Genomic DNA, 288,358 nt, shown 5'->3' on the forward strand with positions numbered 1-288,358 from the left:
ACAATACCGTTGCATCCTACTTCTAAGAGGTGTGAGGTTCGCACCCTGATATCTTGCATAGCTAGCCGCGTCCGTTCTCTCTCTCTCCCCGGCGGCCTCGCCTGGCCGAGAGCTGGCCCCATAGTTTGCACTTCAAATGCTTTTACAGCTCTTGGCGCCAAGCTCCTCTCCCCCCCCCCCCCACTTCTCCTGTTCTTACAGCTAAATTATAGTTACAGTTTACAGGGTTAGTAAGTAACACAACAATTTAGGCATTCTGGTTAATATCAATTTGAACACAAGCTGACACCAGCTGCCCAGGGAGGTAGTAAATGCTCCGTGATGGGGGTCTTCAAGTAGTGGTTTGACAAGCATCTGTCAGGGATCTTTGGACAGACTACTTTGAGCAGGGGTTGAGCTAGATGGCCAGCTCTAGGCCTCAATGGAAAATGGAAGAGGGAATACCTGAATCCACATAAGGCAGGAACTGATAAGTTGGTCAATATGCCGACAGCTACAGAGTGCGATTCACAGTATGATTTCCCATCATGAATGGCAGGTCTTGGATGAGACACTCCTTTGTGTGTGAGAAGAAAGAAAGTAGGCTAAGATGCTACCTTCCATCCACCATTTTTGGATTTTTTTTTTCTGTTTTGCTTTTTTTTTAAAAAAAAAAAAACTTTTTTGTTGTCTAATGAATCAGGGCCCACTTACAGGGCTTTTTTTGTAGCAGGAACTTCTTTGCATATTAGGCCACACCCCTCTTATGTAGCCAATCCTCCAAGAGCTTACAGGGCTCTTATTACAGGGCCTACTGTAAGCTCTTGGAGGATTGGCTACATCAGGGGTGTGTGCCCTAATATATAAAGGAGTTCCTGCTACAAAAAGAAAAGCCCTGGAGACCGTTGATACATTGCTGCATCCATTTAAAATAATTTAAAATGATATGATTAAATGCTGTCCTTACAACAAGCCCTGCTGGTATTTCTGCTGCCCCATTGATGAGGTGAATGACTGCACCATCCATCACTGGTTACCTTAAAATATGAGCCAGGTCAGATACCTGCTCACTTTTGGGCACACAAAGAGGTCAGGAAGGCATCAGCTACCCAGTAGAGGACAGGTGGCTGGCGGCTTTCAAGATGTGTTGGGGGGGGGGGGAGCGCTTAGACTAGATAACCTTTTCATCCTTCCCAGCACCCCTTGTTCTCTGATTAAGCATTCTGGGGATTCTTCTGGTGCAATTCATTTTTAGAAGTGTTGCAGTTAGCACAGCCCATCCCTGTTCACAAATATTGACTCAGCAACTGGTGAGGGCTAGGAATAACACTTCTACAGTGGCTTTCATCGGATGAGTCTTTCAGTTTGTTTAGCATCAACATTAAAAAAAAAAAATCAGTTCCACTCCCCTCTCATTACGTCAGTCCTTTTGGACATGTCCTTATAACACTTCTCACACCAAAGTTCTGCCTTAAACAACCCTAGAAGGGTCAAAGAAATCTGGTGGAGTTTAGACTGCCCTTATGTATTTCATATATGCTTCTTCAGGGGTAGTGTTGTATAATTGTATAGCCAAAGTAGTTCTGAGAGCAACAGCATTTCAGCTCTGAAACTGAACTTTGACCAAGATGTTCTGGTCATGGCCCTGCCCCTTTCAAGTAGCTCAGACGTTTTTCTTAATTCCCTGATTTCTCCCAAAATGTCACCTTATGTGAGCTTCCCTGCTGGGTCTTTCATCCATCATCAGCCCAAGACTCCAAGCAGGACATCCATTACAGGTGAGAAACAGCTGAAACCCACAATGCATTTCAACTAGCAAACAGCATTCGTCTTTCTTGTGCCTCTCATGAAGGGATGCATAGCAAATATAAAATATCAACACAGGGATAGGGTTAGGCAGGCACCTGGCCCTCTGAGTGTGCTTATTTTCTTCTTGAAGCCTTCAAAAAGATAATCTCACCTGACCACCACAACATTTGGGATGAGTAAATGTTTGTTGTCCATAATTTTGTTTGCTGGGAATTGTCCTGGGTGTTGTGCAGTTTTTAATATGAAGCTAATGATATTTTCCCACCTGCATGACCGTCATGCATATGAATAATTTATGTATGGTGTATAACACTGATTTACTGATGTGCAAATAATGCTGGAAATGTGTACATTTTACAGAGAAAGTTCAGCACAAAAAACCAACAGAATACAGCAGGAAAATAAGGAATGGCACATATGATTTGTACAAGAGAGAAATAAAATCAAAGCAGAACATCTCCGATCAGAGCAGCATGTGCAGACCAGGCGTTGGCAGCATGAAGATGTGAATGTGTTCAGAGCAGCAGGGTAACAGTAGGAAGATATACCTAAAGGAGTGGACAATCTTATAAATAGTACACAATGGATGTTCCCTGACCATTTGTGCTGGTGCCCCAAACACATCATCTCAAAGGAAAATTAAGTGTTCTATAAGCCAAATGGCACATTCCAGACATTGGTCAGAGAGCCAGTCTGGTGTAGTGGTTAAGTGTGCTGACTCTTATCTGGGAGAACCGGGTTTGATTCCCCACTTCTCCACATGCACCTGTTGGTACAACCTTGGGCCAGTCATAACTCTCTCAAAGCTGTTCCACTGAAGAGCAGCTCTCTAAGAGCTCTTTCAGCCCCACCTACCTCACAGGTGTCTGTTGCGGCGAAGGGAAAGGAGATTGTAAGCCATTCTGAATACTCCTTTGGGTGGTAAAGAGCGGGGTATAAATCCAATCTCTTCTTTTTCCCTTAAAGCAAGTTTGGGAAGCAGGGCATGGTGATGGGCTCCATTTCTTGAGCAAAGAAATTAATGAAGAAAAGGGAAAATAAAGTATAAGGACAAAGTTGTTTCCTCCTTCCCCATTCTTCTTGCTATATCATGGTCTGGAAATGTGCTGGACTACAGAAGCCTCTTAAAGAGATCAATAGAAACCAGTGTCTGTCTTTGAATTTCTTTCCCAGCCAGCTATGGGAATGGCTTTTAAAGGCAGCCTTTTAGGACTAAGGACACTTGAATATGTGCATCTCCAGCTAAAAGAATCAAGTAATGAAAGATCTGTATCCAAGATCCATTGGAAAGCCAACAGTGCAGCCTTGCCTTGCGCAGAAGGCGGAGGGCGCGCGATGGCCACTTGTGGCTCCAGCAGGCCGGTGTCGCGCTTCTGGGAGTGGGGCCAGACTATCGTGTGCGTGGGGCGCAATTACGCGGAGCACACCCAGGATATGCAGGCGGCGCTGCCCGCCGAGCCCGTCTACTTCCTGAAGGCGGTCTCGGCCTACGTGCGGGAGGGCTCGCCCATCGTGCGGCCCGCCTACTGCCGGGAGCTGCACCACGAGGTGGAGTATTTCATAATTCAGGCTAACAGCTACATGCACTACTGGGGGTCGACCTTCCATGATGAATACAGCCGAGTGGCATACCTGGGGTCGAAACTGGAAGGTGAGGCGCAGATGTGGTACGTGACCCTCTTCGAGACCAAGGGGTTGGAGGTAGCCACGGTGGCCGGGTTCCTGCAAGCCCTCCTGTCACAGTTCGAGGACCCCCTCCGAGAAACCCTCGCTATTGCAGCCATAGATGGTCTCCGCCAAGGAAACAAATCCATCAGGGAGTACTCCTTGGAGTTCCGGAACCACAGCCATAAGATAAAAGGATGGAGCGAGGCCATGAAGTGACCAGGCCGCCTGGGGAGAAAAGGACCTGGCCGCCAGAGAAAGGATGCTGGCACAAAAGGCCGAAAAAGACAAACAGCTGGCAGGGAGACTCCCTGGACGAGGACGAAGACTCGCGGGCTTCCTCCCCGAAACCCGACGCAGTGGAGGGGCTCAGACAAGAGATGGAGATCCTGGGGTGCAAGCTCCGGCGGGAGCTGAACATCCAAATGACGATGACCCTGATCGAGGTGCAGAAGCAAGTCGACCGGGCGATCGCGGGCATTAAGGGGGCAATGACCGGGGCAACCGCACCAATCCTCACCCAGCCAGCAGCGCCACCTGTCCCGACAGGGTCGCCCAACCCCCCGGCCCCAGAGTAGATGAGACCAACCTTGAGAGACTAATGGTTTGGGCTTTTTCGTGCTGGGTAAGACATCCAGAGGTGGAATTCTAGCAGGAGCTCCTTTGCATATTAGGCCACTGTTAAGTATTGGAACTGGAGTTTGGCCTTAGGGCCGGCAGAGACTTGGCTGAGTTTGAGACCCTAAAACAATAGGCACCTGGATTCAGGAAGGTGGCCCATCAGGGATTGTTAGGCCAGCTATTAACCTATAGTTGTGTGGAATGGGATTATGGTAATGGGTTTTGGGGTGGGGAGGTTTGCATGCATATAAGCAGGGCCGTTGGTCCTGCCAGACAGTTGTTCCTATCTCACTATGCTGAATCACTGAATAAAGAGTTGAACTCACTATCTCTTGGGCTTCCTCATGCTTTGAACCCAGTACATTTTAGCCACGCACTCCTGAAGCAGCCAATCCTCTAAGAGCTTATAAGGCTCTTTTTTGTAAGCTCTTGGAGGATTGGCTACATCAAGGGTGTGTGGCCTAATAAACAAAGGAGCTCCTGCTAGAATTCCACCCCTGAAGACATGTAGATCCCCCATAACAGCTCCTCCCCTGAAACTGGTTCTTCCTGGCCCAGTACAGTACCTTGTAGTGCAGTATTCTCAGGAACATGGTTTCAGAATCAGAACCTTCTAAGTCGTATCCCAGGGAAATCTTTCTTTTAGAGTCTCTCCCCTTTCCTTGCCTCCCCCCAACCCAGTTCAGGTTCTGTATTCTCACAGATCTTTTGGTTCTCTTTCCTTCACCTGATCTTTCACCGCAAACTACCTGTACTCAACTGTGGGAGAGTGGAAGTGCCAGTCAACAACACCTCTTCTGCTTTAACGGAGTACATACCATCCCATGCGCCGATGTAGTTTTTCCAGCTTGACCTCACATGGACCAGGAACTCTGTGTACTTGAGAAGGAAGTCAAGAATCCCCCCCTTGAAAACCCTCCTAAAAATAACAACCACCCACTTTCAAACCGAGAAAGGAGTATATTCTTTCCTTCTTCAGTTTTGCATGTTTTTTCCTTTGTACCTGTTTGGTTTGGGGTAAACTGAAAGGAGCTTGTGGTTCTGTGGCAAAAGGCATGTGATAATTCTCACACTGTTTATGTTTTCCAGCGTTGTCACTTCAGAGAAGGGGCCACAAAGACAGTATAGCTTATAGTTCTGTTGCAATTGCGGAACAAATGGCTAGAGAGTTCCTACAAAAACTACGTACATTGAACTAATGCTCTGTTAATGCCACATTGGTCCTTTCGCACTCTATCCGCCGCTTATTTTTATGTTGTATGCTCATCAGGTTTGTAACCTGTTTTTAGAAACTGATTTTAATGATTATTGTATGTTATTATTGTTGTACATCGCCTAGAGCCAGGCTTCAGTCAGGATAGGCAATTAGTCAAGTTAAATTAACAACAACTTCTGTCCATTTGAAGGCTCCCATCAGTCAGTATAGTTGACTCAGACTGGCAGCTGCTCTCTAGAGTTTCAGACAGAGGTCTTTCACACAACCTACTATTTGAGCCTTTTAACTGGAGATTGAAGCCGGGACCTTCTGTCTGCAAAGCTCAGGCTTATCCCCTACACTGGTCTTGTTTGCGGAACAGCACTGATAATCAGCTATCTGCTATAAATGCAATTTTTAAAACTGCTGCCTTTTTGGAGCCAGCAAACATGCATAGAAGGGTGGAGAGAATTTCCCTGTTTCCATTCTTGGATTGTTCCTTCGGCTCCCTTTGCCCTCAGTTCACCTCATGAATTGCAGTTGAGCTAGGAAAATTTCAAAAATTAATTCCAGAATTAGAGCATGCTAATTTTGCTGCATTTCTTTTTCATCTGGTTCTTTTACATGTCCCCGTAACAATGACGTGCACGTTGCTTTGTGTTTGAGCCCACAAGCGCATCACAATTCTTCTGCAGTGTTTTACACATGTATCCTCTAGTGCCAGAGTTAAACACTAGAGAAAAAAGAATCCTGATACAATTATACATGCCATTTCTACAAAGAATGCATCCATGTTCCTTTTTGTGCAGTGTTTTTAATCTGTGTGCCCTGGGGCTATGTCATCAACCTTTGAAGAAAAAAATGACATCAATTAAACACTACAGCAGACTACTCAAAGAGGTGCCAATTCTGAAATTAAATTTTAGAAATGTTTTAAACTAAATTGGGAGGCAGGAAGAGCAGACAGGGGAACAGAGACAGCCCCCAAAACACGGTCAGTGCAGAAGGGGAGGCATCTGCTCAGTCCTCTTTTGGAATGCAAATTGCTTCGCCCTGATTCAGCTAAAGTTAGTCACAAGTCGCATGGAAAATAATAATAAGGTTTATGTTAAACCCAGCTAACTTTTCCATTGATTTCCTTGGGGCTTAGTCATACCTCCTTTCAGCTAGGTCTAGGTCACCATGCCCAATATACTGAAGTGACCACTTTCCATGGGCACACCCTTGGCAGGATCCTTCCCACCCAATGGCCAACCTACATTTATATGCCCCTCTGTTTTATTTATGTGCTTTCCCTCTGCCCCCTGCCAGCAGTCTAGGAAAACAATGGCCCAATTGTGAGGTGCTGGTAGGAAACCTCAAGGACTTGGGGGGGGGGGGGGCACATCTCTTTCCGTGCATTCCCCTCTCCTCACTATTTCCTCTTTTCCTCCTCCTGGCAACCCCCATATCCGCTTCCTTTTCCCTGCATCCAGGGGGTGCTGAATTTGGTGCTGCCTGGGAGGGGGTGTTGAATTGGGCACCCCCCTGGGAGGGTTGAGGCTGCCCCCTCCCTCCTGGGTGATTTAAATCACACGGGAGAGCCCCAGGCGTAGCCACTGCCCTCTCTGCACCAGTGAAAGGTCCTACCAATCAGCTGGTCCGTGGGAATTTTCACTAGCAGCTGGCAGAAGCAGTCAGGCTGGTCTTCCCTTCCATTTAAAGAGTCTGCTGACCAGCTGGTCTCCTGAGACTTTCAATTGCACCTGGGAACTGTGAGGCTTTCTGCCACCTCTCCCACACAATTTGGATCACCAGAGGGGGAAAGGGCTTGAGAGCTGCCCCCACCAGCAATCCAAATCAAGCAGGAGGGCTGGCAGAAGCAGCCAGTGGGGGAGTGGGGTGGGGGGAGGAATCAAGCACCTTTGCTGTGGCTTGAAGGCCACCCCTGCAGGAGCAGCCACATGCCTCCCTGTGCAGTTTAAAGACCGCCCACCAACCAGCAGTCTCTTTAAATGGAGGGGGATGCTGGTCTGGCTGCTTCTGCCAGCGCTCCCCATGCCAGTGAAAGTTCCTGCCAATCAGCTGATTGTTGGGACCTTTCATTGGTGCAGGGAGGGCAGCGGTTGCTCCTGTGCAATTTAAATCACCCAGAAGGGAGGGGGCAACCCCACCCTGCCAGCCTAGGGTAGCAGAAAGCCTGGCTCCGGCCCTGCCTGTATCATTCTCTTCTCAGCTGTTCACCAGCTAACTTTTATCTGCCTCCCATTTTCAGCTCTATTTATTATTTATTTGCTTCGTTTGTTTCCCTGCTTTGTTCACAGTAGGAACCAAATCAGCTTGCATTATTCTCCTTTCCTCCTTTGTATCCTCTCAACAATCCTGTGAAAGGTGAAAGAATGTGACTGGCTCAAAAATCACCCGGTGACCCTCCACAGCAAGATGAGGATTCAAACCTGGGTCTCTCAGACTCTGTGAAGCTCCAACCACTCCACCACACTGTGGCAGGTGAATGGTACCAAGCCTAGTTGAGTCATACAAGTCAGATAGTATCAAGTCATTGAGTAGTTGCTGCCAGGCCCCAATGAGTCCTCCCCTCAGAAACCAAAGCAGCTCTGGAAATGCCCTGCCTCCTCCCCCTGCCTGTTACTCACAGAAAGAAAGCATGGGATGCTGTGGTTCCCTAGCAACATCCATTGATATTACCATTTTTTAAAGCTATAGGCACTCCAAAACTCCTCAATTAATTCCCCCCCCCCTTCCCAGATTTCACATTTTCTGGAGACCTGGGCATTTTTCACGTTTATTAAAAAAAAAAAAATCTATCTTATCTATTTACTGTGCCAGTCACTGGATTTAAGTATCCTCAGATTTGACAAGCTTAGCTACTCTAATATACAAGAGGGCCCCCTGCAAGATTCACAGGGAGGGAGGATTCTAATTCCCCCCCCCCTGCGCCATTGTCAAGCCTGAGCAGCTCAACCCCCCTTCTCTGAGTCCAGCCACTGCCTCTGTGGTGCCCGGGAGCCTCCCCAAGCCCAGAGCATCCTCCAACATCTGCCACTTCAGCAGTCAGGTCCACACCCAGCACTAGGGTTGCCAAGTCCAATTCAAGAAATATCTGGGGACTTTGGGGGTGGAGCCAGGAGACTTTGGTGGTGGAGCCAGGAGCAAGGGTGTGACAAGCATAAATGAACTCCAAGGGAGTTCTGGCCATCACATTTAAAGGAACAGCACACCTTTTAAAATGCCTTCCTTCCATAGGAAATAATGAAGGATAGGGGCACCTTCTTTTGGGGCTCATAGAATTGGACCCCCCCCAGTCCAAGCATTTTGAAACTTGGAGGGTAGTTTGGGGAGAGGCACTAGATGCTATAATGGAAGTTTGGTGCCTCTACCTCAAAAAACAGCCCCCCCAGAGCCCACAATACCGCCAGATCAATTCCCCATTATATCCTATGAGAATCGATCTCCACATAGGGAATAATGAAGTGCCCAGCAGACATTCCTCAACCCCTTTCTGGAGACTCTGAAGCGAGGGAGTGGCATCTCTACTCACGAGTTGCTGTCAACTTCTTTAAAGTGACACAGACACACCATCCCAAGAGGAAGCCTTTCAATCGGAGTCTGAAGCCTCCGGAGGTGGAAAGTCACATGGTGGCTGTGAGGGCGGGGCTTCCCCACACCGGCCAGCTGACTGGGGGCGGGAAGGAGCCTGGGAAAGAGGGAGAATCCCCGCTGGGACCTGGGGATTGGCAAGCCTACTCAGCACCCTATATCACTGAAGCCAAGATCAGAGCCTCTCCTTGCATCCTCCACCACCACTGATGGCCCTGGAGATGCTCCGAGCATCTGTTGCAGTTGCAGTTCCTGGCATCTACCACCACTGCCAGCTTTACAGGTAAGTGCATAGTGTACACCTGTGCCTATGCAGACAATGCTGTTTTGTTTTAGGAGGGATTTAAACTCCTGCTGTGTATTTTATTTGTGATTTCAGATTCTTCTGCAAACCTGGCATGTCCCCCAAGTTTGCAGGAAAATCTGTTTAGTGTAGGGGTAGCCTCAATCTGCAGATTTAAATATCCACAGGTAGGGGGACACGTCACTATTAGATATATATATATAGATGATGATGATGTTATAGTTTATATTTCAGGTTTTTAAGTTTTGTATTATTTCCAAACCATTCAGGTTTCTTATAGCTAGCTGATATTTTCATATTCTAATCCAGTTCTTCTTTGAGTCTGATTTTATTTCTTTTTTGTGTTTTGCATAGGTTCAGGGCATATCCCCCTTTTAAAACATATGATTCTCTCTAATGGCTGCCTGCAGTGTAACAGTTATTTGGGCCCCCAGGGGAGTAGAATACCCTGGAATTTTGTTCCTCTTATCTGCATTGCAGGAAACTACCTCCCCCTTCCCCTGCCCCACCTGAAGGAACACTCCTGTCTGGGTTCAGGCAGGCACCTGAGGCAGACCCACAACAGTTCATCTTAACTGGCCACCCAGGGGCTGCAGAAGTGACAAGAAGGATACTCTAGTCTAGCCAAAAGCCCAAGGGCCTCTTGGAGATCGCATCCTTTCCCACCTAGGAAGAACACCAACATGAGAAGATCAGCTTGACCCTAGCTGGATAGAAATGCTGATGTCATTGGCAGATTGTCAAAATAATCTCCCTCTTCAGCTTTCCCCCCTCCTTACCTTGTCTTCTTAGGCCGAAGTCCAGAAGAAACTCATGTTTCTTGAATCACATGAGCTGCTTTAGGGGGACTGTTGTCTGAAAAACAGGAGGAGAAGAATAGAATGCTTACCGTCCACAAACAGATCTGGTTGCAGTTATTATAGAATAGTTGTGTTTAAAACTAATTTGGAAATGTTTATTCTCAAGAAAGCAGCTTGTAGGAAAAATGGAAGAGAAGAAGTACATAGTGATGTTGCATTATCATAAGAACATAAGAAGAGTCCTGCTGGATCAGACCAGTGGTACATCTGCTCCAATAGCCTGTCTCCCATAGAGGCCAATCTTGGAGGGCAAAACAAATAAGATACAGAGGCCAAGACCTTCCCCTGATGTTGCCTACTAGCACTGATATTCAGAGGCTGAATATGGAGGTTCCCTTTATTCACCACGGCTCGTAGACTTTGATGAATCCATCCCCTGCAAATCTATTTAATCCTCTTTTAAAACTATGTGCGCTAGAGCTGTCACTACATCCAATAGAAGAGAAATTTAATTATTCACCAAGTGAAGTATTTCCTTTGGTCTGTCAATGCATTTACATTGTAAAGCAAGGCCAAGTGCACCTCCTCACTCTCCCTTCACAGATTTTAGTCCTGGAGACTCAGGAGAGAGGGCTGAAACCTGAAGCTCTGTAGTGAACATGTGTGCATGCTACCAAAATTAGAAGTAGCTATCCCCAACATTTCCCAAAGACAAAGTGATAAACAAAATGTCTTGCTCAGAAGATTAGGCCAGAAAATAGGGACAGTCACTGGGAAATACAACTGTGACTCCTCCTACTCCTTTTAATAGCACAGTTCCTCCAAAGGGCTTGCTAAGTTTCAACCAGCTGACCTTTCACATTCATCACAGAAGATGCACTTTTACTGCTCATTTCCCCTGAACAGTTGGAATGCTCTTGCACATTCCATGGCAGCACATCAACTCAGCTAGTAGCTCTGAAAAAGAAGGGTGGAGCAGAGTCAGCTCACCATGGCTGGCAAAAGAGGCTCAAAAAATAGTTCACCTCCTCTCCAGGACCTTGATGCCTGCTGATAACTTCCGTGATGTGGAAGCAGGTCTATTCTACTTTTCTTTCACTCTTGGGTAGCCTGCTGCCACCACCTGCTCTTTTTCAAAGAATTGCCCATTGGGAAGGTCTGGACTCCCAGCTTCCCTACCACATTCTGAGGCCTTCCTTCCTTCTGTATCACCCACTGCCAAGCACTTGGTCACCACAAGGACATTTAATGCCTTCCTTCTTCTGGGTACCCCTCTTAAAATAGTGTATCCAAGACAGCAGAGGTCTGTGGGGTACAGAAAACTCGTGTCTGCCAGCATCCAAAGTTATAATTTGTTAAAATGTTTAGAAGTATACTTTTAGCACAGCACTAGATTAAGCAAGGGATACAAAAGGGAAGAAGAAGAAGAAGAAGAAGAAGAAGAAGAAGAAGAAGAAGAAGAAGAAGAAGAAGAAGAAGAAGAAGAAGAAGAAGAAGAAGAAGAAGAAGAAGAAGAAGAAGAAGAAGAAGAAGAAGAAGAAGAAGAAGAAGAAGAAGAAGAAGAAGATGATGATGATATTGGATTTATATCCCGCCCTCCACTCCGAAGAGTCTCAGAGCGGCTCACAATCTCCTTTACCTTCCTCCCCCACAACAGACACCCTGTGAGGTGGGTGGGGCTGGAGAGGGCTCTCACAGCAGCTGCCCTTTCAAGGACAACCTCTACCAGAGCTATGGCTGACCCAAGGCCATGCTAGCAGGTGCAAGTGGAGGAGTGGGGAATCAAACCCGGTTCTCCCAGATAAGAGTCTGCAAACTTAACTACTACACCAAACTGGCTCTCCAGGGAAAATGCAAATCCTCTGTCCCTTTTTCTATACATGCCCTATTACAGGGGTAGCCAAACTGCGGCTCAGGAGCCATATGTGGGTCCCAGAGGTCAAGGAGGAACTTAATGTCAGCCCCTAAGTGCTGACCCATAGGTAGGCAATTATTTTTGTCATGTGTGAAGGAGGGGGAAATAGGCAGGCTTGCAAGCTCTTCTCCACCACAGTGGTTGCCCAGAGAACTAGAGCGGGGAAAGAGAGTGCAAAATCCAAGGAGCCCCTGGAATAGGGTTGCCAAGTCCAATCCCAGAAATATCTGGGGACTTTGGGGGTGGAGCCAGGAGACACTGGGGTGGAGCTAGGGGAGGGGGGGAAACGGCGCCGGGAAGCGTGGCGAGCTGCCCCATCTCGGAGCGGGCGACGCCGCTGCACAGCTGCCGCCTCTTCTCCACTCGCCGTGGCTGCTCCTCCGAGATGGGCTCAGGCTGAGCCCATCTCGGAGGAGCAGCTGCAGTGGGGCGGGGGGGGCGGCAGCGGCGCGGCGGCCTAACCCGCTCCGCTTCTGGGGTGGAATCGGAGGGGGGGTGGAGGCGGGCCGGGGGCGTGATGAGCCACGAGTCTGGGTCCTAGAAGGACCCGGATTCGCGGCTCGCCATGCTCCTGGCCTGCCTCCGCCCACCCCTTCTCTGGTTTTGCCTCGCTGGTTTTGCCTGCGCTGCTGCCGCCTCTTGGCTGCTCCTCCGAGATGGGCTCAGCCTGGGCCCATCTCGGAAGAGCAGCTGCGGATCGGGCGGCTCGCCATGCTCCCCAGCGCCATTTCCCCCCCTCCCCCCGCTTCCGTTTTTTTGGGGAGTGGGGGAAGAGGGTGGAAATCCTGGGGTCCCCCGCCAGGGCGGGAGGGTTGGAAAGCCTACCCTGGAAGGAGGAATGGAATTAGGGCTGCACAGGGTTCCCCCTTCATTTCACAGTTCTTGTGGAGAAATGCCATTTTAGTCTCTGGTTATCTGGAAGTTGGCAGGAAGAGGCCATCAAACTGGAGGCAGGCTTCGGCCTAGTCTTTTCCTCCTTCCCTCCAGTCTGGAAGCAGCAATTCTGAGGAGGTCTCCTAGAGAGACAGGAAGGCTTTCAGGCTGGTCTCCCTGAAGGCTGCAGGATTGAAAACCAGTTTCTGGGCAGGAACTGGGTTTTATATTAGTGATTTTTGGCGGGAAGCCTTCAGTTTGAGTTAGACTTTGAGTTCAGTCAGTCAGGTTGGTGAGTCTGTCTGTTCTGGATGGAATGGCCAGGGCAAGTATGGTATAATAGGGGAAAGGAGCGTTTTTCCCTAGTTTGATTTATTTCTTCTGTTCACTATTTTAAAATGCTTGTATATAATTGTAAATTTTAAATAAATGTTTTGTCTTTTTAAAAGGTAGTCCCTCTGTCCCACATAGTTTCCCCAACCGCTTTAGACCACACTACTGCAGGAGGGGAGTCCAGGGAAGGCATACAGTTGGCAAGGGTGCCAATCCTCCAGGGGTCTCCCAAAGAAGGACTTTGGTCTCTGGGTTAACCAGGTGCTGGGTTGGCAGAGGACCTTGAGGCCAGGCCTCAGAACTGGCAGGAAGGGGGATTGGGAGTCCTATTCCTCTCAGTCAGGAACCCCTAAATTGAGCAGGTGGTGGCAGTGCCTTAGTGGCAGGAAGAAGATAAGCTCCCTTCAGGAGTTGGCAACTCAAAAGGGAGTTGACGGGACCGGGTCTGAAGGCAGAATTGGGCTGGTTCCGTCACAGTTCTTATAGGAGCTGTATTTACTATTTATTGGTGTCAAGGCAAAGAGAGATGCATACTGATGTAAATGGTGGTCAGTGATTTCTGTGGTATATGTGTGTTTCCTTCTCCCACTGGTGCCAAAAAATAATTCCCTAACCTTTCCCTATTCTGGTCTTAGGGAGATTGTTATTCCCAGATTTCGGTTGTTGTTTTTTTAAAAAAGGATCCTTCTAGCATGGTCATCTTGTAAAGTGCATACATATGTATTTTATCTTTCTGTGCAAATAAAGTATGTGTTTTAATGAAGACATGTGCAATATTTGCTCATGTCTTGTGGCTCTCAAATATCTGATGTTTATTCTGTGTGGCTCTTAAATTAAGCAAGTTTGGCCACCCCTGCCTTATCAGATGTTAAACTAGGACAGGCCCTTTTTTGCTTAGGGATGTTCCAGACCCCTATAGCAGGGGTGGCCAACAGTAGCTCTCCAGATGTTTTTTTCCTACAACTCCCATCAGCCCCAGCCAGCATGGCCAATGACTGGGGCTGATGGGAGTTGTAGGCAAAAAACATCTGGTGAGCTACCATTGGCCACCCCTGTCCTATAGAGTTACATGTACCTGGAAGCTTGCTCTAGCTCTTGAGGTGAGCACATGGCCAACGGCTACCTTCCCTAAGAAGAGGTCTGTGTGCTGGATGGAGTACTCAAAGAAAAAAGAATTTCCTTCTAGCTCCCTGGAGTTTAATCTTATCTGTCCCCACCCCCAACCCAGTCAGGCCAGGTCAAGGAAATGTTGCCTGCAGTGTCTTCCTGGAGATCAGTTCTGGAGGCTTGCTAGCCTAAAGTCCTCCAAACCTCTGTTCCCTCTAGGAGGAAGACATATTTGGACCCATCTATTATCTCTCCTGCCAGATCTATTAGCATTTGAATGAAGATGAGCTGAGGTACATCTGGAAGCAATTGCACAGACACCACCACCACCACCCAATGCTTGTTCTCTGCCCAGAAGGTAGGGGGGGGGGCTTTTAAAATACACAGTGGAGGCTTTTGCTCAGTGCCAGCCTCCCAGGAGAAAATGCATTTCTTCACACAGATGACAGAAACTTTTCATAGATACAGATAGTCAGCCCAGCAAATATTCTTCACCTGAGGTTATCCCCTTGTCCATCTCCAAGGTCAACTGAGGGCTGTTTGCACAATGCTCAACTGGGCAGAAAATTCTAGAATATTAATAAACAAGGGAAATGTCCTGTGTTCATATTCACAAAAGATGCTGTATCATCCTACCTTCAGCTAGCCCTCTTTTTTTCCCCACTGAGCCAATATCTAGATTAGGGCAAGTTCTTTTCCTGTCAAGCTTTCAGAGATGTGTGCACTTTCTGGAGAAGTGAAGGTACACCATGCAAGCACAGAATGCTGTGAGCAAGTCTGGCAGAGTCAGACCAAAACCTAGAAGCCCTGGGTTCAAGTCCCAACTCCCCACTAAGCCATAGATAGATAGATAGATAGATAATTTTATTTATATCCCGCCCTCCCCGCCGGAGCAGGCTCAGGGCGGCTAACAACATCATTCAATTTCCCTTATACAAAAGACAAGGTTACATTAACATTAAACATTAAAAAATTCTGATAAGTTTAAAATCACTTAATTAAATTGATAAAAGTGCTAATGCTAGTTGTGCTTTTATAATGGCGGTAATCATTAGCAATTTCTTTCTTCGTCAGCGAAAGCCAGTCGGAAGAGGAAGGTCTTGCAGGCCCTGCGGAATTGTTCAAGGTCCCGCAGGGCCCGCATTTCCTCTGGAAGTTGGTTCCATAGGTTCGGGGCTACAGAGGAGAAGGCCCGGTTACGGGTGCATTGCAGCTTCACCTCTTTCGGTCCGGGGGTGGTCAACAAGTTTTTTCCAGCTGACCTCAGTGCTCTCTGGGGTTCGTATGGGGAGAGACGGTCCCTAAGGTAGACAGGTCCTCGACCATATAGGGCTTTAAAGGTAATGACCAGCACTTTGTAACGAATCCGGTATGGAAATTTACTGGGTGACCATACAGATTGGAGTGAGCTCCATGATGAAAGCTCAGATAAAAATTAAATAGTGTAGAAAGTCAGGTATTGTTTGTAGCAGAGCTGCTGAATTAAAGGATGGAAAGTATGGCTCATTCCTTTTCTTATAAGAAGTAACAATTAAAAACTCATCGTTGAAAAACACCAGAAACATTTCCCAGGTAGAAGAATGGGAATGTTCCAAAGAAACAGATCTAGGCTTGGGGTGATCATTTGGTTGGGCAGACCTGTTGAGCAACTGGAAACGTACAGAGAAGATATAAGACAGGAGGGGTGGTGTTGGAAGGAAACCGCTTCTAAATAAACCCCACTCTGTAAGAAAGTCCCATCTTCCTGGAAGCCTCCACTTCTATTTTTGCCAAGTGATGAATAAGCTTCAATATTGGGATGGTGGTGGAGGGAGGTGGGAAGGGGGAAATGACTGGAGCTGTTTACACCTAACCATGTAAGAGGTGCCCAGTATACACAAGCAGAAGGAGCCTCATTCACAGTCAGCCACGGCAGGTTAAATAGCAGCATTGTCCAGGGGGCTACAGACTTTCGCCAAGGCAGTGTGACCATCCAGAAGATCCAAACTGCCAGGTCGGCTAGAAAGGAGAAGGCTTCAGCGCTTCCCAAAGGCATGGAAGAAGATGTCGCTTGTGCAAAGAGAAAGAGGAACTGTTCAGGCGATCCAGTTTCCAATTTATTTAAGCATTTCTACCCTATTTCTCTTATATGTCAAGGACTCAAAAGCTGCTTAACAAAATAAATACAAACATACTGTTGGAGCAAACAAAAAGACAATTTAATACACCAAGAGTCTCCCAGATGCAAACCTTCCTGGGCTGCTCCTGGATCCGCTTGCCCAGCTCACTCAAGACCAGGCCCCTGTCCAGGCCCAGGCAGAAACGCCTGGGGAGAGAAGGAGCTCCTGGTTTCCCTCCCAGGGTGGTGAGGAGGCTTCCCCCTCTTTTCTGGGGCTCCTAAGCGGGATGCATGAAGCCACAGAAAGGGGGTGGGGGGTGGGGAGGAACCCTTTCTACTGACAGAATCAAGGTTGCGATTGTGACTCTTCAGAAGTATCACACCCTCTGGCCCTTAGTCTCTAATTGAAGCCAGCAATTAACTCAATGCAGGATCATTGGCCGTCATTTCAGTTCCTGTCTCTTAGATGGACTAGAAAACCTATCCTTGAATATCCATTCAGGCCATAAATCCCATGGGTGGTCTTTTTCAGCCTAATCAGCTTTTCAAAATTCTTTTTGAGGGGTGGGGGGAGAATGTAATTTGTGTCATGTATACCAGGGGTGGTCAACGGTAGCTCTCCAGATGTTTTTTTGCCTACAATTCCCATCAGCCCCAGCCAGCATGGCCAACGGCTGGGGCTGATGGAAGTTGTAGGCAAAAAAACATCTGGAGAGCTACCGTTGACCACCCCTGATGTATACCCATTGCTATGCAACACCTTGAAGATGAAGAAGATATTGGATTTATATCCCGCCCTCCACTCCGAAGAGTCTCAGAGCGGCTCACAATCTCTTTTCCCTTCCTCCCCCACAACAGACACCCTGTGAGGTGGGTGGGGCTGAGAGGACACTCACAGCAGCTGCCCTTTCAAGGACAACCTCTGCCAGAGCTATGGCTGACCCAAGGCCATGCTAGCAGGTGCAAGTGGAGGAGTGGGGAATCAAACGCGGTTCTCCCAGATAAGAGTCCGCACACTTAACCACTACACCAAACTGGCTCTCCTGGAGGAAGGATTGAGATACCTGGAGGAAGGACTGAAGGGTGGGGGGGGGGGGTCCAATCCCAGACTTGACCCTGTTGTATGGTAATCTGACCATATATTTTCTCCCTTTTGCTTTCCATTTTCCTAAGCAGTTACTATGTTAATCTAGAAGTGCTCAGCCACATCAAATAGGTTCAAGCATGGGGAGCTGCCCTAATTCCTTGCAGAGGGATCCAGCTTACTATCACCTGAGTGCATAGTTGAAGTTGCCTTCTACTGAGTCAGAGGCTGAGTCCATGCAGGTCTTGTCTACTCTGACTGATGAAGGTTCTTGGACGTTTTGCACATCATCTGCTACCTGAGCTTTTCAGATGGAGATGTCAGGGATTAAATCTGGGACCTTCTGCATGCAAAGCGGATGCTCTACCCTGAGCCACAGTCTTACCACAAATCACAAAACCCACACTTAGAATCACATAACTGCACCACATCTGGAATTCTCCGAACTTCTTCTGTTCTGCCTTGCACATTCTGGGTGATCCCCTCTCTGAGATGCTCCGAATATTTATCCGTCAGCTCTTAGCCAGCCTGCAGCATTATTGACTGCATTGCAGACACCCTCTCTCTGTCTCTCTCTCTCTCTCACCCTTCTGGCTCACAAACCTTACATTTTATTTTTTCTTTCTTTTTCTTTTGCACAAGCCCAGTGTTCTCTTTAACCTCGTTCTCTATTCCTTCCTTTCAACCACTTGTGGTGTATGGTCTGGTTGTATCCAAAGGGTTGTGTTTTAAAAATCTTTCGTTCCTTTTTTTCCTGATTCAGGAGCACTGGCTATTCCCCCCCCCCCCCCCGGGCGTTTTTTTCTCTCCAAGAGGTTTGGCTTCCCCCTTTTCTCTCTCTCAACCTTCCTATTCCTGCCTCCCACCCTCCCCCTTTCCCCCATGCTCATGTCTTATTTTTCCTGGATTCCTGCCTACCTTGACTCAAAGTTTTTCAGAGGAGGATCCAATGCCCTTAGTAATTTGCCACCTATGGCAAGAGGTATCTAAGGAGGGACAGGAGGAGTTTGAATGTCTCTTTTTTTTATAGCGAGTAGCAGTGAAACGTGGACCGTTACTAGTTGAAACACACTCCCTCTCCCCCTCTCTCTCTCTTTTGTTCCAAAATCAGCCCTGCTGCTGCTGCTGTTCTGCTGCCACTGCTGGAAACGAACCTGATATACCAACTCCAGGAATTCTGAGTTCTTCTTGGGGAAAATAAAGCAAAATTACATTCACAAAACAAAAGCAGGAACTCCCATTTGGAGGCTGTCAAGAAGACCCACAGTGATTGCAAAAAGTTGCAACTTCTTCTTAAACACACACACACATACAAGAATCTTACTGCTCTGCCAGGTGTATGGAACTTAAATTCTTGAAGCACTGAATTGTTAAAGGTAAGATGGAACACTCTTTTCCTCTGCTTTGTAATTAGTTTTGTAAATATTTCCTTTCTCAGGTTAGGAATGGTTGGAGTCCTCAGCCAGTACTGGTAATCTTTGACAGTGGAACGATGTTGCCTGTTATTATCTGCTTATAAGGGTTTTGTTTTGTGGGGGAGGTGGTATCTGGTTGATTCCTGGTAGAAGCTGCCTGCTGGACTAGATAGACCAGTCCGGTCCAGCAGCGCTTTTTTTTCTGGAAGAGGTTCTTGGTTACATCTGCATGGATGCAGCTCTTGCACTAGAAAAGTTTTGCTTGGAGAACAGGTAGAGATGTGGGATTCCCATTGTTGCTAAGCACTTGAGCAGAGTGGTCCTTGCTGCTAATGGCATTCCATTGAAATTTCTGGGAAATAGATTTGTAGCCAGAAGTAGTTGCCTTTGATACACACCCCCAAACACCATTATCTGAAAGAACAGCTGACTCACAAGCCATCAATGAGGGAGGGGTCAAGGGTTAAGCTGCCACCCACCCCATCCCCCTCTAAATCATGCCAGCTTAACTCAGAGGGTACTTGAGTGGCCAATTAGGAAGGCTTTCTTGGACAGGAAAAGCTGCTATGATTGTGTTCCCCACTTTGGTGGAAGCCTCCCCAATGCTTAGAGCAAGTAGGTGAATCTGAGCATCTGCAAGTCAAATCCAGGTACTCCTCTTGACTGGGAAATGACAGGGTTTTATAAATCTCAAAACTTTGATTGTTACCAGGTATCCTTTGGGGCAAATTCAGGATTGCTAACTTTTCTTCCATAACTTTGGTTCTCTTTGCCAAGAGCGACTCATGAAGGTACTAATACCAAAGAGCAAAATTATAGATTTGCTAACAATGTCTTTGCAAACTGCTTGTCAAATGTTAAATCACAGGGCTCATGTTTGATGTATGAGATTCCAAAAACCATTGTGTTGCAAATTCAGAAAATGCTGTGCAAACTTAACTTTTATGTGACTTTTTGCCATAAGGTTCCCTTCACTGGCCCCACCTGAAATTGTGATTCTTTAGTTGAAATGGTAATATAATGGGGAGAGGAGGGGTGAGGCAGGTCCTTAACTTCTGCTGGATGGAAAGAGGAAAGAATGAATGCATTTAAAGAAGAGGGAAGAATCTCATGTTTCAAATGTGAGCCCTGTGATTTAAACAGAAATCAATCACTTTGGGCAGCTTTGAGAACTTGGTCTTCCTGATCCTGAATTTGACAGCGTGCTCACTAGTCTATGGTGACTTTGCTTTCTGTTGATGTACAGAATCTCTTAAGTACCTGCCTTCCTCTGAATTAATACATAGACAACATAACTTTCCTGACAATGAAAAGCTGGTTTTACTACTGTCAGACATTAATCTTTTGGTCTCACGTAGGGTACCACCCTTTGCACTTGCAGCTAGAAAAGTTAGATCCAAGATGGCTTCTAGTAATGCATTACACTGAGCTCTGTAGTTCAGCATAGTTAATATTATTTAACTATTTTAAACATATGCTTGAAATTTTGGAAGCGCCATACAGTTTTAACCTGAAGACTTGGTTTTTAAGCTTGGTATTTTGAATGTAAATTCTATAGTGTTTTTTGTAATGTGCTTTTATATTGTAACGGCCAATGGCCATGTACAATAAACTATTCACTCTACAAAGACGACGTATTTTTCCAGTGTAATTTTCTAAGCAGCCATTTCATCTAGGAAATAAAGTGTTATGCATTCAAGAAGACCTCTTATTAAACTCCATTACTTCACAAAATTTGCACTGCAGCCTGGTGCCAAAACCCTACTCTTTCTACTATATACCACTGGAAAGTTTCCCTCTAAAATAGAAAACAGCAAGTGAATATTAATTTTCTCCAAATAATTTTACTATCTGAAGAAATGGTCTGTTTTGTATACTTTTTATCCTGCCTCTTCTCCAAAGATCTCAGGGCAGCATATATGTTTCTCCCCTCCTTCATGGTACACTCACAATGTTCCCGTGAGAGAGATGAGTCACTTGGCAAATTTCATGGCAGAATGGTGATTTGAGTCCTGATCTACCAGATTCCAACTGAACATCCCAACCTGTAGTCTACCCAGGCCTTGACCTGAATGGCCCAGGCTAGCACAGCTTTGTCTGGTCTCAGAAGCTAAGCAGAACTAGCCCTGTTCAGTACATGGATGGGAGACCACCAAGGGGTTGCTTTGCAGAGGCAGGCAATGGCAAACTACCTCTGATTGTCTCTTGCCTTGAAAACCCTCTGGAGTTGCCACAAGTTGGCTATGAGATCATCATAATTTTTGATTGGTTTATGCATGGCCAACTGCTAGGATTTATGGACCATTGGGAATAGGATATCCATGCCTGTACTGAAGCTCCCCCCCTTCCAGTTATAGTCATTGTTGCCCACCCACCCCCCAATCAAGTTCCTTTCTTCCCTTTCCAAAATTGCACTTGTGCTGTTGTGAGAAGAGACTGTCATCATTTCTCTCCTTATGGCTCCATCAGCGTTGGGAGTCCTAAAATGAGCAAGCAATAATCACAGAGGTCTCTCAGCAGACAGGGAGGGATGCCTCCTGGAGACCACTGTGCATGGTTCTTTTGGAGTAGGGGTTTTTGATCTTCCCCTGTCTTGACAGCTACCATCCAATTATTTTGCCCCAGCTATAAGACTGCCAGGCAACCAGTGGGAAATGGGGAGGGGCGGGGGAGGTTGCCACTGGCAAAGTTAAGACATCCCTTCTAGGGAAAGCCCAGAAGTAGCACAAAGCCCTCTAGAGTTTCCATTGATTCTAGAGAGGACTGGCATCACTTCCAAGTTTTCCTCAGAAGCAGGTCTCAGATTCAGCAGGAGGTCACAGGAGTGCAGGTCCTGAACCTTTCTGACAGCCCCCCTCCTCCTCCTCACCTACCTTGTCCATTGACTAGTAGGTGGAGCTGCACAACAATCCCTGGATTAGGAGAGCGGGCAGCCAGCCAACCCCAGGAGCTTTGCCACACCCCCAGCAGTCCTCATTAACCCCTGGAGAAGCCCATGGAACCCTTTCTCCATTTTTATGTGATTTTGGGCGGTGGGTGGCTTGCTGGCCTTTTGACGGGGGGGGGGGGTGGAGGCCCAGAAAGGCTCTCCTTTATTACATTGGGTTGTTTTTGACCGGGGGGGGGGCAGCATATGCGAATGAATTATGCTAATGAGCTCCACTACCTATTTTTCTACAAAACGACCCCTGCTTGGAAGTAATGTCACCATGTCAGGCTGACAGCGATTTTTTTTTGGGGGGGGGGAATGGAAGCTTGGAATCTCTACATGCCACAGAGAGGAAGCCTGAGGGAGATGTGTCCAAGGCCACCTAGTTACAACTATGAAGCCTAGTCTCCCAGGCTCAGAGCCAGCTCCCATGTACTGGGCCTTCATGGCTTTCAGTCACTATATCTTGAACCTGCAGAAAGCATGATGGGTGATCAAAAGTCCTCCTATGACACCTGCTGAGGAGGACTTGTGCCATATACAGCTACAGTATTACAGGTGTTATACTGTTTCTAGGGTTGCCAAGTCCAATTCAAGAAATATCTGGGGACTTTGGGGGTGGAGCCAGGAGACTTTGGGGGTGGAGCCAGGAGACATTTGGGAGGAGCCAGGAACAAGGGTGTGACAAGCATAATTGAACTCCAAAGGGAGTTCTGGCCATCACATGGGACAGCACACCTTTTTAAATGTCTTCCTTCCATAGGAAATAATGAAGGATAGGGGCACCTTTTTGGGGGGCTCATAGAATTGGACCCCCTGGTCCAATCGTTTTGAAACCTGGGGGGTACTTTGGGGAGAGGCACTAGATACAATACTGAAAATTCGGTGCCTCTACCTCAAAAAACAGCTCCCCCAGAGCCCCCGAAACCTCCAGAACAATTCCCCATTATACCCTATGAGAATCGATCTCTACATAGGGAATAATGAAGTGCTCAGCAGGTGTTTCCCTCCCCCCCGCCCCCGTTTCTGGCGACTCTGAAGCGACGGATTGGCCTCTCTACTCACGAGTTGCTGCCAACTTCTTCAAAGTAACACAGACACACCATCCCAAGAGAAAGCCTTTCAATCGGAGACTGAAGCCTCCAAAGGCACATGGTCCTCTGGGGGCGGGGCTTCCCCCTGTTGGCCAGCTGACTGGGGGTGGGAAGCAGCCTCGGAAAGCAGAAGAACCCCTGCTGGGACCTGGGGATTGGCAAGCCTAACTGTTTCAGTCCCTGAAAAGAAATCCATCTGATGTCAGTGATTATCCCTATTTATTTTAGTTATTTCTGCTGCTAATTCAATTATCATAAGGAGAATGTCATTCATAATCTAGATAGATCCCAGTAGGCAGCCATGTTGGTCTGAAGCAATAGAACAAAGCAGTAGACAAGTTCACTTTTAAGACCAACTAAGTATTATTCAGAATGTAAGCTTTCGTATGCTCTTAAGCAGACTTCATCAGACAAATGGGAATGGAAGCAGCAATTCGTAATAGAAGTGGGCAGTGCGGAATCATGGGAATGTTTTTAGTAGATTAAAAGAATCACAAATAGGGATCTGTGTTTGTTAGTGTTAGGACAAAATGGCTGAAAAAACACTAGAGGGTGATAAAAAGCAGACTGCTGTTGTAGGGGTGCCATAAATCTAGGTAACATTCTGCCTTTGTAAGTTTAAATAGAGGGCATGGTTACTCAAGAGATTACAACATCCATATAGTTTGCCATAGGATGGGTTGGTATATGCAATAAGACATGCAGCCAATATCACCCATTTGAGTATGTCAATACAAAAAAACAAAAACTCCAAATATTCTGATACACTGTTCTAAAAGAGAAATAACATAAGTTAGCCCTTAGAAAAACAGGGTGCATTAAAGTATAGTGGAAGGTGGGTTAGTATATGTAATGAGACAAACAGCCCACACCCCTTATTTGAGCATGTCAAAACAAAAAAAACGTTATTCTGATACACTGTTCTAAAAGAGAAATACGTTGGAACACTGGATGCACAGCTATACTCAGTGAGAGTTGGTTTAGTATATGTAATGAGATAAAAAAACCAATATCCCTGTTCAGTCCCGGGGAGGTTTGTTCCAAGTATCATGATAATTTATAATTCAGCAATTTCTCTCTCCATTCTTTTCTTGAAGTTCCTTTGCAGTAAAACGGCTACTTTGAGGTCACCCGTTGAATGCTCAGGAAGGCTAAAGTGTTCTCCAACAGGTTTTTCAGTTCTGTAATTCTTGATGTCAGATTTGTGTCCATTTATTCTTTGGCATAGGGTTTGTCCTTTTTGCCCTGTGTAGAGCATACGAAAGCTTACATTTTGAATAAAACTTAGTTGGTCTTAAAGGTGCACTTGTCTACTGCTTTGTTGTTCATAATCTAATTACTGAAAGATATGTAAAATGATTAAAGTTGCTAACTTTGGGTTGAAAAATTCCTGGAGATTTGCAGGTGGAATGTGGGAAGGGCAAGTTTTGGGGAGGAGATGCCATAGAATCCACCTTGCAGAGCAGCCTTTTACTCCAGAGGAACTGATGTCTGTTTTCTGGAGACTGGAAGTTGGCAACCCTAAATTAAACTCCAGAATCTGCCTTTGTCTGATCCCTCACTTCCCCAGCTATTTCTGCCACCTGCCCAGTTTCTCCAGGCTCTATCCAAATTTTACCTTAGCTCCACCTTCCTGGAATGTACTCACAGGCTCCACCTAGTAGTCTTGTTTTGTTTAAACTCAGACATTGATGAGTATAGTGGGAAATGAGACCATGACAGAACTTCATACTTAAATCTGAACCCCTGCTTACCAGGAATATCCTAAGTTATATGAAAACTGGATGGTTTCTTCAGCATCTTAATCAAAGTAGCTGAAGAGCTGAAGCTCAGAGGCTGAGCATATAATTGATATGAACATATACTTGGTATGAAAAAGCCCAGTTCATTCCCAGTAAAAGGTTCTCAGCAGGTGTTTATTTTATTTATTTTATTTTATCATATTTATATCCTGCCCTCCCCTGATGGACTCAGGGATTGAGAAAGACTTGTCTGTGCACCAGACCAAGAAGACATACTTTTAGCCAGACATACTCAGCTCAGACAGAACGGAGATGGCCAATGCTCTGACATGCTGTAAGGCAGCTTCATATCCCAATGTGTTGTCAGAGAAAGTGTAAGCAAGAGATGGGTGAAAGAAACCAACAGGAAGACTGAGGATTGTGTCTACTTTTCCCAAGTTTGGTCCTCAAAATAGACACAGGCTAGTCCAATGCACTGCATAGACTAAGAGAGTCTGTCTGTTCATTGCAATAGCCAGCTGAGATAGCCACCATTTAGTGGTGGGTCAGCTTCACATGACAACAGATGTAATGTGTAGAAAAGTCCACCATTTAGGTTACCCCTTCCCCTCCCACAACCAGTCTCCACTGTATCTCCTTGTAGTAGGGTTGCCAGATCCCCCAGTAAGAGCAAGGGTTCCCTGCCACTAGGCCCTTCCCCCAGCTGCCAATCAGTTGGCTGGCAGAGGGGACTTACCAGGATAAAGGAGCAGGCCTAGATCTCCTGGATGGCATTGCTCAGGGAGTGACATCATCATGCCGGTGATAGCCAGGCGATGCTCTGGTATTTGGGCAAAGCCTCTGTAGTAGAAGGTGGTTTTACGAAATACCAGAGCGTCACCTGGATGTCACTAGCTTGATGATGTCATTTCCTGTGCAACACCACTGATGAGGCCATTCTCCTCGTGTCCCCCCATCTCCCACTGGTTGCCAGGAGGGACCTGGAAGCACTGTACTGTGGTGACTCTCAAGTGGGAACCAAACATTCCATGTATTTTTGTACTGAGAAAAGCCATTTTAGGAGAAAATCTGCTTACAGAAGTCGGTTTCTGACTTCATGTAAAAAAAAACGCTGAGAAGGTTTGGTGAGCTTTCTGGGATTGGTGAAGTCACTGAGAATTCTCACCCTCACAAAACTACATTCCCAGCATTCCTTGGGAGATGGGAATGACTGTGAAACCAGTTTGTGTTTGTGGCAGTTATATACATGCTGTTAAAGCGGGGGGGGGGGGGGGGAATCCAGCCAAGCAACCAATCAAGAAACCTTGGGCCATTTTGTTGTACATGAGAGCTGCACAGAATTCAGAAAGCTTTTTGTTTTTATACCCTAGCCAAGGTTTCAATAATTTCCATAAAAGTATGAATGTTACGTAAGGTTCCCCCCCCCCCCAGCCACCAGCAAGGGTTTTCTTTTTGCAGGGGGTGGGGGGGTGGAGGGTGTAGGTCAGGCAGATCCAGGTTGGGAAATGTCAGGAGATTTAGGGATGGAGCCTGGGAGGACAGGGACCACAGTGGGGCACAGTGCCACCCTCCAAACCACCCATTATCTCCAGGGGAGTGGATGTCTGTAGTTTGGAAATTAGCTGTAATTACTGGGGATCCCCAGGTCCCACCTGGAGGCTGGCATCCCTAATTTACATGAGTCATCCTCACAGCAAAGCCTCTCAGGGAGGCACAGACATCTGCTCCGTTTCCATAAGATTCTGGGATTCTCAATGTGATTGCCAGAACTCCCTTTGGAGTTCAAGCATGCTTGTCACACTCTGGCTCCTGGCTCCACCCCCAGAGTCCCCCAATATTTCTTAAGTTGGATCTTGCAACCCTAGTTGGAATCCAGGCACTTATGACAAGAATGCCTCTGGTGAGATGCAGAGCGCCCTTTCCCTCTCTGCTATGCTTCTGGGAATTTGGCATTTAGGGCAAGGGCTTACAGTTCAGAGGGAGTGAGTCATCTTGGGCTTCCACCTTTGCCCCTCGTGTTTTACAAATATTTAGAAAAATACAAGTCTCAACCCCAAAGAGCTTGAAGTCTAAGAAGATTTCTACTAGCCCAGGCCAAATCTCAAAGAATCCCAAAATCTTGCAGTGAAAAAGTCACTGATTTCCACCCTTATTGTTTGCCCATTTCACAAGGACCATACAGTCTGGGTTTCCTTGGAGCTATAGAAACAAATAACATTTTGGCTCAGTTCTGCCCTAATTTCTTAAGAAGAGACCCATTTGTATTCAGACCAAGGCAAGCTTCTCCATCTCATTTCAAAAATCAATAGGAGCTTTCATAGGTTAAAACTTCCTTGTACTTGTACACTACCTACCTGGGCTTTTTGCCTTTCCTTTCCTTTTTTCCTCTTGAAGAAGGGTGCCTTGCCACCCTCCCCCAAGCTTGTCACCTCCTCCCTGGATCTCCCCATCCCTTGACTCCCATGAGCAAAGGAAAAAAGTCACTGTGTGCCATTCACAGCCAACTTCTGAATGGCAGCAACAAAATCCATGTTCACAGCAAGGTCTGGACCACATAGAATGCCAGCTATCAGGCACTGCAGAGCAGGTCAGAACATTCAGGCCCTTTAAAGAGAGGGTGGGGGAGAGAGAGTTTGAAGGGAGAGTGAGAAAGGAAGAAAGAGAGAGAGCTGTTATATATTAAGTTAGCTTGAGCACCATGCAACAACGGAAACCTTACAGTTTTCTTTTTAAGAGCTCAGTGCCTCCTTGTGCGGGAGCAGAACAGTTTGGTCTGTGTGTGCAACCAGAGGTGCTCCAGTCCCCATCCATCTGTGTGCACAAGCGGAGAGAGGGCTAGTGGCCGCCTCTCCTTTCCCCTCTCAATAGCCTTACAGTGTAAATCTATAGTAGCTTTTTTGTTGGACTCAGGAATAGACGGGGCATTTTATTTTGTAATGTGGCCCGTCCAGCTTTCTTTTTGAAAAATGGGAGTGTGTGTGTGTGTTACTCTTAAGATAAACAATCCCATCCCATTTAGGTTCAAGCTGCTATTTTTAAAGGTTAAATAAGGCTAGGAAAGAAAAGGAAAAGAGGTGGGTAAGTTGGGGTGACTTCTCAAGCTTCCCCCAAAGCTACAAAGCCCCATGGCTCTCCAGGTGGTACAGAACTGCCAGCCAAACAGGAGAGAACCCCAACCTAATTTTGTTTATCTGAACATCACTGCTGAACAGGCTGCTTTTATGCTGAGTGCTGCCCCTTTGCTTTGCACTCAAAATGGCTGGACTGGACTCCACCTCCTGACTCCACACACACAACCAGAATTTTGAATTTCAAAAACTGGCAGCCTAAATGCCAGAGCTATTGATCAAGTTCCATCCAAGCTGCAGTAAACAGCACATGACAGTTCCTCTGACAGTTTGCAAACTCTGGATCAAAACTTTGCTATTTGTCTTTACTAGTACAAAGAGCACCCTGACCTCGAGGGCCCAGGTGAGCCCAGTCTCGTGAGGGAAACTTAAGAGCTTAGGCGGGTCAGCCCTGGTTAGTACTGAGATGAGATACTGCCATGGTCGTCTAGGGTTGCTATGCAGAGGCAGGCAATGGCAAGTCACCTTTGTTCCCCTCTTGCCTTGAAAACTCCATGAGGGCAGGGCCAACATCCATTTGGCACAGTGCCCGGACCCTACAATCAGGGCTTTTTTTTTTTTTTAGCAGGAATGCACAGGAACGCTGTTCCGGCTAGCTTGGTGTCAGGGGTGTGTGGCCTAATATGCAAATGAGCTCTTGCTGAGCTTTTTCTACCAAAAAAGCCTTGTGCGAAACAATGGTGATACCAGGGGGTGTGGCCTAATATGCAAATGAATTCCTGCTGGGCTACAAAAAAAGTCCTGCCTCCAATATTTTTAAAGGCCCACAAAATGAAATGTTTAGGGCCAGCTAAAACCTATTACATTTTGCCTAAAAGAAAAATAAAATGTTGAAGTATTTAGTTACATCAAAAATAATTTTTAATATTGATATAATGGTGGGGAGGTCCGCAAAGGCAAAAGTGCCCAGGGCCTTGCATGAGGGGTTGCCACAAATCAGCTGTGATTGGATGGCACTTTCTTTCTCTCACTAGTATAAACAGCCATTGGCATTATAGCGGAGAGCATAGGGTTACCAGTCACAGAACCCTTATTGGCATAACAACAGTATCGAATCAAGGAAGCAGGGGGGAAAGTTGGTTAATTAAACATTCTAAACAGGTTTCTCCTCCTGTAAGCACAGTAAAGGAAGTTTGCCACCACTTTCATGGTTTCAGCCTTATTTGAGGCTAGTAAACTCACTATCTTGCTTTCATCAGATTTGCCCTCCAGGGATGTAATATAGGATCCAGATAAAATGCACATAAATCAAAGTAGTGTCTACAGGATAAAAGTACATGGTCCATTCCTTCAATTTTCTTCAGCCCACAGGAACATAGCTACTCTGCAAGAGAACCACTAAAAGGAATCCCCCATTGCATGGGAGAGCAGCACCCAGAAGCAAGACCTCTAAGGTCTTGAATCTCCATGTCAATTGATATCTGTTTAATCATGACAAAAGCAGGCTTCTTAAAAAAAAAAAAGAGGGTCAGATCATCAATGCTAAGCCCCATTGATGTGATTTTCCCTTCAGTGTGGGTCAGCCAATCAGATAAATAAGATTCATGCAGCATATGTGCAGTGAGACTATTAGGCCCACTTCTGAAATGGAGGCACAGCCAAAATTTGAAATCCACGCCTTTGTGGCTAAATGTCTCTGGTTTGTCTCAAGGCATATTGCCGCATAAGGTACTCAAGCTGGAAGCTCTAAGAAATTTAGATTGGACTCGTTTGACTGTTTTGTTAATGGCGGAAATCCAAATTGGGGCACCATATAATAGTTTAGCGCCTATTTTACAGCCGAACACATTAAGAACAGCATGTATGAACTGGTTTTCTTTAGTATAGAAAAAGTGGGAGATTGCAAGTTCACTGCTATTCACAGATCTTACCATTTCCTTAATATGAGTGGCCCAATTAGCATTATAGTGAAAATGAATACTGAGATATGTGAAACTCTTCACCTGTTCAATAGGGTTTCCTCATATAGTCCATTTGGAGGGCTTACAACTCCAACCAAACACAATAATTTTGGACTTACCAAAATTTAGGGAAACTAAATAATAATAATAATAATAATAATAATAATAATAAATTTTATTTGTACCCCGCCCTCCCCCGCCGAAGCAGGCTCAGGGCGGCTAACAATACGGTGACCAATGGTGCACCAACAATAAAACAGTTACACTAGAAACATTAAATTAACATTAAACTAACCTTAAAAGCCTGAATTAAAACAATTAACTAAAACATTTTATGACGCTATCCTTGACACTCTTCTAGTTGATGCTGATGGCGGATTTTCAGTTATTCATAAGCTAATTTAAAAAGGGTGGTCTTGCAGGCCCTGCGGAACTGATCAAGGTTCCGCAGGGCCCGCACCTCCTCTGGGAGTTGGTTCCAGAGATGTGGGGCTGCGGCCGAAAAGGCCCGAGAGCGAGTATTCTGTAGTTTAATTTGTCTAAAAAGCACATTAGCATATTTTTCATCCCAACTTTTGAAAGTGAAAGTTACCAGCCCCTCCAGTTCAGGCCCCTCCAGGTGGGGCCTGAAGATCTCCCACTTTTATAACTGATCTCTGAGCTGGCAGAGATCAGCTCCCCTGGAGAAAACAATGGTAAATATCAACAGGTTCCAATGTGAGTGAATAATAAAGTCAAAAAACACCAGAATAACATTAACACTTTTACACAATATAGTGTATATGCAAGCTACATTTATCGAAATTCATGCATAGCAATAGTCATCATAAGTAACTTATAAATCACTCCTGATAAAAAAATTCACAAATGCTCATAATACAAACACAGCTGGAAAAAGAGTTTTTTTCACTCCCCCACACTGTCTGCTGTATAAAGATAATAAGGCACAGTTCCTCAGAGGCAATTAAGAACATAAGAACATGAGAGAAGCCATGTTGGATCAGGCCAATGGCCCATCCAGTCCAACGCTCTGTGTCACACAGTGGCCAATATATATACACACTGTGGCTAATAGCCACTGATGGACCTCTGCTCCATATTTTTATCCAATCCCCCCTTGAAGCTGGCTATGCTTGTAGTCGCCACCACCTCCTTCCTGCTGTTCCCTTTATGTTCAGCAACTTGGGTGGAGTCCTCAGATCTCCAGCACAGCTTGTCTCCAAGAGAGCTGGTTTCAGACCTTCATGGTTTCAGACCTTCGTCAGCCTTTTTCTCTCAGTGTTTTATTCTGGAGCCTCAGTACAACATTTAACAACTTGGATCAACACATGTTAATTGCTCTTTGTTTCCGGCTCTCCAGTATGAGCTCTCATGGTAATGATGACTATTGCTATGCATGAATTTTGATAAATGTAGCTTGCATATACACTATATTGTGTAAAAGTGTTATTGTTATTCCAGTGTTTTTTGATTTTATTACCCCGGAGAAAACGGCTGCTTCTTCCAAAACTATTCAGTGGGTTTTAGCAAATCTCCAGACCACTGAAAATATGGGTGGGCAATTAATTTGTGTATCTGGTGGTCTTGAAACTACAATGGTATAGATTAAGAATGGATTCCAATCCTTGCTGTATCAACTAAATATCCTAGTTTTCACCAAGTAGGATTCATTGGTATCATTTTTATGTTTCCTGAGTTTCCCCCAAATATGGTGTGAATTTTTCAGCATAACTTGTACATCACTAACTCAGCATGATATATTTATCATATATTACCTATTTAAATGGCTCACATGGCATGTTTAAATACCATAAATTGCATGCAAAAGAACACAGCACAAAATAATTAAAAATAATTCAGCAAACTCCAAAACCACCAGAGAAGTCAAACCATTGATCAAACAAATATAGAGAAGAAACATTCTCTAACATCTAGGACAGTTAAAATTTCAGGGGAGGTTTTCTCAGGACTGGTACTTTCAAATAGGTGTTTTCTAAGTAATGAAGGACTGACCCAATGCACTTTGGGGAGGGACGGTGGCTCAGTGGTAGAGCATCTGCTTGGTAAGCAGAAGGTCCCAGATTCAATCCCCGGCTTCTCCAACTAAAAAGGGTCCAGGCAAGTAGGTGTGAAAAACCTCAACTTGAGACCCTGGAGAGCCACTGCCAGTCTGATTAGACAATACTGACTTTGATGGACCGAGGGTCTGATTCAGTAGAAGGCAGCTTCATATGTTCATATATATGTACAGATTACTAGGTCAAGACTAGTGTACCTTTGTTGCAAATAAACATGTGGACCCCATCAAGAAATCAATCCTAGGATATGCTGATCAAGAGCCACAGACTCAGTTTTCTCTGGGAAGTTCTGGATGTTCATTCCTGCTCATAGGCAGTCAAAGTAGAAATAGGAGTATCTAGATCAAATATCTGGAAGATTCATCGACTTTATTTCAGAATGGTCACCAGGATTTGGAGGGAATAGGAATCAAAATCCTTCCAGGATTACTGTAGAACAGCCGTCATTTTGGCAACACATTTTCTTTCGCAGACTTTCAGATATTATCTCTCTGAATAAGTCCCCATGGAAAAGTGTTACGTTTCATTTGAGAGCCAACTGGATCTTAAACGAAAGAGCAAGAAACAATATTAACTCTCTAGATCATAGGTTTTCCATTCTAATGACTTTCCTTCCACTGGAATGCATCCAAAAACATGTCTGTGAAAGAAAGAAAAAATGGAGCATGTGAGAAACCTGATGTAGAAAATTCTGGTAGTTTTATTGAAACTCAGTTTTATTGAAACTCTTCCAAATCCTGAACAGAATCCTTCATGTTTACTTCAGATTAGGGCTTTTTTTGTAGCAGGAACTCCTTTGCATATTAGGCCACACCCCTGATGTAGCCAATCCTCCTGGAGCTTACAGTAGGCACTGTATTAAGAGCCCTGTACGCTCTTGGAGGGTTAGCTACATCAGGGGTGTGTGGCCTAATATGCAAAGGAGTTCCTGCTACAAAGCCCTGCTTCAAATAGTTTTTTGGCCAAACTCAAATTTAAACCCACCTGAGACATTCCATTAGCCTTTTCAAAACTCTTTTGGCTCTCTTGAAATTCCTCAGATATTTTGTGATTAATGAGGAGCTCCTGAATTCCCTTCAATTTTTGCCTTAGGCCATAAAAATGCAACCTTGCAACAGAGCAACCTTCGAGGGTGACTTACAATGTCCTGGGCTGGCAAGCAGTGCGGCCCAATAGGGCTGTGAGTGCCATAAGTCTCCCTCACAAGATTTGACACCTTTCAAGATGCCTAAGCTGGAGTGAAAGTTGTATTAAATGGTGGTGGTGGGAAAAGTGTCTGAGAGATGTGAAGAGGTGTGGAATTTCTGTGACAAAGCGGGCTTAGAAAGAGCTCCTTGGAGCAGGGCATTTTGTATCCAGTCAAGCCAGTGCCCAGGGCAGGAAAGACAAACAGAGTTATTTTGTGAAACGGAAAACCTGCCTGCATCTCAGGGACAAGATGTTTGTGTGGCAGGAAACCCATGAGCAAGCTAGCCTGGCTTATAACTTGAGGTGTGCTCATTGAAACCTGTTCCGTTAAATCTGGGATGTGGTCTCATATAAAATGTGAATGTGATTCATTTTGCTCTTTACTTAGGAACATGTTTCAATGCTGACTGGAAAATAAAGCACACTTCAAAAAAACTGAAAATAAAGCACACTTCAAAAAAAAAATATTGGCCTGCTGCCAATCTTGTATAGTGATGTGGTTTACATGACTGCCTTGGCCCTGTTTTCTGTGAAAATTGTTTCATTGTGGTCTTCAAACAGCAAATCATTCGGCAAGTCTTCACTGCAAACCAGTTCGGTGTAGAGAGCCAGTTTGGTGTGGTGGTGAAGAGTGCAGACTGTAATCTGGGAGAACGGGGTTTGATCCCCCACTCAGCCTCCACATGCAGTCACACATTCTCTCAGAGCTGTTCTCTCAAGAGCAGTTCTCAAAAGAGCTCTCTCAGTCCCACCTACCTCACAGGGTGTCTGTTGTGGGGAGAGAAAGGGAAGGAGATTGTAAACTACTCTGAGACTCCAAGTGAAGGGTGGGGCAGAAATCCAGTCTCTTCTTCTTCTCTTATATCTGATTTTATTTATTTAGTGGATTTTTATTGTGCCCTTCCTCCAAGCATAGAATGGGATGTGTGGCTTTTCCCTTCCACAATTTTTGATTATGACAACCCTGTGAGGTAGGTGAGGCTGAGGGACAGCGACTGGCCCAGTGATCTTTATTCCAGTCTGGAGAGTTTGAGCCATCCTAGTTTGACACTGACCGCTACACCATAGTAGCTTGTGATGTTTAAGCACCTTGGCTTTCCTCAGAGGATCATAGCAACTATAATGGTGAGAATGCCGGGATTTTCTCAGTTACCTCACATGATGAAGTTACTGCACTGCCCATTCTTCCTGTGACAGTGCAGGGGTTGGGGGCGGGAAGCACTGAAACTCTTCTGCATTTCAGGCTAAGAACCTGAGAGGCCAAATGAATGCTGGTGTAGAGGAGAGGAATCAGTTGGAGGCTGCGGTCAGATGGGCAGTTTGGCCTGATATAGTTGCTTTCCCCCAATGGATTAAATGGGCTCATTCAAACACCCACATCTGGCAGCCATTCCCGTTATACTCACTCCATCATAAGACAAGTTGGATGTGGAGTAAATAGCCAGTAGAGAAAATCAGATACTTGTGGATCCCCACGCGTTCACCCTGCATTTCTAGATGTCTGAACTCCCACAGTGTGCGCTCAAACTGGATCAGAAGTGTAAACCTTTAATTCCAGTTTTGCTGTTCTTTTTTTATATAATTGTAATGCATATGTGCATGGGCACATATGTGCACCCAAGAAATGTTTTCCGAAGAAGAAGACCAGACCGCATGCTCAATGGTTGACGCACAGCACTAATCTGAACAATCAACCACAAAAGAAGTGCGCAGTGAGGCTGGATCAGGGTGGGAGTCTGATAAAAAATCTCCATTACAAAATGAAATAGAGTAATTAGTGATGTACCCAAACCATGCCAACTTTCCAGTCTGACTGCAGCCACAGTGAGGGCTCCTCCCATGTGACCTCACACTTTTCCCGATAATGGAGTGGGAAGGAACAGCGCTTCAAGTTTGCCCATAGGTCAAATTCTGCTTAAGACTGTACTGTTGATGATGTATTTTAATGATCTTAATAAGTTGTTGTTTTATATTGTTTATTGTTACCTATCCTAGGTCCTGACAAGGGGAAGCAGCCAGTAGCCGGTAAACACGCTAGCAGTGTGGCATCACTTCCGGCAAATAGCCAGAAGTGACATCATATTACCAGCGTCATATTTATTTATTTATTTACATTATATTTATATCCCGCCTATTCCATGCAGACTCAAGGTGGCAAACAACATAAAAATAAACAGTAAGCAATATTAAAACAATAAAACAATCAGATAAATTGCAATGGTGTTACTTCAGGCATATAATATTTCCTTCCTCAACACGTACAGATCCTAGGCAGTTAGTACTAACGTGCGATAGATCCAGATGTGGTGGCAGCCCTCTCCCGTTAGATGTCATATGCCATCTGAAACAGTTCAGTCTCGCAGGCCCTGCAGAACTGCAGTAAGTCCCGCAGGGCCCTGATGGCTTCTGGTAGGGTATTCCAGAGTATTGGGGCTGTAACCGAGAAGGCTCTTGCTCTGGTGGAATTAAGCCTAGCCTCTTTTAGCCCAGGGACAGCCAAAAGATTTTGAGAGCTTGATCGAAGTACGCTCTGGGGAACATGTGGGGCAAGTCGGTCCTGCAGATAGGTAGGTCCTAGGCCATATAGGGCTTTGAAGGTTAATGCCAGGACCTTGAAATGGATTCGGTATGCAACAGGCAGCCAGTGCAGCTCTCAGCACAGGCTGAATGTGCTCCTGCCTCCTGTCCTCCACCCTGAACTGTGAAGATTGCTGCCTGGGAGTAGTGTCACAGCGGTGTCACTATTGCTGTGACACTGTAGGATTTGGGGGAAAACTCTATGTTAAAACCACAGTTTTACCCAAATCCAAGGGCCTCCTAAAAATGTCATGTCAGTTCTAAGAAACGAATCACATTGCCAGCGTGGCATAATTTTTTAGAAAAAATTTCCTCCCACCAGCCCTTAACGGGCAAGTGTCCAATGAATGGGGAGAGCCCTGACTATGTCCAGAGAAAGGCAGGATATACATTCATGTATTTACATAAGTACGTATTTACATTCATACAATAAGGAACATTTATGAACAAAATTGCTCTGTTTAGAAATATAAAGTCCCAAATCAAGAATTGTATTAATGTGTGAATCGGTAGAGAAGTTTGTTGCAAATCATGACAGTCTTGCATTCTCTGAACTCTGCTGAAGTTCAAAATCCGAAACAATCTTTCAGAAGCTAGTTCTGGTAAGAGAGAGAAAAAAAACTTGGTATGGTAATGTATAGTTTAGTTTTTAATGGCATGATGTGCGGGGGATGCATGGCTAATTTAATCTGGAGGCGTAATGACACTTCCTGTGTATGATAATGATGCACAACCCAAGTGATCAATGTTGTTATAACGTTTAGCTCAATGTCCTAATTTAATGATAATCCTTAATATAGTGTGGTTTATCAGGCCAGAGGCAAACACTCTTTCCCCACCCTCAAGAAGCTGTTTGAGAAGGGAATCATTGCTCTAGGTGAAGATGTTTAGTCCCACTGTAATTTGTGGTTAGAAGGCACTGCAGGTGTTGTTTCTGTGTGCTGCCAACTATATGGAGAATAAAAACAGTGGCCCATAATTCAGCAGGACGGAAAAGTTATTGGGGTGAAAGTTGGCAGCCAAAACATACAAAGTCTTTCCTCCACCCTGAACTGTGAAGATTGCTGTAAACTTGGAAATAAGGCCTGTATAGAGAATCATACAGTAGGAAGGGGCCATACTAGGCTTCCCAAATGTGGGGGACCCCCGATTTGGAGCCTCCTCCCCCCACTCGCCAAAAATCCGGAAAGCGGGGGGGGGATGGCGGCCCTTCCCACCCAGCCCTGATCCCAGCAGCTTCTCCTGGCCCCTTCCCTTCCCACCGATCCCTGATGCTTCTCCTCGTCCCTTCCCTTCCCACCCCGGATCGCAGCAGCTTCTCCTTGCCCTTCCCTTCCCACCCAGCCCCGATCGCAGCAGCCAGAGTTCTTCCATTTTCCCAGGCTGCTTCCTGCCCCTAGACAGCTGGCTGGCAGGAGGGGGGAAGCCCCGCTCCGCCCCCAAAAGACCATGTGCCTTTGCACCTCCGGAGGCTTGATTGAAAGGCTTCAACTTGGGATTGTGTGTCTGTGTTGCTGTGAAGAAGCTGGCAGCAACTCGTGAGTAGAGAGGCCAATCCCCTGCATCAGATTTGCCAGAAACGGGGGGGAGGAGAGGGAAACATCTTCATTATTCCCTATGTGGAGATCGATTCTCATAGGGTATAATGGGGAATTGATCTGGAGGTTTCAGGGGCTCTGGGGAAGCTGTTTTTTGAGGTAGAGGCACCAAATTTTCAAAATAGTATTTAGTGCCTCTCCCCAAAGTACCCCCCAAGTTTCAAAACGATTGGACCAGGGGGTCCAATTCTATGAGCCCCAAAATAAGGTGCCCCTATCCTTCATTATTTCCTATGGAAGGAAGACATTTAAAAAGGTGTGCTGTCCCTTTAAATGTGATGGCCAGAACTCTCTTGGAGTTCAATTATGCTTGTCACACCCTTGTTCTTGGCTCCGCCCCCAATGTCTCCTGGCTCCACCCCCAAAGTCCCCAGATATTACTTGAATTGGACTTGGCAACCCTAGGCCATACAGGCCACCTAGTCCAACCCCCTGTTCAATGCAAGGTAAGCCTAAAGCACCCCTGACAAATATTCATCCAGCCACAGCTTGAAGATTACCATTAAGGGGGAGCTCACACAACCTCCTTGGGCAGTTGATCCCACTGCTCAACAATTCTTACTGTAAATCCCCCCACCATGTCCAGCTGGTATCTTTCAGCTTATAATTTAAACCCATTATTGCAAATCCTATCCTTTGTTGCCAACAGGAACAGCTTCCTGTCCTCATCTAAGTGACAGCCTTTCAAATCCTTTAAGACAGCACTCATGCCCCTCCTCAACCTCCTCTTCTCCAGAATGAACATTCCCAAGTCCTTCAGTCTTTCCTCATACGGCTTGGTCTACAGGCCCCTGATCATCTTTGTCATTCTTCTGCACCCACTCCATTCTATCCACATCCTTCTTGAAGTAAAGCTCCAGATGTAGCCTGACCAATGCAGTATACAGCATTCTTCTACGCTCAGGGTAGCCTGCAGTCACCACCTGACCTTTGTGTGGAATTGCCCACTGGGAGGATCAGGACTCCCAGCTTCCCTTCCCAGGTCTGAGGCCTTGCCTCTGTGTCTCTTGGTGCCCAGCACCTGGTCACCATGGAGACACTTTCATGCCTTGTGCACCCCTGGAGGAATAGCCACTTGCCGAGGGTCTGCCTTCCCCTGGCACTCTTTTTAAAATAGCATGTCTCAGATGGTGGAGGTCTGTCTGGTACAGATAATTCCTGTCAGCAGCTAAAGTTATAATGTATTTATTAAAAAGAAGGAGGTTACAAGTGTACTTTTAGCACAGCACCAAATTGAGCAGGGGTTGCAAAAGAAATGGGCAAAAATGCAAATCCTCTGTCCTCTCTCCATACATGTTAGAAAATAGCTATATCTCTACTTGAGTGATCATTACCTTGAAGCTTGCTCCAGCTCTTTAGGCAAGCACATGGCCAAAATGGCTGCCTCTTTTCCAGGCGTCAGCTCAAGAACTTTGCCTCCTCTGATAGATCCAGCATGAAAAAGAGCTTCTTCCTGCTGCAAGGAGTTTTTATCATATCCGCCCACTGCCCAGGTCATGCCAGGTCAAAGAGACGTTTCCTGGAGACTTTCTAGCATTCTGTTCCTCCAAAACTCTGTCCCCTGCCTTGGAGAAGGGGGAGGGCTTGACCCACCTATTGTCTCCAGCTAGACCTATTAGCATTTCTTAAGAGGTAACTGAGATGAGCTTGGAAAGCCACTGACTGAATTCCTCCTTCCCAGCCTTTTCTCTGGGAACTGCAGGGTGGGGGTGGGCTGTTGAAATACAAAGTGGAGGCTTTGCTCCCAGGGAAAAATGCATTTCTTCACAGTTACCATGATCTTTGCGCCCCCATGTTGTTGGCATTAGCCTTTGGTGACCAGGCCACCTATTTTGCCGCACTACAGAAGGTCTAGCAAATCCTCATCTGGCAATTGTTTGAGAGAGTGTTGGCCAGACAAAGGAGAGGGAGAATTGACAAGAGCAGACCACTTTCCATGACTGAGTCTTAGGAGGAGTACAATGGCCAAGTAGCTCAGCTGTGGGAAGGTATAGTCCTGGCACAACAGAAATCCCAAAGAGAGAGAAAATCGACCCAGTGCACCAGAAAAGTTGCTGGAACCCTGTCAGCCACCTGGGAATCAGATGGTTGTCTATGATTCCATAGCTAATTATGAAAAGCTTATACAAGAACTAAAGCCACTTCTTTATCCTCATAATACTAAATCCATGAAATTACATGATGTTTCCAAACCCTGGTTTAATCCATGCTATATGGCAGCAAAAAAGCTTATTGACAATATCTGATTTCTGAAAGAAAAGGTAAATGAGAAGCTCAGCTCTAATTGCTGATTTTTTAAAAAAAAAAAAGAATATAAATTGCTGACACTGAAGAAACTTTACTTGTTGTGATGAATCTCCCTGGCCAACCTCTGCTCTGTGAGCCTTTCTGATGGCTCTCTGATGACTGACCTACAGTGTCTAGCAACCTTAAGATACACTTATTTAGAGGTACATCCTTCCCTCCATTTCTCGAACATTTCCTTTTTCTTCCTTAGCTATTCATGGAGTTCTCTGTCCATCCACATTGATTTCTTGGATTCCCTGCCATGTTTCCATCTTCTTGGATGCAGGGATCTGAACTTACCTTGGTCCCATTTGTGGCACAGTGGGGAGGGGTCAGAGGGAGGGCAGACTTTTGCTGGGTCAAGGGGGTGAGGCCAGGTCAAGTGCGGGAAGCAGGAGCCGGCCCCTGCCTGATGCTGAAAGTTGCTGGAACCCTGTCAGCCACCTGGGAATCAGATGGTTATGCTGGGTTGTCTCTGGGGTGGGTCAGAGGGCAGGGATGGCCAGCAGCTACTTGGGATGTAGCACTGCCTCCCCCTGCCCTTTGTCACCATCGGATTGCTTGGCCCAGCCCTTTAATAAGGTGTTTTTTGCAGGGGTTGCATATGGTTTGTCTTCTTGATTTTCTTGTCATAACTTGATGGTATCAGCATGGGGCTGGATCCATTCTCTGGAAAATCAGCGTGCATGATTTCCAGAGTGTGGGGAGCCCCTTAAGGGATCTTGGTGTGAGAGGCAACTGATGTGCCCAGCACGGGGGCACGTCCGGGGGATTACTCTCACATTCAGGTGGCAGGGGAGACCATCCCTGGGCTTCTGCTCTAGTGGAATCCCAAACCTGCCATCCCAAGGTGACCAGCGGAGCATTGACTGGAAGACGGGTCAGTCAATGAGTGGGATCCTTACCCCATGCTGTGCCAAGGCTTACTACAGCTGTAACCAATACAATTGTGGGCAATTTTATTCCACTTTTTCTAAAAATGATGTGCTTGTGTGTTATTTAAAATTAAAACTGTAATTTAAACTAGAAGGTGTTAGTTGAGAGGAATTTTGCCTGGGGTGCCTGCCTTGGCCCCTCTCCTTGGCGCTGGAGCCACAATAGTCATGGCTTGAGCTTGGAAGAGGTCTTGTTTTAGGAGAGCCAACCCTTCACTTGCTCTGTTCCCTTCAAACATTCTTGTTCCTGGAGTAACTCTCATCATGCCTGATTTTCGTTAAAGGCTATTCTACTAATGTGTGGCTATAACTTTCCTTGGACCCCCACAGCACAAGGAATTCTAGGAGGACATGGTCACTTCCCCCTAAGATTTCCCCCACACACACTTTCACCCCATCGACCAACTCTTGCCTGTTGGTTAATATTAAGTTGAGTATGGTGGAGCCCCTCGTACCTTCCTCCACCATGTGGAAAAGAAAATTGCCAGCCAGGCAGGTCAGGAAGTTCTGTGACTCTGGATGCTTAGCAGAGCTTGTCTCCCAGCACACATCAGAGAAGTTGAAGTCACTCATAAATACAAGATCATGTTGCTTAGAAACCCTATCAAGCTGCTCAAGGAGTTTAAAAAAGCTCCAGACACCCCACTGTCAAAACATCCAGCAGAATAAGTGCCATTATTTTATCTCTAGCTTTGAGATTGTCCGCCTACCTTGACTATTTTGCTAGACATTCTATTCCTAGCTTTCCTTTGGCCTGTGTTTCTGGAATGATAATATCATACAACAGAATCCACTGAAGAACATGAAGCCAATGCCTGTTTGGTTCTTGAACAGAAGCCAGATCTATGACTCTGTTCCTGAACAAACAGACATTTATGAATTAACCTTGATTATATCATTTATGGACTATATGCTTTGCTATATGACACACAACTGCATATTTATTTATTTATTAATAATGTGATTTCTACTCCTCCCATCCCACCAAAGTGAGCTCAGGGGAGGTTACAGCATAAAATCATACAGTACAATAAATATCTCTTTAAAATGTTAAAATTACATCAATTAAATAATATCAACATGGCAATGTACATTAATTCCTTGGGTCTATGTTAAATAGATAAATTTGCTCAATTTAGTCAGATGTTAAATAGATAAATCAGCTCAATATAGATGGGCAGTTGAAAGCAGCTTGAGCAGGTTTGGGCAGGAGGGGCCGATCCTATTGGATCTTTGCTGCCTCAACTAAATATGTAATGCACTCCACTGAAAACCAAGCACTGAGCCAGAGGTGATAGGATCTAGATAACAACTAGGATATTTGACCTGTGATGGGTCATTTGCAGTTGAAATTCACTGCTCAGTGCTAAAGTCCTTGAGGGATGAACATGCCTGTGTGAACCTTCCCTTTGCTTGCATTAGGTAAGACAAGGGGGACTAGAAATGCTTGTTTGCATGACCTAAGCAATGGAGAACTGATGTTACTTCTTCTGCAACCACTTTATTCTTTTTCCACTCGCTTTCTTATTGATTGCAATGAAGTACAAGCAAGTTTAAATCAAGCATTTCATTTTAAGTAGTTTTGCACATCATGGTGTGCAACTTTTACTCAAGGCTTTTTTTGTAGTAAGAACTCCTTTGCATATTAGGTCTCACACCCCTAATGTAGCCAATCCTCCAAGAGTTTACAGTAGGCCCTGTACTAAGAGCCCTGTAAGCTCTTGGAGGATTGGCTACATCAGGGGTGTGTGACCTAATATGCAAAGGAGTTCCTACTACAAAAAAACCCCTGCTTTTGCATACTACAAGATCAGTGGATTTCTCATTATGTACTCATCCTGCATGCTAGGAGTTGATGGCTTTTCCTAATTTTTACCCCTGCAAGCATCAAGCAATATTTTGTAGCCTGAGGAAATCCAGTATTTTAGTTATTTACCTGACTGATTTCTATCCCATTTCTATAGACACCTGCTCAACTGTGCCAATTATTATAGCTTGCATGAGTGTCTCAGGCACCTGTTGGATATTATGCCTGGTGGGCAGAAGGACAGAAACAGCTTCTCACTTGTTATTCTGTGAGATTGTTTTCAAATAATTCTTTACAAATTGTGCACTTTCCTGCTGTATAGTTACAGTGTGTGTGTGTGAGTGTGTGTGTCTTCAGGCTTTCTTGTGCAGTCCCTATAAAATTGAAAAGGTCTGCACAAGAAAGGCAGAAAATGGGAAGCTTGTTTGGGGTTGGGCACCTCTTCAAAAGGGGAAGCCCCTGTCCATTACCCAGTGATTCAGGAGAGCCTGGGCACTCATCCACCTGAGGATGTCCACCTGAGGATGTCCCCTCCTCTTAGGAACTCACTCAGGAGGCTGGTAGAGGAGGAAGCCGGCAGTGGCAATGGGGCAGCCAGCAGTGGAGAATGGCACCCCCCATGGCCAGCTGGGCTTTTCTGCTGCCACTGGAAGATACCCAGTCCATCACTGTAGTGGCCTCCTTCCCTACTGATGCCACCTCCCCATCTTGCCTAGGCTCCTGAGGTGGGCCTGGTCACTATACTGCTGCCATGTCCTTTGACCATGGCCCTGCTACCATTATGCAACTCACCAATGCATCTCCTCCACTGGGCAGCCTGGCTGGCCACCTCTTCTCCACCCCAGCCTCTTCCTCCACCAGCCTCCTGGGTGATTTCCCAGTGGGAGGTCTAGGACCATCCTCAGGCGATAGGAGGATGGGTGAGCACTTGGCTCTTCTAGATCATTGAGGAATAGATAGGGGCTTCCTCAGTTGAAGATGCACCCAACTCGGACAGGTTGCTCCCCATTTCCCAGGTTTCTTGTGCAGTCCCTTTAAACTTTATAGGGACTGCACAAAAAAGTCCCAAACAGCTGAGCAGTGGGAAATGCTCCTAGCCACTCAGCTGGTCTTGCTGCTTTCTGCTAGAGCAGAAATCAGGGGTTTAAAGGGACTCAGTCCCTTTAAACCCTACTTTCTTCTCTGGCCATGAACCAGCATGAACCCCACAAACTGCCTTAAACATTTATAGAAGTCTATAAGCTGGGACTTAACCTTTGGTTCCTGAATCACAAAAAGGGCAAAATTCCTCACAAATTTTGCTTCATGGTTCAGATTATGCCCATCCCTAGCAATATTCAAAAGTTAATATTTAAGGCAGGGGTGTCAAACATGTGGCCCAGGGACCAAATCAGTTCCTGGAGAGGTTCTATCAAGCCCCTGAGCAACTGGCTATTGCCTGTTTCCTTCCCTCTCTCTCTTGCTTCCTCCTGCATGACAGCTTGCTTTGCCAGGCTTGCTCAATCGCACAGAAGCTACAGAGCAAAGCTTCTATTTTCTCCATTGGCTGAGGCTCCTCCCTTGGGGAAGAAGAGGGGAAGGAGCTTGGTTTGCCATGCTCTGTCAGTTGCACAACAGAGCTACTAAGTCAAGCCTGTCTTCTATCTATTGGCTGAGGAAGGATCCTCCCCCTCCTGGTCCCCTGGGGAAGGCAGGAAAGAGCCACAGCTTTCTTTGCCCAGTTCCCTGGATCCCATGGGAGAGATACAAAGAAAGCACCTTTAAGACCAACAAGTGCTAATGTTTTAATCATGTTTTATTTTAAGTTTTTTTTAAAAAAAAAACTTCGTGTTTGTCTGTGTCCTTTATAGCTTACATCTCTGCTACCTGGCAATACATTTTATAACACACATGGCCCGGCCTGACAAGGCCTCATTTATTTCAGATTCAGCCCTCATAACAAATGAGTTTGACACCCCTGATTTAAGGGCTTGGCTCTTTCTCATACAGTTGAATAGCATGCGACTCCTGGGTTTGCGGTTGATGTTTTAGTTCATAAATATTAAATAGGGAATTTTTTTTGTCATGGGCAGCACCAGCTTGTTACAGTTCTATATTCAATGAGTATCTTGATGCATTATTTATGCTTTAGATGGATTGTAGATTCTTCACAAGGGCAAGTGGGCTCTCCAAATCATCCATCCTTATTGCCTAATAGTATTTCATGCAGCAAATATACACCTGTGCTTTCCTGTTTTAATGAAAGAGCAAAAATATGGTTATGATTGATTAGAATCATAAGCAAATGCAGTTATCATTGGGTAAATCAAATGTTCTTCAAAGTACTAAAGGAAGAAACACGCTGGATGGCAGATTTCTTAATTAGGCCATTAAGCCCATGAAGTGTTTATGCTACCTGAGAAATCTATTTGTTCTCTTTATGTTGGGTTACATGGCAAGCGAGCATCCTTTTTTATCTAATTTGATGACTAAATTTATTTAACATCAGGATATTTATTGAGCAGAAAAACTAAGAGAGTAATTCCCGAGAGTAATTAAGAGAGTAATTCCCTCCCCCGCTTCTTCCCTTCCCTTAAGAAAACTAAGAGAGTAATTCCCTCCCCCGCTTCTTCCCTTCTCTTCTTGCACAATTAAATCACAACAGAGGACTTTCCTTGAAGCCTTTGAGCCATCTGATAGATGTCCTCTTAGTAAGTGGCCCAGAACAAACTAGGTTGGTTGTAAACTATCTCTGCTTTCTCTTTGTCTTTTTGCCATTCTTTTGTTGTGGTTCAGCAGTTTGGCTCCATTCAAATAAACCACAGTAGATAATGGGGGAGGGGAGATTTATTTTCCAGTGGAGTTCTGCCCAAAAAAGAAAGGGACAGACTGAAGCAAAGACAAGCAGAATCATATGTCACACTTAACAAAATTTTAACAAGGCGTCTTCAAAACCTACACAATGGGGATAAAATGGAGACTGGGGGGGAGGGTTCCCCAGCGCCAGGGGCCAGCAAATAGGGTTTGTTAAGCACCCAACAGGCTACAGTACATGGCCAGAGGGATGCATTTGGCTTAGTAGTCAAAGCTTAGCAGGACAAGCAAGAACAGGGACATGCTTCTGTAACATCCATTCTTAGATGTTGCATTGTCAATTCCCAAAGGAAATAAATAATCAGCATGGCAACATGGGAAATATAATCCCAGGATACATTAATGGTGGAAGGTGGCCTCAAGTCACACTCTATGGCAACCTGTAGGGCAGGGGTGGACAACGGTAGCTCTCCAGATGTTTTTTGCCTACAACTCCCATCAGCCCCAGCCATTGGCCAAGCTGGCTGGGGTTGATGGGAGTTGTAAGCAAAAAAACATCTGGAGAGCTACCATTGGCCACCCCTGCTGTAGGGTTTTCAAGGCAAGAAATGAACAGAGGTGGTTTGCCATCCCTTGCTTCTGCATAGCGGCCCTGGATTCCTTGATGGTCTCCCATCCATTTACTAACCAAGGTCCACCCTTCTTAGTTTCAAAGATCTGATGAGATCAGGCTAGCCTGAGGCATCTAGGTCAGAACTAGGATATCTTAACTTCCTAAAAAACTAAGGTGGGAAATTGGGAAAGGCTTCTTGGGGGGAGGGTCTCCCTTGCAAATACAAGGTGTGCAAATCCTTGGTGTGGGTGAGAGACTCCCAAGAAATAACAGGCACCAAAAGTAAGTCCATAGACTTCCAAATCATTCATACAAGGACACAACAATGAATCAGCCAAAGGAACTCCACCTGTGGACATAAAATTGTTTTTTCTGGGGAAGTGGTATACTTATTTCATTCATATTATTTCTCCCCCTCCCCATCTACCACCTCCATCTACCCCTTTCTGTTCTCCATTTTTCCTCTCTAGCATTGACACCAAGACGTTTTCACTGCTTTCATTCCAGGCAGGCCTCAGATTCAGCAGGAGCTCACAGGACAGAGCACAGCTCCTGAACCTTTCTGACAGCTCCCCCTCTTCCTCCCCACCTACCTTGTCCATTGAATAGTAGATGCAGCTGCATAACAATCCCTGGATTAGGAGAGCGGGCAGCCAGCCAACCACCAGGAGCTTTGCCACACCCCCAGCAGCCCTTATTAACCCTTGGAGAAGCCTGCACCACCCTTTCTCTATGTTTTATGTGAGTTTGGGCAGTGGGTGGCTTGCTGGCTTTTTGAGGGGGGGGGTGGTCCTGGAAAGCCCCAGGCGAACGAGGCCTGCTTGGGCAGGCTGGATCTCTAGCCAGCCCAAGCAGGCCTCGCTCACTCGGGGCTCTCCTTTCTTGCTTTGGGTTGCTTTTGGCTGGGGGGGGGCAGCATATGCTAATGAGCTATGCTAATGAGCTCCACCACCTATTTTTCTACAACATGATCCCTGACTCCAGGCATTGCATTGTACAAACACAGTGCTTGGTTGTTATTGTTGTTGTTGTTGTTTGTAATTAGAGGTTTTAAAAAGTAAAGGTTTAATGTTTTCACCAGGTCCCCAAGGCTTCCTGCTGCACAAATCCTGGGCTTACAGAGTTTGCTGAAGGAGAAATGTCATCTCCTTTCAATAGGGATCTGACTGTGTCTATCATATTCTTATCTCAGGGCAGGGTGCATGGCCTCCTTTTCCATTTTTTCTGCATAAGACCTCTGCGAGGCAGGTTAGGCTGAGAGACAATGACTGGTTCAAAGCCTGCAAAAGATCTGTCTTCTGAGACGCAGCCTGAGCGATTCAGGAGGTGGTTACTGGAAGCTCATAGGCAGTGCCCGGAAGGTCAGGGAGTGAAGTCCAGTGGGACTGGGTGAAGCTTGGTGTTATGTAGCTGGTCATGCAAAGGAATATGGTGGAGCCTGGTGGAAATGGAAGTAAATTAATTGCAGCTGCTCCGAACCCAATCAGAAATTAGCTATCTATAAATCCATCCTTAGGTTGCAACTTTTATGATGAGAAAAAGCAAAAATTCAGTGAGATTCAAGAACTTTCCCTTTCAGGAAGTTGTATATTGCCCCTGAGGGTATATTTGTTTTAAATGGGGAAAATAGCACTTTATCAAGTGCTATGTGGAATCTCCTTATTTAAAATCCACTTGCAGCTGAATGCAGAACAGGACAATTGAGCAATGCAAAAACATGTGGAACTGTGGGGATTTCAAGGCAAGCCATGTCATGATCCTGGGATTCCTTGGGGATCTCCCATCCAAATACTAGCCAGGACTGGCCCTGTTTAGCTTCTGAGATCCAATAAAGTCAGGCTAACCTGGGCTATCCAGGTCTGGGGAGCTTAAAAATAATATTTTTTAAAAAATGTAGTGAATGCAGTATGTTTTCTGAATGCAATATTAACAGAGAGCCAGTTTGGTGTAGTGGTTAAGTGCATGGCTCTTATCTGGGAGAACTGGGTTTGATTCCCCACTCTGCTGCACGCAGCCACTGGTGTGACCTTGAGTCCGTCACAAGTTCAGTGCTGTTCTCTCCAGAGCAGTTCTCTCAGTGGTCTCTCAGCCTCACCTACCTCACAGGATGTCTGTTGTGGTGAGGGAAAGGGAAAGCCACTCTGAGACTCCCAAGTGAAGGATGGTGTATAAATCCAATCTCCTCCTCCTCCTCCTCCTCTTCTTCTTCTTCTTCCTGGCTGCTCTTGTCAATCCCCTTTTCTCACTTATTCCAAGGCACAGTCACTTGGTTAACACATGCAGCCATTGATAAGCCAGGTGAGGTAGGGAGCAGTAGGAGCCTGACCACTTGAGACTGGAAACAAGGAGTCGCTTTTCTCAGTCTCACACACATAAAACCTCCCTGCAAATAGAAAACCAGCACTGGAGGGAGAGGGCTGGGCTGGGAGCTTTCTTTCTGATGTATTCATTGTTGTTGTTTGTAACATCCGTTCTTAGATGTTGCATTGTCAATTCTCAAAGGAAATAAATAATCAACATGGCAACATGGGAAATATAATCCCAGGATACATTAATGGTGGAAGGTGGCCTCAGGTCACAATCTATGGCAACCTGTAGGGCAGGGGTGGACAACGGTAGCTCTCCAGATGCTTTTTGCCTACAACTCCCATCAACTCCCATCGGGTGATGGGAGTTGTAAGCAAAAAAAAAACATCTGGAGAGCTACCGTTGGCCACCCCTGCTGTAGGGTTTTCAAGGCAAGAAATGAACAGAGGCGGTTTGGCATCCCTTGCTTCTGCATAGCGGCCCTGGATTCCTTGATGGATTCCCATCCATTTACTAACCAAGGTCCACCCTTCTTAGTTTCCTTGTTTAATAAACAAGGTCAGCATTCAAAAGTGGCATCTCCTCCAGTAATGTGAAGTGGCACAATATCCTTTTCCACCTGGAGATAAGGCCTGGTGAGACACTAGAGCAAAAGAATTCCCACAAGCCAGCATTTGGTCGCATTTATAACTTGATTTGAAGCGTGCTGCAGGGTGGTCTCTATGCTCTGAGCTTCAATATTTCTGTGGTCAAATTGTCTCAGGCTGGGGATATGTCAGACTTCAGCTTTCCTGCTAGTGGGGAAGGACCCTATGATGGAAGGCTAAAGTGTGATGGTGGCTCTGATCCAAACCAGCTGCTCTTTGCCTTAAAAAAAACCTCTGGGGATCCTAATCACAGATTTCCCAAAGCACACCTGGTTTGGACCTCTAAGTGGATATGTGCTTAAGAAGGAAGAGTGTGATTAACACTCTCTAAAATCACCTTTGGGCTTTCCTCCAGCTTTCTACCCTAGCCGCTTTCTTCATTTGTAGAAGGATTTGTTTTCTAAACTGATTTGCTTTGGTCCTTCTTTGGCATTTTGTCTGTACTCGGTGGGAATGGCTGGTCTTAAAAGTGCTATTGGAGTCCAGCTTTGTTCTGGGTGGGAATATGCAGCTGATGGTCTGGGTCTGGATTCTTTTCTCCCCTTTCCCCTTTCTGTCTTGCCTGTGCAGGATTTATTTTCTTTTTCTTTTGGCAGTAGGCTTCTGACAAACACTTTTCCACTCAGGGTTGATTCTGATTTTATGAGCATTGAATCCGCCTGCATAAAACTCCTGTTCCAAAGTACTCTTGTAAAGTGACGAGCAACTCCATAGTGAAACCACTTTCAGTGCCAATTCAAGAAAATGATACCGATTTCGCACACAGCTTAGCACGCGGTCACGTTCCTCTTCTCTGCGCAGCGTCCATCGGATTTCCCACTATCTGCACCGGAGTTACAGGAAGTGTCACGGCTTTCGCGTAGCAAACATAAACAGCTAAAACCCAGTTTACGTTTGCTACTCAAAAGCCGCGGCACTTCCTGTAACTCTGTCGCAGATAGTGGGAAATCCGACGGACGCTGCACAGAGAACACGAACGTGACCACGGTGTAAGCTGTGTGCGGAATCGATCTGAGTGTAGACAACTTAAGATAATGCAAAGCAAGACAGAAGTGACAGCGGTATGCAATGTAGATGAACATTTCAAATGCACACTGAGAGAGGATCTGTCAAGTGTAGAAACAGCGGAGACACCATTCAGGGGAAGAGCATATTCTCTGAATGAGGGTCCACAGGTTCAATCCCAGGCTTCATTAAAAGAATAAGTGAGTGGATTGACTGAATCAAATAATAAATCAGGAATTGCTGACACCCTCTAATTCTAGATATTAGCTGAATCAGGATTTCCTTTGGTTTGTATGTGTTTTGTTTTCCTCAAAGAACTGTCCACCTCCCTCTCACTTTGGACGCATATAATTTGGTCTCACCATCTACTTACTTTCTCAATCCCATTTATCAATCTCTGTCATGTTTTCTCTAACATACAAAAGTCCAAAATGCCCTTCCTTGTGGAAACCTTGGGATCAACTTTTTCTGTGCTTTATTCAGCAGTAAGCTGTCCTTTTCTGAAAGGGAGAAACACCAGCCTGATCCACAACAACAAAAGTTTAGCAGGTGAAACAAGAAACCTTTTCAGAGTTTGGGGATGGGGGAGAGTTCAGTTGCAAATGAGACACCAGCAGTCAGCTCTGCTTGGTCTTGGCCCTTATTTGAGGTCACTGGCCTTCAGTAGTGTGGGATGTTGTGTTGTGTCTTGAGATCTGCATATGTCCCCCCCCCCCCCAACAAGCATTTTAGAGGAACAGAACAGATGCTTCTCCTGTCCAAATTGCACTGGCTTTTACTGTCTTAAGAAGTGCAAGCCTTCTTTCTTGAGGAAGCCTGGTAATCTATACTCGTTCTTGAACTTAATGCAATCTAGGATCTACTGACTTCCTCTGCTTCCAGGTAATCCAGCTATAAGAGGAGGCAATTGAATTCAGTCACCCCTATTTTACTAATTCTCTGAAGCTAAGAAGCCTGAACTTTGTTGGATGTGTTGGCACTTTTGGAACTTTCAGTAGGCTACCTTAGAAAGTGTGGGGCTAATTACACAGTGGCTGCCCCTGAAGCTGCTGGGTCCAATCACAAAATGGTACCTTCAAAAAACATTTAAGAGGTTCTCCTGTGATGGAGACAGCTGATTCCAGAAGGGTTGCTTTCCAGAGATACAGAAGTGGTGCCTCTTGGACTGTTCTAAAGCACCCTCTACTTGCATTAAGAGGCTAAAAGCCCTACATTTGGCTCTGCATTGGGGAAGAGGCATGTGAGAACTAGGAACATATTAGGGGGCACCACGTTACCTTTTCTAATGCTGTCATGTCACAGCTGACTTATATTGGCCCTGTAGGGTTTTCAAGGCAAGAGGCATTCAGAAGCTGTTTGCCATTGCCTGCCTCTGCACAGCAACCCTGGGCTCTCTTGAAGGTCTCCCATCCTCCTACTAACAAGAGCTGACTCTGCTTAGCTTCCATCATTAGATCAGATTGAGCTAGCCTGGGATTTCAAGGGCAGGTCATGTTAACTCTGTGCTATGCTAAGTCGCTGCCTTATGGGCCATCACAACATTGTAGAAAAAGGTTTTCTCTAAATATCCCCTAGTGAGACTGTGAAGTGTTTTCTTTTTAACACCATGGGTTGTTGGGGGGGCAGAAATTGCCTGATTTCTTAGCCACTGCACACAAAATTCAGCATCATTTTGCAGAAGGAAATATGTTCTGTTGTTTGGGAGCTGATGTTTATTGGATGCTGGAATATTTGAAATGTAATTGCTTTATACATCTGTCACCTGCTATGGTTTTCATTAAAATTTCAAAGAATTCTAGACCAAGATGCTCCCAGGTCAGAATCCTACAAAAATGTACTCCAAAGTAGCTACATTGGAATAAATTCTAGTGGAAGAAGGGTTTTCCAGAGTGGACAAACAATGCCTCCACTTGCATTCTTTCTTCTGAAGAAAATGTCAGGCTAGCAGAGTGACTAGTTCCTGTGCAAATCTTGCCCCTGCCCAACTCAGCAGGCAGCGTCAAACAATACAAACAGGCTTCGGTGTAAGTAATACAGAAACAGACTGTGCACCAGAATACAGTGATATGTAAATTTTCTATCTTGAAACACTAAAAATATGTATTTATCAAGTCCTTTTACAATGTATCACACATATGGGAAAAGGAAAGGAAAGGTCCCCTGTGCAAGCACCAGTCATTTCAGACTCTGGGGTGATGTTGCTTTCACAACGTTTTCACGGCAGACTTTTTACGGGGTGGTTTGCCATTGCCTTCCCCAGTCATCTACACTTTCCCCCCAGCAAGCTGGGTACTCATTTTACCAACCTCGGAAGGATGGAAGGCTGAGTCAACCTCAAGCCAGCTACCTGAAAACCCAGCTTCCACCAGGGATTGAAAGTCCTTTTACAATGTATCACACATATGACTGTACAACAATTACAATAGCCACATTCCAAGGTCCATACAGGCAACAACATCTACTTAAGACCTTGTGCAGAACTTTCAAGAGATTGCGTTGATCCATGCATAAGAAGGTGTTATCTGTGGCTCCATTACAAACGATTCGTATGAGAGACTGAGCAGAAGAAGAGCACCGAAACCGCCTTAAGTCCCGGAAGAGGCAAGTTCTCTCTTTCTCTTCGTGTAGACTTTTGTTGGCATTCCTCAAAGTGCAGGGCTCTGGATCAACATTGATTAAGATGCTGCTTTGGACATTTGTATTGAAATTTACAAAGGAGTAGAGCATGAGGCCTTAAGTAGATGTTGCCTGTATGAACCTTGGAATGTGGCTATTGCTATAGTTATACAGTCAAATGCAGGAGTGGAATTCTAGCAAGAGCTCCTTTTCATATTAGGCCACACACCCCTGATGTAGCCAATCCTTTAAGAGCTTACAAAAAAGAGCCGTGTAAACTCTTGGAGGATTGGCTACATCAGGCGTGTGTGGCCTAATATGCAAAGGAGTTCCTGCTAGAATTCCACCCCTGGTCATATGTGTGATACATTGTAAAATGACTTGATAAATATATATATATCTGCTTCAAGATAGAAAATTTACATATTACTGTATTTCAGTACACAGTCTGTTTCAGGCTGGTCTATTTACATGTTTTTATTACACCCTTCCACCACCACTCCAGGAGTTCACAACAACCTGCATAGTTATTTCCCCTCTCTCACCTGACCCCCACACAACAGCCCTGTGAGGTAAGTTTGACTGAGTGTGAATGGCTGGCCCACAGTGAACGATGGGCTTTCGCAGTCAAGTGGGGATGTGAACCCCAGGTCCTAATCTCCAACAACTACACCACACGAATGGGGATAATAATACTGACCTACTGCCCAGGCCAGTTTGAACAGGGATCCTGGCGGGGGGGGGGGTTAGCCATCTTCTGGTCATGGGGCAGGGGTCACTGGGGGTGTATTTGTGTAAGGGAGGCATTGTGCAGAGAGTTGGACTAGATCACTCTGGAGGTCCCTTCCAACTCTATGATGCTACGATTCCAGTATGTGAAATGTTAGATTGTGCACCCAGTTCATGTGCATGTATTATGTTTCCTTTCCATGCAGACATTCACCCTCTAAAGACCCTAGGAAGAAAGCTACACCCTTCAGAATGATAGCTCTAGCATCTTGCATTAACTTTGGGTGTGATCAGATGAGCAGTTTGGCCCACTATAGCCACCCCTCCCCTCCAGATTAAATGGGTGTGATCACACATCTGGCCCCTTTGCCCCACTCATCCTTATCTCACGTTAAATTATTCCCATGCAGGTTAAATAACCACCAGCAAATTTGAGTGGCTTCCCCAGCACTGTGCTTCCATGGAAGGTTTCCAGCCATCTGATTGTCCCACTGCACCATGGAAATGCATGAGAAGTAGGATCACACCACTCTATTTCCTGTGCATCCATAGAACCAGCCAGGAATGCTTGTGCACTTGTTTGCTTGCCTGTTTTTGCATATGCAGAGCGGGAATTTGGGAAGAAATACCCAGCCCGGCTATGGGTCCATGGTTGCAGTGTGTTAGCAATGTGGACAACCAACCATGGGACTGCAGCACTATATGCCAGCTTAGTGGCCATCATCTGATCAACACAAAGCAGAGCAAAATCAAGCTGCTTTTTAAAAGGTGAGATCCTGCTGCAGCAATCTGCCCATCTGATTGCACCCAGCATTTTAACAAGGCATCTTCCAAAGGCAAGAAAGGAATACAATAATGGCAGATAATAGAAGCCCAGGACTCTCCCAGTAAACAGAACAAAGTTTAAGTCTAGTGGCACCTTTTTAAGACCAACAAAGTTTTTATTTGGGTATAAACTTGCATGTGCATGCACATCTCTTCACTTCTTCTGAAAAAGAAGTTCGTGTCCACCCAAAAGCTTATACCTGGAATAAAACTTTGTTGGTCTTAGAGGTCCCACTGGACACAGACTTTGTTCTACTGTTTCAGACCAACACAGCTGCTCTTCTGAATCTTCTCCAATGAAAAATTTGAGCACATGACCTTATTTAAGTAATCCTTACAACAATCTTGTACCATACCATACCAAACCTTTAATGACATTACAGTTGCAAATAAAAATACACAGAATATAAAAATTTAAACATTGGAGATAAAATCAAAATGAAACCAAGCTTACAAATGCATTCATACATGGTCAGATTTAAATTTAAGGATGTCAGCCAAAAATTTTGCCACAGCCTCGCTAACCTCCCCCTCAGTATCGTTCAATAAATAATAACAGGGTGGCAGAATAGACAAATCTGGGGAGAAAGAAAGCTTGCAAAATAAATCTTTACGGAGATTATGATAAAAGGAACAATCTAGCATTATATGCTGAACTGAGTCGGGAATATTCGCTGCACAGGAACAGAGTCTGTTGCCTAAAGGGACTCGATGATATCTCCCTTGTAAAACTTTGGAGGGAAACACATTTAGTCTAGCCAACATAAATGCCCTGCGATGACATTGGAATGGTTATGTCTGATAGATAATGGGGCATTTTGCTGCAGAAAGCATAAAGACCTAAGGAAGCTGGGGAGCAAATATAAGGGTCTGTTGGACGTAGTTTCAATTCCTCCAACTCCAACAGTCTCAATTTAATACATCTGAAGATATATGACTCATCAGAAGTTAAAAAATCATCAACCTCTATCCCCAACAGGTTAAGTTTGGACATAAAAACTGCTGACCAGGATGAAATATATGGGTCTCTTTTCATACAATCAAGAAGGCTGTTAGGATCTGTTCTAAAGTGAATTTTGAGCCAGAATTTAAACACTGCAATCCAGGCTTTTGTCTCCACCAAAGACTGACCCACTTCAGAGCAGAGAGCAAAGTAGGACACAAATTTTGGCACACCAAGAATTTGTCTAAAGAATGAGGCTTGAATGCCCTCCACTTTCCTGGTAAATGCTGAGATCCATATAGGGATACCATAGAGAATTTGGGCTAGTGTTTTAGCTTTGAACACCTTAATTGCTGCCGGAACTAATTGGTTGCCCCTTGCAAAGAAAAACTGTTTAATTTGAGCAACCGAACATTTAGCCAAGTTGACAGTGTTGTTACGATGTGAAACCCAGTTTAATTTGTGATTAAAAGTGATCCCCAAGTATTTAAAAAATTTTGTTTGCTCAATTGTTGAGTTGCCAATAAACTATCTCTGTGGGCGCCAGCAATTATTTTAGATTTGGCATAATTAATAGAGAGTGAATTACAATTACAGTAGTCATAGAAGGCATTCAAATACCTTTGCAAGCCCACACTTGGGCAAGAGAGGATGGTAGCATCATCAGCATAAAGTAATAAGGGGACTGCCCGGCCTGCTAGTTTAGGCAGATGACCATTAATAGGGTTCAAAAATTGTACCAGGTCAGTTAAAAATAAGTTTAAAAGATGCGGGGCCAGCATGTAACCTTGTTTAACCCCCTTTAACACTGGGATTTTGCTAGTCAAGTCACCACTAGAAGAAAAATTCACTTGGCAAAAAGCATTAGAATGAAGTTTCCTCATCAGACAAGGGTCCATTCCCAGGTAATCTAGCTTAATCCATAGTTGGGCTCTATCTATTGAATCAAATGCGCCCTTCAAGTTGATGAAGGCAGCATATAATTTTTTGTCCCAGTATGCATATATCTTTCAGCAAGGAAGGCCAGAGTGCAGCAATGGTCCATAGCAGATTTGCTTTTGGAGAAGCCAATTTGTTCAGGACCTATGATGTTGCCTAGGCGCATCCAGTCAGTTAATCAGAGTTCTAAATGTTTGACATACAATTTTCCCACTATAGATAATAAACTAATGGGGTGGAAATTTTCCGGTAACTCCAACCCCCCCTTTTTGTAAATTGGGATAATTATAGAATCAAGCCAAGAGTCTGGGATGAAGCCATGCAGATCAATGAAAGAGAACAATTTTGCAAGGGGTAAGAGCCACCAATCGGCAAACTTTGTGAATACCTCAGCGGAAAGAGCCACCAATTGGCAAACTTTGTGAATACCTCAGTGGAAAGGCCATCAGGGCCTGGTGCTTTACCCGCTTTTAAATCCTTCAATAAATCACTGATTTACTCTAGAGTTACTGGAGGCCAGACCAGCATATCAGTAACTGTGGGGTTTGCTAAGATATGAGGAGATACACATGGAGCAGCAAAAATGTTAGAGAAGTAATCAATCCATGTTTGTGCAGGAATATTAGGATCAGTAACAGAATTGTTTTTTAGTTTACCTGAAATGATTCTCCAGAAAGCCTTATTATCATTAGATTTTATTGAGTGGTAAAGTTGGTCCCATTTATTCTGAAAGAAAACTTTCTTTTTTGATGTAATAAGCTCCAGGTAGGCTGTCTTACAAGCAATATAGGCCTTAATTTTTGTTGGGTCTTTGGAGTGACAGACCTCTTTAAATAGTGCTCTCAGTTCTTGTTTCCAAGCTAAACAATCTGTATCGAACCAGCTAGAGAAACTGGACCTAGACAAGATCACAGGTTTAGCTTTAGCACTACAGTAATCAATTAATAATGAGAATCCTGAAAGGATTGTATCATCTGAATTGGAATTTATGATTGAATCCCTTAATCTGCACAGTGCTTCAGAGCCAAAGAGGGAAGAAAACTCCCCTTCTAGGGCGGGGACCACTTGATTTTTTTTAGAACATTCTCAGAGGCCTTCACATATTGGGAAGATGATACCATATTAACCTCCAGTTCCAATCTTAAAGATAGAATTAGGAGCAAGTGGTCACTTCCCGTGCGCAAATCAATGTAAAAGTTATCAATAGATGACAGAAGGTTGGGTGAACCCAAACAAAAATCTATCACACTGCAACCCCATGTGAGGAAAAAAGTAAAATCAGTTGCAGCCGGAAATTTGGAGAGACCATTAAATATAATAGCATTGTGTGCTATGTAGAATTCAATTTATCTAAGACCCGCCTTATTGGTTAAAGTATCTTTAGAACAACGGGGCAAACATAATTGTAGTGGAAGGGATTCAGCTGCTTCAAAGCCAAAAGGAGAGATCCATTTATGATTATTACTGCCTATCTGAGCATTAAAATCACCAAAAATCATGAGCTGAGCAGTATGGAATTTCCTAGACAGAGACATCACATAATCAGAAAATTTCTCCCAGACAGCATCAAACTCCAGCTCTCCAATAGAAGGGGCTAAATAAACATTAATCATGATTACAGTCAGTGCTGGAGAGGACAGCAATAAAGCCTGGGCAAATGGCGGGCAAGGATCCAAGAGGATCACCTTAATTGGATTGGATTTGGAGGTTAATTGGATTGGATCTGGAGGTTAATATGGTGTTAAATGGTAAGTTGGATTTCACCAAAGCAGCCAGGCCTGCTTTACTGAGACCTTTAGAATGAGTTCTATAAGCAGGGAGATTAAAAACTTTAAAATCCATCAGTCTAAAACTGACTTCCACCCATGTTTCCTGAAGGAAGACACAATCAACAGATTTCAAAAAGCCCAAAAAATCTGAGTCATTCACTTTACTCTTCCACACAGCTATATTCCAAGAAACAATGTGGATATTCCTTGTGGCTTCCCTAGCTGGTAGTCAATCAGTAATGGATATCCTTTCTAGCAGACAGGTTAAAACGGATAAAAGGAAGTACTTCTTCACCCAAAGGGTGATTAACATGTGGAATTCACTGCCACAGGAGGTAGTGGCAGCCACAAGCATGGCCACCTTCAAGAGGGGTTTAGATAAAAATATGGAGCACAGGTCCATCAGTGGCTATTAGCCACAGTGTGTGTGTGTATATATAAATTTTTTTGCCACTGTGTGACACAGAGTGTTGGACTGGATGGGCCGTTGGCCTGATCCAACATGGCTTCTCTTATGTTCTTATGTTCACCCTGGCGTCATCAGTGAAAATACAACCATTATGTTGGGGTGCCCTTGAGCCAGTAAGAGAGGCTTCCATTGTCAGAACAATCTTGTATGATAGGCCAGTATTATGACCTCAGTAGCGATGGGCAAAGGAGACCAGAGTTTACCTATCAAGAACAAGGAGAGGTTTGAACCAGCAAATCCAGCTGTCCTTCTTGCAAAAGGTGTTACTTTGGGGCAGAATTTTCACAATGAAGTGTCTATGTTGAGAGGAGAAATTCTCCTTTTTGTCTAGCCTGAATCTGTTGTTCATCAGCTTCATTGGATGCCCCCAAATTCAATTACAGAAGACAGGCCCCAGGCGTAATTCTATAGAGTCTCAATTTATTTTCCTGTGATCTGCTGACCACCACCACAGAAACTTTTCTTTGGCACCAGACCTCGATCTGTTTTTTTTTTTTAAATTAGTTTGGGCCAGAAAGTGTGGGATGATAATGCAGGAAGAGGATTCACCTTTGCTCACCTGTTCTCCCCACATCCATCCCTGCTTTGTATGTGAAGAAACAAACATGACAGACTCCAGCATATATTAAAATCCTTACAAGAAGCCTGGAAACACAACACTGTGGGGTTTGGTGTGACCCAGGAAACCTTTTGGTGGAAATGTATCCTTATTTTAAAAATGATTTTGTTGTCTCAGGGACTCTGGAATTTTCTTAAAGGGAGGAAAGGAGCTGCATCCAACTAGCCAGCTGCACAAAGGGCTTAGTCTTGGGATGGTTTGGAAACTGGTCAGCATGGAATAAATTTCATATTTCTGTTACAGCTGAGAAAACACTGTTTATTACTTAACGTTGAGTTCAACGTTCTCCTTATTTAAAGGAGAGGTAGAAATGCAGTATCCCCCTACCTTTAGAAACACTCTTTCCTCCTGTTTCCAGGCTGAATTCTGAACAAAAAAGCTCTCAGTTCTACAAACAGGAGGTCCATACGGGATCTGTTTACTGAAGCAAATGTGGATTACCGAGCCCAGCTTGACAGGAGCTCCTTGGGTGTCCCCCCCTCCACCCTGAAACATTCTGTTTCAAGGCTAGGAATGCCAGCCTCCAGGTGGGGGGTAAAGGTCCCCCAGAATTACAACTGATCTCCAGACTGCATCAATCACTTGTTCACTTGTTTGTTTTAAACACTTATTTCATATCTATGAAAAAAATGTCTACTTTGAGAGGTGGACGGCATGGCGTTATGCCATACTGAGGTTTCTGCTGGGAGGGGGCGCTCTGGGGGCCGCACCCCCAACTTCCTGCTCAAGGCCTCCAACCTGATCAACTCCAAGCAGGGGCGAATTCCCGTTGTCAGAACTTGTAACTTTCTTACATGATGTTAGCCATACTGACTCCATATTGTAACCCAATACTAACACATAATGCTTTGCCTCTGTAACTAACACAAAATGCTCTGCATTTCAAACACCCTGTGATCACTGGAGGGTGACAGATAACCCCCGGTCAACATCTGCAGGTGGCCCTTTGAAGCCAGGTGGAGCAGGCCCTCTCAGCGGGACTGCATCCTCCCTTCTGATAACAACTCCTGAGAACGAGACACTTGTCTGTAAACCGTGTGAAAGATTGCTTTATTGTTGCTGCCTTAACCGCATAAAATGTAACTAGATGCCAGGCTCAGGCATCAGTGTTATCTTGAAGCTCCAGCACTGTAGTTCTCGAATAAATGCCTATACTTTGCAACAAGTTTTGGGTCTTGTTTGACGTTCTGCCAGTTCTGACACCCGTAGTGGCGGGGGCCAGGGGTGGAATTCTAGCAGGAGCTCCTTCGCATGTTAGGCCACACACCCCTGATGTCGCCAATCCTCCAAGAGCTTACAAGGCTCTTTTTTGTAAACTCTTGGAGGATTGGCTACATCAGGGGTGTGTGGCCTAATATGCAAAGGAGCTCCTGCTAGAATTCCAACCCTGGGCGGGGGCCCTGAGCTGCAAGTCTGAGCTTCCCTGTAGGCCACTGGCCCACAGGTCACACCATCAGGTCTCCTCCCCACACACACACACACACACACACACACCAGGTGCCACAGTTGCCCACCACTTGGGGAGGGGAGGGCATCGTCTCCATAAAGGAACCAATTGCATCTGGCTTGGGTACCCCCCCTCTGGGTGCCTCTCTCCCTCCTGGCCATGCGGTAGAACTGTGGAAGGGCTGGGTGACTGGTAGGGTTGCCAATCCCCGGGTGGGGGCAGGGGAGCCCCCAGTTTGGAGGCCCTCCCCCCGCTTCAGGGTCGTCAGAAAGCGGGGGGAGGGGAGGGAAATGTCTGCTGGGAACTCTATTATTCCCTATGGAGATTTATTCCCATAGAAAATCATGGAGAATTGATCTGCGGGTATCTGGGGCTCTGGGGGGGCTGTTTTGGGGGGTAGAGGCAACAAATTTTCAGTATAGCATCTAGTGCCTCTCCCTAAAATACCCCCCAAGTTTCAAAAAGATTGGAGCAGGGGGTCCAATTCTATGAGCCCCAAAAGAAGGTGCCCCTATCCTTCATTATTTCCTATGGAAGGAAGGCATTGAAGAGGTGTCCCTTTAAATGTGACGGCCAGAACTCCCTTTGGAGTTCAATTATGCTTGTCACAGCCTTGATCTTGGCTCCACCCCAAAGTCTCCTGGCTCCACCCCCAACGTCCCCAGATATTTCTTGAATTGGACTTGGCAACCCTAGTGACTGACCCCTGGGAGATGGCCACTTGCCCTCCTCCATCATGCTCCTGGGGGACATGGGATCCTTGCACTGTGCCCTGAGCCCTAAAAAGGGCAAGGACCTCAGAAGACCAGGGCTGGATCCAATCCAGGGCATGTTTCCCCTTGGGAGCCACAGAAGACTCTTTCCACCAGGAAGGAACCTGCAGCAACCAGCTCAGGCAGGGTGGAGTCTACTGGCAAATAACTGTGTCCTGCCTGTCTCTGCCCTCCCCTTCTCCCCCCCTTCCGTTGTATTTGCCAGATAATGTTTCTGTCTTGGGTGGGGGGGAGCCTTGTTTGCTTAGGGAACATGTTAAAGGTGGAGGAGCCAGACAGAGATTCTCACCTTCCCCCTGCCTGGTCTGCTTTCTTATTTGTATTCTTCTTCTTACATCAACTTTAATTAAATTAAGTGTCCTCACCTGAATTTCAAAAGCCTTCTGCAATTTCAGATCCTGGCTATGGTCCTAGTCCCTACCCCCATATCCCACTCTCCCAGGCTCTACCCTCAAATCTCCAGATATTTCTGAACCCAGAGTTGGCAACCCTAAAAAGGCAGCCATTACAGAAAGCCAGCATGTTTAGGAAGAACCATGTTCAAATCCCCACTCAGACATCAAGCTCACTGGATGTCTTTGAGACAGTAGGTGGTTTCCCCCCACCCGCCTCAGAGCATTATCAGAATAAAAGGGGGGAGGCAAGAACTATGCACATAGTCCTGAGCTTCTTGAGAAAAGGATATGATTGTGAGTAGAGACCATGCATCATTTATGGACAGGACTGATTGCTGTGAGGGATTGTGATGACTTGAGAAGAAAAGATTAAACATTCACAGAAGACTTCTGAGCATGAGAAAGAGTGGACAATAATAATAATAATATTTAATTTGTATCCCGCCCTCCCCGCCAAAGCAGGCTCAGGGCGGCTCACAACACAGGCACTTCAACAATTAAAACAATACATATTATAAGTACATACATATTATAACTCAACCATTTATAAAATTAATCATCATTGTAATTAAAAACATTCTAGGATTAGATTAATGTTAAAAACCTGGTGTTATACATCGTACAGTTTTTCCTTGGCAATGGTATTCATTCAACAGTATGCTGTAAGATCATTAAAGGCCAGTTGAAAAAGAGCAGTCTTGCAGGCCCTGCGAAACTGAGCAAGGCTCCGCAAGGCCCACACCTCTTCTGGCAGTTGGTTCCACCAGTGGGGGGCAGAGCCACCGGGGAGGCTCTCTGTGTAGGCTCCTCAGAAGCATCTGGTCAATCATTAAAAGCATGGACCATGCTGAGTCCCTCTGCTTGGCATGAGCAAAGAGATGGGGTAGCTCAGACCCAAAGTCCACCTGACACTCAACCCACCCCTCCAGGGGGGAGGTGTTCACAGTCAGGAGGGGTGGGAGAGTATAAATGTGGGTCCTTGGCCAAGGTATTCAATAGTAGCATTGCTAGGCCCCCTGTCCAGGTGGGGCTTTCCCCACTTTTGCAGGCCCCTTTCAGCCGCTGGCCCTACTCACAAATGCCCCACCCCAAATGCAAACACCCCCAAATTCAGTGTAATGACATTACCCAGAAGTGACATTATCACATCTCTGATGTTGGGGAGGGGTGTGACACTCTAGTTTTTGAGCCTCAAACTGTAGAGTTTTCCCCAAAAATTAGAGCATCACTCCCCGACGTCAACAACATTGATGACATCACTTCCGGGAGACATCATTGCAGAATGGACCCTGGAGCCCCCAACCAGCAGCCAAGTATGACCTGGCAACCCCACCCAGTAGCTAAGCCCCTCTGCTCAGTGTGACCAGAGAGATGGGATGGCTCAGAGTCCTGAGTCCACTAACACCCAAACCCCAAAGGGGAAAGATGTTCACAATCAAGAGGGATGGGAGGGTATCAAATGTGGGTTCTCAGCCAAGGCAACCAGTAGCTAAGCCCCGCTGGTTGGTGTGAGCAGAGATTGGATGGCTCAGGGCCCTGAGTCCACTTAAAACCCAAACCCCACCAGGGAAGAGGTGTTCACAATCAGGAATAAATGAATGTGCTCTGCTTTTTACAAGATCCCTGCTTCACCGTTGAACTGCCAACACCCAACAGAGGAGAGGGTGCAGAACTAAGCTGAAGGTACACACAGCATTCTATGGGCAATTTCCCACACAGCTTACCGAGGAGCGAAGTCCCTCCTCACTGCGCAGCGTCTGCTCGAATTTCCCACCAACTGCTCCGCGGATTCAGGAAGTGCCGCACCTTTTGCGTCTCAAATGGAAATCGCTAAAACCCTAGTTTACGTTAGCAACGCAAAAGATCTGGCACTTCATGAATCTGCGGAGCAGTTGGTGGGAAATCCGAGCAGACGCTGCGCGGTGAGGAGGGACTTCGTGCCTCGGTAAGCTGTGTGGGAAATTGCCCTATAACTCATTCAGTAGCAAAATTTTGTAACGTAATTTGTAAGCGGAAATTTTTGGAAGATTCTTGATTTCATCAACTGGCTGTACATCTATGAGTTGCTCTGATGTCTTCTTTTTTACTTTGTATTGGTCTTTGATGGTAATAAATATTGACTGGCTGGCTGGCATTCTGATCCCAGGAAGCAGAATGGCAGCCAGCTGTGTCTGTTAAGCTTTGGAGAGCCCCTATTAGTGTTTCCAAGTCTGGAGAATTCCACCCACCCTGCTGCTTTGAAGTTTGGTAAAAATTTTGATTGAGTGAAGATTGAGTCTAGAAATATATCCATTCATGAACTGCCACAACCCCCCACAAACAACATGAAAGTATGTGGAAAGCTTTTGCTGGTTGACCTGTTGTGAATTTCTGTTCATGAACCACAAACTGACCAAAATTCATCATAAACTTTTGTTCATGATCTGGTTTGTGCCCATCCCTAAGCAGGGTGAACCAGATGTACCTTTGGTCTGACCCAGAGGGTGCTCTCTCTCTGTCACACACACACACACACAAACAAACAAACATGCTTTTCTTCTGACCTCCTGACCTTTCCTCTGCTTTCCAGCTACCTAGATAAAGAACCGGCTGTAGTTCTTATTCAGTACAGACTCCCCTGTAACATGAAAGAAGAGACTGTGAACATCACAAGCTGCCTTCTGCAAGGGCTGCCAAGTTCCCGGGCCGGGTGGGGGTTCCCTCACTCGGGAGATTTTCAGTCCGCAGGCCCACATTGGGCCAGCAGGCGGGATCCTCCCCTGACGTTGCTGGCATGATGGTCGCTCGCAAGCTGCGGGGGACTTGGCAACCCTACCTTTTGCTGAGTCAGACTGTCAGTCCCCTCAGCCTATTTCAACTGGCAGCAGCTCTATAGATCTCAGCTGGGGGTCTTAACGCAGCTCTGTAACCTGAGGCTGCTGTCTGACTCAGTTCAGTCAGTTGTTTTCGGTCCTCACCAGTAAGTGGCTCCACGAAGCACTTAATATAGTGCTGCATTTTCAGTAACCACTGACAGTGCTCATCCTTGTGAGTAATAGGGCTTTTTTTTGAGCAGGAATGCAGTTCCAGCTGGGTTGGTGACAGGGGTGTGGCCTAATAGGCAAATGAGTTCCTGTTGGACATTTTCTACAAAAAAGCCCTGTGTGAAACAATGCTGACACTGGGGTGTGGCCTAATATGCAAATGAGTTTCTGCTGCATTTTTGCTACAAAAAAGCCCTGACTTAAACTATTCCTTCATTTTTTGTTCTTTTATCCTAAACATTAGGAAAAACTCTCCGACTGAGCAGTTCCTTAGTGGAACAGGCTTCCTCAGGAGATGGTGAGTTCTCCTTCCTTGGAGGTTTTTAAACAGAGGCTAGATGGCCATCTGACAGCAAATCAGATCCTGTGAATTTAGGGGGAAGTATTTGTGAATTTCCTTCATTGTGCAGGGGGTTGGACTAGATGACCCTGGAGGTCCCTTCCAACTCTATGACTCCTAACAGAACATTACAGCATGACATTCTCACACAGCACAATGGAATTCTACTCCCCACACACACACATACCTTGAACACATATGAATCGGGCCATCATGGTCAGTCTTGTCTACTGAGACTGGCAGTGGCTAACCAGAGTTACTGCTGGGGGTCTTTCACATCACCTGTTGCCTGGTGCCTTCAACTGGAGATGCCGGGGATTGAACCTGGGGCCTTCTGCATGCCAAACTGGGGCTCTTCCACTGAGCCACACCTCATCCTTTCTCTTCTCCCATTACCTTGCTGTTTTGTTGCTCTGCTTGGCAAGCAGTTGTTCAAATAATTCATCACAAATCATGTAAACCAGGCTCAAACAAACACTTTAAGAAGCCTATCGTTCAGTTTTCACCTCAGTAATTTTTAGTGATGTTAAAATCTTGCCAATCTGTTCGGATTAGCAGTGTTTTCACACTTGCTCTGTTTTGCAAATAGGCAGTGCAGCTGGGTGCCAAATAGATTCTGCTCACATTTGACCTACACTGTTGAACCTTGGCAGGTCTGACAGCTGAACACAGTCATCATGATGACAGCCTTGGATGTTATTATTTGTTAATTTGGCAAAGGTTCTGTTTCTTTTTACAGCCATTTCTGGTTCTCTGCTTAATTAGTTCGTGCTTGCTCCACAATGACTGCAGAATTCCTGCACTGTGATCCTTACCATTATTTCCTCTTGGGGGGGGGGAGCACTTTAATAACTGTTTTTCTCCTTTTCCAAAATTACTACTCTTCCCCCACCCTTTGCACTATAGCCATATTGTAATTATACAACTACAACCATAATAAATAAAAGAAACCAATTTCCCTGCAAAGAGAACTCTCAATAATCCTTTGCCAATCTAAGACTGGATAGGCTAGGGGTACATTTATACTTTACATTTACACTTATATTTATGTCTTGCTTTTCTCCTTGACTTGGGATGGCTTTTTGCATCATTCCCATTCAATCCTCACAAAAACAGTCTTGTGGAGGTAAGGTTAAACTGAGAGGTTGTGATGGGCCCAAGGCCACCTGGCAGGTTTCCATAGTGGAGAGAAGGATTCAAACCAGTCAATCTAGGCCCTAATCCAATGCTTTAACCACTACACCACACCAGCCCTTTAAAGAGAATCACCACACATCAGGTGTGAAAACACAGGGGAAGACAACAAGGAAAACACTGGGATGCAGTGGGCTGGCAATGGCATCTTCTGCATTTAAAAAGTGAATGAAATAATTATGTCACTTCCAGACTAAACAGTTACTTTGGAAGCAACACAAGATCCTTGTGAAGTAGGAACTCAGGCTGTATTTAAGCGGGTTGGATTTTGTAGCGCACAAGTACTCTTTGGCTTTGTAACCATCCGAGTGAAAACATCTGCCTTTAACGAGTTCATATGGCAAGAACAGGCTGTGAACAAGACAAGGAGAATGCAGCCTATCCCCCCTCTTTTACTAGCCACTGGCAAAACAAAGCTCCTTCTATTACTTTTGCCAGCATCTTTAAAGCATTGTTGGTAAAGAGAACTTTTGCTTTTGGCTACCCTGAAGGGCTTTGCCAATAAATCTGTGTTTCTCAAACATCTGAGACCTGGTTGAGGGTGTTTTCCATGATTAAAAGAGGAAGCACATCTAAATGTTGTATAATTTCTCTATTGGGACAATGGGCGATCATTCAGTTTGCAATTTCAGTTTTCATCAGATAATCTTCATACATTCTTACATCCTCCCTTTGGCTGATATTGTTGCCTTTACGTTAACAGGGAAAAGGGTGATTACCAGGGGTCATTTCATAGAAAAAGTGGTTCTAGAGTTCATTAGCACAATTCATTTGCATATGCTTCAAACCTCTAATATCACCAGAAAGTGTACTAAATTATATCAGCTCAGCATCTACCTTAAAATGCTTCTTGAGTTATAATTGTCATAATAATTATTATTACTTACTTATTATTGTCATAATGAAACCATAATAAAACTCATACTTTTAAAATTACTTCTCTTATGTGGCCACAGTGGCATGACGAAGATTTCCATCTGTTGCTTTATAAGTTTTGGTTATTTTCCCATTTTTTGTGGGAGAAAATATTAGAAAGTTTGTCAAATCTTAGAGTTCAGTAAAATTCTCACAGAGGGTTTGGAACCCAGAAGCAAGTGTTTTTTGGGGGGGGGCAGGGGGGGGAGAGAAAGAAAGAGCACAATAAAATTTAGAGGTTCTGGAGCTCTGCTCCTGTGAGCTCCTGCTCAAAATGAGGCCTGGTGATTATTTATGCATGGGGTTTATATAAGCTATAAAGTTGCTTCAAAAGGTCAGGAAGTGGCCAAGCCAGCTTCCCTGGATAGGGAGATCCAAAGAGAGGGTACGCCAACAGAGGAGAATTGAGATTAACAGCTGGATAGGAGTCCTGCCTAAAAAAAAGTTGGCAATGCTACCCTCCCCAATGGTTCTTGTTGCTGGGAAAGTTCTGTTTCTGGGCTGCAATTCCCTGAAGATTCACTAACAAGCCTGTGTCTTTGTGTGTCATTGCAGGTAAACTATGACCACTTTGCTACTAGTATTTGTGAGTTTGCGAGTCATCATTGCAGCCAGCTCTGTGGAAGTTTTAGGTATGTAATTTTCAGGGCCTTCCTAAAATGCACACCCAGCTTTATGTATAAAAGCGTCAGTGCAATGACAATCTGGTCACTTTGTATGAATTGGTATCACCTGCCTTTTCTTCAGGCTTGCTTAATTTCAAGAGCCTACAGATTTGATGTAAGAGTAAGACTCATTTTCTGCTGTGCTCAAGGTAGTTAAAGAGAACACTGCCGAGTGGTATGACCAGAGCCTCTTCACCCTCTCTATCTCATGAAGCTGAGTTCACACGTAACTGCAGCATGAATTAGTAGGGTGTTGGGGTGGTGGTAAAATGGATTACACCACTTCAGATGGGGGAGGGTCATGGAGGATCATATCATATTGGGGAGGGACGGTGGCTCAGTGGTAGAGCATCTGCTTGGTAAGCAGAAGGTCCCAGGTTCAATCCCCAGCATCTCCACTAAAAAAGGGTCCAGGCAAATAAGTGAAAAACCTCAGCTTGAGACCCTGGAGAGCTGCTGCCAGTCTCAGTAGACAATACTGACTTTGATGGACCCAGGGTCTGATTCAGTATAAGGCAGCTTCATATGTTCATGTTAATTGTATAATGTTCTGCTATGCTAAACACACCTTGCAAACAGAATATCAGCACAGCAAACACAAAGATGGGACAGAATCTTTGCCCTTGCTCTGCTACTTTTCTACTTGCAAGGAGTTCTACGCTACAGAACTTTCATTGATCAAATCTGCCCCCTGCAAATTGGCGAGGTTCATTTTACCACCTCAACAGGTACAGAATGAGCCAGGTGATGTTTCTTTTGATACAAACCTTTGAACTAATTAGAATGATTTGGCTGGTGCAATGGAAAGGCCAGTTCTTAGGGCTGGTGGGCAAGCAGGGATGGGTTCAGCAACTCTGAGGACCAGGACCAAATCAGTAGCTTTTTTCCCACCAGCTGGTCTGAAACCCTGCTAGCTACAGTAGCCCCACTGTCCTATCCACTGAAATGGTGTGCTGAACTACAACAGAGAATATGCCAGCTGCTCTCTATCCAGGCAATAACCCCAGTGGCACAGAGAATAAAACTAGAGTCTCTGATATGAAGATCTGGGCATCTTGTAACATTTCTTATGCGTGCAGAATGCTGGATTTTGTATAGATACCCAGAGGATGTTTCCACAAGTGATGTTAAGAACAGCATTTTGTTTCCACTTCTGAATGTTATTGGTGCAATAAGAGAAAGCAGAAAAGAGCCATTTAAAAAAATGCATGTTTATACTGATGAATCCCAGAAGAATACCATGTAGGTGCACAATTATTCAGCAATGGTCATCCATTTGATACCGGCTGATTAAACTCAAGTTATCAGTTAGCAGGGATAGAGTCTTCTTGGTAGCTGACACTCAGGTTATAGAATAGCCTCCATAGAGACATCCACTTGACACCCTCTTTATTTAAAACTACGTAATATATATTTAAAAATAGTGAATTATAACTTGGTGCTAATTGGGAAAAGGCAAAGCCAAAATAATTTATCTTGCAAAGACATGATTCAGAGGGTGACTTTGTCTCTGTGTCAGGTGTGATGGAATCTTTTAATCATATCATATACAATGACTCAGCAGAAATTACCAACCCTTTTGTGAGGCTGAACAGGAGGATTATACACGGCTTTTTTGTAGCATATTAGGCCACAGATCCTTGATGTAGCCACTCCTCCAAAAGCTTACAGGGCCTACTGTAAGCTCTTGGAGGATTGGCTTCATCAGGGGTGTGTGGCCTAATATGCAGAAGAGCTCCTGCTAGAAAAACAGCCCTGAGGAGGAAGAACCATTAATCACACTGAGATGCAGCAGACAGCCTCCTCTGTGGGTGGATACTCTTGGGTTTATAGAAATTTTAAATTGTTTAATTAATTTGTTTATCCTGGCATGTTTTCTCATGGCACATAAGTGCACCTTAGCACATCACCTGGAATTGTGACTCTTCACAAACAATAGCTTGGAGAAATGTGGACTGCGGGGTGACATGATAGAGGTTTACAAGATAATGCATGGTATGGAGAAAGTAGAGAAAGAAGTACTTTTCTCCCTTTCTCACAATACAAGAACTCGTGGGCATTCGATGAAATTGCTGAGCAGACAGGTTAAAACGGATAAAAGAAAGTACTTCTTCACCCAAAGGGTGATTAACATGTGGAATTCACTGCCACATGAGGTGGTGGCGGCCACAAGCATAGCCACCTTCAAGAGGGGTTTAGATAAAAATATGGAGCAGAGGTCCATCAGTGGCTATTAGCCACAGTGTGTGCGTATATAAAAAATTTTTTGCCACTGTGTGACACAGAGTGTTGGACTGGATGGGCCATTAACCTGATCCAACATGGCTTCTCTTATGTTCTTATGTTCTTAATAACTGTCCTCTGGTTCTGAATTCTGCTTGTCGCCTTTTCCTCATTTTGCAATCTGCAGATCATGAGGCCACACTGAGTGTGAGCATACCTTTACATTCCCCCTTGTGTGTCCCCCTGGGGCACACTCTGACCATCCCCTGTTACTACATTGACACACTGGAGCACGTGACCACATCACCTTCTACCGCCCCCCTGTCCCCAAGAATCAAATGGAGCAGACTCTCTGAAGGAAAGTCAGTGGTCTTGTTGGTGGCCATAGATGGGCATGTCAGAATCAACACTGCATACCAGGAGGTGGTTTCTCTACCCAACTACCCTGCCATACCTACTGATGCCACCCTGGAAATCAAGGCGCTTCGATCCAATGATACTGGGATCTATCGGTGTGAGGTGATTCATGGCATCGAGGACAGCCATGATACAGTAGAGGTGAAGGTGAAAGGTAAGGCCATGTTTCCCTCCTTTGGTAGAGCCGATCATTTGAACTGATGACCATATACTTTACATCCAGCAAGCACAGAAGAGTGGGAGATCATTAAGGAAGAGTGTTGCCCTAGGGTTGGATCATGTGAAGGTTTTCTATAAACAGGAGGAGAGTATTTTTGCTGATTCCCCCCCCCCCCCCCGTTCTGCTGAGGACCTCCAGTTCTTTCCTCGAGCTGCTCCTGGTGCAAACACACCCTATTCCCCTGTCCAACATCCCTTCCATCGGCAGAAATGTTCCATGTCTTTGGTATAATTAGTTCATTTAGAACAAGAAACCTGGAGGACAATGTTATGTTGTGCTCTTATTTTCCTAAGCACTTCTGACTTCTCAAAAGATCATTCCCTAGAAAAGAATGAGGATGATCAAGGGTCTGGAGGAAGAACCCTATGAGGAAAAGCTGAGGGCCTTGGGAATGTTCAGTCTGGAGAAGAGGAGATCGAGGGGGGACATGATTGCTCTCTTTACATTTCTGAAAGGCTGTCATTGAGAGGAGGGCAAGGAGCTGTTCCACATGGCAGTTGGGGACAGGACCCAAAGCAATGGGCTCAAATGACAAGCAGAAAGGTACCAGCTGGATATTAGGAAAAAATTGTTTACAGTTAGAGTAGTTCAGAGGTGGAACCAGCTGCCTAGGAAGGTGCTGAGCTCCCCTTCATTGGCAGTTTTCGAAACACAGCAGGATGATTATTTGTTGGAGATGCTTTATGCTGATCCTGTACGGAGTAGGGGGTTTGACTAGATGGTGTCAAGCATAGATATTTCTCATAATTAGTCTTTTGTTGTTAATCAAAAGTTGCTTTATTGTAGAAACTCAGAAGCTTTTCCAAGGCCAGAATCCTTGGAAGTAATGACATACACAGGTTTACATAGTTACTTTATAGGATAGTTTCAAAGGGTATCATGCAGATGCAGTTTGAGTCACGGGTTCAAAGGTTACTACATAGTATCTCTTTTATTACTAAGGAATGTAGGCTATTAAAAACATCTCCCTTTCTCACACTTCTCTGAGACCGGATAAGACCTGTCTGTGTGAATCTGGGGGGAGGCACATCACACTGTTACCGGCCAGGCTATAACATAAACATCCTTGGGCCAGATGGATTTATTACTTGCCCATAGGTCGTAAAGAAGGGGGGAGCAGGAGCGATTGGTGATCTGCTCTTTGTCTAAGGAACCATCATGGCACACAGAAATATGCATGCTTGACAGATGGTCTGTATGGCCCCTTCCAACTCTATGACTCTATTATCTTAATCGCTCTGGTTGTTTCTTGTTAGACTGCAATATTGTGGGTATACAGAAGCAAGCACATAAAGTAGTACCAGATCCTCAGCAACATCAGCAGTCAAGATCCCAAAAAATCCAAAATGAAGATAATTTCCACACTCGAGAAATGTAGCACAAGTTCTAGCTTTCTGTTGCTTCCCCCCGCCCAAATAAGATAATGTTTGATCACTGTAGTATGGTCATAAAATGATGTATGTTTTGGCACATGTTAGAAGGTGAGTGAGTTCTTGTTGTTAACTTCTAAACTGCTTGCCACAGCTGATATTTTTATTTTTAAATGGTCCTATTATACTAATGAGAATGGTATCACTTCTATTTCTACCATTAGTTAAAAATAAGATGACCTGGTGGGAAAAAAATCTCAGAGAAATCCTTGGGGAGGGAGGAGCATTTTTTTAAAAGTTCATTTTTATTATTTATAGAACATTTTCCAGGGTATAAACTTTTGTGAGTCAATTTTCTGTCCAAATAATATACTGTGTTTTGTTAACTAAAAAAGGTTTGGGTTTTTTTTTTAATTTTCAGCCTTTTTCCCCCTTTTGCCACTCTCAGGTGGCAAAGACTTTCACCATGCTAAGCTAACACAGAATGCAGCAGCTTGCAATTCTCTCTCTCTCTCTCTCTCTCTCTCTCTCTCTCTCTCTCTCTCTCATATCAAGTATATCCACAGACAATGTGTGATTGCAATAAAAAGGCCAACACCATGCTGGGAATTATTAGGAAGGGAATTGAAAACAAATCAGCCAGTATCATAAAGCCCCTGTATAAATCGATGGTGCGGTCTCATTTGGAATACTGTGTACAATTCTGGTCACCGCACCTCAAAAAGGATATTATAGCACTGGAAAAAGTCCAGAAAAGGGCAACTAGAATGATTAAAGGTTTGGAACACTTTCCCTATGAAGAAAGGTTAAAACATTTAGGGCTCTTTAGCTTGGAGAAACATCAACGGAAGGGTGACATGATAGTGGTTTACAAGATTATGCATGGGATAGAGAAGGTAGAGAAAAGTACTTTTCTCCCTTTCTCACAATACAAGAACTCGTGGACATTCAATGAAATTGCTGAGCAGTCGGGTTAGAACTGATAAAAGGAAGTACTTCTTCACCCAAAAGGTGATTAACATGTGGGATTCACTGCCACAGGAGGTGGTGGTGGCTGCAAGCATAGACAGCTTCAAGAGGGGACTGGATAAGCATATGGAGCAGAGGTCCATCAGTGGCTATTAGCCACAGCTTTTTGTTGGAACTCTCTGTCTGGGGCAGTGATGCTTCGTATTCTTGGTGCTTGGGGCGGGGGCACAGTGGGAGGGTTTTTGGTGTCCTGGCCCCACTGATGGAGCTCCTGATGGCACTTGGTTTTTTGGCCACTGTGTGACACAGAGCGTTGGACTGGATGGGCCATTGGCCTGATCCAACATGGCTTCTCTTATGTTCTTAGCTGTGCTAAAGCATTTATGGTGCAGTCCTACACCAAACTACACCCTTCTAAGCTTATTAACTCTGTTGGACTTAAAAGGCTGTAACTCTGTAACTGTTATACTTTGAAATTCCATAATTATGCCTTATAGTACAATTTTATTTGCTGAGTTATAAATTTTTACTGTTAAATCAGCAAAATAAGTCTAAAGTTGATAAGAATTTAATTTTCCATCAAACTTCCATTCCCTCCTCCCCTTCCCCCTGCCCCCAAAAAAGATTCCATTGAATTTCTGGAAATATTACATTTTTGTTAGCCAACATTCCTGGTGTCATGTATTACCTCTAATCAGCTCAAACTGGAAAAAGAAATTCAGAGGTATATTTTGACTGGTGATAAGAGGGGAGGAGATACCAAGAAAATGATCTGATATGTTGATCCTCCTTTGTATTTCTGTGGGCTGCAGATCCTGGAGAAGCCAGACTTTGATTGCAGAGAATGGCCCAAATTTCCTGTAGCGTTCTGTTGCTCTCCCCCACCCCCAGCTTGCTTTTATTTAACACCTGCCATTTTAGTTTATAACAGCCACTGACAGATGTTTATGTTGGTGGATGTGTTTTCCAGGCATCGTGTTCCATTACAGAGCCATCTCTACCCGATACACTTTGGACTTTGAGAAGGCCAAACAGGCGTGCATCCAGAACAGCGCTGTCATTGCAACCCCTGAGCAGTTGCAGGCTGCCTATGAGGATGGCTTTGACCAGTGTGATGCTGGCTGGCTGGCAGATCAGACTGTCAGGTAAACAGCTGGAAGGTGGTGATGTGTGAAACTGATGGAAGATGGTAATATGTGAAACTGACCATGGAGGAAAGTCAGACTGTACAATAAGCAAAGAAATAGGAAAAGATCAGAGGCCAAAAGCTTGGAACATATTAACATCTGCAACATTTATTAACATGGATATTTTGTGTGCCAGCACAGCGTATTCAAGACAATTACTCTACACATGTATTATGCCATGAGCATATTGTTTTTGTAGCTATCTTAAATGCACACTAGATACCCAGTCCCTGAGTAGTAGAGTTGCACCTGTTATTAGCAGGTGCCTTAATTGTGCATCATACTCTCCATTCATAATCATTGATCTTTATAGGCAATGCAATGATTTGTTCATTATTATTAGCAATTGGCTTAATTGCATACCAGTTCATGAATCCAGCTGTCTCATTGGGAGTTTTCATGCAGATCTAGCACCTATATTGTCAATACTATTGTTTGTTTGGAAAATTCAGGAGCATTAATTGGAGTTCTGAAGCACTCTCCCCCCCCCCCCCAAAAAAATCCAGATTTGCGGGCCCCTGATCTGGATCAGGACACTGGCATGGGGGAAGGGGATTTAACTTTCCCTGTACCTTTTTCTGCTGCTATTTGCCCTGTTGGAGGTAAAGATTCAAGCTACAGTTGGGTTGCCAGGCCCCATCACTGGTATATCATAGGACATCATCTTGCCAGTGACTTCTGGGTGACGCTCTGGTATTTGGGCAAAAACTCTATGGTAAAACTGGCTTCTACCATAAAAGTTGTTTCCCAAATGCTGGAACATAACCCAGAAGTTGATGGCATGATTATGTCACTTCCTGTGAGATGCTGGCAACATGGCCTAGGGCTTCCTAGGCCAGCTGATCGGGTGGGGGGGCAGAGCCTGGTGGCAGAGGACCGCCACCTCCACTGGCCACCCTCGGCAACAGAGTGCCTGTATGCTTGGAATATTCCAAATTCCAATACATATTCAGAGGTGCCAGTCCAAGTTCCTCATAGGTCCACATGTTCTGCCTTGTTCTTCAGGATGTTGCCTGCAACCTGCAAGCATGCAGGCGAAATAATTGCTTCCAGCTAACATATTCATTCCTTGCTTGACCTGTCCTACCTTTGCACTCTTAGGTATCCAATGCACCATCCCCGAGAAGGTTGTTATGGAGACAAGGATGAATTTCCTGGTGTAAGAACATACGGCATTCGTGAAACAGATGAGATGTATGATGTGTATTGTTACGCAGAGGAAATGGAAGGTAACAGCGAGTCTCTCTAACCCCACATTCTAAAGAAGGCAACATCACAATCCAAAGGATCCCATAGACAAAGGACATAGTTGACATAGGAGTTGGACCTCGGTCTCCAAAACATTTTCCCCCTTCCTCAGAGTTTCATTTCAAAGACTGATGTCCACCCTCTTAGCATATTAATCTCGACGAAGCTTCCAACAATTTTTAAAATGGACCAGACTTCACATGACACAGGAGTTTTGTGACTGAAACACCAGATATGCAATGGCCTTTAAAAGCCACCATTTTGAAGGTGATGTGGATTAGGTCTCTCATCCTGCAAGTTAACTCCCTGACTGGAAATGGCTGTGCTGCTTCAAGCCTGACAAAAAAAAAAAAAAAAGACAGGTGCTGGATTTGTGCATGTCTTTTTCTTTTCTTACTGAGGCTTAAAGCAGACAGTTCAGGGTTCCTATTGACTGAGGAAATACACAGGGAGGGGGAAAGAATTAACCCCCTCTTTCCATTCTCTGTGACCCTGGCTAGCGCTCTTCCCAACCTGAATTTTACACTAGGAGTGTCAGTTATTAGAATCCCAGTTCCACTATGGTTAGTGGACCATACGCGAACATGAGTCAACAGTGTGATGTAGTGGCTAAAAAGGCAAATGCAATATTGGGCTGTATCAACAGGAGTATAATCACTTTACTCTGTTCTGGTAAGACCTCACCTAGAGCACTGTGATCAGTTTTGGGCACCACATTTTAAGAAGGATATAGACAAGCTGGAATGGGTCCAGAGGAGGGCAATGAAGATGGTGAGGGGTCTGGAGACCAAGTCATATGAAGAACATGTCCGGAGGAGGGCAATGAAGATGGTGAAGGGTCTGGAGACCAAGTCATATGAAGAAAGGTTGAAGGAGCTGGGCATGTTTAGCCTGGAGAGGAAGTGGCTGAGAGGTGATATGATCACCATCTTCAAGTACTTGAAGGGCTGTCGTATAAAAGATGGTGCAGAATTGTTTTCTGTTACCTCAGAAGGTAGGACCAGAACCAATGGGTTGAAATTAAATCAAAAGAGTTTCCAGCTCAACATCAGAAAGAACTTCCTGACCGTTAGTGTAGTTCCTCAATGGAACAGGCTTCCTCAGGAGGTGGTAGGCTCTTCTTCCTTGGAGATTTTTAAACAGAGGCTAGATGGCCATCTGACAGCAATGAAGATCCTATGAATTTAGTGTGTGTGGTGGGGGTATTTGTGAGTTTCCTGCATTGTGCAGGGGGTTGGACTAGATGATCCTGAAGGTCCCTTCCAACTCTATGATTCTGATTCTATGATTCTATGTCTGTAGTCTGGCCCTAAGAAATGGGATTGGAAGGGAAAAGCTGATAAAGGAACAAGAAATGCAACTTGTCATCTAACCATCGGCATCATTGCTGTGTGACTGCAGGTAAAGTCTTCTATGCCACCTCCCCAGAGAAGTTCACCTTCCCAGAAGCAGCAGAGAAATGTCACCGTCTTGGTGCCCGTTTGGCAACTACAGGAGAACTCTATCTGGCCTGGAAAGATGGCATGGATGTCTGCAGTGCTGGCTGGCTGGCAGACCGCAGTGTCCGGTACCCCATTTCTAAGGCACGTCCCAACTGTGGTGGCAACCTGGTGGGAGTACGAACTGTGTACCTCTATGATAATCAGACAGGATATCCTCACCCCCATTCTCGCTATGATGCCATCTGCTACTCTGGTGAGTTCACTGAAAGGAGCACAAGGTCAGCAGCATTTCAGGATATTGTGGCAGCTGCAATATCAGAAAACTCAGTTTTCCTGGGCTAGTTCCAATTATTTTAATAGCAGGGGAGGCAGGGTGTTGTAGCCCGATATTGACACATCTTAGAAGCCAAGCAGGGTTGGTACTTGGAAGGGATACCACCAAAGAAGCCTCTGCAGAGGAAGCCAATGGCAAACCACCTCTGTTTCTCCCTAGCCTTAAAAGCCCCGTGGTGCAGAGTGGTAAAGCTGCAGTACTGCAGTCTGAGCTCTCTGCTCACAACCTGAGTTTCATCCTGGTGGAAGCTGGATTCAGGTAGCTGGCTCAAGGTTGACTCAGCCTTCCATCCTTCCAAGTGGTAAAATGAGGACCCAGCTTGCTGGGGGGAAAGTGTAGATGACTGGGGAAGGCAATGGCAAACCACCCCATTAAAAGTCTGCTGTGAAAACGTCGTGATGTGACATCACCCCAGAGTCGGAAACGACTGGTGCTTGCTGCTTGCACCTTTACCTTTTAGGGTGGTCATAAATTGGCTGCGATTTGACTTCACTTTAATCACACACACACACACTGAAGAGATTGAAGGTTACAGCTAGGATATCTTAAACTCTACTGCAAAGCGAAGTTTATTAAAAACAGTCATAAGACCAGCATACAAAATAATATAAGATAATACAGTATAAGAACATGGCAATAGACAGTTACAGCCATAATTCCTAAAATTCCGGACTGAACTAATCCTTCACTAATAACTCAACTTACAGTATGATCTATGCTTTTTAATTACCAGATAACAATACCTAGCAACCTTGCGTGAGATGGATTCATAACTGTCAGCCAATAAAAACTTCATCACTTGTTCCTCGGCATATTTACAATAATTTGCCAATGGTTTCAAATGTGAGAGCAGGGGTATCAGCAGCTGCTGCCTCTCTTCATCATACAGAGGAAAATGAAGAAATAAATGGGCAGCTGACTCCACCTGATCCGACGCACAAAAAGAAATCCTCTGATGCATGGGAGTCCGGGTATATCTACCAAAAAGGACTGCTGATGGGAGCGCATCGAAATGGGCTCTAGTAAATGCCCATCTATAAATAGGATTTTTTATAAATCCAAAATAAGATGTGGATCTTAGGCTTGGTCCCAGTTTCAGTTTCTCGTAATAACAAGGTAGGGCTGCATAATCATTTTGCGCTTCGATATCCTTAAATCTTTGAGAAATCAAACTCCTTGCATACTTCTGCCCTCCCTCTAATAAATTTTCAGGATCTAACCAATTGATTTCAGTTTATCAACTACTCTATGAGACCACTGGGGATGAGGAGTTGATGTCAGAAAATCAGGGATGAGCCCCAACGGGTTCAGATGAGTTTTAACCAAATAGTTACAGAGGTGTAACTATTGGGTTAAACTCTGCTGTGTATATTCCCACATTGAAACCCCAAAGCACAACACAGTGTTTCTGATCCAAAAGAGTGGATGGCAAATGCATGGAACCTTTTCAAATCGCTACAATCCTGCTGTTCACCTGCTTGGCAGGGTTGGGGAAGATGGTGTGGAGGAACTAAGCTCTTCCCAAAGAGCTACTTGTTAGAATTCTTGAAATATTAAAAGGTCTCCATGAGTGCAGCCCCACATATCATAGTGCAGGGGTGGCCAACAGTAGCTCTCCAGATGTTTTTTCACCTACAGCTCCCATCAGCCCCAGCCATTGGCCATGCTGGCTGGGGCTGATGGGAGTTGTAGGTAAAAAACATCTGGAGGGCTACCGTTGGCCCACCCATCATAGTGGAATGAAATGCACACACAAAGCCTGTTCACACATGCAGTTTCCCATCCAGTCAGGGATAGGTATGTGGAAGCCAGAATACATGTACCCGATCCTCCTGTGGATTGAAGCAAATGTAAATGTTGCTGAATATTGTGCCTTACAATTTTGATTTACTTTGAGCATTCTAAAGTGCAATATAAAATTGTATTGGTTTTTTTTGTTGCTGCTGCTGTTCTGATGCTGTTGTTGTTATTGCAGAAAAAAAACCCTAGGGCTGTGATCCTGTGCACACATATCTGGGATCCTTCTGAGTAAATATGCCTGGTGTCACACTATTTATCTAAAGACTTGCAGATTTTTTAAAAAATTAAGCCAGTAATGTCAAATAATTTGCCATGAGGTTTGCTGAGTGACGACGACGATATTGAATTTATATCCCACCCTTCACTCCGAATCTCAGAGCAGCTCACAATCTCCTTTATCTTCCTCCCCCACAACAGACACCCTGTGAGGTGGGTGGGGCTGGAGAGGGCTCCCACAGCAGCTGCCCTTTTAAGGACAACCTCTGCCAGAGCTATGGCTGACCTGAGGCCATTCCAGCAAGTGCAAGTGGAGGAGTGGGGAATCAAACCCAGTTCTCCCAGATAAGAGTCCACACACTTAACCACTACATCAAACTGGCTCTCTGACCTTGGGTCAGTCATTCTCTCAGACTCATCTACTTTGCAGGGCTGTCGTGAAGGTAAAATAGGGAAGGAAGAACAATACATGATGCCCTGAACTCCTTGATGGAAAAGACAGGGTTAAAATGCACTAAGTAATTCTCTTGCCGAGTTCATTCTATCTTCTAAAACACATTGCAGCGGTGACTGTAACTGGATGCATTCAAACCCTTGTGAGTGGAATTCCAATGATGAAAATGTGCTGGGAGTTATTCTCCTTCCGTATAAAGAAATTTCACTTATTAGGAAAAAGGTTATTTCCCCATCCCTGCTGGTCTGTGCCCGTTCTAAATTCAGAAGGCACAGGATAGGGCTGCCTTGCTGAAAGAAAGCATTCTGGACAGAGCTTGGCTGGGACCCCCATACCTGTCTCCAAATTATTGTCATATTCAGGGCTTTTTTTTGTAGCAGGGACTCCTTTGCATATTAGGCCACGCCCCTGATGTAGCCAATCCTCCAAGAGCTTACAGGGCTCTTAGCACAGGGCCTGCTGTAAGCTCCAGGAGGATTGGCTGCATCAGGGGTGTGTGACCTAATAGTCAAAGGAATCCATGCTACAAAAAAAGCCCTGATGATGCTATAGCAAGCATTCACAAGTAGATTGTCCTGACTGTGAACAAGTACTATAGAAAAACAAGACCCCCAAGGCGCAGAGTGGTAAAGCTGCAGTACAGCAGTCAGGGCCCCCTGCTCACAACCTGAGTTCGATCCCAGTGGAAGCTGGGTTCAGGTAGCCTGGCTTAAGGTTGACTCAGCCTTCCATCCTTCCGAGGTCAGTCAAATGAGGACCCAGCTTGCTGGGGGAAAAGTGTAGATGACTGGGGAAGGCAATGGCAAACCACCCCGTGAAAAAGTCTGCCGTGAAAACGTTGCGATGCAACGTCACCCCAGAGTCGAAAACGACTGGTGCTTGCACAGAGGACTACCTTTACCTTTTTCACTATAGCAAAAGAACTGCTTGACATCCAATGATGCAGGGAGGATGCAACCTAGGTACATCACCTTGAGTTTGGTAGGAAAGAGGCAGGATGTGCATGTAATCTTTGCTTCCATAGAGGCAGTCCTCTACTGCATGGCCCTGGGAGCTTTTTGGATCATTGAAGGATGTCAGATTTGCATGAGCAAAAGCTCTTAGCACCAATAATGCGCTCTGCAGCCAAGGGGGACTCTTCCTCAAGCTTTTCTCCTGGAATTATAGAAGGATGCCTGGCTGAGGCTTCTTTTCCCCTCTGGACTCATTTATAGCAGACTCTGGACTCACTGATAGTAGCAAGAAGGAAGAGGGTTTCTCTGCCGGAGCTGGGTCAAGGCATCATGGAGAAGCTGATGTCACTTTCATAACATTTTCTCCTTACCCTAGGTGATGACTTTGAAACAATCATCCATGAGAACCTCACTGATGAGACAATGGGTGAATTGGGCAGCGGTTTCACCATCCAGACAGTCACCCAGACAGATGTGGAGCTGTACTTCCCACGCAATGTCACAGAGGAGGAAGCCCGGGGCAGCATTGCAACGTTGGAACCAATAGACTTTACAGCCACTGCTTCAGAGCTAGATGAAGGCTTCACAGCAACTCCGGATCTCTTTGCTACTGACTTCATTGATGAGGCAGAGAACAGGACTGAGGTGGGAATTTGGGAGAGTCTAGAAAATGCCACCGTCTCAGTGCTGGACACTCTTTTCACCACTGATACTCCAGACGTGAGCTCAGTGGAAGAGACCTTGTGGGCTACTGCAACACCACCAGTGGAGTCTGCTTTTCCATTTACAGTAGAGGATCAGATTGTGCCAGGGACAGTTGCTCCTGACATTGGACACATCCCCGGGCAGCCCATGCCATCCACAGGTAACTACCTGGCCAAACTTCAATACGCATTTCCAATTATAACATTCAGTTCTTACAACAACCCAGTGATGACTACAGTTTGCCCTGTCTTTAATGGACTGTGGAAACTAGGGCTAAGCCAAAACAATGTACTTTGTTTCATGGCTGTTTTACTGAGAATCAACAAGCTCCTCACACTTTTTGGTGCTTGTTGTGAATATATTCATGTTATTTCAACAGCGTCTTCTCAGCACCATTTTCATGCTCCTTGTTTGTTGTCACAACCCTCAGCTTCGTTTACTTACACAGCCCTTCAGTCCGTTTTTTTTGCTGGAGTGCAACATGTCATTTTTGTTGACCATGTAATGGCACTACATATGCTTGTAAACAAAACCACATCAGGTGCTACAGCCCCCTGGATTAAGTGGCAGCATGGGCAATGCTAATAGAGGCTCTGTGAATGGCTGATGAGATAAGCAATTTGGGGTATAATTTGTTTGGCAGTGTCAGAAACACTTTAAATTAGAGAGCATTCAGCACAGTGCTAGTGAAAACTCCCTCAAATATTGGTGGATTCATGCTCAAAAACTCTTCCAATTCATTTGACAGGCACCGTCTTTCATTACCGACCATCCACTGATAGATATTCCCTAACCTTTGTCAAAGCCCAACAAGCTTGCCTGGATAATAACGCTGTTATAGCCACTCCCGAACAACTGCAGGCTGCCTATGAGGATGGTTATGATCAGTGTGATGCCGGCTGGCTGAGGGACCAGACTGTCAGGTACAGTAACACAGTGACTCAGCTGGGGTGGGGTAAAAGGTAAAGGTAGTCTCCTCTGCAAGCACCAGTCGTTTCCAACTCTGGGGTGACGTTGCTTTTACAGCAGACTTTTTAATGGGGCAGTTTGCCATTGCCTTCCCCAGTCATCTACACTTTCCCCCCAGCAAGCTTGGTACTCATTTGACCAACCTCAGAAGGATGGAAGGCTGAGTCAACCTTGAGCCGGCTACCTGAACCCAGCTTCTGCCGGGATCAAACTCAGGTCATGAGCAGAGCTTAGGACTGCAGTACTACAGCTTTATCACTCTGCGCCATGGGGGGGGGGGGAGGCATATCTAAATAAGAGCATTTCAGCAACCTCCATCAGACTGTATCAACACAAGAGAAGACCTTTTATGCCATTGTAAGCATGTTGTAGTTGAGTCTGTGAGAAGAATACAATCACAGCATATCTGTGAATAGTATGTACAGAATTTGTGTATACATAACATATGCATGTTGGGCTCTCTTTATGTGACAAGGAACTCTATGTTTTCAAGGTTCCCTGCCACAAAGAGAGAGTCCTTCAAGTAAAGGATCTCAGGCAGAAGATGTATAAAAGATCTCTCTCTACGTGAAACCATGGAGAACAACTGAGAGTCTGAGCTAGATGATTTGGTAGAAGGAAGCTTTATATGCATTTGTTGCATTTACATTTCACTGTTCTTCCATCATGGAACTCAAGATAACTGACCAGGAGTTCCAAGGAGGTCTCCTGTCCAAACACTGAGCAGACTGCCTAGTTTGATCGTTTGCTTACAGCCAACAGGCCACAGTTTCTTGGCACTCAGTATACAATTTTGTGTATCTTTTCCTTGATCAAGAAGATAAAAGAATTTGATTGTCAGAACTGATGTTGGAATTGACACCTGGTTTGCATATAAATGGCATGAAAGAAATGGAGAAAGCAAAAGAAACAGAGGAGACAAAATGTTCACAGCAAATATATATAAAAAGAAACAAAAGTGGAATATTTGTGTATCCCCACCTATTTATTTATTATTGACTTCATTTATTCCCTATCTTTCTCCCCCATGGATGGCTTACAACGTTCTCCCGCCCTCCATTTCATCTTCACAACCCTGTGAGTTAGTTTAAGCTGTGTGACTGGCCTCAGCAAGCTTCCAGGGCAAAGTAGGGGTGCAAATATGGATCTAACCATGACACCATACTAACATTCTTTAGTTAAATCAAAGGCTTTGAGGTAGAAGAGGTAGCATTCCTGAAATCTTGAGGGAAGGGTTTTAAGGAGGGATTTGAAGAAAGCCTAAGGTCACGCCTGGTGTCCTGGGAAGTTCTAGCAAAATCCATCTCCCCCAATGACCTTCAACTGTGATCTTGATGTCCCAGGCTAGCCCAGTCTCATCAGATCTCAGATGCTAAACAGGATCACTCCTGGTCAGTGTTTGGATGGGAGGCCACCAAGGTATTCCAGGGCAGGCAGCGGCAAACCATCTCTTGCCATGAAAACTCTACAGGGTCTCCATAAGTGGGTTGTAATTTGACACTTTTCACCCCTGCCACTGCTAGTTGATTGAGACCCACAAGTGAGTTGAATCATCATGGCCTAAGGTAGATTGCACTGTTGGACTTGCCACCATTGACTTGTTGCTGTTTAGAGTTTATGCAAAAAAGGGGACATAGACCAGGCGCAAAGTTGAGTACAGTTGCTTTGCTTTTAATAGTTATGCAGAATAGGAAATGGTAGCTGCTGTGGCTTATTACACTGGAACGTGAAGGGTGAGGGTGGTCTGTAAGTCGAATAAATAAATAAGGGTGACCCTTGCTGTCCTTGTTGTCAGATACCCCATTGTCTTTCCACGGAGCAAATGTGAAGGAGACAAGGATGATGTCCCAGGAGTGCGGACATATGGCATGCGCCCGGCATCAGAGATGTTTGATGTGTACTGCTATGTTGACAAACTAAATGGTAAGTTTTTCTATGGTTCTTGTGAGAAACTCTTTACATTAACGTTTACATGTCAAATCTGTCCCTGACAAATAAGCAGTGTCTGAGCCAAGAACCCAGTTTGGTGTAGTGGTTAAGCGCGTGGACTCTTACCTGGGAGAACTGGGTTTGATTCCCCACTCCTCCACTTGCAGCTGCTGGAATGGCCTCAGGTTAGCTATAGCTCTCATAGAGCTGTCCTTGAAAGGGAAGCTTCTGGGAGAGCTCTCTCAGTTTCACCTACCTTGCAGGGTGTGTGTTGTGGGGGAGGGGGCGTTAAGGGAGATTCTGACCACTCTGAGATTCAGAGTGAAGAGCAGGATTTAAATCCAATTTCTTCTCCTCCTCCTCCTTAGGTGAGGTCTTTTTCGCCACCCAACCAGAACGATTCACCTTCCTGGAAGCTCAGGAACACTGTGAGAGCCAGAATGCTACCCTGGCTTCCACCGGACAACTCTATGCTGCCTGGAAACTGGGCCTAGACAACTGCCGTGCTGGCTGGCTGGCTGATGGCAGCCTCCGCTATCCCATCCTGCACCCACGTCCTGCTTGTGGGGGGGACAAACCCGGTGTGAGAACCACTTATTTGCACCCCAATCAGACAGGATTCCCAGACCCACAATCAAGGCACCATGCCTTTTGCTTCAGAGGTAACAGCCTATTCTTTATCCTGCTTTTAACACGTTACAGGGCCAGAATTAGGGTTGCCAATCCCCAGGTGGGGGCAGGGGATCCCCAGGTTTAGAGGCCCTCACCCAGCTTCAGGGTCATCAGAAAGCATGGAAGGAAGGGAAATGTCTGCTGGGCACTCCACTATTCTCTATAGAGACTGATTCCCTTAGGGTATAATGAATTGATCCACAGGTATCTAGGACCCAGGGGGGGCTGTTTTTGAGGTAGGGGCACCAAATTTTCAGCATAGCATTCAGTGCCTCTCCTCAAAACACCCTCCAAGTTCCAAAAAGATTGAACTGGGGGTGCAATTCTATGAGCCTCAAAAGAAGGTGCCCTTATCCTTCATTATTTCCAGTGGAGGGAAGGCATTTAAAAAATGTGCAGTCCCTTTAAATGTGATGGCCAGAACTCCCTTTGGAGTTCAATTACGCTTGTCACAACCTTGCTCCTGGCTCCACCCTCAAAGTCTCCTGGCTCCACCTCCAAAGTCCCCAGTTATTTATTGAATTGGACTTGGCAACCCCAGCCAGAATAATAGCAGAAAGCCAGTGAACTATATAAGTAAAAACCAAGGAATAGAGCAGGGAAGATTAGGATTCACATCTCCTTTCCGCCCTGAGTGGTTCTTGGTCCAGTCATTCCCTTTCAGCTTCATCTTCCTCACAGTAATTGAGGTATTCCTGGGGACTACAGGCAAGGAGGAATGTTGGACAACCCTTTGTAGAATACAGGCCAGCCCAGAGGTGCAATTATCTCTTGTGCCTTCCTATTGCGTGGAGACAAAGTTGAGTTCATATGGAGCTAGCTCAGCATTTCATTCTTACTGATAGTTTTATAGGGTTTACTCTTTGTACAATTTCTCCTTCCCAATTTGATCTTCATATTATTATTTTATTTACATTGTTTGTAGTTTGCATATCTCACTGAGACTCAGAATCAGTGCAAAGTAAGACATCTGATAAGTGAATAGAACTAAGATTACAGAAATCAGTTGAGCTGTGACTCATGCAAGCTTAAATAGAAATAAATGTTAGTCTTTTAGGTGCCACTGGACTTTTGTTTTATTTGCTACGGTAGACAATCATGGCTTCCTTTTTGCAATCATTCCTTCTAAGGACGTGGCTCATTTCATTTTTTTATCAAATAATAGATTATGATCGAAATAAAAACTCACTCCACTGTTCCTTCTTCAGATTTGGGGGGGGAGATGAATATTGTAGCTCAGTGGTAGTGCATCTACAGAAGGTCTCGGGTTCAATCCCTGGCATCTCCAGCTAAAAGGATCAGGCAGGAAGTGATGTCAGAGGCCTGAACCTGAGACCCTGGAGAGGCACTGCTAGACAGAGTAGAAAATGAAAGGAGAGGTCCCCTGTGCAAGCACCAATCATTTCCGACTCTGGGGTGATGTCGCATCACAATGTGTTCATGGCAGATTTTTTACGGGGTGGTTTGCCATTGCCTTCTCCAGTCATCTACACTTTCCCCCCAGTAAGCTGGGTACTCATTTTACCGACCTCGGGAGGATGGAAGGCTGAGTCAATCTGGAGCCAGTTACCTGAAAACCTAGCTTCTGCCAGGGATCAAACTCAGGTCGTGAGCAGAGCTTAAGACTGCAGTACTGCAGCTTTAACAGTCTGCACCACAGGGCTCTTTAGACAGAATAGACAAGACTGATATCAATAACCAATAGTCTGATTCAGTATAAGGCAGCTTCATCTGTCCAAACTCTAATGAGCTGAGCAGGTTCACACATGTCCATTTATCACTGACAAAGAACATCCTGTGATTTGCATGGGTAGATGAACAATAACTCATTCAAAACAACAGAGAGTTTCCTCTCTTCAAAACCCCAAACACAATAGCTGAGGCAGAGTAAACAAGGGGTGGTGGAGGACAGAGACATCCTTGCACTGTGTTAAAAAAAAAAAAAAGCTTTCTATGGGAAGAACATCAGGCTTGGAGATGAAAAAGACTATTCACAACAGCAAACTTTCTTTCAGCTCTACCTTCTCTGTATGAGGACTTTGAGGAGGATCTAATTGCAACCCAAGTGGTCCCTGGGGTTGAGGAGGTCCCTTCTGGGGAAGAGACAACTGTGGAAATGGAGTTTGCCACTGATTCTGAAAATCAGACTGAGTGGGGAACGGAGGTATTTCCAACCAACATCTCATTGATATATGGTGAGTTGGGATTTCATTCCATAGTCCCTCTATCTGGCTCAGTTGGTTTACAAACCACGTATGGCTGATTTCCACTGAAACAGCAGCACAACACAAGCCCTTCCAACTCTATGATTCTATGAAGATCCTGTGAATTTAGGGGGAGGTGTTTGTGAGTTTCCTGCATTGTTCAGGGGGTTGGAATAGATGACCTTGGAGGTCCCTTCCAACTCTATGATTCTAAGGAGGCATTGAGCCCAGCATACATAGGCCATATTCCACAATAGTGGAATTACCCCAATTTTTGATAGGGCTAACACATATTCGACCCATTCCGATGTGGCATCTAATTTATGCATGTCAAGCAGGCACATCAAAGCAAGTAGTGTTTTAATCTCAACCCTCCCCCCATTCAAGTTGTTACTTAAACAGACATAGCACTTTACTTTTAAGGCCTGAATAGACTTTTTTAAAAAGCTCACTGCTTTGAAAATCATTGACATTTTTTTAATCATGGAAGAGGCCCTGAAGAGGCACTGCCAGAGTGCCAGTCAAGAGCAGATGCTACGGAATTAGGTGGACCAATGATTTAATATTTGTTTCTCCATGAAAATTGTCACAAAGTGTTGTTCACCAGGGTCTTTCTAATCTGCCTCTTTCTCTGTTGTGTTTTTTTTTCTTTAGCGAGTCCATCAGCTGTTTCTCCTGTTGACATTGATGAAATAAGTGCAGAAGTTCCCATCACGGAGACAACTGCTGGCTGGACATCAGGAGCTCCAGATACTAGTGGGATGTTTGAACCTAGTGGGGAAAGTGGATTTCCCTCTGGAACCCCAGATTTCAGTGGATTTCCTTCTGGAGAAAGTGGGCTACCATCAGGAGACTCAAGTGGCCTGCCTTCTGGTATTATTGAAGTCAGCATTCTACCTTCCGGAGATCAAGAATTATCAGGGATTGGTTCTGGAATCCCAGACCACAGGGAAATAATCCCTGGACTTCAAGAAGGCAAAGGGATTCCAGAAATCAGTGGGCTGGGTTCCGGTGTGGACTTTTTCAGTGGCTTACCATCTGGAGAGTTTGATTACAGTGGTCATACATCTGGATTTCCAACTGTGTCTCTTGTGAATGCCACATTGGTGGAAGTTGTAACCACAGAGACAGAAAAGGAAGTGGAAGGAAAAGGAACAATTGTGATCAGCAGAGATGGAGACTTATCAGGTTTGCCTTCCACCGAGTGGGATATTAGTGGGATAACCAGTGGGTTACCTTCGGGAGATGACATCAGTGGAATACCTGATATCAGTGGATTTTCATCAGGACTCGATATCAGCGGAGAACTGTCTGGGATACCTGATATAAGTGGATTACCATCGGGATTTGATACTGATGGACAACCATCTGGTCTACCAGATATCAGTGGACTATCCTCAGGAACTTACCTTGGCGGAATCCCATTGGGGATACCTGATACAAGTGGCTTTGTGGACTTAAGTGGTCAGGGTTCAGATGTTGATGGAAGTGGTGAGCCTTCTGGGGTTACCTTCATTGGTACTGATTTATTTGAAATTACAACCCCTTCTACTAAAGAAGAAGAAGGGAAAGGGTTTGTGGAAGTAAGTGGCTTGCCTTCAGGAGATGAGGATTTATCTGGCACACTGTCAGGAATTTTGGACATAAGTGGTCAGACATCTGGCCAAATAGACTTCAGTGGTTGGACTTCAGGTACTCATGAAATTGGTGGACTTCCAAGTGGACTAACAGACATTAGTGGAGAAAGTTCTGGTGTTGGTCAGACCAGTGGCCTGCCATCTGGAATTTATGACTATAGTGGACTTCCATCTGGATTTCCTACCATCTCTCTTGTGGATACAACTTTGGTGGAAGTCGCAACTCAGCCTTCTGTTGCACAGGAAGCAGGAGGAACATCTGGAACATTAGAATTTAGTGGGTTCCCTTCTGGGGAAATATCAGGTGAACTGTATGATGTGACAACCGTTAGTGGACTGCCATCAGGGGCTGTTGACATCAGTGAGGCATCATCGGGAATTCCATATTTTAGTGGAGAAATTGCTGGCATCACTGACCTAAGTGGAGAGCCCTCAGCTGTAGCTGGAACTAGTGGTGAAACTTCTGGAATTCCAGAAGTCACTTTAATAAGTTCTGATTTAGTGGAGGCTGTGACAGAACCAACAGTTTCACAGGAACTGGCTGGCGGGAGAGAAGCATTGCATCCCCATTTTTCTGGATCAAGTGGGGATGCCTTCACATCTAGTGGAGAGGCTTCTGCATATTCTGAAAGTACCATTAAAACCCCTGAATATCATGATGTTATTGATGAAACATCTACATTTCATGAAGGTAGTGTAGAAACTTCTACTATTCATGAAATCAGTGGAGGAGCATCAGTGTTGCCTGAACACCACCCAGAAACATCAACCTTTTTGGAGACAGATAGTGAAGCATCTGCATTACCCCAAAGTCACCCAGAAACATCTGGGGTGCCTTTTATCAGTGGCTTGTCCTCTGGACAATATGAAGTAAGAAGTCAGATTCATGGGGATAGCTCAGGGCCACCCCCTCATCCTGCCTCAGATGGCCCAGAGGAAACCTTTTTGCCAGACATTCTACTCAGCACTAGTGACCCGGATTCTGAACCAACTGAATATTCCAAGCGTCCAGAAGAGACCCAAGTTGAAACAGAGGCTTATACACATATACTGTCTGAAACAGAAGAAGCTGCTGCTCCAGAGGTTCCCCTTACTCCTCCCACAGCTACAGATGTCCTGCCTGAAGTATCACCAGAGGTGGTAGGGCCTACAGCAGAAGGTACAGTTAAAAATATAGATTAGAGGAGCCTCTAATAGCCTTTGATGAAACCCTTGAATGTTCAAAGTCATAGAGTCTCTGCCCTTTCCTCTCCTCTGGAATGCTGCTCTCTTCAGTAGCACAACAGGTAACATCCTTGTTCACTTAAATGCCTGATAAATATTTTGGGATTTCCATTTGAGGCCAAAGCATGATCACTACTCAGTGCATAACAGCACTGAAAATGGCAGGCATGTGTTTAGCTTCTGCTTTTGTAGGACTGAACTGTGTCCTGGTGTCACAATATTTGACTTTTCCTTGCCTGTGTTCCATGTCCCATTCTGCCTTTTGTTGGAAATGAGTTCTGCTGGCTGTGCAGGAGAAACAGAGAGTTAAGCACACAGCTATGGACTGATTCCTCGCCAGCCTTTGTCCCGGTCTTGTGCTCCTTTTCCCCATGGCTCTTCTGCCTGATTTTGCACACGCTTCTGTGGGGCCACGACTTGCTTCACCTCTTTCCCAAACTCCTTCCTTGGCTCTGAGAAGCAGGATAATGAAACGGTTGAGGGAACTTGGGAAAGAGGGTGGGGCAAGTCGCAGCCCAATGGCAGCGTGTACAAAATTGGGCAGAAGAGCTGTGGGGGAAAGGAGCATGAGACAGGGGTCAAGGCTAGTGAGGAATCGGTCTTTGTTTCAGTGAAAGTCATGCAGTGACATGGTTTGGCTTCTACTTGCACTCATGAATGCAAATCCCGATTGTCCCAAGTCCATCCTTGTTAAGTGAACATTCTTTTGCAGAAAGTGCCTCTACATTAATCCATTTAAATTTCTGCTTCCATTGGCATAGTAGTATTAACTGCAGGTTATACAGTGAATCTGAATTCAACTATGAGTTTTCTATTCATTAATAAATTATTAGACCTTAATGCTACCCTCCTTCAACAACCTGAGGATGGCCTACCAGACTCACAATAACCCTGCAAGGTAGATTAAGCAAAAAACCCCCACCAATGACAGCCCCAAGGGGACCCAATAGATTTCCATAATAGAGTGGAGATTCAAACCTGGGTCTCTCAGATCCTAGTCCAGCTTTCTAACTACAACATCCCACTGGCTGTCTTTTTCTAACCAATCTTGAGACATATTTTGCACTGATTTCAATAAAGAAAAATGTGTCCAGTTCATGCTTTTCAGCAGGGCTTTTTTTGCAGCAGGAACTCCTTTGCATATTAGGCCACACACCCCTGATGTAGACAATCCTCCAAGAGCTTACAGTAGGCCCTGTAATAAGAACTTACAGTAGGCCCTGTAATAAACTCTTGGAGGATTGGCTACATAAGAGGGGTGTTGCCTAATATGCAAAGGAGTTATTGCCAAAAAAAAAAAGCCCAGCTTTTCAGCCATTACACTTTACAAAGGAAATGAGATGAGTTGTCCAGGTGTTCTGGAGAAGACAGGCAGTAAGAAAATATATGTTGAGCACATTTGAAAACAATAATGTGTGTTTCCAGCATGTACGTATGACAATGGAATATCCCTTAGGCTGTGCTTGCTTCAGCAGCACATATACTAAATTGGAACTATACAGGGAATCATATCCCTTAAGCTATACTAAGTCTATCCCTCTGCTCCAAGGCCTAAAGAATTCTGACTAAGGGAGGACATCCTGATTCTGTCATCTCAGTCCTCTTTGCATTAGAGAACTCAGGAGTAACTGCAGGTCTTCCCACTGGAACTCTGGAAACCCAAATTAAAAATCAACCAGTCTTGACAGGAAAAATGAAGAGTTATTTATTTATTTATTTATTTATTTATCTAGGATTTATATCCCGCCCTTCCCACTAGGTGGCTCAGTTATGTCATGTGAGGTTTAGTCCCAGTATTCTGGCCTTGATGAATCACTCTATTTTTTTGTCCTTGGGAAGGACCTGTCCAGTGCAGATCCTAATGTGGCAATTGAATTTAATTAAAACTCAATCTCTCCCAAGCAAATACTATGTGAAGTGGGTCCTGCTAAGTTTTGTTCCTAAAGAAATCCCCTTTACAAAAACAAAGAAGTTCTAAACAATTATAGGATTAAGGTGTCTAGAATCTTCACTGATAAAACAATTAAACCTCTAGGAAGAAAGGTGAAAACTCAAGAGAAAGCTTCTGTTCCACAAATGACCCATGAGACCTAAACATTAGCCAATTCCGCACTAGACCTTTAATCCTGGTTCAGCCCTCTCCCCAAACTGACATTCTACACTTGAATCATGGAATCACAGAAACCAATTCTATGAGTTTATGATCCTATGATTCTAGTGTAGAAAATCAGTTTGGGGACAGGGCTGAACCAGGATTAAAGTGATCACCTTCCAGCTTCCCCATCCCTGGACTCAGAGATGCCTGGAATACAACATTTTGAAGATCATAGAATCATAGCTGGAAGGGGCCATACAGACCATCTAGTTCAGGGGTGTCAAACTCAGGAGGGCTGGATCTGATACAAATGGGACTTGGAGGGGCCGGGTCATGAGTGCCAGGTAGTGGAGATATAAACTTTATAATGGACACAGACAAACTCAATTAAAGATATTTTTTAAAACTTAAAATACAAACATGCTTAAAACTCTTCCAATGGTTTAAGTTGGAAAGGTGGGGAACTAGTGGAATTTGGCAATGCAATTTTTAAAATAAAACATCAAGAAAAAGCACAAGGCTCTGAATCTACGGAAACAACGAAATGGCATTGTAAACTCCCCACCAGTCTACTCAGATTAGCAGAGCCTTTCCAGTATAATATCCCCCTTTGGCTGTGGGTTCCCACATTATAGTACGCACTAGGTTAGGTCCATTCAGGAGAGAGAAGCTGGCTGAAAGCATCAACCATTGTTTGCAAGGTCACAACTCCAGGAAGCATGAGTTTCAGCTAGCTATAGGAAAGCTGAAAATGTAACCATCTCCACTCCATTTGAAACCATTGCAGAGTACAGACAAAGCTGCAAGGAAAATGTGGAATGGATCTTAAAATCCATCCCACGTTTTTCTTGCAGCAGCCAGCAAGGAAAGGCAAGAAGAATCTGGGACTCAGCCTGCAAGCTTCAAAGGGTGCTTCAAAGAGCGTTTGAAGCTCCCAGGCTGAAACTGAGTCTCAGCCTGGAAGCTTCAAAGAGCCTGGGAGCTGTAAGAGCCTGGGAGCTTCAAAGGGTAAGGACAGGAGGAGGGAGAAAAGAGCCCCGTGGGCCTGATCAAAGCCTTGGGTGGGGCAGATCTGGCCCGGGGGCTGGGTGTTTGACACCCCCTGATCTAGTCCAACCCCCTGTTCCATGCAGGCTCAGCCTAAAGCATCTCCCACAAATAATCATCCAGCCGCGTTTTGAAGACTGCCAATGAAGGGGAGCTCACCGTCTTCCTAGGCAGCTGGTTCCACCTCTGAACTACTCTGACCGTAAAAAAAAAAAATCCTAATATCCATCCAGTACTTTTCTGCTTGTAATTTGAGCCTGTTGCTTCGGGTCCTATTCTCGAGTGCCAAATAAAACAGCTCCTTGCCCTCCTCTAAAAGACAGCCTTTCAAATATTTATGATTTGATCAGTTTCTTTAGAAAGTTACACACTGAAGAACAACAATGAATTACAGACAGACTGGAAGCTCCAGGTGAGAGTTGCTGGCAGCAAGAGATGATAACGACTGCAATATATAATAGTAGAGAGGGAGGGTCCACTTCTCTCCCTGATATGGAGATAGTTCAGATACATGCGCTAAGGTGTTTTCCCCAGACTCCTGTACTTTTGACTTCTGCAATCCTGACCACAAATCCCTTTCTTCATTTTAGGGAGCAAAATCCCCTTCTTTATTATGAGAGAAGAATGACAATAGGTTCTATTTATGCTCCGAATATTTAACATAATCTGCCTTTTGCAGAACCTTGAATCTCATAGATTTAGCAAAAGGAGATTTGATATTGGGGGATGATTTCAATGCTGTATATAATATCAAGGATGATATGTCTTGTAAAAACAAATGTTGAAGAGTATGCAGAAATCACCATAAACTGTTTCTAACTAGAAGATGTTTAGAGATGTCAGCACCCTACAGTGACCATATTTTTCCGCAATATTTAAAAGCAACTCTAGAATGTGTCTTTTCCAGTAGCAAGACAAATAGGAAAATTCATTACATCTACTAATATAAAACCTAGTGGTTCATGCTATGATTTAATTAAGATTAAATTTGGAAATAATGCATCAAATATTCAGAGATAAAATAAACATACAGTTGGATAAAGAGATGGTAATAACATTGCAAGAAGAACTGGAAATGTTCTATGAAATTAAGGCTAGCATCTCCATTCAGATTCTTCTGTAGCAAAATGCATTTGTGTTCATAGTTTGTCAGCCACCAAAGAATGGCTCCGTTAAATTTACCTTTTATTCTAAGACAAAATAGGGGGAACTTTTTTATGTTCTTCATTTATTCATTGCCTTTTATCCAATGGGAACCCACAGTGGCTTCAACTGTTCTGCTGTCCTCCATTTTATCCTCCCAACAGGGTTGCCAGATCTGACTCAGGAAATATCTGGGGACTTTTGGGGTGGAGCCAGAAGCAAGGATGTGACAAGCATGATTGAACTCTGATGAAAATTGTGTCCATCACATTTAAAGTGACCACACACCTTTTAAATGTCTTCCCTCCATTTGGAAATATTGAAGGATAGGGGCACCTTCTTTGGAGGCTCATAGAATTGGACCTCCTGGTCCAATCTTTTTGAAACTTGGGGGGAGGGGTGTTTTGAGGAGAGGCATCAGATATTGTGCTGAAATTTTGGTGCCTCTAGCTCAAATAACAGCTTCCCCAGAGGCCCAGATACCCATGGATCAATTCTCTATTATACCCCAAGGGAATTCGTCTCCATAGGTTACAATGGAGTGCCCAGCAGATATTTCCCTCCCCTCCCACCACTTTCTGATAACCCTGAAGTGGGAGGAGGGCCTCCTAACTGGGGGATCCCCAGCCCCCACCTGGGGATTGGCAACCCTACCTCCCAACAACCTGGGAGTGAGAGTGTGTGACTTCCTCAGCTTCCATGACAGAATGGGGATTCAACCCTGGTTGTCTCTAATCATAGTCCAGCACTCTAACTACTACACCACACTCATTTAGCAGAATCCATACTCTTAGTTTTCTTCTTTTAGCTAAGAGGTTGTTACAGTCTAGCAAGTGATAACAGAGGAAAGACCAAGGACATCCTGGGAGATACTCCTGCCAGGACACACGAGGCTTCACCATGTCTGTTTTTCAGCTTTGGATTTCACACACTCTCTGCCCCTCCCCCACACCTCACTGTTTTGGTACCAACCCAAAGAGATTCTTCAAGCTTCATTATGTCACAGGAGAGCGATGGTTTTATGCAGGGCTTCTTTGTTGTAAAAAAAAACTCCAGCAGGGACTCATTTGCATGTTAGGCTACACCCCCTGAAATCACTGGAAGTGACATAACCTGTTTAGTAGGTTATTTTCCTGACAAAGAACAGTACAGTGCCATCAGCTGCATTTCATGGATGTGTCCAATGAGAGACTTTGTTTTGTACCCCCCGCCCCCCCCCCCACAAAAAAAAACATGGCTGGAGTGAGAGAGCCATGTGTGGCAGAGCATGCAGCAGCAGGCCCAGCTTCTACCAGAAGGGGGTGCTTGTGGGCCGGCTCTGCTTCTCTCACTCTCTTCAGAAGTCTGTCAGAGGCTGTAGTCAGCAGAGAGGATGGAACGTGTGCAGCGTATGGCTGCCTACTGCCTTCCCTCTGCCAGAGATCTTTTTTTGAGCTGGAGCCCTGGCCAAGCCAGCCAGAACTGCATTCCTGTGCGTTCTTGCTATTTAAAAAAAAGCCCTGGTTTTAGGCTTTTTTTGTCGAAAAGGCCCAACAGGAACTCATTTGCTTATTAGGCCACACACCCCTGACATCACCAAAGCTGAGGAGAGCCAGTTGGAGTCTGTTAGTGTCAGTCAGAAAGATTTGGGTAAAAAGAGGGAGCTGAAGAGAGAGCAAAGCGAAGGAAACCCTGTAAAGAAAATTGGCTGCCTTAATGAGCAGAGCAGCCAAAGAAAAAGTGTGTGGTGGCCATAAATGTAGCAGAAATGCAGTTACTGTAGCTAAACTACGTTTCTAGACACACTAATCATAGCTAATTTTGATTTGTTTATTTTATTAAAATATTTATACCTTGCCTTCCCTCTTGGCTCAAGTAAAGAATTAGTTTTATATTTTTTCCCTTATTTTCCATTTCATTTAGAGGAAATTTGTTCTGCTATTTAAATTGTAATAAACCCTTTAAAAAAAAATCAGTCCCTACATCCAGTAGTCATTCACATTAGTTGCCACCAGAGCTTTTTCCCCTGGTATGTGTGGTGGTATTCTGCGCAGGCATCTGGGGGGGGGGGCTCTTTCTCTTGTCCTGAGGGGGGAATTGGTATAAACCAGTGCAACTTTATATATGTACCAGCACCTCTTTTTCTCCCCACCCACCCCCCAAAAAAACATGGATGACACACTATATTCATGTCTCTTCAGGTATACTTGGAGGGGAAAAAATGTCCTGTGGCAATCGGGTTGCCAGCCTCCAGGTGGGGCCTGGAGATCTCCTGCTTTTACAACTGATCTCCAGCTGGCGGAGATCAGCTCCCCTGGAGAAGATGGCTGCTTGGAAGGGTGGACTCTGTGGCATTGGACCATGCTGAGGCCCCTCCCCTCTCCAAACCCCACCCTCTCCTGGCTCCACCCCCAAAGTCTCCAGGTATTTTCCAACCCAGATCTGGCAACCCTAAGTGGTGACAGCACCCTGAATAGATCATGTGTCACAGCATACCAAAAACTCAAAGCCAGTCCTGGTGGCAGAATTACAGGGAAATGCAAAGGGGGGGGGGGTTGCTGGAGGAATTCAGTGGAACAGAGTTCTGGAACCTCTTCATGGAAACAAAAGTCTCAAAAATATTTAAAAATTCATGAGGGGCACCTGTGTATTTCTCCTTTATTTCTCGCTCAAGAGAGAGTTCTGGCACCTCTTTTTCCAAAAAAAGAATAAAAAGAAAAAGCCCTGGGAAAATGTATTCAGTCATTTGCAGGCTTTAAGCGGGGGCGAGACAAACACTAGTTAGGCTGATCCTTCATTGAGCAGGGGGTTGGACTAGATAGCCTCCATGGCCATTCCAACCAAGGCCGGATTTAGGGAGGAGCAGAAGGGGTATTTTGCTCCGGCGCCAGGAAAGGGGGGCAGCATCAGCGCTGCAAGGCACGTGACGATTGGGGAAGGGGAAACTTTGCAGCGTGCATCTGCCTGCGGCGTTGGCCATTGGTGCCGTGCATTGCAGAGCAGCCGGCCTGGGCATATCACCCTGCTTGGGCAGGCCGCCCGCCCACCCCTGCGGCTCCCCCTCCATCTAAGGCAGACGAAAACGCCGAGATGCAGGCAGGCGCGCTGCTGGCCCCACCCCCTAGGCATCCTTTTGCCCGCCAAAGCGAGCAAGGAACCTTGCAACACATGCCTGCCGCCTGTCTGCCTCGCCCACGCCTGCTACCCACCAGCGCTTTCCCAGCTGACTGTGGCTGGTGTCGCTCGCCAGCTCGGGCTCTCCGCCCCCGGCCCTTCGGCTGCCGCTCTCAAGGTTCTGCAGGGAGCAGAGAGCGATGGCGGGGCGCCGGCGGCAGCAGGAGCCCCGAAACTTCCTGGAGCCGCTTCCCAGGGAGGCGAGGTGTTGAATGCCGCCTCTCCAAGCAAGACCACATGAAAATGCAACGCAGGACGCCGCCTTGTTTGCCCTCGCTCTTGTCTGTCGGGCGGGTGGAGGCGCAGAGAGGGAGGGGTCCCGTGGCTGTCGTTGCGTGGGGCTTGGTGGGCGTGGCAGACAGATGAGGGGGCAGCAGTCCCAGGAGATGGAGCGGCAGCCCCCGTCCTTTTGCCTTTCCTCCCCTCTGCAGTGGGTGTTATTGTAAAGCCCCGCGTTCAAGGACTCCTCCAGGCCAGTCAGAGCCACGCTCAGCAGCCAGGCGTGAGATCCTTTTCCATGCAAAACATGGTTGGTTTGGGGTTTTTTACTTTTTTGGGAGGCGGGGGAAGGCCCTGCCAGTAAAAAAAATCATTCAACCCAGAAAGCCAAAAATCGTGGGGTTTTGCATTGAATCGCCCTGAAAGGTCGCTCTGTGTTTGTGTGTATGTATTCCCGGGGTGGGGGTGGGGGTGGGGGTGGTGAGGAGTTCAGATTCTATCCCTTGCCTTTCGGTGCAAGTTTTCTGCAGCAAGGTTGGGCTTGAAATCAGACCATCCTTTCTCCTCCCCCCTCCCCCGCTTTGGTTTACAGGCAACAACCCCCCCCCCCGGGGGTGTTTCTCCCCAACTCAGCTTCTTGCCTGGACCCCCCCCCCCCCCAAGATTCCAACCTAGAGGCGCTTGGGGTGGCTGTGAAAGGGGGCTGCTGCCCCCAGACAGGAAAGGGGCTGCTGCCACGCCAGCTTTTGCCAGCTGCCCCTCAGGGAGGGGAGAAAACTGCAGTTGGGAAGCTGCAAGGAGAAAGTAGGGAAACAGGTTGCAGCCCACTCTGCGGCGAGTTGGGAAGCCAAAGTGCTTTAACTTCCTCTTGCTCGGCAGGGGAAAGGGTCTCTGATTTTTCCTTTCTTCTTTTTTTTGGGGGGGGGGGGACAGGACGGGAGGAAGAAGCCTCCAACCCCCCCCCCCCCAATTCCCACACACATTCCTTTTCACAAGAGAATAAAAAAAATGCTTGGGGGGATATCTAAGCCTCTGTGCCTGAGAGACTGCAGAATGCCCTTCAAGTAGCCTCTCTCTCACTCACAAACACGCACAGCCCTCTGACCAGCCATGGCAGTTTCTCTGTAGCAATCAGATTAGTCCTGCCAAGGGAGGGTCAGAAAGCGGTGGAGGGGGTCTACAAGGAACAAAGAAATTGCCTGCACAGGTTAGCTCTGATTCATAGTAAAAACATCCGTTTGCTGATTTTAAACTCAGACTGTTCTTAGTAATGAACTGCTACCATCTGTGTGGATTTTGCTTGTAGTCATGGCTTTATCATGGATTTCCAGAAGCTGAACTGCCAATATGCACATATAGTGCACAGTAGATTGCCCTTCTTTCCTCACACTCTACATTCTGCTCTATCAGTACTCCTAGTAGGTGAGGGAAAGTTGTTAAGCAGATCATAGAATCATAGAGCTGGAAGGTCCCCCCAGGGTCATCTAGTCCAACCCCCTGCATAATGCAGAAACTTCACAAGTACTTCCTCCTAAGCTCACAGGACCAGCATTGCTGTCAGATGGCCATCTAGCCTCTGTGTAAAAACCTTCAAGGAAGGAGAGCCCACCACCTCCCAAGGAAGCCTGTTCCACTGAGGAACTGCTCTGTCAGGAAGTTCTTCCAAATGTTGAGCTGGAAACTCTTCTGATTTAATTTGAACCCATTGGTTCTGGTCCTACCTCTGGGGCAACAGAAAACAATTCTGCACCATCCTCTATATGGCAAGCCTTCAGCCACCTCTTCTTCAGGATAAACCTCTCCAGCTCCTTCAACCTTTCCTCATAGGACTTGGTCTCCAGACCCCTCACCACCTTAATTGCTCTCCTCTGTTTGCTTATTATATATCTACATTAAAAACATTGACCATACATATATATAAAGAAAAAATATATAAGGGGGTGCCATTTTTTACTTCCCCCCCCCAAAAAAATATGTACCAGATCCAGCCCTGATTCCAACTCCATGATTCTATCATTCTATGATCCATTACTATTAAGTTTAGGTGGTTTGATAAGTTATGCATTTGTCAGGATAATTAAATTCCTATCTGCCTTCATTTCATGGCTGCAGGCACACCCAAGACATGTGAAGAAAGGCCGTGTGGGGCTGGTACCTGCCAGGAACAAGATGGGCACATCACTTGCTTGTGCCCATCTGGGTATATGGGCGATCACTGTGATATAGGTAAGCCCCAACTTTATTTTTTAATCTCAGAGTTGAAGGGACCATCAAGGTCATCTAGTCCAACCACCTACCCCTGCAGAAACTATAATATCTCTGACAAGTAGGCATTCAATTAATTTGTAAAAACCTGCTACTACAATGAATCAACCACCTCACAAGGGAGACTGTTCCATCATTGAACACCCCTCACCGTTAGGAAATTCTTCCTCAGATTGAGACGAAATCTCATTTGCTGTAGTTTATAGCTGTTAGTCTTGGCCTTTCATCCAACACCACTGAAAATATATCCCCATCACGTGGTTTCCCTTTAAATACTAGAAGGTGGTGATCCTATCACCTCCCAGTGTGTCTTCTCTGGGGGGTTTCACACAGGAGATTTGCCCCAACCTAGCAGATTTTTTTCTGAATGGGATACAATTGTGTCAATTTCACAGTGTGAAACCAGCCAGAGATTCCCAGCTCTTTCAGCTTCTTCTTACAGGACATGGTCACCAAACCTGTCGAAAACTTCACTGCCCTGTGCTGGACTCCTTCCAGCTTACTAACATATTTCCGAAACTGTGGTTGCGGACAAAACTGAATGCAGTACTTCAAGTGAGGTCTAACCAAAGCACTGTACAGCAGCATCATGTGACTTCACCCTGACTTAGACAGTCCAGGCAACCCCAGTCTCATCAGATCTTGGAAGCTAAGCAGGGTCGACTCTAGCAAGTACCAGGATGCAAGACCTCCTTGGAATGCCAGCAGCTGGGAGGGCAGGGGCAGACTTTATTCAGCCACCTCTCAACATTCTCCAGGCCTCCAGTAGAGGTCAGTCACCAGAGGTTCCCATGACTTCCAGGTGCATGTGCTCGCAAACACAAATACAAAAATACCCCCCAACAATAAATACCTCATGTGCATCAGAACATTAGAATCATAGAGTTGGAAGGGACCTCTAGGGCCATCTAGTCCAACCGCCTGCACAATGCAGGAAACTCACAAACACCTCCCCCCTAAATTCACAGGATATTCATTGCTGTCAGAGGGCCATCTAGCCTCTGCTTAAAAACCTCCAAGGAAGGAGCGCCCACCACCTCCCGAGGAAGCCTGTTCCACTGAGGAATTGCTCTGTCAGGAAGTTCTTCCTAATGTTGAGCCGGAAACACTTTTGATTTAATTTCAACCCATTGGTTCTGATCCTACCTTCTGGGGCTACAGAAAATAATTCCACACCATCCTCTAGATGACAGCCCTTCAAGTAGTTGAAGATGGTGATCATATCACCTCTCAGCCTCCTTCTCTCCAGGCTAAACATCCCCAGCTCCTTCAGCCTTTCCTCATAGGACTTGGTCTCCAGACCCCTCACCATCTTCATCGCCCTCCTCTGGACCCATTCCAGCTTGTCTATATCCTTCTTAAAGTGTGATGCCCAAAACTGAACACAGTACTCCAGGTGAGGTCTTACGAGAGCAGAGTAAAGTGATACCAGCACTGCACGTAATCTGGACACTATACTTCTGTTGATACAGCCCAAAATTGCATTTGCCTTTTTAGCCACCACATCACATTGTTGACTCATGTTCAGTGTATGGTCCACTAAGACTCCTAGATCCCTTTCACACATACTACCGCTAAGACAAGTTTCCCCCATTCTATAACCATGCATTGGATTTTTCCTACCTAACTGCAGAACTTTACATTTATCCCTGTTAAAATTCATTTTATTGGTTTTAGCCCAGTTTTCCATCCTGTCAAGGTCATCCTGTATCCTGTTTCTGTCGTCTTTTGTGTTTGCAAACCTTCCCAATTTAGTATCATCTGCAAATTTAATAAGCATTCCCTCTATTCCTTCATCCAAATCATTGATAAAGATGTTGAACAAAACAGGTCCCAACACGGATCCTTGAGGCACTCCACTTGTCACTCCTCTCCAAGAGGATGAGGAACCATTCACAAGCACTCTTTGGGTGCGATCTGTCAAACAGTTACAGATCCACCTAACGGTAACAGGATCCAAACCACATTTTACCAACCTGTCAACAAGGATAGTATGTGGAACCTTATCAAAAGCCTTACTGAAATCAAGATAAACGATGTCTACAGCATTCTCCTGATCCAGCAAGGTAGTCATGTTCTCAAAAAAGGAGATCAGGTTAGCCTGACATTACTTGTTCTTGAGAAAACCATGCTGTGACCTCAACACAGTACTTCTAATGCAGCTTAAAATTTCATTAGACTTTTTAACTACTGCATTACACTGCTGGCTCATATTAACCTTATGATCCACTAGAATTCCCAGTTTTCTGCTATTAATATGGAGATGGCTCAGACCCAGGATATGCTCCAATTTTATTTTACCCAGTAGCCTTCCTCATTTTTTTCCAGATTGTGGTTTCAAACAATTAATACACAAATCATATTATTTTGCATTAATTTTGCTCTCTTTCTGTAAATGACCCCCAATCCTTGCCTCAAACTGTTTATTTATTTATTTTATTTATTTACGTTTTATTTGCATCCCACCATTCAGTACAGACTCAAGGCGGCTAACAGCATAAAACAGACAGTAAACAAAAACAATGTTGAAAGAATAAAACAATCAGATAAATGACAGTGGTGCTACTTCAGGCAGATCATGTAATATTTTTTTTCTCACGCATACAGATCCTAGGCAGTTAGTAATAAAAGTGCTATGAATCCAGATGTGGTGGCAGCCCTCTCCCATTAGATGTTATATGCCATCCGAAACAGTTCAGTCTTGCAGGCCCTGTGGAACTGCAATAAATCTCACAGGGCCCTGATGGCTTCTGGAAGGGTGTTCCAAAGTATTGGGGCCACAACCGAGAAGGCTCTTGCTCTGGTGGAATTGAGTGCAGCCTCCTCTAGATTGTGAGAGCTTGATTGCAGTGCTCTCTGGGGAACATGTGGGGCAAGGCGGTCCTGCAGATAGGTAGGTCCTAGTCCATATAGGGCTTTGAAGGTTAATACCAGGACCTTGAAACGGATTCCGTATGCAACAGGCAGCCAGTGCAGCGCTCTCAGTACAGGCTGAATGTTCTCCTGACGAGGAAGCCCCATTAGTAGCCTGGCTGCAGAATTCTGCACCAGCTGCAGCTTCCGAATCTGAGTGAAGGGCAGCCCCATGTAGAGAGCATTACAGTAATCAATTCTTGAGGTGACCGAGGCGTGGATCTCAAAGTAGGGGACCAACTGCCATGTTCTCCAAAGGTGAAAAAAAGCTGCTCTGGCAGTGGCTGTTACTTGGGCCTCCATAGTTAAGGAGGACTCCAGGAGCACTCCCAAGCTCTTAACCCTTGATGCTGGTGTCAGTGGCGCCCCATTGAAGACTGGTAGAGGAATCACCCTTCCTGGGCTGCTGCGACTTAAATAGAGAACCTCCATCTTCGTTGGATTCAGCTTTAGCTGACTCAGCCTGAGTCATGATACCACAACTTGCAGCGCCAGGTCCAAATTCTCCAGGGTGCAGGTGGACCAGCCACCCATCAATAGATAGAGCTGGGTGTCATCCACATACTGATGACAACCCAGCCCATACCTCCTGACCATCTGGGCAAGGGGGCACATATAGATATTAAACAACATTGGGGAAAGAACTGCCCCCTGGGGCACCCCACAAATAAGTGAGTGTCTCTGAGACAGCATTTCCCCAATCCTTGGAGGAAAGAGAAGAGCCACTGTAAGGCAGACCCCAGTATCCCCACGTCAGCAAGACGGCTAGACAGCAGCTGGCGGTCAACTGTATTGAATACAGCCAACAGGTCTAATAGGAGCAGTACTCTTGAGCCGCCCTGATCCAGATGTCTCAGGAGGTCATCCATGAGGGCAACCAGCACCGTCTCCGTCCCATGGCCTGGGTGGAAGCTGGACTGGAACGGATCCAGTATGGAAGCATCCTCCAGGAAACCGTGTAACTGTCGCCACCGCCCTCTCTATAATCGTACCCAAAAAGGGCAGGTTTGACACCACCCGATAGTTGGCCAAATTGGTCGGGTCTAAAGATGGTTTCTTCAAGAGAGGGCGGATCACAGCCTCTTTAAGAGGTGTGGGGAAGACCCCCTCTATGAGGGATCTGTTGACAATAGATCAAAGTGGATCACATAACTCCATCCGGCTAGCTTTTATCCGCCAAAACGGGCACGGATCCAAAATGCAAGTTGTAGGGTGCACAGAAATGAGAATCCTGTCAACTTCCTCCAGGCTGAGTGGGTCAAAGTGATCCATAAATGGACCTGAAGAGGTGCTCGGAGCCTCAAGTTCACTTACCGTTTCAGCTGTGTCAGAGAGGTCATGACGGAGTGATGAGACCTTATCTGCAAAAAAACTCGCAAAAGCCTCGCAGCCAATTTCCAGTTCCCTAACATTTGATCTGCCTTGCGGTAGGGCAGTTGAGGACTGAATTGTACTAAATAATTGGGCTGGGCGTGAGGTTGCAGACGCAGGCTGGGCCACAAAGTAAGCCTTCTTTGTGGTCTTGACTGCCACCTCATAGGTCTGCACAAATGACCTATAAGATGTTCTCATCGCTTTGTCCTGAATACGCTGCCACTGTCTCTCTAGTCGTCTAAGCTGCCGCTTCATCGACCGCAGTTCCGGAGTGTACCACGGTGCAAGTCGTGAGCATGGGCGAAGAGGATGCCTAGGTGCGATCTCATCAATGGCTGCAGAGAGCCGGCTATTCCAGGACTCTGCAAGCTCATCTAATGAGCCGCCAGGGGGACAGGGAAGCCGCATTGAGTCCATCAGACTTCGAGGGCAAGCCAAAACACGCTTGTTGCCTAAATAGGGGTGTAGTGACATGTCCATATGGGCCTTCAGGGCATAGTGGTCCGACCATGGCACTGGCTCAGCAGTAGTCCGGTCCACTACCACTCCTGCTGCAAAGATCAAATCCAGCGTCTGCCCGGCCTGGTGCGTGGGTAATGTCACATATTGAGAGTCCTAGAGCCGCCATGGATGACACCAGGTCCATCACCTGAGCAGAGGCTGCGTCATCAGCATAGGTATTGAAGTCACCCAAGACAATAAGTCGAGGGTGCTCCAGTGCCCAGCCTGCTACGGCCTCCATCAGAGATGGCAGGGCACTGGCTGGTGTGTTAGGCATTCCACAACATCCCACAGCAGACCTGCACACTCAATGCCAGTGATCTCTGGGGCCAGGAGCACCCAGAAGGAGTAAGCCTCCCGTATGAAGAGCACCACCTCCCCCCCCCCTGCCTGCTAGTCAATGCTTAGTGGTGGACTGAGAACCCGGGGAAAGCTACTTGGGAGAGAGTTACTGTCTCCCCATCTTGCACCCAGGTCTCAGTCACGCCGGCCAGGTCCATTTTCTACTCAAGCAGATAGTAGGTCTTATTATTTATGGACCTGGTGTTGCACAGCACCAAGGACGGAGGTGAGTACTTCCACTTGGCCCCCATACCTGCCATCATTGGGATGGGACACAGGTTGGAAGGAGGGCGAGCCCTCCTGCGTCTCAGCCACCTTCCTTTCCCATTATGCCTGTTCCTACTGCTATACTTGCCCCTCTCCAGAAGCACTGCTATCCCTTGAGCTAATTCCTCCATAGAACTGTGCTACATGCTGTATTTCAGGCATGTCCAAATTCGAACAGGTTGTGATCTGTTTTTTCCGGACAAAAGTGCTGGTGATCTACCACAATGAAAATTAAGTTTCAAATTAGTTTTGAATTAGATTTTAACCCACCAAAGTTGAGTTCCACCGCCCCCCCCCCCCAATTTACAATGCACCTTCTGTCATTTACTAATAAGCAAAATAAGCAAAAACAAAACAGAGAGACGACGATCCAGAAAGAACTGCGAACAGTTTTTCTTAATTTTTTATTGTTATCACTTTCTTTAACTGTCTTAATAACTGTCTTTAACTTTTATTTAGTAATTTGTGTTAAACGTAGGTCAAGTATTGATCCAGGCTGATCTTGCGCAGTCTTTAAAACTTCACTCTTGCTAATTAGTGAGACGTCTGAGCCTGCATTTCATCCACCAGCTTTTTGAAGTTGGGTGAATATTGTATGAGGGCCAGTCTCGGGGAATCCTGGAGATGTTCATCTGTCATGTTGGTACGCTGTGTACTCTTTGTCATTTTCAGATGGGAAAATGCAGATTCCCACAAATAAGTTGAACCGAAACAGGAGTGTACAGCTTCACTGCATCGTCTCAAGTTGGGAAATTTGTCTCTAGGCACTAGCTTCCAAAACTATTCTTGCTCAGCACGAGTCTTGAGAAAAATGTCATTTTTAAGGGTTACTATTTTGTTTTCAAGAGATGCTTTGTTCAATGAGTAATTTTTACTGATAGCACTGCACTTTCCTTAATGTCCCTATCTGCTTTGAATGGGTATGACAAGTACTCCACAACTTTTTCAATTATTTGGAAGTCACAGAATCTTTTTTCGAATTCCTGGTTAACAGAGCAGATTTCTGTCACATACTTCTCATTCTGAAAAACAAAATTTGGATATTGTCCCAAATGGTCCTGCATATTAGGAAAATTATCAAAAGTGTTGTTTGCAAGGTCAGTCATCATTAGCTCAAATTTGCTCTTGTAGGATGAAACTGTACTCATCATCTCGCCAGTGCATTTGTTTTTACCTTGTAGTTCAATGTTCATATCACTTAGTTTGCCTGTAAAGTCAGCGAGAAATGCCAGATCGCATAACCACTCATCTTCCAACTCTGCTTTGTCATCTCCCCTCTCCTTCAAAAACTTTATTTCATTCAGCAAATCACGAAATCTTTGCAGAAATTTGTGCCTACTTAGCCACCTTACATCTGTGTGCAAAATGATTTCCGCTGCCCCTTCATCAAGAGTAAGATTGAAAAGCTGTCTTTGAAGTGATCTTCCACGAACTGAATTTACAATTTTGAAAGTGATGCCCATGACAGTCATTGTATTGAGTCTGTTGCTTGCCAAAACTTGCTGATGAATGATGCAGTGGTAAGAAAGGAAATCTGGAAAGTCGCCATGCTGTCTACAGAGGCCTATGAAACCGTTAACCTCACCTGTCTTTGCTCTTGCTCCATCAGAAGTGATGGAAACAAGTTTATGCAGGGAAGATTACACTTTGTCTCAAAAGAATGGAAAGAGCTGAATATTTCCTGACCAGTAGTTCTCCCTTTTAAAGAAATTATTCCAAGTAGTTCTTCTTTAACACTGAAGTCTTCAGAAACCATCTGGATAAAGACTAGCAACTGGGCTATGTCTGTAGATTCATCCAGTTGGAGTGAGAAAGCAACACAAACTGAAACATCTTCCAACAATTGTTCAGTTGTGTCTCCACACATCTTTTCTATTTGCCGCACAACGGTGTTTCTTGACAATTGTAGATCTTGAACAGCAGCTATGATCTCTTTCTTATTCTTAAATCCTTCAAAAAGATTGTCTGCTGCTTCAAGAAAACAATATTTTACAAATTCTCCTTCATTGAAAGGTTTGCATTTCTTTGCGATCAGGTTGCTGACCTTGAAGGATGCCATGGCTGTATCCACCAAATGTGACCTTGGCTTTGCCATCAACTGTTGCTGTGCAGCCAAATTAGATTTGAGTTCTTTGAGCTTCAGTTTACGAATTTCACTTTTGTGTGGAAAATCAGCGTCAAACATTGCTATGCAGAGCCTTATAATGATGCTGCAGATTACCCTTTTGGGGCAAGGATAGAGCGGTGTTACAAAGTAGATAACAACACTTGTCTTTCACTAGGATGAAGAAGCAGTCCATTTCCCATTCATCATGAAAGTGGTAGGTTTTGCTCTTCTTTGGAACACTCATCTTCGTTATACTGGAGTGGCTGGGGTGCTAAGTTAACACCGACTGAATCTGGTCTAAAACTGTCACTGTCCCAAAGTATGAAAGATCAACAGGAACTGAAGACCTCTGGATGATGCCAAAATCACACATGCAGTTCTAAAAGTAAAAATAAGAATTGATCATACTGGCACCAATAATCAAATACCACCACACCAAACAATCATCAAAAAAACCCAAACACCTGTCCAGCAAACCATGAGACCAAGTGGGGCTGGTGATCTACCTCTGACCCCTCTGCGATCTACTGGTAGATTGTGATCTACCTGTTGGACATACCTGCTGTATTTTAATGCTGGCATTATGATTTCAAACTCCTGGCCCTCTGCTTTTTGTTGTTCAATCGCACAGTCAAGTCCGACTCTTTGCGACCCCATGGACAAAGTCACACCAGGCCCTCCGGTCTTCCACCATCCTCCGAAGTCTGCTCAAATTTATGTTAGTCAGTAATGCTGTCCAGCCATCTCATCTTTTGCCGTCCCCTTCTTCTTTTACCTTCTGTCTTTCTCAGCATCAGGATCTTCTCCAGTGAGTGTTCCCTTCTCATTAGGTGGCCAAAGTATTTGAGCTTCAGCTTCAGCTTCAGCATCTGACCTTCCAGGGAACAGTCTGGGTTGATTTCCCTTAGGACTGACTGATTGGATCTATTTGCTAGCTGGGCTTTAAGTTATTGATGCAATTTTGATTTTTTTTCATAATTTCTTTTTAAGCAGAAGTTGCATCATCTTTCTTGAACTCATCTCTAAAGAATTGCCTTAAACTTCAAGACTGCTTTTGCTGTCTTTTTGCGTTATGTTTGACTGTGGAGGGGCGGCCAAGGAGAGCCACAGGTGAGCGAGGCCTGCTTGGGCTGGCTGGATATCTAGCCAGCCCAAGCAGGCCTCGCTTGCCCCGGGGCTCTCCTTTCTTGTGTCAGGTTGCTTTTGGCTGGTGGGGGGGGCAGCATGTGCTAATGAGATCCACCACCTATTTTTCTACAAAACGATCCCTGACCACCACCATTCATATGCCGTATCCACGGGCCTTTTTCCACCATATCCACGGGCCTTTTTCAGCCTGTTGGCACCTTGGAATTCTGACAAAGTGGATGCATCCACAAAATTGCTGACACAGCTTACCTTCAGTCATCCCATGAAGATCCTCGTGCTGCAGTGGCAGCAGCTGCCAAAGCAGTGTTTCTAAAAGCCTGCACAACCTATCAGTGACCAGCAGCCCCATGTTGTCAGCAAAGGGTTCATTGAAGTTTCAAAATGATCAGACTTGTCTTTGTTCAAAACTAAGTTTCATTTATTGATTACAACAATGTTACTCTCTACATGGATTCATTGAAACTGATAACAGATAGCTTGTATCATTGGCATTTATGAAGGCTTTAAACTATTTCTCATAATAAAACTACAGTTTAAACTATTTCTCATAATAAAACTACAGTTGTCCCGGCAAGCAACACTTTCACACGCCTTCTTATCTGGCCCTGGTGATGGATGCTCTCTCCCCCCCCCCCCCCCCTCTGGTGATGTTCTTGCTTTGCTCGGGAGGCGCCAGGGCGGCAGGCTGGGCGCTCTGCACTTCAAAGACCTGTACCGGCCTTTGGTGTTTTAGCACCTTCCATTCCCACCCCTCCGTTTCCTCTTGCCAGGCACAATGTTAGTGGCATAGTATTTTATTCAGCAATTGGGTTAGTAAGCATAAGATAAACATGATCAGAAAATATTAATAACGTCAATGAAACATGGCCTGACACATGTGAGCAGCCAATGGTGTGACTGAAGGATTAATATGTATGCCCCACCTAACTCCTGATGATAACCAAGCTGTGGGGTCTGCACCAACAGGAGTCCCTGAGTTGATTTCAAGGGGAGACCCATTAGAGTGCATTGCAGTAGTCTAATCATGATGCTACTGTTGTGTGGCTCCAGGTGGCCAGATTGGCCATGTCAAGATAGAGAACCATCTTCCACTGTATGAGATTGAAGAAAATGTTTGGGGGAGCTGCATTAACCTGCTTCTCCAGCAACAGTGCTTGATCCAGTATGACTCCTAGGATCTTAATCAAGTCAGCAAGGGTAATCTGAACTCCACTGAAAGTGGGAAGCACAGTGTCCTTGAAGATCTCCACCTTCCCATGTAGCATCACTTCCATCCTGTCTGGATTCAGTTTCAGTTTGTTCAATTTCAGCCATTTTAGTAGGTGATGTGAGGTTTCTACCCAAGAACCTGGAGAGCTTCCACTCAGAGTGGACAAGACTGACCTGGATTGACCAATGATCTGATTCCATATAAGGGAGCTTTATAGGTGAATACACCTGAGTTGCTTGGCAGTGGGGCCAGGAGCCAGAGAATGGGACTTCTGCAATCATGAGATAGCATGAAAAGGGTAGAAGACTCCTGGACAGAGGCAGTAGAGCCTGTGCAGGCACCCAAACGGAATGGTTGGTATGTTTTATTTCAACAGTATAACACTTGGTGCCTATTGTGTGGCTAGGTTTCATGTCATGTGACATTGTGATACAGCTTGGTATTGATTTCATTATGGTTTCTGCAATGGTCAGAAGAGGAGGAGAAGCAAAATTTTGGAAACTAGAGACACAGGCAATACATACCAAATCTGGGGTATGCTCAGGCAATCCAAAACTCTTCCCCCTCTTTTTTAAAATTTAATTACTGATTTGAACTGAGGAGAGAGGGCACACAGAAGAGTTCCATGACCTCCTTTTTAAACTGGAACAGTTTGAGTCCAGTGGCACCTTTAACACCAACAAAGTTTTAGTCAAGGTATGAACAAGTGAAACAGGATTTCCTCAACCATTACATATAGAAAAAGAAACCCAAACAAATGCTTACCATATAAACTAAGCTTATTATTCCTGTTTGATCCTTGAATCTGTTAAACATCTTCATTATACGGTATGATAATTTACTGCTCACCCCCTACCTATATGTATGGATTGGTAATTTCTTCCAGTCTCTGTTTTGACTGTAATTGGTCCCTCCTGGCAACTAACCCCCCACCCCACCTCCTCTTTTTCCATATGTAATGACTGAGGGAATTCTGTTTCACTGTATCTGAAGAAGCATCCATGCACATGAAAGCTCATATCTTGAATAAAACTGTGTTGGTCTTAAAGGTGTCCCTGGACTCCAACTTTGTTCTGCTGCTTCAGACCAACATGGCTGACCACCTGGGTCTTCCTTAGTATTGGTTTATGTTCTTGGAGAAGCTACTCTGGAGGATGTTTCAGATGATATACCAGCCTTACACAAAGTGGAAAGGTAAAGAGAGGTGTGTGTATCTTACCTTTAGGGATGTTAGGAACATTAGGAAGAACTTCCTGATCGTTAGAGTTGTTCCTCAGTGGAACAGGCTTCCTCAGGAGGTGGTCGGCTCTCCTTCCTTAGGGGTTTTTAAACAGAGGCTAGATGGCCACCTGACAGCAATGAAGATCCTGTGAATTTAGGGGGAGGCGTTTGTGGATTTCCTGCATTGTGCAGGGGGTTGGACTAGATGACCCTGGAGATCCCTTCCAATTCTACGTTTTTGAATTCCACAAGGCCGGAGTCTGCTTCAAAAGCTGTTCTTTTTTTTGGGGGGGGGGGGGGTTCTTGGTTCTTTAGGAACCAACAAAAAAAATGGAAATCAGTAGAACTGATGTTCTAAATGACACCTGGTTTTTGCATAGAACTCCCATGTCTTTCAGTGAGTCCACTGACCCCCAAATGCATGATTTTGGAGGCATGAGAGGCCCCAGCTGGGCGGGGGGGTCATCAAAAAGTTTGCTTCCACAAGCAATGTTCCAGTTGCATTAGATGAAGAGCAAGTTGGACCCTCTGCCTGAGATCCTGGAGAGCTTTTGCTACTCAGTGTGGACAATACTGACCTTTGTGGACCATGATAAAAAATAAGGCAGCTTCATGTGTTTGCTTCTGATGTCTAGGATAGAGAGAAGTTAGGGTATGGAACAGCCGTTCTAACTAGAAGGAGTTTCCTCCTCCCATGACTGCATTCTGGTCCTCTATGGACTCTCCTTTACTTTCTAAAAGATATTCCCTTTAGCTGCAGCAGAGCTGGAGGGACCCAGGTTGGATCTGGGGAACCTGGACTCCGTTCATTATAAACTGGATGTGTATGTTGGTCCTTAAAGGCATCACTGTATTTAGGATATTTCTTCCCAATTAGACATTTGATGATGTCACTAATTTATGAAGGATCTTTAAAGAAATGATTGAATTCCCAGGTCCTCTCTATGAAGCATTTACATTTATTATTGAAAACTTTCCCCCTTTGGGGGATTATATCTTTTTAGAAATGGAAATGTCCTGAGATCATCTCCTAGTAAGTTCAAAACAAAATCTATGTAAGAAAATCCTTTAAAAAATTATACAGCTGGTTCATAGCTTCCCCTCACTGGCAGGTCTTTAAGCAGTGGCTGGACAAACACTTGTTGGGAATGCTCTAGGTTCATCCTGCATTGAGCAGGGGGTTGGACTAGATGGCCTGTATGGCACCTTCCAACTCAGTGATTCTATGTAATGTATGCAGGAGAAGGGCTGTGAAGAATTCTACTGCAGTTAGACCTTTCCAAGAAAGATGTAAGTGGAGTTCTTAAAAGGGCAGTCCAACTAGTTGACAATCTCTTAGACATTTTCTAGAATGAAGTCTGAAACTCACTTGCTTTAATGGAACATTACTCTCTGTGGTTACATGACCCAGATTTTTGGAATAATATTTCACAGGAAACCTTAGGACCAAATGACACAACGCCAGATTCCAGATGTGTAATTTTTCCTAAAAAGCAGCTGTTGGGCTGAAGAGTAATCTAGATAGAGGGTCACAGCACTGACTTGTAAGAAATGGCTCTCTGTTGAAAATAACCCCAGAGGGGAGGAAAACACAAGCACAATACATCATCACAGCACTGGAGAAAGAGCATTAACGCCCACCGCCACCATTTCCCTACCTGAAAATGATTGCTGCTCTGGCTGCTTTAAAATTTCATAGAGGAAAAGACAACTGCAATATGGATACCTTTCTTTTTCCCAATCAGAGTCTGTGAGGGAACCTTTCTAACTGCAGAAAAGGCAAGAGGAGGACGTCCACATACAGCTCCTGTCGACAATCCTGCTTTAGCTCCTGCACATGTTCTGCTCCTGGTTTCACTGGCAAATGTTACACTGAATAGAAGTTTAGCTTATAGGCATGAAAAACTCCTCCTTCCTTGTTCATGTGGCTAGCTGCTACTGGGAATCTGCTTAGATACTCTGATTTTTTATTATCCCCCAACTCCCTGTATGATCCTCAGTGCTAAGATCAAAAGCCTTATTGAGAACGCTTTCTTGGCAAAACCTTTTCTGGTGCAACCATCTTGAATTCCAGTTATCTGACTAGAAGCCATTAGCTCCCTGGCCAGCAACAAGCAAGCCGATGTGGTGTAGTGGTTAGAATGCTGCACTAGGAACTGGGACAATGGTTTTGAGTCCTCATCCTGCCATGGAAATTTGCTGGCTTCACCCTGACTTACACTCTTGAGTCTGTTGTAATGTAGACAGCAGAGATCAGGAAAGGCTTCCACAAACTGCACTAAACAACAGTAAATTCAAATAATTCTAAAATGAGCAGATCTATTACCGGTGATGTGTGGGATATAGACTGAAAATTAGTGCTTCCATAAAATCCAAGAACAAACAATTCCCTCTCATCCAGTGCTTCATGAGCAAGTCAAATAGAACCAACCACAGATGAGGCAAGGTTTTTCTGCGGGTGTGGGGGGGAGGCAATGTGCACAAAAATTTGGCTTGTAAATTTAAAAAAGGAAAAGGCATCTGTAAGAGGGTTGGAATGCTTCATGCAATTTGCAAATGTGGGGAGGGGATGGAAAATGAATGCCAGGGAGATGGGAAATGGGCTTGGTTAATATCTTAGAAAGTATCTGAAGTTTATAATATCTTAGAAAGTATATGAAATGTCCCAGTGATTTATTCCTCCACAAATCTATGCAGAATTTATTGGAATGAATTTCAACCACGAAAAAGAAATGTTTCTATTAAAAAGCTGTTGAAACCACGAGAGAAACTTTCTCCATTCACTGTCCCAAACCAAGAAGTCTATTTAATGCAAATGCTACAAAAATAGCTCAAAAGGAAGTGCCATAATCATTACAAAAAACCCACAAAATGATCTTTCTGCAGCCAGTCTGACAAGAAAAGTCCCTGATCAGCAAATATAAAATTCATGTCTTTTGTCTTCTTGCTTGTAATGTCATGTCTTTTGTCTTCTCCCCCGCATCTTTCATTTGGAAACCATCTTCTGCTTATTTATTTAGAACCCCAGAACACAAAAGTTCTCAGCAGCCCCCCAAATGCTGAAATGCTTGTTGATTACTAACACTGCCTTCCTTCCAGAAAAAGGAACTCTGAACTGTGAACATGGCTCAGCCCCACTTAGAGCTGTCAAGCCCCCGGAGGTTCCCAACCTGTTGGCACACATTGGGCCAGCAGGGGGAACCTCCCCCTACATCACCGGCACTATGGCATCACCTGGAAGTGCCATCATTGCATTGGTGACATTGTGCTGCGGCCACTTTAGGTGTTTCCAGGAAAACTCTATGGTTTTCCCAGATGCTCTAGCCATTTGGGAGGGAAATCGCTATGGTACAATAGGTACCATAGAGTTTTCCCCTCCCAAATGGAGAGTGTATGGGGAAACCATAGAGTTTTCCTGGAAATGCCTAGAGTGGCTGAGTGCGACATCGCTGGTGTGATGACGTCACTTCCAGGTGGCGTCATTGTGTCACGCATACACTTTACGCACAAAAGTTCCCCACTCCAGAACACAGGGAACTTGGCAGCCCTAGCCCCACTCCCCATTTTATCCTCATGACAATCCTGTGAGGTTGGAGAGGCTGAGCCTCCCCAAGCTCCTCGCCTTTGGAGAAAGGGGAGTGTTTAAAAATATCCAGTCCTGAGTTAAGACGGTCATGGGTGTTTTTCCAAACCCCACCCCCAAATAGGGCACTCTGGTTTGGGGGGCAAACTTTATGGTTTTGAAGGCAAAAAAATAATTCCTCTCTAAATTTGTACCACTGAAGTATTATATGAATTTTAGGTCTGAAGTACTTTGGAAATATCTCTTAGAAGATACACAGAAACTTGCAACTTATGTGGTAGCAAAATTCTGTACTATAGTAATTAGAAAGCATAAATGTAATTAGAAAGCAATGGCATACCACCCCGTAAAAAGTCTGCCATGAAAACGTTGTGATGCGACATCACCCCAGAGTCAGAAACAACTGATGCTTGCAGAGGGGACTATTATTATTATTTATTACGTTCAATTCCTATTCCGCCCTCTCCACAAGCAGACAGGGTGGCTAACAATCAATACTATAATACAATTTAAAAGCAATAAAATACAATTTAAAACATTTTTAAAAACATCTTGCGGTGCTATACAACTTTGGTATGGCAGGATCTTTCTTTTTGCTGTTAGTGATCATATAATGTTCGTAACTTCTCAGCGATGTGAGGTGGCAGTTCTTCCCGGTTAGGTGTTGAAACCTGTCGGAACAATTCAGTTTTGCAGGCCCTGCAGACTACCTTTACCTTTACTGAAATAATTAATTGCAGTCTTTCACAACACAACAGAATATGTGTGATGGACTCAGCTACCTTTCCAGAACAAGGACTTCTGCACTGGCAACTGAGAAAATCTGCCAAATAGTACTACAGAAGGAAATGCATCAAAGCATGCTCTAGAAAAGGCCCATTTATATCTCCCATAGATGATATTTGAGAAATATGGGACTGTTGCATAATTTGGCCACATTTTCAAACTACTGTAGTTTATGGGAAGCATCGCTACATCATTTTGTGATTCAGTATTGCTCAGTCTTTGCATTATTCAAACCCACAGAGTCCCTCAGGGGGCAGTCTTCTCCCCAGTGTTGTTTAATATCTGTATGTGCCCTCTTGCCCAGTTAGTCAGGAATTTTGGGTTAGGGTATGCAGATGACACCCAGCTGTAACTGTTAATGGACAGCCAGCCAGATACCATTCCAGAAGATCTGGACAGTAGTCTGGAAGCTGTGGTAGGATGGCTGAAGCAGGGCCGTCTAACACTGACACTGAACCCTGTGGCCAGGTGAGGTGGGCAGGTCAGGGAATTCAGATTCCCACTCTTGACAGAGTCTAGCTAGTACCAGCTCTCTCCATCAGGAGTTTGGACATAATCTTAGATGTTTCTCTTTCATTGGAGGCTCAAGTTGCAAACATGGTTAAGACAGCATTTTCCCATCTTCACCAGGCCCAACAGCTGAGCCCTCACCTGTCCTGTACTATCCTGGCCACAGCGATCCACACAACGGTCACCTCTAGATTAGATTGCTGTAACTTGCTGTATGCAGGGCTGCCCCTGAACTTGCTCTGGAAACTTCAACTGGTCCAGAATGTGATGGTGTAGGTCCTTACTGGGACCCCTTTGAGATAGGGTTGCCAATCCCCAGGTGGGGGCAGGGGATCCCCCAGTTTGGAGGCCCTCCCCCCGCTTCAGGGTCATCAGAAAGCGGGGGGAGGGGAGGGAAATGCCTGCTGGGAACTCTGAAGGTGAAGTTCCGTATGGAGACTTGTTCTCATAGAAAATAATGGAGAATTGATCCGTGGGTATCTGGGGCTCTGGGAGGGCTGTTCTTTGAGGTAGAGGCACCAAATTTTCAGTATAACATCCACTGCCTCCTCCCAAAATACCCTCCAAGTTTCAAAAAGATTGGACCAGGGGGTCCAATTCTATGAGCCCCAAAAGAAGATGCCCCTATCCTTCATTATTTCCTATGGAAGGAAGGCATTGAAAAGGTACGTGATCCCTTTAAATGTGATGGCCAGAACTCCCTTTGGAGTTCAATTATGCTTGTCACACCCTTGCTCCTGGCTCCGCCCCCAATGTCTTCTGGCTCCACCCCCAAAGTCCCCAGATATTTCTTGAATTGGACTTGGCAACCCTCCTTGGAGAGCACATATATAACCTGTGCTCTTATCAGCTGCACGGGCTCCAGATTTAATACCGAATCAGGTATAAGGTTTTGGTACTTACCTTATCTATGGGACTGTCTCTCCTTATACACTCTGGTCATTTACTGGTAATCGCTGGTCCCAAAGCAGCCCAACTATCCTCAACTAGTATCAGGGCCTTCTTGGCTCTGGCCCCAACCTGGTGGAACTCTCTTGTCTAATGAGATGCAAGACTTGGCTCAGTTCCACAGGGCCTGTAAGACCAAGATGTTCCACCAGGCATATAGTTGAGGACAGTGAAAGACAGCTCAGTGGGCCTCCCTTTCCCCCCTCCTGCCCACCTGTGATAGATGTTTGAGTGGCATCTGATGTAGTTGATGGTTTAGGTTTTTAAATTTGGATTTTAAAACTAATACTGATTGTACTGTATATTTGTTAGAAGCCACCCTGAGCCCTGCTTGGCGGGGAAAGGAGCGGGAAATTAAATAAATAAATAAATAAAATGGTTTTAGAACAGGAGCACTTTCATGAGGTGTTGAACTTACCTGACTACCAAAGGAAACCATCAACAGAATCATATTGCAACAGCCATTCTTCTTCAACAAGACTCTTTTGCCTCTGTCAGTTGATAGTCAGGGAGATATATTAGGGGCCTGCAGTTACTAAGCAGCTTTAGCACTGGGTTTAAGATCTCTACCTGGATAGCAACTTAGGGGCCCCAACCTGAATGCCCAGGCTAGAAGCTAAGCGGGGTCAGCCTTGGTTAGTACTTGGATGGGAATACCACCAAGGAAGTCCAGGGTTGCCGTGTGCATAGACAGGCAATGCCAAAGCACTTCCGTTCATTTCTTGCCTTTAAAACCCCATGCAGTTGCCATAAATCAGCTAAGACTTGATGGCAGTTTCCCAGTATAACAATTTAGGGAAAGTGAAATCCAATCAATGACTCAAGCAAGCAGAGCCGGATTAACAGTTAGGCCAAGTAGGCACTGGCCTATGGGGCCCCATGCCTTTAGGGGTCCCAAGCCAGCTTCCCGCCCCCCCCCCCCCCAGTTTCCCCTGCTTGCAGCCCTCCCAGCCTGCACACACAGCCAGCGACTGAGCTGCTCTTTGCCCCATTTGTCTGGTGTGGCTGCTGCTGGTGTCGTTGCCAAGTTTGCCTCTCTCTGCCTCTCCTCCACAGCTTTTTCAAAGGGGATTTGGAGAAGGTGCATGCAGGTTGCAGCGGGGGCCGTGGGACAAGTGCTCAGACTCTCAGAGGGTCATGGGGCAGGTGCTCAGAGATGATTTGCGAGGGGGCCCCCAAGATTTGACTGCCTAGGGGCCTGCACAGGGTTTAATTTGGCACTGCAAGCAAGACGTTAACTATCCGTCTTTTAATTATTAATAAACCAATCATAGAGTCAAGATTATATGATGCGACAGCCCCACCAATTTCTCTAAGGAGCATGTCTTTTCCCTCAGAATTTGTATCTAGATCAGGAGGACCTATTTAGCTTTAGTAGAAAAACTGTGATACAGCTTCAAAACTATTCTCACAACTAGCTTCAAAGCCAGTTGGCCGACTGGACAATAAAGAGTTCCACCAATAATTTAAAAAAAGAAATGGATTTTGCAAGGCATGCTGAGAAGGCCACTGCCCTGGAACACGAATGATGTCCTCATATTAACTGGCCACCAGGGATAGATTAGTTATTTTTCTGCCTTTACTACAGTTTTGTAAAACATCTCCTCATATCTCATTGCCTGCTGAGTATAATAATACTAACCCTTTAAATGACCAAGAATTGACCAGGATACTATTGTCTCTCTTTCATTTTTAATATCTGCCACTTTTTCATTTCTTTGTCTTTATCACTCTGTCTATCTTCTGGGCAGCCAATGGACATCAGAAAGCTCTTGAACCATTAAACTGACTTTGTGGGCTTCCTCAAAAAAATACAGGGAGTGACACTCTCTTTAGTCTCTTTGCAAGATGCTTGCATAGTTCAAGCCTGCATCCCTGGAATTTGGGCACTCAGAAAGTTGCCTGTTGGCAAGTCTGCAGATCGATTTCTTCCCACTCTTTCTTCCTATTTTTCTTCAGCAGTAGAAGCAGGAGTTCTAAATCAAAGTTGGCCACCCCTCTCCAAATCGCTCCCACTGCATCCCTAAACCACTGACATTTCTCCCACCCCCACAGCCAAGCAAGGAAACAAGCTCTCCTGCTGTTGGAGTTCCTGCCCACCCTAATGGCAGCCCTTGATTTCTTGCAGACACTGATGAGTGCCACTCCAGCCCCTGTCTGAATGGAGCTACCTGCGTCGATGGCATCCACACTTTCAAATGCTTATGCCTTCCCAGCTACGGAGGGGACCTCTGTGACATCGGTACGGCCTAACGACCGGGCTTCAGCTAATTTTACTAACAGCCGCACTTCTACTCCCTTCCCTGGGGAGGGGGAAAGTAACCGATCTGCCCCAAATGCTCCCATCTAGCCCAGACCCCTGGTAATATTTGTTGTGCCAAAGAAAATGCTGGTCCCTCTGATTACTAACCTGCATTTATCTTTTTATATGGCAACCAACTAGTTTATCTGGGCACATTTTTGTTCTAAGTCCATTTTTGAGATTTAAAAGAAATTCCCATTAAAAAAAAAAAGACAAAAAGCATATCGAAACCACTAGTGGGGCTACCAGCACACCAGCTGAAGGCCAGTGTATTTATGCTTAGTTGTGGTACTGTCTACCAAAATACAACTGCTTTTTAGAATAAGCTCAAGGAACACCCACTGAAGATGTATCTTGAAACAAACGTCAGAAAAGAGAAATTGCCCCATACCAAAGATCCATCTAGTCCTTTGGTGTCAATATGCGGCCCGAGGGCCAAATCAGGCCCCCAGAGGGCTCCTATCAGTCCCCTGAGCAACTGGCTGTCATCGGCTTCCTTCTCGCTTGCTCTTGCTTCCTTCTGCATAACAGTTTGCTTTGCCAGCTTGCTCAATCACACAGGAGCTACAGAGAAAAGCCTCTATTTCCTCCATTGGCTGAGGCTCCTCCTTTGAAGAGGAAAGGGAGAAATAGCTTGCTTTGCCAGGCTCTCTCAATCACACAGCAGAGCTACTGAGTCAAGCCTCTCATCCTTCTATTAGCTGAGACTCCCTCCCCCCCCCTCCTAATCCCCTGGGGAAGGAAGGAAAGAGCCAGAGCTTCCTTTGCCCAGTTCCCTGGGTCCTATGGAAGAGATACAAAGAAAGCACCTTTAAGACTGAGTGCTAATGTTTTATTTTTAAGGGGTTTGTTTTAAAAAAAATCTTTAATTGCGTTTGTCTGTAACCTTTATAAAATTTATATCTTTGCTACCTAATGTTAAATAAGAACATACATGGCCTGGCCTGACATGGCCCGGCCTGGTAAGGTCTCATTTATGTCAGATCTGGCCCTCACCCTCATAACAAATGAATTCGACACCCCTGATCTAGCCCACCATTCCGTTCCCAGTATCAGCCTACCACCTGCCTTGGGAACTTCATAAGTAGGCCATGAATTCTACATCTCCCCACAACACACACACACACGTGTGCCTCCCTCTCCCACAACTGGTATTAAGAGACAAACTGCCTCTAAACATGAGGTCCATGTCACTATCAAAGCTAATAGCTGTAGCTGTTCCCTCGATGCAGTTTTCTAATTTTCTTTGAAAGCCATCTAAACCAGTGGCCGACCATCATCAACATGTATTTTGGCTATAAATTCCAATAGTGCACTGTATGAAGATGTGCTTTCCTTGGTTCATCTTTGATCTATGACCAGTCCATTTCACTGAGTGACTCTCAAGTTGTAGCACTAAGAGGAAGAAAGCATTTGCTCTATACACGTCATCCATAATTTTAAAAGCCTTTCATGTTCTTTCTTGCATTTTAGAAGTCTCTTGTGGCCTCTTGTGTTCATGTTAAGTTGTCTTTTTCTCCTAGTGAAAAAGGCTCAAATGTCCCAGACTTTTCCCTGTAGGCAAGGCACTCTAGCCCCTTGATCACAGAGGATGCAAAGCAAGAGGCTATTTGTTGGCAGATGCATTAAAAATCTTTTGTTGTTCAGTTGCACAGTCGAGTCCGACTCTTTGTGACCCCATGGACAAAGTCACGCCAGGCCCTCCTGTCTTCCATCATCCTCCGAAGTCTGCTCAAATTCGTGTTTGTTACATCAGTATCGCTGTCCAGCCATCTCATCTTTTGCCATCCCCTTCTTCTTTTGCCTTCTGTCTTTCCCAAAATCAGGATCTTCTCCAGTGAGTGCTCCCTTCTCATTGGGTGGCCAAAGTATTTGAGCTTCAGCTTCAGCATCTGACCTTCCAGGGAACAGTCTGGGTTGATTTCCCTTAGGACTGACCTATTTGATCTTCTTGCAGTCCAAGGGACTCTCAAGATTTTTCTCCAGCACCACAGCTCGAAAGCATCTATTCTTCTGCGCTCGGCCTTCCTTATGGTCCAGCTCTCACAGCCATACATTACTACTGGGAATACCATCGCTTTGACTATACGGACTTTTGTTGGCAGGGTGATGTCTCTACTTTCTATTATACTGCCCAGGTTTGCCATAGCTGTCCTCCCAAGGAGCAAACGTCTTTTAATTTCATGGCTACAGTCACCATCTGCAGTGATCTTGGATCCCAGAAATGTGAAGTCTGTCACTACTTCCATGTCTTCCCCTTCTATTTGTCAAGGAGTGATGGGGCCAGATGCCATGATCTTAGTTTTTTTGATGTTGAGTTTCAAGCCTACTTTTGTGCTCTCCTCTTTCACCCTCAACAAGAGGTTCTTTAGGTCCTCATCACTTTCTGCCATTAGAGTGGTATCATCTACATATCTGAGGTTGTTGATGTTTTTCCCAGCAATCTTAATTCCAGCTTCTTCTTCATCCAGGCCAGCATTCCCCATGATGTACTCTGCATATAAATTAAATAAGCTGGGTGACAATTATTAAAATTAAAGATCTAGTGGATGCCAAACAATAACATATTATTACAAATTAAATGTCATCAACCTTTCTCTCTGTGTCTTTTTGTGTTTGTGAATAAGAATTCATCATACACTATATTATTATTACCATTACTGTTATTACTACTATTAGATTTATAGACCATCTTTCCCTATGTATAGGGCTTAGGGCAGTGGACAACATAATCAACAAATACACACCAATCAGATTAAAATACTTTAAAACAATAGACAAGTTCTATAACTATTTCAGATGCTGTTTAAAAGACCAATTTAGGTCCTTATCGCACAAGGGAAGAGAAAAGAATGGGAGAGACCAGGCTCAGTGGAAAAAACGCTGCTGTCCTCAACCACAGGCCTGACGAAACATCTTGGTCTTACAGACCCTGTAGAACTGCACTCGGTCCTTTAGGGCATAGATGTCATTAGGCAGAGAGTTCCACCAGGCCAGCACCAGGACCAAAAAGGCCCTAGGTCTGGTTGAGGACAGCTAGATATCTTCTGGGCCAGGGATCACCAGAAGGTTCTTCTCCCCAGAGCGTTCTGGGGAGTATTACCGGGATATAACTCTCTTCTGGGGATATATTCTTGGTCTGCTTCACATTTAAAGTGTATTACACCTGGGGGGGGGGGGGGATGCAACCTTCAACTACTTAGCGAAAATTAAACAAGGCTAGTGGGGAATCAGTCTTAGTTTATCTGCTAAGGAATTCTTTTGTGTATTTATCGACTATGTTGTTCACTGCCCTAAGCCCTTTACATAGGGAAAGATGGTCTATAAATCTAATAGTAGTAATAATACCAGGGTAGGGGACATAAGCAACATTTTAAAGCTTCCCTCTCAACTTTTGAATCTCCCCCCCCCCCATTATGCAATTGAATTGAACATTTGAAGGCACAAAATGAAAACAGAGATCTGTCATCACACAGCAACAAACAAACCAAAGCATGTGTTTAATTTTCGCTAAATACAATTGAAGATTGTATTTTTTCTCCAAGGTGGAATACACTTTAAATGTGAAGCAGACAAAGAACTGGGCTTTATAATGCGTGCCTGCGTGTTAAGTGCTGTCAAGTCACTTCTGACATGGCAACCCAGGACCTCCAAAATGTTCTAATCAGTGACCGCCTTGCTCAGGACTTGCAAACTGAGTATAGAGTCCATCCATCTCCTGTTGGGTCTTCCTCTTTTCCTGTTGCATTCAACTTCCCCTAGCATTACTTTTGCAGTGAATCTTTTCTTCTCATGATGGAACCGTTGACATGTAAAGTACACCTTATTAAAGCCCCCTTCCAAACCACAAAATAATTCCTTAGCAGATAAACTAAGACTTATTCCCCACTAGCCGTGTCCCAGTCTCACACTCCTCTTCTCCACAGGTCTTCTGTGCAATTTCGCACAAGCTGCCGTGGTGCTGCTACTCGCCCCAGCTCTTTCTTGTGGCAAGCTAGATCTTCTGAAAACCGGTTTCTGCTTGCCACAGGAAAGAGGCGGGGCAAGTCACAGCCCCACAGCAGCTTGTGCAAAATCGGACGGAAGCACCGTGGAGAAAAGGAGCATGAGACTGGGACAAAGCTAGTGGGGAATCAGTATGAGTTCAGTGGCCCATTTCCCTAAACTGGCCCGTTTCCCTACAGTGACCATTGCAGTGTCTTTTGGGAAAGTGTGGCATGTTTAATGCAGTGATTCACCTGCATCTCCTAGGGATGCCAGCTTCCAGGTGGGACCTGAGGATCCCTCAAAATTACAGTTCATCTCCAGACTACAGAAATCAGTTCCTCTGGAGAAAATGGATGTTTTGGAATGTGGTCTTTATCGCATTGTACATCACTGAAGTCCCAGTCCACTCCAGGCTCCATCCCCAAATCTCCAGGAGTATCCCAATCAGGATATGGCAACCCTACCCTTGATCCCCTGCCAGTGGCTGAGAGGACCTGGTACCCTACCTTAGACTCAGTAATGTTCATTAACTGAATAGGTAGCTACTGGGGAGCAGAGAGGCTGGAAGTTTTTAAAAGGTGTCTTTTGTTGCTAAAATCTGTTCCAAACGCCAAATAAAAATTATATCTGGTTCATAGGGAAGGTTGAAGCATATGATAAAGCGCCAGGCCACAGATGCTCCAGCTGCCGTTTTCTGCATATCAGATATCTGTTAAACATCAGAAAGGAGGGCAGGCCAAATGACACCCCTAGTTTGTACCCTGCTCTTTGCTTCTGTGTTTGTACATGCTCTTGTTTTAATATTTCCAGATCTGGCAGAATGTGAAGTGGGCTGGACCAAATTCCAAGGCAACTGCTACAAATATTTTGAAGAGAGACACACATGGGTGGATGCTGAAAACCTCTGCCGTGAACACCAGTCCCATCTGAGTAGCATCATCACTCCAGAGGAACAGGAATTTGTGAACAGTGAGTGTGATGGCTACACTAAGGATTACACTTGGGTTCTCAAAGAAATACCCTTAAGTTCACCTCAGATTTTAGGGGGTGTTTGCTGGCCATCTAGCACCAGTTGAAAGAGTTCAAGTGTGGTGCCCATAGTTTAAGCACAGATCCTTTGCCCTGAAACCAAATATCTCCGAATACTGCAAATGGGAGTGGAAGACCCACAGGTCAGTGATGCAGCCTTTGTTCTGCATGCAAAAGGTCACAGGTTCAGTCTGTTGCATGTCCATTTAAAGAATCTCACAAGCCAGATATTTGGAAAGACTCCTCTTTGCCTGCCAATCAGAGTAGGCAATAGAGAGCTGGATGGACCAATGTTCATAGTCAATATATAGCTGTTGCTTACAAATTCACGGAGGATAGGTCCATCCGTGGACCTTAGCCATGAAGCCTAAATTGAACCATCACATTCAGAGGCAGTGTTGGAAAGCAACAACAGTGGGAAGTTTGGCTTGTTATGTCTTGTGGACAAGAGGATGCTGGACTAGATAGCAATGCTGCAGGGTTTTCCTGTGTTCTTAATCACCTCCATTGCTTCTGACTGAGCAGAGGACCAGAGGAGGGAAGGGGCTGTTTAACTCTTCCCTTCCCAGCAGGATTTAAAAGCAGTTTTGTGAAAGGAAGAGAGGAAAGAGTTACCCTCTTCCCCCATTTAAACTGCAGACCTAGTAGCTGAGTTGGTAATGTGTAGGTTCTGAGACAAGGGTGAGGGGATTTTGAGTGTGCAACATCTGAGAGGAAAGGCTTAAAATGCCTTTGCCCTTTAAAGCTCCCCCCTCCTATCCTCCAAGCAATCTAAAGTCCTTCACAAGTGCTTTACATGGTGAACAGCAGCGGGGCGAGGACAATTACAGGACTGCCCATATGGTTCTGGCCTTAAATTGTTTTGTCTTGTGCCTTATGCTTGGAGATGTCCTCTCTACATTTCTGAAGAGAGCTTCTGGGCTTGAATAATTCGCTGTGTTTGAATAATAGGCTTGATTTGAATAATTTCTAGAGGGGAAAATAAATCTTATTTAAAATAACTTTAGAGGGGAGAAACCATATCTCACAAAGAAAATATTTCTTGTGACCAGGCCTTGAATTCAGCAGGAGCTCACAGGAGCACAGCTCATGAACCTTTCTGACGGCCCCCCCTCCTCCTCCCCACCTACCTTTCCATTCAATAGTAGGTGCAGCTGCATAACAATTCCTAGATTAGGAGAGCAGCCAGCCAGCCACCAGGAACTTTGCCACACCCCCAGCAGCCCTCATTAACCCCTGGAGAAGCCCGCGCCACCCTTTCTCCACTTCTTATATGATTTTGGGTGGCTTGTTGGCCTTTTGACTGTGGCGGCCAAGGAGAGCCCCAGGTGAGCGAGGCCTGTTTGGGCTGGCTGGATCTCTAGCCAGCCCAAGCAGGCCTCGCTCACCTGGGTCTCCCCTTTCTTACATCGGGTAGCTTTTGGCTGGTGGGGGGGGCAGCATATGCTAATGAGTTATGCTAATGAGTTCCACCACCTATTTTTCTACAAAACGACCCCTGCCTGTGACAAAACAGACTGCTTTTAATCTCTCTCTCTCTCCTTTCCAGACAATGCCCAGGACTACCAATGGATTGGCCTCAGTGACAGGGCTGTTGAACATGACTTCCGGTGGTCTGATGGACACTCCCTGGTAAATTATGTCCTGTGATGTCAGTCTGCCACCAAGGAGACAATGTTGAGAGTGATAGCCAAGCCTCAGGATGAACAGAATCACACAAATGAACCCCCTCTCAAATCATACCACTTCAGAGCTAAGACATACATGATGCAGGAGATCCATGATCAGAATTTCTCATTTAAAAATGGGGGGGGGGGGGGATAATGTCAGTCACATGGCAGTTCAGAATTGCTTGGGCTGTAGCATGCGGTGTGTGTGTGTGCGGGGGGTTCTTAATATTTCCCTGCCATTTTCACAATTTAAGACACTCTGAAGAGGTGTTCTTTGCTCCGTGGGAGGAAATGTGCAGGTCCCATCTGTGTATCTGTATGTTTTCCCCTGAAGGGTGAACTCAGCTTGTAAGGGTGTGACTTGCATCAGGAAAATGGAAGAGCCCAGATTCATTCCTCCCATCCATGAGTTTTTAGCTTTTTAAAAAGAAGAGAGAGCTCCTGATTATAGATCTACTACATCATGTCCAGTTTGGTTCTGTGGTAGAAGTGGTCTAGCCTAGTTTTCTCCATGCATTCTGAAATCCCCCTCTCCCCTAGATTTTAAGAAGGAAATAGGGATTATGTTAAAGCACTTTAAGAGTTTATGGGCAGGCATAATTTGAGAGGGTATGTTCCCCAAAGAGCATTAAGATTAGCAGATAAGAACATTCTGTTAGTCCCTGGGCCAAAAGATATCCAGCTGGCCTCAACCAGGGCCTTCTCTGCCCTGGCCCCAGCCCAGTGGAACTCTCCTGAGTGACATCCAGAGATGTTCCACCAGGCCTACAGTTGAAGCCAGTAATGTTTGTTGCATCTGCCTGGCACCCACCCCTCCCCCCCATGACTGAAGGCTAGCACTGCCTTCTTGTTTTCAAATGTTTAAATCAGGGGTGGCCAACGGTAGCTCTCCAGATGTTTTTTGCCTACAACTCCCATCAGCCCCAGCCATTGGCCATGCTGGCTGGGGCTGATGGGAGTTGTAGGCAAAAAACATCTGGAGAGCTACCGTTTGCCACCCCTGGTTTAAATGTTTGAAATATTCAAAATACTGTGCATTCATGGTTTTAATTTGTTTTTGTGTTGTATTGTATTCAGTTGTTCTGAACTTCCCTGAGCCCCACGTAAGCAGGGAAGAAGGGTGATTTTAAAAATCCAATTTAATAAATAAATAAATTTAATTCATCTTCTCCTTTCCCCACACCAGCAATACGAGAACTGGCGACCCAACCAACCGGATAATTTCTTTGCCACAGGAGAAGATTGCGTGGTAATGATCTGGCACGAGAAAGGCGAGTGGAATGATGTGCCCTGCAACTATCATCTCCCATTCACCTGCAAGAAAGGAACAGGTGAGAGCTGAGTAGGGTTGCCAAGTCCAATTCAAGAAATATCTGGGGACTTTGGGGGTGGAGCCAGGAGACATTGGGGGTGGAGCCAGGAACAAGGGTGTGACAAGCAGAATTGAACTCCAAGGGAGTTCTGCCATCACATTTCAAGGGACAGCACATCTTTTTAAATGTCTCCTACCATAGGAAATAATGAAGGATAGGGGCACCTTCTTTTGGGGCTCATAGACTTGAACCCCCTGGTCCAATCATTTGGAAACTTAGGGGGTACTTTTGGGAGAGGCACTAGATACTATACTGAAAATTTGGTGCCTCTACCTCAAAAAAACAGCTCCCCCAGAGCCCCTGAAACTTCCAGATCAACTCCCTTTATACCCTATGAGAATCAATCTCCACAAAGGGAATAATGAAGCGCTCAGCAGACATTTCCCTCCCCCCCCTCTTTCTGGTGACTCTGAAGCAAGGGATTGGCCTCTCTACTCATGAGTTGCTGCCAGCTTCTTCAGAGTAACACAGACACCCCATCCCAAGAGGAAGCCTCCAGGTGGAAAGGCACATGGTCCTCTGGGGGCGGGGCTTCCCCCTGCCAACCAGCTGACTGGGGGCGGGAAGGAGCCTGGGAAAGCAGAAGAACCCCCGCTGGGACCTGGGATTGGCAAGCCTAGAGCTGAGTCCATTTTACTTGTAGGGATCTTGATTTAATTTGATTATTTTGTGTTTAATTCGATTTATACCTCGCCCTCCCCACCGAGGCAGGCTCATATTAGTCATATTTATTCTACTTTCCAGCCAAAATGCCCTCCAAAAGAGAGCCCAAAGTGGCTTTTTGGTATATAAAACCAGTGCAAATGACATTCAAATGAAGGGCACATGTTATTGGGGAGGGGATTCTCAGTCGGGAGTTGGGTCACAGCAGGATGGGGGGAAGTGCCTGGCTGCTTCTGTCATTGGCAAATTGAGATTAGAAGTATTCACAGAAGTCCTTTGGAAACTATTTATGGAGCACACAGGATGACTTGAGAAATCTATTAAAGTACCATAGGAAAGAAAGAAAATGTCATAATTAAAGGCTCCAGTGAGGGTTTGAAGGTTGGTTAGCAGTAATTCAATGAACCATTCACACCTCATGTAGAAAGATACATCAAAATTGCCTCTTCTGAGGTCATCTACTAAGGTCTATTATGCATGGGTGCTTTCCCTTGCTTTCACTGTGCATGTCCATCAGGTTTCCTTTGTTGTTCTGCATTGATATTCCTCCCTTCAGCTCTCAGTTTGATTTCTGATCACTGTTTCTTCATGTTTTCTGAGAGTGCTTTTGTGTCAGTTTTTCTCTTGTTTCACTTCCAAGCTAAAGGTAATTCAAAAGTGTACAGATTCCCTCAGATCCTCTCCCCTGCCCTATTGCTGCCCCTCGAAGGTCACTCACCCACATGGAGATTGTTCCACCCACTCTGCACCTTCTGCCATTCTACCCCTTCAGCAGTGTACAAGCTCCATTTTCCCCTGCTTTTTAAGTTTTAATTTTTTTACGAGTGGCATGAATATGAAACTATCACTAATCTCAGATCACTGATTTTTTAAAAATTAAAATGACAGTGGGAAAGTTTAAAAGGAGCTGAGTGAGGTTTAGTTCTCCGCTGGTATTGACTTGAAAGTGGGATTGGAGAGGAAGAAAATGGCGGTGTCCCCAGTGCAAAAAAAAAGTGCTTTAGTGTTACATGCACACAAAATAAAGGTGGAGGGATCGTCAGTGCAGAATGAAATTGACATAAAATGTAAAGAGTGACAGATTGAGATGGGAAGCCTAAAGTTTTAGAAACATTTTTCTCTTTAATGCTTTAGTGAACAAAGTTTTTTTTTGGGGGGGGGGCATGCTGGCCATTTCTGGAAGCTTAACATTAAAATGGAGGCCAAATCACCGGGACCTTCTGGAAACAGCCAAACTTAAGAATCAAATTAGAGAATCACAAAGAGAAAACCACTCAAATTTGCAAGAGGAGGCAGGAAATTAGCATTACTATGCAGCTGCACTAGGGAATCAGCAAAAATGCCCCCCTTTTTTTCAATTTAGTGGCACAGGAATATAAAAGTGCTCCAGAGCTTCTACTAGAAGGCTCCTCCTCCATACAAATTGCAGCCCTGTGCAAAGTGTGGTGGAGTCGCAAACAACTTTGCATAGGCATGCATATGCACACATGTACACACAGAGTTGCCAATGATCAGTTTGCGATGCTAGTGTCAGTTGGTTCTACAGTGCATTCTGTATACTCACATATTTCCCCATATTATGAGATTGTGCAACTCTGTCCCACTTTTTCACAGTGTTTGATAACACAGTAGAGAATCATCTAGTGCTCAGCAATATGGAAAACTGGCCTTCACAGCTGCTTGTTATAAAATCATAGAATTGGAAGGTACCCCTAGGGTCATCTAGTCCACCCCCTGCACAACGCAGGAACTTCACAAATACCTTCCCTCCACACATACATCACCAGCGACCCCTGCTTCATGCCCAGAAGATGGCAAAAACCTCCAGGATCCCTTGCCAAACTGGCCTGGAGAAAAATTGCTGACTGGCCCCAAAGTTTCAAAAAAAAGTCTGGTCAGTTTCAACATAGGTTTTCCCTCTTTGCCTACATTCCTATCTGTTCCTTTTAATTCAAGGAACTAATGCTAAAATGCATGCACAAAACCTGACCATGAGGATTTAAATGGAAGGCACTATTGTGAAGTTGTGAAAGGGCAATTGCATAATTTTTTTAAAATCACCCGCACACATCATAAGTGACATTCCACCCTGATTTAGAAATGTGTGGGTGGGAGGTGTTATTGTAGCTGTAGAATAAATACAGCAACGGAAAAAGAATGGTGCATAAGGTGGGCACAGAATCCAAAGCCAAGATTCATAGAATCATAAAGTTGGAAGGGATCTCCAGGGTCATCTAGTCCAACCTCCATTAAAAGTTTACTGCTCTGAAAACCTGCAGTAAGATGTGTGTGCGTAATGGACCTGAGTCTCTGCAGGAGTCTCTGTTCAGTGTTTGGGGTGGGCCTCAGGGATGGAGGATTAGATCAGGGCTGTAGCAGTGTTGGATGTTTAATTTACTACACACATATGCACACAGTTTTCTTGATCTAAAGGGCTCCCTCCCCATATCCAGCTACAAACTTAAGTATTATACATTGGTTCCTCCACAGAATTAACAGATTCAAGGAAAGGTGTTGGGGAGGGGGGGGACTGAGATAGGAGAAACAGACTGAAAGGATTTAAAACCCCATGCCCTGTCCTCAGCAGTGTTGCCTCTAAGCTGAGTTAGTGTGAGCTAGCTCACAGTTCTTTAGCCTCCAGCTCAGGCATTTTTGTCTTCGCTCAGGAAAAATGGCCCCAGAGCAAACTGATTTATGAAGCAGCTCACAACTTTCATGCCAGTGGCTCATAAACCAGAATTTTTGCTCACAAGACTCCATAGCTTAGAGGCCGTATTGGTCCTCAGTTTTATTCTCCCTCCTTCCCTGCCTGCTTTTAACTTTAAAAAGTGGGGGAAGGGAGAACTCATCGCAGTCCTCCCTTTATTTTTCCCAAGGCTTGACCTAAACATCCTGGCTTGCCCTCCAATTTCAGCATCCCCATGACTAAGTTTCAAAGACAACACTGCAGTTGAATCTCAAAATGGGGCAGAAGAAGAAGACGGGTTTATGCTTAATTATTTATAGCTCCCATCCTGGCTCCCACACTTAACAAAGGAAATGAGTTCCTCTGTTTCTGCAGCCACTGAGCCTGGCTGATGGACTAGGCAACAGGAGGCTCTTAGCAACACTGGCATCAGAAGCACTCAAGGAGAGCACACCAGACAAAAGCTGTGGTATGGAATCTCCCATCTTGTGTGAAGCCAAGAAGAAAGGCAAGGAGAACTTTACAAAGGACTTGCTCCCTGTTCCATTAAGTGACAAGGTCAGAGAACAGCTTTCAAACAGGAGACTTGAGTCTCCCAAGGATCTTCTCAAGAGCATCCATTTCTAATGCCATTGAATGTTCCCAAACTCCTGAAACCTGAAGCACTCTTTTCCACTTGGTTCTTACTGGAGACACACACTTCACTGCTACATCCAAAAAGTTCTATTTTAGTATATACAGAAGTAAGAATTGCCTTCTGCCCACAGTGAAGAACTACATCTCATGTTTCTGTGTGAATAACTGTTTGGACTATGCCTCCTGACTGGAAGGAGGCCAGTCCAGAACAGTGACTGATATTGCAGTCCTAAGCAAAGTTGCACCCTTCTTACTCCATTAGTGTGCCCATTTCATCTAATACAAAGAATTACTCTCTTCCAACTAAATTTTGAGTATGCAAAGCAATGGTTCATGCAGAGCTGCAGTAGGCATCTCTTCCTTTGTAGGTGCAATGCTCTGCGCTTACACGTACCTTCCATTTGATTTTCTAAAATTATTTCCTATTTATATTCACTTGTTTATTTAAAATGTTTGTGTCCTGCATCATTAGCCACTTACAGCTCTTATGGCACCTTTACATCAAAGCAAGATTACAAAGAATAAACACATCTAGTACCCCAAAAGAATGTAAAACTTAAGAGCAACTTAATTTCAAGTCCGTAGCATGTTAAAAAAAGCAATTTTAAAATGCCAGCAGTAACCCCTGGAGCTTCTAACAAAAAGGAATAGACGCCCATGTCACCCTGCTGGATCAGGCCAAGGTTCTATTTAGTCCAGCATCCTATTTCACATTGTGGCCAACCAAATGCTCGTGGATAGCTTTCAAGCAGGACAGAGGGACCCAAACTTTCCCTGTTGTTGCCCCCCTAGCACTGAAGACTCCTCCCCCTAACACTTGAGATACCGCCTCTGAGCATTTTATCATCACGGTTAAAAGCCATTGATGAGCCCATCCTCTCTACAAGTGTTATGGGGGAGGTATTTCTGCCACTGCCCTGGTCCCTCTCACACACGTATCCCCAGTAATGACTAGTAGAAGAAACTTAAGACATGATGTCATCCCATTTGGCAATTCCCTCACTTTGAGTCCCGTTAATTAGCTGCTGCTTGCAGGGGATGGTGCAAGAGGGATGTCACATCACATAGAGCATAGAGTTGGAAGGTTCCTCCAGGGTCATCTAAACCAGCCCCCTGCACAATGCAGGAAATTCACAACTACCTCCCCACACACATATATCCCCAGTGACCTCTGCTCCATGCTTCTTTGAGGCATTCACCAAGAAAACACATAGGAAGGATACAGGTCATTCTTGTCTAGACAGATCCTACATTTCTTTTCCAGAGGAGACACAGCCTATGTAGATGACCAGAGTACCCCTAGGATTAGCAGCCTCATCCCAGACTGGCCTGGTGGTTGGTCTCATTCTACCAAGTGGTAATGAAGTTTTTGCCACCCATTAGAAGAACTGATGAAGATCCTGAGAAAGTATTCACACTGATGTGACTAATTTCTTCAAATCTGTTCAGTTAGGAGCACCATCCCTACCTAATGCGCTGCTTTGAGTAGACAGTAACATTAACTGAAGGATTTCTCTTTCTCTGCTAGTTGCCTGCAGTCATCCACCTGTGGTAGAGAATGCAAGGCACTTTGGTAAGAAGAAGGACCGCTACGAGATCAACTCCATGGTGCGGTACCAGTGCAACCAGGGCTACCTACAGCGCCACGTGCCCACAGTTCGGTGTCAACCCAACGGACAGTGGGAAGAGCCACGGATAGCCTGTATAGATCGTACGTATTGATCTGTTACTACTCTAGCCCCTCAAGATCTGCTGGGTTTAGGTAACTAGAGGGTCACCTAGGGCTCCTGAGTTGTAGATGCTACAGGGCTGGAGACAGAGGATTGCTCAGGCCTAAATAATTGCAGCCCGCTGAGCCATTGCAGTCCACCAGTCACATGTGGCAGTCCACCATGGTTTCCATAAGTCTCCTTAATTTACTGCTGGCCTGAAATTGCAAAAAAAAGGGGGGGTTGAGCAGGAAAAGAGGGGTTTTTTCTTTGCTGGAACACCCTTACTGCTTTGCAAGAGCTGGCTGAGATGGGTGCAAAGAAAGGAAGAAAGAAAGGCTACACTATTGGAGAAAATGACCTCTGTTAGCAATTTCAGGCTAACAGTGCAGCAGCCATCCGTCAAAGTTGCTTGTCTTGCTCCACTGCTAAATTAGTTGACAGGTTTAGCATGATCTGTAAGGCAAGTTTGCTTCAAGAAGAGGAAGTCTAGCCAATACTAGAGTGGCCTTTTACCGTGCTCAGACTTCCCTGCACCCCTAGTGGCAGCAGCCAGAACTGCTTTAAAATAGATGACCCTCCAACTTCAAGGGCCCTCCAGCTAGCCTTACCAATCCCCAGGTCCCAGCGGGGGTTCTCCCGCTTTCCCAGGCTCATCCCCGCCCCCAGTCAGCAGGCCAGCGGGGGGAAGCCCCGCCCCCACAGTCCCCATGTGACTTTCCACCTCTGGAGGCTTCAGTCTCCGATTGAAAGGCTTCCTCTTGGGATGGTGTGTCTGTATTACTTTGAAGAAGTTGGCAGCAACTCGTGAGTAGAGAGGCCAATCCCCCTTCAGAGTTGCCAGAAACGGGGTGGCGGGGGGGGGGGGAGGGAAATGTCTGCTCAGCACTTCATTATTCCCTATGTGGAGATCGATTCTCATAGGATATAATGGGGAATTGATCTGGAGGTATCAGGTGCTCTGGGGGGCTTGTTTTTTGAGGTAGATCCACCAAGTTTTCAGTATAGCATCTAGTGCCTCTCCCCAAAATACCCCCCAAGTTTCAAAACGATTGGACCAGGGGGTCCAATTCTATGAGCCCCAAAATAAGGTGCCCCTATCCATTATTTCCTATGGAAGGAAGGCATTTTAAAATGTGTGCTGTCCCTTTAAATGTGATGGCCAGAACTCCCTTGAAGTTCAATTATGCTTGTCACACCCTTGCTCCTGGCTCCGCCCCCAATGTCTCCTGATATTTCTTGAATTGGACTTGGCAACCCCACCTCCAGCTGACTAAAGCCCACCCACCCTGAATTTTGTCCTCCCAGTCTTCTCTGTTGGCAGCCCTGGAGTCATTACCTACATATCTGATAGCCATTTGCAGCTCAACAAAATAAAGTGGGCTGGAGTTATTCTTAGGGCGTTTTCGCACTCACCTTCAAGTGGCGCGACCACCCTCCTCACGCCGGAGGATCTGCAGGGATTTCGCATAAGAAGCGCCGGAGCAGCCAAAAGAGCCGGCGACTTCCGTCGCAAAAGCTGCTCAAACGTTTTCCTGCTTCTTGGCGGTTTACGTTTGAGCGGGTTTCGCGACGGAACTTTCCGGCTCTTTTGGCTGCTCCGGCGCTTCTTATGCGAAATCCCTGCAGATCCTTCGGCGTGAGGAGGGTGGTCGCGCCACTTGAAGGTGAGTGCGAAAACGCCCTTAGTGTCCTGTAAGCTATCAGAGGAGTGCTAATTTGCAAGCCTGCATCACAATGATATAAGCACTGGGAAAAGAGGGGGAAGAATGGGCAGAAGGGAGGCAAGGCAAGGTGGATGGACTTCTGTCATGCCCCCCCCCCAAGATTTGTTGCTATTCCTGCTATTAGAGGAAGAGAACTCCCTGGTATAGGGACTTCACTGAGGAGGCTCAAAGAAATCCCTACCTTAATCATTGCGGAAAGGAATGTACTTCTTGGAGTGGACAGAATACTCATATGCATTACAAATACCTCTCATCTGGCTTTCTTCTCCTACTTAAAAAAGATCAGTCATCACAGAAATAGCAGAAGAGAGGCAGGAAGGTGGTTTATGCCTCAGATACAGAAATGCTGTTAGTTAAAGAAGATGATGATATTAGATTTATATCCCGCCCTCCACTCAAGAGACTCAGAGCGGCTCACAATCTCCTTTCCCTCCTCCACAACAGACCCCCTGTGAGGTGGGCAGGGCTGAGAGGGCTCTCACAGCAGCTGCCCTTTTAAGGACAACCTCTGCCAGAGCTATGGCTGACCCAAGGCCATGCCAGCAGGTGCAGGTGGAGGAGTGGGGAATCAAACCTGGTTCTTCCAGATAAGAGTCCACACACTTAACCACTGCACCAAACTTGGTGTTATGAGAATTATTGGGTTTGAATCTCTCCCAGTTGAGCCTGGACTGCAGGGTCCAGCGGGCAAGCAAGGCACAACCATTCCAACATTAACAGTGCAATCATAAACAAAGCTGTAGCCATCTCAGCCCATTGCAGAAAATGGGCTTAGAACAGTAAATCTGCTTTGGATTGTGCTGTACATCACAGCTGGCTCAAAATCTTATGCTAACCTCAGCTGCTCAGCCTGGGGCCTTCTAGGGATGCCAGCCTCCAGGTGGGACCTGGGGATCCCCTGGAATTTCAGCTCATCTCAAGTACAGAGAGAAAATGGAAGCTTCGCGGTTTCCCAACCTGGATCTGACAACCATTCCCCCCCATCCCCCACCAGTGGCTAAAGGGAACCTGGCAACAGGGGTAATTTCATTTAAAAAAGAGGTGCCAGAGCTCATACCACAACCATTTGCATATGCCACACACCCCTGACATCACCGGAAGAAGAAGACAATGTTGGATTTATATCCCGCCCTCCACTCCGAAGAGTCTCAGAGCGGCTCACAATCTCCTTTCCCTTCCTCCCCCACAACAGACACCCTGTGAGGAGGATGAAGATATTGGATTTATATCCCGCCCTCCACTCCAAAGAGTCTCAGAGCGGCTCACAATCTCCTTTCCCTTCCCCCCGCCACAACAGACACCCTGTGAGGTAGATAAAGATATTGGATTTATATCCCACCCTCCACTCCAAAGAGTCTCAGAGCAGCTCACAATCTCCTTTCCCTTCCCCCCACCACAACAGACACCCTGTGAGGTAGATGAAGATATTGGATTTATATCCCGCCCTCCACTCCGAAGAGTCTCAGGGCGGCTCACAATCTCCTTTCCCTTCCTCCCCCACAACAGACACCCTGTGAGGTGGGTGGGGCTGGAGAGGGCTCTCACAGCAGCTGCCCTTTCAAGGCCAACCTCTGCCAGAGCTATGGCTGACCCAAGGCCATTGCAAGTGGAGGAGTGGGGAATCAAACCCAGTTCTCCCAGATAAGAGTCTGCACACTTAACCACTACACCAAACTGGCTCTCCAAGACGTACTAAATTATATCAGCTCAGCATGCTTCTTGAATTACAGTTGTCATAATAAAACTTTACTTCCATCATCCTTTTAAAATTACGTTCTCCTATGTGGCCACAGTGGCATGAGAAAGGTTTTCATCCGTCTGCTTTATAGATTTTGGTTATTTTCCCTTTTTTTGTGGGAAAAAATATTAGAAAGTTTGTCAAATCTTAAAGTTCAGCAAGATTCTCACGGGGGTTTGAGCAACGGAGCCCAGAAGTAATTGGGGGGGGGGGGGTAAAAAAGAAAGAGCACAATTAAATTTAGAGGTTCCAGAGCTCCACTCCTGTGAGCTCCTGCCCCAACTGAGGTCTGCCTGGCAGCCCCACAAGAGTCACTGCATCACCTCCCAGGGTTCTGAGCAGAGCTGGGTGTGGTGCTTCTAGGAGGGCCCCTTGAAATGCACTGCCCTTGAGGGCTGTGTGGACTAGCTTCTGCATCGTGGCATGAATGCCCTTGTCCCCCTGCGTTCAGCACAGCAAAGTGACCTGCAGCTTTTGGGGGAACTGTTACAGGGCAGCCGTTTGCCATTTGATGCATTGTGATAGTTTCATCACCATTTGTCATGTGCCTCTTCGGTGTAGCTGTTAAGTGTGCGGGCTCTTATCTGGGAGAACCGGGTTTGATTCCCCACTCCTCCACTTGCACCTGCTGGAATGGCCTCGGGTCAGCCATAGCTCTGGCAGAGGTTGTCCTTGAAAGGGCAGCTGCTGTGAGAGCCCTCTCCAGCCCCACCCACCTCACAGGGTGTCTGTTGTGAAGGAGGAAGGGAAAGGAGATTGTGAGCAGCTAAGTGGGTGGGCTTATCTCCAATGTCACACCATTCACAAATTCCCACTAGACCCTCGAGCTTATTACACTGTCGATCTATTGCCCCCTTCCTCCCAGGAGCTCAAGATGGTCCTCCTCTCCCCCACATGTGCCGAAGGCCACCCAGTAAACTTCTTGCCAAGGTTGGGATTTGAACCCCAGGTCTCCCAGCAACCATGCTGATATCTCTAACCACTATACCACACTGACCCTTGGTTCAGTGCTCTCTGATTCACTGACCAGGATGACCAGCAAAAACGCCACCTTTGGCTGAACGGGCCATAATGCTTGGCTTATCAGCAGTTAGGAGTACCCACTGGACAGTAGGAGAATTGTCCCAGTGCAGGATAGGTAACACCCTGCTCTCTTCACCCTCCATGTCTGTTGAAAGGGGGGTGGATGGGAGGAGAGGCAAGAGAGAAGTTACCACAAAATGGACTGAAAAGAAACGCCAAGTGGATTCATTGGGTCCCAGAGCTCCAGAGGCAAGAGAAGGCCCGATTGTGTAGTGGCACGCCGACTGGCGCCGTAGCACGTTCAACACGGCCAGCCGGAGGAATAACACGCTACAGCCTCCGCAGTGTTTTTCCAGGGAGGGGAGAGAGAGAGAGAGGAGCTTGGTCAAGCTAGCTCAGGACAAGCAGGGTCTCTGTAACCTTCATCCATGGCTAACAAGATGTCTTTTCTTCTCTCTCCACTCCTACAGCCTCCACCTACAAACGTAGACTACACAAGAGAAGCCCACGGTCTCGGTCAAGGACCAATCGAGGAATGGCACAGAGTACCACCCATTAAAGAAAGGAGAGCAAGAGATGAGAGAGATTTTATGGAACAGTTATATTAACAGAACCAATTTCTTCTCATTGCTTTTTTTGTTGTTGTTATATAAGGAAAAAAATTATATTAAAAAAAATCCACCTTGTGTATATGTAAAAAAAAAGAGGGGGGGGGAAGAAACCTTTTCAAAGCAGTCAAGCAAAAGTGATTATGATTCCAGCATTTTTTAAGCTAACCACCTGGATCTTTGTGCCTTTGGGGTGGGAATTGGGGGGGGGGGGACACAAGAGGGTAAGTTAAATAATAAAGATTATTAGGGGTGTAAGGGTCCTGAAGTTAGCCACAGATTATTTAATCTGCAGGGTGGACGAGACTTTTGTTATTTTTGTAAGCAATTTTTGTTTCTTCTTTCCAGTGCAGAGTAGATTTTAGGATTTCAGGGAGGGAGGGGCTGCTGGAGGTTGCAGAACCAGAGATAAATCAAGGCATTTGGGCCAGAAGGGGACGGAAGGGAGGAGTCACGCCTCTTCAAGAGGTGTTGGGGGGGAGGCCGTTGCTTATTTGGATATATTAATTCCTTTAAATAAATGCAAATGTAAAACAATGTGTGGAGGCTGAAATTAACAAGAACCAGCAGAGGAGATGGGGAAAAACAGCAAGGATGGTAATCACAGGAGGACAGGCGTGGAGCTAAATGTTGGGGGACTCCAGCGTCTCTTGCTTTTAACTCTGCCCCTTTCCTTGCCAATTTCCAGCTACTCGGGTCTGGTTCTGGCATCATTCCCTCCCCCCCCCCCCCACAGCATCCTGTTGATTTCTGTGTTTAGGTGGCATTAAGGAAATTGGGGGTGGGGGGAATGGGTGGAGGCAAAAGTCAGGTGTGGAATTGTTTTCTGTGGCCCCAGAAGGCAGGACCAGAACCAGTGGGTTGAAATTAAATCAAAAGAGTTTCCGGCTCAACATTAGGAAGAACTTCCTGACCATTAGATCAGTTCCTCAGTGGAACAGGCTTCCTCGGGAGGTGGTGGGCTCTCCTTCCTTGGAGGTTTTTAAACAGAGGCTAGATGGCCATCTGACAGCAATGAGGATCCTGTGAATATAGGGGGAGGTGTTTGTGAGTTTCCTGCATTGTGCAGGGGGTTGGATTAGATGACCCTGGAGGTCCCTTCCAACTCTATGATTCTAGGTCTGTCACAGGCCCTGGAAATGTCCCCAGGGGATCAGGCCTTCAAAAATACAGACCTTTTTACCGTGGCCACATAAACACCAAGCAAATGTGATCCCTTTGTAATGTGCCTGTCTGTAGTGGGCTGCCAAGAGGTGAAGAAAGGTTCACTATTCCCATGAACAGACATGGACTTTATGCTAAACACTTCAGTCCTAAACTGAGTTATAGCCTTGGAAGTCCACTGAAATTAGTGGGCTTAGACCAGGACAACTGTGTTTAAGTTAGGTGCAGTGGTTAAGGGCACAGACTCTTATCTGGGAGAACCGGATTCCCCACTCCTCCACTTGCAGCTGCTGGAATGGCCTTGGGTCAGCCATAGCTATCACAGGAGTTGTCCTTGAAAAGGCAGCTGCTGTAAGAGCTCTCTCAGACCCAACCACCTCACACGGTGTCTGTTGTGTGGGGCGAGGGAAGAAAGAAAGGAGATTACAACTGCTCTGAGATTCAGAGTATAGGGCGGGATCTAAATGCAAAATCTTCTTTGGCCTCCAATCATGGTGAGCCAGCTGCCTTAGAGAGGATGGCAAGCAGGACACAGAGGGTGAGTTCTGCTTCTTTCTCGCACACAGCAATTGCAGGTGTACTGCTTTCTAACATGGAGGGTTTTTAGAAGTTCTTGTGGCTAGTGGCCATTGATAGTTACAAATATGTCTAATCCTTTTTATAAAATCACCTAAATTTGTGGCCAAGCTCAATTCTGTAAGTTATTTGCTTATAGCATAAAAAGCTATGTCGTCAACTATATTACACCCCACCTCCCAAGAGCACACAGGGTTGAATACATGATGTTATTTCTTATTATCGTCCCCACAACCTTGTGGGATAGGTCGGGCTTTCTTCTGAGCCTTTTGCTGAGAAATTCAAGGAGCTTTATTCTTTGTCCATCAGGCTCGTGCTACTTATGAGACTTGCCTCTTCAGCCATTTTCTCCCCGCTTCCCTGCAAAATGTAAAAGGGGGGGGGGGACCATTGAAGCCTGCTTTCCCTTTCATGGCTGTTTCTTGTCTCAGCACACGTGGAGAAGGCAACTCCCATCCTGAGACGGCACTCGCTCTCCAAGGGAACCCTGTGCAGAGCACCCCACGTTCCCTACATCTATTTATATATATTTTTGAAACATAATAATTATAACAAAAAAAGAGAGGGGGGGAAATAGTCATTTAAAAGTAATTTAAACGGACTTGCCAACATCTCTGGGATGCTGGTAGGAGTCTGGCTTTTTGCACGTGTTCTGTTCTAAGTGGGACAAGGGAAACTGTCAGGGGGTGGGAGGCAGAATGAAGCCAGAAAGTGCTTGTCTGATTTCTCTGTTAAAAGCAAAAAAACAAAAAGAGAAACCTACCACAGAAGCCTTTTTTTTTTCTTTCTTTCTTTCTTTGTAACTCTTGTGCATTAAATGCAAGACTGAAAACAGCCATGTCTGCTGCTGTTGTGAACCCTGTAAAATAAAGCGTTGTATTTTATCCATGCTGGGGTACTGGTTGCACACTGTGTGCAAGAGAGTGTGTGTGAGAAAGTGTGCATGGTAAGAATCCCCATTAGTGTGCATACCTGTGAGTCTGAGGCTAGGCTTGGTGCTCTGTAATGGAGCAAGGACTTAAATCCACACTGATGCTTAGGGATGCAAAGAACATTGTGTGGGGGTCCCAGGCGGAGACAAGAACAATGGGACACTGTGGAAAGATCCCTTTCCCCACCCCCAGCCTTGTACAGTCACTGATAATGACTACCAATAACTCAATATGGTACTCAAATTTCTCTCCCACAGTTTTGTTCCTTGTGAAGCAGCCTTGGTCCCTGGTCTATCTAGCTCAGCATCATCTTCTGTGACTGATTCGAGGTAGAGAAGCATCTTTCCCAACACCAGAGGACTCTTAAGAAAAGATGCCAAGGATTCAACCTGGGACCTTTTGCACATGAAACAGGAGCTCTCTCACTGTGCCACAGCCCTCCTTTTACTTGTTAGATTAAGGCCTTGACGCATCTCAGGCGCTATTTCCCACAAGCAGTAGCAAAGTACTAATATCTTAAATCAGTGATCTCCAACATGGCCCCTAAGGGTAGTATGGTGCCCATTCGTTCCTCTCTCAAAGAAAAACCAGTCCTGGCTTCAGAACACCCCAGGATACATCACCTTTGGGTTTGCAGGCAGCACCAATTTGGAAGTACCCCTTCCCCACCACACATACACCCTCAAGGAGGAATTTGGGTCTATTTTGTTACCTAGCAGAAGAACCACTTGGAAATCCTGCCCAGTACCAGATTAACCTTGTAGAGGCCCCTAGGCAGCCAAAATCTTGGGGGCTCCTTGCAAATTATCTCAAAGTTGGAGCACCCCCACCACCCTCCTCAGCCCCCACTGCAGCCTGCAGGCACCTTCTCAAAAGCCCCTTTGACAAAGCTGTGTGGGAGAGGCAGAGAAAGGCAAACTTGGGGATGCCAACAGCAGCCGCATCAGGCAAGGAGCAGCTCAGTTGCTGGCTCTTGTGTTTAGTCTGGGAGGGCTGCAAGCCGGGAAAGCATGGCTGCCCATAGGCCAGTGCCTACTTGACCTAATTGTTAATCTGGCCCTGATCCTGCCTCAGGTTTCCACCAGCCTGGAACCATCTGCAATCCTTGCCTTTTCCCCGTTATGCAAGCAGCCTCTGCAAACTTTCATTTCAATGCACAAAGGAAGAGTGTTTAATTTAGGATTGAAGTTCTTTTTATGTTATGCAGAGGTAAGCATAGCCCACTAGTGGCTCTTTGGCACCCCTGTGAATACAGTTAACCTCTGCCCTGTTAACCTCTGCCCTTTCCTTCCTGTTCTCCTGTCACCTCCTCAATACATCTTGCATTTCAAGACGTCTTCCCTTCTGCTTCTAACTGTCCATAAGGAACCTCAGGACTATCTACATTCCTAAAGCTTCCCAGAAAAAGAGAACTCCCAACTCCAATAGCTTCCAAACGCCATGAGAGATGTGAAGTATTGGTTGTGACCGGTTCTTCAGCTGAGGGGAAGGGAGGGGAACCAATTAAAAATGAGATGATAAACCAATAGGATTTAGAAGAGTTTTATTTTGAAGACATCCAAGGGCGCACACACCCTTTGACAGCAAAACCAAGATCCAGGTGTCAAAGTCCACAATAGAGCACATGAACATACAAATATGAAAACTGAAGAGTTTTCTTTAATAGTAGTAGAATAGCAGCTTACAGTGCTGCTTCCAAACAGGCAAATGTTAATTCTGTGTACAGTGAAGACAGCATGCACAGAACACAGTACTGTGCCCATATCTGAGAATCTTGACTTGCATTTCTTAAAAGAGAAGAAAGCACATTTCTTCTTAATGCTGGGTAACATTCAAACATGCAGTCCCTGACCTGCCATCTGAAGTGGCACAGCAGAGCAAGAACGCTCACGAGATCCCGTTAGATTCAACACAGCAATCTGGCAGGATAGCACTACAGAATGGAAGTCTCAAGCCCATTGCCACTGATACTACCAAGAGCTTCCAGTTCTCAGAAGCAAATCCTATTAACATTTGACTACAGATGTGGCATATGCTAAATTATCCAACAGGGAGGCACACTATTGTTTCAATAGTCACAATGGGTTTCCCACCAAACAGTACAGAGTACAGACCTTCTTCTGCACAGTACACTGAATGCCAAATCGATGAAGGAACCATTCCCTTCAATCTTCCCATTGGGATGTCTGAACCGCTCCAGGGGAGGCATGTTTAAGGGGAGGTATACATGCATTCATCCTTTACTTTATACACAGACAAAGAGAAAAGAACTTTCAAACTTCTCTAGGGACTGGGGGGAAAGGTGAACTGGAGACATTACAAACACTAGCCTCAAAGGCATGCAGATTTGACACAATCAAGTGAACCACCTTTTCCACAGTTCATGTTGAAAACTAGCAGAAACAGTTGTGCCAGAGGACTGGGATCATGGGCAGCAGTGCTGTGAGCCAATAGCCTCCAGTGGCCTTCAGATGTTACATCTGTCTTCACCCTGAGATTTCCAAGAGACAGCCAGGGGGTGAGTAATGCTAATTCCCAGGGCTTTTTTTTTTAGCAGTTCCAGCTGGTTTGGCATCAAGGGGTGTGGCCAAATATGCAGATGAGTTCCTACTGGGCTTTTTCTACAAAAAGCCCTGTATGGAACAATGGTGACATCGGGGGGGGGTGGCCTAATATGAAAATGAGTTCCTGCTGGGCTTTTTTCTACAAAGAAAACCCTGCTCATTCCTTATTTCACAACCAGCTGTTACTATAAATCACCTGCTGCGGCAGCAGCAGCACATCCTGTCATTTCCACAGCCAAACCGTTAGATCTGATGGGATCAAGAGCTCATGGGCTGAGAAGACCTGAAGGGGGGATCTGGCAGTGAAACCAGGAATCTTCTGCCACGGCCCAGCTCCTGAATACCCAGGTTAGCCTGAGCTTGTGAGAGGTTGGAAACTAAGCAGGGTTGGCCATGGTTAGTTCTGGGGTGGGAGACCCCCACCAACACAGATGGGGTTTGCTACACGGAGGAAACTATTTACACAGCACCTCTGCTTGTCTCTTGCCTGAATTCCCCGCACAGGGGTTGCCGTGAATCAGCTCTGAATGGATGGCATGTTCTTTTTGCTTATCGTCTACAGGCTCTATCTAGCCATTTCTACATTTCTTTTTTTTTTTTAAAGTTGCCTGATCTTTCAGAAAGTAGACCAAAAACTTTGTCTCAGGTTTCTCCCTTACTACAGAATCCCATGGTCAACAGAGCTGGGTAATTTTGGGATCAGCTCCAAGACAACTACAATGCCCTTTCACTACAAAAGCGCAAAACAAAACAAAAAACATCATTTAAAAAAAACCCCGAAGATTAAAATGCCTCTCCCCCCACCCCGAGACTGGCCCTTTAAATAAGTAACTCTAGAAGGCACCTGAAGGCCCAAGTCCATTCTTCAAAGAAGCTCCTCTCTCCACTGCTCTTCCTTTAGTTCATCTTGTAACAGTAGGCCCCAAATTTCCCACGTTTGGGAAAGCCAAAGCTTCTGACTCCTGGTTCTGGTGGACCACACTTGGGCCGAGGAGAGACAATGGAGTACCGCACGCTTCCATCAGCCAGCCAGCCAGCATCACAACGGTCCAGCCTGTGCAGCTGCCATGCCGAATAGAGCTGGCCCACCTTTGCAATCTCAGCCTTGTCATCCTGGCATGCTTGCTTGGCTTCTTCCAGGGTGAACTTCTGCGGATGAGACAGGTAGTAAACCTCCCCTGTTGGGGGAAGGAGAGAACACATTACTGGGCAGCAAAGGATATGTGCTGTCAGTCACAAAAACAGGGAAGTTGCAGCTCCCCTCCATGTGGTAAGGGTAGTGCAGTAGTTAGAGTGGTGGACTAGCAAACTAGGGGACCAAAGATTCAAATCCCCATCCTGCCATGGAAGTTCACCAGGTGACCATGAGCCAGTCACACATTCTCAGCTTAACCTATCTCAGATAGTTGTTGTGAAGATCAAATAGAAGAGATAAGAAGGATGTAAGTGGATTTAGGTCCCAGATGGGGAGAAACATATGCACTTAAGAAAAAGAAGATATTGGATTTATATCCCGCCCTCCACTTCGAAGAGTCTCAGAGTGGCTCACAATCTCCTTTCCCTTCCTCCCCCACAACAGACACCCTGTGAGGTGGGTGGGGCTGGAGAGGGCTCTCACAGCAGCTGCCCTTTCAAGGACAAGTCCTGTGATAGCTATGGCTAACCCAAGGCCATGCTAGCAGGTGCAAGTGGAGGAGTGGGGAATCAAACCCGGTTCTCCCAGATAACAGTCTGCACACTTAACCACTACACCAAACTGGCTCTCAGAAAAAGATATTGGATTTATATCCCACCCTCCACTCCGAATCTCAGCGTCTCAGAGCGGCTCACAATCTCCTTTACCTTCCTCCCCCACAACAGACACCCTGTGAGGTGGGTGCGGCTGAGAGGGCTCTCACAGCAGCTGCCCTTTCAAGGACAACCTCTGCCAGAGTTATGGCTGACCCAAGCCATCCCAGCAGGTGCAAGTGGAGGAGTGGGGAATCAAACCTGGTTCACCCAGATAAGAGTCCGCGCACTTAACCACTACACCAAATTGGCACTCTTAAGTGCCACCCAGTTGCAACTGACTTATTGTGATCCCCGAAAGGAGCTTTCAAGGCAGAAGCAGAGGTGGTTTGCCACTGCCTTCCTATACGGAGTCTTCCCTGGTGATCTCCCATCCAAGGACTAAACCTGCTTAGCTTCCAAGATCTGACAAGATCAGGCTATGCCACGCAAGCTTTCCTCCCATTGGGAAGAAAAGCATGGTATAAATAAATCAAAGAATCACAGAGCTGGAAGGGGCCATGCAGGCCATCTAGACCAACCCCCTGCTCAATGCAAGATCAGCCTAGAGCATCCCTGAAAAATGTTTGTCCAGCTGCTGCTTAATGATGACCAGGGAGGGGGAGCTCACCACCTCCCCAGGCAGCTGATTCCACGGCTGAACAACTCTGATTGTAAAAAAGTTTTTCCTCGTACCCAGTCAGTACCTTCTTGCCTTTAATACAGACCCATTATTGCAAGTCCTCTCCTCTGCTGCCAACAGGAACAGCTCCCTGCCCTCCTCTAAGTGACACCCCTTCAAATTCTGTTTACATCCTTTTTGAAGTGAGGCCTCCAGAAATGCTCACAATACTCCAGATGTGGCCTGCAGTGTACAATACAAATAAATCAGGGCCATAGCAAACCTCTCTAACTCCATGGTGCTGCCATAATCTCAAGTAGGGTTTCAAAGAAACCAGCAATTTAATAGGAGTACCTGTATCTCAGTTGCCAAGCCCAAGTTTCTCTGTCTCTTTTAGTATACCCGTGTAAAGATGCAAACTGGTGAGAGCCAGTTTGGTGTAGTTGGTTAAGTGTGTGGACTCTTATCTGGGAGAACCAGGTTTGATTCCCCACTCCTCCACCTGCACCTGCCAGCATGGCCTTGGGTCAGCCAAGTTTGGAGAGCCAGTTTGGTGTAGTGGTTAAGTGTGCGGACTCTTATCTGGGAGACCAAGTTTGATTCCCCACTCCTCCACTTGCACCTGCTAGCATGGCCTTGGGTCAGCCAAGTTTGGAGAGCCAGTTTGGTGTAGTGGTTAAGTGTGCAGACTCTTACTGGGCGAACCAGGTTTGATTCTCCACTCCTCCACTTGCACCCGCTGACATGGCCTTGGGTCAGCCATAGCTCTGGCAGAGGTTGCCCTTGAAAGGGCAGCTGCTGTGAGAGCCCTCTCCAGCCCCACCTACCTCATAGGGTGTCTGTTGTGGAGGAGGAAGGTAAAGGAGATTGTGAGCCGCTCTGAGACTCTTCGGAGTGGAGGGCGGGATATAAATCCAATATCATCTTCTATAGCTTTCATAGAAGCTGTCCTTGAAAGGGCAGCTGCTATAAAAGAACTCTCAGTCCCATCTACCTCACAGGGTGTTTGTTGTGGGGAGGGGGGAAGGGAGAGGAGATTGTGACTGCTCTGAGACTCTCCGATTCAGAGTATAGTTCGGGATATAAATCCAAAATCATCATCATCTTCTTCAAATGTATGAACATGAAACGGCCTCATGATCTATCTAGCTCAGTTTTGTTGACTCTGACCAGCAGGCCCTATCTAGAATCTCCGGAGCCAACCTACTTTTTCTGCCTGAAAGTGTGACAGCTAGAGATGCCAGGGATTGTACCTGGAACCTTCAGCATGCAAAGCGGATGCTCTGCCGCTGAGCTCTCCAAACTCTTTGGGAAGAGACCATACCAGCCAGAGAACACAGGATGCCTGTACAGAGCATCAGCCAAAGACCACCTTCCTCTCATCTAAACATCTGTCAATTTGCTGCTAATCAGGGCATTGAGACTCACCTTTCAGATAAGAGGAGAAACAGAAGACATCAAAATGATGCAGGCTCTTGTGGCGCTCTCCATAGCTCCGGATCCCAGGGGCCATCCCCCTTCCACCACAGGGCTCCCGGGACAGAGTGATGGGGTACTGGACCGTGCCGTCTGCCAGCCACCCTGCATTACACCAGTCCAGGCCTTCCTCCCACGACTTGAAGAGCTGTTCAAAGGAGGCAATTACGGCATCCTGCTCTTCACAGGTCCTCTTGGCCTCATGGAAATTGAGCATGTAGCGGCCGCGGTGAGGCTGGTAAGGGAAAACAACCCCTGCGGGATAGAAGAAAAGGCGTGATTAGTTAGCAAAGGAGGGCCTAGAAGGTTTGCTTCCTCTTTCATCCTAATGTTCAATAAGGCTCAAGGGCAACAGTTTGTTGGTGTAGTTACTCTTCGGCAATCAATTATTTAATTTACTTCATTTATTTTGTCCCCCCCTTTTTTCTCCCTAATGGGGACCAAAGCATAATTCTCCTGCTTCATCCTCTCGCCCACCCTGGGAGGTGGGTTAGACTGAGAGCATATGACTGGCCCAAGGTCACCCAGCAAGCTTCCATGAAATAGCAGGGATTCAAACCTGGGTCTCCCAGGTCCTAATTCAACACTTCAGTCCAACAGCACACCACAGTGGTTCTCATCAGGCTCAGCAGCCTCCCCAAAGACCAGAGGGCAATATGATTTGACCTCATTTTATCCCCAGAATGATTCTATGAGGTAGGTTAAACTGACAAGAGAAGCTACATGTAAAGTTCTGCAACTAGATCTCCAGACACCTTGTGTGGGTCTAAAAAGCAGCCAATATGGATTGGACCCATGCTATGGTTAAATCTACAATCCCCACAAACAGAGAGGCTCCACTTCCTTCATTATAGAACCACAGAGTGAGAAGGGGCCACACAGGCAACCTAGGCAACATCCCTGCTCAGTGCAGGATCAGCCTAGAGCAGGGGTGGCCAACGGTAGCTCTCCAGATGTTTTTTGCCTACAACCCATCAGCCCCAGCCATTGGTCATGCTGGCTGGGGCTGATGGGAGTTGTAGGCAAAAAACATCTGGAGAGCTACCGTTGGCCACCCCTGGACTAGAGTATCCCTGACAAGTGCTTGTCCAACTGCTGCTTAAAGACGGTCAGTGAGGGGGAGCCCACCACCTCCCAAGGGAGCTGATTCCATTGCTGAATTACTCTTACTGCAAAAAAAGTTTTTCCTAATATCCAGCCAGCACCTTCCCACCCTTAATTTAAACTCATTCTTGTGAGTTCTTCCTCTCCTCTGCTGCCGACAGGAACAGCTCCCTGCCCTCCTCTAAGTGACAGCCCTTCGAATACTTCAACAGAGCAATCCTGTCCCTCCCTCACCTTCCTCTTGCTAGACTGAACATTCCCAAGTCCCTCAGCCTTTCCTCATAAGGCCCGGTCTCCAGGCCCCTGATCATCCCTGTCGCTCTCCTCTGCACCTGCTCCACCCTGTCCACATCCTTCTTGGAGTGAGGCCTCCAGAACTGCACACAAGACTCCAGGTCTGGCCTGACCAATGCAGTATACAGCAGGGCTACGACATCTTGTGATTTAGATGTTATGCCTCTGTTGATACACTCCAAGACTGCATTCGCCTTTTTTGTCACTGCATCACACTGACTGCTGAAATGTAACTTATGGTCCACCCATACCCCAAGATCTTGCTCACACACACTGCTTCCCAGCACACTGAATCAAACCACCATGCCATTGAAATGGCTTGCCTTAATTTCTTAGTGTGCCTGTCTTTCTTTCCTACTAATGGGTAATACTTTCAATGGCAATATTTATTGAATATTTATTGGGGAATACAGAGCAACGAGGAAAAGATACATTCTTCCTTCCTCTTATGGAGAGGGCCAAACTACACAATGGGAGAACCAATCATGGAATTTTAACATAGTATGCATTTTGGCCCACAGTCAAACGGTGAACTTTGCAGCTGAGACAGGATTTGAAACCAGGTCTCCCTGACTCTCTCCACCACCTTGCACTGGAATCACTGAGGAATCTGGAATCTAAACTGCTGAGTCTCTGACCTCTCTCTGTGTTTCTGTCTCTATACTTCAGAGAGACACATGCAGCAAACACAATACACTGTGCCGCATATGCAGAAGTTACAGACTCATTCAACCACTGCAGGCCGCAGGGGCAAGAAAAATCACCAGCAGCCATTTAGGAGCATAGCAACCTTCAATAGGCAGTTAAATCCAGAAACGTCAATATCCTTCCCCACTCACTATTCTCTAATCCTACTAGTCCAAGGCAGAGGAAGATCCTGATACCAAAGATCCTTTCACTGGAGCTGCCAGGGAGTGGGCCTCAATGGGATCTTGATCTATTTAGTGGGGAAAGATTTGCAGCCACACAATCTTGAGCAATTCAGAACAATCACATGCCAGATTGTCCACATCATAAACATACAGAATGTGTGTCTTTGTCATCTGGTTCAGACAGAAGGAATAGCTGTGAACATAAATAATGGTGTAGACTAATGGTGACACCTGCCGGCCAGAAAGAATAGCCTCAGTTCAGACCTAAAATGAAACTCTGGCTTAAACATTGCTAGTTGTAAAATTAGGACCCAAGCTTGCAGATGATCACTCAAATCCTGGTTTCAGTGCCTTCACTTGTAGCAGGAGAGCACGGTGCCAGAGAGCAAGCCAGGATGTATGCATAAGACTACAGCAGCGGTGGCCAAAGTTGCTTAACATAAGAGCCACATAGAATGAACACCAGATGTTTAAAAGCTGAAAGACATGAATGCCAGATGTTGAGGGAGGGAGGGAGGGAGGGAGGGAGGGAGGGAGGGAGGAAGGAAGGAAGGAAGGAAGGAAGGAAGGAAGGAAGGAAGGAAGGAAGGAAGGAAGGAAGGAAGGAAGGAAGGAAGGAAGGAAGGAAGGAAGGAAGGAAGGAAGGAAGGAAGGAAGGAAGGAAGGATACTTTAACTTTAAATGTATTCTTCAAGCCACTGGCTGGCTTGGCTTGGAGAAGTGATTTAAAGAGACCAATGCCTTCTCCAAGTTGGCCAACAAGGCGGTGGGGGCTTTGAGAGCCACACAGCATGTGTGAAAGAGCCACATATGGCTCCTGAGTCACAGTTTGGCCACCCCTGGACTACACAGTTAAATGATGGTTCAAGAGCCATGTTTAATGAACTATAACTATACTTCAGGTTGATTAAACCACAGCTTCAGGTGATGTCTGAACACACTAAATTTGTATGAACCCATGAAGCCACCTTAATACTGAATCAAAGCATTGGTTTATCAAGGTCAGTCTTGTCTACTCTGAGCAGCAGTGGCTCTTCTGGGTCTCCTTGTTCTCCCCCGCCTGCCCCCCCCCCAACCGCCTGCAAGAAAACATGAGACTGAATCAGGAGTATGAGAGAAGGCATTTCCTTATATGGTTCCCCTTCTTGCTGGCATCTGAGAAGAGGCTACAGTGTAAAGTCAGAAATCATGGGCACTACTTAGAAAAAAGCTGTCTGCATTCCGCACCACTCCCACAACCAAATTGCAGAATTTGGTAGTGGATATAAAATCCCTGAGAATTTCAGCTTCCACTTTAAAAAGAGGCGGTAAGAGACTGTGTTACCAGTCCTTAAGGATGCAAGGAGATATGTTAAATTCAGCTGAATATGGTGGTAGAATCCTAAGTTGGTACAGCAGATTGTGCCACTTCAAATGCAGGCTGGGCATGCTGTTGCTGAAATCCCTCCACATTTTTTTTTAAAAAAACCTCGCCAGTTAGAAAACAACCATCAACTTACAAAAAAGGACATCTGTCCAGCCTACTTTTTGATGAGTTAGCTTTCTACTTGCAAGGTGCCTATGTTTTATGGAAAGAAATGTAACACAATTCACATGTACAGAACTAGCTCTACTTTAATATGAAGAATATGAGCAATGTTTAGCATTTATTTTAGAAACCAGAGATGGGGCTGAGTAGATTCTCCACCTGTTAAGGGGTGAGCCTTCTGGATTATCTTTGGCCATCATTGATTTAATTGACTGCCCTGCACCCGAGGCAGAAGAGCCCAGCCTTTCTCGATGCAAGGCTCAGTTTCCCCTCACAGCACTTCCCCCTCACCTTGCAGCTCGAGATCCACAATCCCACTCTCGTCTTCCAGTCCATCAATGACCTCGCAGCGGTACTTGCCACGATCGTGCAAGCGCAGGTCATGGATCACCAGGGACACATCTCCAGGGCTGTCCTGCTGCAGGTGAGCGCGCCCGTTGAAGTCACCAAAGCTGCGGTGGTTCAGGCCAGCAGCCACCAGCACGTCCTTGTCTTTGGTGCTGTCCTCCCGCAGCTTGGACCACTTGATGCGGATCTTACGGGACTTGACCAGTTGCGGATCATAGTGGTAGTGGCAGGAGAGCGTGACATTGGCCCCACGGTGGGTGAAGATGGGGTCACCTGGAGTTTCTACCACCAGCTTTACGCCATTGAAGTGAACTGGTAGGGAGAGAAAGAAGGGATTAGTATCACCATGGATGAAGTCATCTTACAGGCTGAATCATGCCACCGTGCCATATAGGCCAGCATTCTCTGGACTCAGGCAAGCAACTGTGTTGGATTAGGTCAATGGCCCAGGCAGTCCAACACTCTGTGTCATACAGTGACCAAAACTCAGGTGCCATTAGGAGGTCCACCCACAGGGCCAGATCTCCAGAAGCCTTCCACCCATTGCCCCCCAAGTACCAAGAATATAGAGAATCACTGCCCCAGACATAGTGTTCCCTCTATACCCTGTGGATAATAGCCACAGACGGACCTCTGCTCCATATGTTAATCCAATCCCCTCTTGAATCTATCTATGCTTGTAGCTGCCACCACTTCCTGCAGCAGTGAATTCCATGTGAATTCCGTAAGTACTTCCTTTTATCTGTTCTAAACCTACTGCTCGTTAATTTCACTGAGTGCCCATGAGTTTTTGTATTGTGAGAAAGGAAGAAAAGTACTTGTCTACCTTCTCTATCCCATGCATAATTTTGAAAACCTCTGTCATGTCACCTCTCAGTAGTCATTTCTCCAAGCTAAAGAGGCCTAACTTTTTTAACCCCTCCTCATAGGGAAGGTGTTCCATCCTCTAATCATTTTAGTAACTCAAAGATGGCCAACGGTAGCTCTCCAGATGTTATTTTTGCCTACAACTCCCATCAGCCCCAGCCATTGGCCATGCTGGCTGGGGCTGATGGGAGTTGTAGGCAAAAGGTGAGGTGCAGTAACCAGAACTGTACACAATATTCCAAATGAGACCACACCATGGGGACATTAAGATACAGGGGCATTAAGATACTGGCTGATTTGTTTTCAACCCCCTTCTTAATAATTCCCAGCATAGCATTTGCCTTTTTTATTGCAGCTGCACACCGAGTTGACATTTTCAGGGAGTTATCTACCATGACTCCCAAGATCTCTCTCCTAGTCAGTTACCGCCAGTTCAAACCCCATAAGTGCACATTTATAGTAAGGAGTTTTGGCTCCAATGTGCATTATTCTGAATTTGTCCACCCTGAACCTCATTTGCCATGATGACACCCACTCACCCAGCCTTGACAGATCCCTCTGGAGCACCTCACAGTCCTCTCTGGTTCTCACTGTCCTGAGCAGCTTAGTGTCATGCACAAACCTAGCCACTTCACTGCACATCCCCAACTCCAAATCATTAATTAACAAGTTAAAAAGCTCCAAACCTAGAACCAAGCCCTGCGGTACCCCACTGCTTACCACCTTCCACAGTGAAAACTGTCCATTTATACTCATTCCTTGTTTCCTGTTAAGGAACCAGTTTTTAATTCACAAGTGGACTTGTCCTCTTATCTCAGGACCGCCAAGTTTACTTAGGAGCCTTTGATGAGGAACTTTATCCAAAGCTTTCCAGAAGTCTAAGAAAACAACATCTACTGGGTCACCTTTGTCCACGTTTGTTCACCTCCTTGAAAAAACTAAAAGGTTAATGAGACAAGATCTTCTCTTACAGCATCTATGCTGATTCTTTTTTAGCTTTTGTTCATCAATGTGGCTGAACAAAACAATACTGTCTTTAATAATGGATTCCACCAACTTACCCAATATCTACATTAGACTGACTGGTCTGTCATTTCCTGGATCTCATAGAATCTCCTCTGAAACCTTTTTAAAAGATGGGGTTACTTTAGCTACCTTCCAGTCCTCAGGAATGGAGGCAGATTTTAGTGATAGATTGCATATTTTTGTCAGGAGATTCACAAGTTCACATTTGAGTTTCTTCAGAACTCTTGGATGTATATCATCTGGGCTTGGTGATCTGTCAGTTTTTAATTTGTCAGCCAGGCATAGGACCTCCTCTCTCATCACCTCAATTCAAGTTAAGTTCATTTTTTCTGACCCCCCCCCCCCCCCCAGGATTGTAATTTGAATAGTATCCAAGCTTCTCAAAGGGATTTGAACTTCCTTACCTTTCCTTTCAGTTTTTTCTTCACTAGCCACCTCATTTGAGAGAAATTACCCCTTCTAAGTTGAATTTGGTGGTGTTGGTGTTTTGGAGTACTCCCTATTTACATAAATGCCAAACTTAACAGCATTATGGTCACTGTTCCCAACTGGTAGTATCACATTTACATCACTCACCAGGTCTAGGATCTCCTCCCCCCTGGTAGGTTCTGTGACCATCTGCTCCATGGCACAGTCATTGAGTGTATCTAGAAATCCAGTTTCTTTCTCTTGACATGAACACATATTGACCCAATAAATGAGTAGGTGGTTAAAATCACCTATTATGACAGAGTTATTTTCTCTAGCTTTCTTTAATTCTTTTGCTGTTTTTAAATCATCCTCTAACCTTTAATCTGGTAAGCAACAACAAATTCCCAGAGTTAAGCTTTCTTTTGGGCACACTATTTCCACCCACAGCATTTCTGTAAACAAAACTATTTCTCTTACATTCTCAATCTTACAGGACTGTATATCCTCTCTGACATAACACAGCCACTCCACCTTCAACCCTTCCTTCCTTATCCTCTCAATATAATTTATATCCAGAAATCACTGCATCCCACTAATTATCCTCATCCTACTAAGTTTCTGAAATCCCTACAATGTCTATGTTCTCTTCTGACAAGAAGCATCCCAGATCCTCCATTTACCTCAGACACTTCTAGCATTTGTATATAAACATCTATAATTTCCCAGACATTTAGGCCTGCAACCATCCTCCTGTGGCCTCTAGATCTTGTCAGGAAGTCGATATTATTTGTCACCCTCTCAGTGGCCAGTCCTAATCCACTTCCCCCTCACACAGTAACAGCTACCCCTTCACCTCTTAGAGATGAGCCATCCCTAACCAGAGACATTTCATCTCCTGTCAGCTTTCTCCCAATATTTAGTTTAAAAACTGCTCTGCCGCCTTTTTTATTCAAAAGCACCTGCAGCCTAGTTCCTTCTCAGGACAAGTGGAGGCCGTCTCTTTTGTATAAGTCCTGCTTGTTCCAAAAAGCATCCCAATACTTAACAAACCGAAACCTTTCCTCCCTATACATTGCTTCATCCACACATTATGACTCCTAATTTGTGCTTGTCTAGCTGGCCCTGCGCATGGACTAGGTAGCACTTCTGAAAAGCCTATCTTGGAGATCCTGATCTTGTGTCTTCTGCCTAGCAACCTAAATTTTTCCTCCAGGACCACATGACTATATTTCCCCACATTATTGGTGCCAATATGTAACATAACCACTGGCTCCTCTCCAGCACTATATACCAGCCTATCAAGACCATGCATAACTTCCTCTACCTTCACACCATGGTCAGTACCCATCTATCTACATGCCTAAGGTTCAAATCATCAACCACCAAAAGTCCTTCTCCCTCCCTGCCCAGGGATGGTTCCTTGGTGCGAAAGGATACCTGTTTGCCAACTGTAGAAAGGGTCCCTTCTGAGGGGATATCTTCCATTTCTTCAGCATGGTGCCCTGTTCCCCTTGACCATCATGCTCCCTGAAAGCAGCAAGACTGCCATTCTTGGAGTGGGACACATCAGCAAGTCCCCAAGAGTGCTATTTGTGCCTCTGCTTCTCCAGGTGAGCCATCTTGGCTATGAGGGTGTGAACTCGTTCCCTGAGAACCAGGAGTTCCTTGCACCAAGCATCCACCCATGACTTCTGTCCAGCAGCCAGACAGTCATACATGTTACATTCAGTGTAATTTAGCAATACACTGGACAGCCCCCAACCCCTGCTGGCATTAGATCTTTGTAAGGTCTGATAACAGAAGGATATACCTGCCAATGGTTTTCTTATTTACAAATCTTAGAAAGGTTTAAAGTGGATAAAAGGCTTTATGAAAAATTACCAAATGTTGGTATACCTAAAGGTATTTTTAACTATTTGCTCTCCTTACTATTTTAACCCTTTTTTGATAGAAGTTTACATTAAAACCTAGATACAGATATATTAAAAGGTGCCACTTGCCCTCTTCTTGCATGTCTGCTAAACTTGCCTGTTTAATTCCCCTGTTCCAGACACTTTGTCACTGGAGCTGGGACACTGCATCACTGGAGCAGAACTTGATACTTTGAAGACAAGATACTCTTAACACAGTGGCTCCCATTCCACTGATGCATCCAGCTCAGTCTTGTTTAATCTCTGACTGGCAGCAGCTACCAGGGCAGACATGGGTAATTTTGACACCTACTACAGTACTGCAGTCCAAGCTCCGCTCACAACCTGAGTTCAATCTTGGCAGAAGCTGGGTTCAGTTAGCTGGCTCAAGGTTGACTCAGCCTTCGGTAAAATGAGTACCCAGCTTGCTGGGGGTAAAGTATAGCTGGCTGGGGAAGGCAATGGCAAACTACCCCGTAAAAAAAGTCTGCCAAGAAAACACTGTGATGTGACGTTACTCCGTGGGTTGGTAACAACTCAATGCTTGCACAGGGGACTACCTTTACCTTTTTACCTAAATCCTATTTGTAGACCATGAGGACACATATATTCCCCCCAAGGAGGCAAACTGCAGCTCCCTGAGAAAATTGGGGAGAGGTGTGAATATGAATATGCTGCCTTATACTGATTCAGGTTATTGGTCAGTCAAAGCCTTTATTGTCTACTCAGACTGGCAGCAGCATTCCAAAGTCTCCGTGGAGGTCTTTCACATCACCCACTGTGTGTGTTTAAAGTGCTGTCAAGTTACTATCATATTATGGTGACCTCAGAAAGTTTTTACGCACATGATTAAGCACAGACATCATTGACTTTCTGGTCCTTTATAACTGGAGATACTACAGATTGCACCTGGGAGCTTCTACATGCCAAGCAGATGCTGTGTCACTCACAGCCCTTCCCTAACAGGCTTAGATATCTTCCCCACCCCCCATTCCCAATATGGACCCTGCATGCCTGAGAACCAGTGTTTCCTCTAAGCTGAGTTAGTGTGAGCTAGCTCACAGATTTTTAGCCTCCAGCATGCACATTTTTGTCTTAGCTCAGGAAGGATGACCCCAGAGCGCAATAATTGATGCAGTAGATCACAACTTTAATACTAGTAGCTCACAAAGTAGAATTTTTGCTCACAAGACTGCTGCTTAGAGGGAACATTGCTGAGAACACATCTGGGGCAGCAGGAGCAGGGGTAAACAATGCAGAAAGAGAGCTGAACAATGTAGTGTATACCTAGGTCCTGTCCCAATGCTCAGGATATGCCGACACATGTAGTATCTGTAGTACCTAACTATCACCTATAGAGGGAGAGATAGCACCAGTAAGTGACTCAGAAGCCTGAAGCAATTCTTTTGGACTTCTGGGAAACATTGGATATTGATAAATCAAAAAAAGATATTATTCAAAAAAAGATAATTAGTTTAATATAGCTAAATCATTAATCGCATTAAAATGGAAGGAAGACAAAGCACCGACAATACAAATGTGGATAGCCAAAATATGGGAATATTTTATATTTACAAAAATGACATTTATGACATCTAACTGTTCTCTAGAAAAATATGGGAAAAAAAGTTGTAGAACCATGGTTTATAGTGATATCTGTTACAAAAAGAACATATACCAAATAACAGTTTGTATGAAAAACTGATTTATTTCTAAATACTTTTGCTCTAACTGTAAGATATACTTGTTTAATATGTGTTGAAAAATTAATAAAATTTAAATGGAAAAAAAAAGCGACTGGGAAGCCGGAGGAAAAATTTGTGCAGTGGATATTCAATGTAAATTTGAGGGTTTATTTGAAAATTTGGGATATTGGGGGAGTATATCATAACTCTTAATAGCAGCTATCAAGAATTATACTAAACTCCCATAATCTCCCTAATACTGCAACAACTCCTCCCCCACCCCAATTTTGCAGTTAGCATCCACTGCACAAGCTGTTCCACACTTGCTCCCTATTTGGTATTTTGATAAATACCAAAAACAGCACTCTTGAAGAAGTCATCTTTGGATCCAGTGCATCCAGCCAGTTATTGCCCAGTCCTGAATCTATCATTTCTGGGCAACGTAACTGAGAGAGCAGTGGCCAAACAGCTCCTAGGGGTCCATCATCCCTAGCCCCATTCCAGTCTAGCTTCTGCCCTGGCCATGGGATGGAGTCGGTGCTGGTCACCCTCACAGATAACATCTGCAGACAGCTGGACCAAGGCAGGTTGGCATTGCTGTTGCTGACCTGACAGCAGCATGCAACATGGTCGACTATGACTAGTTGGCCCACTGCCTTGCTCACAGAGGAGTCTGTAGAGTAGCCTCGCAGTGGCTTATGTCATTCCTCCAAGGCCATGGACAGAGAGTGGTGCTAGGAAAGAGGGTGTTGCCCCAACACCCCCTAGTGTGCAGGGTGCCCCAAGGGGCAGTCCTCTCTCCAACACTGTTTAACGTCTATATGCACCCTCTTGCCCAGCTGGTGCAGTGTTTTGGTCTGGGCTGCCACCAGTATACTGATGATACCCAGCTGTATCTGTTGATTGACAGCCAACTGGCTGCTGCCACATCTGTTTTGGCTGGGGGGTCGGAGGTTGTGGCTGGATGGTTGAAACAGAGCCAGTTCAGACTGAATCCATCAAAGATGGAGGTCCTGTGACTTGGGGGAGGTGACCCAAGGTTGGGGTGTCAACTCCCATTGCTCGACGGGGCGCCACTGACACCAGCACTGACCATCAAGAACTTGAGTGTGCTCCTGAGCTCCTCTTTATCTATGGAGACCCAGGCTGCAAATGTTGCCAGGCTGGCATTTTTCCACCTGTGCCAGGTCAGGCAAATAGCCCCCGTCCTTCCTCTCTAGCCCAGACCTCCCCACAATGTTCCATGAAATGGTCACCTTGAGATTGGATTACTGTAACTCATTCTATGTGGGGTTGCCCTTGAGGCTGATCTGGAAATTACTGTTTATTGAGATTGCAGCAGCACAGGTGCTTACAGCTGCACTGGCTCCAGGTTGAGTACCAGATCCACTTCAAGGTTTTGGTACTAACCTTTAAAGCCCTTAATGGTCTGGGGCTAAAGTACCTGCAGGGCTGCCACTTTCAGTCTGCCCCAGGAAAAGCCGCGCCAAGGTCGGCGCTTCCTACAGCAGCTTTCCTGCACACTCAGCAAGTTCAGCATTGGCCATCCCAGCGTAGAACACGCTGAGCACGCCGGAAAGCCGGTGTAGGCAATGCCAGCCTCTGCGCAGCTTTTCCCGGTGATTGGCGGGGGCGTCTTGAAAGAGCCCCAAGAGCCCGTTTTTTAAAAAAAAAAATATTCCAATTTTATTTGAAACATTAACAACACAAAAGATACAATTAGTAACACAAAGAATAATATAAAATATGAAACAAAATTGCAACCATTCTAAAACCCTAAGCAAAAATTTCCCCCCTTAATTTGATACTCCATTATTCCCCTGTTCATTGTACATCTATTATTTAAAAGTAATTTATCCTTTTTAAAAAAAACAAACATAAGCTGCTGAAACAAAATATTAGATGACAGAATTTCTCTCTCGAAGAAGAAGAAGAACTATCAGAAACCAGACTGACTGAATTTTTTTCTGATAAGGAACTAAATTTTGTAACCCTGAAGAGAGATCTAATTTACCAAACACAAAATGATTCCAAATAGCGTTATACCATTCCTCCAACCTGGACCCTTTTTTCTGTCTATTTATGTGCATTTTCTATCTTAGCGATTGCTAATAATATTGAAACCATGACTTATTTTGTTTATCTAACTTATTCGTTTGACTTACTTAAGAAGGATGGTCTCTGGGTTTCTACTGATTTGTATTCCAACTATTGCTATTTGAGAAAGCACCTCATTCCAAAAAATGTTAATTACTGGGCAACACCAGAAACAGTGTATGCTACTTGTCCATAGTCCTTTCAACATTTATTTTTTACCCCTTTATAAAATTGAGAAAGTCTCACAGGTAAAATACCATCTGTATAATATTTTAAAAGCATTAAATTTAATTGTAGATATTTTGGAGTTAAAACTTCCCAGTCCTCTACATATAATCTACCTTCACAATCCTTCATCCAAGCTTTCATAGCATTTGCTGGGTCTTCTTCTGCAGGTAACCAATAATTTATACAGTTTAGATAAAAGTCCTTTGTGTTGTTTATCCCAATGCTTTAAGAGTATTTCAAATGGAGTCAGTGACCTAATTATTCCTAGGGTCTCTAACAAATGTCTAATCTGATAATAATTCAAACAGGAAATTTTTTGTTCTATTTTCATCTCTAATTCCTCCTTCGAAATAACTTGACCATTTGAAACAAAATCTGTCAGTCTTATATATCCTTTCTGGTACCATTTTCTGAAAGGAGAAACCCCTTGTCTTGGGGGGAACCAAGGTTAATTGAGAGAACAAGTAAATCTAGTGGTCAGCAGCAACAAATCAAACCTATATTTATCCCAAATTCTTAATGAGGCTTTTAAATATTCATTCTGGGGGCTTCTATTCTTTGCTAAATTCCAGAATATTTCTGGAATAGTGCCCTGATTTCCATAATGTTCTTTAATATGTTGCCAATTCATATCTTCTTCAGGGTTAGATAATATATTAATAAGGAAAGATAAAAATGATGCCTCATAGGAAAATTAAGACCCCCCTTGTATACTGGGGCAAGAAAGAATTTTTGAATTGACTCTTGGGGGCTTATAAGAGCAGAAAAATTCTAGAAGTGAAGCCTGCCATTTATCTATGTATTTAAGTGAAATTGCGATGGGGAGAGCTCTGAACATAAATAAATATTTGGGCATAATATAACTTTTTATTATCATCAATCTGCCTGCCTGTGAAAAGCCCTTTTTATGTAAAAATTTCATATACCATTTAAAATCTATATACCGTTATCAAAGTTACAATGAATCAGCTTCTTCAACTCTAACCTTACCGGAATCTGTATACCCAAGTATCTCCACTGCGCCTCACTCCACCAAAATGGATTTTCAATAAGCAGATGTTCCTGGACTTTTTTTGTCCACTTTAATAGGTATGATGAAAGATTTATTAAGATTAACTTTTAAACCTGATAAAGTATAAAATTTATGGAATATTTTAATTAATGTTGGAATTTACGGTTTCGCCGGGTTGGTGAGTGGATGGGAGGGAGAGGGAGGTGCCACGTGGAGGGGGGCGGGGCTGCCAGAGCAGCAGGGAGATCAGGCTGCCAGAAAAGTGGCGGCGGAGAGAACAGGGGCCACCAGAGGGGCCCTCCACTCAAAAAAATTTTCCATGGGCCCCCCCAACTAGAATTTTTTGGCTACGAGCCTGGTCCCCAGCCTGGTGGAACTCTCTGCCTAGTGACATCCATGCCCTGCAGGACTTAGTTCAGTTCCACGGAGCATGAAAAACTGATGTTCCGCCAGACCTATGGTTGAGGACAGCAACCTCTCGGTCTTACTATGACCTTCATCATGTCTGGTTCATGACCTGCCCTTGAGAGGAAGAATAATTTACGTAGGCCATCACGAACTAGAAAATGCGCATTACACTGTATTGTTTTTACTTTTTTAAAATACTATTTATGTTGTATTTTAAAACCTTGTAGTCTAATTGATGCTGTACACTGTCCTAAACCCTCTATAACAAACAAAGAGCAACTGCATACAAATCAGAGGACATTATTGCATTTAAATTTATCAACAGTGTTTCCTCAACTTCTGCAGGCCAATAGCAACTCCCAGATAGCTCTGCAATGCTCACACCTATGGGACAATTTCTGGTCCCTCATGTCAGAGGTATACAGTCACTGAATCTGGAGGTTCTACTTCTGTGGACAAAACGGAATGCCAAACGTGCAGTTTCAACCAAATACGTTCTTGATTCAGAAAACACCAGACAGACTTTTGCAGAGACATAAAACATCTCCAGTTTTACAGTGACATGAACACCTTCACGTGGCACACCTTTTCCTTCCCCAAGTCTGAGTAGCATGCTTTGCTGGCTCACACTTACTTTCCTCATTTCCATTTCCTTTGTCATTCATGACGTGATTGTAGTAAAAGCCATTGTAGAAAGGGAGGTCGCAGAGGCTGTTGTCCGTTTGCAGCAGGATCACAGCCACCAAGAAAAGGAGCATCACTTGCAGGTGATTCTGGAGAGAGGAACCACAGAACAGCTGTCAGCCAAAGAGAAGGGAATGAGATCAGACTGGTTCGTACACAAGCCTTGGACCTTTCCAGATCCAGGGCTTGTTTTCAACCCCAGGTGGCAACAGGGGGTACTCACTAATCTGCAAGCATGAGGCAGGAAGTCCCATGACATCTCAGTCATATGACAGGAACTGATGGAGATGGTGTCCACACAACTGCCTGTAGTAAAAAAGGAATTGTTTGCATTGCTCAGTGGCCTCTTTGCTGTCCTGCTCCTTTGGAGGAGGGGCTGCAGCTCAGTAAAAAGAGCCTCTGTTTTGTATGCAGAAGGTTCCCAAGTTCATTCCCTAGCACAGGGGTGTCAAACTCATTTGTTAAGAGGGACGGATTTGACATAAATGAGATCTCCCATGGGATCCAGAGAACTGGGCAAGAAGCTCTGGCTCTTTCCTTCCTTCACCAGGGGACTGGGGGGGAGCCTCAGCCAATAGAAGGATGAGAGGCTTGGCTTAGTAGCTCTGCTGTGAAACTGAGAGAGCTTGGAAAAACAAGCTCTGCCTCCCCCCCTTCCTCCCCAGGGGAGGAGCCTCAGCCAATGAAGAAAATAGAGGCTTTGCTCTGTAGCTCCTGTGCAATTGAGCAAGCCTTGCAAAGCAAGCTGTTATGCAGAAGGAAGCAAGACATAGGTAGAAGGAAGCAAATGACAGCCAGTTGTTCGAGGGCCTGATAGGAGCCCTCCGGGGGCCTGATTTGGCTCCCAGACCACATGTTTGACACCCCTGTCCTAGCATCTCACATAAAAAGGACCAGGTACTAGGTGTTATTAAAACCCTTTGCCTGAGACTCCAGAGAGCTGCTGCCAGTCTGAGTAGACAGAAATGAATTTGATGGACCAAGGGTTTGATTCCGTATCAGGCAGCTTCATGTGCTGCTATCAGCGTGCGTACAAAAAAGCAACAAGAGTGTGGCTCCATGGCTCAGTGCACATGAGTGGCTTCCAAAAAGAGCCCCTAAAATGGCAAATCCAGATGGGCCCATGATCTAACAGGGCCTACCTGACAATCCCAATGTCAGACAATGGAACTTCAAATCAACCAGACTCCATTTGATACAAAGTTTAAGGCTTTATTTGAGAATTCATAGTTTCTGAGCATGGAAAGATTGGAACTGATACATTCTTGCCAATGAGGAGTTACTTTAAGGAATTACACATCAAAGGTTTCTAAACAAAACTACATTCCCAAGTATTCTTAGTATAAAGTGATACTTTTCACACAGTAACTTTCTCTTATCTCTTTGCGGTCCATGATCTCACAGGATTGGCTAAACTGCCATCCCCGGAGGCATTTTATCTTCAAAGGAGAATTGCCTTTGTTAGTTCCAGGGACAGGAATTCACACCAGTGTTAGTAAATACTATGCTCCTACTTTGATATGCAAGATCTCTTCCCATGGTTAGTAATATAGGTTAGAAAATGGAGTCAGTTAAGCTAAGCATTTCATCACATTCATTTAAGCTAAGCATTTCATTACAGTATTTTTCCAGTGTCTGACATACTGCCCCTCCTAAGCTCTTGCTCGGGGTTTGTCTGGGTGCAGTAGGTAAAATCTTTTGAGAAGGAGGGGGGCCCGAAGGTTTGATGACTTGACCCATTCATCACAGCTTGGAGGAAAATACTTCCAACGGACAAGGTAGTACAATATCCCCCTTTTTAATTTTGAGTCCAGCACCTCCTGCACCTCATGGTGACTCTGACCCTTCACTTGAATAGGTGTGGGCTCTTGAGGGCGAGGGTGCCATGACGTAATTCCAGGATCTTTGCTAAGAAGGCTGCAATGGAAAACAGGGTGAATTTTACTAAACATTTTAGGAAGTTCCAATTCTACAGTCACTTTATCACCCGTTTTATTTTGAATGGACCCAGAAATTTGTATGCCAGCTTTCGGCAAGTCTGTGGTAAAGGTAGGTTTTTGGTGGATAGGAACACACTCTCCCCCACTTTGAAGTCCCATTCCGGGGAGTGGTTTTTTGTTTTTTTTTTATCAAAATAGGTTTTATAGTCTTTCTTGGCCACTTCCAAATTCTCCGGTATGGCTGCCCAGCCTTTCTTAATATCCTCCCACTACTGTTGGCAGGAGGTAGGTGGCGTTGTTCCCTCAAGGCTGGGCAGCAATGGGAAGGTCTTCCCTTCATAACCATTCACTATCTGAAATGGCAACGCTTTGGTGGAACTGTGCAGGCTGTTGTTGTATCGATATTCTGCAAACGGGAGCAACTCCACCCAATTCGACTGCTGATAGTTTACATAGCATCTTAGATATTGTTCGAGAAGGCTGTTCACACGTTCTGTCTGTCCGCCCGTCTATGGATGATAGGCAGAACTCAGCCCATTCTATGCCTGCCACCTTGCAAAACTCCCACCAGAAGTTGGCAACGAACTGCAGCCCGCAGTCACTAATGACCTTGTCTGGAAATGAGTGTAGTCTAACAATGTGCTGAAAAAATAGATAAGCCAATTTCTTGGAGGTGGGAAGTTGTTTGCAAGGAATGAAATGCGCCTGTTTTGAAAAAATGTCCACCACCACCAAAATCACTGTTTTCCCTTGTGAAGCCGGAAGCTCCACTATAAAATCCATCAACACCACTGACCAGGGCCTCGTGGCCGTGGGAGTGGGTTGGAGAAGCCCCGTAGGTTCTCCCTCCTCCATTTTGCCATGATACAAATGGGACATGATCCTACAAATTTGGAAATGTCTTTCTTCATTTGCGGCCACCAGAACTGGCGATTTACTAGATGTAACGTTTTTACGTAGCCGAAGTGGCCAGCCAGCTTGCTGCAGTGACAGTGCTGCAGTACTTCCTGGCAGAGGGCTTTGGGCACGTACAATTTCCCCTCGTAGTACCAGAAACCTCCCTCTCCTTTAACAATCCCCTTCGGTCTCCCGTCCCCTTCCTTTTCAGTTTCCTCAATCAGTCTATTGCCCCCCCCAGGGTTCCGCTTCTCCCGTTTTCTTCCCAGATTGAGTGGTCACCCCCCCCCCCCAGCGACGGCTGAGGGGGGAATGCTAGAGTCTATGACTTCATCTCTCTGACTCTCATGTTGGGGCACTCAAGATAATGCATCGGCCAAGAAATTTTTTGAGCCGGGAATGTGCCGGAGGGTGAAATCGAATTTTGCAAAGAACCCCGCCCACCGAATCTGTTTGGCGGTCAGTTTCCATCGGCTAGTGAGCGCCTCTAAATTTTTATGGTCAGTCCAGATTTCAAATGGCACTCTCGCCCCTTCTAGCCAGGACCGCCAGGTTTTTAAGGCAAACGTTACTGCAAATGCTTCTTTGTCCCAGACTGACCAGTTGCGCTGCTCTTGTGAGAATTTTCGGGAGATATAAGCACATGGTTTCAACCTCCCCTCGTCGTCCCTCTGCATCAATATGGCTCCGACTACATCGGAGGCGTCACATTGGACCACAAAGGGCTTTAGCTCGTCCGGGTGGGCGAGCACCGGTTCACTAGTGAACAGTTTTTTTAGTACGTCAAAGGCCACCTGGCATTTGGGTGACCACGGCAGTCGGGCCTCAGGTTCCGGCCCCTTCCCCTTAGTCTTGAGTAAGTCTGTCAGGGGCAGCATCACTTGGGCGAACCCCTGAATGAACCCCCTGTAAAAATTTGCAAATCTGAGGAAGGACTGAAGCTGTCTACGTGTCCTCGGGGGTTCCCAGTCTAACACCGCTTGTATTTTGGCTGGGTCCATCGCCAACCCCTTCCTGGACACCCGGAATCCTAGGTAATCAAGTTCCGTCTGGTGGAATTCACATTTAGACAGCTTCGCATACAGTTTGTGCTGATACAGGGTGGAGAGTACTTTCCTGACTAGCTGTACATGGGAGGGTAGATCTTTGGAATAGATAATGATGTCATCCAGGTACACCACCACCCCCTTGTACAGATATTCCCTGAGCACTTCATTTATAAAGTTCATAAAGACACCAAGGACCCCTTGTAGACCAAATGGCATCACCAAATATTCGAACTTTTCCATGGGTGTGTTAAATGCCATTTTCCACTCATCCCTCTCCTTGATTCTCACTCTGAAGTAGGCATCTCTCAGATCTAGTTTTGTGAAAATGGACCCTTCTGATACTGTGCTTAGTAAGTCTTTGATCAACGGGATGGGGCAGGCGTTAGACATTGAAATCCCGTTTATCCAGTGAAAATCGGTGCAAAGCCGGAGGCTCCCGTTCTTCCTAAAGAGGACCGGGGCGGCATGCGAGGCTGTGGCTGGCCTAATGAACCCCCGTTTCAGGTTCTTGTCAATAAACTTCCTTAACTCTGCCTTTTCGGCCCACCCCATTGAGTACAATTTTGCTTTTGTCCCGGGATTAATTCGATCGCACAGTCAGTGTCACAGTGGGGCGGCAGCTCGTCCGCTTCCTCCTCGCTAAACACCCTGCGCAAGTCCCGATACTCCTTTGGGATCGATCGGACTTCTTCCACCGACACGCACATTTTTTCATTCTTAGGGGGTGGGGTCGGCCCGCATTTCTCCCGCCAATGGTGGTGGGTGCACCTTCAGTCAGTGAAGTCTACTGTCTGCTCCCCCCACTGTATGTCCAGCTGGTGTCAAGCGAGCCAGCCCACCCCCAGCACCACATCAAAAGAGGAAGAGGGGGCGATGACTAAGACTTCCACCTCCCAGTGCTCCTCTATTCCCACGGGTAACCCCTGGGTCTCTTCTGTGCATGGCTCTCCCCTCATGGCTATCCTGTCCATTTGCTCGAATTGGATCGGGTGGGGCAGGGGAGTTCTAGACAACCCCAGTGCATCTACCAGTCGGGGTTATGATTTCGTGGGTGCACCCCGAATCGATCAAGGCCCGGGCGTGCATAAACCGCTTGAGTTTTGGGTTCAACAGAGTCAAAGGTACAAAGAGTAGGGCCCCGGTTATTTTCACCCGTAATGGTGCCGTTAGATCCACGACCTGCCGTCTGGCACCTTTCAGTGCAGGTCGCTCCCGTTCCCCGCTGGCTCTGGCTCCCACGACTCCACGCCTGGGTCGTTGATAATTATAGTATCCTCGTCAAGTGCAAGCGAAGCGGCGGCACTGCCCCGACTGGGCTCTTTGGGCTTCCCTGGTGTTTTCTTCAGTCCCGCTGCTGTCGGCTTTGGGTTAAGGGGGGGGGGGCTCGAGGCTTCTCCGGACAGTTAGCTGGCAGATGTCCTGGATCACCACACCGGAAACACTTTCGGCTCTGCACTGGCTTGGGGGTCCCCCCTGGAGCTGGCGCCTTCCTTGGTTCAGCTTTGGTCCCTTGCCGAGCCTCTCGTCCCCCCTTCACCCCTTGCTGCTGCTGTCATTGTAGGGCGATGTTCCTCATGTTGGTCTCAGCCTCTCCCGCTAGCTGCATCCACCCCACCAGTGTGGTAGGACGGGCTTGGTGGAAGGCCCGATCCAGCAGGCTTGCATTGAGGCCCTGCTGGTAGGCTTCGATCTTCATCCTCTCGTTCCAGCCTCGAACCTTGGCACAGTAGGCTCTGAATTCCGCCGTGTACTCCCTCACTGACCTCGATCCCTGCTGCAAGTCGCATAGTGTGGTGAGAGCTCTCATTTCTTGGAGGGGGTCTCCGTACTGCTGAAGCATCGCTTGTAGGAAACCCTCTACGCTGGTCAGCTCGGGGCCCCGGCTCTCATATAGGCTCACGTACCACCGTTGGGCTGCTCCTTTCAGCTTCGACCCAAGGTAATCCACTCGGCTGGGTTCGTCAGGGAATGTGTTCCCCCAATAATGCATATAGCTGTTGCCCTGGATGGTGAAGTATTCCACTTCTTCAGGGTCGCCATCGAATGTTATGTCCAGGCCCCAGCCTCTGCCCCCATCCCAGGGCTCGGGAACTGGCGGTCTTGGGGCAAAGGGCCCAACCGGCCACGCAAGTGGTGCTGCTGGGACCGGTGGCACCAACGGCCCTGCTGGTACTGGAGGCACCAGCGGTCCCATTGGTGCCGGTAGAACTGGCGGTTCCACTGGCTCCCCCAGTGGGGGTGCCGGCGGGTCGGGTTGTGGCACCGGTGGGTCGGGTTGAGGCACTGGCAGGTCGGGCTGAGGTGCTGGTGGGGTGGGCATGGGTTGCGGCAGCGTTCGCATCTGGTCCAGTTGCCGTTGCACCTCTCTGGCGATGTGCACCGTGTTGACCTGGATCTTGTTCCGGAGCTCCCTCACCCAACCTCGCATCTCGTTCCTCAGTTGTTCGAGGCCTCCTTCCCCTCTCGGGACTCTGCCCTCCTCTCGATCGTGGTCGTCTCCTCGGCCCTGTTCTTCCTCGGCCTCCTCCCTTCTCGAGGTGCCATTCCCCCCGGGTCCGTTCTAATGAGTATGTTCTCGTAACGGCTCACCGCCTCATCCATTAAGGTGGTTGAGGTGCGCGGCTTCCACTTTTGCGGGATAATGAAAAGTGTCTGGAAGTGCAGCGGGGACCCTCCTGTCCGTCGAATGATGGTGACACCGGGTGGGGTCTTCGGCTCCTCCACAGGTTCGGTAGGTTCTCCATTATCCGGAAATTTTGCAGCCATCCAGCTTAAAAGTTGTTGGTTCGGATAAACCCGTTCTTGGATCAGTTCCAAAATGTCAGACAATGGAACTTCAAATCAACCAGACTCCATTCGATACAAAGTTTAAGGCTTTATTTGAGAGTTCATAGTTTGAGTGTGGAAAGATTGGAACTGATACATTCTTGCTAGTGAGGAGTTACTTTAAGGAATCGCACATCAAAGGTTTCTAAACAAAACTACATTCCCAAGCATTCTTAGTATAAAGTGATACTTTTCACACAGTAACTTTCTCTTATCTCTTTGCGGTCCTTGATCTCACAGGGATGGCTAAACTGCCATCCCCGGAGGCATTTTATCTTCAAAGGAGAATTGCCTTTGTTAGTTCCCGGGACAGGAATTCACACCAGTGTTAGTAAATACTATGCTCCTACTTTGATATGCAAGGTCTCTTCCCATGCTTAGTAATATAGGTTAGAAAATGGAGTCAGTTAAGCTAAGCATTTCATCACATTCATTTAAGCTAAGCATTTCATTACAGTATTTTTCCAGTGTCTGACACCCAACCCATGAGTTGAAGACCCAGGGATTGAACAACATACCCTCTGTGACAGGAGCTCTCTTCCACCCTTGTAAGAGCTTGCCTGTTTATTAAGGTATCCTGACAAGGCCCTGTTTCAGATTCAATATGTACCATGAAATGGCATCAGAACAGGACCTAAGAACATAAGAAAACCCTTCTTTAGTAAGATCAGAAGTCCACCTAGTCCAGCATGCTGTCCTATACAGCAGCTAACCAGGTCCTCTGGAAGCCCAGCAACAGAGGCTAAGCCCCCCAGCCCTGGAACTGGCACACTGAAATTCACTGCCTCTGAACATGGAGGTTCCCTTTAGTTACCATGGCTAGTAACCAAGAAAAGACCTATCCCCCATGAATCTGTCTAATACCCATCTTCCCATTTCTCTTTAGCCATTCCTTTATTCCTTGGTCATCCATAAGGCCCAGCTGCTTCTCTGGCTGGTCTCCTGCTCCTTCTTCACTGTAGCCCCTAAAGAGTGGGAAGCGAGACAGCTGCAGAAGCAGCAACACAGCTCACAAAGTCCAACATTCATGAGTTAAGAACTCCAAAAGCAGTGGCAAAACTAAATGGGGGGGGGGCGGGTTAGTCAAGTACAGCCCACCTGTGAGATGTTCTGAGGTGCCACAGGAGGGCTACCATAATCCTGTAAATCTGAAAAGTTCCAAATAAATGATCCTTCTGACCCCCACCTCACAAGACTGTTGGGTGGCTAAAATGAGGAAGAACCATGTATGCCATCTTGAGCTCTCTGGAGGATGGAATGGGTTTTTAAAGAATACACTAGAAAGATAAGCTTTAGCAGCTGGATTGTGGCCCTTTGCAATTACACAATTATCTGGATCCAATTTCAAGGAGCATGTTTGCTTCCTTTTCTAATGCAGGGGTCCATCTTGTTAAAAAACAAAAACAAATACAGCAATTCAAAATTTGAATGAATTGCCAAAGTGCCCGCAAATTTCCCTCTGGCCAACAGAGGGAGTGTGGTCTCCATGGAGTTTTGCTGATTAGCTGAGGAATTTGACTTCTTGGCCTTCTGGTTAGACAAAGTTTACAACCCCCTCTGGTAAGTGTCACTGCCCAGGGTGGGTATGTGTGTAAAAGGGGAGGGGGCACGCAGAGAGAGCAACAGACTTTTTTCACGTCTTCAAAAAGTCATCCGGTCCTTGCTTCGCCATGCATTCCAGGAACTCACAAGCTCTGCTTCCTGCTACTGCATCCATCTCCAATACAAAACTGAGGACTAAAAATACATGGTGTGTAGGGGGGTGGGGTGGGGAACGACCCTCCACTAAGCACAGAGTCAATGAAGTTACAGGATACAACAAGGTGTCTCCCAAACACCCAAGAGCAGAAGCACACTCCTTTTTAAATTAAAATTGGATCCATGCTTACAACTGAAAACATTTCATTTCAAAGCGGGAAAAGATCCATGATCCCCAGAAGAGCTGACACTGCCTAAATCAGTGCTCAGGATAGGCCTCTTAATCCCAGAGCAGAAACTCACATAGGAGCACAACAGACAGCCTGGGGAGGTGTCCATCTGCATAGGAATGGAAAGAATGCTTCACCCAGGCCCAAGCAAGAAAGAAGGGCAGAATCATTCACGTCTGGGGAGGAAGCAAAAACTGCACAGTGAACGATACAACGATGCAGCAAACTGTCTCCATAGGGGGGCATTTTGGTGTCACGGGAACTTGTCTTTGTTTCTTGCTGCACACTTTTATCATGGCATGCGAGGATGCCCCAGGACTCAGTGTGCAAATTACTAGCACAAAATGGACACAGTTTAAATACCCACACAAATGCTGACCTGAACAAATCCTGCTTCTCATGAATCTCAGAGCAACTGTAACTCCGCCCAGCATCTTAAGGTAACAAGTCAGTTATTTCTTAACCAACCCACTAAAGCAGGGATGGCCAATGGTATCTCTCCAGATGTTTTTTGCCTACAACTCCCATCAGCCCCAACCATTGGCCATGCTGGCTGGGACTGATGGGAGCTGTAGGCAAAAAAAATCTGGAGATCTACCGTTGGCCACCCCTGCAGTAAAGCATCCATTAATTCTATGAATAAATGTGATCTTCTTAGAGATATATATTATCATCACAATGACCCTGCAGAATATCACACAAGGGATAAGAAAATGAGCAGTGATTCCAGCGGCTCCCAGTTCAAGTTTTGCCTCTCCCATAAACTAATTAAGTGGTCTTAGGGCAAGCCACAGCCTTCCGCTCCAAGCTGCACTACTTAGATGATAATACTATTGGCCTACTTTGTAGGGCTGTTATTTCAACCATAACCTGGAAATGACTACAGAAGGAGGAGGAGGATATTGGATTTATACCCCACCCTTCACTTGGAGTCTCAGAATGGCTTACAATCTCCTTCCCTTCCTCTCCCCACAACAGATACCCTGTGAGGTAGGTGGGGCTGAGAGAGCTCTTTCAAGAACTGCTCTTGAAAGAACAGCTCTACAAGAACTGTGGCTGATCCAAGGTTAACCAGTTGGCTTCATGTAAAGGAGGGGGGGGACTCAAGCCTGGTTCTCCCAGATTAGAGTCTGTACACTTAACCACTACACCACTCCCAAGTTAGAGTCCACGAACTAAATCACTACACCAAACTGTTATTAAACAGGTTAAGACATCACCACACCCAACTAATCAACAAGCTTCATATCCAAAGAAGAATCTGAACAAAGCTCTTTCTAACCCAAATCCAACACACTCAATCCACTCAGTTTAAGGTCTGCAAAAAATTTGATAAAATCAGAGCATATATTTCTAATTTCTCTTCCATTAACAGATCAACTGCATGCCTTTCTGCTCCGACCTCCTTATTCTCCCAGGGAACACAATTATGTGGCTGTTATCCTTTCAAATTCTGGAAGAGTCTAAAGGCCTTCACTTCTGGCAAGAACTCAGAACTCAGGTGACAGCAGTGGCCCCAGGGACTCAGAAATTATCTACTTTCTGTTCCCTTTGGCAGGATCCAGTAGAAAAGTTCTTGAGCACAATATGGGGCCCCACTGAAATGAACCGAAGCCATGCAAAAATTCTTGTGCTGTTTCCCTTTCTGTTCCGTGGGGTCTATGCACAAGAACTTCCCAGTGCATTCTGTGCTTCATTTGGGAGCATTTAAATTGGTCCTACTTTATCCTCCGTGCCCCAAGTTTCCTTTGAATTTCTGAAGTGCCAGGATATGCTGGAGACACGAATAAATGAAGCTACAGAAACGAAAAGCCACACCCTCCACAGGAACTTCCATTGATATAGGGCAGCTAGTGGAAACACCATGTTCAGAAGCAGTATACCTCAGATGCTGGGGATAAGCCCAGTAAGGTGGCCAACATCATCACCTGCTTGTAAGTGTCAGGAGGCATTTAGTCACAGGTTGCACAAACGCTGTATTAGACAGACTCCCTTCCCCAGCAGGAGAATTCGTATGCCATAGCTAAGTAACTTCTGACCCTTAACCAGAGCCACCAACAGAGGCCGACTGGGGGAACAAAATTCAGGGGCCCCAAGCAACATTCCCTCTAAGCTGCAGAGTCATGTGAACAAAAATTCTACTTTGTGAGCTTCCGGCATTAAAGTTGTGAGCTACTGTATAAATTAGTGTGCTTTGGGGTCATCCTTCCAGAGTTAAGACAAAGCTGGAGACTAAAAACCTGTGAGCTAGCTCATGCTAACTCATCTTAGAGGGAACCCTGGCCCCGAGTCAGCTCGAGGACCCCTTGAAGCTAGCCTCACACAGCATCCACCCAACTATCTTCCAATTTAGTTTAACGCAGTTCTAGCTGCTGCCACCAGGAGCTCAGTAAAAAGGCACTCAGCTAAACTTCCCTTTCTCCAAGTCTGAAGCAACCTTGCCTTACAGATCATGCTAAACCCATCAACTAATTCAGCAATGGAGCAAGACAAGCTGATGGCTGCTACACTGTTGGCCTGCAGCCTGCTAACCAAGGTCATTTTCTCCAACAGTCTAGTGTTCCTCTCTTTTCCAGTCAAGATCTTACAAAGCAGTAGTTAGGGTGCTGCAGCAAGATAAAACACGTTTTCTTTTCCTCATGTTATCTCCCTCTTTCCCACACTTTTCTCATTTTTCAATCTCCCTCCACCCAATTTTTCTGCCCCCCCCTTCCCAGATTTTCACTTTTTGATTTCAAAATCTTTTCATCACTATCCTACTTGGCGACAAAATGTACTTAAGAATAGTATAGTTAATTTGTTAATACTATGAACAGAGGGGGGGAGAGAGAGTTAATATTTCCCCTGTAAAAGGATGCTTCACCCCTCCTCCACCCTTTACATGCATGGTAATGGAACATTAATATGTTTTAGCAGTCAAACGTGTGGAAAAGAAGTTACAGCTCCCAGTTCAGGCGCTGCCTTGTTAATCATAATTGTACTGCTGAAAGTTTCAATAGCACTTTGTGAAGGCTACTTTGCTATCTGACAAATGATGTAATTTTTTAGATAGCATTAAAATCATATTTATAACAAACACCATTCCCAGTCTTCATCCCCAATGGGGGCCCAAAGCTGCCTTGTTCTCCTGTCCTCCATTTTATCCTCACAACAGGTAGGTCTGGCTAAGAGTGCATCACCCAACAACCTTTCATGGTGGGTTGGGGATAAGCACACACGACAGGTTGCTTAAAAGTTCTCTTATTACATGCTGTTTGTTATGAAGATAACCTAACTCAGGGTGTTTCGGTCTCCTTCATTTTTCCCACTGTAACTTCCATCATCATTCTGCAGTCAGGTCATGTTCTGAGTTATGCCTGCCCCTTACCTTCAGTTGCAAACAGTACTGTGTGGTGGTGGCTTGTCTCACCTGGGCCAGGATTTTCCCATGCCTTTCAATTTTGGCCATGGAACTTCCACAATCATCCTGAAGCCAGTGGCCAATTTTGAGGCTCTTAGCTTTATTCTCTGATAAGTAATGCCTACCATGGAGTTTAGTAGTTAAAGTGTTGGACTAGGATCTGGGAAACTCAGGTTCAAATCCTCATTCTGCCATGGAAGCTTGTTGAGTGACCTCAGGCCAGACTCTCAGCCTAACCTACCTTGCAGGATTGTTGTGAGGATAAAATGGCTGAGAGGAGAATGATGTGGTCCCCACTGGGGAGAAAGGTCAAATATAAATAAACGAATACACTAATGTGGACAGAAGGGTCAATTATTTCATTGTTATAGATTTAAGCCAAGTAACTTGTTCATCTGGTTTGGATCAGGGTCATGGGGAGAACAGACGGAATTTGTGTCTAGAGACCATGTTGGCTCTCAGAAGTCCTGTTCTTAACTCTCCCCCACAATTCCCTGTTCCCAACCTCTTGCCCCTCCTGTTCCTTTCTTCCCTCCACTAGAAAACTCTTATTGTTGGGAGTGACTTTGGGCTAGTCACTCTCTGAGCTTAACCTACCTCGCAGAGCTGTTGTGAGGATAAATCAGAGTAGGCGAGACCCAAGTATGCCACCCTGAGCTTCTTGGAGATAAAAATCTGACATACGGGAAAAATATGAACCTGCTTGGAACCTCCCATGTCTGCACCCACCAAGTTGACTGTAGTTCCCCAGACCAAAGGTTTGTGCTGTTCTGCCCCCCTATAAACCTGGCTGTGAGCCCCTCCACAATTTCATCCCCCTGTCTGAAATGCACAACAAGACTCAGCCCAAGAAACCACAAGAAGACCGATAGCTGCTGATACCGGTATCTACTTCCCTTTCTAGTAACCCTCTGTCCCCAAACCTTCTTTGAAAGAGCATGTGCAGTAGTCACTGGTTCTTTTAAACCACCAAAACATGAATGAAATTACTGTTTTTTTCTGTAATAACAACACTGCAATGGACGAAGATTGTACCTTACATATTAAGATTCCCTTTGGATTCTGCTTCCACAAGAGGGAGGGGCAGAGGTGAGGAGTCTGTACTCCAATGTGTTTTATGTTGTCACTTAGAAAAGAATTCTTTTAAAAATCATCTTAACAGGACTGTCCTAGAACCTTGGAGCTTCAGTGGAGTATTTGCCTTCCACCATATGGGATGCAGCCCAGCCCCAAATACATGCTTATAAGTCCCCGTGATTTCTGCGTACAAGTGTTGAGATCTCATCCTCACATCTCTGAATCAACAGAAAGTGTCCAGTTTGGGCGGGTCTAACCTGCTGTTTCTTGTTTGTAGGATGCTCAGAAATCCACAATCAGTTTCCCAGGGGTTTTCCCAAGAGGCCATTTCTACAATTAAAATCCACCCACCCCAAACTGCTTTCCTGCCACATTTCGAGAGCTCATCAGGGCTTCCAAATTTAAGACACGGTTGTTGCCGGTGGGGGAGAGGGGGTGGTATTGTACTTACAGTCAGATGTGCTTTAGAAAAGGTAACATACTGTACGCATACTGAATTTATTGGATTGAATAATGGAAGGGGGAAACTGATCTAGAGGGACAGGGTTATGATACAGAAAAACAGGAAAATAAAATTCTCATGGAACTAGGGGGGAAAGGAAAGCTAAACACCTTCCATGTCTATTTTAATGCTGCACTTCTGCTTTTCAATACAGGAGAAGTTTTGGAAGAGATACAAGAACTGATTTAAAACCTCCTATGTAAACAGGACAAAAAGATTCTCAGATATTCATGGGAAAGCACTAGGTGAAGAAGACATTCCCCCCCCCCTTGCAAAAAAATTACCGCTTGAAACAATCAATGACTGCTAGAAGCAGTTTTAGGATTAGGCTAAAATGTCAGGCTATTGACCCTAGAACTCCTCTGCCGGGAACAAGAACTGCAGCAGTGATTGCATTTAGGAATGTCCATTTAGCAGTGATTTATTTAGGAATTGCATTTAGCAGTGATTTATTTAGGAATGTCCAACAGAGTACTCTGGGGCTAATAGTACCAAATTTATGCAAAGTTATCTGCCTAAGACCACTGATTTCAAATGGCTTTGGCTGCAGTCTAACTCTGTGTAGGATGAATAGCTCTTTGCACATGTACAGGCTAACAGTTACACAGATCCCTGGAGTCCCTGAGAGATCATGTATTGCTTTACAAACACAGGTCATCACAAAACACATCTCATAGCGAAGGAGCTTGTAGAAAACTGCACCATGCAAAGACTTCCATACCTTGGTATCATAAACACCCCATCAATACTAAACTCAGTCCAGACTGCAGGATGATATCATTGCTTGTTTCTCTATGAGGTGGCTGTTGGGGTGAGAGGCCGTGAATTCTGCACCAGCCAGGACACACTTGGCCTCCCCCACCCCAGTCACCTCTTCCTCCTCGGCAGCTGCAGCCCCTCCCTCCCCACACTCTCTCCCTTTGGCTTTAGGCTGCTTTTGCACCTTTCCATCCCTGGGATGTTAGTTTCCTGTCTTCAGTGTAAATTGGGGCACTGGCCCACGTAGAAGTTAAACTGGATGTGGCTCTACCAGTGGAAACCCGGGCAGAACCGACATGCCATTCCTCTGGCCCACACTAACAACGCTTGACTGTGCCCTCGAATTCACCTGCACCTATGAGGCAGCACTCAGCCCATGGTGCCACATAACCGGGCAAGAGGCGCTCAAACCTTCTTCTTCCTACCACCGTGTGCAAGAACTGCCTTGCCAGTCCCCTCTCCCCCCCCCCCTTCTTTTCTTTTTTTGCAGCTCTCCTGACAGCCGCTTCATCTCCCCTCGCGCAGGGCTCGCTGCGCACCCCAGCGCTAAAAGCCATTCGGTGGTTGTTTCTGCCTCCGCGCTTCCCCCTTCGTTTCTCCAAAGTCCAAACGCCTCCGGGACACGATCGCCCGAAAGGCTGAACGCCCTGCTGCCCGGACCTGTGGCTGAAAACTTTCCGCCAGATGCCTGCATGCAACCGGTAGCCTCGCTCTGCCTCCTCCGGCTGCTCACAGAAGCCGAGCTCAGCCTCTCGGGGGATGCACAAACGAGGGTGCCAGTTGGAGAGCTGCCCCGCCGCCTCTTCCCAGCCCTGCTCCCAGGAAGCCTCTACTTACAAGTAAGCCCGTCTCCTTCCTTGGGTCGAGCGCCGGGCGCCGTCCTCGCTGGCTGCTCGGTGAGTGCCGAGGCAATCAGGCAGGGCAGAAAGGCTGGCGGGGCGCTGAAAGGAAACAGCCGCGGGACGAGCCTCCCGCCCGCCAAGGCCAGCCCCTTAAAGGAGCAGCACGCGCCCCGCTCCCGAAGCCGCTGGGGAGGGCCGGAGGGCACTTGCCCCTCCTCACCCACCCTTTCCGAGACTTGGCATGACTTTGTCCCACCGCACCCAGCCAGCCCTTTCCCCAAGGCTCCAGTCTCACAAGTCACGGGGAGCGGGGAGTATTCTTCCTTTACGCTCATGCTACTCAGATCAAAGGTTTGCTCCATTTGTTAATTTTACTATTCTGTCATTGTACCATTTTACATTCTAAACCACGGCCTACCAGATAATTTTACTTCACTGTCATTGGTTCTTAAATCTGTACCATGTTGCATTCTAGGCCACTGCCTACCAGCTATGTATGGCTCTGCTCAGCTATGGATGGCTTTGCTCCGTGTGCGGATTCCTCGTCTGACGAAGCGCGCTTAAGAGCACACGAAAGCTTACATTCGAAATAAAAATTGGTTGGTCTTAAAGGTGCCACTCGACTCCTGCTTTGTTCAACTGCTTCAGACCATTCTGTACCATGTTGCATTCTAGGCCTCTGCCTACCAGCTGTGTATGTCTCTGCTCAGCTATGGATGGCTTTGCTCACGGCGCTGGATTCCTCGTCTGACGAAGTGCGCTTAAGAGCACATGAAAGCTTACCTTCTAAATAAAAATGGGTTGGTCTTAAAGGTGCAACTTGACTCCTGCTTTGTGCAACTGCTTCAGACCAACAGGGCTGCCCGCTTGGATCTATTCTTATTACTTGACTGCCATAAATAGACCATGGGAAGTGGGGAGAGACCCGGACCTCCAGGTTGAGGGGAAAGACCCCAGGACGCCATCTCCAAAACTCATCCTGCCCAGAAGCTCCAGCAGGTGAGTTTAGGGCCAGCAGCAGCCACCTTTTCTCAGCCGAAGCTCCCTCGTCGCACAGAGTGTAATGGCGGCGGGAGGCCCTTGTGGGGGAGGGACCCAGGGAAGCCTGGTCATCGAAGGGAGTCCATTGGAGCAAGTGGGGCAGCACCCCACCCCCGTCCCCGGAGGTGGCGGCCTGTCGGCTAAGGGCTGGAATCTCCCCACAGAGAAGGAGGACGACCTTTTCCCCTGCTGAGGCCACTCACTGTAAGGCAGCAGTCCGGCCTCTGTGCCAGGCCTCTTCTTCATCATCAGGCAGGGAGGGGAGCGGGAGAAGAAGCAACAAGGAGCCCTACTACTGACGGGGACTTGGTCAAACGCAAGGGGTTCCAGCTGGGATTTGCATGCCCAGAGGGTGCATCCTAGCCTGCCGCCACAACCCCATGCTGGTTGGAGCCTGTGAAGCACCACATGCTGAGAAGCCTTCTCCTCTCCATCCACAGGGTCCAAGATTGTGGCCTGAAAGATCTTCTCCCTGCCCCCCTTTAACATTCATCCTCATAAAGAGTTCTGAAGACTCCTGCTGTTGCCAGTGTTCCCTCTAAGGTGAGTTAGCGTGAGCTATCTCACAGATTTTTAGCCTCCAGCTCACACATTTTTGACTTCGCTCAGGAAGGATGACCCCAGAGCACAATAAGTTATTCAGCAGCTCACAACTTTAATGCCAGGAGCTCACAAAATAGAATTTTTGCTCACAAGACTGCAGCTTAGAGGGAACATTGGCTGTTACTGTGAGGGGGGCAAATCCATATACTGTCCTTCAGATTTTCCCCTAGCTCTGAGAAATGGAAGAAGATGACGATGATGATAAGGGGGTGGCGGAGGGGCCTCAGTGATTCAGCTGCCAGGAAAGCAGATCTGCTTGAGGCAAGGGTGTCAGGCCGCAGCCTGCAGACCCCAGGTGTGTTTGAGGGCAGGGACAGGCAAGCAACATCATGCCAGTTGCTGACATAATTTCCAGTGAAAACCAGCAATGATGTCAAGGGGGGAGCTCTAGGATTTGTAAACACTATGACTAATTGGGAGAGGGGGCTGTTGGCAAATCCTAGAGTGCTCTGTGACATACTGCAGACCATACCATCTTGTTGAGGTTCTTGGAGGTATCAGGATGTGTGCTGAACCAGTTCAAATCATTCCTCACCGATTGGACTCAAAGGCCATTTTCCCACTTACCTTACCCTGGAGCGACATCCCTCTTCACCGCGCTGCGTCTGCGCGGATTTCGCACAAACTGCTGCGCAGCACCAGGAAGAGCCGCGTAGTCCCGGGGCTTTTGCGTCGCAAATGTAAACCGCCAAAAAGCAGTCTACATTTGCGACGCAAAAGCCCCGGGACTACGCAGCTCTTCCTGGTGCTGCGCAGCAGTTTGTGCGAAATCCGCGCAGACGCAGCGCGGTGAAGAGGGACGTCGCTCCGGGGTAAGGTAAGTGGGAAAACGGTAAAGAGTTACTGAGGGAGACCAGTTGTCATCACTGTGGGACCAATCCTGTAGAGTTCTACATAGTGCAATCCTATCCCCCATGCTTTTCAATCTCTATTTAAAGTCCATAGGAGAAATCATTCACAACTTTAGGGCTGGATGTCATCAATATGCAGATGATAGCCAGCTCTATATATCCTTATCCAAATCCCCTGGTGATGTGGTAGAGGTTTTGAATAACTGCCTGGTTGCTGTGGTAAATTGGCTAGAGTTAACAAACTGAAACTACACCCTGAAAAGACAAGTAATTATGGTTGGAAGGTGGAAGTTTTGAAGAACACAGTACCTCTTCCCCGCCCCGCACCCCCCCACCACCTTTTCCACTTTTGATGGAGTCCAGTTGACCCCTGCTGGCTGAGTTAACAGTCTTGGAGTTATACTAGCCCCAACATTATTACTGGAGAAGCAAGTTAAGACAGTTGCAAAAAAAGGTTTTATTCCAACTCAGTCTAGTCCAGGGGCGGCCAAACTTGCTTAATGTAAGAGTCACATAGAATAAATGTCAGATGTTTGAGAGCTACAAGACATGAACGTCGAAGGAAGGAAGGAAGGAAGGAAGGAAGGAAGGAAGGAAGGAAGGAAGGAAGGAAGGAAGGAAGGAAGGAAGGAAGATGGGGAGGAGGAGGGAGGTAGAAAGAAAGAAAGCAACTTTAACTTTAAATGCATTCTGCAAGCCATTGGCTGGCTTGGTGAAGTGATTTAAAGAGACAACGGCCTTTTCCAAACTGGCTGATGTCAGGGGTGGGGGCTTTGAAAACCACACAGCATGTGTGAAAGAGCCACATGTGACTCCTGAGCCACAATTTGGCCACCCCTGGCTTAGTCCAAAAGATGGCCTCTTACCTTGATATAGCTATCTGGCCACATGGATCCATGCCACAGTAACACTGAGACTAGACTACTGCAATGCCTTGTACGTTGGTCTCTCCTCAAAATCAATTCAGAAATTCCATCTGGTGTAGAATGCCACAGTTTGCTAGATGGAGCATGCATATTACTCCCATCCTGCAGGCCCTTCACTGGCTGCCCATCAGTTACCAGGCTCAATTTAAGGTATTGGCTTAAGCCCTTCTTGGCCTTAGCTACGAGACTGCCTCTCCCCCCTACATTCCGCCATAACAACTTCACTCATCAGCGCAGGTCTTCTACAGGTACCAACCTTAATGTGTCATGTGAACACTTATGTGTTGCTTCAGTTCTGTTTTTTAGCCTTCTGGTTGGTTCTCCAACCCTAATCCCATTGCATTGTTTACTGACTGTCCCATCCATCAGGTCTGTATTGACTCACTGTGTGTAATCCACCTTGTGTCCAAGTGAGAAATGCAGGCTGTAATAAATAACATAAATAAATTGTCCTTCACTTTCCTCACAGTAACATTTCAGGTGCTGGGAGGCAATGACCAGGTTACGGCCAGGTGTCCTATTAAAAATATCCAGCAAGGAGTTCAATTGATTAATCAGTGTCTTCCCTGAGTCCAAAATACCCATAGAGAGTGCCCATGGTTTGATGCTCTGGCATGGCCTCCTTCCAACCTTTCCCTGCAGAACATTATTTCAACTCCTAAATAACATACTAAGTGATAGTAATTTCCAAGCAAGCAGAAGAAACTGAATGTCTACCCCAAGGCTTGGTCCTCCTCCAGTTCTTTTCAATCTATACATCTCTGATGTTCCCAAAATGGAGCTCTTTGAACTCTCCCCAGGTGCAACTGAGTGGATTTAAAATTTAGGTATTAATATTTAGGAGGATTACCCAAGCAATCTGCATACCCATTATATCGACTTGTATCAATTGTATCAATTACCAAAACTGAGCTGGGGATGTTTAGCCTGGAGAGGAGGTGGCTGAGAGGTGATATGATCACCATCTTCAGGTACTTGAAGGGCTGTCCTATAGAGGATGGTGTGGAATTGTTTTCTTTGGCCCCAGAAGGTAGGACCAGAACCAACAAATTGAAATGAAATCAAAGGAGTTTCCGGCTCAACATTAGGAAGAACTTCCTGACCATTAGAGCTGTTCCTCAGTGGAACAGGCTTCCTCGGGAGGTGGTGGGCTCTCCTTCCTTGGAGGTTTTTAAACAGAGGCTAGATGGCCATCTGACAGCAATGAGGATCCTGTGTATTTAGGGGGAGGTATTGTGAGTTTCCTGCATTGTGCAGGGGATTGGACTAGATGACCCTGGAGGTCCCTTCTGACTCTATGATTCTATTATTCTAATTACTGTATCAATTATTATATGCTTCCTGTGTATAATTTTGTCATATGATAAATAAATCTGGACTAATTTTCTGTCATGGTTCATTTAGTCATGGCAGACACACAGCTGAACTACAATCTTCTGTGGAGGTTACACGTTGCATGTCTGCATGAGTCTTTTTAGGGGCTTGAGCCGTTCCAGTGAAGACACATGCTCAGAAAATTGAGTCAACAGATGGATACGTGCTTGCTTCGGCAGCACATATACTAAAATTGGAACAGATGGATTCCTCTAAGTGGGCAAATATTATGGCCAAATTTTGTTGTGTTGAGGGGATGCTCTGTTTTCTTTAACCGTCAATTCAGAAAGAAATTCCTAAATGGGAGCCATACTGTAACTTGTGTGTAGAAAATTCCACAAAGCAAAACTGTCCCTGTTGTCTCCTCCTTCCTGAAACAATAGCAAATGTGTTGGAATACTTTGATCTGGAATGATCAAGACAAATTGGACAAGGAACCTTGTTTTATTCTGCCTCAGGGGGTTCCTCACAGGGGGTTCTCATTGCTGAACATAGAACTGTGGAGTAGAGCCTGAATGAGAAAAGGAACCGGCAAGTTGTGTGCACTGTGGCTAGAGTTTCTCTGTAGTCTGGAGATGAGCTGTAAATCCAGGGGAACACATGTCCCACCCTGAGGCTGGCATCCCCAACTGTGACCCCCTGGCCTCTGGGTCTGGCCTTGTGCTGATGAGATGATGCCTAAGGCCCATAGCTAACTAGGGGCCCACAAGGCCCACACCCTGACAGTTTTGAGGGGGCCCCTCATCCTCATCCCCCCACCCCCCATCCTCAGGCCACCCCCTCCCTCCCCCCCCTCCTGCATAATTTAAATGGGGGGGGGGGTGTAGGAGCAGCTGCCGCCCCTCCCATGCCATTCAAAAGCCCACCAATCAGCTAATTGGTGGGCTCTTTAAATTATGTGGGAAGGGCAGCAGGAGCAGCCACCAGCCTCCCAGGCAATTTAAAGGGCCCATGGATCCACTGATTGATGGGCCCTTTAAATCACATGGGAGGGGCAGCAGCTGCTTCTGCAAACCCCACCCATGTGATTTAAATTGTGTGAGAGGCAGAAGGGCAGTCCCTGGCCTCTTCAGCTTCCTGCTCTCACCCCCATGGCCCTTAGCTACGGGACTGGACGCCTGGATCCTGCCATGCTCTGCAAGCAGGGGATGTTCAACCGGGAAGGAAAAGACCCTCTCAAAATAACAAGAAAGCACTCATATGCCTGGGCAAGCATATCCTGGCAACACACTACCCATTAGAACCAGGGCCAGACCAGAATCCATTGCAAAATAGCTGCTGCTGCTGCTGCTGCTGCTTAAGTCTTCTCAAGTTATTCCCAGAGATGTAAAAAGGTTGTCAGATTTCCTGTGAAAAGTGTGTTATTGAGCTTTCTTGAAGTCCATTAATAAGCAGTAGTCTTCTTTTATGGCTCCCATTTATTTTTAGCCATTCTATCAGTGCAATCCTAAACAGAGTTACACACTTCTAAAGCCACTGAAGTCAATGGGTTTAGGAGTGTGGCATTCTATTTAGCGCTACACTGTAATTGGCCTGCTGTGTTAATTGTCCTTCACTTCCTTGCAATTGTTGTTTTAGCAATCATACTAAGTATAGACATCTCTGTTTATGTAATCTTTTAATAGCCCTGAGATAATTACTTCTGGCAACAAGGATGTCTATATCCAATAATCAGAAACAATACATTTACACCATCTCTCCAAATAGAACAAATTTTTGTACATTGTTAATTAGCACAATAGAGCAGGGGTGGCCAACGGTAGCTCTCCAGATGTTTTTTGCCTACAACTCCCATCAGTCCCAGCCAGCATGGCCAATGGCTGGGGCTGATGGGAGTTGTAGGCAAAAAACATCTGGAGAGCTACCGTTGGCCACCCCTGCAATAGAGTATGTCATATTGTGCATGAGTCACTGATTTGGATGTGCCTTTTGGTTGGAAAAAGAAAATTCAGAGTTTCAGACAACTTCCTCAAATTGGGGTAATTCTGTTGTACCTCTGCATTAGGTGTGATAGGATCAATCACACCAAAAGAGAAAAGGCAGAAGATATTACCAGCCTCAGGAGAGGCTAATTAAAAAGGAGAGGAAGCCAGAGCAGTATGTCATACAGAGATGTAACAGGCAGCTTCCACTGTAAATAAGTACTTGGAATTCAGTAGACTTTCATTACTGGATCAGATTGGCTCATTAGTCATCATCTTGTGGAAAATACTATCTGAATGGTATTTTTGCTTCATTTGCGCTTGAATAGGAAAGGGTTAGAGTTGGTCAGGCCAGCCTCACAACCAGTGAGAGATTGGGGTTGCTGACTTCCAGGTGGTGACTGAAGATTACAACTGTTTTCAAAGTGACAGAGATCAGTTCACCTGTAGTAAATGGCAACTTTGGAAGGTGGACTCTGTGGCATTATACCCCATTGAATCCATCCCCTCCTAAACCCTGCCCTCCACCCCCAAAATCTCCAGGTCCAGCCAGGAGTGGCAGTCTTAGACAAGGCTATACAGGCCCATCAGCAAGAGCATGATGTCACTTCCAGGAAAACCCAAAAGTGATATCATTACTCTTTAGGAAACATCAGAAACTCCATGGTTTTACCATAGACTTTCCGGATTTTCCATAGAGTTTCTGGCAATTCCTAGAAAGGTATGGCATTGCTTCCAGGTTTTCCCAGAAGTGACATTATGCTGTCACTGCCTGCAATTGGTTTTTTTTTTTTTTAACGTTCTCCCTCTAGCCATTGGTGCACTGCCAGGCAAGGCCGACTGGGGGTGGGACATCTCTTGCCCCCTGCATGCACATGGCAACCCTAGAAAGGGCAAATGTTACTTTTTATATTTTAAACAAATATTAATTAACAACAGTGAAACCATAATGAGTAGCTTGAAAGGACACAGGCTGATAAATATGAAAATATGCCTGGTCTAGAACAGGCAAGCCCAAGCAAGCTAGCTGCCTTCAGCCCCCACCCCCACCCCCAGCACTCTCCCTTTGATCTCGGTAGCGCCAGCGTCTCTGATAAGCATGGGACAGGACTCAGGGGGTACTTTCTTTCTCATATCACCAAGTGGTTTTATCTGCAAACCAGTCTGTCTCCCAGTAAAGAAGAAGGAAATGTTGTCTGGAAAGGGCACACATAACCCTGCTTTGCATACACGGGAAAGGCCCTGCAAACTGTGGCTAAGGCTGCCAATCGGCCTTTTTAAAAATCAGTCTGGCTTTTGTCTCTTTTTTTCTACCTGGATGCTTGCTTGAGGACGTTCTAGCTGCTAGAGTATCCATTACCTTGTAGGGATGGCAATTGTGTGATATTTATTTACAAACCTATAAATTAAGCATCAGGGAAGTGGTGAGCTTCCAAACAAGCAGTGGATTTTAACAACCTCACCTCTCAAAGGCTGCTTCTTCCAGGAGGGTATAAACCTCATAGAATTAATACCTTTGCTGGCTATTATTTATTTATTTACGTTATATTTATATCCTGCCTATTCTATGCAGACTCAAGGTGGCTAACAGCATAAAATACACAATAAACAATAAGCAATATTAAAACTATAAAACAATCAAATAAATTGCAATGGTGCTATTTCAGGTGGATCATATAATATTTTCCTTTCTCAGTGCGTACAGATCCTAGGCAGTTAGTACTAACGTGCGATAGATCCAGATGTGGTGGTAGCCCTTTCCCATTAGATGTTATATGCCATCCGAAACAGTTCAGTCTTGCAGGCCCTGGGGAACTGCGATAAGTCCTGCAGGGCCGTGATGGCTTCTGGGAGGATGTTCCAAAATATTGGGGCTGCAACCAAGAAGGCTCTTGTTCTGGTGGAGTTAAGCCTAGCCTCTTTTAGCCCAGGGACAGCCAAAAGATTTTGAGAGCTTGATCACAGTGCTCTCTGGGGAACATGTGGAGCAAGGCAGTCCCACAGATAGGTAGGTCCTAGGCCATACAGGGCTTTGAAGGTTAATGCCAGGACCTTGAAACGGATTCGGTATGCAACAGGCAGCCAGTGCAGCGCTCTCAGCACAGGCTGAATGTGCTCCTGCTGGGGAAGCTCCATTCTGCACCAGCTGCAGCTTCCAAATCTGAGTCAAATCTGAGCTCCCATGTAGAGAGCGTTACAGTAATCAATTCTTGAGGTGACCAAGGCATGGCTCACAGTAATCAATTCTTGAGGTGACCAAGGCTGTGACGTACTAAGGCCCTTAGCCTGAGTAGCTGAGAAACAGGCTTGCAGCGATTAGCTGGAACATTGCCCAAGCAACAAAAAAGTATCCTTTTGAGGTTTGCTCAGCAGAAAATCAACTCAGGATTTTTAGTCTTAGCCAAGGGGTCTTCAAGAGAAGTCTTCAGAATACCAGTCTGAAGTGAAGACAGTGGGCTTCGGCCCGGCAGTTGTAAAACCAACTGGAGGGGCTGAGAGCAGCCAGAGTGGCCGAGCTCCTTGTGGCAGACAGAGCTGAGTGGACTCTGTCTGGAAAAGGCAGTTTTCAAATGGTTTGAAACTATCTGAGGGAGATTTTGCCAGCGCATCAAGCAATCTCCAAGTACAAACTAGATCACACAATTACACACTGAGGGAAGAACTGGATTCTGGGGGTCAGCGAAGGTACCCAAGACTCAGACCCAGAGGACTAGCTGTGGAGCTGAGACGCATCGGAATTGTGGGGTGCGAGTCCTGGAAGATAGGTAGTGTGAAAGGGTCTGTGAGGGAGAATACTGACACGGGTCGGGAGTTCTCTATGTGTGTGTAGAAGAGTGATTGAAGTTTGTTATTTATGTGATTTGGCACTGCCTAAGTTAGGGTAAAACATCTGAAGAAACAGCATTCTGAGTGCCCAGAAGGCACAGACAGCCTGTGTGACGTAGAGTCTAGTGAGACTCTGAAACCTGCCTGGTTTAGAACATAAAAGAAGCCATGTTGGATCAGGCCAATGGCCCATCCAGTCCAACACTCTGTGTCACACGGTGGCCAAAAAATTTAAAATTTATATATATATATATACATATACACACACACACACACACACACTGTGGCTAATAGCCACTGATGGACCTCTGCTCCATATTTTTATCTAACCCCCTCTTGGCTATGCTTGTAGCTGCTACCACCTCCTGTGGCAGTGAATTCCACATGTTAATCACCCTTTGGGTGAAGTGCCTCCTTTTATCTGTTCTAACCCGACTGCTCAGCAATTTCATCGAATGCCCACGAGTTCTTGTATTGTGAGAAAGGGAGAAAAGTACTTCTTTCTCTACCTTCTCCATCCCATGCATAATCTTGTAAACCTCTATCATGTCACCCCGCAGTCGACGTTTCTCCAAGCTAAAGAGCCCCAAGCGTTTTAACCTTCTTCATAAGGAAAGTGTTTCAAACCTTTAATCATTCTAGTTGCTCTTTTCTGCACTTTTTCCAATGCTATAATATCCTTTTTGAGGTGTGGTGACCAGAACTGCACACAGTATTCCAAATGAGACCGCACCATCGATTTATACAGGGGCATTAAGATACTGACTGATTTGTTTTCAATTCCCTTCCTAATAATTCCCAGCAAGGCATTGGCCTTTTTTATTGCAATCGCACACTGTCTTGACATTTTCAGTGAGTTATCTATCACGACTCCAAGATCTCTCTCTTGGTCAGTCTCTTCCAGTTCACAACCCATCAACTTGTATTTGTAGCTGGGATTCTTGGCCCCAATGTGCATTACTTTGCACTTGGCCACATTGAACCTCATCTGCCACATTGATGCCCACTCACCCAGCCTCAACAGATCCCTTTGGAGTTCCTCACAATCCTCTCTGGTTCTCACGACCCTGAACAATTTAGTGTCATCTGCAAACTTGGCCACTTCACTGCTTACTCTCAACTCCAAATCATTTATGAACAAGTTAAAGAGGATGGGACCCAGTACCGAGCCATGCGGCACTCCACTGCTTACCGTCCTCCACTGCGAAGACTGCCCATTTATACTCACTCTCTGCTTCCTATTAATTAGCCAGTTTTTGATCCACAAGAGGACCTGTCCTTTTACTCCATGACTCTCGAGCTTACTAAAGAAACTTTGATGAGGAACTTTATCAAAAGCTTTCTGGAAGTCAAGGTAAACAATATCTATCGGGTCTCCTTTGTCCACATGTTTGTTCACCCCCTCAAAGAAATGTAACAGGTTAGTGAGGCAAGATCTTCCCTTACAGAACCCATGCTGAGTCTTCCTCAATAACTCGTGTTCATCAATGTGCCTACTCATTCTGTCCTTGATAATGGCTTCTACCAACTTTCCTGGTATTGAAGTCAGACTGACTGGCCTGTAATTTCCCGGATCTCCTCTGGAATTCTTTTTAAAGATGGGGGTGACATTTGCTACCTTCCAGTCCCCCGGAATGGAGGCAGATTTCAATGAAAGACTACATATTTTTGTCAGAAGATCCACAAGTTCAACTTTGAGTTCTTTCATAACTCTTGGATGTATGCCATCCGGACCTGGTGACTTATTAGTTTTCAATTCGTCTATCAGTTGTAGGACCTCCTCTCTTGTCACCTCAATCTGACTCAGGTCTTTCAACACCCCTTCCAATATACGGTAAGTGGTTCTGGAGCAGGCAAATACTTCTCATCTTCCACAGTGAAGATGGAGGCAAAAAATGCATTCAGCTTCTCAGCCATTTCCCTATCCTCCTTCAGTAATCCTTTTACCCCTTGGCCATCCAAGGGCCCCACTGCCTCCCTGGCTGGTTTCCTGCTTCTAATATATTTGAAGAAATTTTTATTGTTGGTCTTTATGTTTTTTGCAATATGCTCCTCATAGTCCCTTTTTGCCTGCCTGATCACAGTCTTGTTTATTGTTTATTTTAAAGATATTCTGTCATAGTAGTGTTATATTTTACCTCAGCCTGAAAAAGTCTTTACTCTCTGTAATTATTTTTATTCTGCTAACCAGCTGCAAACTGATTTGCTTTTAATATTGAACAGTTATAATCAATATTATTTCATCCCCCTCCTTGCCTTTTGTTACCTAATAAATATTTTGTTGTTTTTGGCCTTTGAAACTGTCTGGTGCCAATTATTAATAGTTCTGACAGGATTTCTGTGAGTCTGACTGAGAGACTGAGGGAAGGTGATCAGGGAGAAATTTAAAGTGGTCGCCCTCCCAAGTAAAGCCTCTGACTGGCTCCCTTATAGCCGCGCTCAAGGTAGGGGGCCAACTGCCGTGGTCCCTGAAGGTGGAAAAAAGCAGCTCTGGCAGTGGCTGCTACTTGGGCCTCCATAGTTAAGGAGGACTCCAGGAGCACTCCCAAGCTCTTAACCCTCAACACTGGCTTCAGTGGCGCCCCATCGAAGGCTGGTAAAGGGATCACCCTTCCTGGGCTGCTGTGACTTAGATAAAGAACCTCTGTCTTCAGTGGATTCAGCTTTAGTCAGCTCAGCCTGAGCCATGATACCACGGCTTGCAGCTTCAGGTCCAAGTTTTCCGGGGCGCAGCTGGACCTGCCGCCCATCAATAGATAGAGCTGGGTGTCATCCACATACTGATGACAACCCAGCCCATACCTCCTGACCATCTGGGCAAGGGGTGCATATAGATATTAAACAATGTAGGAGAAAGAACTGCCCCCTGGGCACCCCACAAATAAGTGGGTATCTCTGAGACAGCATTTCTCCAATTGCCACCCTTTGTCCCCGACCTTGGAGAAAAGAGGAGAACCACTGTAAGGCAGACCCCTGTATGTCCATGTCGGCAAGACCGCTAGACAGCAGCTGGCGGTCGACTGTATCAAATGCAACCAACAGGTCTAATAGGAGCAGTACTGCTGAGCCACCTTGATCCAGATGTCTCAGGAGGTCATCCATGAGGGCAACCAGCACTGGCTCCGTCCCGTGTTATGGGAATATAAATGCCATCAAACTGGAACTGACTTATGGTGACCGCAGCAAGGGGCTCACAAGGCAAGTGAGAAGCAGGGGTGGTCTGCCATTGCCCATTCTGAAGAGTCTTCCTTGGTGGTCTCCCATTCGAGTACTGGCCCTACTTAGCTTCCAAAATCTGATGAGATTGGGCCATACTATGCCACCTTCCCCACTCTACCACATGATCTTGGGTCAGTCACAGTTAGAGCTGTTCTTGAAAGAGCAGTTCTCAAAAGAGCTCTCTCAGCCCCATCTACTTCCCAAGGTATCTGTTGTGGAGAAAGCAATGGAAGGAGATTGTAAGCCACTCTTAAACACCAAGTGAAGGGCAGAGTATAAATCCAGTCTCTCTTCATAGAATCATAGAGTTGGAAGGGATCTCCAGGGTCATCTAGTCCAACCACAATGCAGGAACTTCACAAATACCTCCTCTACACACATACATCCTCAGTGACCCCTGCTCCATGCCCAGAAGTTGGCAAAAAGCTTCAGGATCCCTTGCCAATCTGGCCTGGAGAGAAATTGCTGACTGACCCCTAAGTGGCTATCAGAATTTCCCTAGGTGTGTAAGAAAGGGCCACAAGAACTAAGCACTGCTGCAACCCTTCCTGCCCTCCCTTTCATGATCTGCCTAATTAACAGGATTGGCAGTGCTTGAGGATGGCCATCTAGCCTCGGTTTAAAAACCTCCAAGGAAGGAGAGCCCACCACCTCCCGAGGAAGCCTGTTCCACTGAGGAACTGCTCTAACTATCGGGGGGTTCTTCCTAATATTGAGCTGGAAACTCTTTTGATTTAGGATGCCAGTCTTTTAGTTTGACTTCAGCAGTCATGGAATGGGAGGGTGGGAGCCAACCAGCACTTCAAACCAGGGCTTTTTCTGAGCAGGAACACACAGGAATGCATCAGGAGGTGTGGCCTAATATGCAAATGAGTTCCTGCTGGACTTTTCCCACAAAAGTCCTATGTAAAACAATGGGTATGTCAGGGGGTGTGGCCTAATATGCAAATGAGCTCCTGCTGGGCCTTTTCTTTTTAAAAAGCACTGCTTCAAACAAAAATGTTATTCAGGTGTTTTGAATGGCTCAAGATCTACCCATTTCAGGCCCGGGATAAGCTTTTCTGGGTGCATGAAATACATCAGAAATAGAAGATAATTTCTTTGATCCCATCTGACTTAGTAAAAATGGTTTGGCAGGATATGGGTACAATAGATGCTAAAACATTTATAGTCACGAACATTCAATCAGAGCGGGAAAGGGGAGCTGTGTACCAGAGCGTAAAAGAAGGCTGGAGAATTTTCATCTGTGCCACAGCTCTGTTGATTTTGGATTAAGGAGCTTTCTAAGGAGGCGCCAGAAAGGAGGTGTTACAAGATTGGAGGAAGGGCAGCGATTCAACCATAACCAAAAGGCAGTGTGCAGCAGGCGGCATGTTCTGCCATCTCTTTGCAACTTCTATTGCAGCTATTACAGCAACTCTGCCATTTCTAAGGGCAATGTTCTGATATCACCACTGCATGCCACTCTGGGGTGTGTGTGTGTGCATTTATATACAGAGATTTAGCTCAACCCCTCCAGCCTCAGGGCTGCCAATTCCAGACTAGAAAATGTCTGGAGATTTGGGGGTAGGGCCTGGTGAAGGTAGGGCTTGGAGAACATAAGAATCTAAGAGAAGCCATGTTGGATCAGGCCAATGGCCCATCAAGTCCAACACTCTGTGTCACACAGTGGCCAAAAGAAAAAAGGTGCCATCGGGAGGTCCATCAGTGGGGCCAGGGCACTAGAAGCCCTCCCCCTGTTGCCCTCCCCATGCGCCAAGATAGGAAGGAGCTCAGCACAGATGTGATCCCATAGAGCCCACCCTCCAAAGAGCCATTTTCTCCAAGGGAGATCTCTGGAGGTTGGCAACTCTACTGTCCACAAAGAAACCAGGTGTATGAACAGTCCTGCACTCTTGGAAAATCCACTGACAATCAGGTCCCCTGCAGAGGGCAAAAAGGGTTGTCAGCTTCTCAGCTGGTCTTTACAGACATTCATAGGGTTAATCCCAGTTCTTTATTCAATCCTAATTTGTGATTTATTAATTAATCCAACCCCAAACACTGAAGATTGTTTAAAAGCTCTGCACTGCAAAATAACATTTGGACCACCATAAATTATACATCCGTGCATTCAGGGGACTCTTCCCTTCGAGAGGACATATGTTGTTTCCTGGTCCAAAGCCCACATCTTGTTAGGGTTGCCAGGTCTCTGGCTCTCACTGGTGGGGGGTTGGAGGGAGCTCTCTGGGAGCAGGATGGTGGTTCCCCCTCTAGCCAGCTGACCAGCGGTAGGCAGGAGCCTGCAAAACTGATGACTTGTGCTCTCCCACCTGGCAACCCTAGTTCTTGTAAAGAGCCAGTTTGGTGTAGTGATTAAGTGTGCAGACTCTTATCTGGGAGAACTGGGTTTGATTCCCCACTCCTCCACTTGCACCTGCTGTAATGGCCTTGGGTCAACCATAGCTCTCGCAGGGCTGTCCTTGAAAGGGCAGTTGCTGTAAGAGCTCTCTCAGCCCCACCTACCTCACAGAGTATCTGTTGTGGGGGAGGAAGGTAAAGGAGGTTGTGAGCCGCTCTGAGACTCTTCGGAGGGGAGGGCGGGATATAAATCCAATATCTTCTTCTTCTTCTTGTGCCAGCTGCTCCAAAGTTTGTGCCGGAGCCCACTGGAGCACAGCTCTGCATGGAATGGCCAAGGCTCCGGCAGAAGAAGGCAACCACATGCTCCCAGGCCAGCAATGCATAATGATGTGAGACCAGTGCCAGGCTTGCGGGGCTGAGTTGTGCTTTGGTGGCGGCTTCCTGGAGCCCAGTTCACTGGTCAGGCTTATGGGGCCAAGCCATGCTGCCGCAGCAGCTTCCTAAAACCTGGCAGAGTGATGCCCTTCCAAGCCAATTGGCTTCAGTTGTCTTAGAATCATATAACTGTAGGCTTGTGCTGGTGGAAAGAGCTTCTTCAGTGCTGTGGGTTGGTAAGAAGCATCAGCAGCTGCAGCCTTCCCTTTAATCTCAATCCCTTCCCTTTTAGTGCTACTGGGGAGTCAGATCCATTGATTGCTATGGAACCCTTCCAAAGACGCATTCTGGGCAGTTTGGAGCAACAGTCTGGGGTCACGGTTGTCCTATGCATGCTTGCTTGAGAGCTGGACTCACTGAACACTTTGGGGCTTGCTTCTGAGTAGACCTGCATTGATCACAGGGTCAGGCATGCTTAACTGGGAGGACTGCATGCCCTCTGCACCCCCACATAAGGCTTGGACCACCACGTATTTTACATCCCTACATTTTCATTGGGTGCCTAGCTGATGTCACTTCTGGTGATGTGGCAAAGTGGGCATGGCAGGATGATGACACTTCTGGTGATGTCAGGGGTGTGTGGCCTCCTATGCAAATGAGGTCCTGCTGGGCTTTTTCTACCTGGGCTTTTTCTATCAAAACAATCTTCAGACCACTTTGGACACTGTCCCCTGCAAGAAAACATACAATGGTGCTTGGTCTGAACCAGGGCCGGCTCGCCCACTAGGCAAACTAGGCAGTTGCCTAGGGTGCCGAGAGGCGAGAAGCGGCAAATTGGGCTCTCCCCCCTCCAATGCCTCAGGCAAGTGCTTAATTTGCCTCCCTCCCTGCTGCAGCCGCCACTAGCCCCCTCCGGGCCTCCCCTGACACCCCCGCCACCCCCGCTGCCATCACTGCGGTGCTCCGCTCACTCGCTCCCCTCCCCCCACTCGCCACGACTAAAACTAAGCTCTGCGGGCTTCACAGCCTGTGCCTGCATGTTTTGTTAAGAGGCTCTTAACAAAATGTGCAGGTGCGGGCTGCAAAGCGGCAGAGCTTAGTTTTAGTTGTGGTGAGTGGGGGGAGGGGGTGAGCGAGCAAAGCGTTGTGACGGCAGAGGGCAAGCAAGTGGAGCACCGCTGCAGCGGGGGGGGGGCAGGTGAGCAGAGCATGGCGGGGGGGTGCTGGGGCGCTGTTCACCCTAGAGCCGCCCCTGTCTGAACACTGATTCTGGTATTATGAATTTCTTTTTAGAATGCCACTAAGAAGCATGTCTTGCAAAGAAGATTTGAATCAGGAATTGGAATGACTGCATGCCCTCTGCACCCCCAAATAAGGTTTGGACCACCACATATCTTACATCTCTACAGTCAGGGAACTGCCCTCCAAGGGGATTTATGCTGCTTCTTGATCCTAAGCCCACTTCCTGTGTTAGTTGCTCCTGTGTTAGATTCCCAGGACTAATGCACAGGCAGACATAGGTGCCAAAGACATTCAGTTGTTTTCCAAGAAGTGGCACGCTTCAGGGAAGCTTTAGGGGTAGATTACAAACTGTGATTGCTGAAATGAAGTTCATTCACACATACAGAACAATGGACCCACCAGGGCTGAATGAATTCTTATCTCACTGCAGACGTTAATGTTCTACACCTGTGCATTTCCCCTCTCTCCTAATCAAGCTCATTACAATGTGTATTGGTCCTTTGCATCCTGACCCCTTTCTCTGCAACACCTGACTGGGATTTCATGACTCAGATATTCCATTTCAACTTTAATCTGATCAGGTGAGTTTGGGTTCTTGAGAGCTCAAGCCCCCAAAAGAGTGCTGGTCTTCCAAGAATTACTATTGAGGATAGTCGATGTGTGCAAAATGTACAGTGTTTGGGGAATTAGCCCCCTGTGATTTGTGGGATGCTGGGAGCCTCAAGGAACTGTACTATGATTATATTTTCAAAGCTATATTAGGAGCTTAGTATCTTCACATATGTGGGGTTGTTTATTACCTCATGAAATAGGGTTGCCAAACCCCAGACCAGCCAAGGGATCCCCTGGTCTTCAGTGCTCCGATCTGCCGCTGGACAGCTGGCCAAAGGGGGAAACCTCACCCCCAAACAAGGATGTTGTCACGCAACGCCCCTGACGCAATGACATCACTCAGAAGTGACATCATTGTGTCACCAATGCACAAAAACCATAGAGGTTTTGCCCAAAACCTAGAATGTCATGCACAACATCAGCAGCATGATGATGTCACTCCCAAGATGCCCTTGCCAGCAGCAAGGTAGGACCTGGCAACCATATCATAAAGTTGAAAAGAAAAAACATAAGACTGCATCCTTCCTTTCTCTGTATCCCAAGAGCAGAACACGTGTTCAGCTGCATAAAAAACAACAATGTCTTCTCTTCTCCAGATACAAAGTTGTTGGCATAACTTATAACACAGGACAACATTTTGTTTGCATCCACAAATATAGTAAGAATGGCCACTGTCATTTGTATGATGGACTAAAGGAACTAAAGAGCTTAGGATATGGTATGGTATAGTATGTTGGGGAGGAATGGTGGCTCAGTGGGTAGAGCATCTGCTTGGTAAGCAGAAGGCCCCAGGTTCAATCCCTAGCATCTCCAACTACAAAGGGTCCAGGCAAATGGGCATGAAAAACCTCAGCTTGAGACCCTGGAGAGCCGCTGCCAGTCTGAGTAGACAATATTGACTTTGATGGACCCAGGGTCTGATTCAGTATAAGGCAGCTTCATGTGTTCATATATGTAACACAGAGGACACAGAAGACATCCATTTCCCAACCACATTACTACTCTGCATCAGTCAGAGACTTAAATGCTCCCCCCCCCCTCTCCCAGGAGGGAAGACTCAACTTTCCAGGAGCACTTCATTAAAAGGTATCTGAACCAACCGGTCAGTTCCATTTTTTTCTATGATTTATTTCACACTCCATATTCACTGCCCTCACAATTGATGGTGCTGTGAACTTTCAGGACATTAGAGCCACCAACAGGCAGAGGGCATGTAAAGTTTCCCCCACCACATTCTCCTCACTAGCGCATTGCTCCTTGGGGGCTTTCAAGACTCACTTCCAAGAAAAGTCCCTGCACTCCCATGGTATGCAGGGCTTGGATATGCCCCAGCCTGAGGAGCTTCAGCCTACTGTGGTGACGACAAGAATAGAAAATCTACCATTCCGTACATCAGGCCAGGCACTATACAAGGAGAAGGACAGTTATGACTGAGGACAATAACTCTACAGATGCCACAGCAAACAGCAGTTTAGGATGAATCGACTGTACATATTTTATACTCCTCTGTTCGAAATTGTAGTCACTAGCAGCAGAGAGTTTTGCAAAGCACAATAAGTAACTTAAAATAATTATTTATTTAATCAAATTTAATCACATTTTATTTATTTAATCAAATTTATATCCTGCCTTCCCCGACAGGCTTAGGGCGGCTAACAGCAAATAAAAACAACATCAAAGATTAAAAACAAATATACAATGAAATCGTTTCCATTATATAGTCATTCAAAGTGCACATTGATGTTCTAGTTATTCTGATGTTTCTGGTTTCAGTTATGTTAGTTCAGTGAGATTGTCAGTGCTATGGAATAATAGCCACCTCCCCTCAACCGTTAAAAGCAAGTTTGAACAGTTGCGTCTTACAGGCTCTGCAGAACTATGGCAGGTCCCACAGGGCCCTGATGTTTCCGGGAGGGCATTCTATAGAGTGGGGGCTATTACCAAGAACACTCTGGCTCTGGTGGTCGACAATCGAGCTTCTTTAGGTCCGGGGATCTTAAGAAGATTTTCGGATCCTGAGCATAGTGCTTTCTAGGGTATGTATGGGGAGAGGCGGTTCCGAAGGTAGACAGGTCCCAGGCCATATAGAGCTTTAAAGGTTATGACCAGCACCTTGAAGCGAATCCAGAATGCCATAGGCAACCAGTGCACCGTTTCCAGCGCAGGTTGAATGTGCTCCCGTACAGGTAGCTCCATTAGCAACCTGACTGTTGCGTTTTGCACTAGTTGCAGCCTCCAAATTTGAGTCAAGGGCAGCCCCATGTAGAGGGCATTACAGTAGTCTAATCTCGAGGTGACGGTCGCATGAATCACTGTTTGTTTGTTTGTTTGTTTATTTATTTATATTTTGACTTATATCCCGCCCTTCCCACCGAAGTGGCTCAGGGCGGCTCACAACACATAAACTTACATAAGTTTATCTTAAAAACATTTACATAGTAAGGATTAAAAAAATAAATTAATAAAACATAAGACATAAAAACCAGCGGTCTGTTAAATGCATTCTAATTCCATCCAGAAATTCTCAGTGTCAGTTAGTTGTTGTAGGCCAGCCGGAAGAGGACTGTTTTACAGGCCCTGCGGAACTGCCCTAGGTCCCGCAGGGCCCTCACCTCTTCCGGCAGCTGGTTCCACCAGTAAGGCGCCGTTACCGAGAAGGCCCGATCCCTGGTGGACTTCAGACGGGCCTCCTTTGGCCCAGGGATTACTAGCAGATTTTGTGAGCCCGATCGTAGTACTCTCTGGGGAACGTGTGGGGAGAGACGGTCCCTAAGGTAGGCAGGTCCTAGGCCATATCCCTGGTGGACTTCAGACGGGCCTGTTGCCAGGTCATTGCATTCCAGGTACGGAGCCAGCCGCCTTATCCGCCTAAGGTGGTAAAATGCGGATTTGGCAGTGGCTGCTACCTGGGCCTCCATAGTCAGCGAAGGCTCCAGGAGCACCCCTAAACTCTTGACCCTTGGAGCTGGTGCCATAGGCATCCCATCAAAGGCTGGCAGAGGGATCTCTCTACCCAGACCGCCATGACCAAAGCACAGGACCTCTGTCTTTGCTGGATTCCATTTCAGTCGACTCTGCCTGAGCCATTTCACTACGGTTTGCAATGCCAGGTCCAGATCTTCCAGGATGCAGCTGGACTGACCTCTGATCAATAGATAGAGCTGGGTGTCATCTGCATACTGGTGACAACCCAGCCCATATCTCCAGACAATCTGGGCAAGGGGCACATGTAGATGTTAAACAGCATCAAGGAGAGAACCGGCCCCTGAGGCACACCACATACAAGTGGGTGCCCCTGGGACGATTGCTCCCCTATAGCCACCATTTGTCCCCGACCTTTAAATTAAAAGAAGCCATTGAAGGGCAGACCCCTGAATCCCCACATCGGTGAGGTAGCGGGACAGTAGCTGGCGGTCAACTGTATCAAACACAGCTGACAGATCTAAAAACAGCAGCACTGCCGAGCCACCGCAATCCAGATGTTTCAAGAGATCATCCATGAGGGCGACCAGTACCATCTCAATCCCATGGCCCAGATGGAAGCTGGATTGAAATGGGTCTAAGACTGAGAGGCTGGACCTAGGATACCTCGGACAAGTGAAAGTATGGATCTTAGTGGTTCTAAGGTTTTGGTAGCAGAAGCCATATTTGGTCCACACACCATTTCATGCATGTTAGTGCTGGAGGCAGCTCATGCTGGAGCAATTTGCACAAGAACTTGGCCTTGGACCAGGAAGCAGCATCAGTAACCATGGAGGGCAGAGTCCCCTGATTGTAGGGTTCCGTGATGCTCCACTTATTTTTGAATGCAGAAGGCATGCAGTTCCTTATTCAGATCTTCTTTGCAAATGCAAACCTCCGGGGGGCTCTCCAAACAGAAGCTTGAGTTGTCAGAACCAGTGTTTGGACTGTGCACCACTGTATGTCTTCTTGCAGGGGACAGTCTCCCGAGTGTGGGGCTGTGTTATTTGGTATGGCCCAAAGCAGTGTTCCTTCTAAGCTGTTGGTGTGAGCTAGCTCAGTTTTTTAGCCTCTGGCTCATACATTTTTGTCTTAGCTCAGGAATAATGCTCCCAAAGCAAACTAATTGATGCAGTAGCTCACAACTTTAATGCCAGTAGCTCACAAAGTAGAATTTTTGCTCACAAGACTCCACAGCTTAGAGGGAGCATTCATCCAAAAATTGTTTTTGGAGTACAGCCTGGCCCCAGTATCTGCCTGCGTGATTGTCCTGGGGGCACCTCACTTTGGAGCAGCTGGTACAAGAACTGTGCTTTGGACCAGGAAACAGCATGTCATCTCAAAGGGTAGAGTCCCCTAAGTAAGTGAATGCATGATTAATGGAGGTCCAAATGTTATTTTGGGGTTCAGAGCTTTTAAATCATTCTCAGTGTTTGGGGTTGGATTCATAAATGTCATGAAAAAGGATGGGATTAGGAACTGGGAACCAGCTTCAGCCTCCTTTCTCAGTGTCAGTTTTCAGGCAACATTTGAATGAACACTTGTCAGGGATGTTTTAGGCTGATCTTGCACTGACAGGGGGCTGGACTTGGTGGACTTCTATTATACTATAATGCTATTAATCAGTGCAAATCACACTGTGATTAACTCTATTAATGTCTGTATATACCATTAAAGACCAGCTGAGAAGTTTACAATCCTTTTTGCCCTTTGACACAATTGTCAGTGGGTATTCCAAGAGGGCCTGAATGGTCATACGTGCAGTTTCTTTACGAACAGACATCCTTTTTGAAGTGAGGCCTCCAGAACTGCACACAGAACTGCACACTCCAGCTGTGGCCTGACCAATGTGGTGTACAGTAGGACTATGACAACTTGTGATTTGGATGTTATGCCATTGTTGATACACCTCAAGCTGCAAGCTTGCCATTTTTGTCTAACTAGCCCAATTTTGTTCACTTAGTTTATTTATACTGCCTTTCAACTAAGTGATAGCTTACAACACAGTACAAGACAATAAAATTAGTTAAAAAGTCATTTCAATACAAAAATGCAGTTATATTTTAAAATATTTTTAAATCAAAAGAAGCAAATGCAATAGAACACTATACAAGCAATAAAATATAATGGTACCATTCCCCTGCTATCCAGTTTTTATAGACCTAACTCCAAGCCTGTTTGTAAAAGACAGGTGTGACACCTGTATGGAAGACCTTTAGGGAAATGAGACTTTTTGGGGTGGGGGGGAGGAGTTCCAAAGTGCAGGGCAACATTAGTAATACAGTGCATCACAGAGCAAAATTGTGTTAAAATGTGTTTCTTGGTGGTTTATTGTGACATGTTCCATTTTCATTGCTGAAACATGCTATTTTTCTGCATATAAAAACCCAGAGAGATGCTTTAGTTTTACAAGGGAAATTTTTTTAAAAAATGTTCTGAAAACAGTTCCCCACATGATTAATATGAGCTAAATGTGAACAGTGGCCACAATGTTCCATGAAGTAAATGATATGAGATTAGTGCAAATGTCTGGGCAAGAAAACACTGATAAGAGGCATCAAAAACTGAAGGAATAGAGCATCAGTCAACTTCCTTTTGGATTGACAACAAAACCAAAATATCCCCCAGAAAAAGGTTTATCTGAAACAGAGCAATAAGGACCAGTAATCTGTCTAGGACAAAGAATAGGGACTCCCATTTATTTTTGCTACAACAGACTAACACAGCCACCCTCTAGACTTAGCAGTTGATGGCAGCCTCCATATGAGGCCTTTACAGAGCAGATGCTGTTATCTCAATGGCTTCTCCATTCTCCATTTCCCATGTACCCCCTCCCCCTCCAAAAGAGCATGTTGTGTTCTGTCTGCATCTCTTTTTGCTGAGTGGTAAATTTCCCTTCCAAGCTCTGTCATGCTTCTAGGAAGTCATGTCCCTGGCAGCTTTGCTATGATGGGTATGATATGTCCACAGCCAGACCCTGAGTCACCTGCTCCATTGTTTCCAGGCAAAGGAAAAAGCTGCTTGCTGTTGTCCATGTGGCAATGGGATAGGGAGGGCTCCTGGGATGCCCCAGGAATGTGCTGAGGTACACATACCATTTTCAGCTTTCCAGGAAAAAACATGGCTGGGGGAGAATGCAGAAGTTCAGGGTCGGTTGCTGTCAAGAGCCACAAATGTCTCTGATTGGATGAATTACCCTCATGTCACAGGCTTGGGGTAGGCAGTGGCTGCCATTGGATGAGATGCTGTGATCCTAGAGAGGGATGATGATGATGATTTTGGATTTATATCCCGCCCTCTACTCCAAATCTCAGAGGTCAGAGTGGCTCACAATCTCCTTTACCTTCCCCCACACACACAACAGACACGGTGTGAGGTGGGTGGGGCTGGAGAGGGCTCTCACAGCAGCTGCCCTTTCAAGGACAACCTCTGCCAGAGCTATGGCTCACCCAAGGCCATTCCAGCAGGTGCAAGTGGAGGAGTGGGGAATCAAACCTGGTTCTCCCAGATAAGAGTCTGCGCACTTAACCAGTACACCAAACTGGCTCTCCTGGACAGGAATGCAGAAAGTAAGAGTGGTAATCCCTGTTGCTCACGCTGAACAGTTGTATGTCAAACCACTTTGCTCAGCACCCAGGGCTGGTCCTCTGTACAAACTACCCAGGTGAGCTTCTGAAACACTGGTATATCACCACGGGGGTGGGGTAGGGGGTGTAGGAGAAGGTGATGGGCCATAACTGCTGTCCATCATTGCCTCCTGGAGCCCCACAGCCACCAATCTGGCTTGCTCGCAGCATGTCTGGCCAAGTTCAGCCCTCATCTATTCCCCTGCCCATGTTCTGTGTGTGTCTATCAGCACCTGCACAGAGAAGCGCTGCATTTTTATCAGTACTCAGACCTAAAAGATGGCCAGCCTCTGGGCTCAGGAAAAAGGGGTAGAAGTGCCTCAGGCAACAGGTCTTCAGAGGCAGCATATCAAAGAAAGAAAGAAATACGAACTCAGCAAAGAGGAAATACAAGCCCGAGAAGATGGCTCCCAGCACCAGCTGTGCCAGGCTTTTTCTGAAAGGCAGGAGGGGAACATCGAAAGAGCTGCTCCCCTTTGCTTCTACCAGACTCCCCATGGAAATTGTGTGTCATCTGTAAGGGGGGGAAGTCCTTTAAAATAATCCGAGAACTACACATGACATGCAGATACTGCCCCCCCACTTGAAATGGCCAGCCTTTTTTGCTAGGTTTATTGTTGTTGCAAACTTTAGTGAATTGTGGTATGCGTTAAAAAGCAAAACAACAAGCAACAAGTAAAGCACATTTCTATAAAACAGAACAATTTCTGCCACACTTGGTTGAGAACCTAACCCCAAAGGAGTCATGCCAAGTTGTCCAGGATACCTGTAGATGATTGAGAGACCTGTAAACAATGGCAAAAAGGAACCAAGGCTTTTGTACCACCCTTCCCTGGCACGAGGGTTCCCCCCCTCCCTAATTGCTGAGTTCCTAGTCTTGCAGTCAGGAGACAATCAATACCTGTGTCAGGTTGCCAAGCAGGTCACACTGACCTTTTATTCATGTCATATTTAAAACCAGCGTTTCATTTCTACTGAAAGAGAAGTCAGGACTCCAATGTGCCTGGAAATGCCATCAGCCCCTAGTCTAGAAACCCCTCCCCGCTGACGCGTGGGGATTCTCTGTAGTGGGAGCAGCTAGGGGGCTTATGAGCCCTGATCTGCCTGGTAAGCCAGAGCTACTCTCATTTCCACAACCACTATGAACAAGTGGGAAAGGGCCATGGGTATGCAGAAGGGGCACGGTTCAGTCTCCAGCATCTCCATTTGAAAAGAAATCAGGTAGAAGGTGATGTGAAAGCCTGAGACCCTGGACAGCCATTGCCATTCTGAGCAGACAATACTGACCTTGATGATCCATGACCACAAAAGCTACTAAAACATGCTTATGTGAGCACAGAAGTTGCATCAGACTACAGAGAATGCAGGCTCTGCTGGGTGGGCATTTCGTGGCCCTGAAACACTCAGAAAACCAGCTGAAGTTTGGGGTCACTGAAAGTCTACAACTGTTAGAGTCACAGCTGCATCATCTACTGAAATGGAGAGAGAGATTCTTCTGGAGCCATATATTAAACACCCTGATGCCATTTGGCCTGAAATGAGGAAATAGATTAGAGAGTCAGTTTGGTGTAGTGGTTAAGTGTGCAGACTCTTATCTGGGAGAACCAGGTTTGATTCCCCACTCCCCCACTTGCAGCTGCTGGGATGGCCTTGGGTCAGCCATAGCTCTCGCAGGGCTGTCCTTGAAAGGGCAGCTGCTGTAAGAGCTCTCTCAGCCCCACCTACCTCACAGGGTATCTGTTCTGGGGAGGGGAAGTAAAGGAGATTGTGACCGCTCTGAGACAATATAATCTTCTTCTTCTTCTTTCTAACTGAATAGCTGAGTCATTTCAGTGTAATTGTAATAAGTTTAGTTTTGATAACCTTATATTTTACTTTTAAAACACACAAAAATTAATCCAAATAAATTGTTTTTCTCTTCTTTTTCAGGATGTTTAGTGCGTTAGAATCATAGAGTTGGAAGGGACCTCCAGGGTCATCTAGTCCACCCCTCTGCACAATGTAGAAAATTCACAAATATCTCCCACACACACACCACAAACCCATTGATCCCTGCTGTGTGCCCAGAAGATGCCAAAAAACCTCCAGGATCCTTGGCAAAACTGGCCTGGAGAAAATTGCTGCCCGACCCCAAAGTGGCAATCAACATTTCCCTGGGTATGTAGGAAGGGGCCAGTCTTCCTGCCCTCCTTCTCATGATCTGCCTAATTCACAGAATCAGCATTGGTGTCAGATGGCCATCCAGCCTCTGCTTAAACACCTCCAAAGGTGCTGCAACAAGTCTTAGTCAGGTTTGTAATTAAAAACAACAACAGTATATGGTAGGGGTGGCCAACAGTAGCTCTCCAGGTGTTTTTTTGCCGACAACTCCCATCAGCCCCAGCTATATAGGCAAAAACATCTGGAGAGGTACCGTTGGCCACCCCTGGTATATGGTGTGTAAAGCAAAGACTTAAACCACTGAGGAAGGTCTCACAGCTGAAACATTTTTTAAATGTGTGTTTTATGTTTGTTGTAAATGTACTTGGTCATAGGAATGCACTGTATGACATTCCTGTGTATACAAATACAATTTTACTTTCAAAAAAAGTTCATACACTGAAGGAAGGTATATATGCATATAACCAAAGAGTGTTGTTTTGTGATGCATGGTTTTTAATATTTGTTATTTGATTCAAGATTTTGGATTATAATTTTAGCTTCTTTGTTGACAATCTTACTCTACACCTTGATCCTCCGCCCCTTTCCTGCCTTTTTGGTAATAGGGTTGCCAGGTCCCATCATTGCTTTGGTAGGGGGATTTGGAGGTGTTCTGGGGGTGGGCATGCATGTTGTGAATCATACCCCATATGAGGATGTCACCCAGAAGTGACATATTTGTATCAGGGATGTTGCGTGGGGGATGCTCTGGTTTTGAGCAAACTCTATGGTAACACTGGGCTTAAACCATAGAGTTTTTAGGAGTGGAGTTTCCCCCACTGGCCAGCTGGCTTGTGGAGTGGAGAAGTCCCCGAAACCATATTTGGCACTATAGGGTATTTGACTCAAATTGCTAGGCCAGCTCTACACAACATGCCCGCATGACATGCCCAATGTGATGATGTCACTTCCGGGCATGTCAGGTGTGATGGAGCTCTATGGGGTGGGGATCCCTCCATCAGCCAGCTCTGTGCTGGCAGCTTGGGGCCCCCAAAACCAGGGGGAAACCCCACCCCCAGTGGGAGGCTGGATATCCTAAACCCTATAAATGTTTGTTTGTTTTTAAATTTCAGATTTTTCCACAAACCAGGGCTTTTCTTAGATTTATAGAAAGATTGGTTTTGTCTGTACATGGGGCTATGTTGAGAATTAGCTGCACTGATAGCAGCCAACCTTCCAAGGATATTGTAAGGATTATGAGCAGGGCCGTAGCCAGAATACACACCCCCAGCGCCCCACACAACCTTTCCTCTCCTTCCTCCCCACTCCCTCCCTGCTGCTCTTGCTGCTGCTCTCCCTTCCCTGCCACTAAAATAGTGTGCGGGGACGGGGGCCAAAGCAGCCCCCAGCCTCCCGCACTAGTTAAAGGGACCGCCAAGCTGATCAGTGGTCCCTTTAAGTAGTGCGGGAGGCTGGGGGCAGCTTCTGCCCCTGTCCCCACACACTATTTTAGTGCAGGGAAGGGAGGGCAGCAGCAAGAGCCGCTCTCTTGCCGGCCTTTCTTCCCTAGCCAACTTTAAAAAAGAGCAGCCCCCAGCTGATCCACGTGGGCCCTTTAACTGGTGCTGCTTGTGCCCACGCCTTGCGCGCTATTTTAGTGGCGAGAATGGAGGCCGGTGGTGAGAGCGATTCTCCCTGCCACTCTCACCGCCACCACCCTCCCTTCCCGCCACTAAAATAGCTGTTGGGCAGGAGCAGGAGCAGAAGCAGTCCCCAGCCCCCCAGCTGATCTGAACCTTTAACTTGTGGGAGGGGTTGGGAGCTGCTTCTGCCCCCGACCCGACATGCTATTTTAGTGGTGGGAAGGGAAGGCGATGGTGAGAACGGCAGGGAGAATCGTTCTCACCACCGGCCTCCGTTCTCGCCACTAAAATAGCGCCCGGGGCCGGGGGCAGAAGCAGGCCCCGGCACTTGTTAAAGGGCCCCCAAAAGCCCCGACTGCTTCTGCTGCCTGCCCCGCGAGTAGGGTTGCCAAGTCCGATTTAAGAAATATCTGGGGACTTTGGGGGTGGAGCCAGGAGACTTTGGGGGTGGAGTCAGGAGACATTAGGGGTGGAGCCAAGATCAAGGCTGTGACAAGCATAATTGAACTCCAAAGGGAGTTCTGGCCATCACATTTAAAGGGATGTAACACCTTTTCAATGCCTTCCTTCCATAGGAAATAATGAAGGATAGGGGCACCTTCTTTTGGGGCTCATAGTATTGGACCCCCTGGTCCAATCGTTTTGAAACTTGGGGGATATTTGGGGGAGAGGCACTAGATGCTGTACTGAAAATTTGGTGCCTCTACCTCAAGAAACAGCCCCCCTAGAGCCCCAGATACCCGTGGATCAATTCTCCATTATTTTCTATGGGAATAAATCTCCATAGGAAATAACTGAGTTCCCAGCAGACATTTCCCTCCCACCTCCCGCTTTCTGATGACCCTGAAGCGGGGGGAGGGCCTCCAAACCGGGGGATCCCCTGCCCCCACCTGGGGATTGGCAACCCTGCCCGCGAGCGAATTCTCCATCATGCAAATCGCTTGCAGGGCCAGAGACAGCCCCCCGGAGATGGCAGAGGACCCAGGGGCTGCTTGGGGCAGAAGTAGGGGGGCTGTGCCCCCACAGGCCCCCTCATAGCTACGGGCCTGGTCACCCTGCTAGCAGCCTGTAGGGGCTATGAAAAATCTGCAGAACCAGGCCAGGACAACTCTGGCCCACAACTCTAAAAACAACAGCTTTGCTATATATTGTTATTCATTATTCCACTATAGGGTTGCCAAGTCCCTCTGCAAGTGATGTAATTGTGCTAAGGATGTTCTAGAACTCATGATAAAACTCCATGGTACCATAGAGTTTTTACCGCAAGTCCTAGAGCATCCCTGGTGTGACGTTCCTGGCATGATAACATAACTTCTGGGTGACATCATCATGCTGGGGATGGCGCAAGCCAACAGGGCTCTTTGGGGGCGAGAATCCCCTTGGCAGCCTGCTCCCTGTCGGTGGGTAGGAGCCCTCCAGGCTCGGGGATCCCCCGCCCCCTGTGGGAGCTTGGCAGCCCTATTCGGGGTGACATGATAGAGGTTTACAAGATGATGCATCTTTACAAGATAATGAGGTTTACAAGATAATGCATGGGATGGAGAAAGTAGAGAAAGAAGTACTTTTCTCCTTTTCTCACAATACAAGAACTTGTGGGCATTCGATGAAATTGCTGAGCAGACAGGTTAAAACGGATAAAAGGAAGTACTTCTTCACCCAAAGGGTGATTAACATGTGGAATTCACTGCCACAGGAGGTGGTGGCGGCCACAAGCATGGCCACCTTCAAGAGGGGGTTAGATAAAAATATGGAGCAGAGGTCCATCAGTGGCTATTAGCCACAGTGTGTGTGTATATATAAAAAATTTTGCCACTGTGTGACACAGAGTGTTGGACTGGATGGGCCGTTGGCCTGATCCAACATGGCTTCTCTTACGTTCTTTTCCACTAGCCGAGTTGCCTGCCCTATAGTTACTGTTAATAGAGTCCTTCAGCCTAATGGAATTGGGTGTTTGTTGTTTGGTTTCATTACACAAAATCCTTTACATCTCAAAAGGGGTTATGTAGGGCTCCAATTTTGATAAAGGCAGACCTCTTTCTTACAGGGTGGAAAAACAGGGCTGATTGTCCTGAGCTTCACTCATAAACGGGGGGAGGGGGGCATTGACATTTGACAGGCAGAGTCTTTCCAAGGTGGCAACACCCATCAGAGATCACATAAGCCCTGCTTTGGGATTGTCCCACACTCTATTTATGAGGCTGTTGACTTCACTGGAGGAATCTGCCCTTCCCTTTAGCCTGCAGCTTCAATGAGCGCACACCCCATTAGCTGCTTTCCTCCTCTTTCCTTCATGCCCTCAGGCAACCAGTGGCTTGACTGATAGCTCAACTGAAGGATGGGATGATAAGGTCATCACCCCAACTCCTGATAGGCATTACTACTGACTATTTCAATCCCAGAAACTTCAGGACCCAACCACACTAAAAATTCTGTACTCTTGTATCCCTCTGATTTGTGAGATGGGAAACCTTCTATGCACTCCTGAAGCTGAGTCAGACCACTGGTCTATTAAGGTATAGTATCTGCTCTAACTGGCAATAGCTCTCCAGAGTCCTCAGCCTGCCTACGTGATACTCTCCAAAGTACATCCCTGAGTCAAGTTGACAGGTGTGATCTGGGAATGCTGCTCTTTGCAGGCGTGCATAGGCTGAAGTCAGATCAGAGCCTATGGTGTGTGAGAAAGGGGGGTGGGGTTAAGCCTTCTCTCTGTGCTAATTATCTAGGACCAAATGGTCCGGGGGGGGGCACTATTTGCTCCACAGAGAACCTGAATGGGTATTGATGGGCTACATACATTTGTCCAGCAGGGTAAAAAGCAGCTCTTTGGGGCATTTAAAAGGTAAAGGTAGCCCCCTGTGCAAGCACCAGTCATTTTCAACTCTGGGGTGATGTTGCTTTCACGGCAGACTTTTTATGGGGTGGTTTGCCATTGCCTTCCCTAGTCATCTACACTTTCCCCCCAGGAAGCTGGGGTACTCATTTTACCGACCTCGGAAGGATGGAAGGCTGAGTCAACCTGGAGCCGGCTACCTGAACCAGCTTCTGCTGGGCTCGAACTCAGGTTGTGAGCAGAGGGCTCCAACTGCAGTACTGCAGCTTTACCACTCTGCACCACAGGGCATTTACAGGCTTGCAAAATGGTGTGTGGAGGAAGAGTGAAGCCCCTTCTTCTCACATGCTGTGGTTCTGGCCCAAATTGTGCCCTTGTACACCTGGGTAGCCCACAGCCAGCCTTGTGTAGTGGTACAGTGTTGTGCTAGTAGGATCTGGGAGTCCAAGCTGGAATTCTTGCTCTGCCATGAAAACTCACTTTGTGAGCTTGAGCCAGCTGTTGTTGTGAGGACACAATGAAGAAGGGGAGGAGGCTTAAGGCCACATTTTTAAGTAGTTGGATCAAATGCTTTTGTCTAATGCTTGTTTGTCTTGTGGGAAGGGGAAAGGAATGTGATTGCAGGCTGTTTTGAGACTCCTTGAGGTAGCAGAGTGGAAAGCTGCAGTACTGCAGTCCAAGCTCTGCTCACAACCTGAGCTCGACCTCAGTAGAAGCTGAGTTTAGGTAGACTCAGCCTTCCATCCTTCTAAGCTTGCTTGGGGGTAAAGTGTAGATGACTGGGGAAGGCAAAGAAGCCGGCCAGAAAACGTTGTGATGTGACATCACCCCATGGGTCAGTAACAACTCAGTGTTTGCATAAACAAAAGTGAGGTACAAAAATCTTCTCCTGCTCATCTCTTTCCCTGCAAACCCCATGGTCCTGGGGTCACTGCAAGTCAGTTGCGACTTCTCTGCACATTATTGGTATTACTGGGAAACTGGCATTTTTAAGCTCTGGAGTAGCTTTCAGTGGGAAAGCACTGTATTGGAAAAGTAGCTTTCAACAGAGGTCCATCAGCAGAGGTGTCTTGCAATGATGTCCTGGGGGAGGGAATAGGAAAGCAGCATTTTTCCAGCTATCCTTCCCCCCCAGCCCTCTTCTGTACCATGTATCTAGCCAGGAATTTCCTGGTTGGGAGAGAGAAGGATGCCCAGCTCATAACATTTCCTGCACAGCTGTCTTCCAGGCACCAGGCAGTCTGATATGATAGAACCAAAGACAAGGCTGGTCTCTGCATCGTGACCTACCACCCGAGGAGGCCTCCATCAATTTCCTCTCTGTGCATCTGGAACTTCCATCTGTTTCTGCTCCCCAGAAAAACATTCCAGAAGGCTACTTGGTAGTACAAGGCAGCCATGCCAGGAAAAGCTTGCTATTTGACCCCCTTCCTACAGCCTCCATGGCCTGGAGGAGTACATCAAAGTCTTCACACACCTCTGGACTCCCTTGATATTAACAAGCCAATAGGTTTAAATTCATGCCTGAAAGGGGGGACGGGGGATCACAGCACTGTACCCTTCATCAACCTCCAGAGAAATGTGCTAACTCAAGAGAGTGCCACCATTTCTTTTGTACTTATCTTACAAGCTTAGATTCTATCCTGTAAGTTAGGTTTGACCCTTGAAGCACTGTGGTATAGTGTTTAGACAAGTGTCAGATTAGTATCTTGGAGATCAGTGTTCAAATCCCCACTCTGCCATTGGTGATCTTGGGCCAGTCACACACTCTCAACCTAACCAGCCTCACAGGCTTGTTGTTGAGGAGAAGAGAACAATGTAGGATTCTTGGCTCCCACTTGGGGGGAGAAAGGGAGGTGACCAAAGTTCTAAAAAGATGAAAAACCTTGTAAGTAAAAAATATCATGGCCAATTCTAAAAAAGTGAACAATATATTAAATCACAGAAATTTTAATCCAATTGAAAACATTAAAAACTGCAAAAAAATTAATCCGCTGTGGTTTTTTATATATACGTAGCTTCCTCAGTGTAAATTTTTAAAATTAAAATTATATTTATACACATGGGATGCCATACACTAACAAGTATCTTTCCTATGACCAGGTACAGTTAATAATAACATTGAATTCATATACACCAAATGCATGCTGAGCATGAGGCCTTAGTATTCAGTGACTTAAATTTGTACAATGCACACCACGTAATGTATTTGTTAAACTTATGACATGCTTGACCGAGGCACTGAACATCCAGATCCAAAAGCTTTTACATGGAACGAGTTGCTATAATTAATTAGGACCACTGGAGATAACTTTCCAGATGGTAGTTATCAGTGGTCCAAATTTTTAGAACATAAAGAGAAAAATACTCTATAAGTAATCCAAATGAATGAGATACACTTATGATACAACTCAAGATTACAGCAGATATAAAAAAAAATACTCAAGAGGAACACCAGCAGAAAATCCTCACATTTAAACCAGCTAGATCTGCTTAACATATCTGATGAAATAAGTTGTGGTTATTTATTTATTTTTAAATCAGAGTAAGTTCCAATTCCAGCGAATTTCCTGCATTTGCAATCCTGGAGAATGGAACATTAATATCACATAAATGCATGAATCTTTCAAGATGCTAACTAGCCTACTGAAAGCCAGTAAATTAATCAGGTATTTTAAAAGAAATCTTTAATTGGTCAGCATTCTTGCTTATAACGGGGAAGGGATTAGTAAGATCATAGGGTGGGGCTTTGCCAACTGCAGGGCTGTGCTGCTATCCTCTTGGCAGGGACTTTTATTATACTCCCCCCTGTCTCAGCCTGAAAATTTACAAGAAGCTCCAGGCCAATTAAGAGCTGATCCATCCTTCCGCTGGGGCTGCACCTCGAACCTTTGATTGTTAAACAGCTGCAGTTGAGCTGGGGGTGGGGGGTGTCTGGCATAATATTTTCCCATACAGAAGGGAAGAGAATCTGCTCACTCCAGAAGAACCCTGAATTGGAGCCAAAGGAAAGCAATTGGAGGGTGGGGGGAGATGGCTGAACTACAAACCATACCGGCCATTGATTACCAAAAGAAGTGAAAACACACCTCAAACTCCCCTCCTTTTTTTAAAAAAATACCTCTCCTGAAATGGCTCACCATTCCTAAGAACAGGCAGTGCTTGTTCAACCAACCTGAAATCCACTTTGATTCTCCTGGCCCATGACACAATCTGTCTGTGAGGCCATCAGCCAGCTTTATTAAGAAGCGGTGAAGAATTGAAACGGCCATTCAGAGAGAATCAAGGGCTTTCCTTCTTTCAGGAATTCAAGCTAGCCTTCCTGGGTGGATTGGATCCATTGAAGTGGAAGCCAGATTTAACCCTCATCCCGTGGCTAACAGCCAAACGACACTGATGCTGTGGAATCTTGGGACCGGAACCCCAGACATGTAATTGAACTGCCAAAGGCAGGGAGGATACAGTTGGTGACTGTAGCGCCAGAGGAAATGTTTAACTCTTTCCTTGACTAGAATTGTCATCCTCCATGGCTTTAAGGCCCATGTCTTTTTTTTCCCCTTCTGGAAAGCAGTTGGGAGGCACCTCAACTAGGACAGGCAGTAAGTAAGATGGGTGGGTGGGTGAAACCCCTCCAAATCCAGTGTCATAGCCCTGACCCAGACTGAAAGTCTTACTGCTGATTTTTAAGCCAAATCCAAGCATAAACAGGTACAAAGAAGAGCCATATGCTGCTGGATCTTTTGCACATTCAGGCTGATCAAAAAAGCAGATCAATATATAGTCAATACATAGTTTTGCTGCAAAGGAACTTCAAGAACAGAATGGAGAGGGAAATTGCTGAATTACAAATTATTATGAAACTTGGAACAAACACCTCCCTAGAACTGAACAGGGATATTGGGTTTTTAATCTCATTACATATACTAAACCCACTTTCACCAAGTATAGCTATATATCCACAGAATTCCAGTATTTTAGAATAGTGTATCAGAATAAATGTTTTTTGCATGGACATACTCAAATAGAAATACTGGCTGTTTATCTCATTACATACATTAACCTATCATCCACTACATTTTAATGTATTCTTATATCTCATGGCAAACTAGAATTATGTTTATATGTGTGTTACATGTTTAAATCAAACCTCTGAGAAACCTATGCCCTCATTTTAACCTAAAGCTAACAGACTCTCATTTATTGCACTTCACACCCAGGATACTTAATGGGTTTATAGTACATGTACATCAATCTGCTATTCCAACTTAATTGTTATTGTTTCACCCCAGTTAACATAAGCTTAACAAACACCAGACCATCATGATTCTTGTAAACTGCTAAAAAAAAAACATTTCCATGACACTGCATACTAACTCACTGCTCACTTTCTCTATATTTAGGATTGCTTGCCATTCCATACTTTTGTCTGATGAAGTGTGCTTCTAGCACATAAAAGCTTATATTCTGAATAAAACATTGTTGGTCTTAAAGGTGCAACTTGACTCTTGCTTTGCTCTACTGCTTCAGACCAACATGGCTGCCATGCTCTAGCCAAAGATATAGCCAAAGAAAGGTCTCTCGAGATCAGCAGCAGTGGGAACAGAAAGCCCCAGGCCATTTAAGGATGCAAACTGGCATCCTTCTTCTAGTGGATTTTCACCTGCTCACCCCCCTGTAACCCACATTTTCTTCTTCTCATTGCAACTGTGCTGTTGCCACCCACCCCCACACCAACCTGGCACATGCCTTGCTCAAAAGCAATCAAATCCTTCTGGATAGCTACAGCTTCTGAAGCTGTCAACAGCTTTTTTTTTTTTGGGGGGGGGGGGGGGTGGGCGCCTGCAGCAAGGAATTCCACCTCCAACTGACACCTCTGCTCAAAGTGCTCCCAGACATTTCCAAAGCAAACTGCAGCTGGAATGAATTAGGGGTGTAATCTCAGCCTCAAAACATGGTGCTCCTGAGGATGACAGAGCAGCTGGTTTGAAGGCAGAGAGGGACTCCCACAATGGCTGTGAGAAACGTGGTGAAATGCTCTCTGCAAGAGCTGTAAGATTTCTAGTGCCCAAGTGACTAAAACAGGGAGGCTAGATACATAAATGGACTTTTCCCAGTCTCCAGAGGTTGAATCTGGGAGGTGGAATGCCTGCTTTCAGTAAAAGCTAGCTGCGGCTAATTGGCTAGGACTAGTGGGTCAGCAACACTGTTTTGCCACTATCCTTGGAGTTATTTTGAAACCATTAAAACATTTCTGGTTTTTAAAGGAGGAGCTGATTAACAGATGTGTGGTCCTTTTGAAAAAGGCAACCCACATGAAGCTGGGGGAAAGGGACACCACTGATAGCAGGCCCAACACAAAGTTTCTTAGACTGTAAGCCTGTCCTGCAACCTGCAAAGCTGGGTTCCTGCTGGCTATGCCATGTCTTGAAATATCCTGCCCGTCTTCTTACAGCTCCCCCATTCCTGATACATGAAATCAATGCAGTGATCCCCCCACCCCCTCTCCACCCCAGAAAAAAGCTCAATGAAAACATTAAAATCTGGCCATTTTTAATCCAATCAGAGCCACGATGGGGAGAGCATGCGATGTCACACATGTTCTAGCATACACTCAACAACGCCATTCAGCAGCTGGGTTCCAGAACAGAGCTATACATTATATGGAGTTTTCCACAATCCTTTTTAACTTTACCTCCATTAATACAATACAGCTGGCAGATTCTAATTTAACATGGAAGGCAGAATGGGAAAAGATTGTCAGTTAGCCCTTCCTGTTGCCCGGTTTTCCTAATGGAAATCACCGTCCCAAACTGCTGTTGGCCGCATCACGGAAACCTTACAGATCTACAAACAGTATCCCTGGCCTGGATAGCCCAGGCTAGCCGATCTTGTCAGATCTTGGAAGCCAAGCAGGGTCAGTATTTGGATGGGACAGTCAAGGAATTCCAGGATCGTGAGAGGCAGGCAAGAGCAAACCACCTCTCAATGTGCCTTGCCATGGAACCCCCATATAAGCAGGGGTGTCAAACTCATTTGTTATGAGGGTCGGATCTGACATAAATGTCAGGCCATGTGTGTACCTATTTAGATTAGGTAGCAGAGATACCCCATGGCGCAAGAGTGGTAAAGCTGCAATACTGCAGTCCAAACTCTCTGCTCAGGACCTGAGTTTGATCCCGGCAGAAGCTGGGTTCAGGCAGCTGACTCAAGGTTGACTCAGCCTTCCATCCTTCCGAGGTCGGTAAAATGAGAACCCAGCTTGCTGGCGGGAAAGTGTAGATGACTGAGGAAGGCAATGGCAAAGCCACCCCATAATAAGTCTGCCGTGAAAACATCATGATGCCATGTCACCCGAGTTGGAACATCTGGTGCTTGCACCTTTACCTTTTTTTAGCAGAGATATAAACTTTATAAAGGACACAGACAAACACAATTAAATATATATATATTTTAAAAACTTAAAACATGCTTAAAACGTTAGCACTTGTTGGTCTTAAAAGGTGCTTTCTTTGTGTTTCTCCCGTGGGATCCAGGGAACTGGGCATAGGAAGGTCTGGCTCTTTCCCTCCCCAGGGGACCAGGAGAGGGAGGAGCCTCAACCAATGGAGAAAATCGAGGTTGGGGGCCTGATTCAACCCTCGGGCTACATGTTGACACCCCTGCCCTATAGTGTCATGGTAATTCAGCTGTAACTTGAGAGCACTTCCCACCGCCATAACAAACAGGATGTAGTGATGGCTGATAACTGAGATAGCTTGAAAAGGAGCTCATGAAGGACAGACAGGTCTGTCAGTGACCGTTAGCCATGATGACTGACTCCCTCATGCTCGGTGGGGGTCATCTTCCCATGGAGGATTTGGCTTTTGTGCCTGTCTACAGGCCTTCCAAGAGCATTGTGTTAACTGCAGTGGGATCCAGCAGGGCTTTGTTTCTGTTGAAACTTTGCAAAGAGTATGCAGGTGATGACAATAATTGCAAGGACAACAATGGAACAAAGCCAGCATTGGCAAGGGGAAAAAGTGGTGCTCATAATTAAAGAGGAAAAGTAGACAGGAGAAGGAACTGTAGACAACAGTCAAAGTGTGTGCACGGGTGGCTGTCGGTCAGGATAGAAAACAGACCTATAAAGGGAAGCTCCAAAAGAGGAAGCGGCAGAATACTGAAAACACACTTTAGACTTCAGAGCACCACTGCCTCCATCCCCAAAGTCAGCAGGTTTCCTCCAGGGCAGGAAACTGGGATAAACTCAATCAAATCTAGCCTGAGCGCCTGGAGCCAACCTCAGTGTAGTGGATCTGGGAAACTGTATTGCCAGGACAACTGCTGGGGAGGATGGGAGGAACCTCAGCCAAGTTACACACCCTCTGCCTAACCTACCTTGCAAGGTAATTGTGAGGAAAAAATGGGGAGGAAGAAGACATGTGACCCTGAACTCCTTGGCAGGAGGACAGGATAGAAATATGCTAGATTTAGTAGCTCTGTCAGCTTCAGCTATAGGCTGGTGCAGCCCCTCTACTAACCAGACTTCAGGATCACCCTGCTCCCTGATTTCCTATCCTCTGCTATACCCATTCATAAGATCATAGAGTTGGAAGGGGCCACACAGATCAGGGGTGGCCAACGGTAGCTCTCCAGATGTTTTTGCCTACAACTCCCATCAGCCCCAGCATTGGCCCATGCTGGCTAGGGCTGATGGGAGTTGTAGGCAAAAAACATCTGGAGAGCTACCGCTGGCCACCCTGATATAGACATCTAGTAGTCCAACCCCCTGCTCCATGCAGGATCAGTCTGAAGCATTCTTTTCCCTTTTACTGTCAGATACAGGTCACTGCCAGTACTAACCTTACAAGTAATGGGGGCTTAATATTAAGCACAGGCTTTTTAAAAAAAAAAAAAACACCTTGAATCTCTGGCTAAGCACAGTAGCACCAGCAATCTGTGCCCAAGGCAAGCCCAATCCTTTACCACAATTGAGGGACAGGCAACTTTTGCATCCATCCTGGCTATGCATGGAGAACATGCGAGCTCACTAGAGGTCCACTAGATACTGTGGGAGATCATCTCAGCCCTTTCTTCTCATGGCTGCCTCACCAGAGAGCAATTTTATGTGGGGAGAAGAAGTCTCCTGCCCTCTTGGAAGATACAGCATGGAAAGAAACCCATCACGCTCCTGTTTTCCAGCAACCAAACTGGTTAAATGAGTAGAAAGAGACGTCAGAAAAGCAGAGCCCACAAGGCATTTTATTCCACAGAGGTTTACACACACTGCTCCCTGCTGGAAATCCTGATCACCACAGCCTCTGGCTTTTCCTAGGACTCTTATTGTAGTCATTGTTTGAGTTAATTGCTTCCAGAGCTCAGATGGGGTCCCCACTGCACTGAAGCCCCTTCAGTTAGGTTTGTCTGACTGCGAGATGAGCCACACCCTCACCCTGCCAAAGGGACATTTGTATTTTTCTTTTCCAAATTGGTCCTTTCTTCCCAGTCTCAGAATCACAAAGTCCTGCTGCTTTAGCATGCTCTTACCATGTGCCAGGACACCTGAGCAAAAGGCCCTCATATAGGATGCTGTGGCAGGAAGCAAAGCACCGTGGGTAGAAGTGCAGCTGTTTTTCTGACTGCCAGCCAGCTGGGGCCAATGCCAAGTGAACCAAAACAGGCACACTCTGTAGGACTATGTGGATCCTACCAAACACAGATGAGACCACCAGGTGGAGAATTCAGTTTTCATTGTTAAAAAGCAAGTTTCTAGGCCTTAAGGAAGCAAAAACAAGTCTGAAAGTGGGCATGCAACAGCTGGTGAAATCTCATGAGGGAAAAGAAGGGACAGATATTTAGGCATCCTGATGAACAGCTTCTTGCTCCTCTCTGATGATAAAAGCAGAATTATGTAAAACTATGCAAATCTGCTTCAATGGCAAAAAGATAACTAAGAATTCACCTTAAAATACAGAGTGCACATTGATCCATTTGCATCCTAGGCTGCATGTAGACTACAAAACGTGTATTAATTTTATACCAGCTTAAGCAACATGGCTTCCTCCAAAGACTTCCTGGGAGCTGTAGTTTTATGAGGGTGCAAGACCTCTCTCTGCTTAAGAGCCTCAGCTCCCAGCACTACAGTTCCCAAGTTCCTCAGGATGAAGGAATGACAACGGCACAGAGCAGCTTGAAGTGCATTGCTGGAGAGCCTCGGGAAGTGAGGGACCATCACATGGCAGTGTAAAGAGGGTAGCTCCCTACAAAGCTGTCTGGGTCATCACGTGATGTTTGCAAACAGATGCAAAACAGGAAGGCAAGGAAGAAAAGGAAGAGGGGGGAGCAAGAAGGCTCCTGGTTTCTGACAGCTGCTGGCTCTGATCCCAGCCAGACGATGCTTCCAGTGCCCTTGGCCACACGTGGCACAGAATTCACGTCAGCGCTTCTTGGGGCACAACGTGGCAGAAAAGATGCCGCAACAGCAAGCATGCAGGTCCAGGAAAAGGACAAGAAACATCAGTCTGGCTCTTCATTCCACAGTTCCTGGCCAAAAGGTGGTCTACTCGTTGCAGCCCAGTAGCTCTACCCGCAACGTGATGCGGTTGTGCCAAGATTCAGGAAGGATGCGCACAAAGCGAGCATAGAAGGGCTCGTCAAACACATTCTTCTTATGCGAGTAGTTGTCAGAGTTACCTTCAAATATCTGTAGGGTGAAGAAAACAAGGTTGCACTGTTAGAAAAGACAAAAGGGTGGAAACCCTACAGCCAGGCAAGAAAGTGGATTGGCCTACTTTACAGGGCTGGGATTGGGGGGAATGAAATAGGTTTCATTTTAAAAGGTCACACGATGCAGTAATTATAGATCTTGCCTATCCATCCAAGGAGCAGTATACACAGCTCCCCATTTTAGCCCCACAACTACCACCCTGTGAGGGAGATCTGGCCGAAAGGGCATGACTGGCTCAAAGTCACACAGAGAATTTCGACCAGCTCAGCAGGAATTTGAACCCAGACCTCACAACTCCTGGCCCAGTATTCTGATTAATGCACTCCCTCGCACCCAACCCTGGCAGCTCTGCTGGTAGAAAATGTTTGGAATGAGACACCAGGTGGACCAATCATCTGGCTCCAGAAGGAAAAGGCTTCTTATATGTACCTGCGTGCTATTCGTTCTGCTGTCCCTGTAAAGAGTCCAGGACCGGCCGTCATTGCTATAGGCCACTTTGTAGGCCGCCACGTACTGAATATGCCCAAAGTCACGAGCCCCTTGAGTGATGACTCCAGTCACCTTTTTCTCTTTTTTAAGGTCAATCTGCAGGAGACAAGAAAAAGGGACTTCACTGTTATGAGAAAGACATGCTGGAACCTCCAGTACAAATGCTACCATCTGACCTGGAAGTCTATTTCCCTAATATGCTACATGTATCTGCCTCCCAGCAAGATGCGGCTGGAGAAGAGACACAGCCTTTTTAGGATTTGACTGTCTTTCTTTATGGATGGCAATCTGTATTTTTGGTTGTAAACTTTTTTTGCAGGCATTCTTGAAACTTGGGGTGGGGTAGGGGTGGGATCGCATGTTGGTTTAAACCAGGGCTGGCCAAACATGTGGCTCTTTCACACATATTGTGTGGCGCTCAAAGCCCCCACCACCCTGTTGGCCAGCTTGGAGAAGGCATTTCTCTCTTTAAATCACTTCTCCAAGGCAAGCTAGCCAGCAGCTTTAAAGCTGAAGCTGCTTTCTTTCCACCTCTCCTTCCCTCCTCCATCTATTTGCCTTCCTGCCTTCCTTCCGGCTCTCAAACACCTGACATTCATGCCTTGCTGTTCTCAAACATCTGACATTTATTTTCTGTGCTCTTAAGCAAGTTTGGCCAGCCCTGGTTTAAACCAAGGGGAAGGTCATTAGAGAAAGAACATGAAGGAAAGGAAAGGTCCCCTATGCAAGCACCAGTCGTTTCAGACTCTGAGGTGACGTTGCTTTCACGTTTTCATGGAAGACTTCTTACGGGGTTGCTTTGCCATTGCCTTCCCCAGTCATCTATGCTTTCCCCACAGCAAGCTGGGTACTCATTTTACCGACCTCTGAAGGATGGAAGGCTGAGTCAACCTCGAGGTGGCTACCTGAAAACCCAGCTTCCGCCGGGGACTGAACTCAAGTCGTGAGCAGAGCTTAGGACTGCAGAACTGCAGCTTTAACACTCTGCACCACGGGGCTCTTCCCATATGCCTGCATCCATCCCCCACTAAAAGAATCTTAGGGCCACTGCTTCCAACAGACATTGATGGTGTCAGAGGACGGAAAAGATCCAGCCGATAAATGTTTGATGTTTATACTTAAAACTGCCCTGCCATGCATGGCCCAAACTAGCCCGACCTTGTCAGTTCTCAGAAGTTAAGCAGGCTCAGCGCTCTGGTCAGCATTTGATTGGAGGCCACCAAGAAGACCAGGACTGCTGCGCAGAGGCAAGCAATGGCAAACCACCCCTAAATGTCTCTTGTCTTGAAAACCCTACATGGTTGCCATTTGTTGGCTATGACTTGACAGCAAAAACCCCACCCCATCTTAAAAGCCACTTAAAGAACTAAAAAAGTTTGAAAAGCAGGTGTTCATCTCCACATACATCCCAATCATCTCTCTTCCCCAACTCTGAAAGTTCTCCTTAAATCTCAAACTCAAATATACAATTTTAGCTTGAAGGCAGGGCATAGCAATCAAATCTAACCAAACTTCTATATAGTTTGTTTGTAATGTTAACTAATAAGTTCCCTTGTTTGAGGAAAAAATGTCTTGGGCTATTTTTAAAAAAAATTATGGACTTGGCACTGCATATTCCAGGGTATTTTAACACAATCACATTGCTAGGAGCAGACAAGCAACTTGTAGCTAGACAATCTATCCTACTGAATCCCAGAAACTGTCAACCTTTTTTTTTCTGCAGCAGCAGCAGGACACGCTTAGAACGTTTCTACAAAATAGTAATTTCCCATACCGAGAGAAGCTATTTTTTGAGCTGGCTTAAAGTTCTTTCTCTTTTTTTAGTACATCCTATGAATTTGAACAGTCCTACCCATAAGTAGCTATGCAAAGTTTCTGGGATTAGATCAAGGGTTCAAATTCACAGATCCTGTCCTTGAACCATCCTTCAATCCCTCCTCTTTCTGCCTAGCAACAGCAAGGACGTACCTGAAGCCACTCTCCCAGCGCATTGGTGAGGGCAGACCAGGCGTTGGTCTTGCCTGTCTTGTCAAGGCGGGCAAAGTGTGGATGCCAAGTAAAAGCATCAATGCCCCAAGTCTTGTGAACGCTGGAGGCTGTGATCTGTTCGTCAGAAATGAGGGAAGATTTCATGCCCAGGGGCTCCGAGCAACCTGCCATGTTGAAATACACTGTAACACAACGGTTTACAGACACAAGTGAAAGGGAAAGGTCTGCATGCAACAGACCCGCCAAATAAACCCTGTCAAGCAGGCAGATGCAACCAAAGCTCCTTTACCTCAGTGGCTTTCAACCTGCCAGAGAACCCTTCGCCATGTTCACCTGTGTGAATCCCTCCAAACCCTGCCACACAGTAAGAGAAGGCTAAGGCCTTCGTCAAACAGCACTCCAGTGGCACCTTGAAAGACTACATTTATTTCAACACAAGCTTTTGCCAGCCAGAGCTCACTTCTTCAGATAGACAACCTTCTGTTTGTGGTTCTCAGAGGCACCTGGTCAACAATGAGGGAAACAGATGCTGAATTCTGTGAACCTTGGGCTGACGCAGCAGGTTTTGGTTTGTTATGTTCATTGAACAACCCTTGCCTCACACGCACACTTCCCCTACAGGTGAGCACTCAAAGTGACCTGCAAGATTCCAAGAAACCTCTTCACTATTACATTTCAGATTTCTGATACACTTCCAAAAGACATCAGGGTTTCTCGCAAGGCAGTTTGAAAACCACTGTTTCAGACACCAATACATGGAAGACAAGTCCCAACCACAAAAAGAGAATCCCAGCAAATGCCTGCAATACATTCACAAGTCACTTTTTGGTTTGGGTGGGTTTTTGAATCTATTTTGAAATTTCAATTTGTGCCAACTCAAAATTTCTAAGACTGCAAAATCCTGTATGTATTTCCAGCCAATGCAATGGCTGGAAATGTGCAGTGTTATCTCTGAGCAACTTGACTTGTGGGAGAATTGAGGCCTGTGGGAACTCAATGGCTTATGAATTCACTGAAGCCCAGACTGTCAAAGCAAATAATTCAAACCTTCCTCAGATCACAAATTTCTTAAACCAAGCACTGAGAATGGAAAGACAAGCACTATGCTTATGAAGTATCCAGTGAACACCAATGTGGTGAGACAGCCAATACTGTTTAGTGATTAGAGTATCAGGCTAGGATCTGGGAGACCCAGATTTGAATCATCACTCTGCCCCAGAAACTTGCTGGGTGAAATTTGGGCCAGTCACACACACTCACCTAATCGACCTCACAGGCTTGTTGTGAGGATAAAACAGAGGAGAGGAGAATGATGCACCCCACTTTATTTTTTAAAATTTATTTTATTTATTTCTTCTACTTAATGAATCGCCCCATCCCGATTAATGCCGGGCTCTGGGCAATGAACAGCATAATTGAAAGATACAAAACATTTTAAACCAATAAAATAAATAAAAACAGCTGTAAACTCTGATGGTGTCCTATTAAGTTCTTCCAATCCGGATTTCCAGATGCTGCATCGAGGGGAAGACCCCCAAAGGGAGGAGGTGCCAGCATGGCAACCATCGCTGTCCTTAGTTGAAAGCCTTGCGGAACGTCTTTGTCTTACAGACCCAGTGGAACTGGGTCCCCACTAGGAAGAAAGGTGGAGTATAAATGGAGTAAATAAATATCCACCCTCTGTTAATTGCATCACTTTCCTCTTTTCCCTTTCTATCACCCATCTTGACCAGTATTAAGCCTGGTTCACATGACATTGGAGAAGTAAAAACCCTTCCCTGTAGGGTTTTATGCCTGTGCCATGTCACACCTGAGCTGGTGCAGCTGCTCTACAGAAGCACAAAGTCCCACAGGTGAGTGCTTCTGCCTTGCTACTGCCAAATGGGGCCTGGAGGCCTCCCAGGATTACAACTGGTCTCCAGGTTACAGAGGTCAGTTCCCCTGGAAAAAATGGCTGCTCTGGAGCATGAACTCTATGGCACTTTACCCCACTAAGGTCCCTGTCTTCCACAACCCATGCGGGGCCACAAACTACTGGTCAATTTCGGTTGAAATTCAAATTGTAAGCTCCTTGGGACTGATTTTCCTGAACACTGTGAGGTATCATGTGCATTGACAGCTGTATTAGCAACAGAAGCCATAAATAATCCCAGAGTCCCTAGCACCACCAGCGGGTGTCACTGTGGTTACTGATGTGGACAGAGGAAGAGCTGGGAGCAGAGAGCCAACATCTTCAGGACACGAAGGCAGGGAGTCATTCAGACTTGGCTGCCATGAGGGAAGCTACTGGAGGCCCCATGCAATCTGACTGGCACTTATAGATTTTGAGGGGAAGTAACCAGTGGCAGGCTCTCTGTCATAGAGAAGCAGGAGTAGAGTGACTCTGCTATGGTTATCATTGTCCCATCACTCATATACAGCTTTTCAATTGGTACTAGAAGTCTCATTTTAGCTTCTCTTAACCTCCCAGTGGATTGGGGTGGGCCTTATTGTACATCTCCATGGCCTTCTCCACAGGACAGCCAGGCCCAGGTCAACAACCAGCAAAGGGGCAGGAGGAACAGTGACATGGGGCAGCAGTCATCAGTGACAGCATGATCTCACTTCCAGGAAAAACCAAAAAGTTGCACCTTCAGGAATCACCAAAAACTCTATGATAAAACCACAGGGTTTCCAGAGATTTCTAGAGAGGACTAGCATCTGACAGGTTCCCCCAGTAGTAACACCATGCCATATATCTGACAGCCTTTCTAATTTTATTTTTCTCGTCACAGCTCAAAACTACTTATCCGCGACAAGTATAATTGATTAAGTCATGCGAAACAGTGAAAATTTTAGCGGCAATGAAGAAAGGCATGACATTTGTGGTTCAAATTACACTGACCTTCAGATTGCCTGGGTACAGCATTTTAATTGTTCTGCCCCTCCAAGTGCAAAGTACATACAGGAAATCCCACCACTGGAATGTAAGATCAAAGCCCCACTTCCCAAGGTAAGTGCTAACATATTTCAAAAACTGGAGCTCAGCAAGAAGCAATAGCTTTAGTCACACAGAATCCACCCCACAGGCACACAGGTATACAAGGTGAAGCATTTTGGTCTTGATGCAGCATTTTGAGGCTTTCTTTTTCCCTTTGTCCAAACTCCCTCCCTCCCTGAGTTCCAGGATACAGACTGAAGCAAAGATCCAGGATGCTGCCCTCTGATTAGTCACCCCAAAAAGAACATGCAGGGCACCCAGCATGGTGCCATTCATTTACCATTCATTTCGCAGCCAATCAGCTCAAAACGCAATGTGCAAGCTCTCTGGCAGACCACAGGATAGATGCGGATATATTGTGCTGTGATTGGCGGATTAAACAGATTGGTCACTGCGATGTCATTGTTTATGTTGCCTTCAAAAACCTGCAGAGGAAAATTGTGAGGAGAGAAATGTCTTGAGATCAGAGTTGCTACTTGACTCCACCCCCCCCCCCCCGCCCCAGCCCTGCCCTTTTCTGAGGGAAATTTTGGTTAAGGCAACTACAGCTCCACATGCTGAACAGCAGAAAAATCTGTAGCTGAAATATATATGGCAGCCAGATTTAAATTATATTAACTACTACATTCCATAACTAAAGCTTGAATAAATGAGCGCCAATATTAAAAAGCCAGGATCTGAGTTAAACATTCACTTGATTTTTTAAAAAACGATTCTGGTGCTGGCACATTAGAGGAATATTTATTTTTAAAGTATTTGTGCCCCATGTCCTAGATTATCACTCTTAAGGGAGCTTCTAAGAATGATTAAAATGACATTACTGATGAGAAACTGCAATTAATAAAAACCCACAATGAAAATCAAAAAGGCCACAATGAAAATATTACAGCCATTACTTTTTTTAAAGGGGAGAGGGAGAAAACAAAAGTAAAAGTTGCCTTTCTAAGAACAGTTTTTGAGTTAAACTGCAGGTCATCTCTCTTTCTCTCAAAAAACAAACTTCTCTTGGGACTGAGATAATATTCAGATGCATTTGAAATTTAATCAAGCAAATAATCATTAACTAGTTACAAGGCAGATGATTAACCAAGTAATGTTCTTGAATGGACTGCTAAGCCTAACAAAAATGCTTTACTTTTTTTTTTATTTATTTTTTTATTTTATTTTTTTAAATTTAATTTCTATCCCGCCCTCCCCGCCAAAGCAGGCTCAGGGCGGCTTACAACATAAAATACATTATACATCAGATTACATAAATTGCAAATAAAATCCAAGTTAAGACAAATTACAAGTTAAAATTTACAAATTACAATGGTGCTAAAACATTCGATCTTCAATAATTCCATAAAATTCAGTAACCAAGAGCACTTTTTTAGAGGCATTTCCTAGTTTATCATTGGTTGAAGGCTAGTTTATAGAGGTGGGTCTTACAGGCCCCGCGGAACTGTTCCAAACTCCGCAGGGCCCGCACCTCTACCGGGAGTTGATTCCACAGCAGTGGAGCAGCAATAGAGACCATGGACCATGGAGAGACTTTGACCATGGAGATGGTGTCTTTTAGTCTAATAAGTCAACCCAGTTAATGTTGTGCTTTGGTATTATTAAGAACACTTCAGCACAGATACTGCACAACGTCATAGTCACATGACAAAAGGAACCAGACCAGAGATACAACACCACAGGTAGGGAGGAGGGCTCTGTACTGCAAACAGGACAGGGCAACACTCTGAACATCTGTGCTAGAAAGAAGACCTCTTCACCCCTGAGCGGCTGTGTCTCACCATCCTGGTGCTTTGTCTCAGCATGCAGGCAAACAGGCATGGCACCCCTTCTTTCAACACATTCGTTCTAGCAGCATGTCCTTCCAAAAAGGGGGGACTGAGATCTGCAAAGGGGACTGAACATCCTCTCTTTAACCCATGTGCAGAGATAAGCATTTTTATCCCCAGACTGTTGGTGGGAGACTGATGCTACGAGAGTGGCTTGCCAAGGACTGTCAAATAAGCTCAAAGAGGAATTTGAACCAGAGACTTTGATTTCTCTGCTCGAGTTTCTTGGCTCCTCCCTGCACACAGAAACGATTAGTGTGAAGGAATTAGAACACACAGGTCAAATACATGGGTAAGAAATGTGAAGTTCAGACCCTGGGATTTCAACTGGAAAACAGAACTGTTTTCAGCTACAGGAAAGACCTATACCCAAAGAGATGCAAGTAGCCCGAAGAGAGGGCATTTGGTGGACTTTCACCTGATAATCTCAACTTTCACTTTTCCCTTCTGCAAAAAAATCCACCTCACAGAACACAAAAATAAAAGCACGCATAGTACTAATGTAAGTAGATTTTAACAGTCGCAATTGATTTCAGTTGCATGTTCTGCATTTTCAGCATGTGTGAAGTTTTGTGCATGTGTTTTCATGCAGAAAGCACACATGCCTGTTTATAATATACATTCCAGGCCTAGCCAGCTGCGCTTCATAAGTCTCCTCCTTTTAGTGAAGGACTGGCTGTGATCAACTGCTTCCAATCAGCCACAAGCACATTTGCTAGAACAATCATCCAGATTGCTTTTGAACCCGCTATTTGGGTGCGCCCACATTCCGGCCATGTGTACAAGCATCTGATGCCTTGACGTGGAATACCTCTCACCTTTCATGCAGAAGAAACCCCAGTCGCATGTGTTTTGTGTTGTCCTTCCAAAAGGGCAAGAAAAAAACATTTTAAGCCAAGGGGAAAGCAATGGGAACTATGCAGCGAGGAGCCGTGCGCTTCTGATTATACGGCTACTCAAAGCTTGTGGGAGGAGGAAAAAAAACCCACAAAGAATTTCTGGACTCAAAAGGATTCAATAGCCTTCCATTAGGGGTCAGGCCATAGCTCAGTAGCAGAGCATCTGCTTGGCAAGCAGAAGCTCCCAGGTTCAGTCCCCAGCATCTCCAAGTTACAAAAATATCATGCGTGCAGCAGGTGATGTGATCTCTGCCTAAGACCCTGGAGAGCCACAGCCAGATCAAAGAAAATGAAACATTCTTAGAGCTCATGAGTAAGCACATTTCTGATGGTGAGGGGATGGAGGCCATGACAGAACACCCACAGGAGGCCTCCTCGGACGCATGGGACTGGCGCCTTCAGGGATACTCCAGACTTCTCCCCTGAATTTTCAGCTTTCAAACCACACTGCAGTAAAGCGGCTCAAAACATTGAGCTACAAATCTGGAAGTTATGAGTTCAAATCTCCTCTCTGTTGTAAGTTTGCACAAGGTCGCCGCAGCACTCTTTTCATTACAGGGATAAGAATACTCTCCTACTTTTGCCAGAATAGTGTTGTGGTTGGATTGCTTGGTTAGGATCAGAGACCACTCTGAAGTTCACTAGGTGATTTAGGTCAGTCACACACAGCCTGACCTACTTGAGGATAAAAATGGAAAAATCACAGGAGGATGAAAGGAAGGGTGGAATAAAAATACAATTAGACAGTTCAAGCAGCTCACAAATATGAAGCCCTCTGAAGACCTGAAAAGTGTCTAACAAATGCTGAGCATTATTAGGAAGCACAGAACGTAGAGGTCATTCATTTCCTTCCCTCAGGCACAGTTTTCCCCACCACCTCCGCTAGTTTACCTTTTCGTGAGATTGCCTCATATCCTTGAAGAACACAAAGTCACGTCCACTCAGGCTGTAGGCTACTTTGTAGGCTCGCACATATTCCGGTCGGCCGAAGCGACGAGCCCCTTGCGTGGAAATACCAGAAAGCCTCATCTTCCTCAGCAGGTTTACCTAGAGCAGAGAAAAGTTCCTCAAAAGGGCAGAATTACCCAAACTGGTTGGCTGAACAGCAGCACTGATTGGCCTCGGAGCAAGTAAGAGTTGAGCAGCCCCTCTGGTGGTATAAGCCAGCACTGCAGGGTCACTCAATTCAGCTGGGCTGACAGTAGGAGTGTGCATTCAGTTCGGCCGAACCGTATTTACAGCCAATACGGAATCGGCTGCAGCCGATTCCAATTGGAACCTATTATGCGGCAGCCAAATACGGCTCACCGTATACCTCCGAAAAGATATTCGGAAGTATACTTTCCTGCCTTTGGTAGCTTTTTCCCGCCTCTCCCATAGCCTCCCTGGGATCAGGGAGTGGGGGAGGGGGAAGAGGAGCCCCAGCAGCCAATCCAAAGCATGCATTTGCAAAATGCATTGCAAATGCATGCTTTGCAGGGCTGTTGTGTAGCTGATGGCCCAGCCACCAGCAACATTGTTGTTCTTTTGATCTTTTGCTTACTTGGGTATCCAAGTAAGCACTGTTGTCTGGCCAATCAGAGAGCAGCGCTATTTTTTGAAACTGCTCTCTTTAGGACCAGAGAACCTTTTTAAGGAATCTTCCTGGCTGGACTCCTCCATTGCTGCTGTGTTGCTGTATGTTGGTTGGTGTGAGAGATTGTGCTGCTGCTGGCTGGCCCTTGGCTTCAGCTGCTGCCTGCTGCTCTCTCACTCAGCCTTACCAGACTTCCCTGGACTAGAGAAGACAAGGTAAGACAGTCTTGGGGTTCTTGTTTTTATTTATTGTTGGTAAAAGGACTTTTTAAGACTCAGAATCCCTTTACTTATCCAGATTTGGGTGGTGGTGGTGGTGGGGTAGCTTATTTGGGGTTAGGGGTTTCTGCTTGGGGAGGGGGCCTGGGGGGGGGGTTTTGCCAATTTGCCCATATCTTAATTTAGTGAGAGGACTTTTAAAAGTGCAGTGTCCTTTTACTTCTCCTGATTTGGGTGGCTTGGATTTCTTGGCGTTAGGGTGAAGGGTTTTTTGGGGGGAGGGGTTGGCAAAGTTCCTGTATTGTTAAAAGTTAAATTTTTTTACTGTTTTAAAAGTATTCAGTGTTTGATTTGTTGCTGCTGTGTTGTGCTGCTGCTGTTACTCTTCTCTTCTGGTTCTTGGGGGGGGGGTGCTGTTTGGCCTAATTTCCATTGTTTAAAAGGCCACTTTTGTCCCCCTTTTCCTGGTTCTGGTTTTAAGGGGGTGTGTTGTAGACTTATTTGGCCTGAATTTTCTTGTTGGTGAAAAGGCCACTTTTTTAACACTTGGCCTTTTGTGATTCTGCTGGTTTTCTTTTGGTTTTTTTAAAATTAGCTCTGGTTGGTGTGGGGGTTGGCGAGGGTGTGTGTGGGCTGGGTCACTTTCTTGTTTTTATAGAGTAGATTGTGTGTTCTGTGGCAGGGAATCTGGCACCTGGGTGAGAGACCCAGAACCAGCAGGCTTGTTGTGGTTGGCCAGCTCTCCCCGTGTTGTTTGGGGCAGGGCTGGAGAGCTGGCATTGGGTTTGCTGCAGCCAGGTCTGCAGAGCAGACCTTGAGCCGATTGTGTTTTCTGTGGCAGTGATGTTGGCAACTGAGTTTGTATTGGTTCCAGGCCTGCAGGGTTCATAAAGTAGATAGAGGGATGTAGTGCATTTGGGTCCTATAGAGATTCTCTGGTGTAAAGTTAGGTTTGGCTTTGGGTGCCCCAGGAATTGGACCCCCTGGTCCAATTTTTTTTTGGCCTTGTGGGTTTTGTGTGGGACAATGCCCTGAAGCTGCACAGCAGTTTGGGGGGCTCTCCTCAAAACCCCCTGCTCCCCAGAGCCACTGTTCCCACGACAATTACAGTGAGGAAGTGGCTAATTGGGCTTTCCCCATCATTGTTGGCAATGGGCCTTTTGGGGAGCCCAAAGACAGGGACCCCCTGGCCCAATCTTTTTGGGACTTGGGGGAGTTGGAGGGGAGAGTCCCCTGCAGGTCCCCTGCAAATTTGGGGGCTCTCCCTCAAACCCCTGCCCCCCCCCAGTAGCCTCTAATTATGCCCTATGTTGCCATTGATTTCAATGGCCCATAGGGTATAATGATGGAATAGGGGCGCCCTCTTTGTTTGCCCCTGGAATGGGATCCCCTGGCCCAATCTTTGGGACTTGGGGGGGTTGGAAGGGAGAGTCCCCTGCAGGTCCCCTGCAAATTTGGGGGCTCTCCCTCAAAACCCCTCCCCTCCAGGCGGCTTCAAATATACCCTATTTGCCATTGATTTCAATGGCCCATAGGGTATAATAGGGCCGTATATTCGGAAATAGCCGCGCATCTACCGTATATGCAGCTATTCCGAGTGCGGTTTTCGGCAGTATACGGGGATTCCGAATTTTCCCCCCCGTATACTTCCGAATCCGTGTAATTCCAAAATATTTTTTTTTGCACATCCCTAGCTGACAGTGGGCATCATTCCACAAATGTGAAGCAGTGCAGGGCGCAGCAAGTGAGCTGGCACCAACAGACCACGGCTGACTGCCAACTGCCAAGCAACCCCTGAGGATCCAACAGAGCTGCTGAGGCTTGGGGGTCTGCTTGCTCCAGGCCCCCAGTGGCCCCCAGGGCAGCGACCCACCTGGAAATTGCCTTGGTAGTTAAATGGCCAATTCGCCCCCTGACTGAAGCACATTTACTGCATTGCTTATACAACGTGTGAAGAAAGCCCCTAAACAACGAAGAGACCAGAGAAACTAGTCTCCCACCAGCTTCTCTTCCAAGCCCACTTGGATTGCATCCCCCCTTTCTCTTGTGCTTAATGCGAGCTTCACATTTTACTGCTGCCCCCAAAGTTAACTGATATTTTGTCATGTGCACCACACCCTCCCTTGCAACTCCCTCGCCCTCCCCAGGACCAGATCTACACATTTTTTGAGGGGGGGGGCAAAATTAAAAAATGAAGCCCCCTTTTGGGCCATTCTATTTTATGGTCCCATAGAATACAATGGACTCTATACCCAATTTGGCATCCCCCCTCTGTCGGCATCCGGGGCAAGCACCTCCCTCTGCCCCCGCCCTAGATCCGGCCCTGGCCCTCCCTTGCAAAGACTAAGTCCTCCGCTTAGGACTTCACTAGACCCGAGCCAGCTTCGGTGGGGAGGGCGGGATATAAATCCAATGAAATCAATAAATAATAAATAAATACTCCCTGCTGCCTATCCCACAAATACCTGAATCCAGGGGCTCCTATCATAATTGCTGGAGGTCCAGGCATTCACAATCCCTTTGTTGTTTAGGCGAGCCAACTCAGGACCCCAGCGCTGCAGACCAAGGAACCCATAATGCACAGATGAAGCTGAGAGCTGGGTGTTTGCAATGGCACGTGTCTCCATGCCCAGTACACTGTCACAGCCTGAAGCGCAGAATTGGTAGGTGTGGAAGAACAAGGTGGAGGAAACAGTGTACATAAGGAGAAAGACAAGCAGGCAGAATAAAAGAGGTAAAAAAAAAATAAGAATAAGATCATCCTACCAAACCACAGAGGTCAGCTTCTACCTGACAACTAATATTCCATCCGTTATATTGCCTAAATTGTTAATTAAGCCCTTCTCAAAGATCAAGATATTCTAGCGGACAGAGCACTGAGCTAGGATCTGGGAGACCCAGGTTCAAATCCCCACTCCACCATGGAAGCTTGCTGGGTGACCTCGAGCTAGTCACATTCTGTCAGCCAAACCTATCTCACAGGGTTGTTGTGGCAATAAAATGAAGAAGAGATGCAAGTTGCTTTGGATACGCATTGAAAAGAAAGGCAGGATATAAATGAAATAACTTTGGGGAGGGGGCTCAAAATTTCCTCCCTGTTGTGTTTTCTTCCCAAATGCCAGGCTCTTTCTAGGTCCCCAGTTTCGATTTTTATGTAGCCACAATGTCCACAATTGGTATCTCCCAGAAACCTTCAGCAGGCTCACAGTGCCACAGGTAGGTCAGACAGGGGAAAGACAGTCTCCTCCCAGAATTGCCTAATAATTCAGATTGACACTGATGTCTTGAACTGCAGTCCAACCAGTTGAAATACAGCAGGTAAACACCAGAGACAGCGTCTTGTCTGAGGTGGCACCAGGGTTGTGGAATATCCTCCCCACAGATGGTTTTTTAAGTGCTAAATGAAAATTTGGGGTCTTCTGCCTGCCTTTTAATCAGGACTTCTGTCACAAAGGCTTTAATCGTGCCATTTATAATTGCCTGTTGAAATATACTGAGTTATAACTGATCACTCTGCCCAGCTTTTCTCAGCACAAGGAATTTCCGGCTAAACGTAAGGAAGAACTTCCTGACTGTTAGAGCAGTTCCTCAGGGAACAGGGTTCCTCGGGAGGTGGTAGGCTCTCTTTCCTTGGAGGTTTTTTAAACAGAGGCTATATAAGTAATTATTTTATGGTTCTTGTTACTGGTATTTGGATTTGTATGTTTTAGTATTTAAGTTTAAATAAACTATTAAAAAACAGAGGCTAGATGGCCATCCGATAGCAATCCTGATTCTGTGAATTAGACAGATCAGGAGAAGGAGGGCAGGAAAGGTTGCATCAGTACTTAGTTTCTCGTGACCCTTTCTTACACCTCCAGGCCATTTTGACAAGAGATCCTGGAGGTTTTTGCCATCTTCTGGACATGGAGCAGGGGTCACTGGGGATGTAGGGAGGGGAGGTATTTGTGAAGTTCCTGCACTGTGCAGGGGGTTGGACTAGATGATCCTGTAGGTCCCTTCCAACTCTATGGTTCTGTGATTCTTCTGAAAGAAGAGGCTCTTCTGCTGGTCACTTACACCCATATTTTCACTGATTAGTATTGGTTATTCAGGGTCTCAGGAAAACATCTCTCCATGTGCTTCCATTTGAGGTCTTTTAGCAGAGAAGGAACTTTTACGTCATCAACACAGGTCTTCTATATCTGCAACACTTATGCTGTGTCGCTGTTTGGTTAAGAGTAGTTAATAGCATTATTGGATGTCTTGTTCTTCAACTCTGACCCTAAATTCTGCCCTACAGCACTTCTTCATTTTGTCTGCAATCATTTCAAATGAGGAGCCACCAAAGAGGAGTATGCCTTTGTGTATTTAAGCTGCACCAGTTGCTTTTCAACGCCTTCAAAGGATTAGGTCTATGGCAACAGAGCAACACTCCCAAACCTGCTCTGTTTCCTGCTCGGCATTTCTCTCCTGAGAGTTGACAAATCAAGTCATCAGTGTCTTGGAGGAAAGAACCCTTTTTAGTGAGGTTAGGCTGACCAATGTAGCCTTCTTATCTCCCTTTTGTTCCTTTCATCTATGGAATCAAAGTCATTGCAAAGATGAAAAGGAGCTGCAGCTTCATATTGAGATAAATGAGCTAAGTAAACACTGACATGGCAATTATCTCAAGCATGCAAATGTGGGTGGATTTCACCCCTGAGCTGGTAAGCACACCCTGACCTAAGGGTGACCCACGAGCAAGGGTCTCCCAGTCTGACAGTGAATTTTGAAGCACAATTCAAAAATAACAAGCCCTGTTGCAAACAGAGTTGTTGGTAAAGTGCTTCAGCAGGAAGATTCAGCACACAGATGGAGTAACAAAACCACCCATGGGAATGAAAGGCTGGAAATTGGTGCATGATATAACCCATAAAAATCTTGCCATCATATTGCTTGAGTGTTGTCTTCTGTTAGCAGAGATATGTTTAGAACAGTGCCAGAAAGCTGTAGGAAGATGGAATAGCTGTTTCTGGGTCATTTTTATTAGTCACGTAATCCAAAAATGGAAGCCATGGTTCTAGAAATGTGGACTGATAAAGTGAATTATCTATGCTCTGAAGTTCGTCTGAGATTTTTTTCCATAACAAAAAAGTCTCGTATTTTCTTGTAACACTAAGAAGTTCTTGTTTTTTTCATTTACATGCAAGTTAAGCCTTGGCTGCTACAAGTAGAATGAAAATCAAGGCCTTCCTTATGGCTGGGATTTCCAAGCCTTCCCATAAATTCAAAAGGATAGCTTCTGAGTGTTTGGGTACAGAATATCCTGCAGTGCATTTGATCTGAAACAAAACATTTTCCTAGTAGGCTTTTACCATACAACAACCCCACCAATAGTGTATATATGTACCCACTTGTTCACAATGTTTCCAACAGAGGGAGTAAATATATTTTTACTTTGAGGGTGTCTTGTACCATTTGGCCAAAATTTTAAAAGTTAATATTTCACTATTGATTGATTTTTTTAGAAGAGGTTTGAATTCCAAATTGTCCTCCACTGAGTATCTGTTACTTTGGTTGAACAATCTTTTTGCCTTTTGTATGGTATGATTAATTTTTCACTAGAATTTTGTATAATTTGGAAATTAAAGCTTTATGGTTACTTATGTCTTTAATTAATTGTTCAAATTCAGTAAGCATTCAATTTATGCCCATTTTAGCCTCTGGGATGTTCTGTCAGATGCTGTAAATAATGAAGCCAGGGAAGTTTGATCTCTGAGCCTTTCTCTAGTTGTAATTTAATTAAACTCTATCTGTAGTAGATTTTGGCTGCAATTAATTTTTCTGCAAGGGTTTTAGAATCATAGAGTTGGAAGGAACCTCCACGGTCATCTAGTCCAACCCCCTGCACAATGCAGGAAACTGCATACAAATAAATACCTCACTGTAAATTCACAGGATCTTCATTGTTTTAATTCTTTCTGGTTTTGTAGTCTGGAGAGAGATCCTGATATACAGATATTTTTATATCTTTGTGAAGTAATAACCCTTCAAGTCAGGATTTACATAAAATCTTTTATTTGGTATGATGATTTAAAAATCTTGCTATCTCTCTAAGAAACGTGGAGCAGGCAGAAGCTGGCGGTCCCACTTTTCAGTTCTGGGTGCCCCACTCCCTCCTTAAACACAAGTGCCTTTGCAAGCCATGATGTTATAGATATGGCTAAATCACAAATACCTTCAGCAGACTCACCAAAACCTCTGAATCTCAAATTATTCTGTTTAGATTTATTTTCCAAATCCATTTTTTCTTTTATGTGCATTTCACTAGATTGCAGTTCTTTTTCTTGAAGAGTCATGCCAAGCTCCACTGCCGTGTCAGCAATTTGGGCTGTTTCTTTCAGTGCATCTTTAATTTCTTTCAGTTAAGTAGATACAGGTTCCAATAAGTTTGTCAGTCATTCTGTAATCTGTGTCTCTAGACCAGGGGTCCCTAACCCCCGGTCCGTGGACTGGTACCTGTCCGTGGCCTGTTAGCAACCGGGCCGTGAGTTGTATAATTATTTCATTATATATTACAATGTAGTAAAAATAATGATGACACTGGATTTATATCCTGCCCTCCACTTTGAATCTCAGAATGACTCACAATCTCCTTCATCTTCCTCCCCAACAACGGACACTTTGTGAGGTGGGTGGGGCTGAGAGAGCTCTCCCCAGAAGCTGCCCTTTCAAGGACAACTCTGCAAGTGTTGTGGCTGACCCAAGGCCATTCCAGCAGCTGCAAGTGGAGGACTGGAAAATCAAACCTGATTCTCCCACGTAAGAGTCTACACATTTCACCACCACACCAAAATAAAGTGCACAATTGTATAATCCCGAAACCATCACCACCCCTCCCCCTGGTCCGTGGAAAAATTGTCTTCCACAAAACCATTCCCTGCTGCCAAAAAGGTTGGGGACCACTGCTCTAGACTATCCATTAATTTGAGGAGGTCTTTCTCAGAGGAGAGTTATCTTCTTTTGCTATAAGCTGTCTGGCTATCATTTTAGATCCCTTCCTGGTCTCAGGGCTTGGGGCGTTCTTGTGCTCTCTGGGTGAGAAATATGTTTTAACCAAAGGGGGGGGAGGTGTTCACTTTACTTTTCCTCCAACTGTTTTCCCCCATTCTGTATTATGTTAATAGGCTGGCATTCTGTCATAAAAGCATCTTGTACCAACCAGTGTTCCCTCTAAGCTGAGTTAATGTGAGTTAGCTCACAGATTTTTAGCCTCCAGCTCATAGATTTAGCTCAGGAAGGATTATCACAGAGCACAATAATCTATGCAGTAACTCACAACTTTAATGCCAGTAACTCACAAAGTAGAATTTTTGCTCACAAGACTCTGCAGCTTAGAGGGAACATTGGTACCAACTGCCTAGGATCTGACAGCTTTGGAAAAAGAAAGATACTATATGATCCTGCCTTGAATACTTGAAGCAGCACCATTGTAATTTTATCTGATTGTTTTATTGTTTTAATATTGTTTATTTTATGTTGTTAGTCACCTTGAGTCTTTGTAGAATGGGCGGGATATAAATCTAACTTGATAATAAATAAATTGTCAGGTCGGGAATGGTAGCTTCAGATTGAAGTGTCCAAAATCATCTTGTCTTGCTCTGCACACCCCACCCCCCAGCCCTACCCATTTATAATGCTCACTGGGTGGTCTTAGACAAGCACCTGTCACTCAGCCAAGCCTACTGGTTGTTGCTTAGATAACTGAATTGTACAGTCACCATTTTATATTTTTGCTCATAAGAACATAAGAGAAGCCATGATGGATCAGGCCAATGGCCCATCCAATCCAACACTCTGTGTCACACAGTAGCCAATATATGTGTGTGTGTGTGTGTGTGTGTATGGACTACATGTAGCCTTGAGCATACCAGATGCTAGGGACAGGGACAGTTACTACCTTAATGTTTGCTAAGGGGTATGCCTGGAGCATCACATTAGCCACTGCTCAAAACAAGAGAATGGACTAGGTGGTAGGTGGACCTTGGACAGATCCAGCAAGGCCATGCTTGGGATCCTTTCTACACTCTCCTCTACCAGCACCATAACAGGAACTTACGGACATTACAGGTCTTCCCCAAGTAGGGTGAAGTACATTTGCAGGCATAGCCTCTATCCAGATTCAAGCAGACTCCTCCGTTCTGACACGGGTGTGAAAAGCATTCATTCACGTCTATGGCTGAAAAGGAGGAAGATTCTGAAGAAAAAGAAGAAAAATCACTAAATTCAAGAAACCTTAAGTCAATCAGATTAGTCTTAAAACTAGTTCACTAGACCTGCATAAGTTATTATGCCAATAAAACTACACAGAAGAAAGAAGCTTTAGGCCACATTCATTTTCTCTATAAAAGCACTGTCAATATTTCTGCCACTCTCCTCTCCCAACACTGAATAAATAATATTAACTGCTGATTTAGAAATCTTTGGATATTTATTTTGTTAAAGCCTTTGTTTCTTGGCCATCAACCTGACATGGCAGTTATCTGCACAGTAACTACTGTTACTTCCAATGCTGAACCAGAAGCATTATTAATATTTTGCAATTTTTAAATTAATTTACTTCCAAAACGTCCTTATTACTTGCATTCCCACAATATTTGTATAAAAGTACCCCTGCCAATCCTGTAATATCAACAAATATTTGAGGAACTCCCAAACATTTTTGCCAATTCTGAAGGTATATAATCCCACCTACAAAATTACCTCCAGGCAATTTTCCTCAAATTTCTAAGTTCTTAGATACCTTTAAAATCCTTAAAAAGATTCCAGCATCTTTGGGATTAGTTCCGACATCATCTCAGAAGAAGCACTCTCTCCTATGCATGAGAGAATACTTACTTGCCCACCTTTCTCTTGACCAAGTCAGGACCCAGAGCAGGTATCAGCAAAATAAATACAATAAAACCACACAAAATCTCATAACTAAAAATATTAAGCAGCAAATAAAATACAATCAAACCAGATTTAAAATCTGCACCTTGACAGACACAAGAGTGCCCAGGATGAGGGGGCAAGCCTTCCCCCACCATGCTGTTTCCCAGACTGACAATAGCCCCATGGAACTCCTATTGGCTTGTTGGGGAAACTAGCATCTACTGAAGGCTACATGCAAGCTTCCCCAACTGGGTTAGGAAAATTTCATGAGGGATGGCTTCAGTCTCCTCCCCCCACATATCATGATCCCAGTCAGAGCCTATTCATACCTGGAAATTCTGCTCCAAGAACAAAACTCACAAACTACATCTGCCAACCTGCCATGAGAGGAGATGCAAGGACTTTGTAACCCTTTGTAAGGGTTTTAGCTAAGGGCAGAAACCACATTTTTGTAGGGATGGACAGAAACCACATGTTTGCAGTTCACAGCTAAAACAGCTGTGATTCACAGCTGCACCACAAACTGAACCATGAACCCATACGAACTAGGAGGTTGGCTCCTGAACTGAACTGGTTCGTAACAGTTTGTGAGCCATTTAAAGTTAAACCTTTGCTTTCTGCTCCCTGCAACTTTTTGTGGGGAGCAGAAAGCAGGGTTTACATGGCTTCAAGCCATTCAAACCTAATAGCTGTTTATCATGAGGGACAGAAAGCAGGGATCCCTGCTTTCTGCTCTTTCTGAACTGCCACAAACTGCACCAAAATTTGTGGAAGTTCATGGAAGTTCTTCAGTTCGTGAACATCGATTTGCTAACCACAAAAAATGGACTTCTGGGATTTGGAGAATGCTGAGCTGACCTGCCTCTCTAAGGGGGGCAGACTGGAGCTTTTGTTTGGGGTAGTAAAGGGCAAATTTTTGCCTTCTGCCTACTTTTCTCAGTGAGAGATTAGTCCAAGATAGGCACAGGAAACTTTGAGGTGATTTACCTTGGCTAAAAGGCAGTCCCCGGGGGGGGGGGCTCCTTTGAGGGATCCCCGGAGAAGAGTTGCATATTCATCATCTGCAGAAGCTTAAGAGTCATTTATTTGACATGCTTGACAAGATCCTAATCTTCTTTGAGACTGCTAAATATCTGATGCTGTATGAGACCAATGTTGATTTGGATAACCTTTCCGGGACTATTTTAAAGCAAACAAAATAATATTAGAAAGTGGGAAAGAGAAAGTTTGAAAGCTTGGAAGAAGAAGAGGAGAAGGAGTGAATTTTGGACTTTGTTAAATTAAGGACAGTGTTAAAAATTGGAAAGGAATTTATTGTTTTGTCTACCTGTCGTCGTAGAGTGAAAGCACCATCGTCAGAGATCTGCAGTTTCTACAGTCAACACAGGAAATACGTCAAGTATCGAGAGACTTTGTTACCAGTGAGAACGTAACTTGGGGCAAGCAAAGCAGGAAGTAATTATTGAAAAAGTGGACCTACTCTAGGATTGTATTACCATAGAAAAACATCAGCAGCCATTACCGGGAGGCTAAATTTAAAAAAAATTAATTCCTGAGCCTGGGCAGGTTGGAGGACAGTGAAATTAGGCTCATCTGAAAGGGCAAGTTCTAATCTATCAAACCTGACAGTTGAAATTTAATTTGGTGATATCAAATTTTTCGCTGTTTTTTTAATGTCAGAGTCAAAGGTAACCTGTGCAAGGGCTGCCTCATTGGAGAAGATGCAAGATCAGTTGGAAGCAATGGAAGCTAGGATGATGAAAGGGGTGGAAAAGATGATAAATGCTTGCAAAAAAGAACTTAAAAAAAGATATTGAGGACTTTAAAAAAGAAATGAAAGAGCTTAGAAATGAAACAGTGGTGGTGTCAAAAAAAGTGCGGGAGGTAGAAGGGAAACTCCAGGATTCCACCTAATTAAAAATGCAAGAAAAAATAACAATCCATGACTTTAAATTGATGGAGACACAAATACGTCTGAGAGGAGTACCTGAAGAAGGGACAGATTTAAAAGAACATGTAATAAAAATAATTGCTGATTTCTTGGAGGAAGATCCTGAAGCGACTAGAAATATGTATGATTATATGTATAGAGTGAATTCATCATATGCCAAGAAAAATAACTTACCAAGAGATGTGGTTATAAGATATATGACAAAAGAAATGGTGGGGAAAATCTTGAATAAAAATTTTGAAAAGACACTGATAGTGGGAGGAAGCAGAGTAAGAATAATGAAAGAATTGCCAAGACAAGTGAAAAATGACAGGAGAACATATAAGAAATTAACAGAAAAGCTACGTGACAATGGAATGAGGTATAGATGGATAATACCTGAAGGTTTGAGCTTTGAGCTACAAGGAAGAAGGATTACAATTACAAATACACAAGAACTGCGTAAATTTTACAAAGAGAATAAAGAATTTGCACCATGATGGAGTATAAATTATTATCTTGGAATGTAAATGGACTACATTCACCACAAAAACGATATTAAAACTGAAGGAATAAGGCGAGCAGAAACAGAAATGGAAAAAGTTCTGCTTGGAGATAATGAAAAATTAATTTCAAAAATTTATAAGTTACTTTTAAAATTGTCTACAGAAGATTAAGTAGTGAAATCTCAAATGATTAAATGGACAATAAATGTAAATAAAGAAATACAGATGGATATATGGGAATATTTATGGAAGAACTCTATGAAACTTTCAACATGTCAGAGTATTAAAGAGAACTGTTTTAAAATGATGTATAGATGGTATATGACTCCTAAAAAATTGGCCAGGATGAATAACAAGATGCCAGACAGATGTTGGAAATGTAAAAAACATGAAGGTTCTTTCTACCATATGTGGTGGACTTGTGAAAGAGCGAAAAAGTATTGGCAGATGATCCAACAAGAAATTTCTAGGATCTTGGGATATGAATTCAAGAAAGCTGCAGAGACTTTTCTGTTGGGATTACAAATGGAAAAATTTCCAAAAGAAGATATAACTATAATTTGGTACTTGCTTTCAGCTGCTAGGACACTATATGCTCAGTTATGGAAGCAAGAAAAAATACCAGAAAAATGGGATTGGATTGTAAAAGTTATGACATGGAGTGAGATGGACAAATTAACAAGATCTTTAAGAGACTATGATTTAGAAGATTTTAAAAGGGAGTGGAAAAAATTTAGAAGTTATGTAGAAGACAAGTGGAAAGTAAAAGGACATTGGACAATTTTTGATAATGATTAAAGTTTAGAAGAAAGAAGAATATTAATTTTAGTTCTTAGGAATTAAGGGTACCTTTTAATGTTAATATTTTGAGTAAATAACACTGGCAGGGGTCAAGTAACAGGGGGAGGGGTGATTAGAAAGAAGCATATGGGATAGATGAAAAGAAGTTATTAATGGAAATTATTACCATATGTTATCAATAAAATTGTTTAAGCCAGTGATATGCAAACCACAAACTGTCCAACATCTGTGATGAACTTTAGTTCATCAGCTGGTTTGTGCCAATCCCTACTTCAATGTCTTTTCCCCAATGGCCTAGGAAAGCTTCAGATGAGAATAGAGAAGCAGGAGGAAGGACCTTTCTCCTCTTGCCATTCCTCCCTCCTGCTTTTCACCTTCATGCAGTATTTTGATTCTGGCAGAAAAGCAGATTGGAGGGGCATTTTGTCAGCTGAGAAATTGCAGAAGAACAAAGGATTAAGACACCCAATTTACCCCTGCCCTCTGGATCACTGTCTCTAAAAGTATTTGTTTTTTTTTAAAGTGTAGTGGTCAAGTGTGCAGACACTTATCTTGGAAAACTGGGTTTGATTCCCCAGAACTCTCCCAGAGCTGTCCTTGAAAGAGCAGCTTCTCGGAGAGCTCTCTTAGCCCCACCTACCTCACAGGGTGTTTGTTGTGGGGGAGGAAGATAAAGGAGATTGATTGTGAGCCACCCTGAGACTCTGAGATTCAGAGTGTAGGGTGGGGTATAAACCCAATATCATCATCAAAAGTCAGGAAAGAGACAAAACACTGTGCCATATCCTGACCCAGTAAGGCTGTCCTTGCATTCACATTGCCTTCCTTCCCAATCACATCCCATACTCACTGTTCTGGCAGTGTTTGCCTTCATATCCCAAAGGACAGTTGCAGACATATTTGGCGAAGACATCTCCCCGACTGGGGACAAGCTGACACACACCATCGTTCTGGCAGGGATTTGGGTGGCAAGGGCCTGAAGAAGAGAGGCAGAAGAGGCAATCGGATGTAAAGTGAAGGGGTGGAGAAAGCGTGTAACCTCCAGTATATACTTAGTTCTAGGGGCCAACTTTGACAGGATGCAGCAAGGCAATGGGCAATTGTCCTCAGGCGTCTGTCCACAGGTTTGTGTGATCTGAATCGGATCTGAGCTGTGGCACTGGAAAATGTGTTTTAAAAAAACACAAACACTTTTGACTGCACCATGACACCACTACGAATCTCCCTCCATCCTCTCTGATCTGCTATTTGCTGTGGAAGGGAAAACCAACAGGTACCATGCGAGTCAAAAGCAGCTCCGGAGATGAGATTTGCATAAGGAACATGAAATTTGAGGTGGGAAGATTAAAAATCCTGCTCACAAGGTGCAGCCCTTACACAATTCTGGCCATCTCTTGTCTGCAGGCTGCTTTAAACTTTTTTACTTTTATTCTTTAAAAAAATAAGGAGATGCACTCATGGATCTACGCTTCTCATTTAACTTGAGCCTCAGACTGCAGTTTAAGTTCACATAACAGCTCTCCTAACACCCCTGCAAAGAACACATCCCAGTGAACACATACAAATAAGTACTGCGCCTGAGCAAAAACTGGTCTGCGTTTAACAGGCATCATTTGAGTATCATTTGCAAAAAAAAAAAGAAAATAGAAAATTCATTAAGGTCAACAGAAAAACCAGCTGGACACAGCCCATGTTCTGTTAATGTCCAAATAATACTGTGTTTACATAGTGCTTTAGTGCTCTTTCGTTTAAAGAACTTCATGTGCTGGAATAAATGTTGTTAGTTCTTAAAGTAATTCCACAAGAGTTAGTTAGCCACCCCGAGCCTGCTTCGGTGGGAGGGCAGGATATAAATCTAATTAAACCTAAACCTAGTCTGTTGCAGCAAAATAAAACAGAAGTCCAGGGGCATCTTAAAGACAAACAACATTTATTTTAGAGTGAGCTCTTGTTAGTCAGAGGTTACTTAAGGTGTCTCTAGTCTCCTGATATATTATCTCAATGTTTACAACAATCCTGTTAAGTAAGCCAATATTGTTGCCTCCCCTCCCCCCCCCCCCCCCCCACTGCAGGAGCTGGAGCTCAGAAAAATGAGGCCAACATGCCAGTCTGTGCCATATTTAATGGGATTTATTCCCAGCTAAATGTGCTTAGGGCTGCAGCCTAACAGAGCAACCTTAAACACAGTCATACGCTTCTAAGTCCTTGATCATCACTATATTCAGAAGGGTGTAATTCCACTTAGGATGGTCCTGTTATTCACTTAAGATATTCTTTTGCATGATTATAGCGCTTCTACCTGTCTCAGTTTCATTGCAAACAATCCCAGTGAAGCCATCAGCACAGATACAGAAGAAAGGAGACTCGGTGATGCCGATAAGGCAAGTCCCTCCATTCTGACATTGGTTCACTTCACAGAGCTCACCTGAAAGAAAACAAGGCCTGTCAGTGCAAAGAGAAGGACGAAGCACCCCTGATCTGACTGCATTTTATTTTCTCTGGTAAACAGCCTGGAAGAATTGCTCTGGAATCAAATAAACAAAACACATTCATGCCATGTTTTTGACTTGAGATCGCTTTTGCATTTGTTCTGAGAATGAACCATCTAGGATATCACTCTGATAAGTGCAAAGGCATGTGAAACACTCCTATCCTTCTGTCAGCCTTTGCAGATGGATGATAACCACTTTTTTGATAGCTCCGTTGAAGCTTGCCTCTTTTACTGTGGTGTAGCCTTCCTTCTCATTGGCTTACTTCCTGGGCCAGCTGACAAGGACGCAGAGCCACATGCGTGTCTGAACCAGCACTAAAGAGTTTGCTGTCTCATTAAAAACTCACGGCTTCAGGCTGTGGATGTTATAAACAACAGCAACACCCACACAAAAACCCTCCTTGCTGTAGAGCAGGCCAAAGCAACAAGTCCAAAAATAACCCCTGATTTACTCATGATCCAGAGGCGGGGATTAACACGCTGCCCAGAGATGGGGGTGATGCACAGCGTGTTTAAGCCACTACTCCTCCGAGCATTATTACATTGCAAGGCTTTTTATAGAAGAAGCCCTTGGAACTAATCTCACTTCCTGCCACTCCATGGCAGAGAGGGCAAACAAAATCCAGAGAGCGCAGAGGGACTGAAGAAAAGCAGCAGAGCCTGGGCACCAGATCAAATCACAGACCATTCCACCGCTGCCCTGGCTGGCTCCTGATGACCTCATCCTCCATCAATGTGCTGCCACAACAGGGAGGAGGGGATGCCCACATGAACTGGCGATGTCTCTTCCCAGCCACCACTTAGCTCCCCAGGTCAGCCTCTGTGCCAGTCTCGCTGGCACTCAGTGTCAGGTGGCTCTCAGCTGGAGAGCCACAAAAGCCAAGCAGCCACAAGCAACAATCCCCAAACAGTTGATGAGAGATGCAAATAGAGAAGTGATGAGGAAGCCCCCGCTATGATGTGCAGCATGCAGTCTCAGCCACACAAGCTGTCTTTTTGTGGCTCTCCACTTCCATGTGGGGAAAAAAGTTCCACGTCTTTAAGGATGTGAAAATACGGCTTGAAGTTGTATGGACATGTTCACAGAAGTCAGAAGTGCCACTCATTTTTCAGCACTTCCCCAACTAGCCAATTAGTGAAAGAGATGCCAAACAAAAGGGCTGGAAGTGGGAGAAGGTCTAGATTTCCATCTTCTGAGGTAGAAAAGGCAGAGATCCTGCAGGAGAAGCCAAAGGCCTGTTTCCACGACAACTTTTTTTTATGTTATAGACTCCTGGGTTTTATTGCCTTCTCGACCAACTATTTACTTTTCGTTATTCCACAGGAGTAAAGTACATGGACCAGCAGGAGACTTGGGTTCAAGTTTCCACTCAGCATGAAGCTTAGCAGTTGGCTTTGGATCAGTCACTCTCTCAGCTTACCACACTTCACAGGATTGTTCTGAAGACAGAACCGAGCAGAGGACCTCCACCGTATACCCTTCTTGGCGGAAGGGCTGGATTGATCAAATTTGTGCACCAACCAAGGAGACCCTTCATGCCTCCATTCCACAGGCCTATATCTCAGAAACAGAACATCCTAAGGAGTGTCACACCTGCCTAAGACCACTGAAGTCAAGAGACCTCAGTTCCACAGGGCCTGCAAGACAGAGCTGTTCTGCCAGCTTTTGGGTGAGGCAGCAGGCATCAAAATACCATCTGGTCCCTCCTGTCCCTGTCTCTATTGCTATCGTCAGTCGCTATTTACTATTGACTATAAGGACTGCAACCTCTTGAGAAGGGACTGAAGTGGTTATCAGGACACCATGGACACAGTACAGTGTGGAAGAGTCTGAATCACTAACTTATTTATATCTTATAAGTATGTGTGTAACCTGCCCAAGGCCCATTCACAGGAAGGATAAAAATCAAATAAATCAAATCACTTAAAAGGGTGCAAGTCAGGACTGCGTTGAAACAATCTGTTTGTCCTTAAGGAGCTCCAAAACCTTGCTTACAGCAAGCTACCACACCAGCATTTTAATACACAACGCTTCAAATTTCTCTCGTGCACTTACAGAACATGTAACTGGTAGTAATGTGGAAAAGGATGTGGCTTGTGTCAAATGTCAAGCCAATAACGGGTTAATGGTAATGTAACATTCTGAAAGCAACTTCATAGTCTGTATTGACAATTGCCACCACCTATTTAGTCTAATATGAATTGCTTGCAGGAATGCAGTAACAATAGCAAGAGATGAACCTTGGGAACTGAAGAGTTTGTCACCTTTTTCATGGAAAATCTGCAAGCCACGGATAGCTGAAATCAGGTGAAACTTTCTTCCTCAATCCATACTAGGAAGAGCCTCACAGAGTCTTAATTGCAACCCTGGTTCATTCATGTGTTTCTTCAAGGTCCTTTATCTTTCCTGACTCATCAGGGCCAAGAATTAAAGAATCTTACAGCATTCACTGGGCAAACAGAAGCACATTCCATTTGGCTCAGATAAAGGCTCTGCAGCAATGGACAAAAATTATATCTAGTAGAAAAGATTAGACACCATTGTCTGTTCTTTGAGACAGGGGTTGCCACAGGATTAAAACACAGAGCGAGGTTTCAGTCAAGACCCCTGAAGTCAAAACCATTTTCTGACTTAAGTCACCATCACAGGAGCAAGAAAACTGGACTGAGTAACAGGGCTCCAAACCAAAGAATTTAGGCAGATCATGAGAAGGAAGGCAGGAAGGGCTGCATCAGTGCTTAGTTCTCGTGGTCCTTTCTTACACACCCAGGGAAATGCTGTTCACCACTTTAGGGGCAGGCAGCAATTTTTCCCCAGGCCAGTTTGGCCAGGGATCCGGGATTTTGGGTTTTTTGCCATCTTCTAGCCATGGAGGGTGGGAGGGATCTATTTGTGAATGTCCTGCATTGTGCAGGGGGTTAGGCTAGTTGACTCTGGAGGCCATTCCAACTCTATGGCCTCTTTTTGGCCACTGTGTGACACAGAGTGTTGGACTGGATGGGCCATTGGCCTAATCCAACATGGCTTCTCTTATGTTCTTATATGACACAGAGTGTTGGACTGAATGGGCCATTGGCCTGATCCAACATGGCTGCTCTTATGTTCTTATATGACACAGAGTGTTGGACTGGATGGGCCATTGGCCTGATCCATCATGGCTTCTCTTATGTTCTTATGATTCCTTTCCTTTTGTACCTTTAGAAGCTTATTGATTCATGAATCTTGAGCAGCAGAAGACAATTTTTTATGCAAGGGCTAAAAGGACTGTGACAAATTTTGCAATTGCTAGAGTGTTCTTAGGATCCTTACACGGAGCAAAAAAGCCAGGGTTTCCGGAGTACAGGGGGAGGGGGGGAGGGACGATTGGTTGAATAAATCAATCAAACTATGATAGTAATATTCCCTTTCCTTTGCAGAACCTGGAAACAATCCTCAAATCCCAAGATTTCACATCAGAGAAAACAGCAAACTGGTAGTCCTCAGAATTCTAGCAGAACACTGTAAAAAAGCATGTGGACAGTTTCTGCTAGAAAACAGCAGGGGCTTTGAGCTGTGCGCCTACAGCCATCCTGACTTTACTTGATTACATTAATACCCTCCACTGCTTCCTCACAATACTGACAACATGCAGCATCTGTGGTGGCTTCCACTGCAAGACCAAGCAGGACTGCAAACTGCTCCAATTCACAGATGGAACCAGATAATGCACTTTTAAAACATTTTTCAAATTGGGTTCCACTACCTAGATTCCATCCCCTCTCCCTCCCCTGGGCCTCATAATGGACTCCCACAATCTCCAAGGAAAAAAGCTCAAATTCTTTCCAATAGGGAGCTTTGATTGTTGTTAGTATCAGCATCCCCACATGCAAGGCAAAAGATATTGGATCCACGGTGAGCAGTTATGTTGCTTGGGGGACCACTAACTGGAACAAAGGGTGGGAAAAGGCTAATACCTCTTGGCCTACCCCCTCATCCAATGGCCTGATGCCTAATGCCACTGATGCCCATATTCTGAGACTGGCAACTGAAGAGGGCAGCTGGCACAAGCTGGAGGGGGGCAGATTTGGCCCAAAGCCTACCAGCTGCTTACCAAGGAGTGGGAACAAAAAAGAATCTTTTGCAATTCAAAAGCCATTGGGGCTCATAGCTGAATAAATGGCCTTTTCATTCATGCAGAATTCAGAGAGCAATCCTAAGTCTACTCAGAAGCATGTACTGTTGTCCTTAAAGTTTGTAGCCCCCGTCTCTAAACCAGGAGCCCCCAACCTCTTTTAACCCGAGGACACCTTTGGCGTTTTGAAACAGTGGTAGGCACAATCATACTATGGATGTTGCGGGAGGCAAAGCCCAGAATGTGCCTGCACATTTGCACACTAGAGGCAGGGAGATGGAGCACAACACACATACAAATAATAATGCACATACAGAAGCCCACTAAGGGGAGAGGGGAACGGACCCCTTTAGTTGCATAAAGGCAGCCAACTGCTTGTCCTGCATTCACACTGGCCCCGCCCACCTCTCTGAAACACACGGGGGGGGCACAGGGGATGTGCTGGCAGGCACCATCGTGCCCACTGGCAGCAGGTTGAGAAGCAACCTGTAAATTCTTCTGACTACCTGACCCCTCTTTCCTTCTCACACCCAGTTCCTCTTTCCCAGTTAAAAGGTCTCACTAGGGCTGACTCTGCCAAGAGGGTCAAGAGAATTCAAGCAGAAATGATTAGTCTGCCTGGCCTGGGGCTCTAACCAGCTGCTACAGGAGTCTATGTCAGTTTCTTCTCTGGACTCACTCTTCAAAATACTTGGCTGGACATGTTGTCTTGTACATCACCTTACTTTTATTGCATTTATTCTACCTTTGCAATTCACTTCCTGCATAATTGTATGCAGGGCTTTTTTGCAACAGGAACTCCTTTATATATTAGGCCACACACCCCTGCTGTAGCCAGTCCTCCAAGAGCTTCTAGTAGGCCCTGTAATAAGAGCCCTGTAAGCTCCTGGAGCATTGGCTACATAAGACGGGTGTGGCCTAATATGCAAAGGAGTTCCTACTACAAAAAAAAGCCCTGATTTGTATGCCATGTCTTAGACAGCCTGTCCCACCAACAAAAATGCTGCATTCCTAGTCCTACCACAATGTGTCATATAATGTCTACTTAATTTTTCAAATACCCACCTTCAGTGAGAAAGGTGGTTTATCAGTGAAGCACACAAATACACATGAAGCTACCTTACACTAAGTGGGATGATTGGTCTCTCTAGGTCAGCACTGTCTTCTCTGACTGCAGTCAGTAGCCTTCCCAGGTCTTGGGTGAAGTCTTTCACATCACCTACTACTCCATTGAGTTGGAGATGCTGGGGACTGAACCTGGGACTTTTGGTATGCAAAGCAGGCACCCCTAATCCCAAACTAAGGACCCTGAGCTAAGACACCATCTTTCAGGACTGCAGGAATACCAGCATTAATGTGGGTTTGAAAGGTGCATACACACCCATGTCCTCATTTGCCATTCTGACATCTATGAATAGCATAAGGAAAGACATTACTTCCAAATCATCACTGCAATTACTTGGAAATTCCCCATTTGGTTTCCAAGAAGCTTCCGTTCTACCACATTGTGCCTGACTTAGTGTAACTAAACCGATTAGAAGCACTTCTAGGTTACCAGACAGAGGCGCCTTAAAAAAAATCATTTCTAACTGCATCTGATCACTGTGCAAAAAATTACAAAACAAAGGCAGATGGAAATGGGGACAGCAGGCAGCATAATTTCACATTGGCTAGCAACCTCTGTGAATTTATTTGTAAGGTTATTCTATGGGACTCTAAACAAAAACAAGAATGTTTCCTTGGGAGGAAAATGCATCTTCTTCCTTCCTGTTCAAGCCAAATCTGGATGGCCTTTCGTGTTTCAGAAATCTTTACCTCCACAATCAGAAATCCCAGGAAAACAGAAAGGATATCCAGACTGAGAATAATTTTAAGACTTTAATACAACTCATGGCTGGGCCTGAAAATACAGTTGCTAGATCCAACTCAAGAAATATTTAAGGCTAGAGACTTTGGGGGTGGAGCCAGGAGCAAGGTTGTGACAAGCACAACAGAACTCTAAAGGGCGTTCACATTTAAAGGGACCATGCTCCTTTTAAATGCCTTTCTTTCATTGGAAATAATGGAGGATGGGGGTACCTTCTTTGGGGACTTATAGAATTGGATCCCCTGGTCCAATCGCTTTGAAATGGGGGGGGGGGGGAGTTGAGAAGAGGCATAAGATGCTATGCCAAACATTTGGTGCTTCTACCTAAAAAAACGGAGGGGGGCAGAGCTCCAGATACCCACGGATCAATTCTCCATTATACCCTATGGGAACCATCCTCCACAGGGTATAATGGGGACATTCAATCCCTCCCCCACTTTCTAATAACCCTGAAGCAGGGGGGAGGGCCTCCAAACCAGGGGATCCCCTGCCCCCAACTGGGGATTGGCAACCCTAAAAAACCACTTCTGTAGGAAAGAGTTCAGTCCTAAAAATGTAAAACAGCAACAGGTTTTCATCTGAACATGTGCAGAGTGTAGTTCCTCAGTCTTCTTAGTAGGACTGAGGCTGTGCATCTCTTACTTTCGAAATTAACCACTATATTAAATCTACTTTTTACACGTTCAACATCCCAACAGAACTGCACAGAAACCCTGAAATCAACAACAGCGACAACCTTTAATGGCATTCAACAGCATCACAAACAGGCAAAAGAGATTACTGGTAATAAATCACGGACACTTATTTATGCAGTTTCTCCTTTGGCCGGATAAAAAACATTTGGCCACCATTTCCATAGTCACTACACGACCATCAGAGAGTAGAAATCAAACTCACAGGCCGGAATTTGAGCCAGAGCAGTATCAACATCAATTTTAAAAACCACAACATTTCTTTCGCCCTTCCCTTCAAAGGAAGCGTCCCCCTTTTGAGGCTTATCTTCATCACAACCCTGTGAAGGAGGTGAGGCTGAAAAGGAGTGCTTGGGCCCCGGCAAACATCCAGGCTGAGTGGGGATCAGAAGCGGGGCACCCCCAGTCCCTAGTGCAACACAGGCCTGTAGCCACAGGGGGGCCCATGGGGGCACTGCCCCCTGACATCCAGGCAGGGTGTCCCCCCCCCACTTCCAGGGGACCTCCAGCATGCAGTCTGCTTTTTTTCATTTTCTTTTTGCCGCGGCTGAGCCGTCACCAGTGGCAGCCAGAGCCCGGAGAGCTGAGCAGGGCACAGTTCACTGTGGCAGAAAAAGCAACAGGTAGAGAAGAGGGAGGCAGAGGAAGCCATGTGGAATGGGCTGGGAAAGGGCGGGTGGATAGAGCTGCTGGCTGCCAAGTGCCAGGGTGGGAGAGAGGGAGTGGAAGGAACACCCCCCCCCCCCCGGCACGCAAGGTGCAGTCCCTTCACTCCAAAGTTTTAGGGGCTGGCTGTCTCAATTTGGCCACATTCAGAGCCTCCAGTTTTGGCCCCTGCTCCAGAAAGCTTCTGAGAAGTGGCAGGCCCTGCAGTGGATGGGAAAGGGGCGCCCCTGACTTTTTAAAAAAGCCTTGTAAAATCCTGCATTGCAACAGGTCGCCCGCCCACGACACCCCATCGCCTCCCCCACAGAGCAGCCACGCTTCCCAGACGGCCAACCAGCTGGTGCCGCCAAAGTGACCCCGTCGATCCCCATCACTCCACCCGCGGGCAGGGCAAACGCCCTCCGGAGAGGCTCCCTGCAGCGAGCCCGGGGTGGGGGGGGGTCTCTCGCCCACTGACCTCTCGCCCCAGTCGCCGCGGCCAGGAGAAGGAGGGCGAGGAAGGAGCTCCGCCGGAGCGGCGAGGAGGCGCTGCTGGAGTCCCTCATGACGCTCCCGTCCCGTCTGGTCCGGCTCTGCCTGCTCTTCCAGCCCCGTCGGGTTTTTGTTTCCTCTGCGGGAGTCAGCGAATGACTCAGGCGAGGAGCCCGACAGCCTGCCTTCCCACCCTCATTCGCTCCGCCCCAGGGCACGTGCTCCAGCCCTCCGGCCAATGGCGAGCAGCCGGCAACTCCTTTGGATCGGGCGCGGGGTTGGAGCGCAGGCCCGGAGGCTGCAGAGGAAGCGGGCTGCTCCAGACGAAAGTTACTGCGTGTTGTCTTTAAATCCATACCGAATGGAAACTCGAGAGTAGGGGAATGATGTATTTTCTTACGAGATTTCAAAACTGTCGGAGTCGTTGGAAAAATGATTTGTACGGTTTGGGAATAGTCAATGATAGTGTGCTGTACGCGAGTTCTCTTTATTACCGAGCATTTATTATAATTCATTTTTTAAACGCTGCTTTTCCTCCCTCCTCCGCCCCCCCAAAACCCTAATTAATAAGTTTAACGTCATTTTTCAAGATCTTGGTTTGGGATTCCCCAGACGTTAATTAGATTCGCAAAACAAAGGGAATTGTTCCCGAAGAGCACCAAAACCAGGAAGAAACAGCACTTCCAGGGAGTAGAGTAATAACCTTGCATTATCACCTCTGGCTGCTGTATTTTGGGTTCTGTATTTTCATTGCATTTATTTATTTACTCAGTAGGCTTGTATCCGCCCTTTCCCATAAGGGTCTCAGGGCGGATCACAACATGAACTGAACCAACTGTAAAAACCTACAATTTAAATTTAAAACAACGTAATAAATTTAGCAAACCAAAAACAATAGAACAAAATAAGGTGCATCACAGGCAGGAAGAGCACAATTATATCATTCTTTCCATGATGACCATACTTCTCTCCCTTCCCCCCCCATCTTGGTAGCCTAATCTATAAACGTCTTGCCTAGTGAAGCAGGCTCTGCTATTAGGGCTGCCAGGTCCAACTCAGGAGAGCCACTTTGGTGTAGTGGTTAAGTGTGCAGACTCTTATCTGGGAGAACCGGGTCTGATTCCCCACTCCTCCACTTGCACCTACTAGCATGGCCTTGGGTGAGCCATAGCTCTGGCAGAGGTTGTCCTTGAAAGGGCAGCTGCTGTCAGAGCCCTCTCCAGCCCCACCCACCTCACAGGGTGTCTGTTGTGGGGGGGGGGGGAGGTAAAGGAGATTGTGAGCCCCTCTTGAGACTCTTTGGAGTGGAGGGCGGGATATAAATCCAATATCTTCTGTCTGGGGACTTTGGGGGGGGGGGGGGTCAGGAGCAAGGTTGTGACAAGCACAATTGAACTCTGAAGTGAGTTCTGGCCATCACATTTAAAGGGGCCACACTCCCTTTAAATGCCTTCCCTCCACTGGAAATAATGGAAGATGGGGGCACCTTCTTTCAAGGCTCATAGAGTTGGGCCCCCTGTTTCAATCTTTTTGAAACTTGGGGGAGGGGGGTTGAGGAGAGGCTGCAGATGTTATGCTGAGAATTTGGTGCCTCTACCTCAAAAAACAACCCCCTCGATACCCACAGATCAATTCTCCATAATACCCTCTGAGGACTGGTCTCCATAAGGAATAATGGAGCGCCCAGCAGACATTTCCCTCCCTGCTCCTCCTCCCCCCCCCCCCGGCTTTCTGCTAACCCTGAAGGGGGAGCGCCTTCAAACTAGGGGATCCCTTTCCCCCACTGGGACTTGGCAACCCTAGTTCTGCTGATGATAGAATAAAAGTGTTCAAGCTGTCCCCAAAGCTCCTCTTTATTTTTGCTGTGACTCATCTAGAACTATATTTATGCAAACAGAAAGTGAACACTGCAGAAGAATGGGCCTGCATCCTCGCTCTTAGTTTGCTTGACCGGTTATGTTTCTGGGGAGTATTGCAGCATGTGATCCTTTCCTAAAGTGGTGTGGTCTTCTGCCATCTCATTTCTCCTGCATCCTTCCTCGAGGAATTACTTTCCTGTAACCACCAACGTGAGCTGTGGGACAGGTTTGCATAACCACCACTGTTTGCAGATGTCATCTGCAGTGCCCTGAGAAAATGACGACTGAGCATTGTTCAGCTTCTGATGACTCCAAGGTACCCACCCCTCATCAGACCCTGCTATGTCTCTGCATGAGTGGCTGCTCTGAATTTTCCTCCTTTCAAGCTTCAGTCGTCCAGTATCTCTCTTCATTAATTTTGACTGAAGCATTCATGCAAGAAAGCCCAGAGGGGCATCTCTGCATGAGTTACTGTTTACTTAAGTTTCCTCCCAGTCAGCTTTTATTCTGTGCCATCACTGCACTGGGTATAAATGCAGTAGGGTTCCCAATTGTGCCTGCCACGCTTTGCAGAAAGTGGTGGGCTGCTATAAGGTGGTGCTTGTTCTTGGTTGCCCGTATTAAAATGATATAGCAGCTGCAGCCATTTTAGGACCTACCATGTTCCTTAGTTACTGTGGACCCCTGTACTAGAGCCATCAGTGACACTGGATGCATGCACACAGCAGAAGTGTACCCTTTGCATCTTGCCGTAAGTTATTGCTCAGGTCATAATTTCAGATGGGTAGGTAGAATCACACAGTCCTGGGGCATGTTAAAGAATAACACAGCATTGTACTTGATGTGCCTTTTTCTAAGTAGAAAGCTTGCCCAGATCAGCAACTGATGCAGAAACAAAAAAATGGACATCTCCAAGGACAGAATTTTTCCCCATGCCTTGACAGCAAACATTCTGAGGAGTAAAAATGAAATGTGCACCCAAATTAATTTTTAAAAGTAGCAATAAGCTTGCACGTTAATTAAAAGAGATTTGAAGCACCACTTTGAGAGAAGTAGGTCACAGGTGTGGAAATTCCCTTGAAAGGGAAAGTAGAAACAAAGTCACAGAGCCATATACAAGCAAAGGGCAAAGAAAGTTGTATGCAAACCAACAACGGGTGACTGTTTCAGATGTTGACATTACAGTCTCGTCAAACTTTTATTCTTAAAAGAATAGTTTGAGAATCTATAATTCTTATGGGCCTTCTGAGCAGAGCAGAAACCCCCACACCAAGTTTCTAGTCACTGCAGACAACAGCAAAAGGGTTTGTCTCCTGTAAGTTTTTTAAAAAATAAACCAAATGAAGAAACCCATCTGAGAGCCAGTTTGGTGTAGAAGAAGAAAAAAAAGACTGGTTTATATCCCGCCCTTCTCTCTGAAAGAGCCCCGTGGCGCAAAGTGTTAAAGCTGCAGTCCTAAGCTCTGCTCACAACCTGAGTTTGATCCCCGGCACAAGCTGGGTTTTCAGGTAGCCGGCTCGAGGTTGACTCAGCCTTCCATCCTTCCGAGGTCAGTAAAATGAGTGCCCAGCTTGCTGGGGGAAAAGTGTAGATGACTGAGGAAGGCAATGGCAAACCACCCCATAAAAGTCTGCCGTGAAAATGTTGTGAAAGCAACATCACCCCAGAGTCGAAAATGACTGGTGCTTGCACAGGGAACCTTTCCTTTTTCCCCCTTCTCTCAGAACCAGAGTCTCAGAGTGGCTTACAACCTCCCTTATCTTCTCCCCCCACAACAGACACCCTGTGAGGTGGGTGGGGCTGAGAGGGCTCTCACAGCAGCTGCCCTTTCAATAATAATAATAATAAAATTTTATTTATATCCCATCCTCCCCGCCAAGGCGGGCTCAGGGCGGCTAACGATATTTCAAGGACAACTATGAGAGCTATGGCTGACCCAAGGTCATTCCAGCAGCTGCAAGTGGAGAACTGGGGAATCAAAGCCAGTTCTCCCAGATAAGAGTCCACACACTTAACCACTATACCAAACCGGTTAAGGGTGGTGAACTCTAATATGGAGAACCAGATTTGGTTCCCCACTCCGCCACATGCAGCCAGCTGGATGAACTTGGATTACTCACAATTCTCCCAGAACTCTCACTGCCTGTTGTGGGATGAAGAAGGGAAAGCGATTGTAAGCCACTCTTTTGCACGCTGCAGTTCTCTCTCTCTCTCTCTGGCTGCTGCTCTTTCACTGTCCCCTCTCTCTCATGCTGCTGTTCTCTCTTGCTCCGCAGGGCCTTCCTCTTTAGGATAGCCTTTAGCTGACTGAATGACTGATGGACTCGTCTTAAGTGATTCTGCCATCATACATACTTGCATCTAATAGAATAGCACCAGAAATGTTAATTTTAAATTGGAATGTTTTAAGTTGAATGTTGATTTTAAAATTTGTTGTATAACTCATTGTACAGACTGATTGTATTGTTAGCCGCCCTGAGCCTGCTTCGGCGGGGAGGGCGGGATATAAATAAATTATTATTATTATTATTATTGCTGCTGCTCTTTCACTGTCCCCCTCTTTCTCATGCTGCCCCCTCTCTTGTGCTGCCAGTTTGGTGTAGTGGTTAAGTGCGTGGACTCATGTGGGAGAACCGGGTTTGATTCTCCACTCCTCCACTTGCACCTGCTGGAATGGCCTTGGCAAGCCATAGCAATTGCAGGACTTGTCCTTGAAAGGGCAGCTGCTGTGAGAGCCCTCTCAGCCCCACCCACCTCACAGGGTGTCTGTTGTGGGGGAGGAAGGTAAAGGAGATTGTAAGCTGCTCTGAGTCTCTGATTCAGAGAGAAGGGTGGGGTATAAATCTGCAATTCTTCTATCTGCTGCTCTTTCACTGTTCCCCTCTCTCTCATGCTGCCGTTCTCACTCTCACTGCCGCTCTTTCACTGCCCCACCTCTGAGCATCTGGCCTTGAACACCCTGCAAGGGTGTTGAACTCATTTGTTATGAGGGCCAGATCTGACATAAATGAGACCTTGTCGAGCCGGGCTATTTGTGTCATGAAATATAATGCCAGAAAGCAGACATAAACACAATGAAAGATTTTTTAAAAACAACTTAAAACATGCTTAAAACATTAGCACTCTTGCAATATTTTATTTATTTAACAGCCCATGATAATCGATACCTCTTGTTCTGAATTATTGCATCAAAAACTGGAGATAATGTCTGTGTTGTAACAATCTAGAGTATGTTGTTCAGGGGTGTAACTGTAAGTTGCAAACCTACTTTTGATTGTCTTGCGGGTCTGATAGGACCCCTCCGGGAGCCTGATGCGGCCCCTGGGTCACATGTTTGACACTCCTGCCCTATGGGGTCACCATAAGCTGGCAGCAACTTGACGACGCTTAATGATAACTATATTCTTTGGCTCTTAGTCATGATAAATGTTCTTGAAACCAGTAGAACAACTTTAAATTGTTATTAACGATAAGCCTTCTTGCGTTCAGTAGGCCAACCAACCACTCTTCCATTACAAACACACTACAAAAGAAAAGCAGACAAGCCTCCCTTGCTTTTTAGTGGGACTCGGCAACAAGCAATGGCAATTGGATCAGGGTCTAATGAACAAAATGCAGGAAGAAAGGAACGAAGGAGGAGGGAAATCCAGATGGGGACACAGCACCAGGGCACAAGGACTTCCCCCTACACCATTGTCCAAACTGACAATGGCTCTTCAAAGCTGTTTCAAATTCAAGCGCAGTGACCGAAGACATGGTCTGTGTCTTCCTGCCCCCCCCCCAGGTTTGTCCACTGGACGGTGTCGAGGTGCACATACATTCACCACCACAGGGCTTTTTTTGTAGAAAAAGCCCAGCAGGAACTTGTTTGCATATCAGGCCACACCCCTGACATCACCATTCTTTCACACAGGGCTTTTTTGTAGAAAAAGGCCAGCAGGAACTCATTTGCATATTAGACCACACCCCCTGATGTGTTTGTTCCTGCTAAAAAAAAAAAGCCCTGCACCTCCAGCTGGGACTAGACTAATCTGGCACAGCATCCTGGATGCCCTCAGTCCCCTGGCTGAGAACAGGGGTCAGATTGTCCTCTGCTGAACAACTGACTGTTGCTGCAGTGTTCTTTCTAAAGTGATAAGTTTGTTTAAATACAGTCCCTGCCAGCTGTTAGCAGAAGTTAGGTGGACTCTCAGGATTTCATGGGGCACAGAGACACAATTTTTGTTGAGGGGCCCGGGCCCCCTCCCCACAGCAAATTATCTGGAGTCGATAACAGTGCCTCTTGTTAGGAGGTTGTAGGGATAGGTGGGTGCTTTTCTAATTTTTCAATGGCAAAAGGCCAGAGAGGGGGATCCTGTGAGACCTGCCCTGTGGAAGCACCCCCTACCACCACCCCGTGGCTCCCACAGCCCCCCACCCACATGAGTGGCCATCTGGGGAAAGTGGTGGGAAGTCTCTGGGGCAGCCTGGAAGAGGAAGAGGCGAGGAGGCGCTCCTGGGCTCCCCCCTCCTCCACTGCCAGGGCCACACACACTATCGGGCCAGTGGAACCTCCTGGGCACTTTCCAGGCCAGCTCCTTCTGACTGTGGCGCCACGCCTGGAGGAGGCAGGAAGCACATATGGCCCCACCTGTGTGGAATTCAGCTCTGCTGATGAAGGGGGGCAAAAAAGCGCCCCTCCCAGCCTGGCCCTCCAGCTGCTGCCTTCTGCCACCCAGGCAGCACTGTTGGCCCGGTCTGCCTCTCTGGAAGCGCTGCCACCACCACCTCCAGTGGCTGCTGCTGCCCCATTCCAAGTAGGGGCTGGCAGGAGGCAGGCAGTAATGGGGCGACCCCCAGTGCTGGCTCAGCCTCCTGAGGGGATTATACAGACCTGAAACCTGGCAGTGCCCCACTGGGGCAGCTCCCAAGTTAGGAGGTCTTTAGGTCCAGAGGCCAAGGATCGTGCTGGCCACACACACAACCCCCGGGATGAGCAGTGCCAAACCAAGGAATGCAACACTCTGGGCACTCAAGCAGCACTGGCTTAGCTTGCAGCCCCAGAGGATAGGGGGGACACAGGGGCGACGGGGGACTGAGATTGGTGGGGCTGGAAACGGCATAGTTGGTAAATTGGTGGGGCCAGGACCGCAGGGGGCCCCATGAAGCTACAGGCCTGTGGAGTCTTCTGAGGAGATTAATACATTCAAATCTGAAATATTCTGAAGAGGCTGTATTTGGGGGCAGTTGTATTCCTGCAAAGAGTTAACTTGCTGCTTTGTATTTAATTCAGACTATCCTGTATTTACCATTGCTACATTCCAGAACTAGAATGCTGCTGTTCAGACAAGCCTCCTTGTTCTGCCTTATGAACACAGGATAAAGCGGTACCTTTCATGGGGGGAATGTTATCTTTCATTCAACTGCCAAAATAAGTCTGATCTAACCTCACGTTGTACTTAAGCATCAATTGGATACCTCTCCAAACACATGATCCTTGCTCATGACTAGCTGGCACTTCCCTCTGCAATTAAACCTGCCCTTTACACTTTGCTAACATTATCATTAGATGACCCTAGTTACCTACAAAAGCTTCTCCATTGTTGCTAGAAATCAAATTGGGAGATTTCTGCCGTTTCTCATTCTGGAGGTTGATTGGGTCCTTTTACTGCAAATCATAACAAAGGTTGTGTTTCATCAAGCTCAGAACAGAAATATGGGTGTGTTTTTTTAATATATCAATGAATGAATGACTGAAAGGTCCAGGGTTTCTACTTCCCTGCTCCTTTAATTTTATTTATTTCATTCAACTTATAGCCTACCCTGCCATAGAACAGGCTCAGGTTGGGTTACATCATAGAAGAAGGCAATCAGTTAAAATCAAATTAAAAATACATAAAATCTAAAATTTCAGACTAAACGTTGGAAGCTAAAAATGACAAATTCTGCCTCACAGGCATGGCCTGTTGTCCAGGTCCAGCAGGTCCTACAGCGCTGAGGTGGAATGGAAGGGGGGAGGTCAATAACAAGTGATGTTCACTTTCTCAGCTGAAAGCCTGGCAAAATGTCATGTTCCTTTTAAATGCCATGTCTCTAGAGCAGGGGGCCATGACACCCACTGACACCTTTCCTGGTCGCCGCAAAATATTTTTAGAAAATGGGTAGCAAGGTTTCTGGTTGGCTATTGAGATCTGATAGGCTGTAGAGATTTTTTTTAGAAGTTGCTTTTGGTGTAGTGGTTAAGAGCGGTGGACTCTAATCTGGAGAACCAGGTCCCCAAGCCTTCACGTGCAGCCAGCTGGGTGACCTTGGGTCAGTCACAATTTTCTCAGAGCTGTTCTCTCAAGAGTAGTCCTCTCAGAGCTCTCCTAGCCCCACCACCTCACAGGGTGGGGCTAGGAGCCAGTTTGGTGTAGTGGTTAAGTGTGCGGACTCTTATCTGGGAGAACCGGGTTTGATTCCCCACTCCTCCACTTGCACCTGCTGGCATGGGCTTGGGTCAGCCATAGCTCTCGTAGGAGTTGTCCTTGAAAGGGCAGCTGCTGTGAGACCCCTCTCAGGGTGTCTGTTGTGGGGGAGGAAGGTAAAGGAGATTGTGAGCCGCTCTGAGACTCTTCGGAGTGGAGGGCGGGGTATAAATCCAATATCATCATCTTCTTAACAGGGTGCCTGTTGTGGAGGGGGGTGGGAAGGGAAAGGAGATTGTAAACTGCTCTGAGACTCTGAGTGAAGGGCAGGGTATAAATCCATTCATTACTGCTACTTCTTCATTTTGTTCTCCAAGGCCAAACTTGTCAGTTGTTCCGGTTACCTTTTAACTTCCTACTTTGGCATTCCAGTCCCCTATGATGAGGAGGACATCTTTTTTTGGTGTTAATTCTAGAAGGTGTTGTAGATCTTCATAGAACTGGTCTACATCAGCCTCTTCTGCATCAGTGGTTGGGGCACAGGGTATTCTTGGAGTATGAGTACTCAAATTGCACGATAACTAACAGAACCTCCAAATGCAGAGAGAGGATAAAGAGAAGGGGAAGGCCCCTGTCTCTCCGGCCTTCCTAAAAACTTCCTGTAGGCATCAGGCTAACAGCTGTCATTTCTTTTGTTCTGACATTGCAAGAAGTTCTAGGGAGCTGTCTTTGAATAATGAACTATTCTCACTCTTCAGAATGGGATGATGGCCCCTCATTAAGGAGATCCCTATTGCATAGATTAACTTCATCCAGAAATTCAAATTCCCAACCAAATTGCAGGAATAAAGGATTTATAAACTCGTGCGTTTCCTGGCATCTCTGCCCCATCCTGTATTATCTCTGAGATGCCTGCGTTCTATAGATTATAGGCATATCAGCCAGTTTGCAAACTCAACCTTCTAAAACTGAATGGCTCGTGTTTGTCATGATAGGCCAGAAAAAAAGATCAAAGGAAGAGGGTTAGATCTCCCAACAGTCTTTATAGCTTCTGCAGCTACCAAGTTAATCCCTACTTGCAACACCTATTCTAGTAAACTCCAGTATGAAGACCTCCACCACCACCCCACTCAATAGAGTCAAGGATGAAAAACTGCAAAGACTAGTTATGTCACACTTTGTCACTTCAGTGTTATCTTTTCACTTATTCAAGCAACCACAGGGCCAGCCTACAATAAGTGTCCTTGCTTGTTCCTACAATGAACAATTCTGTCTGTTTACATTTTTATGCCACACTAAGGTGACTCACACAATGCTTTATTAACTCTCACACTAACCCTGTGAGGTAGGTAGACTGAAAGTGACTGGCCCTAAGTCACCCCACACACATAAAGTCAAGTATGGATCTGAACTCCACCATTCGTGCTGTAGCCAATACCTCAACCTCAACATGAGAAGCCCCAGACCTCTTGCTTAACAAGAGCCACAGAGAATAAATGTCAGATGTTTGAGAGCCACCAGATACGAACATCAGATGTTTGAGATCAACAGGAAGGAAAGGAAAGGAAAGGAGGCAGATATATGGGAGGGAGAGGTGGAAAGAAAGCAACTTAACTTTATATGCATTCCCCAAGCTGCTGACTGGCTTGGTTGGAGAAGTGATTTAAAGAGACAAATGCCTTCTCCAAGCTGGCCAGCAGGGCAGTGGGGGCTTCGAGAGCCACACAATATGCGTGAAAGAGCCACATGTAACTCCCAAGCCGCAGTTTGGTCACCCCCGTCCCAGACCATAAGCAAGGAGCTATCCCATTTTAAAGGCAAGAGATGAACCAAGGTGGTTTGTCAGTCTGGTTACAGTAGGAAGGGGGAAATGCCTGACTTGCTGTAAGGATCCTGAGCTTCCTTCTTGGGGGTTTCTTTTTTTTTTTTAAGCAGTGCTCTGCTCCTGACAAGTCTTAGTAATAAATCCATTCTCCTTCAGGACTTAGGCATGTGATTCTGCTGTTTTGTAGATTAGGTCAGTCCGGGCTTCTCCCACATGGGCCGCAGCCTTCCATACTACTGAATTATAGGGCCTGGGGGCATCAGCTCCTGTGCCTCTGGAGGATGATAAGGACCTGCTCAAAAAAATTCCTTTCCTATTCCTCTTCCGTGGGCAGCTTGCCACATGACAGGAAAATAAGATTGCCAGCACCCTTCAGCCTCTTGTTACTGCAAGCAACTCTATACATGCTCTAAGGAACCTGCTACAGCTTAGGTAATGTGTGTCTAGCTAGTCGAATGGGATTTCTTCTCATTTGAACTTCTCTGTGCTGCTGTTGTGGTGTGCCTTCCACAGTGTTGGTTTTTTGCCCTTTTTTCACCCCGTTTTGGAATCCAGCCACCCTTTTCCTTTTTTAAAAAAATTCTCTTTTATAATAAATCTTTTTATAAAGACTTTTTTTTTTTGTTCATTTTGTACAATTTATTTCTCAGCCTCTTCCCCGTGTGGCAGAGCTTACAGGTGTTGCTAGGCTGGTAATTAGGCATATCCTAGAGCAGGGGTGGCCAACAGTAGCTCTCCAGATGTTTTTTGCCTACAACTCCCATCAGCCCCAGCCATTGACCATGCTGGCTGGGGCTGATGGGAGTTGTAGGCAAAGAACATCTGGAGAGCTACCGTTGGCCACCCCTGTCCTAGAGTCTCTATTCTCTCCTTCCATTATTATTCTAGTACTGCACTAGAAGGATACCTTCTCAGAAGGTCAGCCTGGATGTTCTCAGGTGGGCCTGAGGGGTGGCAGTGTGTGATCTTGGCTTTACTGTGGTGTTTGAAGCAAAACCATAATGTCTGGCACGCTGGCCCAAAATTAAACTAGAAGCAATCTCCTCAAGCCCCAGTGTCATGTTGGACATGTTTAGTGGGTGCTACACTCCAAGTGGAAATGCAAGGTCTATCTTTCCTACAACAAGGACTTCCAGAAGAAAGGGGGAGGGTTTAGTGGAAACAAATTCTGAAGGACCCAAGTCTAGGGCCAATTCAAGAGATTTTGCTGCCTCATGCAGTGCTGCAGGGGCTCACCTAGGTTGCAGTGGGGTGGGTACAGAGGCAACACATATGAGCAATTTCCATTGCTTCCTCTCATCCCCCTCCCCGCAAGCTGGGCACAAGCTGAGCCTCACTGACACTGCCAGCACCAAGAGGGATTGCCTCAGACCTGGTTGGCACCAACACAGGTCTGAGAGCTGACAGTGAGCAAGATTCACACTGGATTAGGTCAAGTGTCTTTGCCAAAGAACAGTGTCATGTGTAAGCAGAGCAACATTTCCCAGCCTGTGGGACCCAACTCAAAAGCAGATCATGAAGCCTGCGAAGGTAGGTTGTGGAACTGTGCCGTTTTACTTATTTGTGCACGCTCTGGTTTTGTAAGTGGGTCTCACCACAAGGTGGGGAAGCTTTGCTTGTAGAAGCACCACATTTGGACCTCAGCCTACACTTCCAGCTTTAAAGACAGAGCACCATTTATTCAGAACAGGAAAAATGGAGCCAGAGGAACCAATGGGTTGATGCAAATGTCAGGCATGCTCACATGGAAAATTGCATGCAGAAGAGCTCAGGATTAATCCCCAGCATCTCAGCAAGAAGATATGGGACAAAGCTGTTATCTGGCTTTAGAGAGCTGCTGTCAATCAGGATAAGAAGGCTGTTGAAATTACTTTATGCTTAGTGTCAGAGCTAATGGGACCCACCGTTGCCACCCCCACACTCAAACACAGTGCTGCAGCACACGACCTACTGAGCTACAAGCACATTACAGGAAGAAGGGGAACCATTGATTTGACCTCACAGGTGTCCAGGCCAGAACTATGAAGAGCAGACCAAGAGTCAGAGGAAGAAAAAAATATCCCAAGCATCAGGAGATGAACCATAGCCAAGGCAAATCCAAGGGCCAGAGCTATTAGAAGAACTGCTGGCTTAACTTGCCTTACTGGGGCTGTGGCTCAGCAGTAGAGCATCTGCCTCATCTTCAGAAGGCCCCAGGTTCAATCCACAGTATTTATCATTAAAACAATGAGATAGTAGGCAATGTGAAAGATGCTGGATAGCCGCTGCCAGTCTGAGTAGACAATATTGACTTTGAGGGTCTGATTCAGTATAAGGCAGCTTTATGTGTCCACATGTGCCTTCTTGCTTCTCTCAGCACAAACTGACAAGAGAAGAAGTAGGCATAGGACCCTTGCTCTCTATGCCTGCTCATTAGTAGCTTATCCAAAAAGCAGACTCACAACCCTGCGGAGGGCCTCATAGAATCATAGAGTTGGAAGAGACTTCCAGGGTCATCTAGTCCAGCCCCCTACACAATTCAAGAAACTCACAAATACCTTCCCTTAAATTCAGAGGATCCTCATTGCTGTCAGATGGCCATCTAGCCTCTGTTTAAAAACCTCCAAGGAAGGAGAACCCACCACCTCCCGAGGAAGCCTCTTCCACCGAGGAACCGCTCTAACGGCCAGGAAGTTCTTCCTGATATTGAGCCGGAAACTCTTTTGATTTAATTTCAATCCATTGGTTCTGGTCTTATCTGGGGCCACAGAAAACAATTCCACACCATCCTCTATATGACAGCCCTTCAAGTACTTGAAGATGGTGATCATGTGTAATCTCACTAGGCAAGGAGCTCAATATAAAATAACTTCATATGTCCACAGGCAAACCTGGAAGGCCAACGTCAGAGATAGACATTGAAGGCCAAAGTTCTATAGAGTGGCTGGGACCTAAAGAAACCTAAAGGACCTAAAGGATCTAGCAGGCCTGAGTCACCGAACAACCCCCACCCCCACCACCCATCTCCAGCAGAGCTGTTAGTAAAGAAAGAATGTCCCAGCTCAAAGCCTGGCTTGACAGAGAGAAAGCTGGTTAATTAGCAGCCCAGAGGAATGAACTCCCTGCGTGGCCTTCCTTTTAGCCATCGATGAAGAATGATTTCTTCCCCAGTTCTGCTGTGCTGTGTTCTATTTGGTCTGGTGGTGCTGCTGGATAGGTTACAGTGAGGGATCAGGTCTTCCTGTCCTTAGGAATGAATGCCATACAATTGACAAAAGAAGCAAAGTACCAAGTGTGCAGTGCTGGATGGGTGAGTTGAAGCCAAAATCAACAGATGGGGGAGAGGAGGGGGGGCTTTGAATAGTGCAAAGTCCTTGCTCCAAGGGAAGCTGAGGGAAATGGGATTATTATGGATTGCACAATAGGATCCTTCCCAAGTCAGCCAATTGCTGGCTATGCACGAAGTTGCCTTCTGTTGAATTAGACAAGGTCAGGATTGACTACTGGCTGAGGCTCCCAGAATTTTGGAGAGATGACTTTTGCATCATCTGATGGCAGGAGATGGTGCGGATTGGACCTGGGACTGCCTGTTCTACCATTGAGTCACAGACCATCCCTAAGCAACTAGCGACTATTGGGTTATGAACAAGTACCCATCCTATGGGGTTTTATTTTTCTTTTATTCAATTTATGCCCCACCCTCCCTGCCAAGGCAGGCTCAGGGTGGCTTACATCAAGTCATAGCGTGCTAAGATCACAGGCATAAAACAATAAAACCACATAAATATATAAATTAAAATACATAGATTAAAACAGTGTACAGCTTGGTGCTGCACATTAGATGTTCCTCAAAGTTCCAGGATGGCAGTTATTCCAGAATTCTCCTACGGTAGGTTGAAGGCCTGCCAGAAGAGGACGGTCTTACAGGCCTTGCAGAACTGGGCAAGGTCCCGCAAGGCCCTAACCTCTTCTGGCAGTTGATTCCACCAGGACGGGGCTGCCACTGAAAAGGCCCGACCCTTGGTGGTCACTAATCTCACCTCCGTCAGTCCAGGAATCACTAGAAGATGTTGGGATCCAGATCTTAGTACCCTCTGGGGAATGTGTGGGGACAGACGGTCCCTAAGGTAAACAGGTCCTTGGCCATACAGGGTTTTAAAAGTAATAACTAGCACTTTGTAACAAATCCGGTACACTATTGGTAGCCAGTGCAGTTCCTGCAGTGCTGGCTGTATGTGCTCCCACTTGGACAGCCCCAATAGCAGCCTAGCAGCCACATTCTGCACTAGGTGGAGTTTCCGGGTTCACGACAAAGGCAGCCCCAAGTAGAGGCATTACAGTAGTCCAGTCTCGAGGTGACCGTTGCATGGATCACAGTCGCCAGGTCGCGACGGTCGAGGAAGGGAACCAACTGTTTTGCCCGCCTCAGATGAAAAAAGGAGGATTTCGCACTTGCTGCTATTTGGGCCTCCATTGACAGGGAGGCTTCCGACAGCACCCCCAAGCTTCTGACTTTGGGCGCCATTGAGAGTGGTGCCCCATCAAAGGCTGGTAGGGGGATTTCCCTGCCCAGGCCACTGCAACTCAGGCAAAGGACCTCTGTCTTCGTCGGATTCGACTTCAGTTGGCTCAGTTTAAGCCAGCCACGGCTTTCAATGCCTAATCTAGGTTTTCTGGGATAGCGCCAGGCTGGCTGTCCATCAGTAGATAGAGCTGGGTGTCATCAGCGTACTGATGGCAACCCAGCCCATACCTCTGGACAATCTGAGCAAGAGGTTGCATGTAAATGTTAAACAGCATTTGGGATACAACTGCCCCCTGAGGCACACCACAATTAAGTGCGTGTCTCTGGTACGACTCTCCCCCAATTGACACTCTTTGTCCCTGACCACATAGGAAAGAGGAAAGCCACTGTAAAGCTAGCCCCTGAATCTCTGCGTCAGCGAGGCAGTGGACTAGCAATTGATGGTCAACCGTATCGAATGCAGCCGATAGGTCTAACAACATCAGTACCGCCGAGCCACCTCGATCCAGATGCCGCTGGAGGTCATCCACTAGGGTGACCAGAACTGTCCCCGTTCCATGACCAGGCCGGAAGCCGGACTGGTGGGAATCTAGGACGGAAGCATCTTCCAGAAAACTCTGTAACTATAGCGCTACTGCCCTCTCAATAATTTTCCCCAAAAAGGGTAAATTTGAGACCAGTCGATAGTGTGCCAATTTGGCTGTGTCTAAGTTGGGCTGTTTCAAGAGGGGGCAGACCACTGCTTCTTTAAGAGACGTTGGAAGAAGCCCTTCCGAGAGAGATCTGTTTACAATATCCTGTATAGGATATTGGAGCTCTCCCTGGCACACTTTAATCAGCCAGGATGGACATGGGTCCAGATCACATGCTGTTGAGCGTACAGTGGAGAGTACTCTGTCATTTTCCTCCAAACTGAGTGTTTTAAAGCGATCCAAAACCGATCCGAGAGACAGGCATGAAGCCTCGAGTTCGCATACTGTTTCAACTGTAGCGGGAAGATCGTGACGGAGCAACAAGATCTTGTCTATGAAAAAATTAGCAAAAGCCTCACAGCCAATATCTAATTCTCTACAATTTGGCCTGCCTTGTGGCAGTACAGTAAGTGACCGAATTACACTAAACAATTGTGCCAGGCGTAATGTCACAGACACAATGACTGCCATCTCGATCCTATGATCGAGGATACACTCTCTATAAGATGTTCTGGTTGCTTTGTCTCGAGTCCGCCACCACTGCCTCTCTAGCCGTCTGAGCCCCTGTTTCATCAGCTGCAATTCCAAGGTATACCACAGTGCAAGCTTAGAACAGGGGTGCAGAGGGCACCGTGGTGCAATCTCGTTGATGGCCCTGGAGAGTCAGTCATGCCACGACTCTACCAAGTCATCTAGAGAGTTGCCAGGGGGCCAGGAACTCCAAAGAGCCATTTGGAACTGCTCTAGGTCCATCCGGCTCTGCAGGCAAGCCAAAATACGCTCGCCGCCTAAACAGGCTTGAGGTGGGACATCCACATGGGCCTTTAGGGCATAGTGGTCTGACCATGGCACTGCATCAGCAGCAACCTGATCCACTACAACCCCCATCGCAAAGATCAGATCTAGCATGTGCCCCACCTGGTGAGTGGGTGTTGTAACAACCTGGGAGAGTCCCAGTGTCGCCATGGATGACACTAGGTCCGTTGCCTGAATGGAGGTCGGGTCATCGGCATGGACATTGAAATCACCCAGGATCAAAAGCCTTGGGTGTTCCAATGCCCAGCCTGTCACGGCCTCCATCAGGGATGGTAAGGTGCTGACTGGTGCGTTAGGTGGATGGTACACCAGCCAAACCGCCAATCCCTTCCCAATATCCCACGCCAAGCCAACACATTCAATGCTGTCAATCTTTGAAGACGGAAGCACCCGAAAGGAGTAAGCCTCCCATATTGGAAAGCATGAAGATAGCTAAGGCCCATCTTCATCAAGTTTCGGGTGGGGGGGTGGAGTTGGGAGTGGGAAGGCAATTCTGGCCTCAGACATTAAGTCTGTTCTAGAGCTGCTTGTGGATGAGAGCTCCCAAAAGCTATACAAGCAAACTCTGAAGATGCAGAGTTCTTCCTGTTGGCTTGGGGAGGAGACAGGTGAGCTATTGAGAGTGCAGAATCTCTGCCAGGAAAAAGAAAAAAATAAACACATCACAACACCCTCAAGCCGGGAAAAGAGCCCATTTGTAAGGCAGCTAGCATACAAGTCCCACCAGACTTCCCCCAAGCAAAACACCTTCACAGATATCAGCAGACCAAAACCACAAATTAATTTCCTCCACCCCAACCCATCTCCTAGTAGGGATGGAGCAGGTCTTGTGTTCCCTCTAAGCTGTTAGCATGAGCTAGCTCACAGTTTTTTAGCCTCCAGCTCACACATTTTTGTCTTCGCTCAGGGAGGAAGGCCCCAGAGCAAGCTGATTTATGCAGTAGCTTTAAGGCCAGTAGCTCATGAACTAGAATTTTTGCTCCACAGCTTAGGGGAATTGGAGGGAACGCAGTCGGGGAAGAGGAAACGCCATCTGATAGGCCAGATCCTTGTCACCCCGTAGTGCAGTGAATAGTGTCTAATCCACCTTACTGGCCTTGGACCTATTACTAGGATGAAATGGAGGAGAGGAAGAGAATGATGTTGAAAGCTGTTTGGGGGAGAAATGCAGGGTATAAATATCTAAATAAACAAAAGCCCTGCTGTGAAAAATGGACTGGCAGCAATTCAGCAATGGATTCCTGCATTCTTATATCTGGGCTGCTAAATGAAGTGCCCGTCTCTGTAGCGGTTGGAGTGCTGGTATCTGGGAGGCCTGGGTTCAGATCCTCAGCCTACTGTGAAGCCCACAGAGTGACTGACTGGGCCAGCCGCACTCTGCTCATTAGTAGCAGTGGCCCAGTGAGAGTGTGATGAGGAAAGGAGAACTATACGTGTTGTGCTGACTTCCTTCATGGAAGGGAAAGGGGAAGGATAAAAATGGGCCAGTCTTCCAAGGGCTGGATTTGCTCCTGTGACCTCCAGTTACTGATCTTTAGTTTAAGGAATATGATAAAAGAAGAGTCAGCAAAGAGAAGTCAGCAAAGACTGGTAGAAACACTCAGTGTTTGTCAACCCCCCTGCTGAATGGTGTTTACACTCTGACAGTATCACAGGGTGAGCCCTAATAAAACAGACCATCTATTATTGGAAAAGAAAAACGCCTTTTTTCTTCTCTCTGTAGGAACACGGATGGCAAAAATCTAAACAAAACCAAGGCACTTGAAAACACAGCGAATTTAAAAAAAAAAAAAGACAGATGCCAAATAAGGACATTGTTCAGTGTTTCCCAGAAAAACAGGGATGGGGGGTTGGGGGGGGGGAATCACAGCCAAAATAAAGGAGGTATCTAAGTAGGAAGAGGAAGAAAATTATCTTCCTTTGCTAGGAGGTGAACTGGGAAAGAAAGCAGCTTGTTGGTGAGTATAGATGCCAAAGCACTGGAAAATTCTGCTTCCACATTATCTTCAAGTCATGTTTTCCAAGGCCAGCCAAGCCTTCAGGAGAAAGCAATTTGTGTTCTGGTAGAGCAGGCTGTGCTCAAAATAGTTGCCTTTTAGAAATATTTGCCAAGAAGTTTAACCTTGGGCTGTTGTGAAGCTGGATTTTGGGTCTCTATGAATTGGTCATAGGTGGGACTTAACCCAGATTGGGACTGTGTATCAGTAGAAGGTGCATCAGAGGACTTCACCAAGCGAAGGGGAGAATGTGCTTCTCCTGGGGAGGTGCCTTGCTTAGGAAGCCTGAAATCGAATCAAGGCCTTCCATCTCTTCCTGCCTTTTATCCACCTCTCAGAAAGTGTTTGGAAGGTAGCAGCTGCATCTGGAGATGCCATTCTCTTTTTCTAGAGAAGTGGTTTTAAAATCTGACACTTTTATTGGACTTGATGTTTTTATGATGTGATGTTTATTTTAATGCAAGCTCCTGTATGTATTCCTGGACGGAACAGCAAGATGGGAGACAGTCTTGAAACTGCTGTTTAAAATGAACAAATATATTTTGATTTAGCTTTTCAGCCAAAATCTGATTCTAAGAATTAAAGCAAATAAATTAAAATGCAATAAGATGAGCGAATGTAACAGCATATAACAGCAGTCCTAAGCAAGCCTGTTCCTATGAATGCAAAGAATAAAGCAGCCTTAAGGTAAAGGTAGTCCCTTGTGCAAGCACCAGTCTTTCAAACCCTGGGATGACATCGCATCATGACGTTTTCATGGCAGACTTTTTGTTAAGGGGTGGTTTGCCGTTGCCTTCCCCAGTCATCTCCACTTTATCCCCAGCAAGCCTAGGTACTCAGTTTACCAACCTCGGAAGGATGAAAGGCTGAGTCAACCTTGAGCCGGCTATCTGAACCCAGCTTCTGCTGGGATCGAACTCAGGTTGTGAACAGAGCTTGGACTGCAGTACTGCAGCTTACCACTCTGCGCCACAGGGGCTCTCTATAAAAGCAGCCTTATACAGAGTCAAACCATTGGTTTATCAAGCTCTGTACAGCCTGTTCTGGCCAGTAATGGTTCTTTGGGTCATGTCATCTGCTACCTGACCTTTTTGACAAAGGATTAAACCCAGGACTTTCTGCACACAGAGCAGATCTACTCTCTTGTATGCTTGCTCTCCTCACCTACGGGACATAATTAGATTCTCCAATTCCATATCAAACCATCATTTGTCATTATGCCCATCCTGAGGAAAAGATGCTTTACCATTCCCAGTAAACCAGAAATCCAAGCCGGAGTTTGCAATCCTGGTTTTCAGGGAAAGCACACACCATAACTGGTTGGTTCCAGCACAATCATTTGGCAAATAAATATTTTAATTATCCAGTGGACTTCCCCTTTGTTTTGGTGAAGAACTTGAAAGCTGACCACAGCAACTACCTTGGAGGCCACAGTCATCCAGTCCCACATGCCAGACTCACCACAGGGTCTGTCAAGAGATCACAGCATACCACAGACAAGCAAGCCTAAAAGTGCAGGCCCATTACAGAGGCATGCTAGGGCTGCCTACCTCCAGGTGGAAGCTGGAGATCTCCTGGGATTACCACTGATCTTCAGGCAACAGAGATCCAATTCACCAGGAGAAAATGACCACTTTGGAAGGTGGGCTCTATGTCAGAACTTGGAGGAACTTCAAGCGAGTCCAATACTTGTTGCAAGTTAGGATCTTTATTGAAGAACAACAGTACTATAGTAACGAAATAACAGTAATGGCGAGTCTGGGCAGTTGGTTACATTTTATGCCCACAGCAAAGCATAATAAAACAATAATTCACACGGGCTCAAGCGCTTGTCTCTTCTTCCCAGCCTTCGTTATCAGCAAAGGAGGATGCCCCCCTATTGCGAAGGCCAAACGGCCCGGCTTCAAAGGGCACCTGTGGATATTGAGCAGAGACTTTCTGCCGCCTGTCTTACTGCCCTAAATATTTAGCATAGCAAAGGGGCCTGGGTCAATGACCGCTGTCAGGCCCTCTAAGTTCTAACATGGAGTCAGTTCAGTCAAGCAAGGCACATAAAGTTACAAGTTCTGACATACTGCCCCCCCTAAGCTCTTCGGCTTGGGCTTGTGTGGGTACAGTAGGTGAAATTTTTTGAGCAGTTGCGGTGCAGATACATCACTAGACTTTACCCATTCATCACAACTAGGAGGAAAATGTTTCCATCTTATCAGGTAATATAGCGCCCCCCTTTGGACCTTAGAGTCCAGGATTTCTAGCACCTCATGGTGACCCTGACCCTTCACTATAGTCAGAGGTGGTTCCGGGGGACGAGGATGGAATTGCGTAGCTCCAGGATCCTTGCGAAGAAGGCTGCAATGAAAAACAGGGTGGATCTTACTCAAGGCTTTGGGTAGCTCTAATTCCACAGTCACTTTGTTGATCACCTTTTTTATTTTGAATGGACCTAGGTATTTTAGAGCGAGTTTACGACACCCTTGGGGCAGGGGTAGATTCTTGGTGGATAGAAATACAGTTTCACCCTCTTTCAGATCCCATTGGGGGGCGTGTTTTTTGTCAAAGTGTCTTTTGTACTCTTTTTTCGCCTCCTCCAGGTTTTCCTGTATCACTGCCCAACTGGCCTTGATCCCCTCCCACCATTGCTGACACGACGTGGGCTCGGTGGGCCCCGCGGGGAGGGGAAGGTTTGGGAAGGGTTTCCCCTCGTAACCATTCACTATCTGAAAAGGGGAGGTTTTTGTGGAACTGTGGAAGCTGTTGTTATAGCCGTATTCAGCAAATGGCAAGAGATCGACCCAGTTCGTTTGTTGGTAGTTAATGTAACATCTTAAGTACTGTTCCAGAAGCCCGTTCACCCTCTCAGTCTGTCCGTCCGTCTGCGGGTGGTAAGCGGAGCTAAGACCCTGTTCAATGCCAGCTAGTTTGCAAAACTCCCGCCAGAAGTTGGCAACGAACTGTGGCCCGCGGTCACTAATGACCTTCTCGGGGAACGAGTGTAGACGTACCACGTGATTAAAGAATAGTTGAGCTAGTTTCCGGGCTGTGGGCAATTTCTTGCAAGGGATAAAGTGGGCTTGTTTTGAAAAGGTGTCCACTACCACCAGTATCACCGTTTTCCCTTGGGACGGGGGGAGCTCCACTATGAAATCCATCGACACCACGGCCCACGGGCGGCTCGCGGTAGGAAGGGGGACTAGGTGGCCGGGCGGCTTCCCCCCCCCCCTGCGTTTAGACATGATGCATGTGGGGCACGCTATCACAAATTCTGAGACGTCTCGTTTTAGTTTCGGCCACCAGAACTGTCGGGTAATTAGATGGAGGGTTTTTACATACCCGAAGTGCCCTGCCAAGCGGCTGGAGTGGCATTGTTCTAGGACTTCTTTTCTCATGGATTTGGGCACGTAAATTTTCCCTTTGTGGAGCCACAGTCCTCCCTCCCCTTGCTCCAGCCCATCGGGGCGCTCCGTTCCCTCCAAGTCAGCCTCTGATGCCAATCGTTCGGTTGGTAGGGAACCCGGGGCTTCCGTCTTTTTCCCGGAGCGGGTGGTGACCCCCCCTGCAACTGCCGAGGGGGGAACGAGGGAATCAATTACTTCCTCTCGCTGGCTATCGTGTTGGGGCATGCGTGATAGTGCGTCGGCCAAAAAGTTTTTTGTGCCTGGGATGTGTTTTAGCACAAAGTCAAATTTGGCGAAGAACCCCGCCCACCGGATTTGCTTGGCAGTCAATTTGCGGCGGCCCGTGAGTGCTTCTAAGTTTTTGTGGTCAGTCCAGATCTCAAACGGGACTCGGGCCCCCTCCAACCACGACCTCCAAGTTTTCAGGGCAAACATTACAGCAAAAGCCTCTTTGTCCCATACTGACCAGTTCCTTTGCTCATTAGAGAATTTGTGAGAAATGTAGGCACAGGGACGCAGTTCCCCCTCTTCGTTCCTCTGCATCAATATGGCTCCTACGGCGACGTCGGAGGCGTCGCATTGGACCACGAACGGTTTTAATTCGTTGGGGTGAGCCAATATTGGTTCAGAGGTGAAGAGTTGTTTGAGTTCCTGGAAAGCCCTGTGGCATTCCGGCGTCAAAATCAAGCGCGCTCCGGGTTTTTTCGCCGCCTCCCCCCTCCCTTTTGTCTTTAGCAGTTCGGTGAGGGGGAGCATCACCCGGGCGAACCCCTTGATGAATCCGCGATAAAAGTTCGCGAACCCGAGGAAAGATTGTAGCTGCCGTCGGGTTCGGGGTGGTTCCCAATCTAGAACTGCTTGTATTTTGGCTGGGTCCATCGCCAGCCCCTCCCCTGACACTCGGAACCCCAGGTAGTCTAGTTCCGTCTTGTGGAATTCACATTTGGACAGTTTAGCATACAATTTGTTTTTACACAACGTAGCTAGCACTTTTCTCACTAATGGCACATGAGACTCAAGGTCTTTCGAATAAATAATGATGTCATCAAGGTACACCACCACCCCCTTGAACAGGAATTCTCTTAACACTTCATTGATAAAGTTCATAAAGACCCCCGGCGCGCCCTGGAGTCCGAACGGCATCACTAGATACTCAAACTGTCCCATGGGGGTGTTGAACGCTGTCTTCCACTCGTCTCCCTCCTGAATCCTTACGCGGAAGTACGCGTCTCGGAGGTCGAGTTTAGTGAAGATTTTGCCCTCGGCCACCGTGTTCAATAAGTCTCTTATCAACGGGATCGGGTAAGCATTTGACATAGAAATCCCATTTATCCCACGAAAATCTGTGCAAAGCCTAAGCCCCCCATCCTTCTTCTTACGAAAGAGCACAGGGGCTGCGTGGGGGGCCGTAGCGGGTCGGATGAAACCCCGTTTCAGGTTTTTGTCAATGAATTTCCTCAGTTCTGCTTTCTCTGCCCATCCCATCGAGTACAGTTTAGCCTTTGGTAGCGTTTGCCCGGGGATTAGCTCGATGGCGCAGTCCGTCGGGCGATGCGGGGGGAGCTCGTCCGCTTCTCGCTCACTAAAAGCTTTTTTCAAGTCCCTGTACTCTTTGGGGATCGACCCCACCTCCTCGAGCGTGAGGCAGAGTCTTTCATTCTGGGGGGGTGCTTTCGGGCCCCATTTGGACCTCCAGTGGTGGTGCTCACACCGCCAGTCCGGGAACCTCACAATTTGTTCAGCCCAGCGGATGTCCAGCTGGTGTCTGGCCAACCATCCTGACCCCACCACCACGTCAAAAGAGCATGAGGGGGCTATGACGAAAGTTTCTATGCCCCAATGCTCTTCGGTCCCCACAGGGGTTGCCTGGGTCTCTAGGGTGCATGGTTCCCCCCGCATAGTCGACCCGTCCATCTGTTCGAATTGAATGGGGTGAGGCAGAGGGGATGTGGCCAGCCCAAGTGCTTCCACTAAGCGGGGAGTGATAATGTCCCTCGTGCACCCGGAGTCAATCAGGGCTCGGGCGTGCATGAATCTCTTTAAATTTGGGTTCAAAAGGGTGACCGCCATGAACAAAAGCCCCCCAGAAACTCTCACCGTTAGTAGTGCCGGCGTTTTGTCGACCTGCCTCGCGGCACTGATTAAAGCAGGTCGCTGTCGTTTCCCGCCGACTCTTGGTCCCAGGACTCCTCACTGGACTCTTCCACGGTGGTAACTTCCTCGTCAATCGCCAAGGAGGTGGCGACGGTGCCCCGACTGGGCTCCTTTGCGCGCCCACCTTTCTTCTTCGGTGCGGTGGGCGTTTGCTTGGAAGGTGTCGGGGTTGGCGGCTGCTTCACCGGACAGTTCGCCGCCAGGTGATTCGGATCCCCGCACCTAAAGCACTTCCGTGGGGTGGTTGAGGGGGTTGACGTTGTGGGGCCGCGTTTGCCCTCTCCCTTGCTCGGGGAGGGGCTCGCCTTGACTCCTTTCTTGCCTTGCTGTTGACGTCGCATCCCCACATGCTGGAGGTCGGTTTCTACTTCCCCCGCTAGTTGAATCCATCCCACCAGGGTGTCTGGTCTTCCTTGATGGTAACATCGATCCAAGATGTTTGCGTTCAGGCCGTTTTTGAACGCAGTGTACTTCATTACTTCGTTCCAGCCTCGGGCCGCTGCGCAGTAGCCCATAAACTCAGTGGCGTACTCACGCGTGGAGCGGTTGCCTTGTTCTATTCTCTGGAGGGCCGCCACGGCTTTCTCCTCGCGTAGAGGGTCTCCGTACTGGCGGAGCATCGCCTGTAGAAAATCTGCAACTGTAGCCAGCTCGGGCTTTCGCCCGGTGTAGAGCCCCACGTACCATTTCTGAGCCGGTCCTTTCAATCTGGAGGCGATGTGGGCCACACGGCTGGCCTCGGTGGGGTAGCCCGCTCCCCAGTGCGTAAAAAACGTGTTGCACTGGATGGTGAAGTATTCCACCACGTCCCCGTCTCCATCAAATGTGATTTTCAACTCTCGGTGACCCCCCCGTCTCCCCCGACCGGGGCGACCGGGGCAGGGATCACTGGGGTGACCGGCCCGCCTGCCGGCGGGGCCGGGAGCCCGGCAGGGGGGCCGGCCGGGGGACCAGCCGGAGGACCGGCCGGCGGCCCAACCGGGGGACCGGCCGGCGCGCCGCCGGGAGGGCCCGCCAGTCCTCCCCCTGGGGCTTGCCCACCGGCCACGATTCCTTGGAGCGTGCGGATCTGGTCTCGGATCGCTCCTATGTTCTGTTGCATCTCCTCGGCCATCAGGGTTCGAGATGCATGGACCTCATCGTGGATCTCTCTCACCCAATCGAACAGTTCATTTCGCAGTGTTCGGATCGGGTCCCCTCCGCCATAGGTGCCAAGCCCCTCGTCTCTGGGCTCGTCCTCTTCCCCCTCTTCAGCGCCCGTGGCGAGGATGCGGTAGCGCTGCTCTGTGGCCTCCATCGCCACTGTGGACTTCCTTGGGCTGTAGGTTCGCTGAGGAAAAGCATCCACGGAGAACGGTGCCGGGACTTTAATCTTCCTCCTCGCCCCCGTTACCTTCGGGTCGAGCGGTGTCTCATCGGGTGGGAGGTTGGGCTCTCCGTTGTCTGGAGCCGGTGCCGCCATCGGCCAGGTTGCCAGCACAGATAAGTCCAAATAAAAGGATTACTGTTATTATGTCAGAACTTGGAGGAACTTCAAGCGAGTCCAATACTTGTTGCAAGTTAGGATCTTTATTGAAGAACAACAGTACTATAGTAACGAAATAACAGTAATGGCGAGTCTGGGCAGTTGGTTACATTTTATGCCCACAGCAAAGCATAATAAAACAATAATTCACACGGGCTCAAGCGCTTGTCTCTTCTTCCCAGCCTTCGTTATCAGCAAAGGAGGATGCCCCCCTATTGCGAAGGCCAAACGGCCCGGCTTCAAAGGGCACCTGTGGATATTGAGCAGAGACTTTCTGCCGCCTGTCTTACTGCCCTAAATATTTAGCATAGCAAAGGGGCCTGGGTCAATGACCGCTGTCAGGCCCTCTAAGTTCTAACATGGAGTCAGTTCAGTCAAGCAAGGCACATAAAGTTACAAGTTCTGACACTCTGTGGCATTATGCCCCACTGAGATCCCTCCCCTCCACAAACCCCACACTCCTCAGGCTTCACCCCCAAAACCTCAAGGTATTTCCCATGCTGGAGCTGGCCACCCTAGAGGCATCCCTTGTCCTGAGAAGGCAGCACTTGGGTAGGACTTCAGAGCCTGCATGGATGGTCTAGCTTGGAACACTACTGGTGCAAATTCTGTCATAAGAACATAAGAGAAGCCATGTTGGATCAGGCCAATGGCCCATCCAGTCCAACACTCTGTGTCACACAGTGACCAAAATATATACACACACACACATACACACACAGTGGCTAATAGCCACTGATGGACCTCTGCTCCATATTTTTATCCAATCCCCTCTTGAAGGTGGCCATGCTTGTGGCCGCCACCACCTCCTGTGGCAGTGAATTCCACACATTAATCACCCTTTGGGTGAAGAAGTACTTCCTTTTATTCGTTTTAACCTGATTGCTCAGCAATTTCATTGAATGCCCACGAGTTCTTGTATTGTGAGAAAGGGGGGAAAGTACTTATTTCTCTACTTTCTCCATCCCATGCATCATCTTGTAAACCTCTATCATGTCACCCCGCAGTCCACATTTCTCCAAGCTAAAGAGCCCCAAGCGTTTTAACCTTTCTTCATAGGGAAAGTGTTCCAACCCTTTAATCATTCTAGTTGCCCTTTTCTGCGCTTTTTCCAATGCTATGATATCCTTTTTGAGGTGTGGTGACCAGAATTGCACACAGTATTCCAAATGAGACCGCACCATCGATTTATACAGGGGCATTTATACAGTGTCAAGAGTCCTATCTTGCCATGAATGTATGACTAACACTTTGCTTCGCACCTCAACTCAGCTCTATTTTGACTGTAACGTATGTAACCGTTATGCCCCGGAAAACAAGGCAGCTTCTCAGACAGTGAGCATTCCTGTCACGAGCTGGGGCTGAGTCAGGCAAAGTCCAGGGGCAGTCCAAGGTCGGCAACTCGTGAGCAAGGAGGGTCCAAGGCGCCAAAACAGAATCGTAATCCAGGTATCACAGGTCAGAGGTTCAGAAGCCGAAGTCAGGGGGTCCAGAGGTCCAAGCCAAAGTCAGGAATCCAAAAGCCAAAGTCAAGAGCCGGAGTGGATGCTAGGATGTCAGGTATGTGACTAGTTGCTTCCACAAAGCCTCCTCCCAAAGCCCACAGCTATATAGCCCTCTGCTGCCTGTTGCTCATTTGGGCTAATTGCTGTCTCAGAGCAGCAGCCAGGATCCTGCCGAAACTTAAGCATCCTCACACTTAGAAGGGCCAGAATCCTTTCACCACTCAGGGCTCAGGGAGCGTCTTGCTTGTGAGCGTGCCGCCCTCCTCCGATCCCTGAGGTCCTGACGAAGGCGGTCACGCACACGAGCCACCCGAGAGGGCGAGGCAGGGGGGCTTGGATCTTCTTCAGCAGGAGGCAGGGGCACTGGTGCAGGTGGCAGGGGCACAGTTCCTTCTGCAGGCTCTGCAGGCTCGGTTTCTTCTGCAGGGTCCCCAGCACCCATGACACTATCCCCCCCCCCAGGGCCCCCCTCCGTCGAGGGGCCTGGGAGTTCGGGGTGGTCGCTGTGGAATCGTTGCACCAAGTCCGGGGCATGAAGATTGTCCACAGGTTCCCAGGACCGGTCTTCTGGGCCGTATCCCTCCCAGTCCACAAGGTACTGGAGGCCTCCACGATGGTACCGGGAGTCCAGAATCTGGCGCACCTCATATTCTTCCTCGTCATCCACCAACACCGGTGGTGGCGGCGGTGGGGAAGGAGGCCGAGCTGGGTCAGGGGGTGCAGCTGGAACAAGGAGGGAGCGATGGAACACAGGGTGATGCGGAGGTGGGGTGGCAACTGGAGCCTGAAGGCGACGGGGTTTATTTGTTCTACGACGGGGTAGGGTCCAATGAACCGTGCATCCAGCTTGTGAGACCGACCAGGCCGGCGCAGGTAGCGAGTTGAGAGCCACACCTGATCCCCCGGCTGCACTGGAGGGCCTTCTTGCCTCTTTTGGTCCGCAGCCCGTTTATATGCCTCCTTGGCCTGCTGTAGCTGCTCTCGGAGCAAGTCTTGGCTGGCGCGGAGTTCTTGCAGGTAGGCATCGACGGCGGGGACATTCGTGGGTGGTAGGATTGCCGGGAAGAACCGAGGGTGGTACCCGTAGGTTGCAGCAAACGGGGTCATTTGGGTGGATGAATGGACCGCATTGTTGTATGCAAACTCCGCTAGGGGCAATAGAGTGGTCCAGTCATCCTGCTGGTAACAGGTGTAACAGCGGAGATATTGCTCTAGCGTGGCATTGGTGCGCTCTGTCTGGCCATCTGTCTGTGGGTGGTAGGCTGAGGACAGGTGCACTCGAGTACCCAGGCTGGAATGGAGGGCTTGCCAGAACCGAGAGGAGAACTGAGGGCCCCGATCGGAGATCAGATGGGCTGGGAGTCCGTGCAGACGAAAGATGTGTTGCAGGTAAAGCTGGGCCGTCTCCTGAGCTGTGGGAAGTTTCGGGCACGGAACAAAGTGGGCCATCTTGGTAAATAGGTCGACGACCACCCAGATACAAGTCTGACCCTTGGAGCGCGGAAGTTCCGTGATGAAGTCCATCGAGATGGTCTCCCAGGGTCCTGAAGATGTGGGCAAGGGCTGTAGCAACCCTGAGGGTTTGGCTGGGATGTCTTTGGCCCGTCGGCAGACGTCACAGGAGCTGACATAACGGACAACATCAGCGCGAACTCGTGGCCACCAGAATTCCCTTGTCAGCAAGTGGGTGGTCTTATGCTGTCCAAAGTGCCCGGCGGGTAACGAGTCGTGGGTCAGGCGTAGCACTTCTGCTCGCAAGGGCCTGGGCGGCACATAGAGGCGTTCGCGATGTAGCAAGAGGCCGCCTCGAGTCGTGAACTCGCCTGTTGGGTCATCTTGGAGAGCCTGGAGGTGTTGCTGGACCCAGGGATCATTGGCCTGGCTAGCCCGAATGTCCTCCACGAGTGCTGGTGAAGTGGAGGTGGCTGCAAATACTGAGGGCGGCAGGATTGGAGCAGCGGGCACGGTCTCAGTTGAGGCAGGGGCGTATTCCGGTTTCCGGGAGAGCGCGTCTGCTTTCCGGTTCTGGGTATGGGGGATGTAGGAGATCCGGAAGTCGAAGCGAGAGAAGAAGAGGGACCACCGGATCTGGCGCTGGTTGAGACGGCGGGTGGTCTGGAGGTGTTCCAAGTTCCGGTGATCAGTGAGCACTTGAACAGGGTGGCGAGCCCCTTCGAGGTAATGTCGCCAAACCTCAAACGCCGCCTTGATCGCGAGCAACTCCCTCTCCCAGATGGTATAGTTCCTCTCTGCAGCAGTGAGCTGGCGCGAGTAATAGGCGCAGGGCTGGAGTGGCTGGGACGGCTCCTCGCGCTGGGACAGCACTGCTCCCAGGGCCACGTTGGAGGCATCAGCTTCCACCGTAAAGGGAAGCTGGGAGTCAGGGTATCTCAGGAGTGGCCCGGTGGCAAAGCGAGTCTTCAGGGTGGAGAAGGCGTTATCGGCCTCTGGGGACCAGCGGAAGGGTTCTTTGGGGCGGAGTAGTTGAGTCAGGGGTGTGGTCAGGGATGCGTAGGCCGGGATGAATTGCCGATAGTAGTTGGCAAAACCAAGGAACCGCTGCAGGTCTTTGCGATTCTGAGGAGCCTGCCAGGTCAGGACCGCTTCTACTTTTTTCGGGTCCATGAGGATCCCCTGCGGTGACACAATGTGCCCAAGGAACTCGACGGAGCGCAGGTCGAAGTCGCACTTCTCCAGCTTGGCGTAGAGGCCATGGGCTCGTAGGCGCTGCAGGACCTGGCGGACGTGCTCGGCGTGCTGGGCAGGATTGCGGGAGTAAATTAGGCTGTCATCTAGGTATATGATCGCGAAGCGGTCGAGCAGGTCCCGGAATATGTCGTTCATGAACCTCTGGAAGACAGCAGGGGCATTGGTCAATCCGAAGGGCATCACCAGGTGCTCGTACTGCCCGTATCGGGTCCCAAACGCGGTCTTCCACTCGTCTCCGGGCCGTATGCGCACCAAATTGTACGCTCCATGGAGGTCCAGCTTGGTGTAAATCTGGGCCCCCTTTAAGCGATCCAAGAGTTCAGGGATCAGTGGTAGAGGGTACCGGTCGCGGATGGTGATCTTGTTCAGGGCCCGGTAGTCATTGCACAGCCGCAGCTCCCCACTTTTCTTCTTCACGAAGAGGACTGGAGCAGACAGGGGAGAGGTTGAGGGTCAGATGAATCCGCGTTTCAGGTTCTTGTCCAGGTAGTCTCGCAGAGCTGCCAACTCAGGCTCCGACATCGGGTACAGACGCCCCACCGGGAGTGGTGCCCCAGGTACTAGGTCAATGGCACAGTCATAGGGCCGGTGAGGGGGAAGCTGATCCGCTCCTGTCTCTTCGAAGACATCGGCGAAGTCCGCATACTTCTGAGGGAGCTGAGGACCACCACTCGGGATGCCGGCTGCTAGAGTGGTGGGAGGAGTCAGATGGGGGCATGGGTCTCGGAAACGTAGTTCCTGCTGGGCCCAGTCCACGATGGGGTTGTGCAGCTCCAGCCAGGAAAGGCCCAGAATCAGCGGGAAGCGAGGCATGCGGGCGACATTAAACTGCAGCTGTTCTTGGTGCTGCTGGACGTGGAAGGTGATGGGGCAGGTCTCCTGGGTGACGGGGCCAGAACGGAGGAGGCGCCCGTCGATAGCCTCCACCAGCGTTGGAGTCTCTTTTGTCTGCACTGGTATCTGGTGCTGCTTTACAAAGGCAGCATCAACAAAACAGTGGGCCGCTCCCGAGTCCAGCATGGCATATACAAACAGCCAGCGTTCATCAGGCAGACGGAGTTTGACTGGTAGCAGGAATGGGCCCGGGGTATCAGTCTGCTGTTCGGAGGACCCAGCTAGTCGCCCCAGGCTGGAGGGCCCACTTACGCCTGGGGCTGCTCTTTTGGCGGCGGTGGCAACGAGGGTCCGGGTATCCGACGCTTAGCAGGGCAGCCAGAGGCATAGTGGCCTGCCGTACCGCAGTAAAGGCACAGATTCTGCGTGCGGCGTCTGGCCTTTTCTTCTGGAGTCAGGCGGGGTCGAGCAGCTCCAAGCTGCATAGGCTCCTCCTCGGCTCTGGTACTAACTGGGGATGGGCGAGGAGCCAAGTGGCACGGCGCAGGGAGCTGGCCCCCCCTCTGGTCTTGGCTTGGCGGCGACTTTCCAGGCGGCCATCAATGCGGAGGCAGAGGGTGATAAGTCCTTGGAGCGTGGGTGGCGACTCCACCCTGGCCAGTTCATCCAGGACTTCCTCTGCCAGCCCCTCGGTAAATGGTCCATCTGGGCAGCCTCATTCCATGCCAAGTCTTGGGCCAGGAGCTTGAATTCGGTGGCATACTGAGCCACTGAGGATTTGCCTTGTTTCAGCGCCCTGATCTTCCGGTTGGCTGTGGCTGCTTGGACTGGGTTTGAGAAGGCAGCAGACAGGTGGGCCTCAAACCCCTGGTAATCAGTCAGCAGGGGAGAAGACGCAACCAGCAAGGGTGTGGCCCATTTGGCCGCCTGCCCCTTTAACAGGCTGATGATGAAACACACCTTTGTTTTGTCATTGGGGAAGTCCCGAGCTCTTAGTTCGAAGTACAGCCGGCACTGCGCTAGGAAAGCAGGAAATTCTTCCACGGCACCCCCAAATCTGTCAGGTGGGGGAACTGGGCACTTGGCTGGAGCACTGGCCACAGGTTGTTGCTGCAAGTGTACTACTGCCTGTGTCAGCTGCTGTACCTGGGCTTGGAGCGCAGCCAGTAGTCCTGTGGTTCCACTTGCTTCAGCATCCATCCTGTGGAATGGGTGTTGGTTGTGGGTGGAAGCAATCTGTCACGAGCTGGGGCTGAGTCAGGCAAAGTCCAGGGGCAGTCCAAGGTCGGCAACTCGTGAGCAAGGAGGGTCCAAGGCGCCAAAACAGAATCGTAATCCAGGTATCACAGGTCAGAGGTTCAGAAGCCGAAGTCAGGGGGTCCAGAGGTCCAAGCCAAAGTCAGGAATCCAAAAGCCAAAGTCAAGAGCCGGAGTGGATGCTAGGATGTCAGGTATGTGACTAGTTGCTTCCACAAAGCCTCCTCCCAAAGCCCACAGCTATATAGCCCTCTGCTGCCTGTTGCTCATTTGGGCTAATTGCTGTCTCAGAGCAGCAGCCAGGATCCTGCCGAAACTTAAGCATCCTCACACTTAGAAGGGCCAGAATCCTTTCACCACTCAGGGCTCAGGGAGCGTCTTGCTTGTGAGCGTGCCGCCCTCCTCCGATCCCTGAGGTCCTGACGAAGGCGGTCACGCACACGAGCCACCCGAGAGGGCGAGGCAGGGGGGCTTGGATCTTCTTCAGCAGGAGGCAGGGGCACTGGTGCAGGTGGCAGGGGCACAGTTCCTTCTGCAGGCTCTGCAGGCTCGGTTTCTTCTGCAGGGTCCCCAGCACCCATGACAATTCCTCCCTTTTCTTGAAGACCAGGTGTTTGTTTGTTTATTATTTTCAGTTTATAACCTGCCCTTCCTTCTATGGACTCTGGGTGGGGAACAACAATTAATAAATACACAGAGTTAAAAATTAATTCATGCAATAAAACAATATAACCATCTCAAAAACAAGTCAAATGCTGCAGGTGGCGGCATCAAACTGCAGCCGCTTTCGGTTGCACCAGTGTTCCCCAGGGGGTTCCTTTCTCCTCCTGGAAAATGTTTTCAATCTTGGTTCCCACTTTGCAGACCTGCCAAATTTTGCTTACGTAGCAACAGTTAAGGTAGTAGTAAAATTGCATGAACTGACCCTTAGAAAGTCAGTTCTTCTAAAACAGGGATGTCAAACTCATTTGTTAGAGGCAGATCTTCACCTTGTCGGGTCAGGCCATGTGTGCCATAAAATATAATGCCAGGTAGGCAAGATATAAACTTTATAAAGAACACAGACACACGCACTCAGCCTAATCCACCTCACTGGCTTGTTACGCATCAGCCAATAGAAGGGAAAGAGGCTTGGCTCAGTAGTTCTGCTGTGCAATTGAGAGAGCCTGGCAAAGATAGCTTTCCTTCCCCAATTTCCTCCCCAAGTGAGGAGCTTTGCTCTGTAGCCCCTGTGCATTTGAGCAAGCCTGGCAAAGCAAGTTGTGATGCAGAAGGAAGCAAGAGAGGGAGAAGGAAGCACATGACAGCCAGTTGCTCAGGGGCCTGATAGGAGCCCTCTAGGGGCCTGATTTGGCCCCCGGACCGCATGTTTGACACCCCTGTTCTAAAAGGTATCCTGGCTGTATCATGTCTCAAATAAAGGACCTTATTTGATTTCCGTCATAGAGGTGTCCTTATTGAGAACTATGCAGAACTTGACTTGACCTTGTTTGGTATCCTACAGCTCAGATCTAAGCATCCCTGCCCCGAAGAATGCTATCAGTCTTTTGATTTCCCCATGGCTAGGGCGTTGCTTCTAGAGCTTCACCTCCTCCTTTGCCCCTGTGTGTAGTCTGAATTAGACACAACAGTGCTTGCCCTGTAGGACCTTGCTGTCATCTAATAGTAAGTGTCTGGCCATTGTGCAGAGAATAAAAGCAGCCAAACTGAATCAGCCACAGCCAAGGTAGAATTCTTGGGACCCTCCTCCTGGTAGACAGAAAAAATATGACTTTGTTAATTGACCACAAAAACACTCAAATGCCTGATAAGGACTTAATAGAGCAAGTTTGGTGGCGTAATGACGAAGCAACATGAACATCTCCTAGGATGCTAGTGCAATCCTATAGGTGGTGGTGAAGGTTGCAAAGAGGGAATACTACTCAGCCTCCATCATGTCCACAGGCTCACACTCAGACTTAGCCACAGTAATCCATGCAATGGTCACTTCCAGGCTAGACTACTGTAACTCGCTCTACGCAGGCCTGCCCCTGAGTCTGACCCAGGAGCTCCAACAGTTCCAGAATGCAGCAGTGCGAGTCCTGATGGGAATATCATAGACAGCACATATTCGACCGGTGCTGTGCCAACTACACTGGTTTCCGGTTGACTACGAAGTCGGATTCAAGGTATTGGTTAAGACCTTCAAGGCCTTGAGCAGTCTGGGACTGGCATATCCATATCCGCTATATCCCTGGAAGGGTAACAACTTGTTGGTCGCCCCTGGCCCTGAAGAGGTCTGGCTGTCCTCGATGAGAACCAGGGCTTTTTTCAGTCCTGGCTCTGACTTGGTGGAACTCTCTGCCAGCTGACACCAGGGCCCTGCAGAATCTGCTGCAATTTCACAGGGCCTGTAAGGCAGAGATATTCTGCCAGGCGTTTGAGTAAGAACAGTGCCAGTTGCCAGGCTGGCACCTTTTCTGCCGTCCCTTCGGGCTACCCCCTCCCCACCATGATGGAACAACAGAATTGAGAAAAATCGATTGGGGTGCCCATGATGTAATATTTTATTTGGAATGTTTTAATGTTTTTAACCCCATGTAGTGTGTTGACCAATTTTGTTGTGCATCACCCAGAGCCCGGCTTTGACCAGGATGGGGGTGATTCATGAAATGAAATCCAATCAAATGAATAAATACATTTATGAGTATGGAATGCTGCAAGCAGCTCAGGCAAAATGTGAGGAAAAGAAATAAGGTCACTAAGAAACTCTGGAGGGGGATATTTTGAGGAAGAGAGATTTTCAAATTGTAATTGTATCATGCTCTATGGCAGCTTTCCAATGGGCAGTGAAGTTGGTGTGTCTTTCTGGCAGGCCTCAGCTGCGTCTTAAATGACCCATATTCATTAAAAAAAAAATTCTGGACAGCATCTCTTTCATTCCCTTGGATGGCAGTTAAATCTTATTGCCAGTTAAACTCTTGCCCGTTCAAAGTCTGTGTGTTTCATTATCCGCCTCTGCAGATGGACTTTGTTGCATCCAATTTAAGTGACGGTGCTAAGCAGACTGAAGTCTCAAGAGTACAATGCAGGCTGCATTTTTTTATAACCTGTTATCTGGGCCCCAAGGAGATTAGCCAGAGGGGTTCTGATTAAGCCTCCTACCAGCAAGTGGGGGAGGGACCTGCAGCCCCCAAAAGGATTAAATCCTGGGCCTGTTCTTAATCTTGCTTATGCCTCTTAGCTGTTGCATCTTAACCTATAGTGAAAATGAGCTGGTACGGTCAGGGAAAGAGTTCTGCCAGTGGAGGAGTCTGGGATACTCTATATTGATAACATTTCCAGAAACAAAACAATAAAAGGAAGTGGGGACATTTGTGGGTAACCAACATTACCCTGCGGTTTCAAGCTATAAATATAACAAGATACCATACTCGACAGATTGGCTTTTTCTTTGAAGAAGGAGGCATGGCCAAAAATTCAGAGGGGTCATGTCAAATGAGTATGATTAAAGAAGGGGCAGCTTCAGGATACCTGACTGGGATGGCGCAGGCTAGCTCAAACTGGCCAGATCTGGGAAGCTAAACAGGTTGGCTCTGGTTAGTGCTAGATAGGCACTCCGGGATTGCTGAACAGAGGAAGGCAATGGCAACCCACCTCTGTTCATCTCTTGCCTTGGAAACCCTATGAGGTCACCATAAATTGGCTGCAACTTGATGGCACTGCCCACTACACTGGGCAGAAATTACTCCCTCTAAGCTGTGGAGTCTTGTGAGCAAAAACTCTGCTTTGTGAGCTACTGACATTAAAATTGGGAGCTGCTGCATCAATTAGTTTGCTCCAGAGCAATTTTTCCTGAGCAAAGACAAAAATATGTGAGCCAAAGGCTAAAAAACTGTGAACTAGCTCACACTAACTGAGCTTAGAAGGAACACTGAGCTTGTGTCAGGTTATGAGTATCTGATACCTTTGATAGAAATTTCCCCTAGTGTTAAGTTCATCCATTGCATCGAAGCCTCACTCTAGATAGCCCCACCTTCAGAGGTTAAGCAGGTGGCAAGCAGAGAAAAGGCCTATGGCAGGGGTGGCCAAACTTGTTTAACATAAGAGCCACATAGAAGAAGAAGATATTAGATTTACATCCCGCCCCCCACTCCGAAGAGTCTCAGAGCGGTTCACAATCTCCTTTCCCTTCCTCCCCCACAACAGACACCCTGTGAGGTGGGTGGGGCTGAGAGGGCTCTCACAGCAGCTGCCCTTTCAAGGACAACCTCTGCCAGAGCTCTGGCTGACCCAAGGCCATTCCAGCAGGTGCAAGTGGAGGAGTGGGGAATCAAACCTGGTTCTCTCAGATAAGAGTCCGCACACTTCACCACTACACCAAACTGGCTCTCCAGTTATAGAATAAACATCAGATGCTTGAGAGTCACAAGATATGAACGTCAGATGTCTGAGAGCTGCAACATGAACATCAGATGTTTGAGAGCCACAAGAAGGAAGGAAGGAAGGAAGGAAGGAAGGAAGGAAGGAAGGAAGGAAGGAAGGAAGGAAGGAAGGAAGGAAGGAAGGAAGGAAGGAAGGAAAATAGATGGGGAGGAGGAAGGGAGGGAGAAATGGAAAGAAAGCAACTTTAACTTTAAACGCTTTCTTTGAACCGCTGGCTGGCTTGGCTTGGATAAGTGACTTAAAGAGAGAAATGCCTTCTCCAAGCTGGCTGACAGGGCTGTGGGGGCTTCAAGAGCCGCACAATATGTGTAAAAGAGCCACATGTGGCTCCCAAGCCACAGTTTGGCCTCTCCTGGCCTGTGGTGTGGTAGAGCCTTGATAATGGAATGCCCTCACCTTCAGGAACCTTCCAAAGGAACTCTCCGATATCAGGTGAAGCCTGTTTTATTCACCAAAGCCATTTAAGTTTAGATGGCTCTCTGAAAGTGACATTATTGCACCAGGCAGGTTGTAGGCAGAGTGGCCTACAATCTCCTTTACCTTCCTCCCTCACAACAGACACCCTGTGAGGTAGGTGGGGCTGAGAGGGCTCTCACAGCAGCTGCCCTTTCAAGGACAACCTCTGCCAGAGCTATGGCTGACCCAAGGCCCTGCTACCAGGTGCAAGTGGAGGAATGGGGAATCAAACCCAGTTCTCCCAGATAAGAGTCCGCACACTTAACCACTACACCAAACTGGGAACAGCCTCTATCACCTCTGTGGTCCTCACCCTGAATCCTGGGATGGAGACTGATCTGTTCCCCATGCTTATCAGTGTTATACCTTTGCCTACAGCTAAATGTCAAAGGATTGTCCACCGAAGGAAGATAGCTGTTGTCCCCCACCTTTTTTCTTTTCTTTTCTTTTTTTTGTAAAAATGGCACCGTTTCCTTTGTTTTGTATCAGGAATTTGTTTGAAAAGTCCAATGAGATTGTGTTACTCTTCATTTTGCTCAAGTAAAAAACAGCCGAACCATAACTGAGATAGATGAAGCCCTGTTCAATGGCACATTTAGGGCCATTTATGATACTGAGACCCTGTGACTGCCCCAGGGACTTCATATCAGACATGCCAAGTGAGTTCTGTGCTTCTCAGATGCACCTGGGTCTGATTCTAATGGCAACTGTGGTGCACAGAGATAAACAGCTTCATTCTCCCCAGTGGCGTAGGGAGGGGGGGGCGGGGGGGGCGGGTCGCCCCAGGTCTGGGGGGTCTGGGGGGCCCCTTGGCAATGCCAAGGGGCCCCTCAGAAGCCGGCTGCACTTGCCGCCTTCCCTGCCCGCGCGCGGGGCCCGGCGGCGGTGGCGGAGGCCGGAGAAGCGGCGGAGAGGCCGGCGCTGGTCGCTGGAGGGCCTCCAGCGACCAGTGCCGGCCTCTCCGACGCTTCCCCGGCTCCGCGACCGCCGCAGGGCCCCGCGCGCGGGCCTCCAGTGCAGGCGGAGGCCGGGGAGGGCGTCGGAGAAGCCGGCGCTGGTCGCTGGAGGCCCTCCAGCGGCCTCGCCGCCGCTGGCCTCGCCGCCGCCGGCCTGGAAGCAGGTAAGGAGGGCAGGCAGGGAGGGAGGGTGCCGAAAGCGGGGGGGGGGCGGCTGGCGGGAGGGGGCGGCCTTCCTTCCCTCCCTCCTTCCTTCCTTCCTTTCTTCCTTCCCTCCTCCCTTCCTTCCTCCCTCCTTCCTCCCTCCCTCCTTCCTTTCTTCCTTCCTTCCTTCCCTCCCTCCTCCCTTCCTTCCCTCCCTCCCTCCTTCCTTTCTTCCTTCCTTCCCTCCTTCCCTCCCTCCCTCCTCCCTTCCTTCCCTCCCTCCCTCCTTCCTCCCTCCCCCCTTCCTTTCTTCCTCCCTCCCTCCTTCCCTCCCTCCCTCCTCCCTTCCTTCCCTCCCTCCTTCCTTCCTTCCCTCCCTCCCTCCTTCCTTCCCTCCCTCCTTCCTTTCTTCCTTTCTTCCTCCCTCCTTCCTTCCTTCCTCCCTCCTTCCTTCCCTCCCTCCTCTCTTCCTTCCCTCCCTCCCTCTTTCCTTCCTTTCTTCCTTCCTTCCTTCCTTCCCTCCCTCCCTCCTCCCTTCCTTCCCTCCCTCCTTCCTTTCTTCCTTCCTTCCTCCCTCCCTACTTCCCTCCTTCCTTCCCTCCCTCCCTCCTTCCTTCCCTCCTTTCTTCCTTCCCTCCTCCCTCCCTTCCCTCCCTCCTTTCTTCCTTCCTTCCCTTCCTTCCCTCCCTCCCTCCCTCCTCCTTCCTTCCTTCTTCCTTCCTTCCTTCCTTCCTTCCTTCCCTCCTTCCCTCCTTCCCTCCCTCCCTCCCTCCTCCCTTCCTTCCCTCCCTCCCTCCTCCCTTCCTTCCTTCCCTCCCTCCTCCCTTCCTTCCTTCCCTCCCTCCCTCCTTCCACCCTCCCTCCTCCCTCCCTCCCTCCCTCCCTCCCTCCCTCCCTTCCTTCCTTCCTTCCTTCCTTCCTTCCTTCCTTCCTTCTTCCTTCCTTCCTTCCTTCCTTCCTTCCTTCCTTCCTTCCGGGGCTCTCAAATATCCGATGTTCATGTCTTGCGGCTCTCAAACATCTGACCTTTATTCTGTGTTGCTCTTTTGTTAAGCAACTCTGGCCACCCCTGGAGTAGACAATACTGACTTTGGTGGACCCAAGCACTGATTCAGTGTAAGGGAGCTTTGTGTTTGTGTCTTCTGGTGCAATTTTGATCTCAGATCCTGTATTTACTTCATCAGTATATGGGATAAGGCACTTTCTCAACTGTGCTGCATAATGCAGCCTATTTATTTTGTCCTGTTGGCTCTGTTGGCTCTATCTGTGCCACCTTCATCACTTTCGGGGTGTGGATCCCCCAGTGGGGTGGGCTCCCGACTCCCTCTGCCGGCTGTTTCTGATAGCCCTGCGCCCCCTCTTTCATTTGATATGTGTCCCGTGCGGGTGCCACCCTCCCACCGGGAGATGCCGCAAAATGAGCCCCCTTGAGGCTTATGGCGGCAGGGCTCGGGGGAAGCGAGCTAGACTGCTGTTCTTTTGAGGGGTTATAGAGTGTTTCGAGCCCGTCCCTGTGGCATCGGTCCCATTGTTGTGGGACCCAGGGGGGCGGCGCAGCGGCCCGCTGAAGCAGCCTGTCGGTCACTTCCGGGTTCCTGTCCTGCATCTTGACCTGTGTTATTAGTGACAGGCTGCTTCAGTGGGTCGCTGCGCCGCCCCCCTGGGTCCCACAACGATGGGACCGATGCCACAGGGACGGGCTCGAAACACTCTATAACCCCTCAAAAGAACAGCAGTCTAGCTCGCTTTCCCCGAGCCCTGCCGCCATAAGCCTCAAGGGGGCTCATTTTGCGGCATCTCCCGGCGGGAGGGTGGCACCCGCACGGGACACATATCAAATGAAAGAGGGGGCGCAGGGCTATCAGAAACAGCCGGCGGAGGGAGTCGGGAGCCCACCCCACTGGGGGATCCACACCCCGAAAGTGATGAAGGTGGCGCAGATAGAGCCAACAGAGCAAACAGGACAAAATAAATAGGCTGCATTATGCAGCACAGTTGAGAAAGTGCCTTATCCCATATACTGATGAAGTATATACAGGATTTGAGAACAAAATTGTTTCCGGCGGTGATATTTGGGGGATTTTTGGGGACGTCACAGGAAGTGCTGTGAAGTCACTTCCTGTTTCCGGCAGTGGCATTTGGGGGAAATGATGTCATTTGGGGGAAGTGATGCCACAGGAAGTGATGTCACTTCCTGCTTCCAGCAGGTGGCGCGGGGGGAAATGATGTCACA

At 46.4% G+C, this 288,358-nt stretch overlaps 3 protein-coding genes across 3 annotated transcripts; 1 reads left to right on the top strand and 2 right to left on the bottom strand.

The window, feature by feature from the left end:
• The first annotated feature begins 18,258 nt into the window (after positions 1 to 18,258).
• ACAN (aggrecan) lies at positions 18,259 to 137,604 on the top strand. Its single transcript, XM_060260015.1, has 19 exons — positions 18,259 to 18,756; positions 66,975 to 67,051; positions 69,495 to 69,878; positions 73,254 to 73,428; positions 74,572 to 74,699; positions 76,120 to 76,413; positions 80,294 to 80,782; positions 81,371 to 81,545; positions 83,387 to 83,514; positions 83,889 to 84,182; positions 86,208 to 86,387; positions 87,051 to 89,192; positions 99,027 to 99,140; positions 118,219 to 118,332; positions 123,190 to 123,348; positions 124,958 to 125,040; positions 126,265 to 126,409; positions 131,965 to 132,147; positions 137,104 to 137,604. The coding sequence occupies exons 2-19, from the start codon at positions 66,982 to 66,984 to the stop codon at positions 137,190 to 137,192; spliced, it is 5,346 nt and encodes a 1,781-aa protein (XP_060115998.1). The 5' UTR covers positions 18,259 to 18,756; positions 66,975 to 66,981; the 3' UTR covers positions 137,193 to 137,604.
• A 3,835-nt stretch (positions 137,605 to 141,439) lies between these two features.
• HAPLN3 (hyaluronan and proteoglycan link protein 3) lies at positions 141,440 to 176,152 on the bottom strand. Its single transcript, XM_060260215.1, has 6 exons — positions 176,032 to 176,152; positions 161,040 to 161,122; positions 160,767 to 160,905; positions 150,432 to 150,800; positions 146,295 to 146,597; positions 141,440 to 143,655 (listed from the first exon to the last, which is right to left on the bottom strand). Exons 2-6 carry the CDS (start codon positions 161,082 to 161,084, stop codon positions 143,375 to 143,377), a joined length of 1,137 nt encoding a protein of 378 aa, XP_060116198.1. The 5' UTR covers positions 161,085 to 161,122; positions 176,032 to 176,152; the 3' UTR covers positions 141,440 to 143,374.
• Positions 176,153 to 214,788: 38,636 nt separating this feature from the next.
• Positions 214,789 to 272,934, bottom strand: MFGE8 (milk fat globule EGF and factor V/VIII domain containing). Its single transcript, XM_060260376.1, has 12 exons — positions 272,439 to 272,934; positions 270,096 to 270,324; positions 248,673 to 248,825; positions 240,687 to 240,877; positions 239,238 to 239,363; positions 234,336 to 234,473; positions 228,721 to 228,902; positions 225,353 to 225,508; positions 222,014 to 222,158; positions 218,733 to 218,935; positions 216,705 to 216,860; positions 214,789 to 216,251 (listed from the first exon to the last, which is right to left on the bottom strand). Exons 1-12 carry the CDS (start codon positions 272,932 to 272,934, stop codon positions 216,108 to 216,110), a joined length of 2,319 nt encoding a protein of 772 aa, XP_060116359.1. The 3' UTR covers positions 214,789 to 216,107.
• Positions 272,935 to 288,358: the final 15,424 nt, after the last annotated feature.

The sequence above is a fragment of the Heteronotia binoei genome, chromosome 19 (genome assembly GCF_032191835.1).
Source record: "Heteronotia binoei isolate CCM8104 ecotype False Entrance Well chromosome 19, APGP_CSIRO_Hbin_v1, whole genome shotgun sequence".
Lineage (NCBI taxonomy): Eukaryota > Metazoa > Chordata > Lepidosauria > Squamata > Gekkonidae > Heteronotia > Heteronotia binoei.

Bases quoted from the DNA above. Each gene is read 5' to 3' on its own strand.
- HAPLN3 (XM_060260215.1), bottom strand. From the start codon at position 161,084: ATGACTGAGATGTCATGGGACTTCCTGCCTCATGCTTGCAGATTA. The intron at 160,906-161,039 runs GTGAGTACCCCC...TCCTCTCTCCAG, and splicing joins TGCCTCATGCTTGCAGATTA to AATCACCTGCAAGTGATGCT. The intron at 143,656-146,294 runs GTGAGTCTCAAT...TTCCCCCAACAG, and splicing joins TTTCTCCTCTTATCTGAAAG to GGGAGGTTTACTACCTGTCT.
- MFGE8 (XM_060260376.1), bottom strand. From the start codon at position 272,934: ATGCTCCGCCAGTACGGAGACCCTCTACGCGAGGAGAAAGCCGTGGCG. The intron at 225,509-228,720 runs GTATTTGTGGGA...TCTCTGCTCTAG, and splicing joins ATAGGAGCCCCTGGATTCAG to GTAAACCTGCTGAGGAAGAT. The intron at 216,861-218,732 runs GTACGTCCTTGC...TGTCTCCTGCAG, and splicing joins CGCTGGGAGAGTGGCTTCAG to ATTGACCTTAAAAAAGAGAA.
- ACAN (XM_060260015.1), top strand. From the start codon at position 66,982: ATGACCACTTTGCTACTAGTATTTGTGAGTTTGCGAGTCATCATTGCA. The intron at 67,052-69,494 runs GTATGTAATTTT...TGCAATCTGCAG, and splicing joins CAGCTCTGTGGAAGTTTTAG to ATCATGAGGCCACACTGAGT. The intron at 84,183-86,207 runs GTAACAGCCTAT...ACTTTCTTTCAG, and splicing joins CCATGCCTTTTGCTTCAGAG to CTCTACCTTCTCTGTATGAG.